General features: G+C 40.3%; 5 protein-coding genes across 7 annotated transcripts; 2 read left to right on the forward strand and 3 right to left on the reverse strand.

The window, feature by feature from the left end:
* The first annotated feature begins 18158 nt into the window (after positions 1 to 18158).
* TM4SF4 (transmembrane 4 L six family member 4) lies at positions 18159 to 21835 on the forward strand. Its single transcript, XM_005141175.1, has 4 exons — positions 18159 to 18332; positions 18593 to 18682; positions 20710 to 20843; positions 21634 to 21835. The coding sequence occupies exons 1-4, from the start codon at positions 18159 to 18161 to the stop codon at positions 21833 to 21835; spliced, it is 600 nt and encodes a 199-aa protein (XP_005141232.1).
* A 5178-nt stretch (positions 21836 to 27013) lies between these two features.
* On the reverse strand, positions 27014 to 100583 carry WWTR1 (WW domain containing transcription regulator 1). The gene is made up of 6 exons (XM_034063885.1): positions 99963 to 100583; positions 57217 to 57353; positions 42170 to 42369; positions 32662 to 32795; positions 32010 to 32122; positions 27014 to 30753 (listed from the first exon to the last, which is right to left on the reverse strand). The coding sequence occupies exons 1-6, from the start codon at positions 100352 to 100354 to the stop codon at positions 30569 to 30571; spliced, it is 1161 nt and encodes a 386-aa protein (XP_033919776.1). The 5' UTR covers positions 100355 to 100583; the 3' UTR covers positions 27014 to 30568.
* A 7238-nt stretch (positions 100584 to 107821) lies between these two features.
* On the reverse strand, positions 107822 to 113599 carry COMMD2 (COMM domain containing 2). 2 transcript variants are annotated; one of them, XM_005141154.4, is made up of 5 exons: positions 113506 to 113599; positions 113296 to 113373; positions 112807 to 112889; positions 111338 to 111511; positions 107822 to 110834 (listed from the first exon to the last, which is right to left on the reverse strand). In XM_005141154.4, exons 1-5 carry the CDS (start codon positions 113570 to 113572, stop codon positions 110637 to 110639), a joined length of 600 nt encoding a protein of 199 aa, XP_005141211.1. In that variant the 5' UTR covers positions 113573 to 113599; the 3' UTR covers positions 107822 to 110636. The 2 variants fall into 2 exon arrangements, with proteins under 2 accessions (XP_005141211.1, XP_030910800.1); XM_031054940.2 differs by lacking the exon at positions 113296 to 113373 and having other exon boundaries at positions 113506 to 113590.
* A 2554-nt stretch (positions 113600 to 116153) lies between these two features.
* Positions 116154 to 152273, forward strand: RNF13 (ring finger protein 13). Its single transcript, XM_005141155.3, has 10 exons — positions 116154 to 116274; positions 122669 to 122796; positions 125889 to 125969; positions 129046 to 129171; positions 133809 to 133896; positions 135772 to 135862; positions 137334 to 137439; positions 138894 to 138987; positions 148995 to 149075; positions 150809 to 152273. Exons 2-10 carry the CDS (start codon positions 122683 to 122685, stop codon positions 151171 to 151173), a joined length of 1146 nt encoding a protein of 381 aa, XP_005141212.1. The 5' UTR covers positions 116154 to 116274; positions 122669 to 122682; the 3' UTR covers positions 151174 to 152273.
* A 3326-nt stretch (positions 152274 to 155599) lies between these two features.
* Positions 155600 to 161172, reverse strand: PFN2 (profilin 2). 2 transcript variants are annotated; one of them, XM_034063866.1, is made up of 3 exons: positions 160955 to 161172; positions 159346 to 159538; positions 155600 to 157382 (listed from the first exon to the last, which is right to left on the reverse strand). In XM_034063866.1, the coding sequence occupies exons 1-3, from the start codon at positions 161084 to 161086 to the stop codon at positions 157285 to 157287; spliced, it is 423 nt and encodes a 140-aa protein (XP_033919757.1). In that variant the 5' UTR covers positions 161087 to 161172; the 3' UTR covers positions 155600 to 157284. The 2 variants fall into 2 exon arrangements, with proteins under 2 accessions (XP_033919757.1, XP_033919756.1); XM_034063865.1 differs by having other exon boundaries at positions 155600 to 157706; positions 160955 to 161151.
* Positions 161173 to 216484: the final 55312 nt, after the last annotated feature.

Raw genomic sequence — 216484 nt, forward strand, 5'->3', positions numbered from 1 at the left:
AAAGCAAATACCTCCTTTAACACTGAGCTAACCCAAATTATCTTGCTAAGTCTATAAAAATCTTGTGAAGTTTTATGTCTACTTCCAAAGCTACTATGTATCTGGATGTTTTGGTTTCGGTATTACTCAGCACATGGATTTTCCTGCTTTGAAAATAGGAAATTTGCTAGCCCAACAGGTAGCCCATGAGTCCTGAGAGTCTGTCCTGTGTTGCTCAACTTGGACACAGCTCATACTAATGTAATTTAAAAGTTTCCTCAGGTAAAGGCTAGAGGCGCGGGTGTGCACACAGCCAGGTATTTCTAAACAGTCTCTGTGAGCCATGCTGTGGACTTCTGTTTCTTTCTAAAAATATTTCTCAATAGGCAATGGGTGTGCCACTCAATGAATGACTAACAACTTTTTCCTGTAAGCCCTGGATTAGAAGGAATGCTTGCTCTTGGGAGTAAGAAGCCTTATGGTATTGCAGGATGGTGCACCTAACAGGTGAGTGTGCAGAGTATGCTGACCTACTGGCTGAGACAAAGCAAGTAGTAACTTTTTCTATGGCAAGAATACAAACCTTCCTTTTTCTCATGCATTCTGCAACCCAAATATGATGTTATATAGCCTCAGTATAAAACAGAACTACACAAGTTTTCAGAAGCATGAGGAATATTACGAAGTATAATTAGGCAAAGCTGAAATATCTAATCAGCAAGAAGTTAAAAAGGTAACTTTGCTTTTTTATGCATAATAGAGGTACACATATACATATGACCATAGCTATGCATTCTGAGTAGAAGCACTCCAACTGAAAAAACCTGGGAGCAAATCCTTTGTATCGTATGCCCCAGAACATCATGCAGAACTAAACATTGTACTGTCTTCTTTTGTTGGGGTGGTTCTGTCTGTGAGTTTGTTTTGGTTTTGTTTGTTTGTTTTCCATATTGTTATTACATTGTAACAATTGGTAAGTACATGACAGAAACACATTATCAAGGATAATGATTGGGACAGTCAAGTAAATACAGATAATTTTTTAATTAAGTCTTTGTCTTAAATCTTCCATATTTTTTACTTTTTACAGACTAACAACAGTTCTGAAGACATCTATCAGTACTCTATGAACAAAACTTCAGTGCACGTCTAGTGACTGCTTTCAGCATAACATGGCTGAACAACCACACAAATCCCTCATCTGAATTTTGTGGCCTCCACAATGCAAAAGTCACTGCAGATACACAACATCATCTGGCAAGATACAGCTTCAAACAGAAAGTCATCACTTGAGCTTATCCTGAAGAGCTGTAGGCTTCCTAAGATGAGCTCCTTGCAGCTTCTCCCTTAACTTTGAGGAAGGTGGCTTTTTACCATCAGCTGAGAACAGCAGTATTTTCAGAAGGAAACAGAACATTCTTGTATTAACAGAGTAACATAGTGACTGCACAGGATCACTGAAGGAACACAGAGCCAGCCTAAGTACCAAGAAGATACCAACATAACTAACTGCAGAGGTAGTGGGGATGGAGAAAGATTTCTTCATAAGGGCTACGAGTGTTTCTTGAAAAACATGCAACTACTTCAGTTGCTGTTCATACTGAAAATTGGTTGCAGTTACCATAATAAGCCCCAAAGATTTCAATTAGAGTACTGGGATATTCAGCACCTTGAAATTTAGGTCACTTACTCTGTTGCCCAAATAGAAATTATAGGTGACTAGGTTTAGAAATGCAAGTTTGGCAGCATTAAATAGTAGCCCGTTAAAAAGAAGGAATGAAAGCATTTTATGAAGTGGAAGGTTTTATAAAAACACCATAAAAATGAGTGACTTCCATTGAAAGACAGATAAATACCTAAGAAAACCATGACATTAAAATACAGGAGTTTTGACAAAGCCAAAGTGCAAATCTGCTGTGCCTGGGAGCACCAGGGTCTACCTGCAAGCATGAACATGGTTCTGAGCTCGTGAGCAAATGAAAGAGGTATGCAACCAGAGATCTTAACGAGAACTCCTCTTACTCTTGAATTCTGGAGAAATGACAATTTTTATCCCACATACATGCTCATACAAAATGGCTTAGCACACTTCAAGGTTGTTGTCAAATTTACAGGATGAGTTCTATACACCAGTTAAAAAGCTTGGTAAGCCAGCAAAAACAACAGAATACAAAGATGAAGCTAGGTATAAAGACCTCATTAAAGGTCCTCTGAAGGGAGAGTGTCAAGACTCTTCTTGGTGGTTCCAGACGATTGGACAAGGAGCAACAGGCATAAACTAAAACACAGGAAGTTCCACCTGAACATGAAGAAGAATTTCTTTCCTGGGATGGTGACTGAGCAGTGAAATAGATTTGCCCAGAGAGGCTGGGGCGTCTCCTTCCCTGGAGATATTCAAGAGCCATCTGAACACAATCCTGAGCAATGTAGGTTATCCTGCCTGAGCAGGCTGTTGGACTAGTTAACACCTGATAGTCCCTTTCAGCCTTGACCATTCTGTTGATTGTATTAGGATGGGACTTCATGTAGGTGGTCAGGCAGCTTTGAGTTATAGATAATTATGTTGCAAAAGTATACAACAGTTCTACTCAAAAAGGCAAGGGTGTGACAGCAGCTGAAGCACTTGCACAAGATCATACAGTAATGACAGTCAGAGGAGCTGAGAAGAAACCCCTGTGAGCTCAGTGAGGCACAGCCTGGCATGGTATTATGAGACATACTGGGACATACTGGTGATGATCTAAAAGAACCTACTTTGCTACAAACAAGCTATCAGGTTTACTGAGGTCTTGAAATATATTAAACATTTAAAAAACATTTTAATCCCTGCCCAACAAAGAGCAAGATAATGGGTTACATTTGAAAACAGTTATTCCCAGCTGCTTTAAATGATACAATGATTTGCTACTAACAAGTTAATAAACATACAGCAGTAAAATCAATTCACATACATTGAATGTGAAAATATTAAAAGAAATCCTTAGTATGACATATTTAAGGCCATTCTCACTTCCTAAAAATCACCCCTAGACTGCCAGTAGGCCAAAAGGAAAATCAGAGATATACCTCAAAAAGCATTATAACAAAAAGATACCTCTACAATAGGCAAACCAAGGCTAGAGACCCCACTGCAGTAGGTTTTTACCTGTTTCCAAAGCACTATCCTACTGCTAACCCATATCTCATACAAATTTTGTTAAACCCGGTGCAGATACCTATTTTAAACATGAGCAACCATGACTGCAAGATGAACTATGACCCACCTGAACCATGGCTTGAGGCTGTTACTTCCCAGGGAAGGGAACATCAGACAGCATTTTGGGGAAACATGCTTCCAGGGTAGCCAGCCACACACTGCCATTCCTTTGGCAACAACAAAAGAAAAAGCCTGCCTTGGCCTTGTTTGCTCTGTGATTGCCTACAGGGCAGGCAAAGGGGCCTGCTCATGGATTTTTACTCCAAGCACATTGCACAGCATACAGGGACATTCAGAACAGCAGAGGAACAGGAAGAACATCTTGAGAACACCACAATTTATATATTTTCAACATCAGCACAAACACTCGGTTTTTCTCCCACCTTCCACAATCATAGTGGGAATAATTTACAACAGATGTGCTCAGGGATTTCTCTTATAAGCAAAAGCACCTCAGCACACCACTACAGCCCCCAACCACACACAAGCCAACAACAAACTCCCTAACTCTTACTAGCTCTTCCTAGCTCAAACTCCACCTAGCTCTTACTCATGCTCATTTTAAAGGAGCTAAATTCCACCAAGGTCAGCAACAACCTCCTGACAAAACATCTTGTTAATCAGGCCAGATTCAGATCTCCTGTGTGGAACAAACTGTGGCCAGCATTGCCTTGTTTTATCTTAAACTCACAGAGACGAAGGGAAAACGATTGGAAAAAGTTATCTTAACAAAAACAGCCATCCATAAAACTTTACTGTTACTAAGTCACAATATGATTGTACTGCATGAAGAGACCAATATCACAACATTTAGCTTCACAGTCTAAACATACAATCTAACAGTTGACTTAAACTGATTTAACAGCAAATTGCCACTGGAGATTCAGTCCTGTTCTCTACTCACAATTATATATTCCTGCTTCTTCCCTAATACTGTGGTCTTGCTTGGACTAACGTGGATGAAAACTAGCCCAGTGGTGGAAATTAAAAACCAGCAAACAAACAACTGGTTTTCAGCCAGCTCAGTCCCTTGATCCTCTGCACAGGCAAACGAGCATTGCTGCCAACAAGCCACTGCCACACCTCCTCCTCTCCATGGTGATGGAAGCCCAGGTGGACACAAGTGGGCTGCCAAGTGCATTCCCAGACACAGTGAGGGATTTGAGCTCTGCTGCCCAGGCCACGGAAATGTCATCGTTGGAGACTAGCACAGAGTGACAACAAAGGGAAGCAGTTACAGCTGCTTTTGACAGGAAAAGCATTTTCTGTCATCTTGGTGAAGTATTAAAAGTACAACAAAGGGAGAAGGGAGAGAAAATGAAGAAGCTCAGCTAACTGCCAAAGAGGATAAGAGTCCATAAATTACTGTGGTGGGTTTTTGTTTTTTTTTCAGATCCCTGCTTCTTCAGCACAGAGGTACCTTCTTAACTATTTCTCTTATCAGTATCCCTTGCTCACAGGAAGATTATGGTGTGGAGAGCAAGTATGGACATTGGTGATGACCAGGGAAAAGACAGGTGATGCAGAGCAGTGACCAGAGGTGGGAAGCACAGCAGAAAGCAGCCCATCTCAGAGACACAGCTAATCTCAGGCACTCATGGCAAAAGGAGATAATAGGAAGAAGACAGCTTAAAGGACAGACATGAAAAAAAGTTGAATATTAAATCTAGGGGCTGCTACAGTCCCTTGACCCCAGGCCAGCTTCAAGAAGGCCAGCATATTTTTCACAATGAGATTCAGATAGCAAACTAGAATGATTTCCAATTTAAATATTTTTCCCCCAATCTAATTTATTTCTAACATTTCTAATCACTCTCAGAACCTTAATGTTTGCAGTGCTAGGATCCATCACAGCTTTTACACAAAGAAGCACTAGGCCTAGGCCATCACAGCTTTTACACAAGGAAGCACTAGGCCTCTGAGGCCACACAGTCAGATACCTGGTATTAAGGCAGAAGATGCATTATCTCTCAAAACGATATGGGAGTGTTCTGAAAGTAACAGGGTACAGCCTGGTACCATACCATTAAATATTAACACAAGCGATAACTAATCTACTCAAGATGAGTCAACTCTGACCACAGTTTTAACCATTTACAACAAAAAAGTTTAACAAATCAAGTCTAAGCACATAAATTATTGCAAGATGTCAGATTACATTTTTGGGAGGGAAGATGTGAAAAAGATCAGAATTTAATTTTGCTGTTTAAGAAAAAAAAAAGAGTTTTGTAACCACCCATGACTTTGCAGTTCTTACAGTTTTATGGAACAATCCTGTCTTTTGCATTCAAACTGGATTACTTTCATGCCTTCAGAAAAAAACAAAACAAAACCCTAAACCCATACATGATCTATTTCTGAAATAAACAGTGTCCTGGTAAACTTCTCTCTGAGCCTTCTAATTGCATGGTAGCCAACTTCAAATTTGAAGCAGAAGAGGGCTTTTTATAGAAGAGATTAACAATTATCTAGCTCTAGTCAAACTGGTAAACACAGAAAAATTTCACAACAAAGAGAAAAAAAACCAAACAAACCAAAAAAAGCAATGCATTATGTTTCCTACAGCTGAGATCCTGTATGTGCTTTTACCATGGAAGAACTAGCGCTATGAATAGGCTCTCACTCTCAATTACCTAATTATTTCTGCTGACATTTGGTTCCCAGCAACCTGTAATATTACATTCTCTGCACAACAAGGTTAAGTGTCTATATTTATCTGCTCATGATATGGAAATTTATTGTAGTTGCCCATTTGTTACTACACAGAAAGGCCTATCTTCCACCCATTTCAGTCTTACATTTACTGAAATTATGTTATCCAGGAAGCAGAAAGAGTTGCCATGGAAATAAAACCAATTTAACAGAGGCTGCTGCAAAACTTACATTAATTAACCTATTTATGATAAAACCATTTCTTCTTTCATTAAATGTAGTTGCTATCATTTCAATGACACAATAAGAACAATACATCTGCTCTCCACTTCTTGTATATTCCATGCTTTAGTGAGAACTGCATCAGCACAGTCTTGCACCACTTTTTATACTTCATGACAGAGTTCAAACTGAAGTGGTGAAAAGGAATTCATGATTTGTGCCCATCTATAAAACTGAATGTAACTTATTCCTGAAAAAAATTAAGATTTGTCTTGCTTGTTTTGAAACAAAAAGAACTCATTTAGAATATAAGTTTAAAATTTGTTTTAACTTCTGAAATCTAGACTGTCAAATTCTTCCATAAAAATATATCTTGAATGTTTTCAATAACTATGTTGACAAAAAGAAATGGCCCATGTAAAATCTCAGGAAATAAAATAAACTTTAAAGCATGGAGTATAATAAAGGGTACATCTGTGAAATAGGTTAAAAATTCCAACTCTGCTCTTGGCAGGATACTTGTACACTATACCTGAAAACACACGGGCTTTCAGTGAGGGAGTAACTAAATTGTTTTTAGGCTGGGAAAACTTTGTCTTCAAGAAAAACAGGTGTAACTAAATTAAGGAATAGCAAGAACATCCTTTTGTTTAGTAATAGTTCAGCAACAAAGCCCTGCCTAAACAGCTATCACATAATGACAATGACAAGAACTATGCTATAAGGAGGGACGGACCATACCCATAGACAAGCTTTTCAGTGTCAAGGATCATTTGAAGTGGATGCAGTATAATTCCACTCCCGGCCTGGCAAACTTGGTAACAACAAATCAATAATTACCAGCCACAAACACTATGTAATACAAACCATTTCAGACCATCTGGATGTTTATTTACAGAGCAACCAATCTGCTGCTGTACCTAACGCAAATTTCATTATTACAAGGTAATTTGGTGGAGGGTGAGAGAGGAGTATGAAAAATGCACCACCTCTCATGTGAATGCTCTGAAAACAGGCACAGGGTTAGCTTCTCGAAGATGCAAAGCAAAGGAAGAACTGAAGGTGCAAAGAGGTTGGAAGAAGGTGTTAGGGGCTGTCCTGTCCTCCCCCTAAAACTCTAGCAAAGAAATTCAAGCTAAAAAAAAAAATAAATCCAAACAAACAGTAGTAATAGTCTGGTAACAGAAATAGCATGTCATGTCCTTGCCTCCATGGGCAACAAACAGCATACAATTCACAAAACAGCCAATATTTTATACATTTTCAACTGATTCATAAAAAGAATACAAACTTTCACAGAACTGGTGAGAAACTAGACTTACTACTGCATGAGCTGTCTCATTTTTTCATTTATTTGTTAATCAATGAACAATTTCAACAGTGGAAAGGCAAACTGAGCAGATTTTGCTCTCCACTACAACATAGTGGATAGGTAATAAATTCACTGCAGGTAAGGCTGCTGACATGTAATCACATGTTGCCCACAAGAACGAGCACTCCAAGAATCTATGGAGCCTCATGCTGGCAACAAGAAACACAGAGACTGCAAGGTCAAGCCACCAGCAATTTGAGACATGCTGGGCAAAATAATGCACTGTCTCAACTGTGGATTAAGAAAGATTTTGGTAAGATAACTAAATTCTGCGTTTACTTTTCCAGCAAGGCTTCCCACAGAAGTGAGTGGGAACCACAGATACATATAGTGTATGTAACTAGATCCTTAACATATAACTAAAACCTATAAGTTTGATTCATTTGGGGGGAAAAAAAGGGCAAAAAAACCCCAAAGCAACACAAAACACCAACCAACCCAACCCAAACCAAAAGTCACAACTGAGAGTTCTAGACATCAGAAAGCTAAAAACCCAACTTGCCGCTTCCTTTAGAACTTCTTGATTCTTGCTATCATCCGAGCTCAGCATGGGAAAAAAAAAACTCTTCAGTCATGAAAATCTCTCTTTTGAACAGAATTCAAGCAGAGGATAGATAAACAAATAACTGAAGAGGAAATGAAGTGTAAACATGGACTCTGACCCCATTCTTAACAAACATTCCCAGTAAAATCAGCATAGGAGATGGACTAGCCAGCTGGAAGCAGTTATGAGTGAGATAAATATGAGGCATTAAGCATCCCAGTCTCACACCAGATGGATTAAAATGAAGGCAGAATATAATAGCATTTCTATTGTCAATCAAAAGCTGTACAGAATCACATCTAAGTACATGAGACATACATCTTGGAAGATGTGATCCATCACAGTTCTTAAATTTGATCAAATTGAAAATTGTAACAGTCTTCCAAATTTGATCTAAAATGTGAGATAGGAACTATTTAGTTCCAAGGAGAAAACAGCCTTCCTGTCTCTCATCTGTCTGCCCCCCTACACAATCACCAATTTATGATCTGTAATGATCTGTCATTTCACACAGGTGATTTGGAAGTAAAACTGAAGTTACCTATACCATCCAGATATTCCAAGTATCAATAGTATAAGATTATTTCCTGCAAACCAGGGTCCATTATTTTTCTCTGTGACACATGAACCATTTCCACATAAGGGATTTTAGAGCAAAGATGATTTTAAGTCAGACACATCCCTTATGGAAAGATGGGTGGGAGAACCAAAAAGCCAGTGGGCCACAACTGTGTCATTTCCGTGGAGCATGTGAACAATGCAGCCGGACAACACAAATTGAGGATACGAAGACAAGCAGCAGGGATGCAACTGGAGAGAGATACTCCGTTCAACCCATGTGCAGCTCACATCTCCTCATTACCACAGGAGCCCTCATGGTGTTGAAGGGAATGTTGTTAGCAGCAACACAAACAAGCAACAGAAATTAAGAGCCACTTCTCCCTTGCGCTCATCTCCTCCATATCTAGAAAGATGAGAAAGAGAGATGGGCTTTCTTTACCAGCGTAAAAGCAAAGCAACTCCACAGAAATCTTCAGCATTATTCCTTCTTCATGTTTGGGGCCACTTGGGCCGCAGTTTGTTCCTACATGAATGAGTTAATGAATTCACGGAAGGTTTTTCCTCTCAATTGCACTGGTATCTAGCAAAGGATAAGAACGCTCAGGCCTTATCTCTGGAACCTACCTTCCCTTAAGATCATGCACCCACCACTTGATGTTTTGCATCCCAGTAAAGACAGAAGCAACCTCCAGCCAGCACTGACAAGTCAAGTGACCCTGAGGGCAGTAGCCCCCAGGCAAAGGCTTTAGTTCTAACATGCCTTCCAGCCCACTGCTCTTAAATACTGTTCATCAGGATACTTTGCTTTTCTGTATTCACAATCAATGTGCAACTTAAAACACCCCCTAGGGCAAACTATATCTGTCACAAGCTCTTATCTGAACAGAAACGTCAGGAAGAGAACGAAGGTCAAACAAGATACTAGGGGAACCATGCATGTTTCCAGCCCATGCTCAGAGGCCGGGGAGAAGTCTGGAAGCTGGGGCTGGGACAGGAAAACACTGTCACAGGGAAGCCCACAATACTGAGTTTTATCTTAGACATTTTCCCCTTTGTTGCTTTCACATACCTCACTGCACAGCTAGCCTCCTGGTTTGACAGAGACGTCTGTGAATACAAAAAGGAATTAATTTCTCCTGTGTCAAAAGGTTGATGATGGCTTTTACTTTGCATATACATAGACCCATTTATGCAGCCCTTCTCTCCTATCATCCCACTGATACACATTCCATATCCATGCATTCCACAGAGAAGGTGTGGCCCATCTGAGTAGCTACCAAAGAGGAATGGGATCTGTCCCCTCTGTATGTCTACCTGGGCTCACTACACTGGTATCAGAACTGAGTGGCTTTCCTGTGCTCTCCAGAGGATAGCTTGTGCTATTGTGATCATTCACTGCAGTGAAGACTGGGGTAACATGAAGGGAGACATTTTTCAACTCATTCTTCTTTGTTCTCTTTTCAAATAAAAGGAACTTGGTCCACAACTTACCAGTCTCTCTCTAGTCCTCAATACAATGGCACAACACAAAATCAAATGCAACATCACATAAAGTGTGTTCAGAGCAATTTTATGCAGGAAATTCCTTCTGTATTTCTTGCTTGAGATGAGCATGTCACCATATATATGAAATATATATAAACACATACACACAAACTTGCTTGCAGCAGAGTCTCGAAGAGACCTGGTTTCATCTATGCTACTGTAAATCCAATCCTACCCACAAATTCGTAGCAAAATCCTCCCTGGCTTAATCAGAGTCAGGATCAATACTTCTCACAGAAGCATATGAGGCTCAAGATACTCAAACTACATTTAGAATATGGAAGCAGCTACACAAATCATAACTGCAAGAACTCATGGCCTTGGGTCATAACTGTCTAATTAGTACAGTCATTGACACAAGAACTGACCAAAACACACCTATCTGCAATTAAAAATTAATAGATACATCAAAATATATGTTAAGTAACATTCACCTATCCAAACAAAATCAAAATCTGATTACCAAGATTAGTTAGAAATCCATGGCAACAAAAAAAAGAAACTTCTTGGGACTAGCCCAGGTACTGAGAAAAGGATGATTAAATAGTGTATGCTGCACCATGATAATTTACTTCTCAGGTTACCACCAAGGCTACATCTGGTTCTGTTTCAAGGTCACTGCTTTTAATTACTGAACTTTATCACTTAGCAGCTACCAGATCCCATATACTCTGCAGGTTTATATACAGCCACAGGGCATGTAGCTGTATTTATATTTATCTTTATCCTTTGTATTTCAAATTGTCTGTGTCCTCTCTGTCTCCACGTAATTTTCAGATCACTGCCTGTGTCTTTAGAAACCAGGCAAAAAACTGGTAAGGTATCATCACTGATATATCCTATTGAAACTACCAAAACTGTCTGAGTGGCCTTCCATTACTGCGAATTTTTCCATAGGAAAATGTCATTTCACCTTTCTCTGCAAAGACTCTGTGTGATTCAGGAGGTGAGGTGAGGAAACACCCTCTAACAGCATTCCAGAAAGGAGTGCCTTCCATTGCTACTCCACAATTGCTAGGAAAACGCTGTTGCACAGGACAGCATGACACAACATTCAAAGACTGTCTCCCCCCCAGTTACCAGCCTTCAGAGTCTCCACAACAGATTATTTATTCCAGGACAAGCAGTTGTGGCTAATGCTTGACAATGGTCTCACTGGTCCTCCTCCCCTCCCAGAGAGATGGCCAGACTTGGAAAATGTGGACTAGAATGGAAGGGAAGCACACCCAGTTCCTCTCAAAGGGGCTTGAGTCACTCAGTTTTTCCCTGGAAAAAGACGAGCCAATCTCAGTTTTGTTTTCCAGCTCAGGCTGAATGCCACTTCCTCTTTAGCCATCCCTGCTGACAAGTAAGTGTAACTTAAACTCTCACCTAAAGGTTAGCAGTAGTTTAATAAGGTCATGCATGAATAATAACATAGTTGAACAGAGGAGTCTGGCTAATTTTCTGTGATACTGACAAAGCTGGTGAGTGCAAGAGCAGGATTGTTGTGAAGCTTAGCTTGCAAGCCTGGCAAGAGTTTGGTAGAAGCATCTGCTTTTGAGTCACTTCAGTAAACCAGGATGGTGGGTTGCTGGATGCAATACCATTTAAGCCTTTTCCCCTTATTGCAAGCCAAGATTCACAACTGCAAAATAGCCACATTCTGACAATCAGACAGAGAAGGGGAAGAAGAAACAAGATTTATATACCAGCTACAGCAAATATTTTCCCTGTGCCTGTTCCTGTCAGTATGCTATAACTGGGAGCCAGATTACACATGATCTCTATCCACTGGGAATGTCATGAAAGTCTATTTAACATACCAGGTAAAGTATGGAGAGTTTTCAAGTTCTGAATCCTTGCAACAGAAGCAATAGCAGGCTGTAGAAAGCCATGAAAACTGCTTACATTGGCCTGACATTCTACTGAACACCACGTGTAGATTGTGCTATCAGTCAAGACTTCTTAATTTGCATCTCTGTCTGCTTTTCTGTTGCATAATAGCTGTCCTTCTTGGACTGAAACATTAAATTTATGACCCTTTCAAAATGCTCTAGGTGGTCATGTGTGAAAGCATGTTGCTTTTACACTCGTAAGACCAGATGGTCCCCTCTCCTTTAGAGGGCCCAGCTAACAGTTAGTAGCAACAGTTCCAAAAGTATCTGTTCCACGAGGAGGAGGTCAGGTACATTCAGCTCCAAGGTTATATATGACAGAGGCCAAAGAAGCATGGGGTTTGTGGCAGGCATCTCCTAGAACCTCCCAAGGCAATTGCTGTGGCTCAGCAGAGTGGGATGTAAAGGGCAATGCTTTCTGAACACAGGCCTTGCAAGATAGCTGAAAGAGGAATCACGATGACACAAGACAACTCAATGCAATGCAACTCCCAGAAACTGTTCAATTAATCATCAGTTACTGGCTCCTTCTAAAACCACCTGTGCTTACAGCACTGAATGCACTGTGCTTGACAGGGATCTTCAACTCCGCTGGGAACCATCACTGCCACCATCCAGACTGTCCTGCTAGATCTGCATCAAGAACCTGTGGACTTCATCCATGTCGCAAACTTGAGAAGTCAGTCAAAATCTGTCTTAACTAAATACCTGAACACAGCTCTTTTTACAAGGCAAACTCGTGTGATGTTCTAAGGAATCATGAGTTTGCTTAGCACTACAGACAGCACTACAGGCATGTTTGTTCCTAGAAGTGATCCTCACCAAAGAACCATCTTCTTCACAATACGTATGATTATTTTGGCAGTGTGCTATCCTAAATGTGGCATATGCCACAATTTCAAAATACAATTCATGGAAGATACATTCAGGTTTTGATTAATCTTCATCATGACTTAATGTTTCAGTGAAGAGGGCTATTAAAAATTAAGAGCATTTCTAACCCATTCTGTCCTGCAAACAGCCTTGCACCATATAGCAGAGTTCCCAGAAATCACAGAATACATATAAAATCAACCTTTTAACACCAAATATGTTAAACAGGCTAATTTATTCCACCTGTGTTTATACAACCTAGTCAATAGACTGGTGTTTCTCATTATTCTGCAATCCAAAACCTCTTCCAGATTTGCGGACATGCATCTTTATCAGTCTACAATGTCTCATTTTTAGATCCACTGGTTTATCTACTGTTTCAATTATGCAAGCACCTTATGACGTGAAAGAAGAATTTGGACTGTGAATATATTATTGCAACAGAATTAACTTATCATCTAGTTAATAATAAAAAAAACCCTGCAACCAAACCCAACTGCCTTTATTTTCTAATATGTATGTATCCAACAGGTTGCCACAATACCTTTGATTCAGGTTCTTGTTAAAGGGAGAATGCCAAATAAGAGGTACTGCCCCTGAACTCAGCTTAGCTGCATATTTTATACACCTGCTAACACCACTCTTAGGCACAACATTTTTCAGAAAGTTCATTTGGAAAACTCCACGTGCTGTAGGTGAATGAATGACATGGGTATGTCATACATGTGTAGCTGAATGACCAATAAAATGTTCACCTCTCCTTGTTGTATGTGATTCATAAAAGGTCTTCATGCCAAAGTGCAATGCTACTGGTCAAAGTCAGTGCGCAGCAGGCAGATCACAAAAGAGGACTGACTACACACTATCACTATCACAAAAAAAATGCTGACTACAAGAGTAAATAAATTCCTACCTCTATGAAAGAAAAATTTCCTAAGAGCAGTTCTGGAGAGTTTGATTTGTTGTTTTTATAAATGCGCCATCCAATCTATATGTAATAAGCTGAATAGGACTGAAACATAGATTTGATGTATTCTGATGTGAAATACATCCCTATGTGAATCTGATCTATTTCTACTTAAATCAGTGGTGTAGTTACAGATAGCTTGGGTGGAAAAGAGATGGATCTGATCCCATTACTGCCATCTGTGTCTGTTTCCTGGCTTCATCCCACCCCATTTTAAAGGGACAAAGAGCCGATTTCAGCATTCTGCAGTTCTAGGACTTACTGCAATGAAAGTCCTGGTGCTTCACTTATTTTTACAAATACTATTCCACCTCCCAGGCTTTTTCAATGTCTTAGATTTCTGCTTTGGTGTTTTGTAATTTAAGAATTAAAATCCCAAACCAAGTAAAAAGGGGTAACCTCCAAATGCTCATGTCTAATTTACATACATCTTTTTTTTCCTATCTCACCCCCCCAGTTTCTGCATCTTCCGAGCAACACACATACTTTCACATCATCATAATGGTTTTCAGAGTTATCAAAGAACAGAATTAGTAACAGTGACCCTGTGTGATGCTGTTGCAGTCTGACTAACCTTGAGGCTCACAAGTCATGCAGAGTATGGTACTTTCTAAGAATGGCTTACGAGCGTCACCAAGATTTTCTTACGACAGTGAGGCCAAAGAAGACGGTATTTACTGACTACCTGTATCTTTTCAGCAGGCTTTCCAGCATATGGAAGCAGAGTCTTCTATGGAGTATGAAACAGGAAGAGAAGCTAAATATAGTTATTAGACCGCTGTAAAGCATGGCTTCCTGGCAATAAAGGCCAAATAATCCAGACACATTAGCTATATTTTCACTCAGTCTTGATAGCCTGGATACTTCAGACCAAGCATGACTATTTCAATCCATCTTAAGTAATTCACAAATTACATCAAAATACTGTTCCTAAGAATTCATACCCATATGAGGTTAGATAAAGGTAAACTGTGAGACTTGACTCCACTTACTATTTTGGTGAGTAAGCCTCATCAACCCAACATCTCCAAGCAGAGACAATTTGGAGACATCAGCAACACTGCTGGACAGCCATGCTGGCATTTCATCCCCTCTCTTTTTTATGATGATCTGGGGCTCATTTTAAAAATCCAGTATAAGCACACAAAAAAAAACCAACCAAAAATTCTATTGCTTTTATATAATTTAACCTCAGTCACCTCAGCCCAGATTTACTTTTTGTTTCTGGCAACACAGAATTTTCTTTCAGCCTTGTTCTTAGACACGTACTCCAGAGAGACTCCTTAATAGTGATTCAGAGAAAACTCCAGGAACAAACTTGCCAACAAAGTTTTCAAGCTGACAAGCAGGTATCTTTATTGCGGCGCCAGGAGAGACGGGGGATAACTCCTCCTAACGTGTGTCTCCCTATTGCTACACAAGCCATCCTTATATAGTCCCTGGGCATACATACATATTCATGAGGCTACGTATGGATTACATCACTTTCCAGAAAGCTCCCCGCATGCGTACAGAATTGTGGTGATGGTCTCTGAGGGTCGTTTACTTCTTCCAACAATCTTCATCACTTCTGGCAGCCTTTGAAGCACACGCAGTAGATGCTTATACCAGTTTAATTAGTTCGTTAGCACCAGAGACATAATAACCCTCCTATCCTCCCACTTATCAGTTAGTTTACATGTAGCCTATCCTGGACACCTGCTATTCCCAGATACTCCTTATCCCTGTGTCCTGTTTTCCTAGACTGTTTTTCTTAAGACTACATCAACTATAACGATTTATCTTGTGCCAGTATGTTCTCTAGCTGTACTCTACTTTTTTTCTATGTATTATGCACCTCAGTAATTTTCCACTGCTACTGTTACAAAGCCATCGAACTTAACATTGCTTAAAACTAATTCTAAAGGCTTATATATTCCATTTTGTGATTTTGTGTTCCCCTTGTTTCAATAGAGAAGCTGGCATATATTGCATAGGCATCTGAATCACAGTGTTATTTTTCCTTAGTAGTTGTTCTGTAATTGAAGCACTATTTTTACTCCCCAAGCCATTAAAAACTGTTTTAGTAACTGGTATTTGGGAGTTCTATAAATTCTTAATAATAAAAACTGTTAGTATTTCTTACTTCACTTGATCTATGTGAATACTTATTTCAATTAAAGTGATAATAGACACATAAGAAAGATGTGATTACCAGCTAACCCATCAAAGAACCTGACAGCCTTTAACATTTGCCCAGTTAATCCCTAGTATCTAGAGAAGAACACTTTAGAAAAAGTAAGATTTCTTTAGAGAAATTTTTAGAGACTTAAGGCCAAGTGAGCACATAATAAATAAGTGAGCTAAGTTTTTACCTGCAAAGATTACATAGTACTGTGATAATTTCCTTAGGCTGAGAGCAGGCTCCCTGAAACAAACATGAAGCTCAAAAATCATGTCTTACACCTGACATGAAATAGGTTTCATTGTTGTATCTTTTTATCAAAAAACCAAGACCACTGTCCTTTCTGCCTGAAGTTAGGCAGAATTTAGCTACTGAAAATAACAGGACTATACCCAGCACCACAACTAAGTTAATAGTAATTAATTTTCTTTACATTTGATGCATATTTTACATTAGAACCCCAAAATACACTATTTGTCAGAGAAAGTACCTGTCTGCGTTCAATCCTATTGGCACCTTCAGGAAAAAAGGTACTGGAGAGCCCTCTCACAAGCTGACAACCCTTCCAATTGTACCTCATGACTACAAGAATTGCATACATAATTAAGTAGGATTTCTAGTGTTATTACTGTTACCTTAAAAAGATACACACCTAGAAATATCAGGTTTGACCCTCTGGTCTAATAAAACTGCTATATATCCTTCTGTTTCTGCAAAGAAGCCTAAAGTTGAGAGTCCCACTCTCTTGTTCTTGAGCATCACTGGGGGCTCAAGGCATCCCTGTCCCTGCTCTCCCTGCTTCCCTGTATTTGCACAATTGCTGGTGTGGCTTGTGATGAACCAGATTAGGGAATTAGTCTAGATGAACAGTGACTTGGATTTCTTTTGGCATCACTTCTGTAAGGATGGTGGCTGTGAAAACCAGCTTATTCAGCACTGCCACCTAACCCAAAGCCATATCTCTAGGCAGTTCAACACAGCTTTGGATAGTTCATTATCATGAACTTCATAAGATATTTTACTTGTACAAAGTAAAATTTTTGATATTTCTGGGCTGCCTGTCTTTGAAGAGTCAGCAGAGATCCACTATATGGATTAAAACAAACACTCAAACACCTTTAAAAGCTTATTTCAAATTTTAATGAGAATTTCCTAAGCTTTATCCTTTGAGTAAAGTGGAAACTCTTGTCCATCTCAAAATACATGGAATTCGTATGTCCATAAAGGGATGGCAGTGGAACTGCATCTATCAGTATTTGCTAGGAATGAAGATTTCTGGGAAATATTATTCTAATACAAGTTCAACAGGCCAATATACCAAGTATAAATATGATACAGAAGGTATATAGTTCCTGTTAAAAATCTGCAGAGTCTAGTTTAAAAGAGTTGCTTGCTTGAATAAAATGTTGGATGCTGAGCCAGTGAGGCTCTGCTTGAGCTCCTGAGCCTGTCTGCCACATGCAGCATAATTTTAAGTGGAAATTTTGCCTGAGTGTAAATGAAGTGCTGGGCTTTGAGGGAATGCATTATCCTTAGGGAACACGAAATGACACAATATAAAGAGCAAGTCCACTGAAACTTCTTTTGATCATTAGCCTTCCAGAGATACTGGCTGCAAACCACTGCCTCCATAAAAATTCATTACCTATTACAAATCTATTAATTGAGTGCTTCAGAATAACAAATTAGTAGCTCGACTTTCCCAAAGAAAATTCACTAGAACTTTCCCATTGCACACAGCTGGTTCTTAACATCAGCTGATTTGTTATGTGTTTTCATGTCACTCTTTACAAAGAAGTACTGTGTGTTGTAAAAACTATGATCCAGAATTAAGCAGGATATCTGCCCATGACCTGAGCTCAGATAATGAAACGACTCAACCATTTTAGTAAAATATTAACAGAGGTTACTGATTGTCATAGTAAAATGAGAGGCTGCACTAAACATAATTTCATTTATGGACATTCAGAAAACTGACATCATGGCTGCAAGAATGTATAAATAACCAGCACACTGCATTTCTGGTGTCAACTGCAGCAACATCTCTGAAGGGAGCATTCTACAGGCTCAGGTCCATTAAAGACACGGCAGAAACTGGATTCAGTAAAGTATACCGAAGAGCTCTTTTATATAGAGCAGTTCTAAGAACATCCAAGAGATTTTTTCCTCTGCCTTCAACTGTTTTTACAATTTATTTAAAAAAGCAATGTGCACGGGAAGTTGTGCCAAGTGCCTGGGAACCACTCTTATTCCCCTGGCTGTGCTATGTACCCTCGCTAACATTTTGTTGTTTTTCCCTGGAGGAACAGTGGCTGAGGACCATCTCCACATTACAGATGAGGTCTGGTACTTCGGAGGGATCTTGGGGTCTGGTGTATTGGTGAGTATATAAATTCAGATATTCCCACCTTTCCCTCCCACCCACACCATGACTTTGCATTGCTGAATTTCTTCAGTACTTCAAGTGCAGGTTCCACAACTGCAAAATCTTTTCTGATAAATAAGTTACAAGTCATCCAACAGTTTTACATTAAGTTGCTTAATTTAGCGATAAGAAAAAAAGCCCACAGAACTGCTATATTACAAAGCAAATGTAACTTGAAGTCATTGTAATTCAAACTGTATTTTTGTTATTGTTAGACGATCTTTCCTGCTTTGGTATTTTTGGGCCTTAAGAATAATGACTGCTGTGGATGCTGTGGTAATGAGGGCTGTGGAAAGAGGTTTGCGGTAAGTGAGAAGAAACACTGCAAAGTAAAAGCTAAATTATTACCAATATATGTATCTTCTGCTCACAGTCATTGAGAGACTGTACAGATGCTGACCAGAGTATAGGACACAAATCAGCCATTTGTCTGAGTGCTGGGAAGTAGAAATAGAGGCTGTAAAAACTGCATTATGCCTTTGATTCTGTGCCACAGGTATGACAACGTGGTGTATTTTGCTGTCACAAGATACTTAAAGTTGCTATCAGAAAACTAATTTCTGAAAGATCTGCAGTTAGTTTTGCAGAGCATGACAGCTCTCTCTTTAGACATTTTTTGTTGTCATTTGTAAAATTATTCTGAGAGTTGCACACTACACTCCCAACTCACTGCAGACCCACACATTGGGCTGCAAGTACCTCATTAGGTTTGTAGGAAATTTCAGATTGGAAGAGACCACAGAGAGGTCACCTAATCCAACCTTGTACTTAAAGCTGGGTATACCAGGCTCCACTTCGAATTCATAGCTTCCTTTTATGTGAGAAGTGAAAAATCTTAAATTGATATCTTCAGATACTAGTAAACATTTAAAGCAGTTTGGTTTAAAAATGAGATTAAATTAAAAATAAATATATTTCTACTAGGAAAGTCTGTCCTTTTGAAATAAACTGTTTGGCTTGAGTAGATCATTACACTTTTTCACAAAGAAGCAGGCTTTCAAATTGGAAAGAAACAAAAAAAAAAAAAGGGAAAGGAAAAAGCAAATAGGAAAAGAATCACAACTATGAGGTCAACAAGGAGCCTTCCCTCACCACAGTGTGTTACCAGTGTTCTGTTAGCAGTGAACATCTTAGTTTAGCTTTGAAGACCACATATAACTCAGGGGCTATAAAAATGACTAATGTTTTGCTGCTGGGGGGCCATTCGCACCCCTGCGATGCAGATGAACCGGGCACAAAGTTATATCGTGGGTGCTCGCTACCGTAGGTAGGCGGAGCCACGCACACAGTGCTGCCCATACAGCAACCCACGTCCTAAGGACACACGTGAGCTGAGAAACTGGGTGGTATTAATGCAGTCACTAGTACTAAGTACACTGTACTGAAAGAGTCCCAGTGGCCTTAGCACAGCATGACTGAGAACTGAATTTGGTCTTGTATGTTAGCAGAAACGCTGCTATTATTTAAGTTAGCCCCATCAGCTATATCAATATAAAAATGCATGTCAACAGTCAAGGCAAGAGTCTCGTGATGAGATCTGAATAAAAGGTGAATAAAAGTAATATTTTTTTCCTCTACCTATATCTCTTTGATCCAATAAAAGGCACTACCTCTGCCTACAAACTATTATGGCTACAAGTGCTTCAGAATTCAAGCAGGGCATTAGTTTTTGCATCATTACATATCAGTATGTTTACTTACATATCTGATATCAGTATATCAGATTATTTTCAGATCAGTATATAAAAATGCCATAATGGAAAGCTGGAAAGATAAAGATCTCCTTTCCAATCCATTCCAACTGCACTAGTAGAACTAATGCTGACAAGTACCTGAGAGGAGATAAAGTACACCAATATGAAACCTGAAGGGGAAACTCAGGAGGAAAAACTGTAATTATTTGGTACAAATGTGATCAAGGCACCAAAGACAACTTGTAAAGCATACTGGAGATTATTTTCTTGAATGTCTTGAGTGGTCCTCAGTCTTGCTTGTATGTCTTGAGAAAGACCTCCCCTTCAGTGAAACTCAAGACCTTGGACAAGATGAGGACTGCTGGACAAACATTGTCTGAAGGGAAGGAGTGCCATCTACTGTGGCAGCATCCACCCCTTTTGTCTTCAGACAAATGGTGCCAATTGTTTTAAAGCTTTTAAGTATCAGTGTAGGCATGTGTTACACATCTGGTATGTAATTATGAATTAATATATTTCAGCTGTTCAGAGTGTAGGAGCATTAAGAGCTGAATTCACAGAATACACATTCACATTAATAGGGTATATTTAATTGCTTGAATGAGAACAAAAAATAACACAATTTTTCTCTTTATCAGATGTTTTCTTCTATAATATTTGCTGCAGTTGGAGTTGTGGGAGCTGGATACTGCTTTATTTTGTCAGCAGTAGCCCTAAACAGAGGCCCTAAATGCCAAACCGGAACAGAGTGGACCTATCCTTTCAAAAACGGGTAAGACAACACCATCAGGAAAAAAAAAGTTACAAGTTTTAATTTTGTGGTACGATTTAATTTTCAAATCTGTAATTATACTATTTATCTACAACCCAGAAGCTCTTGAAAGAGCCAGCAACTCACAGCAATAAGGTTCAAGAGCAGATATGAAGAATAGTGATTACTATTAAAACTAGTGAGTTTCAAAGGAGCCCATAAAGGGAAATGCACAGCTTTCTATGTTACTCCTGGAATGATAAGCAGTATATGAGGATAAATTCCACCTAGATGAACAGCAGTGACACCTTATATTGAAATTGGATGGCATGCAAATAATTAGTATCTATGTATTATTTTATCTTGGTTATGGAGTTTGGAAGTTGTTTGTTCCTCACACTCAGCAGCTCAAACGTATTTGCTGTCACGTATATTTATCACTTTCAGAGAGCTTGTGTAAAGAACATGAGCAACCTCTAGCAATCCAATTGCTGAGGACTGAAACCAGCAAAGGTCCAACTGAAAGCAGGGTATAATGTATTAGCAAGGAGAGCAGGCGTGAGCAGAACAGATCAAAGAGGGGTACAGTAAACTCCTCACTGCCTCAGAATCTTTAATGCAGTCTTCTGCAGTCAATTGCTTCAATTGACCTAGAACCTAAACCAAAATTATGTTCTAGATATGTGGCACCAGTGCAATAATGGAAATTATTTCTTGCACTAATTAAAGCTAACAGAGACCCGGCTGTATCACAACAGCGACAGCTGGTGACAGACTCCCTCTCTGTGAGCTCATGTCATCTTCTTCACAGGGATTACCTTTCTAACCATACACTGTGGAACATTTGTCAGTCACCTGAAAACATTGTCCCTTGGAATCTGACCCTCTTCTCCTTGCTGCTCATCATGAGTGGGATCCAGACAGTGCTCTGTGCTATCCAAGTGGTGAATGGCCTGTTTGGAACAATCTGTGGGGACTGCAAATGTTGTGGATGTTGTGGGGTGAGCATTTGACTGTTTTCTTTTGCTGTTTTTTCTACTGATAATTGTTATATGCACACCTGACTAGCTGACAGCCTGAAAAACTAAACCAGCCTTCATTCAGTGCCATGATGATGTTTTCTTAAGTGTAGCCGAAGCCCTACAGTGTCCCCAGGTGCTGAAAATACTATTTCAGTCCATATTTATGTTGTTTATTCCATAGCCACTGGGAAATCATAAAAACATTTGAAAGTGACAGGAATGGTATCCACTAAATTATCTCCATGCTTTTATTATTCCAGGGATCTTGAACTGTCTAAAGAATATGAATATTGCACACAACCTTCTTTATCTTGGAAGGCTCCTTTTTGCAACCAGTGCTTAAAGCAGCCTTCAGATGTGTCATCTCTCGCTAAGAAGATGAGAATGAAGGGCACTTACCCTTAAGAAGCTCTGACTCCCTTTCCAGACTTCCTGAAAGCCTTTATAATAGAATAGAATAAAATAAGTGAAATTCAACTCTAACATTCACATTTATTTTTGTAAAACAGTTTTTATCTAAAAGAGGATATTCTCAGGCAAAGTATTTTCTTTCCTGAGTCAACTTTCCCAAATATTGCTGGTACAAGCTCAGTTATAATGCAGTTGTGTCTATTTTCTCTTGAGGTTTATCAGATGGAAATAACCACAAGTTTAACTTTTTTTAAGTATGTTTATGTTACATGGGAAAGTTAGGACTTCTCTTTTCCAAACCTGTTATGATTAAAATGCTCCCTGTAACAAGAGACACACGTATCTGTTTATACGCTGAAATACATTCTAGACCTGTAATCCTCTTCTTGAATCTCTCATACAGAAACTACACAGCCTGTGTAATTTAATGACATAGAAATAGTCACCATAAGTAAACTAATCTGTTCCTACTTATGAAAGTCTTTTATCTCCCTGTTCATGGCACTAACTCACTGTGAGCTCTCATCTAACAAAGGTGATGCAGTGACTTAAGAGTCACAGATTAACAGGTCTAGGAGGCATCTTTGGAGCCTACCTTTGCACACAAAGGCAGCACAAACTACATTTAAATATTCTGTAAGACATCTGCGTAACCTGTTCTTAAAAATCTCCAAGTTCAGATGATTGTGTGGCCTGTGCTTTCAGAAAATGTACTCATGTACTCTGCAGCTATATTAGAGATATCTCAAGAACTTAAAAAGTATTCAGAAGCACTAAAAGCTGGTGCACAACATGCAAAAATGTGAAATAGCTAGATTTAGTACATGAACAAAAGCAAAGCAGCCTCAGGGATACACAGTGCATGATAAAAGTAATTATTAAAACAACCTCTTCAGAAACAGCTGTTTCTCCCACCTGTTCTACTGCATTGCTGGGGAATCCAAGAGCACCCTTTATATCACCACCCACTGATGCAACTATCTTACATCTATTCTTTCATCTGTGGTTAGCAGCTGTCCTGCACCTCATCTCACATTTGTTTTGTTTTATTTATATGAAGCCTTTGGGAACATGGAATGTTTCTCAGCACCACTGAACAAAGGGATGGGTGGCTGCATAGTGTACAATTTTGATATATTAATAAACAGAATACATAAATCTGTGTGGGAGACTTGGGATAAGAAATAACAGGAAGCTATGATACCTAAAACCAAAACCAACAGGTGGTTCATGAGTCAATGCTCAAAAGATGCCCAAGTACATTGTGGTCTTCTAACATGGGCTAATATCTAGTAGATACTGAAACAACGCACAAAGATTTCATCTCAATACGGACTGCATTTGCACCTTGGCCTTGAGATGCACTGAACAAGCATAAATGAACTGGAATCAGCAGCTTAGCTGATCTAGCATTTGCAAGAGCCAACAGCATTGTTCCTAAATATTCAGTTGTGATTCCCTAGCATTTAACTTCATGGGAATCACACTTATCTGATTGTCAATTCTGCAGCAATTGGAGATTGCTCTCGCTCTTTTTCCTGAGCAAGGAATCCAGTAAAATCAAGGGGTGGGACTGATCACAGGTTGTTGTGACAGGGAAAGAAGTAACAGGCCAGCGATACTCCTGGTAGAGAAGCTACAGATAAAGAGCATACAGTGTTAAACTCAAACAAAAAGATGTTGGCAAGAGAGAAACTATGAACAGGAAGAAATGAAAGAGTTAAACATGACCTCAGCAGTCCTTACCAACTTGAACACCACACTCTGTTTTAGGGTGTACAAATATCAACACTTACACAAATGTAGAAATCCTAGTAGCTTAAAGGAAAAATATTCATATTGTGTGTAAAATCTCAGACATGCAGGTGTTATCTGGACCTTCGTTACTCACCCACAAAAACCAGCTGCTCAGTGCCAGTTGACTGGGTGCTGAGAGCAGTTCTGGGGCATTGGTTCAGCTGAGAGTTTACATAATTATTTAACACACAAGTTATTTAACAACTCAGATTACAATACGTGGAGTGTGTGCACGTGATTTTGAACCAGTGCTGACTTCTGCCTGACAAAACTGGTGCCCCTGCAGGGCTATTGGATCTGTCTTTATTGATTGTCTCCAATAGACTGCAACAAGGTGATACATTAATACAACGTCACCTGTCAGGAATGAGGCATTAGCTGGCAACTTTTTTTTTTTTTTAAACATTCATTTCCAAACTTAGGAAGGTAACATACACAAAGTTAAAAGCTATTTGCTTAGCCAAGAGCAAAGAATGTTTTCTAACATCATTCTAGTCTTGAATGTTCATCACCTGTTCCCAGTTCAACTTTAGCTCACCCTTCATGGCTTTTACATTACTCATGGTGTAACCAGCCACAAGGCAAACAGCAAACTCTGCAATCCCTCCTGCCCAAGGATGGGGAGACTGATGTGCTCTACCACACTGATACAAGTGGGGTCTTTGTCCCGAGGGTGAACACTGGTATCAGTGATGGACATCAATAAAAATCCAGATAAAAAACCTCTGAAGTTTTTCCTTGCCAAATTACTCTTTCATGGGGATAGAATGCACTGTTTAACTGAAATTACAAAAGCTCTGCCAATACAACGGGACTTTTTATAGGCATCTTCACCTGAGAAGCACCACCAATACAAATTGCTCCCACCTGTGGATCCAAACAACCCAAATAGAAAAATATCATTTGTTGGCACTGAGAAATAAAGTCTACCAACTAACTCTGCTAGTTAAGTTTATGGCAATACTTGGACACTGCTACGTGCAAAAAAGGGGCGTCAGTGGACAGGACACTGCCTTTGCGTGTGCACGTCTCACCTGCCGGGGAATCTCCCGGTTGCTGAGGGTACAGGAGCAGTGGCAGCGCCTGGCCTCAGTCCACATTGCTCCTTCCCCCCGCGGCACCTCTCGTAGGTCACCCATCCCCTACTCAGGCAATAGTGGGGTCAAAAGGCGCCATAGGGCCTACCCTGTAGAAGCAAGGACTGAGTCCCACCCGATCCCTGATCTGCGCAGCAGCTCCAGCCAACAAAACAGTGGAAGCCCTCGAATGCATCTCCTGCCTCCGGCCCAGCCCCAGGAAGGCACTGCAGTCTCCGGCATTGTCTCCTCCAATGGGCCACAGACCTCGCTCCTCCCGTCCTCACCCCCCAGCTGCGTTCCTGAGGACAAGGTGGGAGCTGCAGCCAGGGCAGGCCAGCAGATCCAGAAGTGACCACCTGAGGTGGCAGAGCTAAGTGGCTTCGGGCAGGGGCATCTTCCCCCCACCTTAGTCCCACCGTTGCGCCTTTCCTGCCCTGCTCGTCTTCGCTCCCTTGTCCTAACTGAATCCTGTAAACACCAGGTTACAAGAGAGTTTGCTTTTAGCCTAGCTCAATGTAGGGTCTTAATTTTTCCAAAACATTCTAGCCATCGCATTTTGAAGAATAAAAAGGTACCTGGTGAGTGATACAGGTACTGCTGATGGTACAGGGAAGAGTAAGCTTTGAGAATCAGGTAGCAAAAAGGCTTAAGAACAGGCTTTAGTATGGCACTGAAAATAGCCATGTCAGGATTCTCTCCCGACAAAACTCTCTGCAAACTGGTATGAGAGGTGAGATTCCCAGGGGTGAGGTGCACACCCTCACCCTGGAGAGAACACTAGCACCGGGATCCTTTCCAGCTGTGCAGTTGTCCTTGCAGCCCAAAATGACTTCCCAAACTCATGCACAAAAACCAGAACAGAAGGCCCATCAACAGGACTGCTGCATTAAACGGTTATCTGGGAAAGCCAAAGTACTGACATGCTTCCTCTGAAATGCCTGGGGCTTTCTGCACATTACAATCTCGGGAAATCCCTCCCTGAGGAAGGGTTTTACTACAGCTCTGAGGCAGCACCACACAGGAGCAGCAATCTGTGTGGGGCACCACTGAGCAGCTTGGAAGGAGAGAGAGCTTCATTAGGAACAAACAAAATGGCCTTCATAAACACACATTCAGTGTTTCTGCCAAAAATATACTTGATTAATATTTCTGAGTAAACAAACCATGAATTAGCAAACACATTTCTCAAAACAACTAATACGCTTTGCATTTCTGTTTAGTGGTGGTTCCACAACTTCTTTGTGTAAAAGCAAGATATTGTTAGAAGCATTCTAACAATTAATTAGAATAAACTATGTAAGGGAACAATTCAAGAAGAGTATTAAACTTAATTAATAGTAACAGTTGTACTGGATCATGTACCATGGCAGGGAAGACAAGCCTGGTTGTTTAGGTTTCATGGTTTGTTCCTGGAAAAGAAGACAGTATTTTCTTAATGCAGAATTTAGGATGCTTCTTGAATAAGGGATCAGGCTGAAAGCAGTGCACTAAAGTCCCCCAAACAGAACTTGACAGCAAATGTACTTGGTATTAACTCTTCTGCTTAGAGATAAAGTATTAAACCAAATCATAACAAAACATTTGTGTCAGTGAATTATCAATTGCAAGGTGCCACTAAAAGAAACACATAATGGTGGCACTCAGAAGGAAGATGTTGTAGGCATTATAAGTAAATCTGTAATTACCACTAATGGCCATAACAACTGCCAATAAACTAAAACATACGGGTAAAATAACCCATCTGATTTGCTAAGAGCTCATAATTTAATTAAAAATTTATGCCTTTTGCACAGAATAGTATTCCAAGCAGTGTTACACAGTTCCCTGGGAAGCACATACTAAAACCTCCAAAATAAAAAAGAAACAATTTAATAAACCAATATGCATCCAAAATCTTTAAGTTCATTTATATTTGGTTTTCGTGTACAAGATCAAAGAAATAGTTAAAAAACCAGAATCAAACCCTGGATACAATAGTTTGATCTGACTGCTTTTGATACATATAATCTGTTGCAAGGTACTCAGAATTAAAAACAAATGCTCACACATGTCATATAACAAAATGAAAAAAGTAAATAAAAAAGTTAAAGTACTAGCATGTACATGGATGTAGCATATTAGGAAACAAGTTTATTTGAACACCCATATTTTTCTGTATTTAAAATAGACATTTAAAACCTTCCCTCAAACAGCAAAGGTCAAACCCAATCCCTCCCCAAGTTACATTCTGACAGTATTACCAGAATACAAACTGTAATTAACAACATCCCATTACTCCTGTATCACCAAGACTTACATATGCCACCCTCGGTGATGGTTGACAGTAAATCTATCCAGCTGGCATATTTGCTGTATTTATATTACAAGCAGACAGTGTGCATTTAGTAAAGTGAACGTTCAAAACCTGAAATAAGCAACATATTGGCATCTATAAATCTAGTTGCAGAAGAATTGCATATGCTTTTAGTACTTAAAAGTTCTGCCACAGCCTGTTTAAAGCTAGAAACTTTTAGAAAAAGAGAACTTTATAAAAAATAATTTTGTTGTTGCTGCTCATCTGACACATCCTCTCCATTACAAAAATGTAAAGTTTACAGTGTAAAGAATGGCTTTTAACTTAAACATGATTCAGTTCATGACTGAGTAAAGATCTGACCTAAGATTCTGGCAGTTGTTTTATACTGTAAGTATTGTTTTGCACAGCTGGTTTATTATGGAAGCAATACAGAAAGAGTTTCTGATTGTTTTACCTCTTTAAGGTTTTTGAACCAAGACACTAGCCAATGTGAAACACCAATGAAAAGAGGAATCAAGTTTGCAGCATCACAATTCTGATAAACATCTTATGTGACCTTACAAGAAAACAGCATTGGGTTTCACTGTTAAGAAGCATGGCCTGCAGTTGATGAAATCAGTGTAGCCAAACAGAAGTCAACACAGGTTAGCTAATGCACAAGGCAGAGAACCTGATCTGCTTGGAGTATCTTACACTATGACAAAGCTTAAATTTACAATAGTACAGACTTACTAGCAAATGAAAAAACTGCATTTTCTAAATATAATCTAAGGGTGAGTAGTATCAACTGAGTCACGCTAGAACTCAGATCTGCAGCTACTATGTTCTAGCACCAACAGTTTTCAGCTTGCTAGGCCAATCACGGCAGGCTTAAGAGTTGCCTTACGAGTTGGCATCACAATCAGATGCCAAAAAATCTCCAAGTCAGTCATGTCACTAAAGAACAAAGCCTTAGGACCATCTGGTTTTTGTTTAGGCTGACAACCTGAAGAAACCCTTAAAAGAGAGAGATTCATCATAGTTACAGTAATATTGATCAGCCCTGCTCGGTCCCCTCGTTGTTGAAAAGAAATTTCTGCTATATCAATAGTTAGCACTCACAAAAGTAATTAAAAAAAACCCAAAATCCCAAAACAACAAATAACCCCTCCAAAAAAATAAACACAATGCCCATTCAGTAATTAAATCCTGTGCAGACACAACTCTGCTGTCACATCTCATTTTCTATTAAAAAAAAAAACAAAAACCTGACCCATTAAAAGAGCTATTTTTCCCTACGTAATAAAACTTTATGACTGTAGGTCTTTGCCTTCCACCTTTTTTTTGTTTTTTTCCAAAATATGGGTGCGTTTGCTGTTTATTTTCTACCCCCTGGTATCTTGTACATCCATTAGTTCACCATTGACAAGGCAGTTCATTGTTCCAAGTTCTTCCACTACATTTTTTACTGAATGCTGACGATGCATTTTCTGTGTATCTCTATCTGCAACAACCCTTCCTGTCAAGGATCTACACCTGTTACATGATCATTTGTCTTCCAAACCTCCTCTGTATTCCCATCTGTTCACCTCTGACCTTTTCACCTACTTTCACCCAACCAGATGGAAAAACGTTTTTAGTGATCAATATACTGGTGCATCAGTAAGACCTTGTTAAGTGTTCTCAGACCTGCCAAACACACATTTACACTGAGTGCTACATCTCTTTCTCTTTCTACATAGCCTGGCTTAAGCTTAGAGAAAAGTTTTAATGCCTTTCATAAAAAGACATATTTTTCAATATAAAAAGCTTAAATTCACAGATTATAAATAAAATAATTTCAAAATATTTAAAAATTTTAGGACTTCATTTGCATTTCAGGGGAACTGAAAGCTTAATGTCCTTGATGCCTTCTCAGTCCCAAAAATCTGATAAAGAAGTATTTGTAGGATATACAACAGGTAGAAATACCCAGAACACGCCTTGCGTCCTGTATACTAACTGCAGTAAGTAAAAGACTTAACAACTAAGTAACTTTACCAGACAAGTTCCAATACTGCTTTAGCACTGCCCTGATAAAGTTACAATCTTTTTTCATGTAAACAACTACATGTATTTTGACATTGTCAGTTAAAACATTACTGAAAACAGTATAAGGCTTCCTTTGCTACATATGACATTAACAGGTTGTGCCACATTTTCAGACCTGCTTTTAAAAGAATGTTTTTGCATTTAAGATTTTTGCCACAGATTTTATATACATAAAAATTGTTTATGTGTTAAGTTAAAAAATGTAGTGCTTAATATAATAAACATCAAAATCTAAGACCTTTTTTAAAAATGCTTGTTTATAATACATTACTTTGTTTGTAAAAGGCAGCGTTCAGTACCAGCCTGGTTTATTCTGCAACAGTATTGTAGTATAAAAACGTTGCTAAACAATTGTGGTACTTTCAGATTGGAAGTATTTGTTTTCCAAAAACTATACAGTAATATACTGAAAAAAAAAAGAAACTGCAATAGTACTGTTTGTGCCTTTGCAAATATATAATGAGATTTATTATGGCTGATATGGATCAGATTTAATCTGTACTCCATATGGCACAGTTAGTAACTAAGAATAATAAAAAAAAAGAAATTAAAGCTTAAGTAAATTGATAAAAAAACCCTTCTGATACTATTGTCATAAATGCAGTAATAAAACTGCTCTCATGGTCTGGTGCTGGGCATCTTTTTTGAACCAAGTGAGCTAGTATTTAGCTTTGATGATTCATAAGGATTTTCGATGCTAATCAACACCTAGGAGATCAGTCAGGGACATGCACAAACACTACCCAGTTTCGGTCCTTAAAGTGAAATATTTCTGCCTGGTCTGAAAAAGTAAAGAAGTATACAAATATGTAAAGTAGTGTGCTTGTTTTTAAAGAGGAATAAATATATATGCATATATGTATTTTTTAATATATATATATATGTGTGTGTGTATTTTATATTTAAATTAGTGTCAATGAAATCCAGGCAGAGATTAAACCAACCATAAAGATGATGCAACAAAAGACATTAAGGCAGTAAGTTGTATCTCTTGAGCATTTTCACATATTCTACTTCTATCCCAATAAGAAAAAGAAATGTTGCATTGTAGGCCAAATCAGCATTGAATGATTACAGCCAGGTAAGGAAGGGCTCATTTTTGTTGAGTACTGACTCCACATCATTGAGAATAGGGATCAAGTCTTCTGACTCTAGAGTCCCAAGATCAACATTTGTTCCTGGAAGACAGTCGAGGAAATCAGGGAAACGTGTTTGTTGTGGATTTATGTTCATTGTTGTCTGTGGTATAGTTTCTCCTAGGAAAAGTAAAGAAGAATTTTTTAAATGCCAAAAACTCATCTTGTGGGTAATTTAAACCAGCATAATCCATATAAACATTAGACTCCCCTTTCCTATCCTCAGGTGGGATGGGAAAGCACTTGTGAACATTCCCATCCTCTACAAATGTTACCTCAAGACTATATTTGCTTGCAGAATGCATATTCTTCTGAGAATTAATTTCTTATCTTTGCTATCAGCCTCTGACCTTCCCCTTGGGAAGCACAATAGTTCAAATTTACTAGTCACGCAGGGAGCAACGTCTTATGTAAAGCCTCTATCCTGCTCTCTGCTGAAGAGTGAATGCTGTCCTGAGGGCATAACTAAAGAAGGAAGTGTCTTACAGCAATTTAGATCTGCAATATTATACTACTTTTTTCATATATTAGTAATAACAAACATGAACATCTTTAACAGAGAAGGCTTTCACTCTTAGCATCATCTAGAACTTCTGATGAATTCAAAAGGAAGCTTTGGTAAGGAAGTGCTAAGAACTTCACTATCTGGAAAAAAGCTTGTCAATTTCTTAGAAGCTTCTTTCAGTATTTTAAATACCATGAGGACAATGATGTAAAAATAACTAACTATGAAAACCTGAACTAGTTAAATACACTGTGATGTGGGCTTATGAAAACTTATGAAAGCAATAAACTTATGAAAGTTATAAACTTATGAAGTTTAACCATGCCAAGCGCAAGATCCTACATCTGGGTTGAAGCAATTCCAGGCACAACTACAGGTTGGGCAGAGAAGAGATTCAGAGCAGCCCTGTGGAGAAGGACTTGGGGGTGTTGGTTGATGAGAAAATGAATATGAGCCGGCTTCAGTGTGCACTCACAGCCCAGAAAGCCAACCTTATCCTGGGCTGCATCAAAAGGCCCTTGGTGACATGGTTTAGTGTGAGGTGTCCCTGCCCATGGCAGGGCGCTTGGAACTAGATGATCTTAACTATTCTATGATTTTTTACTTCTCCTACCTTGGACTGTGGTATGAAAACACTAATTAAGGCTCACATTTTCCAACTTTTATTTTAAGGTAAAAGCATACAATCTGACCCTAAGTTAAAGCTGAGAAGCTTCTAGACACTAAGTACCTTTTAGGCATTTTTCTCCCCAGTCTCAGTCTGCTCCCTTGTGTAGGAAAGCAAGAGATTATCATTCAGTTACACAATTATAAAACTTGTTATAACACAATTATTATTATCATTTTACTTAAAGTTAAATCAGTGTTCTACCTGTATCCATCTCATCCACGTTGCCGAGGAAATCTTCTGGTGTCGTTGGTATACTGTAACATCCTAATCCCAAGCCACTGTCAGTACTCTGTTCCCTGGAATGGTATGGCCCACTATAAAATAAAATATGAAAAAGCCTCACTAAAGATGTTCTGGTAGACATAGTCCCTCATCATGGTATTTGAAAAAAGACAGCACAGTAGGTAAGATATTAAATACTGAGTCATTAAGCCTCATTCTCAACTGTTGGCCACTAATGTAGTTGTATTAAATCAGACCGAATATAAAGCAAGTGAAGTGAGGCTACTCGTAAATTTTGAGATACCCACATGTATGTCTAACTCTCTAGACAAAAACAGTTCTGACAGCCTAAAAAAAAAAAGAGTTTATTTATACTTAGGTTATATATTTATTCTACCTAGGGTTGTCTACATACACCTACAGTACAATTAAAACCATCTGTTACCATTTGTTTGATTTTTCTAAGATTCCTTTCTTGAAGTATAAATTTCAGGTCAGCCATTCAGCTGTACCCCATGTTCACAGTAAGTACAAAAGATGATAGCAGTAGGAAACTACTTTAGAAAGACAGCATTCAAAGTGTAGAGAAGACAATAGAACTAATTGCCTAATGAAGAGGACATGAGCTTGCCTGTTCAAGAAAGGATCAGATCCATTATTTGTAATAGGCCTCATGTCTTGTGTCATGCCAGGTGTATTCACGGCTGTCTGAACTGGGACCATGGTTTCTGAGTCCATGGGAAGTTGTCTGCACAGAGCAGCTTCCTGAAGGCAAACAAATACAAGGGAAGGGTTATTCCAGCAGCTCAGAAGTCCTGCAAGAAGTCTTGTAACAAGAGAACATGTAATATATACACATATCTTATTTATGAAAGGAATTCTAAACAACTTAACCGATGTCTATTTGTTTACAGTGGTGTGAAGAAAGTCATAATGTAGACAGCATCTTTCATACCCACCTGTGCTGCCCTAAAACACCACACAATCTACTTTTCAGTTACTACCATGGCTGGAAGACAGTCCAATAGTTCAGCCAGCAGGCACATGTTCTGAGGACTTTGTAACACATTTCACACTAAACCAGACAGTTTGTCTGCCTGCTTAAACTAGCTTCACTCTCTTTGTGTGATGCAGACCACAAAATACTCATGTAAATGCTTTATTGGCAGAGCTGTCACATTGGTAGTGGCAGACAGCCAGGGGGAAGTCAAACCTTGAACAAACACAATGACCTGCAAAATGGCTGCATCTCTATAGCCTTGCTGGACCCAGAGAAAACTCCCACAAAATCAAATTACCTGTGTTATAATTTCAGACATCTTGTCTGTCACCTCATCCTAAAACACTGATAGGTCTGCACGTTCTAACTGATTACTGACAGCCTGGACACACTTCATGGGCCAGCTAACACCAGCTGACAGTTTTCCATGTTGATATGCATACTGTAGCTATGTTAACGCTCAAATTACAATTTCAGTTTACTGTTCAGTAAAGACAAGTTCTCTGAGAGCCAGAGTAGCAATAATAAAGCAGTTTTAAAACCTGCAGACTCAAATTTAATCTCCCACATATTTGTTTCTAACCTTAACTGAAATTGCTCTCAGTTTAGTTTAAACTGGTGCAAAAGAGATGAAAATCAGGCACTGAAACTATGTGAGTTGCTACTAGATTACATGATTTGCTATATACCAAAGCAGAAGATTACCACTTGCAACCATAAAATAAGTAACATGCTGGAAGAAAACTACTGGAAGAAGGCTTTGACCCAGTAATCTTTAGCATGTATCCTCTGCCTAATAATAATATCTGCCCAATGACCTGTCTCATGTGTACTGTCATTAGCATGACAAATGTGCAACTAAGAGCCAAAAGAAACCTGGTTCAGAATTTCCTGAAAGATAAATCTTCTAGCATTGTCTCTGTGAAACAACCATGACATCTAGTGGTACAGAAGTCTATGCAAAGGTTGGTTGGCTCCACGGGGATGTTCCACACAAGTATCCCAAGACCTAAAAATAATAAAGCTTTATCTGTATTTTACCTACTTTATTCAACCTTATCAGTATTTTTTAATGAAATAAACAATGGAAATATTTCATTTAAATCCTAGTAGAAAACTTTCTCCAGTGAATCAGTCATTCATTCTCCCAACTACAAAACACATTAATATGTTTTAGATGCTAGAATATGATAATTTACTATGTTTTCAATTGATTTCTTCATTGAGGAGGACCGGTCTGGTCTCTTCATGAAAAATGTAACAATTATTCTTTGAGAATTGACATATATTGGTGTCAATTAATGCAATGTTTCCTTTATAATCAAATTATCAATATATGCACAGATAAGTAATAATTTATATTAGATGGCATCATTATTTAGGAAGTGTTGAGCACAATCTGAAGATTCTTAATTGCTTATGTATTACATTATATTTGTTAAGTGACAGCTCCACTGGTGATGCTTCTGTTTATAATTAAATCAGCTGGATTTTGTGAAAATGTAACCTCAGAAAATGGTCAGTCTGCATTTTTAACTGTCTGCATGAAGATACTGCAAGTATTTGTTTAAATATAACAACTGCATCAACACAAGCAAGGCTAATACTAGAAAAACAGCAAGAAAGAAAAAAAGCCATAAATAAAGATATACAGAAAGAGAAAGGAAGAGAGAAGAAAAGACAGACAAAATGAGACAGGATATACTCAGCTAGGGTGGGGTTTTTTTAAGTCCAATCTAGCAGCGAAGTTCATGGTTTTGATACTAGGGCAGTGCCTTTTCAAATCTCACTGGACACTGTTCCATACTAAAAAAAGTTAAGATCAGTATGGGGTGGGAAGAGAGGGGGAGAAGGCAAAAAGAAAGCCTTTCCCCTAGTTTGACAACATATGAAATGCATGTTGGTTATCATTTTGGTTGCTGTCATTTCTGAAAATCGAATGCTATTACTGAAAATAACTGAGAAAAATCTGCTGAAGATCCAAGTATTTGCCTCTTTCAGAATACTCTAAATCCGAATTTGATGTCACTGTTACAAGCTTTCTAACCTCAGGTTAGCCTACACTTGCTGCAATCATACCTGTTTTTTACAGAACAGACACAGGCACTGCCTTTCTCCAGACAGACGCAAAGATTTTTCTATATTATATTGTATGGGGGAAAGTCCTAAACCACTGATAACTTCTGTAAATTACTCCCCAGTAATTACTTAATTTCAAAAAAGTTGCTCAGAATAGACTACTAACAAAGGCAAAACAAAGGCAAAGAGACTGCATTACTGTGATGCATCAGACTGTTTGTCCTGTGGCCAGTAAGATAACTGTCAGCCATGTGAGAAGGATTTTTGTTAAAATTGAAGGGTTCTTAATGAACTGCCTCCCAGAAATATGAACGCATTGCAAAATGCCCATTCTTTCCAGGGCACTGACTGGACTTACTCCTGCATGAATTGCTGTGAATTTCACACGCATCTTCAAACCTCAATGCTGGCCAGCTGTTCTCTGTCCTGCAGCTGACCTATGCAATTGGGGAATTCCACTAGCGATCTCCATTTCTCATGGAAAACATGGTGCCAGCTCCTGCTTGGTCCAACAAGGGGAGATTCATACCCAGGTTGACAATCACGACACAGTAACTGGCTCTCCCAACTGCTAACTGCAGCAGGGCCAGAAATCCATTCCAGGAATGCTTAATCTACCGCATGAGTTAGACAGGCCCTGCAAAGCAAGACAGTTTGTGAGTTGAAAAATCTTCAGCACCCTAAAAAAAGACTCACACTGGCATTTACAAAATCTAAGTTCATGTCTCCTCTTTCTTGCAAGAAACACTAAATTTGTTATAAAGTTACTTTATCTGTTCTCACTTGGGGAATGACTTGGCACCTCCTGTGTCTTTATTTCAACATACTGCATGTTGCTTGTGATATTAACTCCACATGTAGTTTATAACACAGAACAACAGAGTCCTGCATACTGGAGTCAGAGGTGGGCTGGGGAAGCAGCACACTGGCTCTACCATACATTGAACAAACCTTCTGCTGCTGCCTGATGCAGGTGATATGTTCAGAAGTCACACCACAATTTTAGTACTGCTGCAGATGTCAGACTTGCTTGCTGCTTTGCTTCTTTGATGTTACTACAGCAGTATCAATAGTAATGGATCAATTACACCATCACAAAAGCTGTGTGATAGCCTGTTATGCCTGGTTCTCTATTCTAAGCATGGCATGACTACAAGATTCTTAAGAAGAACATTCAGGCAACTCGTACCATAGGTGAAGAAGTCTGGCAAAAAATACCAGAGAGTTCTTGCAGCCCTGTCAATGGCAACATTACAGTTGCAATCTACCAGAACAGGCTTAGCTAGTCTAATTAGCTCTTAGCTCCCAGATGCAGGAGTGCCTCCTGCTGGTCAGCGGAGACAATTCTTAGCACAACTCTTAGTATGTTCAAAAAGGACCAAACGCCCATAAGGATCTGCTTGGCAGTACTGCACGCACCATTTTAAAACCCCAAAGGGGATTTTCAAAATAAGTAACGAAACAAAATAAATTAAAAAAACCCGCAGTACCCTGACATCACAAAGGTATGTCAAAAAGCTTCATTGGTGGTTGTTTAGCAAAACTTTTTAAAACCTTCAAAGCACTGCAGCGAGCTGAATTATTCACTGCCTCTGCACACAATTCTGATGTAAACCCCCTTTACATGTATGCCAGACAAATCTAGATGTTCATTGTCACATTTCCTGGAACTCTCCTTGGCACAACTGAACTGAGCTCCATGCTTAGTTTTCAGTCACTTCCAGCTGCGGGAGGCAAGTGAGTGCATTTTTACAGTGAGTTTACATTGCTAGCCACTGGAATTCCTTTTCTCATAGTTCTCATCCTTAAGGTGGAAAATGACACAGCTAGATATTGCCTTTGCCATCAGTCTATCAGACTATGAATCAGTCTGTGCAGTGGAAAGAGTACAGCAGGACATTTTTTTGTTCACATTAGCAGGTCAGTAATGTTCTACTCTGCGCTGAGAAAACAAGTGATAGAGGTTCCTCTCCAGCTCCATACAGCACCCTTTCTACAGTCTCTTTTGAGCCCCTGTATTTTTATGCGCACAAATTTATGGAATAGGATTGGGAGATCAGAAAAGGAAGCTCTGAGAAGTGTTGCTTTTTTGTACCCTTCCAAACAAGGTGCAAGATGGCATTTGTGCACACAGAGAAGTTTTGGGACATCTTTCCCACAAGGCCCTTTCAGAGATTCTTACTGACATGACCTCTAACTACCTGAATTTCCAAGAAGTGCTTGAGCATCAAACAGGTTCTACTTTTTCCTTTGGAAAACTGCTAAAACCAACCAGGAGAGAAAAAATAGAAAAAAAAAAACCCACGAAACCAAAAAACTTCTTTCCAGAATGACAAAACCAAGTAAGGAAACATTTACAAAGCTGTCATACTGGTTTTCTGAAGCGCTGCCCTTCTTGCATATACTCAGCCTGCAGTTCTAGAGGCTTTACCAGCTAAATTAAATGGAGGACAAAGAAGGAAACAAATTCCCTAAGAGGAGATCTTCCAGAACTGCATATTCCTCCAGGCTGGGTGTGCTGCTCCACCCAAGCAGCTGCAGCCAGGAATGGCTGTGGGGAGCCAGCAGCTGCTGCCAGGCTGAAAGGAAGTTTATGAACCACCAAAAGAATTCCTTGCCTCTTGCTCAAGCTCTCTGCACCAACTCACAGTTGATAGCAGCACTGTGCACGCTTACTCAGCATTTTTCCCTTAGACAGGTTACACTAGAAAAGCAAAAGCAGCAGTGAAGGATCAGGGCAAGAGAAGCTGTACTTGAACACTGATGACTCCAGAGGGATTTTAGACATTCTTCTCAGCTGTCGGGGTTCAGAATTGCTCAGGTTACTGTCAGGAACTTCATAAAGTTCTGTTAGAAAGGATGAATTTTGCATCTTACTTTCCTTGGATGGGAAGCATGTTTCCCCAGGAGCTACACCAGTGCTGAAAACTTTAGTAGTGCAAAATGTTCCTGTCATGCTTTATGTAGTGTAGAGCTAAACCACCATAGATGCAGGGTGTAACTAGGCATAGTAAGTTGGAGACTTGATGAAGTGCAGCACAGCTGCAGTGTGGTGTGTGTGTGTCAGCTTCAAAGTAAAACACAGCAGAACAAGGAAACCGGCCCTTGTATTAATGGCACAACTGTTTTGAAGCTCAGTTTGCTCTTGTACTGAAGCAAGAGCAGGGACAAAGAGTAAAAATAGATAAATATGCTATTAGCACGATGACAATTCCAACTAAGCTATACTAGATATCCCCACTCTCTTTCCACACCCATCTCTATTATGTTCTGAGCTCTTGATAGTAAAGGAGAAGGTACTCAAAAGACTTGAGATCACTGCTTATGTCAAAGACCATCACCTTGAGCATAGTTCTACACACACAGGTAACATATCTTGATGTAACTCCCCAAAATTACAGGTAGTGGAAACTAAACACAGTCACAAGATGTTGGTGTCTACAAAAAGTCTGAACCATGAAAGTAAAATTCAGCCCTGATGTAAGCAGGTAAAAAAACCAAAGATACATCAGTGGAATTGTATCTGCCTTTCACCCCTGTACAGCATGAGCATCAAGCACTTGCTTAACCTTGAGCATGGACCGAAGATGATGGGAATAATAACACGCAAAACTATAAAAAATAACACACAAACTATAAAAGCTCGTAATTTCAATGCCTTTTTTTTCCCAAATGCAGCTAGATGGTGCTCTGCAGTTTCCAAATGTATTAATGAGTTTTTGTTAATTACTTTTGCTAAGCATTTTTATTTTAAGTTCTTACACATGTATTTAGAGGAAGGAGGTAAAAGAGTAAAAAAAAAAATGAAGCAAATATATTGTTGTAAAGTTTTTTTACAAATATTCTCACTAATATTTTTGTAATTATACTCATCAGACATCCATTTTTATTTTTACAAAAGCCTACTCTATGGTAGTATGTACATTCATCCTACTTTGGGTCTTTCTGTCTGCACAAGATGAAGTTACTAAGGTTCCAGTGGTGTAACTGGAGAGAAATCTGACTCACATATAGTTTGTACATAGGAAGAAAAGCACAATCATATTCTTTTTGTTACAAGTCTGTATTAGTAATAAAGACCTGCATCAAACTGCATTTTCTGTATACGAAGGAAATATCCACTTTCAGTACAATTTGAACAACCTTTATTTTGGTGAGTAACTGTGATAATGTCTATTACTGCTTTTTGAAATGTGATGATTTGATAAAATGCCATTAAAATTATTTATTCTGAAATAAAAGCACAGAAAAAGAGCACCTCAAATTCTCAATCATTACAAACATGAAAGACCTTTTCTTCCATTAATTTTACTGAGATAGTATGCTTAAAAAGAATACTTAGCAAAACCAACATTCAAAGGCTGCAGAGAGAAAACCAAAATGCTGGACATTAATTTGAGATTTTCACAACTGTTGCCTCTAAAAGATGACAAAACCTCTGTGAGCTCATAAACCTGCTCTGATCATCCAGATCTCTATTTCAGACCTAAGGGTTTTAAACATATATGTGTCCCTTTCTTTGCTACCCACAAAGTCTTCCAGAGGTCACTGAGATGCTCCAGTCTGTTTTCATCAGTAATGTGTTTCTCTCAGTCATTCTCCTCCAGACTTGGAAGTAAAAGTGCATCACTCCTCATTTACTGGTGGCTATTCAACCTATGACACACACTCTGGTTCTCCACTTCAGAGGGTATCTTAGTGTGAGGATTTTCCTTAGACTTCTTTTCACGTTTTACACAAGTCACGAACATTTCAAAAGCAAGTTATGGTTCTTCAATAAATCATAGCAAAGTTCAGCCAATTGACGTCATCAGTCCAGTAACAACTTGTGGTTACTACCCGTTACAAAAAAAGTCATACTGCATTTCTAAATACAGTACAAACAAACACTATGCTAAAAATAACCACAGATCATGGTACAACCCCAAAGGCAAAAGGACTGTTGGCATGAAATAATAACTCCACAAAATTGCTATTTCCACAGAGGATGGAGGTAAGGTTGGGTAACCTGGAAGGAACACAAAGACACTGTATGAGCACACAGGCATGAGGTTAGGAAATCTAAAGTCCAGCTGGAATTGAATCTGGCCAGGAGAGTCAAAGACACCAAGAAGAGCTTCTGTAACTACCTAGGTGACAATAGGAAGGTTAGGGAAAATGTGGACATGCTGCTTTTCCTACAAGGAAAGGCTGAGAGAGTTGTGACTTCAGCCTGGGGGAGAGAAGGCTTAGCAGAATTTCTTCCATGTATATAAATACCCAAAGGGAGGGTGCAAAGAGGAAGGAGACAGGCTCTTCCTGGTGGTGCCCAGTGATAGGACCAGAGGTCAAACAGACACACAGGAGGTTCCCTCTGAACATCAGGAAACACTTTGTCACTGTGATGATGACCGAGCACTTGCACAGGCTGCCCAGGGAGGTGTGGGGTCACCATCCTTGGAGATGATGCCACAGAAGCCATCTAGACATGGTCCTGGGAAAACAGCTCTGGGTGAACCTGCTTGAGCTTGTACCAGATGACCTTCAGAGGACCCTTCCAACCTCAACCAGTCTGTAATTCTGTGAACATTACCATTTTTAAAGGTACCTAGAACTGTAGCATTTACAAGGTGAAACAAGGGGGACACAAAATGGAATATATAAACCTTTAGAAATAGTTTTAAGCAATGTTAAATTTGATGGCTTTGTAACAGTAGCAATGAAAAATTACTAATGTGCAAAAAAAATAGAAAAATATAGAAAAAAATAGAGTACAGTTAGAGAACATACTGAGAATTCTTGTCCAAGATAAATCATTATAGTTGACATAGTTTTAAGAAAAACAGTCTAGAAGAACAGGACACAGGGATACGGAATATCTGGGAATAGCAGGTGTCCAGGATGGGCTACACGTAAACTAACTGATAAGTAGGAGGATAGGAGGGTTATTATGTCTCTGGTGCTAATGAACCAATTAAACTGGTACAAGCATCTACTGCGTGTGCTTCAAAGGCTGCCAGAAGTGATGAAGATTGTTGGAAGAAGTAAACGACCCTCAGAGACCACCACCACAATTCTGTACGTATGCGGGGAACTTTCTGGAAAAAAACGTAATCCATACATAGCCTCATGAATATGTATGTATGCCCCGGGACTATATAAGGATGGCTTGTGTAGCAATAGAGACACACGTTAGGAGGAGTTATCCCCTGTGTCTCCCGGTGCCGCAATAAAGAATACCTGCTTGTCAGCTTGAGAACTTTGTTGGCAAGTTTGTTCCTGCAGTTTTCTCCAAATCAAAGGCCACCAATAATGGTGCTGTTCTTGATAGAAATGTACTTTGTTCACACTGTTCCTGAGATAAATAGGTTATTTTTTTCCTCTAAGGAAGCTGATTAATATGCCATGCAAAACACAACATCACTAGTAGTGTTGTCTGTCACAGAAGAAATGTAATTGTTAAAACTTTTTCATTCTGTAAGGCAGTGTAAGGGAAGTTATATATCTATTTTGCATAATAAAAGTCCTAATATAGATCTGAAACTTTAGAACAATAAACAATACATCCACAAAGAATCATCTCTGGCAAATCTTCAAGTCAGATGTGTTCATGCAAGATGTGAAGGAAATTTTATTTTAATCCTAAGGCAATGGGTGCAAGTTACAGAGGTGGGATCAGACTCAGGAACAACTTCGGATGTTCTGCCTTTATCTTCAGTGAAGCATGAGCATGGTCTCCTATGCAAACCAAGTTAAACTGCAAATTAATCTGTGATAATTGCTCTAGATTTATAAACAGACACAGAACAGAATTTGGTCCTTACACTACTTTTATAGCTGAAAGGAAAGACACCAATCTTTAACTCCTGACAGATGACCATTTTTTGTTCTGTTCAATGTTATTTTAGGGAAAAACAAAAAAAAAAAGAAATGTTCTATTTATATTAGCGTTTTTGTTACCCTTATCTAAAACAATACTCAATCTTGACAAAGTTACAGAGCTATTAAATTGTACCTGGTAAAAATGTGGACACATTGAACTAAAGGCTCTTGAACGAAATAAAAGTATCTTTGGCATTACCTGTCGCAGTAACTCCTCCTGACGCATCCTAATTCGCTCCCTCTCCATCTGGATTCGCTGGAGCCTCAACTTCTGCTGCTGCTGTTGCTGTGTGGTCAGTGCACTAGGCATGTTCAAAAGCCCTGGCTGTGGAGTTTGGGGAGGACGACCCTGCTGTGACATGGCTGTGCTGGGTGTTATTTGGTGCTGGTGATTCATGACTGTGGGAGAAAAAGTAAATCATGGCTGGTTAAGTAGTATTGTACTTTAACAAAGGGCCTATACAGCAAGTATTTATATTCATCCTGGTACATTCAAATATTTACCTAATGATACGTAGTAAATGACATGCAAGTGTTTTTAATTGAAAATTCCCCTACAGACAGGTACCTATATGGTCTCCTGTCTCAAGGAACAAGGGATAAAACAAGAGGAAACACCCTCAAGCAATGCCAGGAGAGGTTTAGACTGTATATTAGGAACAATTCCTTCCCCAAGAGGATGGTCAGGCCTTAGAATAAGCTGCCTAAGGCAGTGGTGGAATCACCGTCCCTGGAAGTGTTCACAAACCATGTAGATGAGGCTCTCAGTGACATAGTTTAGTAGTGGTCTTGGCAGTGCTGAGGGAACAGTTGTACTTGATGATCTTAAAAGGTCTTTTCCAACCTGGCTGATTCTATGATTCTGTGCTAGCCAGCTTTCTGCCAAATCAGGTACTGTCTTGTCTTTGCATCTGTAGTAACACAGGTTCTCTGTCATTAGGCCAGCTAAAAAACTTTGCCCTGCTTTGTTTCACAGAAATATTAACATGTGGTCACATCAGATTTGAATTAGATTTTTCCTTCTGGATGCTCCAGTATCACACAGGCCCAGCATGTAAAGACTGTGGAACCATTTGAGAGTGCAGCTGCATATTATTTTAGCTTTGTGGCAAATCTAGCTCAAAAAATAATTCCAGTTTAAAAGCAGTCCTGCAGTAATACAACCTTTTCACAGGTTCAGCTTATGTGTGATCCACAAATAGGTGTACCCACACAAATGACATCATGCTTCCACATGAAACCAGAGTGTTCCCATTTATCACCTCCTTCCACACCCAGCTGCTGGTTCCTGCCCATATGCTATCCCTTCACTGAGCTGGCAAAAGCATTTTTGTGGCAATACAGCAAACTAAAAATTGTCTGGGGATAAAAAGAAGGTATTTTCTGGCTAGACCAGTTCCCAGCAAAAGTAATTGGGTAGCCGTGAAACTGCTCATGTGCATCCAGTGTAGGAGTCCAGGGGAAAAATAATCTGACTGCAGGAAAGCCAGACCAAAGCCAGCACTGATCAGTGATGTTTCAGTGGTACAATCCTGGAAAGGATAGCATGCTGCAGTGCTGAGAGGGGAAAAGTAGGAATGAGAGGTAGGTGCAGAAATGAAACCACTTTCATAATGGGAAAACAATATATGGAACCACATTTTAAGATTCAGTGAATCTAGTCTTAATCACATTAAATAGGAAATATTTAAGTACATTATATAAATTCTAGCAGCGTAATTCTGGTGTTAAAATTGCCAAAACCATAAGCACTTAGGTGGACTTTTAACTCTTTTCATATGCATAAGTATGTGCTTAGATTTCTGGCATGTTAATAGTTGAATGAATAGAGCCACTATGCTAAGAATCCAGGCTGGCTGAAGGATTATCACAATATAGTAAATTCTCCATCAGAAAATGGCTTTCAACTAAGCAGCAAGTACAAATGATAGAACTGGGCAAAGTTAAGTAAAGATCAATAAACTGCACAGTGTGCCTACGATACACTCAGGGCTAGTGCATGAGTTCTAGTACTGTTTGTCATGGCTATTTGTTCCCTTTGATATATAAAACTCATAGAATCATGGAATGGTTTGGATTGGAAGGGACCTCAAAGACCACCCAGTTCCATCCCCCTGCCACTGGGCAGGAACGCTTTTTACTAAACCAGGTTGCTCAAAGCCCCATCCAACCTGGCCTTGAACACCGTCAGGGATGGGGCAGCCACGGCTTCTCTGGGCAGCCTGTGCCAGTGCCTCACCACCCTCATAATAAAGAACTTCTTCCTAATGGCTAATCTAAATCTACCCTCTTCCAGTTTAAAACTGTTGCCCCTTGTCCTATTCCTGCACGCCCCTGTGAAAGTCCCTCTCTAGCTTTCTTATAGGCCCCCTCTAGGTACTGGAAGCTGCTCCAAGATCTGGAGCCTTCTCTTCTGCAGGCTGAACAACCCCACCTCTCTCAGACTCTCAAAATCGCCATTCCTCTTCATCAGCTGATCTGTACACATATATCAGCAGCTGAAATTATACATGCAGGAAGATAAAGAACAAGACAATATAAAAACACTGAGGAGTACTTCTCCCTGGGCTATGGCCTCCAATAACCTTTTAAGTCATTTCTTCTTACGGGACAGACAGAATATTTTGGTCCAATGAACTCTATATCTTGCAGTTAATTACTTTTCATTCAAGCAATACGATCTATTGTTACATAGCATCAAGAAACTACAGGAAGCTCAGTACAAAGAGTAAATATTCCCACACTTTGACATTAGTATAGAAATTATCTCACTCTAAATCTCCGACAATTCAAATATGCCTTATAAGTATGTCTTCTAAGAAACAACAACAGCAACAAAAAACATTCTATTGCCAAAAATGTTATTTACATCATGTGGATTTGATAAAGCTATAGCTGTAGAAAAGTTTTACAAGTTTCAGTGCAGGAGATGCACAGAAGGCAAAAGAATAACCAAAAGCCATCCTTATCCAATTTTACCACCTGCATTATTTGGCCCAGCTCCTGTTTCAGTGACTGCCTTTCTCTTCAGAGGTTTGCAGGTCTAAATCTCTGAACAAAGGTCCACAGAAAAACAGATTTGTTCAAAATTACCATTAATTGGAATGGCTTTTAAAGAACCATTGATTTGGCTCACAGAGACAAACTTACTTAAGATCATTTGAACATACTGACACCACATTTTTCTCTAGCATACAATGCTTCAAGAAAAAATGGAATTCAGGTAATCTCCATTCAGTTTGAATAGCAGACACCTACCTTCATAGCAGCCCAAACTGGATAGACTTAGGAATATTAAGTGTAAGTAGTCATGTGTCTGTGCTTCCAAACAAGTACAGATAGTTTTATCATGGTATCTGGACAGAGCATGTTTATGATAAAGTCTATCTTAAACCAGAGCATAAAATCCATATGGTGATAAATTTTCTTTTTTTAGTATCATTCAAAACTAGTTTATGAAAACACAGATGCTGAGGCCCAGGTTTTGATCCTAACAACTGCGTAAAAGCATCATTCCACTTGAGTGGAAGTGCAAACACAACATGCCCAACAAGGAAATTCAGGACATTTGTGGTCTACTTTTGTAAAGTCAAGTTTAGTTTTTGGGCATGTGCATGCATACATATAATGGACATTAAGTTAATCTAACCTAACTCAAAACAGTAACTGGAAATAAAAAGAGTATAAAACATGAGACCATTAGGCTTTTTCTTATATATAGGTCTTTTATAGAAAACAAAATGAAACCAAAACCTGGGACTTTCTGCAGCACTTCCCACAACAACTGCTGCATTCAGCTGCTCTAAAAATATATCCTGTGGGTCAAAATGTTACATGTACCGTAATGAAACAGCTGACTCTGGGAAGTAGCTGAAGAGTAATTAAATCATTGCAGATTTGTAAGTACTCTTTTGCATTGGTTCCACTGAAAGGCACTGAAATTATTACGAGCAGTGCATGTGTTAAGTTTTAGGACTTTTCTATACTAGCAGTGCACATGTTCTGGTATTTGGAAGGTGCCACTAACAGTCACCGCTACTTTCCTCAGCACAGTGCTTGGCCATGTTAAGTGATCTGGGTGCTGAGGAACTCCATGCAGTTTGTGCACTAGCAAACACCCATGAGCACAGATAAATCACTCACATGTATCACATTTCCCTGTTTGCTCAGTTCCCTGTCACCCTCCTCATTGTACAGGAAACCAGCTGATTCATTGACTTCACACTGACACAAATTCTTGAGCTTGAGGTTGTGTGTGAACATGCACACATGCTTTCTTGCCTGCGACTGAGGCACTGCGCTAAGCGACAACTTCTCCAGGAGTTTAGGGCTATGTTAGGCAATACTCTGCAAACACGGTATCAACAATATAAAGATCTCCCCTTTGTATACAGAACTGGTCACAGAAGATAAACATGAGAAAATGGTGGAATGATTTTATTATCTCACTGGGAAAAGTGATCCCCAAAAGTAATACAGATGTAGCAAATATACCACAAAGACAGTAACTTACGGGTTAATCTTACACACATGAAGAATCCCTGACTCAAGACAGGAAACATTTGTAGGAAGCATGACTGTGGCTCTCAGGAAAACAATGTAACTGACAGCAAAATGTCTTCCAAATAAAAGGGGAAAAATTAACTGAAACATCCAGGAAAATGAACAAAACAGTAAGAGCCAGTAGCGCTCAGCAAATGTATCAGCTTCAGCTGAAAGAGCTGTGAATTAACAAGAGACAGACTGATTGAAAACGTAGTTGAGGTAAGCACAGGAAGATAGTGGTGAAAATTTCCTGATCAAAAGACCGACCAATTACCAAATGAAAAGACTGATGAACAGAACCACTTTAAAATTTCTGGTGTCAGAGATACCCTTGGGTATCTCATAGTGTCATGTAAGTGTACTGATTGTTGGAACCAGTCATTTTCAGTAAAAAAGTCTGTAATTGCACAAGCAAGGCCAGAACTTCTGATATTAAGCAATTCAAAAACACTGGATAGGCTCCTGATTTACCCAAGGCAAAAGATCTTCCTGTTTATGGTGCTAAGAATAGCATCCAGCACTGATATCCTCCAGGTAAGCCAGCAGTGAAACACAGTGAGTTTTCAAAGCATTAACTCTATGGTTTGTTCAGAGTGCAGATTACTTAGGCTAATCAGTCCTAGCTGCATCAAACAGGCATGGATCAGTTCTGTGCTACACCTAGTGCCAGTTAGAGGCAGCTTTATTACCTGTAGGTGGTGCAAAGCCCACACTAATAAACCCTTCTGGACTCGTGGAAGAGACGCAGGCATAACTAAACCATAAGTAAACTAAATCTTTGCTTATTCTTGAAAATCATTACTTAATATACACACACAAAAATGACACTGTACAAATCTATACAAGTTAAAACACATTAAAATATCATAGGGCAATTCCAGAAGCATTGATTGATAACAAAGTGTGCTTTTACAGGCAATTACCTGCATCTTTCTAGACATTTTCTTTACAGAATTAACACCATTAAAAACTGTGGTCACATTTGTCTCCCATATAATTGTGCCAACATCTACGACCACTTAAAATTATTTTCCCCTTTTTCCTCTAGCCTCCTCCCCTTCCATGTTTTCCAGGCACAACACTCTAGGTAACACCAGGAGGGTTTTATCCTGAAACAATATCTACTTGGACACAAACAAGCATCCATACAGAGCTCCAGTCTCCCCAAAATAAGAGTGGAAGAGTATGATGATACAGTTATTACAGGACCAAGACTTCTCAGTGCTTTTTCATTTTCCACTATATGAGTTCTTCAAACAATGAGAAAACAAAAAAACCCCAAAACAGTAAGCTGCTTTTCTTAAGGATAGAGCTACAATGATATGCATGTGGAAAACAGAAAAATATACTCCGTGGAATACCTTTAAACGTGTTTGAAGGCTCTTATATTGTCTAGAATTCAATTATTAGTGAATCTTTAAATACAGTAGTAGGAATGAAAAGAATCCCAACAATGGAATAATTAGCCCTGTGGTATATCCAGAAGCTTAGTTTGCGAAAAGTCTTCTACCTAACTGCTTTTCCTGGAACTAGTCAACTGAACCAGAGCTGGACTCCTGTACTGAGCAGTTCAGGAACACTATTTTTGAATATTGCTAATAACTCTTTGTAACTAAAGGTTTGAATGAGTCCAGTGAAGTCAAAGGAAAGTCCTGGGTCAACTCCAGTGAGCAACTTAACCATACAGTGACATTCTACAGATCTCTATTCCTTATGATATAATCATATGGCACATTTATTGAGCTATTTATGCAATTTTATTAATGTCTGCTTTTATTTATATTTTAATTCTCAATTTTTATTTGAATGCTATACAGAACATAATGGAGTTTGGGTTAAAAAAAACAAACCTACAGTTCATGCCCCAACTACACTGCCCAATATGAATACTGATTTCAGTACAATGACACTCATCTAACAAATCAGTGACACTTCAACAGATCACAGCCTTTCTGCCTGTGATCTGAGGAGTCTTAGGACCTCTGGACTGTTTTTGAGAGGTCAAAAGGTAACTAAGGAAAATCAGCTGGTCTTCAGTAAGCTTAAATTCAGTAGGAAGGGTTTGGCACTCCAGCGTAACATTTCTAAGGTTCTGCAAAGGAAATTGGATATAATACAGCAGGTGAAAAATATTCACCATTACAGCAGAGAGACTTGGGCTGGACTTGAATTCAGTTCTCTTGAGGAAAAATAAATTTATTTTGCTAAACAAAGTAAGTCTCTTCAATAAACAGCTATTACACAATTTTCCAGCTCAAATGAAGGCAAGTAAAAATGTGGAGCCAAGTTCCAAACATGGACTGTGTGGTCACAATTTCATTGCAGTCCATGGAATTACAACTATTTAGTTCACATCTCAAGTCAGATCTATGTAATCTTCTATTGCCAGTTAGATGGGGGGGTGGGGGAAATTGCTTTTGTTTGCTTTTGTATTAATAATGATATTCTAGTGAATTAGGTTTTCTGACATTGCAGGAGACCTTTCTGTTGATGACTTTCCTAGATATATACTAAGCAAGGATTGCTCTGTGGGCAAGAGACTGCAAGTTACAGAAGTCAGAACAGGCAAGTGTAAATCATTTCTGATGTGTATCGAACTAATTCTACTAACTTTTATTATTTTAGTGTCAGAAGTTTCTGAATGCAACTGTGGATCTTTTACTCTACTCTGTTTATACGCAGTCCAGAGCCGAATTCATATGAACTGGCCAGCATACATGAACTGGCCAGCATCAGGTGTCACGCAACACAGTTTGATGAAAAACAAATGTCTATAGAGTTGTTTTTCTTAAAAAAAAAAAAGAAAGAACAAACCCAGCCATGCTACAATTTTGACTTAGTCACGACATTGTGAAGAAAAAAGTCTAGGTTCCCCTCCTTTTCTTTCTCCGCTTCTGCCAACAAAGAGCTGCTTGTTTCATTTATTTCCCAGAAACAGCATTAGCCTTCCAACAAGGTCAGCAAAAAATGCTGCTTTTCAGTTCTGGTGCATTTTGTTCCAAAAATCTGTAAAGTATTAAACCAAAAAGTTGTACTATCCCAGTGTACAGAGACTCCTTTATTCAGATTTCTGGGCTGAAAATAGCTGTACAGAAATTTCTCAACAGTTTGAACTGTTAAGTTCTGTGATATTCACTTTTAACTAATCTTTCCTTCTTCAATGACTCAAGCTTAAAAAAACCCCAAATGACCAACCCGCAGGTGCAGCATCAAAGCTACAGTTTAGCAGGAAATTATTTAAAAGATTAGAGATTTACTTTGTAAGCACTGTAAATCAGTAACAACAAAAAAGTGAGGGCTGTTTGGTGAGACAGCTTTAAAGCTAAGTGACCAATTACAGATCATGATTATTATTTTAAATATTTATTAAATTATTTTTATTTTTGTTTCAGGCAATCTTCAGCTTTTGCATTTCATTCACTTTGAAACTATGTAAAATGACACTTCATTCTTGCACTGGCATATGTTTGGATTACTAACCTTGAAGGGAAAAACTTAGACAAACAGGAACTTCTTTTGTGTTAAAATTAAAAATTACCAGATTTTGAAACAATACCAACATCTCTTCTGAGCATATCAACCTTTAACATCAACCTTTAACATTTCAGATTTACTAGACAGACAGTTGCTGGTTTAAAGGTGTGTTGTCCTTTGAGATATCTGGATTTAATTTACCAGATACTGGAGTTAATTCCTGTTAGTTACTGGAACTATTAGCTACTGTCTTTAAAACAAAAAAATGTAAAAAATACTCCGTCTGAAATCTGCCTGAGAAATGACTTCTTAGAGGTTTTAATTGCAAATGACAAAAAAAACCCCACCCCACCCACGTTCTTTTCCAGGGCTGTGTCATAACTCTCATTCCCACAGAACATGCAAGTACTCCACAATGTTTTCAGCTCTCCTCTAAGTGTTATTTCACTAACCAGAAGCAAGCACCAAAATTATTAACTCTAACCACAAAAGAATTGTGTCCACTTCTTCCAGGATGTCCAGTAATTAAAAATGACCTGGAACAGGAAGCCTTTCTACTGTGCAGGTGGTGTGAGGGCATGGGCTACACTGTGGGAAAAACATGTTCGTCTCACTGTTACGCATCTGTAGCCAAATTTCCATGCTATGCAAACTAAGCCTTACAAAATCTAGACCATTTCATGTATGTTAATTATCACTAAAATACATACCAACTGTTTTTAAATGCTTTGAGAGTTTCTGTGTTATCTCCAGAGCCTCAGTCTGACACAGTAACCAAAACTGCGTTTCATCCTCAAACAATGGTAGCTGCACCGCTTTTATCATGGCAGGATATGGAAACTTTGGTTCATGTGTTTATTGCTCTTAGACAGCATTATTGCATTGTTTTACTGGTTGGATTTCCTGGCCGATTAAGAGAAATGAAAGCAGATGCAAAGTGTCACAACTCCCAGTTGTATCCAGACCCAATTAAATACTGTTAGCAATGCAGTAGAAAGCTAAACTTTTTGAATTCACAGACAAATTTCTGTAACAGTTGCCAAAGTAGGTCTCTTCAAGTTAAATTCTATTGTGTAATATATATATTTTCGGTTGATATGCTGGAAGGAAGGAATACCATTCAGAGGGACCTCGACATTCTTGTGAGGTGGGCTGATGCCAAACCTCATGAAGTTTAACCAGGCCAAGTGCAAGGTCCTACACCTGGGTCGGAGCAATCCTAGGCACAGCTACAGGGTGGGCAAAAAGGAAATCCACTGTAGTCCTGCGGAGAAGGACATGGGGGTGTTGGTCGATGAGAAAAGGAACATGAACCGGCTGCAGTGTGCGCTTGCAGTCCAGAAAGCCAACCATATTCTGGGCCGCATCAAAAGAAGTGTGACCAGCAGGTCAAAGGAGGTGATCCTGCCCCTCTACTCTGCTCTTGTGAGACCTCACTTGGAGTATTGTGTGCAGTTCTGGTGTCCTCAACATAAAAAGGACATGGAACTGTTGGAACAAGTCCAGAGGAGGGCCATGAGGATGATCAGGGGACTGGAGCACCTCCCGTGTGAAGACAGGTTGAGAAAGTTGGGGCTGCTCAGCCTGGAGAAGAGAAGGCTGCGTGGAGACCTCATAGCAGCCTTCCAGTATTTGAAGGGGGCCTACAGGGATGCTGGGAAGGGACTATTCATTAGGGACTGTAGTGATAGGACAAGGGGTAACAGGTTGAAACCTAAACAGCAGAGGTTTAGACTGGATATAAGGAAGAAATTCTTTCCTGTTAGGGTGGTGAGGCACTGGAATGGGTTGCCCAGGGAGGTAGTGAATGCTCCATCCCTGGCAGTGTTCAAGGCCTAATGGCATGCTTTAGTGTGAGGCGTCCCTGCCCATGGCAGGGGGGTTGGAACTAGATGATCTTAAGGTCCTTTCCAACCCTAACTATTCTATGATTCTATGATTCTTTCACCTGAGAGAACAGTGTATTTATCGTGTTTGTACCACTTGGGTCATGCCTCCTGGTGGACCTTGCTGGAGTAAGTTTCTAGGGTTAAGAATAGCTTTCTCTTCTTAGTAGACAAAACCAAAAATCAAATAATTCTTCATCTGGAGTTTGACACAGTGCATTAATATGGTTGAACTCTCAGGATCAATGCGTACACTAAACAAATTAATGTTGGGCTTTCCACTGCTTTATGCCTGAGCTGCTTTATGGAAATAAATATTACCATCTTCTACCACAGATGTGCCGTGATTTATTTTTCTTATACTCTGCATTTACACATGATCTGATCAGGTGTAAGTGCAACCAGAAGTATATTTAATATCCTTCTCATTCTGACAGAAATTTTCCTCTGTTCTTAAGAGTGTATTCCACATCCTGAAACTCCACCACCCCTTGTTGATGGTACATCATCCATTTTCCTTATGGTGCCACTCTTCTACTTGATGAAAGCGTGAGAATTGCACCAGGACCCTCTAAGCTGGCACAGAGATTTTTCAAGACTGGACTGTATAAAGCCCCAAGCACCTGGTCTGATCTCATAGCTGACTGTGCGTTGAGCTGGCGGTTGGGTTAGAGATCTCTCAGGGCCGCTTCCCACCTGAATTATTCTGTGATGGCTAGAGCCTCAAGTTTTGCCTTTCCCCAACCCTCAACCATGTGTGGAAACTCATCCAGCTTTTTACCTCAGAACAGGCTCCTTTACCTTTGCAAGCTCAAAACATTATTATTTACCTTAAGGCAACTTTCCCTTAATTCAGTATGTCTGAATGAGTTTAGTTTCTTATAATACCTCCTTTGAGGATGCCACTAGCAGATAACTGATAAAAAAGCAGCAGCCTGTAAATAAATTAAAACAATGTCTTCTAGATACTGATAGAGTATGAGAACACTGGAAACCTCAGGAATTTTAACACCAAGCATTTTTATGGTTGTTTTTCCTGAATATATACATATTGATAAGTTCATCTTGACAGAACCTGAGAGAACATATAGTCATGAGGTATTATGTCAGTGTTCAGAATTAAGAATGATCTGGGTACATTTTCTAAAGACAAGATTAGCTGGGCCAATAGACATTACTCAAGAAGATGCTAGTTTACCAGTTACAAAATTATCAGGTTACCAACCATCATCATAAAACAGCCCAGGTTAGAAAGGAATCGAAAGATCATCTTGTCAGACTTATATGCAAAATAATAAGGGAATAACCAAAGGGGGTAGGAGAAGATGACTCAGCTTTAATGCATAAGGGATCTACACAAGCATCTTTCTGCTTGTCTCTTTGCTTCATTCCTTATCACTTCTTCCTGAACAGCCAGCTCATACATAATTGCAGCTTTTAAAAGCCTTTCCACCCATCAATCCTATCTCCATGCAAAGCCTGACAAGTCACACAAGTTCTGTTGTGTACTACAAGTGGAAAACGCGGTGTGATAAAACCAGGTATGTATGTCTGTTATTGCTCGTGCTGGACTGTCCAATGTGAAGAGAGTCAAAGATAACAGTGGTAGCCAAGCACTAGGAAACCTTAGCTATACCCAGCCTGGTTGGACTTAAGTGAGACCAAACACACATTAGAGAGACCAAACACACATTTTAACCACATTTTCTAGATAAATAAATTGAAAGCCCCTATCCACACCCAAATAAACTCAAAGGCATTTTGCAAAGTGACAGAATGCCCAAAACTCTCAAACCACCAAACTCTGGACACTATCTAACACACAACTCAGTCACTCACAGAGGACCTAGAATAACTGTGCCTTGCAGTTTGCAATTGGTATTTGTCCTAAGGCCTAAATTCTACAAACAACTGTACCACAGAGCCTATTATTTTTGTATAAGGAACTTCTGTGTATAAATTAAAGCTAATTTATATGGAAGAGATAAATACTATGAGAGGAGCTTATTATTTTATGTCAAAATAAGTTGCAAACTGTTAAACTTGGAAAACATCTAAATGAAGACCAGATTGGGCTCACCAAATGGATGAAGAGCACAATCGCAAAAGAAATCTTTAAAAACAGTCCGAAGGAAGGAGGATGAAAATAACAATGGTTTTGAGTGTTGCATAATGTGGAATAAAGACTACAAACCAAGCAGTATTTAATTAAAAATTGTTGCAAAAGAAACTTTTATAAGGTTCTGATTTTTTCCCCCAGATCTTGCTACACATAGCCAAAAACTACCCTCCAGCATCTTCTTACACCAGTGACTGCCATTAAAGCAGAATAGCTTCCCAAGCTTGGACTTTGGCACTCTCAGAGAACAATTTAGTCATTTAAGTCAGACAATAGTTTGACCATTAGTTCAGCTGCACTGCAATTGCTCTCCTTCCTTTCATTCACACAGAGCTTGGTCTCCTAATGCAGGGACCTAGGCTAGATGTCTAAAATAAGGGTATACAAACACCCTTCCTCCCACATACAATCTTTGTTTCTACCACAATAACAGAATTGATTTATAACAGATGTTTAATACTTTATCAATCGCTGAAAAAGACTCTTTCAGAATGGGCAGAAAAAAAATACATGTGCAGGTTTAGCATCAAGGTAAACAGGACTTAAGAAATACTTATAAAGATGGAGGAAATACAGTGCTGAAGTTATGAGAAAACTAGTATGTGTATCTCATAAATAGATTCCATAAAACTACATCAGGAAAAAGGTAGAAAAATACAAAGGATTTTTTTAAGTGTCCAGTAATCTCAATCAGCTTTCCCTGTATGCTTCTCTGTGTCTCAAGCACAATCATACTGTGATTTGGTATCATTTAGTCACACTCTGTGCTTTGATAGAATGTTTGTAAGTGCCTTCATACACTTCCCAGCAAATACTGTTGAAAGGAGTTTATAAAGCAAATCAACAAGCTGTACAGAACAGACCGTATTTTCCATCTCTTCAGAAGAAGCATAGCGAGGAAAACACATGTGTTAGTAATTAGAACTGCAGACCAGTATGCAGACCTGGACACTTGAATCCTTTTAAGTGGCACATCTTCAAAAGAAAAACTACTTCTAATTCCTTCAGTACCAAAAAACTCCAAGGCAAAAGACAAATGCACAGATTTCATTTGCTAAGAAGTTACAAAATTGTGTCCAGAAAAGTGGCTTAACTGGGTATCCAATTTCAATTTCTCCCCTGATGTCTCTAAGATGTTGGCACAATCGCTTCTGGCTTGGAGGTCAGACTGCCAGACCAACAAACTGCTCACTTCAGTGTCTGAGACCTAATAAAGCAGGTTCAGCAGTAACACTATTAGCATCACAAAAGAGCAGAAAGACCTTGCCTTTTGACCAAGATAATTTCAAAATAGAGACATTCTGTTTCAGTACTGGAAAATGCACTCACATGTATTTTAAACTGTCACACAAAGTATTCAGAGGCTATTGTATACTGTTCAGATTCTTGTAATTTTCTGTGTATATATATATATGCATATATATATATATATAAAGCAGTTTCTAAATTAAATCTTTTAATTATATTTTTAATAAAATAGGTTACCTTGGTGTGTTCAAACAGGTAGATTGGAATATCAGGGACTGTGATGATGAATTTAATAGTATGGTGCTCAAAAAGCTACTAAGCTGTGCAAACATATTTGTTGTCCCAAAGTGTCACAGTATGCTTTTCAAAAGCCATCAGAATGAGAAAAACTCCACCAAAACATATTGACAAAATACTTTCTTAATTAAATAAATATGAAAACTGTGGAAATATTTACATACTATTTCTAGTGGGCAAACGTTTAGGAAATTCAGTCACAGATCTGAACCATGCCAAGCACCGTATAAATACCTACCAAAAGCTGGAACTTCACCTATAACTGCAAAGGCTACAGAATGAAATATAGTCTGTATTTTATGTAAGAGATTTTGAAGTCTTTGGAAATGCCCCTGTTGGGCACCTGAAGTCCCTTCAAGACTCTTTAATTAGGTGTATGCTTCTATTTCTAACCCTCTGTATCCCGAGAAAGACCCTCCTCTAAAATCTAGTATAAAAGTATTTCAGTAGAGGGTTTGGGTTTTATTCACTTCTGCTGACAAACTGGGGGAAAAAGCTGTCCTGATTTATGGTACCTCCTTTATTTTATCATTGTAGAGAATGTAAGAGACATAAATATAAACTGAGGAGTTGATATGAACAATAAATCCCACTGTACTATTGGCCATTTCAGAATTGCTATGAACAGATTGACCTAAACGCAGCTGCGGTTTGAAATAACATGCACAGAGCAATTGTAAGCTTTACCATGTAGTATAAAACAATGCAGTTACAACCTAACCTTTCTGATTTTACCACAGTTTTCTTGATAGGTGAAGGGACAGCCCTGATGAACCACACTGCAAATGAATAATCATGAAATCATGAGACCAACATATCAAAAATTAACCTGGACAAGAATCAGGTCTGTGTTTTTAAAACTACCTATTTGACAGTTTTGTGATCTTAAGCCTGTAAACTGACCTATCTGTTCTTCATTTTCTGGAGTGGTGGAGCAGTTAAAGCAGCAGATATTAGGGATTATTTGTAATTCTTGATTATACATGAGAATTTTTTCTTCCATTTTTCTCCATGTTTTCTTTAAATTTGTCAGTGTTTTCACCACTTTATTTTTACTAAGGTACATATCTTGCAAAATCAGACAAATGTAAATCAATGCTTAAATTAAAGCTCAAGGTGCTAAACAGGTACAGTGACAAAACCACAGTGTTTATAGAAAGTCTTTGGGTAGTTCAAACTGCAAAAAAGATTTTTTAGTATTTTGCAGGTAGTTTCCAGTGCAGAACCTAATTATGCAATAGAAACCCAATCCCTACCACCATAAACAAGCAAGCAAACCAGATACAACCTCTGACCTGAAGAAAGACAGATCATCTATCAGCACGCTGTACAGTCAGCTTTGAAAATTACACAATGGGTTTGTGGAGGCTTTATACCACCTCTGAATGAAAATGCTCAGGAAGACCTTATTTTATTATTAATACTACATAAAAAAATGTCAGAGGGACTCTAAAATATAATGTGAGACAGGTTAGAATTTCACCTCAAACAGTATGAATTCACTTGTTGAAAATTCCACAGAGGGAAAAATAAGAAAAGAAAGTGGAGAACATACTGGTAGGTCTCATAGCAGAATCAGAGCTAAGCAAAAAATACTCTGGGAAACAAATTAGTAAAAGGCGTTTCTCTTTGCTCTTTTTATTTTAACCACAGAGATGACATGCAGAGATGACTCACCAAGATTTGGCTGAGACATTGCCATAGATCTCTGTGGTACTGGTGTGGAAGTAGCTGCATGATGGTGGCCCACGTGGTTCAACGGTTGGTTCATAGTTTTTCGAGGATCTTGCCATGTTGTAATTTTCTCTATGTGACTGAAAAAGAAAAGATAAAACACAAGCTTAACATGAAATAACCAAGTATGTTATATTCATAGCTACGCATAGTCATGAAAGTCCTATTTGCTTCTCTTATGCCACGGTTTTCCACCCTTCTGATCTCACTTTACGTGAAATTATGTATCATTGTAATTTATTCTTCTGATCTTCTGCCCCCGCTGTTTTAACTTTTTTATGTACTACTGTTGAATAACTACTATTACTTGAACAATGCGTGAATTCTATTATGATACTAAAAATCTGTGATACACACTCATCTTCCAGACTATTTAATTATCCCTTGTAAACCCTCATATACATATATTACTCTGAAAACAATGGAGTAGTACATAAATCTGCATGAGATTTTACATCAACATAAAGTGTGATCTCTGTATAATATTTTTTAACTCAGAATACAGTGGTAAAGGAACTGCGGTTTTGTTGCAACTGGAGGTTTTTGCTGAAATGTGTCAGTTTTGAAAGGAACTGATTAGGACAAGGATTTTAAGGATCAGCATGTAAATTCTATTTGAAGCAAGAAAAGAAAGAGGAACTATCTTAACGCAATCAATGGTCTGGTATCTATCTAGGGACTGCCTGGTTCTGTGTCCAGCATTCACCCAGCTGAATAACCAGGCTACTGATTACTGGCTGGACTTTGATGGGTTTTCCTCTATTAGTTTTTTGTTAGAAAACGTGTAAAGAGGTAAGTCTTTAAGAAGAACATGTAAAGAATAAACATTTAAGCATTCTCTGCTGGAAAACTATTGCAGTACAACTTTCATAAAAGCATGGTCTGACATCATCTACTGAACTCAAACTCATCACTGCTTTCACCTACATTACTAGCACTGCCATTACTGCTGTAAGCACTCCACACCTTCAGGCTCAGCTGATCAGCTGCACCACTTCACATGCAAGTTCCCATCTCTGTTGGGGAACAGTATGATGTTACCACATCCAAACTCTTTATAGTAGGCCTCTTGTATTACCAAAAATAATGTGAACTACAAGGAGTAAAAACCAGACAACAAAAAACCCCAACTTGAACCATTTTTCAGTTCTTTAAAAAAGTGACAGTCTTTGTAGAAATTTTCTTTTCTTAATATTTTACATTTAATGTACACTTCCAAAACTGTAACTGAAGATCACACTTTCACTTCAATGCTTGTCTAAGACTCATCCTTTAAGCTTTCAAGTTGCCTCCTTTCTTCACAGCTTCTAAAATACGTTATAATTCATAGTGAAACCACCCTCCATTGCTTCTCCTTAGCATTAAGGCACCCCTCATTGAAAACCTTTATTATATTTTAGCTTTCAATCTTTTTACCCATACTTTTCAAATCTAAGAATTCTTGTACCCAGTTCAGTTAAATGAACTTTTACAAAATAAAAAATGTTATTCTGAATGAAAGATGCTGCTAGAGCAATAAATTGGGCAATGTTTTATGTTAAGTCCTAAAGGAGATGAAAAACAGTTTCACTGTTTTGTTTTTTTGGCATTTTAGTTCAAATAAAGAAGCTACACTTCATGAAAGCTGTAAGTTTTGGAATATCAACATATAATACAAAAGATTTTTTTTTGTCCAGGTAGTGAGAAACATGTTTGTAAACATGAGTTTTAGTGATTAAATAAATACTGTCTTGATTAAGCTTATGTAAAAACATTTCTCACTTTACAGTGCTGTTTTGGGTTTTTGGTTTGGGTTTTGTTTGTTTGGGGGGTTTTTTTGTTGGTTTTTGGGGGGGTTTATAAAAACATTGTAAAATTTAAGCAGAAAGCTTAAAATGAAATGAGACTTTTTTCCCTGTAATATTACTCTCTTAAAAACTGAAAGCACAAATACCTGTTAGGAAAACTTAAAGCACAAGTTAAAAGTATTTATGAAATCAGTTGTATTAAGCAATCTGTAACTTGTTTGAATATATTCCTCACTCTAACTACAAACCCAAAACCTTCCACTAGAACTGTCAATTATGTATGGTGAGTGATAACCAGAAGTGCTCTTAACAAAAAGCCACACTAGAATACCAGAATGGTCAACTTCAAAATTTTGTTGTGTTACCAAAGTTTTTTTTCAGCAGGAAGCTCCCCATAGCTGTGGACAAAGGGAACTCCACATCACCCACCATTTCTGTGTTAAACTTATCTCAAAATACAGTTTGATGATCCTGTTGTTTTGCTGGTGACAGGACATGTCCTGTGAGGAATGGCTGAAGACTCTAGGTTTGTCTCATTTGGAGAAAAAAAGGCTGAGGGATGACCTCGACATCATTGCTCTCTACAGCTTCCGGAGGAGAGGACATGGAGAGGGAGGTGCTGACCTCTTCTTCCTAGGAGCAAGGGACTGGATATGTGGGAATGGTTCAAAGCTGCATCCATCAAGGGAGATTCAGACTTAATACAATTAGGAAGCATTTCTTTAGCAAGAGGTTCATCAAACACTGGAACAGGCTTCCTAGAGAAATGGTTAATGCCCCTTGTCTGCTTGAGGTTAAGAAGCGTTTATTTGAACAATTCCCTTAATAATATGTTTTAACATTAGGTCAGTCCTGAAGTGGTCAGGCAGTTGGACCTTATGATCATTGTAGGCCTCTTCCAACAAAACTATTCTACTCTATCTCGATGATATTGCTTTACGCAAAATGCAATGTAGAGAAAAGCAGAAATAATCTGCTCTTCTCTGAAAAATAGGACAGCAAGTACTGAAAGTAGACATTGAGCAAAATACAGAATTTGTCATTTAGGCCTTGATCCTGAAACACTGAATTCACCAAAAGTTTTACAGATGCCAATGGAAAGTAGGTCATGCTCTTAATTTTGTACAGACACTGTAAGGCAGATATTTAGAAAAGGGCATGGTATCAGGAATGCTTGGTTGCAGCTGGCATTCCATTACAATAACTATTAAATTCGTTGTCTTACTCTTTTTACACAGAGCCATTGGCTTACTTTATTAAAAATGTAAAAAAAAAATAAATCATATAGGTTTTAGGTAATAGAAGTCATTAGCAATGTTCTTCAGCAATTCAGTTTATATAGTGCTGACAGTAAAGTTATCAGCTCAGCAAAACCTGAAAAAAAATTATATAAGAACAGTATCATGTTTAGTGTTATCTTCAGTATACTTTAAAAGACAAAGAATCATAGAACCATAGAATCATAGAATAGTTAGGGTTGGAAAGGACCTTAAGATCATCTTGTTCCAACCCCCCCTGCCATGGGCAGGGACACCTCACACTAAAGCATGCCACGCAATGCTTCATCCAACCTGGCCTTGAACACTGCCAGGGATGGAGCATTCACTACCTCCCTGGGCAACCCATTCCAGTGCCTCACCACCCTTACAGGAAAGAATTTCTTCCTTATATCCAGTCTAAACCTCTGCTGTTTAAGTTTCAACCTGTTACCCCTTGTCCTATCACTACAGTCCCTAATGAATAGTCCCTCACCAGCAATCCTGTAGGTCCCCTTCAGATACTGGAAGGCTGCTATGAGGTCTCCATGCAGCCTTCTCTTCTCCAGGCTGAACAGCCCCAACTTTCTCAACCTGTCTTCACACGGGAGGTGCTCCAGTCCCCTGATCATCCTCGTGGCCCTCCTCTGGACTTGTTCCAACAGTTCCATGTCCTTTTTATGTTGAGGACACCAGAACTGCACACAATACTCCAAGTGAGGTCTCACAAGAGCAGAGTAGAGGGGCAGGATCACCTCCTTTGACCTGCTGGTCACACTTCTTTTGATGCAGCCCAGAATACGGTTGGCTTTCTGGGCTGTAAGTGCACACTGCAGCCGGTTCATGTTCATTTTCTTATCGATCAACACCCCCATGTCCTTCTCCGCAGGACTACAATGAATTTCCTTTTTGCCCACCCTGTAGCTGTGCCTAGGATTGCTCCAACCCAGGGGTAGGACCTTGCACTTGGCATGGTTAAACTTCATGAGGTTGGCATCAGCCCACCTCACAAGTGTGTCAAGGTCCCTCTGAATGGCATTCCGTCCCTCTAGCGTATCAACCGAACCACACAGCTTGGTGTCATTGGCAGACTTGCTGAGGGCACACTCAATTCCATTGTCCATGTCAGCAACAAAGATATTAAACAAGACCGGTCCCAACACTGATCCCTGAGGAACACCACTCGTTACTGGTCTCTAGGCAGACATTGAACCGTTGACCACAACTCTTTCCATGTGACCATCCAACCAGTTCTTTATCCACTGAGTGGTCCACCTATCAAATTGATGACACTCCAATTTAGAGACAAGGATGTCATGTGGGACAGTGTTGAATGCTTTGCACAAGTCCAGGTGGATGACGTCAACTGCTCTGCCCCTGTCCATCACTTCTGTAGCCCCGTCATAGAAGGCCACCCAATTGGTCAGACAGGATTTTCCCCTAGTAAAGCCATGCTGGCTGTCACCAAGCACCTTGTTGTTTTTCATGTGCCCTAGCATGCCTTCCAGGAGAATCTGCTCCAAGATTTTGCCAGGCACAGAGGTGAGACTGACTGGTCTATAATTCCCCGGGTCATCCATTTTCCCCTTCTTGAAAATGGGGGTTATATTTCCCTTTTTCCAGTCATCAGGAACTTCACCTGTCTGCCATGATTTTTCAAATATGATGGCCAGTGGCTTTGCAAGTTCATTTGCCAGCTCCTTCAGGACCCGTGGATGGATTTCCTCAGGTCCCATGGACTTGTGTACATTCAGGTTCTTAAGATGGTCTCGAACCAGATCCTCTCGTACAGTGGGCCCAAGGTCTGGATTTTCACAGTCCCTGCATCCACCTTCCAAGACTTGGGTGCTGCTGTCAGAGCCTTTGCCAGTGAAGACCGAGGCAAAGAAGCCATTCAGAACCTCAGCCTTCTCCAAGTCCTGTGTAGCCAGTTCTCCCGAAAGTTTCCGGAGGGGGGCCTACATTGTCCTTAGTCTGTTTTTTAGCCGCTACATACCTATAAAATCCCTTCCTATTATATTTAACATCCCTTGCCAAGTTTAGCTCCAATTAGGCCTTAGCTTTCCTAACCTGGTCCCTAACTACCTGAACAACATCCCTGTATTCATCCCAGGACACCTGTCCTTGCTTCCACCTTTTATAAGCCTCTTTTTTCCTTTGAATTTCTCTCAGCAGCTCCTTATCCATCCAAGGAGGTCTCCTGGCCCTCCTGCTGCACTTCCTTATAGTTGAGATGCAACACTCCTGAGCTTGTAGCAGGTGATCCTTGAATATTAACCAAGAGTCTTGGGCCCCCTTGCCTTCTAGGGCTATATCCCATGGAACCTTGCTAAGCAGGCTCCTGGAGAAGCCAAAGTCTGCTCTCTTGAAGTCCAGGGCAGTGAGCTTACTGCACTCTCTTCTCACTGTCTTGAGGACCTCGAATTCAACCATCTCGTGATCACTGCATCCAAGACTTCCCTGGAGAGTCACATTTCCAACGAGCCCTTCCCTGTTGGTGAGCATGAGGTCAAGCAGGGCACCTCTCCTCGTCGGCTCCTTTATTGCTTGCAGAAGGAAGTTGTCTTCCACACAATCGAGAAAACTCCTGGATTGTTTGTGCCGGGCCGTACCGTCGCCCCAACAGATGTCAGGGTGGTTGAAGTCCCCCATGAGAACAAGGGCCTGTGAGCGTGAGGCTTTTCCTATTTGTCTGTAGAGTTCTTCATCCACAGGTTCCTCTTGATCAGGCAGTCTGTAACATATCCCCACAGTAATGTGTCCCATCACTGATTTCCCCTTAACCCTGACCCACAAACTTTCTGTTAACTGATCACCTGTCCCCAGACAGAGTTCCACACTCTCTAGCCTATCCCTAACATAAAGAGCAACTCCCCCTCCCCTCCTACCAGGCCTGTCTTTTCTAAAAAGCCTGTAACATTCCATTCCAACACTCCAGTCAAAGGAGCCATCCCACCATGTTTTAGTGATGCCTGTTATATCATAGCCCCGTAGATGTGCCCACATCTCTAATTCTTCTTGCTTATTCCCCACGCTACGGGCATTTGTATAGAGGCATCTGATCCGAGCTCCAAATGAAGCTGGCTCAGTGGCTGGAGTGGCTAGAATATTACTACATTGCTCAGAGCATTTATTATAGGTGCTGGCAACTGACTGGGTGTGTTGGGATGGAATGATGCTCCCCTCCCCCAACACAACTAGTTTAAAGCATCCTTGACAAGTCTGGCAAGCCTCCCAGCAAAGCCACTCTTCCCTTTCTTTATGAGAGCAGTTCCACCAGACCCCAGTAGGCCTGGCCTACAAATGTGGGCCTCATGTTCAAGACACCCAAACCCTTAACTATGACACCACCCTTTTAACCATTTATTAACCTGTCCAATCCTCCTTGCCTTTGGAAGGTCTTCCCCTGTGTCTTGGAGAATTGTCGAAAAGACTATCTGAGCTCCAGAACCCCTGACCACCTCTCCCAGAGCTCTGTAATCCTTCTTTATACTCCTCAGGCTACTACTATCTATATCCCTAGCACCCATATGTATCACTAGAAGCAGGTAATAGTCCCTGGGACTTACTAGAGCAGACAGCCTCTCAGCAACATCTCTGATCCCTGCCCCAGGTAGGCAACACACTTCCCTTGCGACCGAGTCAGGCTGACAGATGAGCGCTTCTGTCCCTTTCAAGGCAGTGTCCCCTACTACTACAACCCGCTGCTTTTTCCTGGCGGCACCAGTAGAGATCTTCTGTACCAGTGCACCAGCCGACTGTTTCTGATGCAAGTGCATTTCCTCATCAGCCCCCTGCAGGACAGCAAAGCAGTTCTGGGTGGGTACAGCAGATTTAGGAGGAAGCCCCTTGCTTTTAATTGCTCTCTTCCTCCTTTTGTTGGTTTTTTTCTGTTACTAATTCCCAGCTTCCCTGATCAACAGCTTCCTTCTTTCCTCCATGAGTTAGAGGGGAAGCTTGAGGCCCCTGTGCTGTTTGGGCCTGGAGCAAGCAGTCCTGCTTCCTCTCAGCTTCCCTGACATCTTGCAGCTTACTGACAGCATCCCGTAGCTCAGCCACCTGAGTCAAGCAATAGTTACTCTTTTACAAAAATATTATTCATAACACCTCCTGTTGAAGTACATGGTTTCTGATCCCCACATTAGGGTGAAATGAGCAGTAATTCTGTGTCTTGGGTTCAGCAGTAGCAGTCATTTTCCTCCTTCTTAGTAGCTGGTGCAGTGCTATGGTTTTGACTTTCAGCCTAGGAACATTGCTGATAACACCAATGTTTTTAGTTGTTGCTCAGTAATGTCTACTCTGACCAAGGACTTTCTGAGTCTCATGCTCTGCCAGGGAGGAGGGGAAGCTGGAAGAAAGCAGAGACAGGACACCTGACCCAGACTAGCCAGAGGGGTATCCCATACTGCAGTATGTCATGCCCAGTATATAAACTGGGGTAGTTACCCAGAAAGGCTAGATCACTGCTCGGGTCAGGCTGGGTATCAGTCAGCAGGTGGCGAGCAGTTGTATTCTCTTCCCTGGTTATTTCCCTTATTATTATTGGTGGTAGCAGCAGTGGTTTGTGTTATACCTTAGTTACTGGACTGATCTTATCTCAACCCGTGGGAGTTACATTCTTTCGATTCTCCTCCCCATCCCTTTGGGAGCAGGGGGAGGAAGAAGGTGGAGGAGTGAGAGAGTGTTTATGTGGTTCTGAGTTACTGGCTGAGCTGAAACCACAATATTCTGTAAAGGAGCTTTTTTCCACATTGTATCAGAGGACAATTTTTCATCCCTTTCCTTTTTTTTTAAATATGCCGACTTAAAATGTCCTGCCTACAAAGGATATGAGGAAGAGATCTGTCATTTGATTACCCTGAAGTACACATCTTTTCTGATTTATCAACATAGTGAGGCAGTCGGCATTAATCCAAGGCAACCAGCATCAAGCCAGCACAAAACATGAAGAAACACATAATCTAGAATCAATAATAAGGAAGTATTTTCTAAGTTAGTGTCTTTCTAGGATGTATTTTTATTGCCTTGCAGAACTGCTCCTTTTTCACTTGAAATAAGAGTTGCAAATTTAAAAACACTCCACCAAGTTTTAATAAATTCATAAAGCCTCTTCTCACATAAAAGTCGTCATAATAAAAGATTAAAATGTTCTGCAAATTGCTATCGAAAGCAACCAGACATGAAACTGTAGCTGAAAAATAATACTGCTTTTGTTAAAAATCTGATCCTTCCCATTGAGAAAACAATCTGTACCCAAGTTACACATGTGAGAAGCATGGCAATGACAGTCATTTAGCAGTGCTTCCTAATTTACAGAAGAGCTGAAAATTGATCAAAAATACAAGGATCATAGTCCTTAAGGAATCCAGCTGAATTTAAAATAAAACAAAACGGGAATTTTCTGTGTAAACATGGTAACTTCTTAGCAGTCACTGCCAAGACCCAGGAGTGACCTTGCTTACCCTCTTTGGGGCAATCCTGGCAGTGTATGAACACATCTTCTTCATTAAAAAAACATGCAGACAGAGTGTCTGAAACAGAACCCTCAAATATGGCTTTGATATTATGATTCAAGATCAAGTAATGACTGGCTGTTGCTACAATTTATTACTATGACCACTAAATCAGTTTGGTTTTATCCAGCTATTAAATAAAAGGCTGTTAAATATTAGACAATGCTTATTTAACAACCTAAGATAGTAGAATTGAAAACCCAACATTCTCTAAAATCACACTATGATTCTAAAATAAAGTGCTTGTTTTCAGGACAGAAATGCCTCCCCCACTCTGATTTACATTGCTTATATAAATCTTGCCCCTTGATTTCTGTACAGGCATCATAAAGGTTACATTAAACCTTTGCAGAAACAGGTACCGGTTTGCTCCACTTTAAATGTATTGGATTTATACTGGAATAAAAGCTTCTAGTGCAATATCTTTTTATTTTTACAGAAGAATAAAAGAAAATGTATCAGTGACAGGAATTAGCCTTTTTGAGATTCTTACAGCCGTCTGGGTATCAGAACTGACAAAATTCTATTTGGAACACCCTATTTCTATTAAAGGCCAGTGGGTAATACATTAAAAATTACAGGTAGATTTCAAACACTAAAATGTAGAATACTATCCTAAAATTATGGACCTCCCAAAGACAGTTACCAGGGTACACTCACCAAATGACAGACTGCTCCCATCCATAACCCTGTTGCAAATGTTCAAGTAATGCACACTGTGTTTGAGCAGCCAGATCAGATCTGGTCACAATGAGCAGAAGTGAGAGTAGTGTTTAGCTCTGAGGTTTTGTTCAAAAAGTATGATACAGTTCAATCTTGGTGAAGCTGTGATTTCATGACTGGCTGAGGACAACCCAAGTCCATGCTGCTGCTGAGAGGGGAAGTCCCATGTCCCCAGCCATGTGTTCTCAGCCCTTTTCTTGGCTTGACAGTAGTGATCCTGCAGTCGTGCAGCCTGCAGTCAGGCTAAGCAAACCCTTACAGATAACACTACTAACTTCTTATTCTTTTCTGTTTTGCCAATTTGTTTTTTGCTGGCCTCTTGCCCAACCAGCTATATGGTTGCATGATGAAGGGAGAGGAAATTGATAGGCTTAGTGGCGGAAGAGCAACATTGTTAATTATGAAACCACACCTTTTCACCATTTGTTTCCACCCTGGAAAAAAAAATAATGTCACTTACACATGCAAAATTTCAATCTAGTCAAGACCATTTATTCAGCTCTGCAATGTGTATCTGTACACAAGAAAGAAAAAACACTACAGAGAGAACCCCTAAAAATCCTTATCTGGGATTCTATCAATCCATCTGTTCCTTGTTTTATTATTTCCAGAATTATTAATCCCAGAAGGATTCTTTTCTTGGCATAGATCACATGGCCTACAATGAGACAAAAAACAAAAGCAAGTTACTTGTGCTAGAAATCTTGTCTTCATTGTTAAACTGTACCTCACAGGTGACCTGCTTGGAAGACAGTAAAATCTGTACTTTTCCAAACATCTGAGCTCTGCTCAGGTACTGGACAGAGAATAAAGCATTAAACCCCTGGTCTAAGTGTTTCCATGGTGCTGACTTGTATGCTAGTTTTACCCACTTTATCAATGAAATTAATATTGTTATAAATAATTTTACACATTAACTGTGGTGTTCCACTGTCTATACAGAAAGATAACCTGTTACACTACATCTGTCTAAATTAATAAACACCAAAAATATCTTTCATTCAGTCCTAAGCATTATATTCTGTTTCTGTAAGTTCCAAGAGGGTTTCACTATTTTTCTACAATGCTAATCTATGCTTTTCATTTTTGCAGTTTTCTGCAAATGCCAATAACATTTTTATTTCAAAAGTTTTTCGTAAAATAACTCCAAAGTTATGCAAATAATATTTTTCCACTTCCCTTGTCATTTTTACTTTTTTTTTCCCATGAAAGGCAGGGGGAGAAGAAAATAGGAGATGGAATAGTAACACAATCTTGATTTTAACCTGTAACAAGTATTATACTTTCTCAACCAAAGATGAAGCTGAAACTCAGTGTAAGAACAATTCTGAAAAAGACTGATTTATGAATAGTCCAAATATACAATTATTTACTCTTTTATTACCTATTTAATAACAGGTAATACTTTTTATTGCAAACATCTTTTATTGTTTCCCATTTTCTGTTCATTGTCTACACACATTATCTAAAAAGACAACCTGAGAGTTTAGAACAGAATTGGTGAAACAGTTCTTTGCTATAAATTTTGTAGGTAACTGTCTCCATTACACATGTACGAATTCAAAGAGGAAAAGCTCCAAACTTTAAAGAAATCTTGCCTAATCTATACTATGGAAGCTTCACTATGAAGTAGCAAGAACTGCTATGTAGAAACAAACTTTTAAGACTTGTTCCTGTAGGGTTCTTATTTGACAAATATTCCAACACACGACAAAGTAGCCCCAAAATATATATTTTTTCAGAAACAATCTTTGCATTTCTTCTTCCTATAAATCCTAGTATCAGAGTAGGCCATTTCTCAACAAGGTCTTAGTTCATAAATAAGCAGTCTAGGAAAGAAGGGAAATTAATTTTAACTTCTACTTCTGCATCACAGATGAGACTGATGGAGGGTCTTCATAGCCAACAAGAAATTTCAGTGTTTCCACTGAAATCAGGGAAGTTAAATATTTACCACTCACATGAGATACCCCAAGTATCTGTCAATTATGACACAGAACATGCTATTATAAATGGCACCCCAAGCTGCCCAAATCACAGCATTCACACCCATAAAAAGTCCTATGATGCACAAACTCAGTAAGTGGTAAATTGTTTTCCAGTGGTGGCCCCTCATCAGAGAAAAATTAAAGCAAAGTTTGGATGTAAACAACTCAGTATTTTACTAGGACTTTTGATTCTGTTCCACCTGTTGTACTGTAGGCTTTCGTTAAATGCTTCCTGTTGGGGTATCTGCTTCCCACTTTGAAATGTCAATGCTCTTCAGAACTTGTGCTACTGCCGCGTACTGCGTTTTTTAATCTGCCACAGCCTTGCCAAGGCAGCTCAGTTACTTTAAATTAACAAGCAGCAGCATGAAGTATACTAATTTTCTTTCTGCTTGTACTAACTCCAACAACAAATGTAGCTCAGTAGGTTCTATTTTCAGACTCATTTTTGTTTGGGGTTTTTTTTTCTCTAGTATTAGGAAATTCAGATCTGTTCATCTAAAAAGGTTTAAGGGGAATGAACTGATTTGAAATACATTATTCCATAAGTGTGCTATCACCTGAAATAACACAACCTAGGAATTTGGCTAATGCTGTAGTACTTGTATAGGATCCTTTATCAGGGCTTTGTCATATGAATTTTGTGACTGAGCCACATCAAAGTAAAGCTGCTTCAGGGCAAGAGGGAAGCTGATGACTCAGGAGCATGAACAGCTCTCATGTTCTGACTCATTAACTGCTCTGAACACTGCCACCACTCACACTGCCTTGGAGCACCTCCAGGCATCTGCTTCCGGCTACACCACCATTGCTAAACATTGGGAAATCTGTTTACATCTCTGCAAACAGAGCCAAATCATTGCCCAACTTTTTCTCTGTCCCTCTGTTCCTTGTAAACAAAAAAGGGAAAAAAAGGAAGCTTGTCTCAAGCAAGAGTCCATTCAGTGCTTTGACACTGCGTGATGTGACAGATATACTTTTATACAGATGGAAAGTTTTTTAAATTTAAGAAAAATACCTTGGGGCCACAACATCCCAGTCTATTGTGTGAGCTTGTTCATGGTACTGCAGTGCAATTTCTGGTAAAACTACAGTCACAGCCAAGCCACACAGTATTTCAGTAGCCATTATCATGCAGGATCTAGCAGCAAATGAGAAATTGTGTATAAGCTTTTAGTGCCTTAGAAACTTACTTTAAAATATGCTGGTATAAAACAAATTATTGACACAAACCAGAGATGCTCCCAGTAACTGCAGTAGCAGCCCTCCTGTCCCTGCCCATGGCAGGGGGGGTGGACCTAGGATCTTAAGGTCCTTTCTAACCTTAACTATATTCTATGATTCTGCCCTGCCAGGGCCTCAGTCACACTCTCAAGTAGGGCTCCCACTCCCTAGGCAAGGTGGGCTTTCTCCCCTGAGGAAGAGTTTGTCGTTTTGTCCCTCTCTTTGATCCTGATGAAAGCAACCATTAGTATCACAAGTCAGGTGGCCCAGGACTCCTGAGGGCCCACAACCCAAACGAGCAGCCCACCTTCAACATGACCACCAGCATAACCCCAGCACAGACTGAAGACAGCAGGGGGAAAGAAGAAAGAAAAATCATGTGTTTTTTTTCATTGATACATTCATCTGTGTAGAGGCCTAACCCACAAGGCTGCTAAGCATTCAGCCCTTCAAAACATAAAAGGTTCAGCAGCATTTAAAGTTTTGCAGTACATTTTGTGAGGTCACAGTGTCACAGTCAGTCCTGCACCTCGCTCATTCCCATTTTCTGCTACCTCCTCAGCTCAGCTAGTACAACTAGCTTAAGCTATGGACAGCAACTCAAATTAGCAGAGGGACCCAGATTAAAAATAGAACTAGTAAAAATAATTATTAATATACTGGATCAGTTTAGCACAACTTAAGAGTTGCTACAAAAGTTGGAGTGATTGGTCAAGGCAGGAACTCTTTACACATTTCCTCGTGGACTTTCACGCTGGGCTAGATAAAACATCAACTGTCCAGAAATAAGGCCTTGTCTGCATGCAGAGACCTGCATGCAACTTCCCCCTCAACAGCTATTCTGACACAAGAGCTCACCACTCCTGGGCATTTATCCCTGCACTCCCAATGCAGTTTGCTGTCTCCCTCCTTCAGTTACGCTACAGTTTTGTGAGGCTGCACCCTAATCCAGATTCACAAAATTAAGTGGGTTATAAAGAACGCTCAATAAGGAAATAACTGTAGGCTCAAGCAGTTGCACTTTCTTACATTTAAACATGCAAAGTCCTCTCACCTATTTTTCAGCAACTGTCTTTTATAATCTAATATGGTGACTTATGGCAGAGATGAAAGTAATCTGTATTATCACTATTAATGTTGTTGTTTCTTTTATAAGCCAGGGCCTGTTCAGCGTACTGCGCCCCTCAGACCTTCTGGTACTCACTCCTTGGCCAAAGGAGATTGAAAGAACTAACCTTGCAACACAACAGGCATTTGCTAAATAGAAGTGTGTTTGTATGTGCCACTGAATGCACATAAACTCATTTCAGAGGTGTGTGGATTCATATGTACATTCACATTAAAAATAAATAGTATCAAGAGCAAATCAAGACTTTATTTTGCATACACCAACTGAGAAATAATGTTTTAGCTTACTCATTAATTATGGCGGTACCTACTAGCACTATCTTCATTTGCACCAAACCATAACTGTCAATTGCTTACTGCACACATCAGCCCCAGTACATTCATGCATTGAAAAAAAACCTTGTCAACTGCCTGAGGGCAGACAGTAAATCCCACTGAAACAGTTCCTCATTTCCTCTCCTACAGGAGAGTACAGACTAGCTTGTTCTCAATTTCCCAGCACCGTTTATATAACAGTATCTTTTACCACATCAGTCCCATCTGCAAACAGTTCACAGGTTTTCTGTTATTCCAAGTTCAGTTCAAAAAGAATACTCATTTTAGAACAGTCAATGCACTTGACAGTTGGCACCCAGCCAATTTCACAGTACTTTATCATTTAATTTCCCTCCCCATATCCTTTGCTTATCTAGCTGGGGGTTGATCTCTCTCTCTAATTTGCCATAAGCAGACAAGGTTTTTGGGTTTGTGGTTTTGGGGTTTCTTTTGCAACTCTCTCCATTGAAAGGACCATCCTAGATGGCTTTGCCTTGTAAGCTCCCTCAAAATTCCCAAATATGTTTAAATATTTTCTCCCTTGCTCTACTTATAAACCTATTTCACACTAGTCCATTTTACTAGGGTTTGACTTCACAACTGCACAAAATCAGCTTTAGATGGTTTTTTAGCACAGATTGTTTTAAAGATCCTCTCTATTAAAAGGGAAGCAGACAAACAGATGTGGGAGTTTGGTGAGCTGTGCTGTAGACTAGAGAGAAAGGGAATAATCTACTAAGAAAGAGAAATAAACAAACATATAAAACCTGTGTCTTCTTGATAAATTATTTGAAAAAAGTTAAAAAAAAGTAGTGTATATCTTGTACTCTCAGCAGTCAACATGAAAATCCTTTTTTCTTTAGACTATAAACCCTAGCTAGGTTTTCATAGAATCAGAATAGTTAGGATTGGAAAGGACCTCAAGATCATCTAGTTCCAACCCCCCTGCCATGGGCAGGGACACCCCACACTAAACCATATCACCCAAGGCTTCATCCAACCTGGTCTTGAACACTGCCAGGGATGGAGCATGCACTACCTCCCTGGGCAACCCATTCCAGTGCCTCACCACCCTAACAGTAAAGGATTTCTTCCTTATATCCAGTCTAAACCTCTGCTGTTTAAGTTTCAACCCGTTACCCCTGGTCCTATCACTACACAACCTTTGCTCTACTTGAGTGAATTGGGAAACAGTAGATTATGGTTGTTCACAGATAATGACTCTGGAAGAATCTGATTTGATTATCACGTAACTATTAGAGACATCAACATAAACATGTTTCGAGCTCCAAAAGAGTTTTGACATAAAAGCTATTTACAAGAAATTTTCTTATTACTCCCTGATCTTTACTAAATGTTGAATATTTCAAATAAAGCTTCTTCCAGGCTTCATATGCATCATACATTTTATGGGCTTTTTTCCTAAATATGGCATTGTTAAAGACATGGTAAAAGCTATTTTTCCACCTGCAGTTCACATCAAGTGAAATCTATTTTAAGTCTCGCATTTTTTCATATCACAGTTATTTCTTGCCAGGTGGCATTGAGAACTAAATTATAAGGATACCAAATTAACTCACTGTTTTTTCATTATAATGTAGACAGAATGAACATTTTGAAAAGCCAACTGACCAATTCTACTAGTTAAACTACATTGTTCTTTGAAGTTTTCAAATGCTAGGTGAACTCAGCTGGAGTGTGAAGTCATGATTTGTTTTAAAACATATTTCTTGAGGCTGCTTCACTAGCTTCACAGAATCTTGTTCATCTGTAAAAATTTAGTATCATCACCTTCTTAAAGATCTTAGCTCTCAAGTGACCTTTATGCCTTGCAGTCACTGGCAAGCAAAACTTAACATATGAATTGAATGAAATGATTTTTAGCTCTAGAAACAATTACCCTATGTGCATGTGTCCAAGTCCCACAGAAATTAATTGTGTTAAATAAACCAGCATCAGGATCATGAAGGCCCTTTATTATATTGTATCTCTGACATTGTGCAAATGAATAAGCATGAAAGGAAAGACCACAGGACCAGTATTCTTTGTCATTAAACAGAGAATCCGAACCCCATCACTAGAATCTAAATAAACAGAATCTACTTAGTACAGTCTTATTAAAAAAAGTCACAAGAATCCAGTTCACCACCCCAAAATCACATGAAGTGACCTGCAGAATTTTACCCTTTCAAGGTAAATGGAAGAAATCATATACAAGTATGTAGTCCTGTGTAACAATTAGGATGCAAAAAAAAAAATTACTGTGCATATAAAAACATCCCATTTTTATTACAGAAACCTTTGCTCCAATTTTCCTCACACATTTCAAATTTCCAGACCTAGTGTCTGCTCCTAGGAAACATCAGGAGGAAAACAGTGAGACCTACTGTGTACAGAAAATTAAAAACACTGTCTTAGGCAAAAAAATAACTCACAAATGAGTATTTTTAAATGCTTACCAACTGCAGTTACATTTATCGGTGTGTTCAGAAACCTCCATACACACTGTTCTTTATGGAAACACCAACAACTACCTGAGGATCACAGCAGCAGCAGTACCACTGTAATACCACCATGGATACCTTGCCTTAAGGTGGTTAGTTTGATCAAGGGAGTGGCCAGGAATCTCTGAAGGGAATTAAAAAGATCAAGGAAATTCTCTAATTAAGCAGTATTTTACAGCAGCTTATGGCAGCTGTTGGAACCAGTGGGAGGACTGGCCAGAATTCCTCCTCACCAGACCACACGCAGCCTGTCACCCTCAGCACAGTCCCTGCCCCATGTCTTACTGAGGTTACTTTACACCAACACCTGCTGGTTCTGCAGACTTCAGTTATTGCTGTCATCTTCCCAACTCTGAAAGGGGGAAGACTTAATTGTTCATTAAAAAAAAGTAACTGAGAAACGTTTTAGATTGTGTCCAGTAAGAAAACTGTATATCTGCTACATGCTCCCTTAGATATTAAGAGAATTTGGAAATGCTTCTTTGTAAGAATCCTGGATTAAACCCTGTTCTTAATTATTAACAAAATACTAATGTCTTAATTCTCAACTTCAAATAGCTTTAGTTTCAAAAGTTGAACCTTTAATATTGTATATACTGTAATTTATATATAAATACATATAATACAGTATAATTTATATATATGCAAAAATATAAGTAATAAAATATAAATATTTTATATTTTCTTGAAAATATTCTGTCTTCTCCATGGTCATTATATGTACAAAAGAAGGGCAGGACGTGGTTTGGTAACTGTGTGAGACATGTAGCATGCAGTTGGATTCCTTTTTCTTTGCCATGATTCTTTTCCCTTTCTCTCACTACAGACTGGAAAATTTCAAGAACCAAGCTCTGCCTCTCATCGTAACACGGAAAGGCTTTACAGAAACTACAGCACCATGTCTTAAAAGAACCAACCTGTGCATCTGGCAACTATAACTCAAGCAAGTAGTCTGTAACAGTTCCCACAAAGTGGGAACTACCTCCCAAACACATGAGACACAGTCACTTCTCTTTAAACAGTAAAGCCTGAAGTTCATGACATAAATTCAGTAGGATGGCCCAATTTTTACGGCTTGTCACTTGTTTACAGCTCTGTTAAATGCAAATTTAAGAGGAAATGGGACTGAGTTAAATTAAGATTTCAATCACATACTGTTAAACAATGAGCTTCATCCTGGCATGAGCCCATACAGAACATATTTGGAGAAAAATCTTTATTGGCATAGACAGTTTACATGCCAGACTATGCAGACAAAACATCAATTTAATTATGTTTGCAGTTGTCTTAGTCTTTTAGCTTATATTGCACACACAAAAGAAGGAATGCAGAAAGTTTAATACAATGAACCACAATAACATTGTTAGCTTCTTTCGGTCCTCTCATGGTTGTGCATTGTGATACCATTGAGAGTTATATAATTATATGCTAGTTTTGCAGAGTGTGCCTGCTTTACTTACTAAGCACGTGGCTCAGTTACTGACATGCTATTAAGTATTTTCTTTAGCTAGCACGCAGCTTCATCCTGTATTTCCTACTAAATTCTCAACTCCAGTCTAGTGACAGATGTAATAAACTGCCTTTAAAAGATAATGAGTAAATCGCCACAGTGCAACTTCAGATTACCTTTCAGTTTTGCAAGGCTGTTCCATTTTATAGACCATTATAACATATTTCAAAGTATCCAGTAATTTCAGGAAGCATTTTAAACATCTAGGCCTTGACCTTACAAAGTAGGTATTGCTTTTGTGCTCGAAACACATCAGCTATCATTGTGAGCGCCTGGCATACTTAGAAATGATGGTGGAGCAGGGGGAGAGTGGGATTAGCATAGATCAGGGGGCTCTTTCAAACACATATACCCTTTCAAGCAGTTAAATAGAGATAAAAAACAATTTTTATACAGCAAGCACTGAGATGGACAGAAGATGAAGACTTTCTGTAGGCTACCTTGTAAAGAAACAGTAATTCCCAAAAATATTTTAGCAAACAATGGATAAAAATGGCATTCCCCACAGACATTTATAACATCCTTCTCTTGTAGATTTATCACCTGTAACAACCACATTAAAATGAATATTATCTGCAGAACAAGTATTTCTCCATTACCCTCTCATTTTCCAGCATCATATAACGAAAAGTTGCTAGGTCTGGTCCTCTTCCAGGTAACTCAAGGAATTCTATCACCTTCTCATACACACAAAAGGAATGTACATTTATTTTTAGATGGGTTCCATCTCCTCTAAGAAAATATGTGAGAAATAACAAGTGATTTCTGATGGAAGAGGGAAGAATAGTAAAGATTAATGGAAATCTACCCTGATATTTTCATTTTATAGCAAAACCAGACATCAACAAACATGTGCTTCACTAGATTTTTAGTGTGAATTTGTACAACTTCCTTTTCTTAAATGGAAGACATTTACCTATTCTTAGGACACTCTCCAAACACATACTGGCACTCAGGACTAAGGCAGTGCAGCTAGTCCATATTTACAGCTGCTGCAAAGCACTCGGGGTGGCCCCTACTGAGATCCTGGAACCAACTGGTGGTAAGCAGCCAGAACAGCTGTTAAGTATTATTTTCTAGCTTTGGCATTTTAATTATCTGCTGACATTATTCATTGTTAATTGGGAAAGCAAAAAAGTCTCCCATTCTCAAAGGCAAAATATAAAAATATTTTGTAATATTTTATCAAAAATATATGAATTAAGAGAAAATACCCATTAGGCAAAAGAGCTAAAGCTGCATGCAGTTGATTTCATTTATATTGTTCATGTCAGCAGTTGAAAAGAGTAAGATTTTATCATTCATTATATCACTAAAAGCACACAAACAAACCCCAGTATCTCAATCACTTCTCCTTTGAAAGTACAGAAATTAATAACTAACATTTAACAGTTCAACTATTCACTACTGTAGTAGGCTCAAGTGACAGCAGATAGTATTTCAACCTGCAGGTTTAGCTGATAAAATTCATGGCACTTGCTTTTTCAGACACCAATAATGTTTCATGAAAATTTCATGAAGCTTTAACAAGGAGACACAATGTAATTATTAAACTGATTGAACCATGGACTTTGTTCTCCTACTGCATCGTAATTTCTAATCTTGAAGCTGGAACATTACATAAGTATCTGAATATTTATTATCCTATGCTAAGTACTAATTAAAATAACTTCAGTGAAAAGAGTTGCTCTTTTCCTGAATTAGTTTCAACATTATTTGCTACTGTGAAGAGAACTTTTAAGAATGTCCCGCTAAGCTCCCCTGTAACTGACTGATTCCATTGTTCATACATGCTGAAGACTTAAAAAACATTAAACTAGTTATACAAATGGAAACAAAACACCCTTTGAGTTCCATTGACAACTTAACCTTTAGAATTGGATGAAATCCCAATTCTAGAGATAAAGGAAAAAAGGTACTAAATGAAACTATTATATAGAACATTCTTCTGGGATTTTTTAATGTATACAATATATAATAGCATTAATGCATTTGTTTATTTGATGAGTGCCTGTAGCACTCATATTTAAAGAGACATGTTAATGATTCTATTAAAACCATGTTTATCTTATTTTTGGGGAAAAATGTAATCATGTGAAGACATAATACTCCTTTGTGAAACAGAGATGCATGACATTTTCAGATTCATGAAGTTATATTGTTACATACATTACCGAATGAAAAATAATTCACTGTCCCCACTTGAGCTGGAGAGCTATAATCAGGTTTTGTTATGGATGCCTTTATTCACCAATATAAAAGCCGTATCAAAAGTGATCATATTTATGAACAATCAAGGATTACACACATAAAATACAACATGGTGCTGTCTTGCAACAATAAAGGGAGGAGCAGCCCAATCTAATAAAAGTCTTTTACTACCAAGCTGGCATTTCTAGACAAGCTATTATTATTTTAATGTATTCTGCATTCCAGTAAAAACAAACAAACAAGAAATCCCCCTTCAACTATGCAGAATCCCCTTACAGGGAAAAAAAAATCAAAATCCTGCCCAGGCAAGAAGGATTTTGAACAATACATGGCATAAAATCCCTGTGAAGTTATAGGAAAATTCTCCTTTAAAGTTGTACCCCACTGCATTGGCCAGAGGCAGAGGCATGTATGACACAGACAACTTTGGTCTCAGAATTCTCTTCTGCAGTCTAGATTTGAACTTCATATTTTTCTTTCAGAGTCTGTCAGAATGTCACCAGGAATGTTGTTTCCTGAGCACTGTACATTTTGTATGTGCATAAAAAAAAGAAGGGATTTTCTTTCTAGTACTGGTGCCCTTTTGATCAGACAATCAATGGGGTTGAACTCATCACCATAATGCCAATAAAACTCTGCTTGTGCTATTAAACTAACCATCATGTACTGTTCTCTTTGTAATTTGAAGAATAACTGTCAAGAGCTTCAAGTCATTGCAGTATATCCAATCACACTTTTGTGAAAGGTTTTTGTTGCAGAAATAAATTATTTTCCACTCCAAAAGTAGGCATATTTGCACTCCTGTTTACCTGCTGACTTTGGTATCGTACAGGGACTAGTATTTCTTAAAAAGACAACAAAATAGTGTTACCACAGGCTCTAGAATTCCTTCCCACAAATGCACAGCAGTTGTTCTAACTTTTTCCTATGACAAGCTCTCTTTTTCCAGTTCTGCTTGGTCAGAGTTTCCAGACAATAACATGAATTGGCTTGCAGAATATATTTCCCAAACAGACAATTCTCCTTCACTGGAAACTGAGCACTCTGGCTCAAAACACACACATTTGTGCAAAGCAGTGATCATTCTCACAACCTCAGCTTTCAGGTCATTTATTAAGCTCCAAGAAAGTCAAATAGCTTCTGCTCTCTGAACTTTACAGGCTACAATCTACAATCTTTATATTATAATACAAATGCCAATGGCTACAGCACAATCAACATGCAGAGCCAAATTAGATCCTAAAATATATTTTTTTTCTCAATGCCCCAAATTCCTAATTGCTGAGACCGAGTTTCACATCTTGTCAATAAGACTTTAACTAGTTTGCCAAAATTTCTCTGGCAAAAGCATTTTCTCCTATGATTTAGTTACAACATAAGCAACGAAAAATAATGTTTAGACAACAAGCTTCATTCATTATATCACAGATATAAGTACTTGGGTGAATAAAATTACTGTGGCTATATATTTACCCACCACAGCAGTGGCTATGAGGTAGCTAGAATTATTTTAAATTTCAAGTCCTTCAAATCTCTCAGTATTTTAGAAAACAATGTTGTGTTGAAAAATTGTCAGGAGCAACTTTGTGACTGTTATTTGTGCTGAAGTTTTATCAATGTGCCAGTGATGCAATGCACACTTATTTTTCATTTTTATTTAATGACAGAAGGAGACATTGAAAAAAGGGCTGCTCACAGCTGTGTTACAAGATTGCTGCTTGTGGAAGCAAATCTACTGATTTCACTGGAAGTGATGCTTGTACAAGAAGCACGGAACTGCTCAGAGAAATAAGACAGATTAAAAAGAATATATGCTTCATGCTGCTTATGCAACCACCAAACTGTTGTTTCAAGTCCCTGCTCTTCTTTCAGCGTCACATGGTGTAGAATAATCAGACTCATAAGAAGCACTCTTTCAAAACCTATGTGTCTGAAGTCAAGTAAACATTTTTAAAACTTTTATACTGTCTAATACATACATAAGGAAGTAGACGGGTGGTTACCTGTAAGAGTTGTACTGCACAAGTGTTTTCACAAGGTTGAAGAACACTGCCCTCCCACACCGGGGTCTGTACTAACTAGTCAGTGGTAACTACACACACATGACATTCTTGTAGACAATCATTGTCAGAGAGTGGAGGCTCCCTGCATATTTAAAAACCATCCAACTAACCAGCTTCAGCCCCCTTCACCCCAATCCTACAAAGCCAAAACTTTAAGATCTTGTTCACACAGTCGAAAGTCATCCTCTGGACAATATGGGCAGAGAAAGAGGATATCAGGATGCCTTTGACATTTCCTCTGTAAAGTAAATTCAATCAGAGAAAATCTGCTTCATTTAAACTAGGACTGAGACACCCATAAATTTGAATGGATCAGGACTTCATCTTACTTCCTCCATTTTTGTAACTACTGAGAATACAGTAAGGGCAAAAGATGTTTCAAGATAAATATAGTTTTAACAGACAGAAGGTATAACAGAATGTTGCCCTCTTCATTAAGTCCTCACAAGGTGAGAAAAAGGAAAGCAGTCGACCAAAATCAACTAATGTATGCTAAGGAAAATGGAGGATAGCTCTTCCCTGTAAGATTAAGAATTCCATTAGCACTCCTGATATTCAAAAAACACCATCACTTTAAGGACCGTATTAAATATCCCATGGATTCTGTGCAAATAATGACAAAACTCTCATCATCAACATCTCTCTTATTCCATATTACCTGTTTTAGGGGCTCCTCAGAACATGGGAAAATATCAAAGGGTTCAATCTCTTCCATACAAGAAAATCCCACCACTTTTTCCAGTGAATTGACTCATGGGAAACAAATCAACATCAATCGAATTTCTCATAGCATCTGTAGGTTTACATGTTTTTATTACTACCTTGGTTTTAATTTTGAAGGTCAACTTAGAATATAAAATATGTTAATGAAAGCATGGTTCTTTTCACAGTTAGCACTGGTTATCCACTGCCTTCTGCTCACAGAACTTTAACTCACTGGTTATGTGTTTCAGGGTCCTCAATACATCAACTCCACTAGAAAAAGCAAATTCAGGAGTTTCTTACAAAACTTTGACTCCTGAAATACTGGTTCTAGCTCTTCAGTTTTAGCACACAAAGGTCATGAAGTGTCCTATTTTGATTTTTTTTCCTTTGTTATTCATTGTGCAGGTTGATTAGTTAACAGATGATTTTTTCTTGGACCCTATTTCTACCCTCCATATGATGAGCTGCTTAGTTCCCATAGAAGAAAAGGCAGTACAAATAAGCATACTAATCACTACAGTTCAGAAAGCTGGCCTTTTACAATCTCAAACCACTGTGTATCCAGGAAATCCTGCCAGACAGTCGCTGTTTGCAAATGGTTGGGAAATGTGATCGTCTGCCATGAAAAACAGATGAAAAGCAGGATCTGGTTAAAGGACCTAGTCTTTGCCCAAACAAAACCTTTTCAAAAAAAAGAAACAATGTCTGGTAGCTGACAGTTGACCTCAGCTCAGGAAGGGTGACAGATCTATACTGGGGCTATCTGTACTTAATTTGAGGATTTTAAAATTAGGCCAGAATTTCAAGTAAGATTTAGCCAAACAGATGGAACTGCTGTCAATTCTGATAATGTAGTAATACCCCGATCAAACACAGTCTATTTGAAAGAAAATCTGTTCTTTTAAAATTTAAGTACAAATGTGGACAAACAAGACTTCCCTTAAGCTGAGAATAATGTGTAAAAATATCAGACACTTAACGGTGCAAATATCACTGATTTACAATGAGGTGCTCTGTTCACTTAGAAGTACAAATGCACACTTTTTTGAACGATTACTAGTACAGGTATGAGAAGTTGTGTACATTTCAAAAGAATATACTGTGCTGTGCTATTATGGCAGCATGTATTATCTAGCACAGTTTAGATGTAGTCCCTAAGCCTACTAATGCAAAAGAGAGTAAATGACCATGTAATATTCAACCTACACATTAAACCTGGCTAACAAATATCATTTTGGGGTGGGAGGAAAAGAAAAAGGCTTGCTACCCTCAAAAAATATGTGACTTTTGTTTAATATTAGAATGTTATGCCATAGTACCAAAAAATGCTGATACTGATTTAAAAAAATGTTTTACAGTCAGTGTCATAGTATACTGTAAAATTTCCTAATAAACCATTTAAAATCTGTTAGCTAAAATCTGATATTTAAAATCCAGTAGGAATGGAGTATTTTACACTGCCTTCTCACCTGAAAAAAACTTCCCTGTATTTCAACTGGACTTCTTAAATAAATGCAGAATTATTTCATAGAATCATAAAATACCCTGAGTTGGAAGGGACCCACAAAGATCAAGTCCAACTCCTGATTCCACAGAGAGCAACCTAAAAGCTAATAAAGTGTCTGAGAGTCGAACAAATGCTTCTTGAACAACAGTAGGCTTGGAACCATGAACACTTCCCTAGGTAGCTTGTTCCAAACATAGTTTACCACCCTCTCAGTGAAGGATTTTTTCCTAGCATCCAATTTGAACTCCCTCTACACAGCTTTAACCCAACCCCTTGCATCTTATCACCAAACACCTGGGAGAAGAGACCATCGCCTTCAACTCTGCTTGTTCCATGAGGAAGCTGTGGACAAGCCACAAGGTCACACCTTAGTTTCCTGCAAGTTGCACAACTAGTCCCTCAGCTGTTCCTCACAAGTCCTGCTCTCTACTCCTCTCACCATCTTCACTGCCCTCCTTTACAATTTCACATTGTAAATATTTTTATTAAGACTACATTTTATTAAGTTCAAAGCCTTAAAACCCTTCATGATCTTAAAAGAAGAAAAAAAAACCAAAAAAAGCAGAGAATTTGTAATAGCCACATGCAATGACATAGTAAATGAAAATGAATCCTTGACCAAAAATAAAGTACTAGATGGCCAAAGAAACTGTGAGAATGCAAATTAAGATATGACACACAAGGAACTCTGTAATCCTAATGAAGATTTGTGATGTTTTCCTGGCACACTGAGTTCAGAGATGAAGAAAGAAGTCCTATTTAAAAATTTATCTGGTATAATTTAACCATATGTTGGCACTTTCATTATTTACAATATTTACATTATTTACAATAATGAAAGTAATCAGATTATTACCGGAGAAGTAAAAGCAGTCATTCTGCATTTCTGTTTTCAGTTCAGCTTCTACCAGTCAAAGCAACACCAGTCTTTTCCTTTGAGTACAACTGAACTGTGACCTAAGATGAACATCAGAATTTTGCCCCTAAAGCCACAACCCAACAGAGATGAATTCAGAGGGTACTGACATTACTGTCTGTGACACAGATAGTTTTGGGTAGTTGTGTTTGTTCTTGCATATAGTGAAGCAAGGGGAGGGAATCAAATGGAGCTTCTTTCCCTTGTCTCATCAACCAGCCTCTGCATCAGGGGTCATGCCAGACCAAGAGGCCACTTCAGTGTCTGGCTGTTTATCAGCTCCTTGTCTCCATTAGTAAAACAAGCAGCAGGAATAAAGACCTAGCATAAGAGCTCTCTGCTCCTACCTGAGAAAGAACTGAGTAAGAGTTGAGCAAGAGGCTGAGTAACCTGAGGGGCAGCCTGTAGACCACTGCCAATTGAACCACTGAAAAGGAGGGGAGGGGAAAATACCTTCTACACTTCAGTTTTAAAACCTGCTCTTGTTCTACTCATCTATAGAGTTCAACCGACTGTGCATGCTTATTTTGACTTCCCAGTATCACAGGATCTTCCACTACCAAGGGTATTATTGTGGTGTTATTTCAATTGAAGTCAGTATCTGTTAGTACTTAACACTAATCCCCATTAGTCTGCATCTTATTACACTATCTTATGTACTAGTGACATAAAGCATGCAAATAAAACCAGACAAGCACAGGAAAGAAAACAGAATTATGGTGTTTTTTGGTTTTGTTTTTTCCTCATGGCCTCTGATTGCTTTCTGCTGCCACAAACTCCTGATTCAGGGCAAGTGTGAAGCCATCAATCTTTTCTGGAACTTCCAGACCCTAAAACATGACAGTCAATAAATGAAGTGAGATAAATAACAACTTAGCATTTCTGTATGATTACTGTTGCCCCCAGCCTTTTCCGTATGATACTCTCTGGAAAAACTGCAACAATACTCTAGAATAAAAACCCCATGATATTAAACTTGAAGTATATTCTTACTGACATCATCAAAACCAGACAGGGTGAACATACGGAGAAAAAACCCAAAACAGGCTTCTTCAAATTCAACGTGAACATTACATGTAACAACTTCTACTGGGAACCCCTAGACTTAGGGGTCTGCAGGTAACCCAGTTACAGAGCTTGGCTTTGACTGAGCTGAAAAATAAACCACTATTTTGTGCCTGTAATTTACAAAACATTTTTTTTCACCCACAATTAAATGTTACCTTAAATTAGGAATTTTTAGGTATACAGTTGCCTGTAAATTAGGAATTTTTAGGTATACAGTTGCCTAAGGTGACTATGGCCACTAATCACACATCCAGATTAAAAATTTCTTTTTTATTTTACTAGAGACACACATTTGGAACCTCTAAGCTGCAAGTAAACTACAGATCCACTAGTTGTTTCATAGGCAGTCTCTCCTAATTAGGAGAAGGACTACAGAGATCAGAGAAATTACAAGGCTATCCACAGGACTGGTACAGCTCACCAAAGAGCACCACAATCTCCAATGAAAAGGCAGTGTTTCTGTCTTCAGAACAAGTTCATAGTGTGCAGGCAGTAAGTAAGGTATGAGAACACAAGAAAGGAGATGAAGTAAAGCACCTATATGTTTACTAACTGTGAACTTCTCAGACTGTGTAGTGAGAAAGTCAACAAGCCAAGGAAATAACATGCAAAAGCATAACTAAAGACAGCTTTAGCTGTCAAAATAAAGGTGTCAAAATAAGGGTGTCAAAATAAAGGTTGCGCAGGGAAACAAAAATTAGACCTAATAAGGCAGCAGGAAGTTTCACAGAAAAAATTAGGTTAATGTGTCTGGTTACCATAAACCTTAATGACAAAGTGGGGATGGGGGGGAAACGGGTTGAAAAGTAATAATTGTTCAGGCACTAAATTGCTTGCAAGCTATACGCAAGTTTCAAGTCCCCCTGACCATTTTTTCATGTAGAAGGCATGACTGGCTTCTATTTCTAAAGTCAGTTATCAATCCATTTCATCAAAAAAAGCTTAAAAGACCAGCGAGCATCTTCCCAGTGTTATCAGCTGAAGATCAGCAAGAGTTTTTCACTACACCTTGTAGCAAGGAAAATTAAACTTCAGTGAGTTCTCTAGGGCATGACTGCAAAACTCATTTACTACTGTATTTCACAGCAGGCAGCTAGCTTACTAACTCTACAGAGCAGGAAGCACTGCCTAAGGGGATGAGAACTTCTGTATGCCTTGCTGAGGCACATCAGCTTCAAGGACTAGTTCTGGGAGAGGCATCCAACTACAAAACCCCAGCAAAAAAAAGGCATCTTCAGCAGAAAGAAAACACTTTGAACTTCAGTCCACCCATGCAGTTACAATTCTGTGGTCAGAGAAATAATGGTGGTTATTCCCAGAACAACTGATTTTTACAGATCTTCTAAAGAACACAGTTGTGATAATACAGTGTTCTCTCTGTATCTTGTTCAATACAGATCCCTTTCTTATTGGCAACTGTGATGTATATAAGTCAGTACTCTCTTTCATGCATACTAATATGCCTGTTCACCAGAACCAAACCCACTTCCACAGTCCCACCTGGCACTATCAGAAAGGAGCAGGGGAAAAAAGGGAGGAGCTGGGCCAAACTCCTGCAGCAAAAAACCCTTTCCCCACAGTAAGAGCTGGAGAGTATTCTCTAGCAGTTATGGAAATAAATTCATTATCCCCTATATTATGTAACACTGGCACTTTACTTTAATTACTGCATCATTCATTAGGGACTGTAGTGATAGGACAAGGGGTAACGGGTTAAAATTTAAACAGCAGAGGTTTAGATTTGATCTAAGGAAGAAATTCTTTACTGTTAGGGTGGTGAGGTACTGAAATGGGTTGCCCAGGGAGGTTGTGAATGCTCCATCCCTGGCAGTGTTCAAGACCAGATTGGATGAAGCCTGGATGAAGCCAGGGGGGTTGGAACTAGATGATCTTAAGATCCTTTCCAACCCTAACTATTCTATGATTCTATCGTGCAGTGGTGGACTATAGTGGAACACTGATCAGCTAGCTCTCAGTCCTGTTTCAACCACTAGAAACCAATACGATAAAACATATTAGTTTTTTTTTAATTGTACTAACAGTCCACTAAATATATATATTAAAAGACAATCTCATAAATTTCTTATGCTTATTTAAAATGTTTGCTATTAATCTTCATTACAACTTTAATTCCAAGCATATGAATTAAAGACAAAGCTCTGTATCAAATAGTGAAAAATGGTACTTCTATTGCCTAATATGTACATGCAGATTGCATTAAAACACACGGGCATTTTTTTTTCATAAAAGCCCTTTTCTGAAATTAAATTCATGCATATCATCTGCCTTTCAGAGCAACTCCCCAGACTATTAGATAAACCTACACATGGTTTGCATTGTGTATTTCTTTAATATTCATAAAAGCAAAACTTTTCCCTATAAAAGCCAAATATCTTGGAACTAAACAAAATTGGTAAGTCTTTTATCTTTATTTTGAAATACCTGTATTTAAATGCTTTACATTGATGTGGTCTTAACAGCATTCTAAGTTGAAAAAAAAAATAAATGTTTGCAAAACAATGAGAATCTAGTATAAGGGAAGAGGCTGTAGGATTTATTTAGATCCAGCAGGTCAAGATTCTTACATATCGCACCTGGAACTACACTACCAAAGGAATACTCATTCAAATAACTCAAAAGAATGAGTTATTTGTAAGCTGCAATCTCTCAGCAGTTAATTTTTCCTTTTCTCCTAAAAAAAAAAATAAAAAAAAAAGAAAAAAAAAGCGCCATGGTTTGTGTAAAATTTCATCTACTGATTAAAATTAAAGACTGGCATACCTTTGTCTCAGAAGCCTTAATGTAAAACACCAAAAGCAGCCTTTGCAACTTTGTTTTTGGTTGGTTTTTTTTTTGTAAAAAGGGTGGGCACTGCCTTAATAGAAAACCTTTCCCTTTTTCCAGCATTTGAAAAGGCAACCTGCAACACTGACATGCACAACAAAGTCAGAACAAATGTCATGTCTGTATCAGGTCAGAAAGAACTTCCAACTGAGATTTCCCAATCTGGTCATTTCTCTTGCTTTCAAAGCACTTAGTCATAGTCAAAATCTATACCAGCCATAGTGCAGCAGTTATTACTGAACACTGTGACAGATAACATAGCCCACAAAGGTCACAGATGGGATGTTGCCAAAATACCTGCTGCTGTACTGAAGCTTATTTGAGGTTTTCATATGTGTAGATGGATTTTGTTTTGTTGTGTTTCTTTTTTTAATTTGGGGTTTTTTTTGTTTTTTTTTACAAGCTCATCTTAAATTATTCTTAACATGAAGTTCAGAAAACAGTAAAACTGTACTACCCCCTCAGTACTTAACAAAGAGTTACTTCATTTGCTTCATACCTATATAAACTAAGTTGTAAGTAATAGTATGAATTTCTTTTCAGCCTGCCTTGTTTATAGCTTCCTGGTTTTTTCTAGAAAAAAATTAATTGGACATTTGTTTCTCTAAGATAAAAAAGACTACTGAAAATATTGTTCTAGTAGAGGCCATCTTACAGAAAAAGGAAATGTTCATGAGACAATATCCTTAGCAAAAGTCATGCTTTTAGTAAAGCAAACCTGACAGTAGCCCAAAACTACTCAAACAAATGCAAACAGATGTCTGTATCTATAGGAAAAGTAGCACATAATGGAACATGGGAGTGCTGCTGTGTCTTAACTGCATCCTCACTTGTTTTATATGCAAGCTTATGCTTCTCTTACTTTTTAATGTACTACATGCCATTTTAAGCAAGATCTGTAAAAACTGCTAAATAGTGCACCTCAAAGCATCACAATTTAATCAATTTTTTTAGAAGTATTTGTCTATAAATATACTGCACCAAACATTGGAATCAACTGCAACGCCCAAGTCTTGGCAATTATTTGACAAGAAAATCAACAGTTTCTATATGATAATCAAGTGGGTCTCTTATATCTGAGGCAGTTTCTAAAAAGCAGACTGTGGGACTTGAACCAGATTATCTCTTTGATTTAGCACAACCTCAGATCATGCAAAAGTTGCCTTCTGGAACATATAGCACCTGAAACCACTTCTGTTGCCACAGACTTCATACATTTCCAGACTGCAATGCAAAACAGTGAACTGCCACAGCAGCATGAAACTTCATCCAAATGGAACATCATGGCAAGTCTGTTTCCATCAAATAATTCACAGGAGATGGTAGATCTAGCTGTTGACATAATTAAACAGAATTTAAGGAATCAAATTTAGATCATCCTTCTGTCCTCAGAACAGTCTACTACAGGGAGGAAAGGAGAACATCCACCAGGCACTGAAGGCAGTGCTAGGACAAGAAGAAAATAATATGAATCAGTCACTGCAGACAATGCTTAAAATTATGTTTCTCCATAGATTTGAGTATCTATGGTAGGGTGAGTATTGACATGGTTAATACCAAGAGATGACCCTATAAAAGTCGAATTTTGCGGCAAGAATTATTACAGCATGCAGAACAGAATTATTTTTTCCTCACCACAAGATAGAATCCAGGAAAAAAAACCCCTACATTCAAGTCATTGTTAAAAAGGAGTTATCTAACAATATGCTGTGGCTGGGTGAGACAAACAGAGGCATCAGCGAACAAAATCAGTTTATTCATCATGTCAGCAGGGTTATTTTAATTAACATCAAAAGTCAAACACATCTGTTGAGAGTCCTAACTAAAGGGTCTTCAAGCTGGGACAGCTACTCAACACATCAGTACACAGATCCCCCACTTCAGCTATTTGCAAGAAAAAAATTATCATTACTTTTGGTACTGAGAGTAAAAATCCCAAATGAATAAACCTTGAAAAGTAAACTTTTGCCTCATCTTGGTTAAATGTTAAGCATCTAAAACAAACTTTTGACCACAGAAGTTATAGAGAGTTTGACATCTCTCAGATCATTAATGACAATCAAAACTTAGCCATCTAGTGAAGCAACACAAAACGCATTGTGGGTGGCATTTCCCATACTAGAGCATATGAGCCCTTTGTTAAGGAACCAACTAGAACAACCAACTAGGGAACCAAGGCTAGAAGAGGGCATACAAATTCTCTAGGGGCATTCCTGACTTTTGTGTCATCTTCCTTTTACTTGGACAGGGGACCAAAATGCAATCCCAATCACTGGCTACCAACTAAGAGGTGAACTGTTTTGTTTAGAGCACAAGAGAACTCCGAGAACAAGATCCCACAACTGAGTCACTAGGGTTATCCACACTTATTCAGGACCTGCTTGTCTGGAAGCATGGGTCATGGGGTCCATCTTCAGTAAAGACGCAAGAGAAGGACAAACATATAGATTCTAAATTTAAAGTTCTGGGACTCCCCTTTCTGGGAATACGAGACATGGAATTCTTTCAATGGAAAAACACATTCCCACTGACTGTTACTGTCCAAGCTCAAACTGCAGGGTACCAAAAGAGTCCTGACACTCACCCCACTGTCACCAGCAGCTTAGGCATCTGAACAGCCTGCACACCCTGCACTGCAGGACCCCTATGTACCAGCTGCAGGCAGTCAGACTGTCTGATCTGCTAGTCCTTTTTCATGGTGGGATGCCAGAGAGAGAAACAGGTTGCAGAATGTTAACACTGCAGTCAGAAGCATCTCTCCAACATGACTGTTCACTGAACAGAGCACAATTGGATGTTGTGGTCTCCAGCTACTGCTTCGCACTGCAGTCACCCCAGTCACAGATAAACTCTGACAGGTAACCAAGCACGTGTTTCAAATCTAAAGTTTCACACCATTGTGAAGCAAGGAGGTCTGGGTCCTCTGCTTCTGGATTTCATTTTGAAAATGCTTTATTAAGTAATTCCTATTCACAAGATTAATCTATCAGAACTATGGACCGGTGAGATCAAACTTTTAATTAGCAATAAAGAAAAGCAGTGTAACAATCACCTACTTTGCAAAGTATTTTTTTCTAAGACAGATGATTCATTGCAGCAGTAAATTATCTAACTACATGTTTTTGCAACACTTCTTAGATTGTAGAGGTGATAAAGAAAACTTTTAAAACCTAACAAAACAGCTAAGCTTCTGCCTTTCCATCAACTTGGTTTTCCTGCTGCCTTATAAAATAAGCAGTCACAGAAAAACAAGTCCAACAGCACATTTACAACAACAAAGCCCTCTGAAAGTGCCTTAAAAAATTAGTAAATTAAAAACAAGACCCCAAACATTGAATTCAAAGCTAAACTTCGTCTAATTATGTGTGGTGGAGTGTGACACTGAAAAAAAAATGACCTGTCAGGCTCCCCAGAGAACCTTATATTCTCTTTCCAAATGTATATTTAAAGCACGACAACAAGAACAATTAACAGTGTTCCCAAAGGCAGATAAAAGTATAGAATTATGGCTGGGTGACCTTCAGCTACGGCTGCACTACAGCTGATCACATCCATAATCTTTGTACCAACAATTGCCTTCAGAAGCCTTTACAAGGCTGTCAGCATTACTTTGAAACTGAGCTTTTTATATTTTTAACCTATGTTTGTAGGGCACTTAGAACAAATCATACTGAAAAAATTAATTTAAAGAAATGTAATTAAAACATAATACATAATCAAGTCATACAAAATCAGGAGCTCCAGAAAGTTTCATGAGATTTGTTTGTTTGCTTGTTTTTTTATTGGAATTGTACCCCTCTTTTTTGTCTTTTTACTGATTTTGTCTGATGATTGATTCAACATTTTTCTGCTTTCAAGTTTGGCAGAACTTGAAAAGGACGCTTTCTTAATCCTGGGAATGTAATAAATCTCAAAGCAGGATTTCTCCTAGCTTTAACAAAATATCTTTTAGAACATACATGCCTTTACTACCTTCTCAGGGCTGAATCTCAGCAACACCATAATGTCTCTTCATTATCAACCATTTAATGTTCCACTTTAAGTAAATTGTAAACAGTCTCACTAAAAATCTCTTTTACTCTGTTCAATTTTACGTGGCCCATGCTCTTGCAGTGGCATAATTTTATTGATTCTCCACTGCCATAAAGTTTTTCAGCAGCAGATAAAAATCAAAAGGCCAAATGTAAAACACAAATAAAAAGAAAAACTCGTTGCCACCTCTAATAAAAATGAGTTTTGCCTAAGATTATAATTTATTATTCAGGTAATGTCAGGGCTGAGAGACAGTGATGGTAAATGATCATAAAAGATCATCCCACGACTGGAAAAGTCTTCATTACAGGAATAGTTGACAGAAAATTATATCATTTCTATCCTCTGCAGTATGAGGGGATGTAAGAATCGCTGCCATCACTACACCTCTCCTGTCAACAAGACTGTAATGTCAGTTCCAGGAGTTGTAGACGGCACACGAACACATTTTCTCCACAATTTTCACATTAACATCACATCCTCATTTTTGACATGCGCCTATGCAATTAAGCTACATAAAATCATAGAATCATAGAATAGTTAGGGTTGGAAAGGACCTTAAGATCATCTTGTTCCAACCCCCCTGCCATGGGCAGGGACACCTCACACTAAAGCATGCCACGCAACGCTTCATCCAACCTGGACTTGAACACCGCCAGGGATGGAGCGTTCACAGCCTCCCTGGGCAACCCATTCCAGTACCTCACCACCCTCACAGTAAAGAATTCCTTCCTTATATCCAGTCTAAACTGTTTAGGTTTTAACCCATTACCCCTTGTCCTATCACTACAGTCCCTAATGAATAGTCCCTCACCAGCAACCCTGTAGGCCCCCTTCAGATACTGGAAGGCTGCTATGAGGTCTCCACGCAGCCTTCTCTTCTCCAGGCTGAACAGCCCCAACTTTCACAGCTTGTCTTCATATGGGAGGTGCTCCAGTCCCCTGATCACCCTCGTGGCCCTCCTCTGGACTTGTTCCAACAGTTCCATGTCCTCTTTATGTTCAGGACACCAGAACTGTACACAATACTCCAAGTGAGGTCTCACAAGAGCAGAGTAGAGGGGCAGGATCACCTCCTTTGACCTGCTGGTCACGCTTCTTTTGATGCACCCCAGGATATGGTTGGCTTTCTGGGCTGTGAGTGCACACTGCTGGCTCATGTTCATTTTCTCATTGACTAACACCCCCAAGTCCTTCTCTGCAGGGCTGCTCTGAATCTCTTCTCTGCCCAACCTGTAGTTGTGCCTGGGATTGCTCCGACCCAGGTGTAGGACCTTGCACTTGGCATGGTTAAATTTCATGAGGTTGGCATCAGCCCACCTCACAAGAATGTCAAGTTCCCTCTGGATGGCATTCCTTCCCTCCAGCGTATCAACCGAACCACACAGTTTGGTGTCATCGGCAAACTTGCTGGGGGCACACTCAATCCCACTGTCCATGTCACCAACAAAGATGTTGAACAAGATCTGTCCCAACACCGACCATGAGGGACACCACTCATTACTGGTCTCCAGCCGGACATTTCAGCCACTGACCACAACTCTTTGCATGTGGCCATCCAGCCAGTTCTTTATCCACCAAGTGGTCCATCTATCAAACTGATGTCTCTCCAATTTAGTGACAAGGATACATTTGCAAAAAATATATTTTCCTCAAGGCAAAAATCACTGACATTTCTGTTTAAATATAAACAGTAGAATGAGTATTATGACAAACATGACTAGGAAAATGTAGTGTCAAAACCAAATGTGACATAAAAAAAAACTTTTGTGAAGAACTCCTACACTAAATTATGCTCTTATAAACTCAGAAATGCTGACTTCTTACTATATTCCCCACCAAGCTGTACAGTGATAACTCCACAGAGCAGACTGTACTCATGTACTGGTGCAAAGCCCAATTTGTTCCGGTCCCTGGATATCTAATGCAGGTGAGTGATGGCACTGACAAGAGGATTCTTGCCAATGTAACTTCCTGAGTGGCTCTAAAAGCAACCATAGAGAATGCATGTTAAGATTAGAAAAGCTCCTTACATCCATACTGTTCAACTAAGCAGACAATCCAAACCCTCTCTCAAGTGATACTTTTATTTCTGAAGCTTTTGAAAATACCATATTTTGAGAAGATTCTGAAAATAACATTCACATTTCCACTTTCATGTATACAAGGCTGCTTAGGCAAACAAATGAAACAAACCAGTTTGGTTTTGTTCATTTTCTTTCTTCCTGTGTTTAATAAAAAGACTCCAAATCCACATATCCAAAATGATTAATCAGTTAAGAAACCTTTGAAAATAGCTCTCAAAAGCTAACAAACTCCAGTTTTGCAAGGTGCCTTCTTACATCTGTGCAATCTGCTCCTATGAAAAATTCTGTGCTACCTCCAAAGGTGTTTTGGGTGTTGCTGTAGTCAATGCCTGCACTAGGATGCTCTAGTGGTTAAAGTCTGAGCCACTCTATGGAAACACAAGCTTTGTGGCCACTGAGTATGGCAACACTGCGAAAGGATGTAAGCTCACATTTCCATGGAGTAAAAGTTTAGTGCTTGTTCCTGTACACAGCTTCAATACACTTAAGTTTGCCATGGAAAAGAACAGAGAATGATCAGTCCTTACTGCATATGTCCTGCACTATCAACATCACTATGGACACTTCCAAGTTTCATGCTAGTGCCTCAATCTTTAACATGCTATTTCACAAGAGCTACTAGAAAGCAGAAAAACATATCTGTCTAGTTTCACATACCACAGATATAGGCACAGAAAGATTACGTGATTTCCCAAGAGTCACCCTCTGCATCATAACAGGAACTACACTACTGTTTCCTTCAGCCTAGGTCAGCTTCCCAATCTCCCATGCTTCCTTCTCTGATGCTCCTGTATTTAGGTGCTGCATAATGAAGGTGAAGCTGAAGAAAATACATCAATCAAAAAGTTCTGATAACTTCTTTAAAAAAAACAAAAACACACAGAATGTAAGATTCACAGTTCAAAACCAGTTTTTTATTTTGGAAACACAATACAATTTAATGCAGCCTTTAAGAATTTCTTGATAGAAGGCTGTTACTTCATTTTGTGATGCTTACACCATTACTCACTAATCAATCATTGAAAAACAGGAATGTATAACATTTAAAAAGACTAACAGAAGACAAACTAGGAAGATTGATCAGAGGTAGAAAAAAAGGATTACTTATGGTACAGGAAAAACCTCAAATGTACCATGGAAATGTCCTTTTATTCACAAACCTGAAAGACTGTCAGAATATTGAACACAAAAAGGATTAGGGACTGACTGATACCAAATGAACAAAAAGGAGAATTCTGATCAAGAAAACAGCAAGGGCCAGCAGATGTTACATAGGGTATGGGCAGACAAATGAGTTACTGCAGAAAAAGATGTGTCTGTACTCGCAGTTCTACCACTGCTTTGCTTACACAGTAACTACCTATCTGCATGCCATTAGCTATGAGAAAGTGCAAGACAGTGAACTCCTTTATCACATCTCCCCTTATATTGTAGTGATTCATGGAGTGCTCTAAGAAATTATTTCGGTTCAAACATTATACATTCTGTTCAGTTCTCTAAGCAAGCCTTTATCTGTCTGTCTTTAGTCACATCTGCCTTAAAAAGACATAGGTAGGGAATACTGCAGAACCGTGCAATGTTCCCAAGTTTTACATTCCTGAAGAATTCATACAACAGTCACAGACGTCAGCATTCACACTAGATCTGGACTTAGACTTAATCAATGTAGAAAAAAAAATAATTAAATAATCCAACGTCAAACAAACCCTCCACCTCCAGCCCACATCACACCCACCCATCCCTCTAAAATGAAGGGAGTGAATGCCACAAGTCTGTATGTTGAAATTCAGCCCACATGACATTTCCTTTGGATTTAATTGCTTCCATACAATTTGTATCTGCTAGTCACGCTAGGCCCCAGAGCACTAAATACGCTATTACAAAGAGGCTCTTGTCCTGTAATAACCTCCTTAATCAAAGAGACAGAATTATGGGTAAAACAATCTTCAACTTCACCCAAAGCATCCAGAGAACAAATCAAACCCAAACCACCAGCTCTTCCAACATGATGTGAAGGAGTGAACAGTAAGAAGTTGGAAAGGACTTTGCAGATTCAGACCTCTTCAAAGTTGTGTTTCACTGGCTTGGGTAGCAGACAGCTCTATGCCCTGTCATTTACCATTTACAGGATAAAGATGGGCTGTAAAACATTTAAATGCTTACCATCTCTTAAATGCTGACTATAGCATCTCACAAAAACTGCAAAAATAAACCTACTCTTAATTTTTCTTTCTTTGAGAAACTGAAACCATTAGCAAAGGCTATACTCTTTCATATAGTTCCAGTAAAATCATTTGGTTTTCATGGAAGTTTTCTTAATTAATACCTGTATCTACTGTATACTTAGCTTTCTAAAAATATACTAATCAATATTATTTTCTAATGATTAATGCATAAAGCAATTTTATTTTCAGCTCGTATCATGAGATGAATTCATGTCAGTTGTCATCCATTAATGCACAAATACTCCTGGACCTTGGGTTTAACACTAGCACCACAGTATTAATTCAAGATAAATTTCATTAAACCAATGCAATTCTGCATGCACATTATTAATTTATTAGCTTAGACACGTACATCAGTCCAATATAGCAAACTTTACATCTAAAAAAATAGTGCGTTTAGCAGAGTTGTCACCAATTTCCTTATTTCATTTAGAAGTGCATACACCTAAATTCAGTGCAGCTTTTGTGTGGAGACCATCCTTTACAGTAAGTTTCTCAGATTTTATTAAGCACCTCATTTAAAGCACTGCATTATCCCCCTAATTTTATTAAGCATCGCAGGTGACATAATTTTAGATTCTGAGAAAATAGTTTATTGATCATGAAACAACACTATGGTGGACAAGAAAATTACTAACTTTTAGTTTTCATCAGAAAGTGTTACTGTTTCTACTACCAAATACAGAGGGGAAAAAAGTAGCTCATAGATTGCCTGGTAGTTTTTTTAAGCTTTTAAGAAGGACTCTAACATCAATATAGAAATTAGCTTACTTTTTCTTTTCAAAGAAAGTGGCTTAACAAATTTGTATCAAATGAAGTTATTTGCCTATCCAGGTCAAAAATTATTCCAGTGAATCAGTCCAATTTTAATCTATTCCAAATATTTGTAACTGTTAATGGAAAGAAAAACTTTAATTTCCACAAAGTTAAACACATTAATAACTTCTTTCACCTCACTGTAAATTATAAGCTTAAACTGGACAGATCCTACTGCTACGACTTGAAGCAGACTTCATTAAATCACCCATTTACGGCCATTATCAATGAACACAACCCATCACTCTAGCTGCAGACCTGTAGACCTATCCTTTTTATGCTGAGGACACCAGAACTGCACACAATACTCCAAGTGGGTTCGCACAAGACCAGAGTAGAGGGGCAGGATCACCTCCTTTGACCTGCTGGTCACACTTCTTTTGATGTGGCCCAGAATATGGTTGGCTTTCTGGACTGCAAGCACACACTGCAGCCGGTTCATGTTCATTTTCTCATCGACCAACACCCCCAAGTCCTTCTCAGCAGGGCTGCTCTGAATTTCTTTTTTTGCAGTCCACTAATAAATTAAAAATTTCTGACATTCTGATTTTAAAAAATCAGTGTATTTAGTTACAAAGCTCTCTCCATAAATTACTAGGCCACTTGGTGTTTCACCATTTAATTTGAAAGCATGACATTTTAGAATGTCAGCATGTGAGCCCAACCTTACAGCACACGCATTACATCCATGAGCAACTATGATAATAACTATTGAACAATACTGTAAAGGTGTCATACATGGTTAGCTTTTTCTACATTTTTATCAGAACTTAACAGAGTAATTGTCTTATGCATTGTCCATCTCCTCCTCAATTTCTAGTTGGGTAACTAACATTCCTGAGGCAGAAAAGTATCTTGATTATGAATCCTGTGCAGCACCATGCACAACATCAATATAAAATAATAATAATAATCTCTACAGAATTAACAAAAAAAAGCTTTCAGGGAATGGCTGTATTTGGAAATCATTAGAGCACCTGAACTATCTTCGTATTGTTTGTTTTGTCATTGTCATTAAAAAAGTATTTTCGTGATATTTACATTACTTTTTATGTTGTCCTGCTGAACACAGTCAGTAATATAAGACTAATCATGTGTTAAATCAAGCTTCTCCATCAACAGAAACCAGTAGAAAAAAAAATGGAACATGTTGGATAAATCAAATATTGAGAGTAATTATCTTTCTTTCCCCTTGAGCAGGATCTACTGGCAAATATGTCCTGGTATGACAAATGTTCACTGTAACATTTTTAAAAACTGTAGTGTGATAAAGGTAACAGCACCAACAGTTTCACAAATCTCCCCAGTGCAAATGCTGCTGTACTCTCTATATTCTGTTTACCTTCTGGAATGAAATCAGTCTGACCAAGAAGCACTGTACACACGCTGAGAGAACATTAAAACCTTAGTCTTCATTTGAAATATGAGTCTGTACCACCTGAAAACAAAATCAGTGGAAAGTAATACTTGAAAAATTCTTTCTACAGAATATGTGTACACAGCTTAGCATGTGGATCCACAGGCAAGTGATATTCCCACTTATCGACACAAGAGTTATGCAAGGCAGTTTGACTGTCTTTCCAGAAACCATTTTTATCAGAAATACACCACACTTAAATTTTTTTCCACACATGCACACACAGAAAAATGCTTTAGATAACACTGCTGTAAGTGTGTGTGTGTGTTCATTAGTCTGTTTTCCACCCCCCACTTCTGCGGTTTGGTATTTAATTACAGGGTGGAGTGGTCCCCAGGCTACTTATGTTTCTCCCAGTCACAGCCAGAAAATTTCTGCAGGAACTGACATGCAGGAGCGCGACCGCTTCAAGTTATAGCTGGTTCCCTGTCAGTAAGGTTAGCTCACTCTTTACTGAAACTCCCAGCACTGCTTTTGTTTAATAATTCTTCACAGTATGTTTAAATAGAATAAATTGCATTCTGAACTTCAACAGGACCTAATTTAGCTATTCACTCTTAATCTGCTTTTCAGTTTTCTTTTGCTAATGACTATAAACAAATCTTTATGGATAATTAACTTGGAAAGAAATGGCAAATCTTCTTTTCCCTTGAATATAGGAAAATGTAACCTTGTATGCCTGGTTTGACCAGCTGGGATTTTCAAGCACATCATCTGACTTGAAAACTATGTGCAATAATACATAGGGTTAAATGCTGCTTTCCATAAACACTCTTAAATTTCTGCAGAAAATTCTAGTTTCACCTGAAAAATATTAGACCACTCATAAAATATTATAGTTCATATATGATCATTTTATGGTTAAGTATTACTCCTAAAGGTACTGGAGTATAAAGAAATACATTATTCAAATTAATTTTTATAGAAATGAGAAAAGTTCTGTTGGATAAATAAAACTGGGCAAACAAAATAAAGACAAACTTAAATAACAAATTACATACACAAACTTTTATATTAAAACAGGATTATGATAATCAGACTATTCCTGTTGACAGGATTTGGAAAAAAATTAAAGACACTTTGGGGTTTTACCCATCATTTTTCTTTAAAAAGAACTTGCATTTTCAGCCTAAGCAACAAGAATCCATCAACTTGGAAAACTGTCTCTTTATCAGACATGTGTGACAGGAAAGTGAAACCACATAAGCTCATTTTGACTACTAGTCAATAAAAAAAGAGCAGACAGACTATGTTACGTAGTTTTTAGCCAGAGGTATCTGAAAACACCTGCTGACCAAGCCCTAGCAAGAATTTATATGAAATGTTTATTTATAAATGATCTCTTACAGTGCTCCTGTCAGTCAGCCACTTATCTGTCCTGTTCTACTGAGAAAAATACATGTAAAGTGCAGAGCAACATGATCCTCTCATTCAGATGATAAACCTGATGATAAACCTTTTTTAATAAAAAACTTCTAAGTTTGGAGGCTGGCACATGTTCACTCAATATTATAGATCATATACAGTAACATACAGAATGGCAGAAAGAAAGGAAACAGTTTTTTGTTTTGCTAATAGCTCAGAGTGTGACAAGAGATAAAAAAGTCTAAACTCTGTGCAGAGTAACTCAAAGACTGGGGTCTTGAGTAATCATTTGGAAATTCCAAAGCAACAAGGCAAAGAAATCATTATAGAATCATGCAATTTATGCATATATTAATTTCTCTAAACAGTAAATATCCTTTTTCTTTCCCCTCATGCCTTGTCTATATGCTATTTATTATGGCTGAACACAGAGTTGAATATGAACTCAAGATAATATTCTTCTGACTAAGGGCTGTAGTAAATGAGTGAATGATCTCCTGTAGCCCTGGCAGTTTAACTCCCTCAGTATCCTTGGGTACATGCTTCATCAGCAAACATTTTATTTCACTAGCATTTTGTCACTGTGTATTTACCTGGTTAATACAGTACCATTTAATTCACAATGAATGTGGAACAGAGATACAGAATCTACCAAAACAAGGCACTGTCACCTGACCACATTTTACAATTACTACATATTTTCAGGCCTATTAAACTGCTTCAAATCAAATTCCAAATGTCATAAATAACATAGTAGCCAAAATTTCTGGCCAGAAGGGATAGGCAATTATGTTACACTTCTCAAAATCTGTCACTAAAATAAGGAAGCCTCCTCCCTTGTCCCTAAAGATATGGATGCTATAAATATACATACACACCACTTGTGCTGCAGCCGTGCATTCCGTTTGTGAAAAGCCACCCACGACCCGAGCACAACGGGCTCGCGGTTAGAACAGAGCTGGAGACCCGGGAGCCCGCGTTACGCGGTCCCTCCTACCGAGCCTGCTTCACCTCCAACGGGTCACCAATACATGGTGCCCTGGTCCCACCTCCTGGAAAACTCCCGAGAACAACTGCTATTAAACTTACTTTAAAAAACTTTAATAACAATTTTTATTAATGAATCTGGGACGCCCGGCCAAGCAGGGAAGCGATGTGGAGTCGACAATTCACATGTTCACTATCCTCCCGCCAGTGCTTCGCTTCACCCCGCTCTCTCCTCTTCCCACTTCTGGCACTGGGAAGAAGTTTCCTTCCCCCCCAGATTCCGCACCTGTCTCACACTTGGAAACCCACGGCGCCCTCACCTCACGGCAAGCCTCTCGCCCGGCCAGCATAGCAGCCCCTTCTACCCCCGGAACCAGCCCCGGTTGGCCGGTGTGAAACTTAGCCGACCCCTCTCCCTCCTTTGCTCCCTCCCTCCCCCTTTCCCTCAGCGTGGATCAAGCCACGGCAACCGGCCTCCGGCCCGGGACCCCTACTCACTTGAGGAAGTACCGCTGTCCCGTGTGCGTGAGCGCCATCTCCCAGCCGGGCGGCAGCGGCAGCTCGTCCGTCACGTCGTAGGAGCGCTGGCGAAGGTGCGCGTGCTGCTGCGCGGCGCCCGAACCCAGGAGCGAAGCGGGAGAGGAATGGGAGCGGACATGCTGCGCGGTGGTGGGCCGCAGCGGGGGCGCGCCCGAGTCCGTGCTCGACTGCCTCGAGTGCGATCCCGAGTCGGGCTCCTTGAAGAAGGACTCAGGCAGTATTTTCTTCCTCCAGGAGCTGGGTGTTGGGTTCATCACCGCGTTGAAAAGCGCCTCCAGCTCCGTGTCCAGATCTTGCGTGACGTGGATCACCTGCTGCCCTGGCGGCGGAGCCGCAGGAGCCGGGTTCATTTTTCACCCGTCGGGCGCAGGCGGATCTGGAGCAGGCAGTAGCCGGCGCCGGCCCCGCTGCAGGCCACTGCCGAGGACGTGCCCTTCGGAGCTAGGCGGGCGGCTCTTTAGGAGTGGCGCCGCTCTGCCGGGGCGGGCGATGAGTGCCTCTGCGCCCCCGCCAGCAGCGTTGGTGTCCCGGGCGGGCGGGTCAGCCCGCGGGCCGGGCCGGGCCGCGCCGGGCAGCGGTGGGACGAAGGCAGCGCCGGCCCCTCCCGCCCGCCTCTCAGCACTCGGCCCGGCCCCCGCCCCGCCCGCAGTTATGCAACTGCCGTGAAACTTTGGGCGCTCGAAGCCGTTGAGGAATGGGGGTGGTCTCGCCGAGCAACAGAGGGGCCCTTGGGACGCCGGGGCGACTGGCCAGGCCGGGACCGCAAGGCTTTCCCTCAGAACCAGCCGGGGCCTGTGTTCGCACCCCCTTTTGCTTGTCTGGCCGTGCCGCCGCACCCCAGTCCCGCACGAAGTTAGCAGGACCAGGAAGGCGGTGCCAGGGCCGCCGGGCGGGGCGTTCTGAGAGCGCGGCGGCCGCCGAGCCCCTCGACGCCGCCGGAGCCCTGCTCTGTGCCTGCTGAGCCGGGTGGTCCGTTGCCGGGAGCAGCTGCATGGCCCGGGTATTGCCGGGGGCCGCCGCAGGCGGAGCAGCTGCCCCTTCCTGTCAAATAGTGCAGTTACATGGGGCGTCGCTTCAATGGTCAAGGAAACTCGAAGCATTTTTTCTCCTGATGCAACTGAATTTGTGTAAACCTAATTAGCTTTGCTCTAAAACCCTTATTCATGAAGTTCATGGGTGATACTAATTTTTGGAGGCAAACTGATGCTTAAATAAGTTCACATACGATCTTCATAGCACACTTCAGTGATGCTATAGCAATGGGGAAAAAAGGAAGGAAGCATTTGTAGTGACATGACCCACAACTATTTTGTTGTAGTTTTGGTAAGACTTAGTGCTTTGCTGACAGGTACGAATTTGGTGCTGAGTTGTATCATAAATCTTTCCAACTCACTATCCATAGGTGGTTTCAGATACAGCTGTGACATTTCATGAATCTATCCTGACCTCATGTAAACAGTTGCTTGTCCTCTATTTAGTCTATACTACAAGCCAGAGCCACTATCAAAATGCATTCCCTAGGCTTCTATAAAGTAAATGTAATACATTTTTATTTGATCTTGTATCATTTGCTTGGTGCATTTGGAACACCTTTTGAATAGTGATGTGACCAGAATTTGCTGCAGTACATTCAGTAGCTGCATCATAAAGAATGATGTTTTCTTTCCAACTTCAGTGTTGATTTTTACAATAGAAATGTAGAAGGCTTTTATGATTACACACATACAGATATGACACATTGGTTATGCAAATATACAACTTTATTTTAGTGAAGCATTTCTTAATTTTATTTTTGCACTTTGGACAGACTCCGGGTTATGATGACTGATAAGAATACATCCTCCTCCGCAATAAGAATTCACAGTAGAAAAGTCTTAGGCAAGTAATTATTTTTTTTTTTAAACTTACTTATTTCTAAGAAGTGTCATGAACTGTTCTGAACATCATTTCTGGCATCAGAGCTCGGACCTGGCTCTTGAACAATCCCTGTCCCTTTATCAGTGCAACATTTAACGTTGGTAATGCAGAGCTTGTACACGAACCCTGGATTAGAATCAGCCAGGTCTATTGAGCAGATCTTGCTTGTGCATTTCCTGATTTCCTTGCTTCAGCAAGTATTCCCTGTCATTTACTTTTCCTTACATTTCCTGCTTGTGTTTCCATTAGCTACACAGATCTCCTTCTTGCTGATGTCTTTTTTTTTTTTTTTTTTTTTTTTTTTTTTCCCACATCTGCTATATTTCTGGTCAGGAAACCCAGTACTCCTGAGACTTGTTTACACTTCCTTTCCCTAAGAATTTTCCATGCTATCTTTTGTACCATTCTTCTACTGCTTCCTTATGGGGTCACTTGCTGGCGTTTTTACTAGCCCAGACAGCTGTGCTAATTACAGCACCTGCTCCAGGGTTATGCAGCTATTACGTATCTTTCCCCCCACACACACAATTTCCTTGTTTAAAATCTTTGGATATTAGATGATTGCATGTGTATGTGTGTGTGTGGTTATTGCACAGATAGTGATCTGAACATGAGTGATTTTTCACACAGCCTTTACAAGTGCTTTCTTGCTTCCTCCAGGCCTCTGTTTCCTTGAGTAAAGGCACACCCAGCTACTGACTACATTCCTTTCCAGATGACATGGCTGTTCAAGGGAAAACTCTGATAATGTTGTGCCCTCTCATCTGTGTTAGACCACTTCCATAGGAGAGTGTTGTATCTCATGAGTAAGTATGTTCACATCTGTTCTAAACTTTAACTTTTATTATAGCTAGAACTGTCTTCTTCAGCAAGCCATACTTTTTACTGAATAAGAGAATTAGCTGCTATTGTACCAATGTTGCAGGCTAAAGCATCTTTTTTTCTACTAATCTGAAAGTGATCAAAACTGTAAGACTAATTTCTCATAGTATTGTTGCTATTCTGTGTTTAGAAAATAGTAACTTCCTTCTTTGGACATAAAAATAGGATATGACCACCAGCTTTTATAGAAAATAACTCAACATGTTCAGGTCCATGGAAGACAATGCCACTTTCATCACAGTGGGATTGGATTAAGTGATAAAAGAAGCAAACCACAAGCGTGACATGCAAAGTCTCCTTATCATTGCTTCTTTCATCTAATTACACGATTGTACATTAAAAAAAAAAAACAAACAAACAAAACACCACCAAAAAATCACAACCCAATAACATTATTTTATCTCCAGTCCATGTGTAGCTCAAATGTTTTTTAATAGCACAGACTTTTTTTTTTGTTTAACTGAAGGATTTATAAAGTACACTACTTTGAGTATACCATACTGATAATACATTTTTTAGCAGCAACTTTAGTCTGTATTTCAGTGGCACACCAAGCAAACAGATAAGAAATAAGTTCACTTTCAAATTTACCCTTAGATAATGAGCATCTAATGGTTTGAAGCAACAATACCATGTTGTAATTTTTAATCTAGATACATCACTGCTTTGCATTAAAGCCCTACATTTTTTTTAATCTTTTTTTTTTTTTTTCTGAGAAAGCCCTCACAGGTGAAAATCCATGCACGATGTCTGCTACAAATTAAACCATTCAGCGTTCCCTGGAAAAATCTCATAGTCTGGGGGTAACTTAGTAACAATTACATAGTGCAGACCAGGAAGAGCTGCACAGTTCCTGCCTTCTGTTTGGGTATGTACTACACAAAGAGGCTTTAAAGTGGTCACTAACTACATTCAGTTGTTTTCATATACTTCAGTGAAGAAGAGCTGTATATAAAAAGAAAGCTTCTATTCCCCCCAAATAAATCATAGAATCATAGAATAGTTAGGATTGGAAATTATGGAAAAAAAATAATACAATGGAACAGTAGACTTATTACATGAAATTTCACTACAGAAGGCATATATATGCATCGCACACATGCATTCACACTTTGAAAAAACAGTTTGTCATGCAAATGAATTATTTTATTTGCACTTGGGGGTATTGTTTGAAAGGCTTTTTTTATATTATGCTCTTGCTAATAGTTCTATATTAATATAATTTTCAAGAAACTTCTGTAAAGGTATACTTAAGAAAAATGTACTGTGTTTTTTAACAAATGTGTCAGTGCTTAAGTTTCTGGTTTTTATCTGCATGCATTTCATAGCTGTTTGTTTCTCAGGTAGGCTTAAACTTTGGTTGGCATCTCAGAACACACACAAAGCATATCCTATGCGTGTAGACAACTGTGCTGTGGTTTGTTTAATACAAAGAGCTGGTGTATATTACAGTTTTGCAAAAATAGCTATGTAAGCAGACATCCCTTGCCAACATCTTCAGGCCAGCAAAACCTCTAATGTGAACACGGTGGAAAAAAAAACCAAAACCAAACCAAAACCAAACCAACAATTGAACTTGTGTCAGCTTAGTTCATGTTGTTTCATAAGTTGATGTAATTCTGCTGGCAAGGAAGCTATGTGAATATCTATAGATGACTGCTCATTCATTTCAGAAACAGCTGTGCTAATCAAAAAATTGCATTAATGTTTGTGTCTCAGGGGTTATTCCTCTTACAGTAATGCCAGTGGAATGGGACATACAAACACTGCTCATCACATCAGTACAAAGGCAGATTTCACATAAGCAATTTGGAGCAGTGATTTGGGAAAAGCTGTAGTGTCTGGTTTGCAAACAGCTGAAGCCCTGTCAGTAGTCACTATGCTACAGCTGCTGCTTTAAGCTTCCTCACTGAGGTTAGGAAGGCTCCTCCCAAAAAAACAGTTGAACAAAATACATAAAATACATAAGCATGCCATAATCAGTTTGCTTTGGGTAGCTTAAATTGCTGGTGAAAATGAGGTTTGCTAATACAGCTTACTTTGCACATAAATGGCTTACTTAGGAAACAAATTCACATTTGTGGAAATGGTAGTAGCGTTAAAAGGACAGAAACACAGCTAGTCATTATGACTTTCAGTTACTTCGGACAGATTTGGAAAATGATTTTTGGCCAAATTATCTGGGATAAGTAAGTCCAAAAATAGTCATGTAAAATAAACTGAGACCTAATCTGTTGCTTCAGACTAGAAGTCCATAATTGCAATAAGAAGGAATTGCTTAATACAATATGATCTTATTGGCATGAATTGTTCTGGAATAGTTACGTCAGTCTGGCTCCCTGTGTGAACTCTGCTGACAATACCAGAATAACAACCCAGCTAACACGACTGAAATACACAGGAGAAGCAGCTGAAGAAGAAAAACATTCCGGAATAGCTCTGCAAATATTAGCTGAAGGGTAGCATAAAATAGTGCTGAGAATCATACTAGCATGAAAAATACTTTTTCTAGCCTAATTTAACTTGCAGGAATATACAACAAGATACACCATTCTTTCTTGGTAATAAAAACTGCATGTACACAGAGGGTTTTCTGGTGTAGATTTTGCCAGGAAACAAAGCTAATAGTTTAATTACAATTATTCAGATTTCTATTTTTGAAGTCTTCCAGTTTGCATTTCCTATGTCCAACACAGGAAGTGTATGATTTGCTCAAGCTTAGCAGAACAATTTCAAATGAGACGGATTATTCTGACATCTGCTATTGCTGTTAGTGTAAAATATTTCAGCTGTTACCTAGTAAGTGTGTAGATACATATAAATAACAGTCTTATACTTCATAATGCATCATGAAGTGTTGATGGTTGCACTTGCTGCTCAGCCCTCTGCATTTACCTTTCCCCACTTTGTAGAAGGTAAGTCCTACATAACTTGTTCTATGTATTTTTGAATTGCTGGATCCTCTGTTGCTCCTAGTGACTAGAAACAACATTCATGATCAGTATTCCCTGTTTTCATCATGTGTTTTCTTTTTGCCTGGAAAGTCATACTTGGTACTGATTTTTAACCTTTGTGGGAGACCAAACAGCGATGAGAGGGAAATTGTTGTTCTGGGAAACATGAAAGTTGACTAGTATAAAACCAGACATTTAAGATGTGGTCCTGCCATTGAGTACACACGTGACAGCAAGAATAGTTAGCAAAGCAGAAAAATAAGTACTTCTCTTCCAGGTCCCTTTTTGCTTAGCTGCATAGGGAAAGGCCTGCAAGTGGGGGTGTATGTAGACCAGCAAGCAAATTTAGTTTTCAGGTGGACAGAAACAGGCAGCAGGGGACACCTGAACATCTCATGCTTGGACTGGGCTCAAACAGTGATCCACTGAAAGAGACCAACTTCATCAACACCACAGGCTAAGACAGCTCCTCTGTTACAGGAATGGTTAGGGTGAGTACACACTTCCACTTCAGACTGTTTGCTGCCTGCCAGCAAACCTGAACTGCAATCTCCAACAAGAACTGAGAAATATTTGTGAAACTTGTAAATTCTTAGATCTTAAAAGATACATTTGGATGTAGAAGAACACAATGGTGATTTTAAAAGCCATTCATGTCAAATTATTAGCCAATTCCTAAAATTCAGAGTGAAAGTGTTTACAAGTTTTGTCTCCGTAACAGCATAAGTACTAACGGAGAGATTTCTCCAAAATTAGGATTGCTTAGGACTTCTGCTAAAGACAAACCTAACAGGACAGAAATTCTTCTGTTATCTTACGGTAGATTTACAAACACAAAACACATGAACAGCTGGGTAGAGAAGCTTCCCAGCTTCTACAGTTCTGGTATTTTAAGCATCTGTTCTAAGGAGTACTACTTTGAATGTTCACACACACACAAGCACACCATGGTAAGATAGATTCCATAAAGTGAAATTCAGTTTTATATTATTTACTTTTCTTTTTGGAAGAAAAAAAAAAACAACCCAAGCCTAACAAACCCAACACCATCCTCCCCACCCCCCCAAAAAAAACCCCAACAAACCCCCCAAAACCAAACCAAAGTAAACCTACTTTCACAGAGCGATATGGAAAAGGAAAGAGTAAGATCAGTAGAAGTTTCTTACATATTTAATGATGGTAAACAATGTACTTATTGTGTTTTGCAGCATATTTGGTCACTATAGTTTGCATCTTAGCCTGAATATTACCTACATTTTGGGCCAATCAGAATGCAACTATTTAGAGTGGTGTCCCAAACTTTGTTATTTTCACAGATGGAGTGAAAGATGGCCTTTCCTTATGTAGTTAGAATAAGTTCTAATAAAGAATCTAGAAGAAACAAGTTGTAAAGCTGATGATTATGGTAATTCCTAAAATGTATTCTAAAATTTATTACACACACAAAGCTGCACTTTTATGTACATAAAAGCACTCTGCTCACTATATGCCACAGAACTACTGTTAGCCTTTAAAACCTGTCACATTTCAAACAAATAAAAATCCAGACCCTAAATGAAATAATAGTATTTGCTATGGATACAAATAATCTCATGGACAAGTGAAATTTCAATATACAACTGCAGTAATAAAACTGCCACAACTTAAAAATAAAATCAGCAAGAGTATTTAAAAAAATAGATTGTGCTGTAATATACCTGATCCTGAGCACAAAGCCAAGCACAGTGTGAGAGAAGACTTCCTTCCCTTTGTTTAGAGCAGTAAGGACCAGCAGAGCTTTACTCATGGAGTTTTGCCAGGTTATTCCTAACCTTGGGACTTCCTTTCCTACACACTATCTATTGTTAATCTTACAAAGTCACAGCATAGGAAACAGGCATTCTTACAAAAACTAGGACTGAAACAAAGTCACCATTTGTACCTTTGACTCGATACATGGACACATTTCCTAAACAGCACTAAATTTAAACCAGTAATATATTTAACATTAAATTCAAAACACAGTGTTAAGACAAAATCTTAGTTCAGTGGGTTTTCTGTTAAATGAGAATTGTAGGCCTAATGCAAAGTTCAGGTATTGATTTTATTTATGTATGTGTAGATCTAAATTAACTCTATCGCTGTTTAGATGAAAACAGCTTTCCACACATAATTCAAAGAACATCTAATTAATCAGCCAGGTGAAAAAATACTTGGTCCAGTACATTAAAAACTCCTGAGAAAGCGTGGCAGGGACAAGAAAAAGTGCAAGAAAATAAACCTTACAGAAGATCCTAAATACACTTCAGAGATGAAGAACTGATTCAAACCTGGGTCAGAGACTTAAACGATAGATTTTACAAAATAGGCAGTGATTATATGAGTTCATTCAGAGGATTAAAAACCAGAGCAGGAGGAAGAAAAGTGTTGCCTCTTGAATTTACTTAGTGCTTAAAGAATACAAGCATTTTTCAACACCAAACAAATTATGTTATCCTGAGCTTTAAGAACTGGGGGTTATATTATGTTCTTAGCTAAGTGGCTTAGCAAATTCATTAGCAGATCAAGAAAGAATGCTTTAGTTATTGAAAACTGTAAGTTCTATTGTTTTCAGTTTAAAATTAATCATGAATTCAAAAAATATAAAGTGAAATACATCCCAATCTAAGTATTGAGACAAATAATTCTTACTGCAAGACAAAACACCGAAATGATTACACAGCCGAACATCTCCTTTGTAGACTATAAAAAACAAACTTTCTGCCCCCTGCTGTTTAGACCAGGAAAAATAAACTGGGATACAAATCTGTTGAGACATGTATAGCTAAGGCTGAGCCTAACTTTGCTTTTGAGAAAATAATCCAGTTGGTACTTGAACTAGTTAGATGTTTAGTTGTTCTGTGCACTTAGACTCTGCACTGGCATGATGTTCGCCTGAATTTAGTGCTCCATGAAGAAGGTGCCAGAGAGCCACTCACAAGTTGCTGACTCTGTAAACTGAGACCATACTGACACCCACAGGAAGGGCAGCTCTGCAAAACGACATTAAATCTCAAACGAAACAAAACAGACGTTCTACATCAGGGTCAAAATATTATACTCCATATTCAAAAGATGTTATAGGTGAAGCAGTAATGTAATACACTCGGAACTTAACTGACGTTTGTAAGCTGCTTCAAGGTTACAATGTTGCACTGCCTACAGATTGACTTTGATTAGTCACTTTGGAAAAAAAGTCACTGAACTTTCTAAGACACAAAAAGCTTCTAGGACTGCTATCCAAAACTTCTATTTTGCTGAAGTCCTAAACTACAGCTACAGTGAGAAGCTGGAATAAAGAGAAAAACCTGGCCTACATATAAGCTGTTCTGTATTTCACCTGAAAATGTAGACCAATTACATGGAAATGAAAAAAAAAAAAAAGAAGTACCAATCGGAAATCCCAAGTAGGAACGCTTAATTACTTTTAAGTACCACATACTACATGTGAAGAAAATTTTGTGACTGTGAAAAAAGTCACCACATATGAATGGTAAATGAAACCCGTTACTGACTTGCATACAGGAGAGGAAATGAAGTTTGTTCGCACAATCATCACACTACACAAAGTAATTACAAAAAAGCAACTCCCTGTTCCAGGAAACTGGCCTCTTTAAGTGAATGTTACTGATTAAAGCACTTTTGCCAGGCAGAATTTTGGGAACAATAGCTCTCAGAGGTCCAAACATTCAAACCAACAAGAAAACAATGCATTTGGGACTATAAAGACCCAGTCAATGCAGACATTTGTGGTGTTGCCATGACAGACAGTAAACGCACAGCTATAGCCAAGATCTGTGTGTTACAGTTCCCTCTTGCCCATCTGTCCTCTTCAATAGCTTTATGATGCACCCTCACTAGTGACAGTATAACATTAGGAAAAATATTTAACCTTAGTCCCAGAAGCTACAAATATTTGCATTAAATTACAACTGAAAAATTATTTTTGATATAACCTTTAAGACTTCTTTCTTGAAAATGGAAAAGCATCATTTACATTGCAATACTTGGCTAGCCTTTCCTTTGTGAGCATACTACCCAAGCAAAGGGAATAAAATGATTGCATCTCAACACAAGATCCGATTCAGCAAAAGTTAGTACTATTAACCTGCCTCCCAGCCTGCAGTTTTGCTTCTGCCATTTCTCAGATCACCTTTTACCTCTAACCAGTATATGCTACCTCACATCTAGGGCATGGGGTTGTCTGTGGCAACTGCTCCCTGCAGAAAGCTGAGGCTGCCTAAGCAGGGGTTACAGCTGACTGTGTTAGAGTGGACTACCCTGGTCATACTTACTTAGAAGGGCAGAAAAGCAATGTAATGTCCAGCCTCCAAATTGACTGAATCTTCTGCAGGAAGATGGCAGCAGTCCCACATTGACTCCTGCATGTACATGGGTCTAGATGGAGGAACCTTTTTAGATGGAAGTGGTTAAGGACCATTTCCACCAGTATAGTTTTGTGAGTTTTTTATTTTATTAACTTCACAAGCAAAACCAAGGGAAAAAGATACTTGACAAATGTAAAAATAAATGTGCATCATATAATATTGGGACAGCTCTGCTTAATGTAGGAGAGCTCTTCAAGTGGAATACTAATTTAGAGCTAAGAAATTCTCAGTATAGCACACTGCATTTCTACATTTGCAAGTAAAGCAAAACCAATTACCTGTCTCCTATCAGGCAGGTGTGCCAGGTTAGCACCCAGAGGACATTTAGCCTATAATTATTACTGGTTCAAGATCCTGGCACAGGACAGCATTTCATCTGATCCAGATGTTTATTTTTCTTCAAAATCTATTTGTGAACACTGTTTTCAGTGATTTCACAAACTGTTCAGTAAGATGGTGACCACTGAACACTCCTATTTCATGTTGCGCACTATTCTCCTGCAATGATTTGTTTTCATTTCCCCCAGTGCCTGCTCCAGCTCCTGGATTAGGTGCAGTAGGGTGGAAGGGTCCGTCTGCAACACGTGGGCAGTCTCATCGCCGTTCTCATTAAGGTGTAGCTTTACAGTCACAGCAGGCTTGATCTGTTGTCTCAAACTCCTGCTTGCAAGCTACATGGCGGGGTTCAGATGAAACGGGAACAGGGAGACAAACAAACAAGGGTTATCAGCATTCACATTTACAAGACACAACTGGTTTTCAGGACCTGCTCGGAGGACTACTTAAAAATCCTTTTCACCCATATGAAACATACACACAATCCATTACTCAGTTTTCTCATTAGGCAATACTAATCCACTTGAATCAATGTGATAATATTTCTGAAAATCAGGTGATAATTTGAGATTGAATATATTTAGTATATGCAAATATATTTTAACACACTAGTGCAGCTATGAGACCAGTTTTTGTAAAGCAACAAATATACTGCATTATTACATATCCTAATCACCTCATAACTAGCTATCTCTGGTGCAATCACAAAATTATGTTGGTTTTAAACACATGAGAACCTGCTGCCTCTATTTCTTTAAACAATATAACTTGTTTAGTACTTCTTTATGATGTTGAAAACACATGAAGTAAAATGCTGAACACTGAGAACAGCAGTTACCTGCACGTCCAGTCTCCACTCAAGGTTGTGGTAGCTGGGAAGCCTTGGTGCCAGCTCACCCAGAACATTCCTGATCTCTTTCCTGTTATCGAGGTACAGCTGGAGCAGCAACTTGTTCAGTTCATCTGAGAATCCCAGAACATGAATGGAATCTTGGAAGTCTGTCTCAGAAATCTAGAAGTAACAATTTAGGCCTTAATACAGAACTGTGCAATAATCATTATTTGTTGAGAAAAAAACAAAACTAAGTAAATATTACATACGCTATGGTAAAGTTGTTCTCCTGCATGAACATATGAGGACAGATCTACACTCAGGACAAAACAAACAATCCACGTTAAGGAATTTACATTTGTTGATGTATTACTGCTGGTTATTATGAGTTTCAGGAACAGTTTTAGACCAGTTTTTTATAGAAAAAAATTCAACACCCTCACATTTAAGCCTTCATACCAGAGAACAAAATGCAATACAACAAAGCATCTGAGCTTTGTCACGAGAAGTACATATTTTGGTCATCAATTTATCAACAGTATGTAAACATAACATCAATACTCAAATACTCTGAAATGACCTGAATGTTGGCAGATGTAAGCAAGCACCAGGAACAGCTTCAAGGCCCATGTGACAGTAACTCAGCACGGCCCCAAGAAGCTGACTCTCTCAGCTTCAGCCTTTGTGCTGAACCAGAGACAGGTGGTTCACCCTTACAGCAGCAGTTACATATTCAACAGCAAGCATCATGCCTTTACAGCACATTCATTCATAAACACATTCTGTGATCAGCTATATGCTGCCACAGTACCCTGTATTTATCTGTTATTCAAGTCACCCTATCTCCCTCTAGGGAAGATTCTGCACTATTTCATTCCCTCCTCCACCTCACTTCACAATGCCTGCTTGAGTTTTATTTGGAATGCCTTGTCTCTTTATCCTTTCTCCATGTTGTCATTGTTCAAATGTCCTACTTTACCGAAAGTAAGAAGTTCTCCTAATGGAAACCGTAATTATATTATTAATACCTGTTTACACCCACCCAAATTTCTGATGACAGGAGCTGGAAAAGCTCTCAAACCCACCACACCAGATAAATTTTACAATGCTTATCAGGCAGCTAGAACAGCACACATCCTGTGCAGCAGCTGAACAATAAAAACACCTTTGCTCAAGTTTTGTTATTTAGAACACGCTTAGTCCTGAAGTATACTTCACTATACCAACTAAATTATTGCATGTTCTCCCTATATATTATTAAAGCAGTGTCAAGTCTTAGCTTCAGACATGGAATAGAAATGCCAGTCCTCCACACAGACACAGTGCTTCAGTAAGAGACACCTTTTTTTGAAATTAACACATGCCATCAGAATTGGGAACTAAATTTTCTCTATTCATGGGTATTTTCAGAGCTGTACGTGTTTAGATGACACCTCTTGGTGTATCCTTGAATTTGAGAACAAAGGGATCCTCACCATAACTTTGGAACTTTCAGTGAGAAGGTATGTCAGTCCTTCCACTCCATGCTGAATGGTGTCAACGTCGACGTTAAGTTTTCCTTTAAGGAAAGCATAAGGTACCTTTTACTTCCCCATTAAGCTGCCAGAGCACCAACGAAAAAAACCTGCAAATTCATCCCAAGCCAATTTACAAAACATGCGTAAAAAACCGGAGAAGGTTGCACACCCGTCAAATACGAATGTTAAGGGGGACAAACAGGCAGTTCGACCCCCCACGCAAAACAACCCAGAACCCCCAGGAGAAGCCCAAACCGCTTCTCACGGCTCAGTAAAGAACCTGCTCGCCACCGCCGAAGCCGGGCTCGCGCACGCAGCAAGGCAGGATTTGCCGGGCCAGCCCGACACTCGGTGACATGACCCTATACTGGGTTGAGCCAAGTCCTCTCTCCCCTACCCCTCGGGCTCCGTGCAGCCCGGGTACCCCAGCCACTACCCGTGCCTTACTGGCGGCCGCCTCGTAGGCCCGCGGCGCCGCGCCCCGCCGCAGCAGCTCCACCGCCAGGCGCCCCAGCTCGCCGACAGCTGTAACGAGAGAAAACAACTCCGCTACACCCCCGCCGCGGCCCACGCCCGTGCCGGGTCTTCCCCGCCGCCGACAGCGCAGCACCCCGAACCCCACCCCCCCCCCCCATGGTGCCCATCTCGGTGCTGAACCTGCGGCGCCCGCCCGCGGCAAACACTCCAGATCCGCCCTCTGCGCCTCCGACAACACCACCAGCATCGCCGCAGCCTGCGCAAGAAAGGGTGCGGCTCGGCACCGGTACGCGCCTGCGCGGGCCTGTGCGGGGCGTGGAGGTCCCTCCTGAAGGGAGGCGGGAAGTAATGAGGTGGATGCGGCGACCATGAGCATTTGGGGATATCGTGACACCATTCTCGGTCCTGCCGAGTTGCGCTGAAGTGACGTAAAGGATCCCAATCCGTTGTGCCCTTTGGTTCCCAGAAATCATAAACTAAAGGTGATTAGACAGTAAGTTTGAAAATGAGAAAAACAAACACAAATCTTATGCTTGAAAAGCAAGTGTAAAAATGGTGGGAAAAAGTAAAATAACAGTGCAGATAACATGCATGAAAAAAGGAGGGGTAAAAACCCCACAAACCTGAATATCTATACATAGAATCATAGAATACTTAGGGTTCGAAAGGACCTTAAGATCACCTAGTTCCAACCCCCCTGCCATGGGCAGGGACACCTCACACTAAAGCATGCCACGCAACTCTTCATCCAACCTGGCCTTGAACACCGCCAGGGATGGAGCATTCACAGCCTCCCTGGGCAACCCATTCCAGTGCCTCACCACCCTAACAGGAAAGAATTTCTTCCTTATATCCAATCAAAACTTCCCGTTTCAGTTTTAACCCATTACCCCTTATCCTGTCACTACAGTCCCTAATGAAGAGTCCCTCCCCAGCATCCCTGTAGGCCCCCTTCAGATACTGGAAGGCTGCTATGATGTCTCCATGCAGCCTTCTCCAGGCTAAACAGCCTCAACTTTCTCAGCTTGTCTTCATATGGGAGGTGCTCCAGTCCCCTGATCATCCTCATGGCCCTCCTCTAGACTTGTTCCAACAGTTCCATGTCCATTTTATGTTGAGGACACCAGAACTGTACACAATACTCCAAGTGAGGTCTCATAAGAGTGGAGTAGAGGGGCAGGATCACCTCCTTTGACCTGCTGGTCATGGTTCTTTTGACGTAGCCGAGGATACAGTTGGCTTTCTGGGCTGCAAGCGCACACTGAAGCCGGCTCATGTTCATTTTTTCATCAATCAACACCCCCAAGTCATTCTCCACAGGGCTGCTCTGAATCTCTTCTCTGCCCAACCTGTAGCTGTGCCTGGGATTGCTCCAACCCTTGCACTTGTCACGGTTAAAATTCATGAGGTTGGCATCAGCCCATCTCACAAGCATGTCAAGGTCCCTCTGAATGGCATTCCTTCCCTCCAGCGTATCAACCAAACCACACAGCTTGGTGTCATCGGCAAATTTGCTGAGGGAGCACTCAATCCCAATGTCCATGTCACTGACAAAGATGTTGAACAAGACCGGTCCCAACACCGATCCCTGAGGAACACCACTCGTTACTGGTCTCCAGCTGGGCATTGAGCCATTGACCACAACTCTTTGCATGCGTCCAGCCAGCCAGTTCTTTATCCACGGAGTGGTCCGTCTATCAAACTGATGTCTCTCCAACTTAGAGACAAGGATGTCATGTGGGACAGTGTTGAACACTTTGCACAAATCCAGGTAGATGATGTCAACTGCTCTACCCCTGTCCATCATTTTTGTAGCCCCGTCATAGAAGGCCACCAAATTGGTCAGAAAGGATTTCCCCTTAGTGAAGCTATGCTGGCTGTCACCAAGCACCTTATTGTTTTTCATGAGAGTTGGACATATGAGTGAACTTCTCTAGGAATCCTGATAATTGCCTGAATGGCAGCTCATTTCCTTTGTGCCAGGAACATCAATAGGACTGCAGAGAAATAGACAGTACACTGGCAAAGAAAAAAATATACACAAAGCCAAAGACTGGAAACATACAATGAGCCAACAGGTGATACACGCTATATGACCCCCACCTTCCTACCTTCCTTTCCCCTCCCTCTCCTTCTATCCTACTACTTTTTGTGGTTAATGTAACATTTCTCCAGGGTACTTTTCTGGTTGATTTTTTTTTTAATACAGAGTGGGGAAAACCATCTTGTCTACTGCACAATGCTGGAGTTCGATGTGGCAGCTAGTTGAGGCCTTTCCCTCGATGGGTACACCCCACCATTCCCCAGGACCGATGGACTCCACAATGACGTAGACGCATGGCGGCTACGTTACTCTCCGGCACCTGATCCCCACGTACTTCGGCGGCACAGTTCCGCCGTCCCTCACTCCAGCTGAGAACTCGAGGGTGACAGCAAACTTCGGCCGAGCCCTGATTCTGTCACACTCGAAGGGTTGAGTAGGCCGCTCTGGCAGCCAACACCGGATACCCGTGATAACAGCTACGGTGCTCGCTTTCCTCAGGTTCCACTGCTGCTGACAACTCAAGCGACAGAGTAAGTCCAACAACCAACCACCTAGCCCGCGCACGGTGAACCCCAACCACTGGCAGCCATAACGGCCGCAACCATCTCCCTGCCTCACGGCAGGTGCGGCCCCCTGGAGACGTATACAGGAAGCCCCGCCCCTCGCGGGCGGGATCAGTCTCTAAGCCCAGCTCCGCCACTCACCTGCTAAGTCTGCCCCGCTTCCGGTGCTAGTACTTGAGTGGCAGCCCAGAAGCGCAATGGCTTGTCCCTTGGCCAACGTCTCTTTTTCCTTGGCGGTGGGCAGGACTTCCGCTGTGGCCGTGAAGCGGACGGAGGGCGCCATGGAGTCGGCCTAGGCGCGGCTCTCGGCTCCCCGCGCCGGGCCCTGTGCCGGGCCCGCAGGTGAGGGCCGCTATGTCGGGGGCGCAGTCGAAAGGTTCTCTCGGCACCTTTCTCTGCTGCTGGGCATCCTGGCTTCGTGGCGGTTAAGGAGTTACCTGCTCTGTCACGCTATTGCGCAGCGCTTATTTGCTTCCACCCTCAGAGTAGCGAGGCGGGGCCGTCTGCTAGTGAGACTTTGGCGGAGCCACGGCCGGGCCAGCTGCGGTGAGCCTGGCTGCCCCTTTCCGCAGGCCCTCACCACAGGCTGCGCGGAGGTCCGCCTCATCAGGAGGGAGGGGGCGAAGGAGGGAAGGAAAGAGCTGAAAAGCTCTTCGAGTGTTGCTACAAACTGGGTAAAGCTTTGGGTAGTCTTGCTCTGACATGTTACGGCCCCGCCTGGTGTGTGGTTTCCCTGGGGCTGGCTGTGTGCTGTGAGACTGGTTGTGCTTGGAAGAGAATGATTATCGTGGAGCCTGGCTGTCTGACAACCCAGTTGCTTGCAGAAAGATGGCAGCTGGTTGAGAGGAATAGCTCGTTCGTCTTACACATCTGAACACGGAGCTTGCTGTATGTGCGTTAGTTTTCAGTTCTGTGGATAGGTGGATGTTCAGTTCTGTTGATGGAGATTTAGAATGTTGTCACTGAATTTGTGTCAGGACAGGATTTTTATGTGGTCTTATGATTTTTGGGATTGTTGTAAGCATTGTAATCCTATTCAGCCCTGGAGTAGAAATATACAGATATGCGAGGTTTTTTCACTAATGGAAAGGAAAGAGCTGTTCTCTTCAAAGTTGTATAAGCATAATTACTCAGATAAGGAATTGCTTTGTGTTGTCTTCTGCTGTGAAAGACTTTTTGAGCTGATAGAGAGATAAGCATCAAATTTTTAGAAGCTTTTATGTATTTTGTGGAGCTTGGCTTCTGGATAGTTGCCAAAAACTCTGAAGATTCTGTGTCCCAAATCATGTAATGTCTTTATGACATCTGTCTTAAACGTGCTCCTAAATCTTCTTCACATTGGCAAGCGTGAAACTAGTATTTTTGGCAGGCTGTAGGGATTGTATCCAGAAGAATGAATTTCACTGAAATTGCTTATTTTGGTTTGGGAGTCAGTGCATTGTGTGTTTCACAGCCCCTATTATTAATGCAGACAATACCCTTAATGAATTAAGTGGTAGGCAAGACATTCTTTGTGTCCAGTACAGCAGATAGCTGTATCTATTATGTGTTATCCTTGTGTTAAGCTTATCCAGCCATCCTTATCTTCTGGTGAGAAGGGAGGTTTTGCTCTCCTCTTCCTTTGAAAGTGTAATCAGAAACATGTTATCTGTTGTACAGACAACAGTACTACTGCTGCCTTTTCTTCATGGACAATACTTTGGTATATTTCAAGTTAGTGTGTTTACTTTATGGTTGTCTTGCTGCTTGTAGGTGAGCTGTAATACAGCACACCCCACGTTCTCCTCTCTTCAGTTCTGACCTGGTGATCCTGTTCAGTCTCCTGAGGGAGCAGTGTAGCTCCTCAGTCTTGTGAGTGTGGGAGGAAAAATTATTCTCAAAATACTTGGAGTTACTTAAGGAGAACTTACACTGGAAAATCAGATGTAAAATGCTGAAGACTAATGCAGAGTCAAGTTTAACTTCTTTTGTGTGGTTTACTGTATAGTCTTTAATTATATAAACCTATATTTCTGTGTGCTCTAAGCTGTCTTCTTCAGTTAAGAGTGTAATCTATAAAAGAGCCACAGAATTTCAGGAATTCTAAGGTTTGTGTTTTTTGTGGGTTTTTTTGTTTGTTGGGGGTTTTTTGTGTTTTTTTTTTTTTTTATTTGAGGCAATAGTTCTTAGGCCCAGAAAAATCTGTGTGTAACTCTTTGACAGAGAAGACTGCACTGTGCATACATGTTGTTAGCAAGGACAGCTCTAGTTCTGGTGTTTTTCTGACTTGTTCAATACTGTTTTAATATTTCTCTGTCTTGTAAGGTACGTGCTGAATTTACGGTCTTGGTTAAAATACTGTGGTAGCTTCAAGTGTATTGTTTCTTCTGTCTGGTAGAAGTTGTTATTCTTTTGATTTTTTTTTTTTTTTTTTTTTGTTCTTTATCCTTTCAGATTCACTGACATCCTCCTTTTTAGGCCAGGCTAATAAGGGGAACTGGTAAATCTTAATCTAGAAATAAAAAATCATGAATGTCACAACTAATTACAGGTTCCTGTGACTGTAGCTTCTGTTCCGCTAACTAGTTGAAAGTTGCACAAAGTATCATGTCTGAATGACCAAGTCAGAATCATGAGAACTGTTTTTGAAAATACCAGCTGTTTCTTCCCATTAGTAATGGTGAACTTTAATTATCTTCATGTTAGTGTAAGTTTAAATCAAATTTAACTGACCAGTATTTGCTGTAATTAATGCTGAGGACCTCTGATCATGGGACAGTGCTTTTTTGCTTAAAAACACCATATAGAATATGACAGTAAAACCGAAGTTCTTAGGTACTTCTTGATTGTGAAAGAAAATGTAGTAGTCCTGAAAGAAAATGTAGCAGTCTTGGCTGTGATTCCTCAGTTAAGTCAGCAAAGATACAATTTTCACTATGAAGTATCTACGGTCAAATCCACATAGAACCATTTAAACAAGAAGACTCATTTTTGGGGTTTTTAACATATCATACAAGCAAGTTGAATGACCTAATTGAGTTCAATTAGAAGTACTTCCAATTTCTCCAACAAAAAAAGTTAGAGGATATCTGGATGGTCTGATAACAATATTAATTATGTACCATCTAATTTTAAAACTTGAACTTGAATTTTTTTAACTATTATAGCAATATTGGATCCAATGTATTTGCTGCTGTTTTGTGTTACCACTATTTTAATTTTGTCATTTGAAGTAATTCCTCACTGCAGGATTATAAGAATCGCTGCAGAGGCTTTGGCGTTCATTTGTGGACCCAGCAATTCCTGTAAATTCAGCAACGCAAGTGGCTAGATTTCATGCTGAAGGTAGAACTTAGTTGTTGCTTGTTTCATACTCTGAAGTAGGTAGTGTACTGAATCATATGTTTTTTGTTGAATATGTTGGAGGCTTGAATGTTGGATTTTTTTTTAGCTCAATCACATTTGGGTGTGAGTTTTTATAAGGGACATAAGGTATTTCATACCTCTGTTTTCTTAAGAGATTGCCTGTGCGTGGTAATGCTATATAGCTAAGCCAAAGAGGAATGTGAAGTTCCTCTGTAGACAGCTAATCATTGTCTGTCTTAAGACTGGATTATGACTAGCAACAGTGCAAAAAGAAATTGTCATATGTAGCTTGTCAGTGGAGAACAGAGGTCATGATCTTGGACAGTGAGTTGTGTTTTCACAGTGAAAGGCATTTGGAAGTGAGAGCTGCGGAGGAGGTTCTTCCTGGCTGCTCTCATAAACAGTGACTACTATTGTTCTCATGGGGATATTCCTGATGCCAGATGTTTTCTGGGAATTAATGGTGATCAGGCTGCACACTCATATGTTATTGTATCCCCGGTTAGTTAGAGGCTGTATTAGGGTACTTACCCATTACTATTTGTTCCATTACTATTTGTTCCAAGGAGTTTTTGTTGTTAAAACAGTCCTCTTCAAAGAAAAACAGAAAGGTATTTGTTTAAGCACTAAAATGTATTGCCTCACTTGGTGAGTAGTATTGTTTGGAATCAACTCATTCTCTGTCACTCCTTGTTAAGACCCTGTCCAGCAGACTTGCCTGTTGTCCAGGCGGGTTGTAATGAAGAATCTCGCTTATCTTTCCTCTCTAAGCTTATGTGCTTGTAGCTGTCCCATTGAACCTGTGTACTAGGGTCAGATCATAAGAGCATGCCACACAGAAATGAGTCATAGTTGTCCCTCATGTTCTGTAGATGGAAGTGCTGCTGTTAAATGATCTAGGTTATTCTGTAGCTAAAACACATCCTTTTAAAATGCACGTTCGGAAAACATCTCCAGTGTTATCAGTGCTTATATATAGGCTCATAGATTAAATCTGTTTTTGTGACTTAGAGTATTGATGCAGAACATGTTGTATTAGGACTTTGAAATTGTACATTGATACTGAGTTCTGTTTTAATCAAATGAAGTTGATAAAATGTGATGTCTGGGGAAAAGAAAGTAAAAGGGTTGAGTCAATAGAGAGGTACAGAAAACAAACACTGCTTTAATTCTTTTAGGGGCTGGGCAGAGACACATGGCAGTAATCCATCCTGTCTTTTGGGAACATCATATGGGACAGAAGGCTCAACATGTAGTGCCTGAGAGATGGGGAGAAGATAGATGGGTATCTGGCCAGTATTCTCACACAGCTCCATGTCTTTCCAGTTCAGGTTGCATTTCTAAACAGCACAAGTTAAGCTTAAATCTCAAACCCCCACATTACTGCAAGCTGTGGGAAGTATATTACAGGAATTTAACCCTCTTTAAAAGCATTAGGAAACTAGTAAGTCATGGGGGAAGTATTAAAAAGTACAGTTTATGTGGAAATCCAAGGATTCTGAAACTGGGAAGTGCTACTTTTATGGCTGGTTGTACAACTTCAGTTTATCCATTTTGCCCTTTTGTGTAGAAATAGCTATACAGTTTAATAAATTATGTTCTCATATTTTTCCACTACAGAACCTTACTAAAAGGCATCAGTTGTTACGTAGAAAGCTGAGATTTCTTCCTCTTCCTTGCCCAACCCAAGTTTTTGAATGCTTGATTTTGTGATTTATCTAGTAGAATCTTAACCTTCATGTGGATGTGTATTGCCTGTTGTTTCGATTACCAGCTGATAGACCCACATGAGGTTAAATGTTCATGGGCGTTTAATAGTATTCAGCATTTTAAATGAGAGCTTTGCAGAGACACCGCTTCTTACTACCTTGAGTATGATGTTTAGTAAATGTTGCAGATTAGTACCATGTTATTCTTATTTTGTTGGAATGCGAGAGCATAAATATGAGGGCCCTGTAATTGTGGAGGAAGTTGCTCCTTCACAGGCATATAGTAAATTCTGTGATCCTAAGGAGCAGACTTTGTCAGTCGTGGAAATGACATTTCAACCTGAATCATGTTTGTTGTCTAGACTAAGGACTCTTTTTGGTGCGAGAAAAATAGTTATTTGGAAGAGACAAGTGGAAAGTAATCTGTAACCTGTTTCAAAGAATACTGAGTTTCTAAACTGTGGATTAATATATTGTGTTAGCTTTTGTCTTTGCTGAAAATAATTGAAATGTTCAAAATCTGAACACTGTATCTTAACACTTGTGTTGTGTTTGATGTGCCAAATTTTGTGATTTAAGATACCCATGATTGTAAAATTGGCCAATTTTTGATAACGAGGGATTACAGAACAAAATCTATTCATTCAAATGTTTGTTTTCTGGCATGGTTGTTTGGGATTTTTGCTGGTGGTTCTTGGGTGTTTTGGGGGAATTTGGATTTTTTTTTTGTTGGTTGGTTGGTTTGTTTTTTTTGAGGGAAACATGAAAGTCTTAGTGACTTCATTAAGGGTATAGGTATCATTCATTGCTCATACAAGGAAGGCAGTCAGGGCCTTAATGGATTTTTTTAAATCATTAAAAATTCCTTTTAACTAGCTTCCTTCTAACCCCTCTACACACTTTTTTTCCTTGATTAATGATAAATCAGCCGTTTTTGAGAAGAGTTTCTGTCAAAAACCATGTCTGTTTCCAGATACAAGCTGTTGCTTTTTGCTCCTGTCTTTAATGAAAATTTATTAACAAAGCAGAATTAACTTCCGTTTAATACCATGAACTTGTGAAATGCATACAGCATAGTTTACAGAGTACTTGTACTCTTTTTTAAAAGGTCTTAAAAATGCACATAGTTCACAGGAGAGTAAATCTCCTGTCCAGACCGTAAGTCACATATGTACATGCGTGCATGCCACCAAAGTTTATAGAACTAGTTTGTATTACTTGCCTGTTGGTATCCCACTGTTTTTGCAAGTGTGTATTTAGAAATAAATAAATGCTCTTAGTACAACTATTTCAGGTACATGAAATTTTGCTAATTTGGATTTATGCTAGAAGAAGGAAAGATTAAAATTAACAATGTCTAAACATTATTAATAGCATATAAATGTTAATTCCTGTATATAGTTTGCATTGATACGTGTTTCCTAAAGCTCTTTGAAGTGATAATACTACAATTTTTGTTTTATGCATGCATTCCCATGGAGGTTACAAGGGCTTAGCAAAGAGGGCTTCTATCTCTAAAATAGTTGAATAAATTAAAGATTACTCGTAATCAAAAGTAAACATAGAACAAAGTTTTGCATACTACTTTAGAAAATTTTAACTGACCAGTAGAGCCCAGTAAAAATCACAGAGGAAAATATTTGTGATATGTCTTGACTCTGGCTTGTTTTTTTTTTTTGCAGGTGCTAAATAAAATATGCTGTTGTCAATAGGAATGCTGATGTTGTCTGCCACTCAGATATACACTATTCTGACTGTTCAGTTATTTGCGTTTCTGAATCTTTTACCTGTGGAGGCAGATATTTTAGCCGTAAGTATAAGAATTTTTTTCTACATAGATGAAATCTCTGTAAAACTGAATCTTCTTTTAAATTATTCTGTTAATGAATCAGTAAAATAAACGATATAGTAGGTTGCTCAGAATGGAATTGCCTCAATGTTTTAGTTAAAAAAATACATTTTCAAATGAGCTTGCGGATGATGTGTGCTCAGATACTGTGACAGTGAGAGAACTTCATTCCCTTACACATTTTAAAAGTTCAAATCTGACGAGATACCCTATGACATGTTATAATCCTGTTAAAAAATTTAATTATTCATTGCTTTAGACAGCAATATAAGTTTTGATGAACACCATTTTGTAGGTAATAGTATATAAATGAAGTAATATAATCTTTTGTGAGTAGTATAATTTATGTGTGCAAGAGGCTTTGTCAGTTAAGTGTTTGTGTGTGTTGCACCTAGATAGACATATATATATATATATTTTTAATATCTGATAATACCTGCTATCATTAAGAATAGTATTGTTGGTGTGTGTAGAATTTTAGATTATCAGGCTAATAAAGAATATAATGAACATAGGATTAGTGGTAAAAGTTGTTGCGAGGATATGTATTACCAATTTTATATATAATTAAACATAAATACTACAGTCTCCATAGTCTCTGCTACTTACAGTAATATCCAGGAGAGTTGTTAATATCAATTTAAGAGAGCTGCGTGAAAAAAACCTTGAAACTAAATGTTAAAATAAAAGTACTTAAAACATAGTGTTAATGTGGGGTTGATGAGTACTGCATTATGCAACTTGGATCTTTGGGATGTTACTGTTCTATTATTTTTTGTAGATACAAATTTTAAGGAACAGTGCAGATAGATAATTACTTTATTGTGGGACTTGCATCACCATTCTATTGTGAAATTTTAAAAATTACCTTCTACTGTAAAACTGAATTTCCCTCCTCCCCTTTCCTCTCTAACCAAGCACATGCTTCCTCTTTTCGTAAGAAACCTCTTTTTTCATTCTTGCTACTTCCTCTCTTAGAAAAGATACTTAAAACAAAACAATCCACCAACCTAAAAAAGGGGCATATTTTAAGTTTAGTTTAATTTCTTTTATTTAAACTTGTGTGCAGTATTTTAAAATAATTCCCACTAAACATGAAGTGTGTTATTAATGAAAAGTCTGGGTATTTCGGAAGTTATGGATCTATTCTCATGGGAGAATAGCATCAAGTGCTTTGGGTTGGAAAGGACCATAAGATCATCTAGTTCCAACCCCTGCCATGGGCAGGGATACAGTGGAATTGGGTTGTTTGCTTGTGCTGCTGTTGATTCCTTCTTTCTCCTGCAATAGGAAGGCTCCCAGTGCTGCTGGCTATTGTCAACTGAAGGAACATGTAGAAGGCTCTCCATCTCCCCCTGTTCTGAGAAATAGCACCTTGTAACAGAAAGATGGATAGAAAGGCTTTTCAAGGGTTTAAAAAGGGGGTTTTAAATGATTTCTGAGAATATCTTTGCAGCAGGAAATGAAAAGATGAACTAGGCACTTCTTTAAAGTTTGCTATAAAAAGAAGTCAGTGGAAAGCTTATGAGATACTCAGAGAGAATGTGTGCACACTGTGTCACATGGAGTTGAAGCCCTACAAATATTTTATAATCTTGTGAGATTTCATGGTTTAATGATTGTGGAGCAAGAGTCCGCTCAAATTTTGGGTTCTCCAACAAAAGAAATTATTTTCTGACTGATTTATGTGTATTATGCTTCAGTGTTCTTGTGTAGTTACAGCCTCAAATGAGGGATTATGTTTGTATAAAATAGTTACATGTATATGAAGCATTATTGTTTATTTTTAATATAATGGCTAAAAATAAACAGGCTTGTGTCTGACTCCCAGATTAAGTTAGGGCTTGCTAAGTGATTCAAAAGAGTAGCACAAGCTCAGGAAGGATGTTTTAAGAAGACAGATGAGTGAGTAGTGAGGATGGAGGAAGACAGGTTTTACTGGCACAGTGCTGTGCTATGTGATGGTAGAAGATCAGGAGAAGAGGTTTTTATGGAGCACGTTGATAAAACAGAACAAAAATACTTCCTTCAAATGTAGTACAATTCCTGTCTCTCCCCCCTCAATTTTATTAAAGTCTGTGGGAAGGCAGCTCCTTTGAAATTTTGCTCCTTTGAAAGAGTTAAGATAAATCATGGTAGTGTTTTTCTGTGAACTATAGTTTGAGTTTCTAAGTCTGGCTGTTAGGAAATGCCTTGTCCCTCTGAAAGAAACACAATCCTTACTTAACTGTTCTGTCTGACAACTGTGTAATATAATGAATAGGCAAATATGTCTGAGTCACTAAGCTATGTAATAAAACCAACCGATGTGCATTCAACTCAGTTATTGTATAATTCACAACTTCTGCAAGAAACTAACTTAATCCCTCGTACTGAAAAAATACAGCATACTTTTTTTTTTATTTGGTGTCAATTCTGCATTGGTTAGGCATATCATAGAGCTACAGAAGATGAACAAAGAGGAAGCCAAGTTTCCACAGATCTAAGGGTTCTGCTTTGAAATGAAAGTTCATAGTTAATATAAAACAAAACCATATAGTTTTCGGCTGCTAACCTGAATAGACAGCAGGTAATTTAGAAAGGGAGCTATTCTTTGCCTACAAGAAACCACCTGTTAGAAGTTGTTCTTCCCTGTATGTGAGCGAATTCAAAGGAAAAAAAGAAATAATACCCAAGCCAACAAGAACACCACCATCCAAAAAAAACCCACACCCCAGAACCTCAGCTTTTTTGATTTTTGAGCTTTCTGGGTTGTTTGTATTTTATAATCTGCAGGTATGATGGTGTTTGAATTGTAGACAGTAGAAAGAAAATTTAACATATGGATAATCTAACAGAAGATTTGTTACTTCTTTATTGACAACTAGTTAAGAAAAGCATGATGTTGCCATGACAAGTGGAAGAAGCAATTTTGTGATTTCATTGACATGGTCACAAGAGGTTCTATAAATACTTTAATGTAAAAAACCAAAAACTTGTTTTTCTCTTTATACCTGTTATCTATTTCTCTCTTGTTACAAACCTGAATTTTCTTTAAAATTTGTTTCTTTTAGTATAATCTTGAAAATGGAACCCAGACCTTTGATGACCTGCCTGCTAGATTTGGCTACAGACTGCCAGCAGAAGGATTGAAGGTAAAAAAAAAAAAAAAATATATATATATATATAAATCCCCACTCTATCTGTTGAACTGTATCTGCTGAATATTTCTTCTATAAGCCAAAAAAGGTAGAAGTTAAATGAATAGCACTGAGGAAAAATAAATACAGAACAGATTAATCTACTTCTCAAGCAAAACAGATGTGGAAAAGGTCTGAAATGAAACCTCAAGGTGACACCATTTTCATGCCCACTGGTTTTATTTTGGGAAAAAGTTAGAGCTGTGTAGTTGTTTACTGACTATATGAGAAACAGTGCAATTAAGTCATTTGCCCAAGTAGTGAGCCAGTTTAATAACATCAAAAATAGCTACAAGGAGCTTTGATTCTAATCTTTTTAACTGTTAGACGTCTGTGTTGTAACTAAGGTGAAGATTGTCACCTCTGTAGAACTAATAATTAGTCTTAGTCTTGAATATGATACTAAAACTTGATTTCTTTGGATTTTAATTATTTTGTAAAAAATATGAAAAATCCATTCCAGTCATAGTTAGCTTCTATGTATGTATTTCTTGAACTGCAACATAATGCTGTGTGATTTGTATTAAACTTCTCCACAGAATACAGTTGGTTCCAGGCATACCACTCCAGTTACAGAGTAAATGCTTTGCGTGAAACTACATAACACAAGTAACGTTTGCTGTACAAAGTGGGGGAACCTCAGGGACCTAAATTTGAGTGTCAGCAAATCAGGGCAGAATTTTCAGTGGATCTTGCTTTTAATTCTTACAGGGTGTGTAGTGTTGTGCCTGTCACCACAAACTTGATAAAGAACAGGTTGCTGGGTGCAGCTTCCCCGCTGAAAAGGAAATTACCGTTAAAAAATCCTATTTCTCAAAACTGCTCCTCTCTTGCAAGTTAAACTTTATGAATAATACATATTTATGGATAAAATACAATATTATATATAAAAAGTACATTTAAACTGGCAGTTTATAAATTGTATATTAAATACATTTTATATATTTAAATGATCAGTTTATAGCTATGTTTGTGTATAATTATATAATTTCTACACAGATGGTGACCTCTCTATATAGCTAAATCTGTCAATGGAAACAGCTTCAAGCTGTCAACTATAGCAGTTTCTTGAACTCAGAGGAGTGCAACTTCTAATGATCTTTATTCACATAAATTACTTGTATTCGTATTTTCCCACAATTCGCTGCTCTTTGTCTGTATGATGACCTCTTCTGGCTTTAAAAATGGTTTAAATCTGTGTGAATATTATAGGGATATCCTTATGTCAAATGCAGCTCCATTGCATTAACCTTCAAATTCCTCTGTCATGTGACTGTACTGCAGACACAGAGCAGGTTTTCTGAAGAGTTGTGTTTCAGATGAAGGGTAGGCAAACCTACTCTAGGTATACAGTCTGTATTTTTCTGTATCTTGATAATCAAAATCTGTTGTGAAGAGATTGACAGAAGGAAATCTAATTACTAACAATGCAATTTTTACCTAATATTAATAAAATTAATAAAGCTGCTCCTTTCAGGTGATCTAGAAATTTGATCAAGGAAGAGAACATATTCTAGTAAAGGAAAAATTAATGTCTGCTTTCTTTACAGCTAGAACAAATAGTTGTGAAGCATACATGCCCTCTTTTTGGCATTTACTTAATGGAAATTTCCGTATCAGTGTGGTTTACAGAGCATTTATAGTAGTAGGGAAGACAGTTCAGAGGAGTAGTCGACCCTGAAGTCACACCGTTGTCGAGAGGGACTAGTGTCAGTGTGTTCAGTATTTGGGTGACCATGTTTTCCAGTTGATGTTAAAGCATGAGGTTAGGAAATTTTCTCCTCCCACCATTTTCGGTCGTGGACTACTAACTCAGTCACATAGAGACAATCCAAAGACTGCGTCAGGATTGGTATTTCCATAACTTCCTACATCTGTGGATCTTTCAGCTATATTGGATTTGAGGACCTATAGTCTTTGCTTAGAATAGTAAATAGCTATTCTGTATGGTAGTTCAGTGTTGATTTCACACACATAACCTTCTTCCATTTTCCCCTTTAATTGCAAAGTATGAAATTGGTGTTACTGCTTCTCAGGCTGTTATATTAGTATCTATATGTTATAGGTTACAATTCCACAATATTAATGTAGCAGGTGCAGTCCTCTATCTGCTGAATTATACTGTAAAGTCTGAGTTACGAACTTCAGGTGATGTAACTGGGAAAACTATTTTCTGTCTAATTCTTTATAGATATGAAGATTCTGATGAATCACAATAAATAGGAATGTAGCAGAAATCTTGCTATGATGTAGGACTGAATTGATAATAAGAATTTGTTTAGTTATTTTATGAAAAGGTACATAGAATCATAAAATATTTGGGGTTGGAAAGGACCCTGAGATCATCTAGTTCCAACTCCCCTGCCATGGGCAGGGACACCTCACACTAAACCATCTCACCCAAGGCTCTGTCCAGCCTGGCCTTGAACACTGCCAGGGATGGAGCATTCACAACTTCCCTGGGCAACCCATTCTAGTGCCTCACCACCCTAACAGTAAAGAATTTCTTCCTTTTATCCAGTCTAAACTTCCTCTGTTTCAGTTTTAACCTGTTACCCCTTGTCCTATCATGACAGTCCGTCATGAATAGTCCCTCCCCAACATCCCTATAGCCCCCCTTCTGATACTGGAAGGCTGCTATGAGGTCTCCATGCAGCTTCTCTTCTCTAGGCTGGACAGCCTCAACTTTCTCAGCCTGTCTTCATATGGGAGGTGCTCCAGTCCCCTGATCATCCTCATGGCCCTCCTCTGGACTTGTTCCAACAGTTCCATGTCCTTTTTATGTTGAGGACACCAGAACTGCACACAATACTCCAAGTGAGGTCTCACGAGAGCAGAGTAGAGGGGCAGGATCACCTCCTTTGACCTGCTGGTCACGCTCCTTTTGATGCAGCCCAGGATACGGTTGGCTTTCTGGGCTGTGAGTGCACACTGCTGGCTTATGTTTATTTTCTCTTCGACCAACTTGTCTGCCAACTCCTTTGTTAAGGCAAAGAGAAATGAAGCACCAGTTTCTGTTCCTGTTTTCTAGGGATTCCTAATAAATTCAAAACCAGAGAATGCATGTGAGCCTATAGCCCCACCTCCACTGAGAGACAATTCATCCAGTGCTTTTATTGTGTTAATTCGAAGGCTTGAGTGCAACTTTGATATTAAGGTAAGATTCTTTTAATATTTTTCCCCCCTCTCTGTTTCAGGGACTTAAAGAATTTTTCTGGTGCTTAAGAAAAATACCTATAGGTAACATCAGGATAGATGCTGGTTTGAAGGGAAGGAAAAATTTTGTTTACAGGCATATAAAGTAGTATTGTAACATGATTTAGTTTAAGATTACCTGTTTGGAGACCAGGTTATGTGGGAAATAAGGATGACAGATGCTGCAGTTTTAGAACAAGAAGTACTTGGTAGCAGTATCAGCTTTTCTTGCGAGTTAAACTCTTTGTTGCGAGAGATCACAGCAGAGCTTCTTGTGGCTCACATCATCTTGTGGCTCACACTGAGACCACGTAAACAGTGGTAGTGTCATAGTTGGTTGATGGGGAGGGGAGACAGTGCACTGTTGGGTAGAAACGGGCACTAATGGCAGGATGGAAATGTTTTTTAATGAGTACAACATGTAGGTGTTATGTCACAAAGTATTTATAAAAAATTTTGAACTACAGCTGAAGTAGAGCATTCTCTGTGTTATTTTTTTTTAAATACAAAATTAGAATTATTTGTGCTTGGCTAGAATATATGATTTTCTTGAAAATGGCCATGATACAGGGGCAGCTGAGGATGTTGTAAGGAAAGCAGTGCTCTTCAATTTGCATTGATTTCCTTGCACTGAAAGCTGATCCAGCCCTGTCTGTTGCTGTGTGATGTGGTGTTTAAACATGTGAATTCTGTCCAGACTGTAGATTCCACTGCTCATGTAATCTACCTTCACATCAAACTGGGAAACGTCATATATTTAGTATTGTGAATCCTGTCACTGTGTGTAAATGGCTTAGTGAGAAAAGAAGGGCAAATGACGAATTGTCATTTCCATATCCTCCTTGCCTATCTGATTGCTGGCTCTGAACTGGTGGAACAGTATTAGATTTGTAGAATCAGAGAATGACTAGGGTTATTAGGGACTTTAAAGATAATACAGTTCCAGTCCCCCTGCTGTTCTACTGCTGAAGACATGGATAAAGGAAGACGTCAGAATTTTTCGAGTGGAACAGACTTTGAATCAGAAATACTTGCTGAAAATTACTTGTTTTGCTGAAGAAGCTGACATTGTGACTGAGCCTTCAGCTTTTTTACTGTGGTGCTATACCACAAAAATCACATCTGTGTTGCTGGCCAGAATTCTGAGATAGAGAAGCTGTGGAAAGGTACTCATCTACAGACAAGAGTCAAGCAGGGGAAGACGTGCAGAATTGCTTTTCCACATAGCTATCAACTTAGTAAATGTAGATTCTTGTACTTTAATTTTACACACCTTGATTTGCCAAATACTGTTAATGAGCATTCCTTGCAGAAAATGGAAGTTTTCTACATTACTGTTGAGGGATTTCCATGGTCAGTCCTTCAAGGATTAAGTCACACTAGCTTGGTGTGTAGAATTTTTTGTTATGTTTTGTATTCCATGTCATATACATGGAAAAGAGGATTCCCACACTTTATTAACCAAAGAGTAAGGTGAAAGGTGGATGAGAAGTTCCAAGGCAAGCATGGATATCTATGTACTCACTGGCAGGTGAATTCGCTCTTGTGTTGTTAATGCTATTGCAATATTGCGTTATATAATTTTATGAGTAGTACAGCATTTTGCCCTAAAGTCTGTGCCATGAAGTGGCATGTGCATGGAGATATGAGTTATATTACATGTCATCTACTTGACTGACAGGATGTTTATTAGAAAGTCCTGTCTCTTCTTTTGCTTGACATTGAAAACTACAAATACAGGTGCATAGTTATTTCTTGATTTTTATTGTGTAAAAATATATACTATGCCAAAAACACATCTCCCCTTGCAGACTCCCAAGGTGTCTGCATTTTCCAGCAATATTGTTTTGCTGTTTGGAATATAGCTGTTAGGATAGAGGGAGAGAATCTGAATTGCTGGCACTCTGAGGCATGTAACTGTTGAGTAAAGAGTTGACTAATTTACTTACAGTGAGAGGTTACTATGCAGTAAGAAGTCACTTCCTGAAGGTATTTCACCCTGTGTAGGTGTATATTAAAAATAGGTTAGTGCTTCATTTTTGGTACACAAGTAATGCTTTTGTCTTTGGGGTCCTGAGTGGCAAGAGTGAGCTTCACAGTGTGATTGAACAGGCTGTTGCTACTGCTTTTTGCATCTGGATGGGGTCTTAAGCCTGTGGTGGCTTGTGTGAAAGGTGCCTGGCTGTGATTATGTCAGTGTCATCCTTTATTTGAGTAACCCTGTGTCACTGATGGCTCAAAAGCACATTTATGTGTGACTTTACAGAAACACCACAATTTTATAATCCAGTAATTAAGCAAAGGGTCTGTGTTATAAGTAACTAGCAGAAGTGTGCAGGGAAGTGTAACACTTCCTTAAGTAATATAACTTATTTATAATCTGTCCTGAAGGAGGTATTTCAGTGTATAATGGTTGGTTAATAAATACCTATTCATGACATGATGTCAAAGAAATAAACCAAGCAAACAAGAAAATGAATACTACATAGAAACTATCACTAATTACCATAGCACATTTATGTGGCTATGAAGATTAAGAACTGTGATAACCAGGGAGCTTTAAAGCTCAGATCGCTCAGACTTTTGTGTTTCTTCAGTTTCAGTGCTTGGTGACGTGTAAGTTATCCATGATGACTCCATTACTGCCATTCTCTATCAGCAGCGCATATATATAGATATTCAAAGTTTTTAATTCTTTTGTCTTACTCTTGACTGTTTCATTTAAAATTCTGATTTTTTTTTAGTTTTTTTTTCCTGTTTTTGCTGTTGTGCAGCAGGCAAGAAGGCTTCATATATCAAGCTTCACCTAGAGAACCTCTTTTATTTTCAGTATAATCAGTGGAAGCTTTCCAGCTTTACAACTCATGTTCCTCATTGTTTGTCTCTTGAGAAGAGAAATTGGGAGTGTATGTGTGTATACATATACAGGTATTTTCCCCTCTCCTGAGGGTAGAGGTCTTGAAAAGGAGCACCCAGGTTTCCCCTCAGTTTTTCAGATCTGGTGATGATAGTCTGCTGTAGAAGAGAGGTGGGGGTGACTTGTAAGACCAGGCTTTGTGTGTATATTTGTAAGGAGATGGTATTTGTTGACTGATGTCATGGTTTAAACCCAAAGCCACACAGCTCATGCACTCACTCCCCCCCTTGCTTTGCCAACTCTCAGATTGCTGGGAAGGAAAATCCAAAGAATGTAGCTCCCACGGGTTGAGATAAGAATAACTAAGTCATAATACAAATCACTATTGCTGCTACTACTACTAATAATAATGATAAAGTAAATAACAAGTGAAGAGAATACAACATCTCACCAGCCGCCAACCCATAACTCACCCCAGCCTGCCCGACTGAGCACCAACTGAAACCTCCTTCCACCGCCCCAGAGCCTAGCCCTTCCGGGTAACTCTCAGTTACATCCTGGGCATGACATGCTGTGGTATGGTATACCTCTTTGGCTAGCCTGGGTCAGGTGTCCTGTCTCTCTTTCCTCCCGGCCTCCCCTCCTCCCTGGCAGAGCATGAGGCTCAGAAAGTCCTTGGGCAAACCAAACATTTGAGCAATAACTCAAAACATACATACTATCAGCAACGGTTCCCAGCCTGAAAGTCAAAACACAGCACTGCAGCAGCTACCAAGAGGGAGAAAAAATGACTGCTACTGCTGAACCCAGGACACTGATAAATAAAGGTGTTGTGATGCCATAATATCCAAATACTGCAACTGTTTTCCAGTTTCAAAGGCATTTAAAGCTGTGATCATCTGTTCAGTTATTCTTAATGATTGTTTGCCTGTCACATAAATATTTGCTTTACAGTGTTCTTAAGTAAATGCATGCATCTCAGTGCCCCATGGTAGCTTAGTTCAGAGCAAGTCTACCCAGCTATTGCCAAGCTTATTAATGTAGTTTTAAACAGGAGTTGAATAGAGGATGAAACCTGAATGATTTCTTAAGGTTCTCTAGTGCTTTTTGCATCTTGCTATGAGTTTTGATGCTGCTATGGATGCATTAAAGCAATATCTAAGATGAATAGTTGTAACTTGGTTATGCTTATGTTAGTAATAGTCACTGCAGCAAATGCCATTTACATGGACTTTAGGCTTTTTCTATATTGACAAAAAAGCCAGTATATATCATAAATGTAGCCAGTACACAATGCTTTTATGGTTTTGTATCTGTATTTGTAATTTTACACTTTTCCATGAGAAAGCTTCTGATACTTGGGCTGTCAAAACTAGTTATTTCACATTTTTAAAGGCACAGAAAAGATACTACCCATGTGATTTCATGAGCTATCAAATGGTTATTTCTAGTTCACCACAGTTAGTGCCTTTATTTTCAGTTATGATTAAATATTATTTTTATCTATCCATAGAAAGTTTTAAATTCTGGGTTTAATATATATTAAAATGTCTGCAGATAATATTAAATTATTTTTCTGGAAAAGTAGTATAATTACAGGAGTATAAAAGAATTACATTTTTATTTTGAAACGTGCTAGTATTTATAATTTGCAGAAAGTGTACCTTGTCTTAGAGAGGACAGACAGGTTGCTGTATTTTGAAGCAGTGATTTTTCTAATAAGTACTTTGTATGGCTTACAGGTTTTAAATGCACAAAGAGCTGGATACAAGGCAGCTATAGTTCACAATGTTGATTCTGATGACCTCATAAGCATGGGATCCAACGACAGTAAGTACAGGTATCACTTCTTCTCTCCTGTTTGAAAATCATTTCACCCACAAGTGTACAGTAGTAAAATCAGTATAAAATATTATGATGAACTCACACTAACAAAAAAAAAACCCAACAAAAAAACCCCAAACCAAACAACTAAAACAACCCAAAAAAAACTACAAATGAACTCTCCCAAACCACCCCAACAAACAACACAAAAATATTCAACCCAAAAACAAAATGACAAACACCACCAAAAAAAAACCCAAAACAAACAAACAAAAAAAACCAGAAAAATCCACCCCAACCAGAAATCCTCCTTTTAATATTTTAAATTGGAGATGCTTGTATAAGAAAGTATGTATCTACTTGTGTATTATTTGTGGCACTAAGTTTGTATGTTCTCTGAGTGTTTTTTTTTGTTTTCCTTTAGATTTTGGTTCAGCTGTTCTGGGTTAAATGGTTACATTTGAGATAGACTTGTATTTGATGTGGAAAATAGTTGATATAGTCTTAAGTAGAGATATAATAAATTACTGTATTGGAAGGAAATCAAACTTTAAAATACAGCTTTTTAGTATTTTATAGTAGTTTAGTAGTTTTGTGGTTGCACTGCAGTGCACATTTTCTGTTCCCTTAGACAAATGGATTCTAATTTCATATGAATGCATATTACATATTTTCAGTTGGAATAGAATTTTTAGAGACCAATGTACCATTTTCTGATTATGGTGCTAGTTGTTCCAATTCCCATCTTATATGGAGTGAATGTGTTAGAACAGCTTGTAATCTAGTTAAAACTTCTGTTTTATGGTGTATATTTTTTGTCTGTAGTGCTGTCATGATTTTCATTGTGGCATTTCTTTATTTTGTTTAGTTTTTTAGCATGCTCAATATGGAACAATAACATAAATGTTTCCAAGTGGAAACACCATTGAGTAAACTAGGAAGTGAACTTTCAGCAAACTAAATGGCAGCTAGGTAGCCCAGACAGCTACATGAAAGTGGTTTTGAGGAATTCCTAACCCATGTGACTGTTATTTTCAGGTTTCACTGAGAACTCAAAATGTAGAACACATTCGCAACAAATGCAAACTTGGGTGGTGTGAGGTGACACTAAGCCATATATGCTTTTGCCTTGGGAAACCTGAATGCTTTGCTATTAACTAAACTCAAGATACTTTGACCCTTAAAATGTGAAGTGTAAGTCAGAGGTGCAAATTAATATAAAGTGAAGCTGAGGAGGTTTTCTACAATATGGGATTTATCATTCAGTGTTTTTCATTTGTGCTGCATCTTTTGATCTTCTTATTACCTTCACTATTAAGCAGTGAAGGGGGAGGAGAAAGTTGCACTCAGTTTCTTGAGACTGAAATAAAAAATCTGGGATTTATTCATTCGTTCTTCCTTCTTTTTGACCTTTCCTATCCAAAGCTGTTTCCAGTATGTTCCCTTATAATTAGGATGAAAAGGAGAGAATAAAGATTAAGATTTACAGTAACAGATCACAAAATCCTAAATTTGCAGAAATTTTGGAAATTAGTGGAGATGGGTGACTGACAAAGTCCCTGAGTAAGAGTGATGATCTGGTTAAGCTTACTCTGATAGTTCTTCTTTTGTAAAAATATTTTGGCTGTATTTCTCTTTAAATGTTCCACTAAGAACTTTGATTTCTGTACCTGCAATAAAATACCAAGATATTTTGTAGGAAAAATACTATAACTTTTTAAGTGATGTAAAGATATGGTATGTACATACATCAGTCTATATGTCATTATGTTAAAATGTCTTTATGTTGTAATAGTCTCATAATGTTAAAAAGTCTTATGACTTAAGAATGCCCATGGTGTCTGCATAATAATAGTTTTTTCCTACCTTTTTTAAATACAGTTGAGGTTTTAAAGAAGATTGACATTCCTTCTGTCTTTATTGGTGAGACGTCAGCTAATTCTCTTAAAGAAGAATTTACTTATGAAAAGGGGTAAGTTATCTCATATGCAGCTGTGTTATTCTCTGCATTAAGTCATTGCCTCTATTTTAATATTTATGGGTTTAAAATAGGATGCTTTGATAACAGGGGCTATAGGTATTCCAGGTAAAAATGTGTGCTGAAAGCAATGGGCAGAAAAGATTTAAAAAATCAATGTAAATTTACTTCCTGCAGGAAGGTTACCGTCTATTTAGGAAATGCTACTCCTCTATTTTCATACAGCATTAAACACGAGTTTAGCTAATGATCTAGGAATCACAGAAATGCTTGTGAGAGTATGTGTATTTCAGATATAAGGGTGTATTATCTTTGCAATGTATTTCAGTTCCAATTGAAGTCAAATGCTGGTCTTTGCCGGGGGGGGAGGGAATCATCCTTTATTAATAGCTCTAGAACAAATCATGGATAACTTCCTGTGCTAGGTAAATCTGCAGGAATCAGTTAAGATGGTTCCAACAGCATGCATGATTAGGTTTGCACTGCTTCTGTTCTGCTTTTAAGTTTAAAACTTGAAAATCATTGTGAGAACAAGATGGTTGAAATATATATCTTGAATAGGATGGAAAAGGAGGTGTGTTTTGTTATTTGTCTTAACAGTCTTGCTTCTGTAGGTTTGCCTGTCCTTTCACTGAGTAAATCAGAACTAGATTGTGTCATCATTCTTAAGTACATGCCTTGTGGATGAAACTACTTGATAAGTAAAGTGTGGTTCCACAAGACTGGTGGTTATAGAACTACTAACACTTTTATACATTGTGTTTTCTCAGGTGTTTCTGACTGTTCCAACAGAATAATAATGGCATTTTACTCCCTCAGGTATCAATACATACTGCTATTCAGATATGCAGTTGCCAGCATCCGTATCAAGTTGCCTAGGAAGACATTTGGTTACTGTACTGTATTTTATTGACTCCTCAGAGGACAGAGGGTGCACCTTACTATGCTTCATGATTTGAAACTAAACCTTCCATATCACCCAGAAAACTTTAGTAAATAAGAGTGATTTCACAGTATGTTCTGACAGGGTTTATATAGTCATGTTTAATGTGTGGTGTCCCTGCCCATGGCAGGGGGGTTGGAACTAGATGATCTTAAAATCCTTTCTAGCCTTAAGTATTCTACAATTATATGTTATGTTTCACTCATTCGCTATCAAAGCAGCTATGAGATTGTTTTCCTGGTTGCTTTAAATGTAGTTATGATCGAAGTCAGTAAGTAGTTTTGACTCCCAAAAATGTTCAAAGAAACATTGTTTTATCCTTTTATTTGTTATCTTTACATTACATGGCTATCAGCTGAATTTTCTATGTTGCTGTGCATAGGTAGGTATTCCTTTAGTGTGCCTAGTGATAATGCTTTATTTCAGTAGGTTGTTGGTTTTTCTTTTTTTCATTGTACTTATTCTTTAATTCATTATTAAATTATAACTTATTTAGAAAGTGTTATCTTTTTCTCCCCACAGTGGCCATGTTGTGTTAATTCCAGAGTTCAGTCTTCCTTTGGAGTACTACTTAATCCCTTTCTTAATAATAGTAGGGATTTGTCTTATTCTCATTGTCATATTTATGGTAAGTTTCTTCTTCTAATAACATTTTTTCTTTCAAATGGTCATAAAAAACTGTTGTTTACTAAATTTAAATGAAGGGATACAGTAAAGAAAGTAAAGGTCGAAGGAGGTGATCCTGTCCCTCTACTTTGCCTTTGTGAGACCCTACTTGCACTTCTGTGTACAGTTCTGGTGTCCCCAACATAAAAAAGACATGGAGCTGTTGAAGCAAGCCCAGAGGAGGGCCATAAGGGGGTTTGAGCACCTCCCATATGAAGACAGGCTGTGGAAGTTGGTGCTGTTCAGCCTGCAGAAGAGAAGGTTGCAATGGAGACCTCATAGTGCTGTTCAGCCTGCAGAAGAGAAGGCTGCATGGAAACCTCATAGCAGCCTTCCAGTATCTGAAGGGAGCCTACAAGGATGCTGGGAAGGGACTCCTCACTGGGGACTGCAGCAATACAAGAGGTTCAAACTTGAACAGTGGAAGTTCAGGTTAGATATAAGGAAGAAGTTCTTTCCTGTTAGGGTGATGAGACACACTGGAACAGGTTGCCAAAAGAAGTGGTAAATGCTCTATCCTGGGCAGTATTCAAGGCCAGATTGGACAGAGCCTTGAGCAAACTGGTCTAGTGGGAGATAATCTTAAGGTCCTTTCCTACCTTAACCATCCTGTGATAACAGTGAAAGCTCTGTGTACTGTATGTACTTGTACTCTTTTATTTTGTCAGTAAAATAAATGGGTGCAGAATTTTGGCAAAGGGGTATCTTTAAGGGATCCCTTAGGATGTTATACTTGGCATATAACTGCTTAAAAAGAGTTATCCTTAATGCTATCCTTTGTTTTTTATCCAATAATGACCTGTCCTTGTGCTCTCATATGCTGACACTATGTCCAACATTAACAGACTTGTACTGCATAATAAATTTTAGTCCCGTGTTCCACATTGCAATTTGTTACTGCAGGTGTAGTAATGGATCAGGAAACTTGGAACATGTTACAGTATACAGCATATGACTTGCAGCATATACATTACCTATAGAGGTTCTCAGCTGGACATGTGTCTCCTATACATAGCTATGCTATTTATAAACTTTATTATTTCAGAATACTTGGCATCCCACTTCTTGGAATCTCTCCTAGTCTCTGACCAATTTATTGTTTTACTTTTCGATTAAAATCAAGTAATGCATCAATTTGGCCATTATATAGTATAGACATTTATTTATTTTTCCTGGTTCCTTTAAAAAAAAACAAAACCAAACCTGTGTATATTTTCAGCTTCAAGTGTCATGATCATTGAAAACTTCCTTTAGGCTTGTCTGGCTTCATCCTTGAGTTCAGGCAAGGGAAGTGGTGATTCAGTTAGAGCCACGATTCCCTTTTGACTAACTTACTGTGTAGACTCATAAATCAAAATAGTTTTATGATTCTTTTACTGTTTTAACTTTTTTGCTTTGTCTTATGTCTGCTTCCAGATAACAAAATTTGTGCAAGATAGACACAGAGCGAGAAGGAATCGGCTTAGGAAGGATCAGCTTAAGAAAATTCCTGTACATAAATTTAAGAAAGGCAAGTGAATCATTCTTTGTCTAACTAGTTAGACCCCATTGTTTTTAACACCAAAAAACACTCTAAATTGAGGGGGAATTTGTAGTTTTGGAGATAATTTTGAGTATACTTGAAAAATAGCATTTGGAGTGAAAGCACATGAAATACTTGGCCCTGTTCTGACTGAAGTAGGAGAGTTTTAACATTTCTGGAACTGAAGCACAACTGATACCACATGCAGACTCCAGCTGAGAATTAACATGTTGGTTAATATACCACAGAATTGGTACAGAATTTCCACAAAAATTCCTTGCTGTGCATTATTTTGATGCATTTAATGCAATGATGCATTGTTTTGAACTCCCTCCAAAGGACTGTGTCCAGCTTTGTGATTGTCTGGAAACTGATATACTAGTGGTACATAAGTTGCCTGACATGGTAGAGACTATAAACCAAAACTGTCTTGTGGGTATAATTTATCTGATTTTTCCAGAGGAGTGGTCTTTTCATTCAGTTACTATACTTCTGTGAGGGCAAGAGAGATTTAAATTTAATGCCAAAATACTTGCTGTTGTGATTCTTTGTAGTGATTAATTTTTATGCAATATCTAATGACAAGGTGAGAAACAAAGCTGTTACTTAATTCAGTGAAATAGAAAAGCTGCTGTAATTTCTTCTCTGTTGTAGTCTATTCCTTAAAAGTAGAAAAAAAATCTGCTACTTCATTTTGGGTTTTTTTTTACATGTTCTGTCATTTTACCATTATTGTTCATTCATAGAAGCTATTGCAAGGCACGAGACGAAAAGGTGGGAAAAGTACTTACTTGAAATAATTACCACATAACACGTGTCAATAAAGAGTGTATTTTTGGAGGCACAAAGACCGTGTTAGAGGATATGCCTGGATTCAAGGATAGAACAGCTTACTGTTCTTTGCCCCTGATAAAGCCAACTTGCCCCTGATAAAGCCAACAATGAATAAGCCAACTTATTCATCACATCGCTCTCACTGCAAAGCAGATGTTCAATTTGAGCATAGTATGTTTGTGCAATGTTAGTCAGCCTCAAAGGAAAAAAAAAAGTGAAGTGTTTTTTCTTTGGCAGGGTTGACTGAACCTTGCTGCAATGCTATGGATTTAAAATTAACCCTGAAAAATTATCATAAGCCAGTAAAGCTAACCTTAATTGTGTTTCCTCTTCTTGATTCATTGTGACATCAAATTAGAATAAAAATAAGTAAATTATGTTCTGCCTTATATTGAAATTTGCAAGAAAAAAAGTTACTTCAAGAAGGTCAGTTGATGTCTTACTGTAGATGCATACAATCAACTGAACATCTCAGGAATTACGTGACTAAGTAGCCAGTATATGAACGTATCTTATTGCTCATTTCCTTATTCTCCTCCCTCTTTGCTTTTGCTGAATCTTACACCATACAAATTGTTTGGAGCTCTGTCAGTCATTGGAAAGCAACCTGGCTGTAAATCTGAATCACAGCATTCAGTAGCTTATGAAAAACAGAACAAAAAGCTTATTTGTTCAACTAGGATTTCAGTTTCTTTAAGCAAATGATCACTTTGGTTCTACTGCTGTGAAATTAGTCTCTTACATTACTTTAAATCCTTTTACTAAAAGGACAGAATTTGACCTAGTACTTGCAGTATATTGTCTTTAGCGATTACAATGAAAATACGTCACTTCATGTTTCTTTGTGAAACACAGGCTTTCTCAGGATGTTATTGCGCAGTCCATTTACTTCAGGTATCTTGATGTTATATCCAGACAATCTTAACCTTTTGTTTTGGAAGGATAGGTGAAACTAACTCCTGTGGACTATAATCCTGTTTTCAGTAATGCTGGATTTTTCTTTTTGTCTTCAGTGTATCTTTATAATCCATTAATATTGAAATGTTAGTCAACTACTGAAGTTAAGACACCATAGATACTATCTCTTGTTTCTTGCCTTATTTTTTGTATCATGAGCTACATAATAAATGGTTTCACTGTGTAAGGTTTTTAAGGGAAAATTGGTTTTAGTGGTTGTCTAGAATTTTATAGGTTGATAGGCAAATGATGATGTAATGATGATGCTTGTTCTATATGAGGGATTGCATCCTGACATAACTGGAGTTGTTAACACAGAAAATACATGAATAATCCATGAATAGGATTTAAGTCAAATACCACCATAACGTGGAAATTTTTTTACTGATTTCAATAGGCTTTAGATCAGGCACTTAGTATTCCTGTAATGAGTAGCAGATGCAGAAACAAAAAGATGTGGCATTGACTATCTTTGCAAAGTCTGAATCAACAAGCCTTGCCTTTGGATAATTCCACAGAATGCAATGTACTCTGTATTTTCCAAGTCGATGGATTTTTTTTTTCTTTTTTTTTTTTTGTTGTGTTGTGGTTCCTTACAAATGGGATTACAGTTGGATTGTACAAAAGTCGGTGGGGGTTTATATCTTTTGTATGAATGTCTTTATAACAAAAGTGAACACAGCAAGAAAAGACATCCATTTAATGTGCCTGTAATTTGATCTTTGATGAATCTGAATATTCAGAAGAATTATAGCTTATATGTGAATTGGTAGTTATCGTAGAATTTGTTTTTCAGAAATGCATGATATTTCCACATTGGCTTAACTAAAATGGAATCTAGCAAAGACTGAAAAAATTTTTAGATTTTAATATCATTGAAATTACAGTCTAACCTCTCACTCCCATAGAAAAGAAAATTGTAAACTTACTGAGATGGAATGCTGCAAAAGGAAGAAATGTATGGGCATATCATTGAGAAATTAAAAATGAACAGAGCAATTTTTTTCTACATCGAGTGTCGAAAACTTAAGATTGCACGTGAGTGGTTAGATACGTGATAAAGAATCCAGAATTTAGGAGTTGCTACAGCCACAAGACTTCTAAAAATGGAGCTGTTAGTTGAAAAAAGTTTTACTTTAGGAGTCAGCTTTGAAATGCTTCATACACACATGAATAAAGCCCCAATATATGGGGCAAATAATAAGCTGTAAGAGTACATTTAATTTTAAGTAAATACATATTTTATGTACTTATTTTTATATGCAGATTGATAATATATGATTGAGAATAGTGGGGAATAGAGGTATCTCAAGGCTTTCTAAAAATCTGCTCCAGAGTAAGTGCAGTTCTGTTGTTTACTGTGTATTCCTAAATTATTTTTTTCCCCTGCAAATGGGAGTATAACTGATCATTACTGACCCTTCTGCTTAAATGCACAGTACACTTATGGTCTAATAGAGAAAACAAGTCATAAGGTCTGCTGGTCTTGGCAGTTTTGTTCTTGCGTTTTTCATTGTTCACAAGTGCACATATATGTGGGTGGGTAATTCTTTGTTTCTGAAAATACTTTATTTGTATGTGCTGAGTAGGTAGAAGATGATACTAAAGACTTTTCATACACAGTTTATTTAAGATGCTGTTGTGTTTTAAGCCCAGCCGGTAACTCAGAACCATGCAGCTGTTTGCTCACTCTCCCACCTTCCTGCTGCTGCCCTGCTCCCGAAGGGATAGGGAGGAGAATCAAAAGAATGTAACTCCCATGGGTTGGGATAAGAACAGTCCAGTATCTAAGGTGTAACACAAAACCACTACTGCTACCACCAATAATAATAATGATAAAGGAAATAACAAGGTGTGATAATACAACTGCTCACACCTGCTGACTGATACCCAGCCCAACCCAAGCAGTGATCTGACCTTTCAGGTAACTTGTAGCAGTTTCCATACTTTTTCCCTGATTTTTGGTGATTGAGTCAGTTTCTAGACTACAGTATTTCAGAAATAGTTGTCTGCAAAGTGTCTCTTTTAGAAATTTAATCTGTTCTTCGAGGGGTGTGTCGTCATGAAGGATCAGCATTGCTAGAAAAGTTTATCTGTATTTACGTGGCCCAGAAATGGATGTGATGCTTTACCATTGTGTCATTTTTTTCTGAATGTGCTGATGTTCATTTGCGTGGGAGTGTCTCGGAGAGATAAGCCTACTCAAGAGCAGTGTGCTGTCATTATTCTGGTATTTCTTATACATGTTGAATGACTAGTGGGGGGATAAAAAGACAAGTATTATTTGAATGTGGGTTTTTTTTAATTTTCATTTTCTCTGAGCTGTGATACCCTTGACAGTACTGACTGATGGTTAACATTCATTTCTGCATTGAACATGATGATAATGCGATGATTATAAATGATCCATAAACCGGGTTTGACTAACAGGAACAACAGAGAGAAAGAATGTCATAGCAAAAGAGGAAGCAATTTTCTTTCAAGAGCTATAGCTGGAATACTTCACTGTGTTACATTAGACAAAAACTCATATGTCAGTGATCTAGGTCTGGCAGTAATGGGCTCTATTTAATCACTCTGGCTTTTCCTACCTGCCCATGAAGTGGTTTTTGCATGGTTTTTTTTTTTTTTCTCTCCTGCTTTCCATTTATCTTCTCCTGTTGTATAGGAACTATCAGGAAAACTGGTTCTCATGTCCACTGTGCTTATTTTGAAATGCCAGATTTCCACAGTGTTGTTTTCCAGTGGTGGTCATCTGCTCTGCCTTTATGTTGAATAATATATATTTAGCAAAAGTAACATGAACCTCATTTTACAGGCTTCTATGCCACCACAGAAGCCCTTGGATTTTATCTTTGAGGAAACAGATGAGAATTTGGTTTTAATAATAGATTTCTGATATTTGGAAAATATCAGAACTATGAACTGGGAGGTCCTGAGTTGCAACATATACTCTGATGCATGCTAAGATAAAATAATTAAAATCTCTGTCCACTTTCTTATTCTTAAAAAATAAGAGTTGGCATGTTTACTACTTTGCAATGCTCTAGTGGAAGCTGAATACTTAATGTTACAATCCTCTATCAATACAATTTTTGGTTTTGGCATTAATTCCTTTTATTACTTTCTAGTTTAAAAATGTTCTTAATTAAAGCAATGTAATTACTGCATATGTACTAATCACCATAATTTACCTTTGCCAATAGTGAAGCACATTGTAGATGTGTGCTTTCACTTATCTTTGCAGTCTTGCTTCCATACTTTTTTGCCTGTCAAACCACTAGCTTTAGCAAACCTGTAATTTAAGTAATTTGCTGTGTCTTTGTTAATTGTACCCATGCCACTGGATGGTTTATTTAGTGTGATCTATAATAATGGAGAAGCCAGGCATTAGACTTTACTTCATGAGAGATCAGTCTGTTATTACATAGGTGTGAATAGTTGTTGGCATCTATTTTAACACCCACAAATAAAGAAATCCTTTTAATAATGTGAAGAAGTTACCTTTTTAGGACATCTTCTGTGCCTTGGTTGTGTATCTGCTGTATAATTAAGTACTGTTTGAAATGTTTTGTTGGTTTTTTTACCTTCGGAAAGACAAAAGTTACCAGTTTTTGTTCTGTTTTAAAGTGGAAGTATTAGGCACATGCAAAATACAGATTCAGTATCAGTTCTGTCATGGCAGTCATAAAACAGAAGCATTCAAGTTTATCCAGTATTTTGGTAAAATTAGAGGGCTCATTTTGCATCCCTTTGCTTATTAGGGGAGTTGAGGTTGTGCAAGGAATACAAGAGCAAGCCTTTTGAATGAGGCAAGAAAATAATTCTATGCAAGTAGGCTTCCCTTACTACCTTCCAAATACAGACCTAGTACCACAATGGAGAGCCCTTCACATGCTTTATGGTTTTTCCTGCTTTCATCTTTACTACAAACAAAATTGACATCTATTACTTTTGAATTATCAAAGTCTGTGGGGGAAAAAAAATAATAAATTTGGCACAACAGCAACATGTGACGGTCACAATGCTGCATAAGATCCTGTTCCATGTCTTCCACCCTATAGAAGACAAATTCCAGATGAACACCATGTGTTATCTTTTTTAAAAAAAATTGACAGCACCTTTAGAAAATGCTTTATACTGAAAATTTTTAAATTTACAGAAGCACCTGCTACCAATGCAGCTAAACACAAATTCAGATACATTAAAACAGCCTGGTTGTTAATGAGCTGGCTCAGTTCTTAGAATCATAGAGTAGTTAGGGTTGGAAAGGACCTTAAGATCATCTAGTTCCAACCCCCCTGCCGTGGGCAGGGACACCTCACTCTAAACCATGTCACCCTAGGCTCTGCCCAACCCGGCCTTGAACACCACCAGGTATGGAGCATTCACAACTTCCTTGGGCAACCCAAGGAAGCTCACTTTGTTAAAATCATCTGCAAAAGAAAGCTTGCAGAAATCCTGAATCAAAGCAGAGGAGTGCTTCCCTTGGTCTGGTAATGTGGAGTATAAGGCATGTCCTTATTTAAAAGCTGAGGGTACAGTTATTTCTGTGTGGATATATGAATATCATTAGGCTACTACTGTCATTCTTTGGTATGTTTTTAAATTTTTATTATGAGAAGTATTTAAACATGATCAAGACTGATCATGTGAGTTAAAGATTGTTTACAGACCAAACTAGAAAAACTGTTATGCTGCATTTGACTGACAGTATCCTGCATTTTGGAATTAGTATTTTTGTGTTGGGTTTTATTTTTTTTTTACATTTGCAAAGAAAGTTTATTTTTCTCAGTTAAGTGTATTGTTACACAGTTAATGAAAGATCCTGGTCAAGTTGCTTTTTAGAACTTTAAGTTTTGAATTTAACTTTTGTGCTTTATTAATGATCATATTATGAACACATGAACAGAAAAATAGTACAACTTTGTATCATCTGTTGCTGAACAATTTAATTTTGCTGATCCTCTTTCCCTGAAAACTAATTTTCATGTAATACTTGAAATTTGAGCTGACGATGGCTATTTATCTTCTGTGCCTCTAGTGTTACTTCTGTTAGCTTTCTGCAGCTTTCTTGGAAAGCTTGGCTCCTTTGATGCTGATTTAGAGCTCTTAGTTTTCCTACTGTGATATACTTGGTCTCCTTACTTGTACAGAACCATTCTGAGTTGCATTATGGCAACTAAGTTTTTATTTGAAAACTGACTCTTAAGTACCTAATCAGTTAATTTTGCCATCTGTAGAAAAGCGCTGGATTTAGCAGGATGGTATCAAAATGAGTTTTGAGTTGACTTTCTAGAATTTCTCTCCTGCCATGAAGTTTTAATCACAGACTTTTGTGTTGAAAGGACATCTCTTCCGAATAATGCAAAACCTGCCGGTTTCCATCAACTGCAGTCCTTCCCGATAATGTAGAGTATGCTCATGACCCAAGCGTGGGCCTGCTCTAGCTACGCACTACTGAAGTCTGCCCCATTATTTCCACCTTTTCTCCAGAGTAACACTTTGACAACTTGGCTGTTGTGTATTGCACCAATTTCTTTGAACAAGCCTGGAGTGTGAACTGCAGTGTCAGTCTCGTGTATGTAATCTGGAAAGTGCTTTGGGAAGTAATAATAGGATTTGGTATTAAAAATACCTGTAAATTTGTGTTAAACCCTGGTGTGTCACAGGTTATTCTGGGTGATACGTGTATGCTGAAAGGTGAACCAAGTATGTGAAGACATTCTTTTGGCTAGCACATGTCAGTCTTACGCATTTAAATCTGACATTCCAATGTCAGGCCTTGGAGTGATGTGCAGCAATGAAGTTCTAGTGCAGCAATGAAGTTCTAGTGCAGCAATGAAGTTCTAGTGCAGCAATGAAGTTCTAGTGCAGCAATGAAGTTCTAGTGCAGCAGATAGTCAGGAAAAGACTTGACAGAAGTTTACTGGGAGAGGATTAAGGTGATGCTGTGGGGCATGGGAGTACAGAGTAGAGTTGTGAGGATAACTGATGAGGTAACACTTGTGGGATGTATGTGGCTTAGGTCAGGTGGAATTTTTAAGGAATTAGAAGGAAATGGGGAAGGATGCCCTGAGGGGCACTGGAAATGAGATCCAGCATCTCAGCCCTTGTTTCTTTTACCTTGACGTGACAGGATTTTGGCAACCTCATGTCTCTCATGGGGTTTGCTGCCTTGCTGTATGCCTTCTCCCTTAGCTATTTTAGTATATGAGGTAGTGAACCTTTTCTGAACACGCTCTTTCTTGTGGGACCTACACCTCTTTACTTCCCTAGCTCCTCTGCTGTATGGCAAGACCAAGGGTCTTAGCCCCTGAAGATGAACTGTAAACTGCTGCGCAGTGGAATGCTAAGAAGCAGCTGTGAAGATGGTACAGATTGGGAACAGGCAAACTTGGTCTAGGGTTCCTGTTACGAAGACTTAGCCAAAATACCAAAATATGCAGGGCATGACGTAGTTCTTTGGGATATCTGGGGTGTCCTCCTATGGACAGTCTTTTTCTGTCCAGTCTTTTATCACTGTTTTTTTTTTTTTTGTTTTCCTATCACAAGGCATATAACCAGGATGCAGGCACACTAGCACCACATGTTGAGCAGATGACTGCCCTTGTGATAGGATGTACAAATACACATTGGATCACGTGACCATGTAGCTATCTAGTCCCTTAACCTGTTAGTCAAGTGGTAGGAAAGCTTGCAGTTCAGCCTGCTGGCATATGGGCTTCCATCCCTGTGACAGGGAAGACTTAATAGGGGGAGAGGTGGGCTGAACCAGGCAATTTTTTTTCTGATACGCTGTAGTTTAGGCATCTAAACACTTCATGGCTGGGAGGGTGCAGCCCTACCAAGCAGCTGCTTGTGAAGAGACAGTGCAGTACTGAGCAGTGCTAAGACAGTAAGGTTCATTTGTTTAAATAAAGTGCTAATGGCATCATAGGAATACCATCTGGAAATAGCGAGTTGCAGCAGTAGATGTGTTGTAAGTTGAAAGAGGTGTACAAAAGAAGAGTTCACCAACTTTTGCATATACAGTGGCTTTGAGCGCATGGCCAGAACTTTTCTAGCCTTGACAGAGCTGAACAGATACTCAACCCAGCTCATGTCAAAGCAGGGGTTCAGTAACAAACAGCAACAGTGACCCTTTCACTGCTTAAGTCCCTCTCAGGGTTTGATCGGATAAGGATTTACAATACATACCTGAAATATGGCTCCTTATAAAATTAAATGTAGCTACCTCTTTATTTTAAAATATGTACTTGGCACTACTCACCTTTAATAATATAGCCTAGTAACTGGCAGTCTTAAGAGAGGAATTGAGGGATCTAGGCTTATTTCTCTCCATTGTCTTCTTTCTTTTCATTTCCAACCTAACAATTCCTGGTCTGATGACAGCTCTTCCCACCTCAGCTTCTCTGAGTGATATCGCTCCTCTGTGTTTTTGGTAGAGAAAGCTGAATCCCTTTTCAGCCTTCAAATGTTTCTATAAAAAAGATCTGGCTATTTTATTTTACTCTTCTTGCATGATAGTTTCTCTGTTATGTGATCATAACAGTCTTTCTTTGTTTCTGGTTGACTTAATCTTTTGAGGGTACAGGTGGCCACATTACAGACTCCTGAACAGTACTTAATGCTTCTGGAAAGATTACTCTTTGGTGCTTTCTACTGTTGCATTTTTCTTCTTCCCCAGTTGTATCACACTAGCAACATTGTAGTGATCAACCAATGCACTCTGTTTCTTCTCAGGTTTTTGTATTATTTTTGTTTGGTTTTTTTTTATAACTGATGAACTCAGGTTATGAGAAGGGCATAAGATTCTGGTATAACTGCAGACTTTAGAGAGCCAGCATCTTAAGGAATTTTGATTGGTAAAAATGACTGTGTAAAAGCCCTTTATAAAAATGAAACAGGAATCCTTATTTTTTTTATCTTTTTGTAAGAATGAACAAGTATTATAGATGTAGTGCTTCACATAGTTTGAAACGTTTATTAACCTTAATGGAAAGTGAATGAGCTGTAGCCTTAATAAGTAAGGGTAGAAATATAGCAGTCAACTATGTAGCTTCAAAGAACCTGCCCCTTGCATGGGCAGGGAAGAATAGTAGTTTCTTCAGCCTCGGAAGCTCAGTAAGAGAACCTGTATGTATGTGTTTGCAAAGGTCTGTTGCAAATCTGTTAAACTGATTCTCAATTATGTGCTGCAGGAGATGAATACGATGTATGTGCCATTTGTCTGGATGAATATGAGGATGGAGACAAGCTCAGAATCCTTCCATGTTCTCATGGTAAGCAGCTGTATGTTAGGTTTGGCATTTGTATTAGAACAGCTCTCTAAAACACCATATCTAAACCCCACAGTGAACTTGTTTATTGATTTATAAAATTTATTTTTGCTAATACACAGGAGTGTATGTATAAATTGGGAAAAGAACAAACTTTTTTTTGTCTTTTTAAATAGAGAAAAAGCTCACATTCCCACTTCTGTGTTTTCATTTGGATGTGCACATGAAAGAACATCTGGGTTTAACACTGTACTCTAAATACCTGTATTTAATGGGAAACACATTCCAGAGTTACTTTTTTTACATTTAAAAAAGTTTTTACATTTTAAAAAAGTAGGCTTTTGCTTTCTCAAAGGCAGTTAACCATAAAAACATAATTCAGCTATTAGTGACATAGACATTGGATAAAGGGATATAGTCTGTCCTGTAGCCTGAAGCTATATACACTACTGCCTTGGCTGCACTTGGAAGTCAGTGTTGTCAGTGCAGAAATTAGCAGAACATTTATACTGTGATAAGTAAAATAGTGTACTGTGTGAACAGTCTTTCTGAAATAGAGCCCCACTGCAAAAGGTGTATCTAGTAGTCATGTACATGTCTATCCACAAGACAAGACTGCTTTTAAGTGCATACATGAAGCATTTAAGAGCTTCTGTCTAGAAGTCTCAGAGGCCTGGGCCCAAGAGCAGGGCCTCTAATTTTTTTTTTATAAAACCTGTGTCCACTCTTATCACAATAGATTCATCCTTCCTACCCTGAGACCCCTCTCTGCCTCTGAGTCCATTAACTGTATTACAGCCATTTTGGCTGGATGCAGTTTTACCCAGAATTTTTCTCATTAAACTCCTGCTCTGATCAAGCACTGCAACAGCAAACACCACATCACTAAGAGATGTAAAAAAAAAAAAAAAAAGGCAACTGATGTCACAGCCTTACATCCACAGTCAACACAGCAGGTGACAGACTGAGAGCTGTGTAGGTCCCAGTGATAGAAATTTCAAAACAGGCTGACAAAGAGTTCTCGGAAGAGAAAGGACAGATCCATAGCATCTGTCCCAGATAGGGACTGCAAAGTTAATGAAATCCCATCACCAATATCAAAGATTGCTGACAAAAAAAACCCCCACTACAGTCAGCTTTCATGGAGAGCATGCTACTCGTGGGTTTTAAAGTGTACTAAACGCAATATGCTCTTTGCCAGATACAAGTCTCTGTTAATAAGCAGAGCTTAGTTTTTAATAGCATAAGACACTTTCAATTATTTTTTTTTTAAAACCAGTCTAGTCACAGTGCCAACTGTAGAACTGATTTATTAGTGGCAAAAATCACACAATAACTTTATTTAATAACAAGGTACTTCACTACATATAGGTGGAAGTTAAAGGCACTGTGAGGAGAATGACGGCATGTTTGCTGCAAGATAGCTACAGATGGGCATAGATCCTCAAGAAGCTTTTAAAGCTTATTTTATCAAACATGACCCATTGCAGAATTGCTCTTGGATTGGTTCAGTAGAGGAAATAAGTATTCATTGCATCTATCTGCATGGCCAGGATCATCATCTGTTAGGTGTTTTGTACAGAAGGATAGGCAGTCTCCATGCCAACAAACTTGCAACTAAAATTCTCTGAGTTAAATTCTAAAATTCTCGTGTTCCTAAGCATAAATACAATTCAGCAGGTTTCATTGTCCTTTTCACTTTGTTAATGATGGACTTGTGTTTTGTTTTCTAACAGCATATCACTGCAAGTGTGTGGATCCGTGGCTGACAAAAACAAAAAAAACGTGTCCTGTATGTAAGCAGAAAGTGGTCCCTTCTCAGGGGGACTCTGACTCTGAAACAGACAGTAGTCAAGAAGAGAATGAAGTGTCTGAAAACACTCCCTTGCTTAGACCATTAGCCTCAGTTAGTACTCAGTCATTTGGGGCTCTGTCAGAATCTCATTCCCATCAGAACATGACTGAGTCCTCAGAATATGAGGAAGATGACAATGACAATATTGATAGCAGTGATGCAGAAAATGGAACAAACGAAGAAAGTGTAGTGGTCCAACTGCAGCCCAATGATGAAAGGGAGTACAGAGTGGCAAATACTGTCTAAGACTACTAATGATGAATAGTGTACGATCAAAAACATTCTGAAGGCTATACTTCACAAACCTTTACATAGGGAGTATCTTTTAATCTCTAATCCATTTGGTTTCTTCAATAGGAGCAGCAGTTCATGTAGTAGTACTATGGTTAAATCATTAGAGATTTATTTCTGACACAGGTATTCAGTCATGCATTCTGTCTTTTCAAAATGAACAGTTTAACTGGACTTCACAATGCTAATAATTAATGTTAATAGTTTATATCAATAGAAATATCACAGACTCTAAATGTATCTTGTTGAAAGGGGGTTTATCTGGAAGTAATTTTTTTTCCATTTTGCAGCTACAACCGGGTCATACTGATAGCAATATTTATTACATGTATGTGTTACCCCTTAAGCCCAACAGAACAATGTATTTGCATGTTTGTGTAGAGTTTTCCTAAAAACTGTCACCACTTCTGAAAGAAAAGTGTAGAACAGATTGATATTCTATATGGTGGCAGTATCAAAACAAAGCAGAAGAAATTCCACTTTTATCTCAAAGCAGATTCCAAACTGTGGAATCTGCCAAAGTAGCTGAGTTTAAACAGTTCCATTGAGCAATTCCCAGCATAAGGAAACTTAGAATATATGTTTAGTTTTGAGAAATTCACAAGATAAGATCTGCCATAAATAATTAGCTATCCCTACCTGCTACTGTGATGTAGTCTGGTTTCCAGTGTTGGGGTGGGCGGGGAGAAGAAAAGGGGCTGGCCAGAACAGAGGTTTTGTTCCACATAAAAAAATAATTTAGGTAAGTATTCTGTTGATCCTCAACTCATATACCTCTTACTAAAGAGCATTTTATGCTGCATTAGTCTGCTAAACTATGTATATATGAAAGAAAAATTCTTTTTGAATACCTGATTTGAAAACAAGTGCTTATAACTGTTTAACAGAACTCAGTACTTACCAGTGTATCATGAAAAAAGTAAATGTTATATAATACCTCTGTAACTATGTAGAAAGTAAAAACCACACGTATACTCAAAATGCAGAGATTTTTTTACATGGCCTTGAATAAGGAAAGCTTGAAAGAATGTTAATAAACATGTTTTTCACTTTAAGTATCAGAAAGAATGTATTAACTTTTTCATTACTTACATTCATGGTGTAGTCTTCTATATTTATTACAAAGGTTAAAGTATTTTTAAAGATCCAGAACATGCAACTATTAAGATTCCTTGGTAAGCAAGCAGCCTACACTTCACTGTGTATCACAGCACAAAGTGCTGGACTGATCAGTACTGTGTGCGGGAGGACCAAGTTAAACAGAAAACCTTCACTGTTGTTCACTTTTAGTCAGAATCATAGAATCATAGCATAGTTAGGATTGGAAAGGACCTTAAGACCATCTAGTTCCAACCCCCCTGCCATGGGCAGGGACACCTCACACTAAACCATATCACCCAAGGCTTCATCCAGCCTGGTCTCGAACACTGCCAGGGATGGAGCATTCACTACCTCCCTGGGGAACCCACTCCAGTACCTCACCACCCTAACAGTAAAGAATTTCTTCCTTGTATCCAGTCTAAACCCCTGCTGTTTTAAGTTTCAACCTGTTACCCCTTGTCCTATCACTACAGTCCCTAATGAATAGTCCCTTCCCAGCATCCCTGTAGGACCCTTCAGATACTGGAAGGCTGCTATGAGGTCTCCACGCAGCCTTCTCTTCTCCAGGCTAAACAGCCCCAACTTTCTCAGCCTGTCTTCATATGGGAGGTGCTCCAGTCCCCTGATCATCCTCGTGGCCCTCCTCTGGACCTGTTCTAACAGTTCCATGTCCTTTTTATGTTGAGGACACCAGAACTGCACACAATACTCCAAGTGAGGTTTCACAAGAGCAGAGTAGAGGGGCAGGATCACCTCCTTTGACCTGCTGGTCACGCTCCTCTTGATGCAGCCCAGGATACGGTTGGCTTTCTGGGCTGTGAGTGCACACTGCTGGCTCATGTTCATTTTCTCATTGACTAACACCCCCAAGTCCTTCTCCGCAGGACTACCATGAATTTCCTTTTTGCCCAACCTGTAGCTGTGCCTGGGATTGCTCCGACCCAGGTGTAGGACCTTGCACTTGGCATGGTTAAACTTCATGAGGTTGGCATCAGCCCACCTCACAAGTGCATCAGGGTCCCTCTGAATGGCATCCCTTCCTTCCAGCGTACCAACCAAACCACACAGCTTGGTGTCATCAGCAAACTTGCTGAGGGTGCATTCAATTCCATTGTCCATGTCAGCGACAAAGATATTAAACAAGACTGGTCCCAACACCGATCCCTGAGGGACACCACTCGTTACTGATCTCCAACCGGACGTTGAACCATTGACTACAACTCTTTGAGTGCGACCATTGAGTCTGGGTCTGTACATGTAATTTGTGTGTGGGAGAGGGAAGGAAGAACAGGGTGCTGTTAGTATTTCCTGCCCACCTGCTGACACCTGTAGAGCCTGTGTTCTGGAAGTCAGAAAACACTGAACCCTGGACTGCGGCCAGTACAGGTGAGGGGTGTCCATTCGTTATTTCTGACCTAACACACCAAGCTGCAACGCCCTCCTTGCTTCAGCCTGGCAAAGGAAATCAATTCTCTGGGACTGGGTAAGAGCAGAGAAAGTTTATTTTGCAGAATGAGGCATGGAAAAGGTGTAATGAAAAAACGACTCATTCTCAAATCACTGCCACCAGCAATCCATAGGGTTGATGACAAATGGTGTATTATTGTATTTTCACTATGTAAAATTCCACTTTCACTGTATGTATGCCAAGTTAAGTCCCAGTGTGAAAACATTTCTGAAAACTTACTAAGCTGGAAGATGTTTCTTAAAATGGGTTCCCACTGTTCAGATGTCAGTGCATTCACAACTGTATTTCAGGTACCCTAAAACTAAGTGGTGCAATCCTGCTAAAGGAGGATCCATTGCAAAAGGAGGATGATAGGTGTGCAGGACTGCACAGGGCTTGGGTTCAGCAGAAAAAAACAGTTACATGGAACTTTGGAATGTCTGAACCAAAGCGTTTTGCTTTATTTCTGCTCGTAACTTTTTCAAGGAAAATACTAATGCAAATTTATGACCTAGATCACGATTCAGTGTTCAGACCTTTAACACAGGAAAATAACCCTCAGTATTTAAATCATCTGTTGATACGGAAATGTGAAATTTATCAAAATTACTCAAGGAATATACTTTGCACAGATCCTAGCAAACCGGGTACACAGACACCGTTCTGCTGTGGAAATTCAACAAAACACACTTTTGAAAAAGGAATTTGAGCAGTACCAAATTATTACCAAGAAAAAGTAGACAGGTGACATACAAACACTTGTTCAGGAGAGGGAGATTGATAAGAAGGGAACAGTGTTAAGACAAATAAGAAATCTGGTGTGCTCTGCTGGTGGCTGTGCCTGTCTCAGAGGTGCCATTACAGTTAATTCTAGCTATGAGCCTACTACCTAAAAAGCTTTGGGGAGTGATCCTCCTTCCAAAAAAGTTCTGCAGTCAGGATGTGAGTTGGGTTAAATTGGGTTTAGTTTAGATACGGAGCAAAACAATTCACACACATTTAAGGGAGAAATGAAAGGTTTGCAACCTCTGTACTAGTTACGATTAAATGTGAACTTACCTAGCGCTATGGGCTTTTTCTAGTCTAACTTTAGCAGATGGAAGGCAAGTTTGGACACCAAACAACTTGAGTACTTGTAGAAGGCAAGGCCTTTTGTATACAAAGGTTTTAGGTTAGGTTGAGATCTAGTGAAAAGCAATGGAGCAGATACAACATTCACACTGAAGATTTAAGATGTAGGGGAGAGCAAAAGCATTTTAATGGTCATCTCCGGGACCCAGGGAAGCAGAGTCTTAGCTGACCTCCTGTGGTTCGGGCTTTTCTTTCTTTCCCAGCCCCTATGCTCCCATTGTCGGCTATTGCATCTCACCAATGCTGTGTTAGTTCACAAGGCCCACCCTGGGTAGCAGAAGTGCCAAAAGCCAGGCAGAATTGTTTTGGGGTAAGAGAGACCTTAGCTCTGTCCTTTCTGAGGGGAGCATGTTCTTACCCTGTGAAGGGCTGACCTTGGTTAGACTGCAACATATCCTGATGAGTAGATAACATGGCAAAGATCTCTAACTTGTTCCAGGGGTTGTACATTAGGTACCCATGTGGCAGGGGAGCTCTCTAACCCTAATCAGATAAACATAGAGTTCTGTGACAAGATACCATCTCATTTAAAATTATTTACCTCAAAGAGGGCCTGGCCTTTGCCTAAAGAGGTATTACCATACTACTGCTGTCTTACAAAACTCAGAACTGCACCTACATCTAGTATTAGTGGTCAGCCATGTAGTGAAGAAGGGCCTCAGTGGATTGCTCTTAGGAGGGGAAAAATTACCAACAGTCAGATTTTGTTTGGTTGGAATAAATTTATTTCATCTGTCTGTAAACAAGGTGTTTTTAATAGTTATGGCATTTTTTGAAATGCATATTAAATCAGATGAGTTAGACTGTATCCCAGATGTAACAAAGTGCAGGGAAAGAAATGGACAAATCGGCAACAAGAATTTGTTTAAATCTGTACATTATCCACAAGGCCCAACAATAGAAGCAAAGACTAGAATGTCCCTACAGTAGTGCCATTCGAAAGAAACCCTTGTAGTTGGTTAAAATCCATCTCACAATAGCAACAGTTCATTTTTTTTTTTTAACAATAGTATGGCACAGAATACATATTAAAAAAATTCATCACAAGACAGCCAAGTCAGTTATTCCAACCAATACCATCTCCCATTTATTCTTTTGTATACAGAGTTCTGCAGTTCTCTTTAAATGGACATACAAGTTAGTACCATGTCTGAACTGAGAGTTTGGTTACAGACATTTCGGATGACTAGTGCACAAGGCAGTTCACTCCATCATTTCTGCAGCAAGGGTGTGACAGACCAAATGAAGATTTAAAATTTGAAATGGCATCATTTTGACAGTTTAGCTTTCGAACTACCAACCTTCATCCAAACAGTGGCTTCAGAGCAGCAAAACTCTTTACCAGTGAGTGATCTGGCAGAAAGACTGGAGTCAGTCAGAGCGCCCAGTATAGCTGAAGGTGGCAGTTTTCCACAATGACATTGTAGTTCCATATTAAAAAAACAAAAGAAAAAAAACCAAAACAACCAAAAAACCCACAAAAAAAAACCAAACCCCACCCCATGACCCCCAAGCTGCAAACTAAAATTGGTCCTATGAAAAACTGAAACCAGACACACTCCAGATGGTTATGTTGGGCTAATGTCCATAATGGCAGCCTTTTACAATTCAACTACAGAACAGGAGCTGGCAAAAAAAAAAAAAAAAGTGCCTGAGCTATTGCAACGATGGAATGTCTGTGGGGATCTGTTCAGGATGTGGCTTTAAGGTCATGGGAGGAAGTGCGTCTGTACCCTTTCTTCCACAGTTTTGTGATTGCACTTGTTAAGCAGTACAAGCTTCAGACATCATGACAAAAAAAAGACTTAAGCCTACAGTGAAGTGCAACAACAAAACTAAGAGAATGTTAATAGCTTCTGAGTCACAACTTGGTTAAACAAACCAGGCACTATAAAAACGGGTGTGAGCAAACAAATGTGGAATAAAAAAAATAAAGAGGGACAGAAGTAAAGATATGCATGCACTTTTTTCCTCCCAACCATGCTCTATGAAAGGAAGACTAGTGAGCTGTGTAATTGCTCAAAGTGCTGAAGAGGCATTGATCAAATTAGATTGTACAATCGGCACCTTGTTTAGTGTATTTAAGTTGTTTTAGTCGTCAATATCACACTAACTGCTAAGACAAAGCAAAGCCTACACTTGGCATATTCCCCTCCCAAAAGTTTTTTCAAGGTATCATGCATATCATCTTTGTGGTGCAGTTATGGTGCCAGATATGGGACTTGGTTACATACAGTGGTTAACATATAAATGAACAAAGGGTAACTGGAATTACGACATTAGGAAATGGGTAAATAAAAACCACAAACTACCATCTACAGTCTGGTAGCACTGAACACAACTGGGTGGTGATGAAGAGAGTTGCTAGGTGGATGGGGAGAGGCTGCTTAGACGTCAGACCTCCTCAGGTATAAAGCCAGTTCATACGCTTTCTTGTTCAGTGTCCCTCCATGGACACCTTCCTTTCCCATGACTATAACCAATGCTGGAGTACACAAGGAAACAAAACAGAAATGAACAGAATTAAAGGGAAAAAAAAAAGAAGAAAAAAAAACACCTTTCCCCACCAACAAAGGGATACAAAGGAGACACAGGTTCATACCCCATCACCCTGCATTGCTAATAAAGTTTCCAGAATGTAAGGTTTAAAGCTCACCGCCAGGAAAGTTTAATAGCAATCTTCCCCTAATACTTAACAGTCTGCCTAGCAACTAGAACCCAGAGTCTCTCAAGTATTTTGCCATTGAGTATGCCTTCTTATTCAATCCGCCTCCATGGACCCCTTCTTTGCCCATTACAAAGACCAAGACTGAAAGAGAAAAGAAAAAAGTTTTAAAAGAGTGTTGTTAGACAAGTAAATAACGCAAGTTTTAGGCAGTGCAATAAACACACTCAAATTCAAGATTTAGTATTTGGCTACAAAGCTAGTTTAACATGAGTTTTGTAAAAATACATAGACAGGGCTGGGGGAAGGCATGAATTATCCTCAGGAATATTATGTGACTATGTAATTCTTAAGAGTTCACTGCTAAGAAAAATGCAACCGAGTATCTCAAAAAAGCATCACAAGTGCCTCTCCGTCATCAGCACCATCCGCCATCAGCCAGCAAGGAAACCCTGGATGCATCTTTAAATAAAAAATTTTAAAAAATTCCCCAGAAGTGGGAATATTTTTACATTCTTTTCTGTAGTGGTCACTACTGGTGTGAAAAACAGTAACTGCCTCAATACTAACAAAAAAGCCATGGGGTCAGGGAGCTAAGACTTTTCACACAACCATGCAACTAGAAAACATGCTTTCTGTGTAAGACTAAACACAGGGAAGATCTCAGTGTTGACTCTCTCTCTATTCCCACAGTTTCGGCAAAGAGTCCCAGTTGTCTAGTGGACAAGAACATTCAAAGGCTTCTCAGCCAGTAAACACCACTTGCGAGTTGCCAGCAGATGTCACCAGCAGGTACACAGACACAATAAGCCCTCTGCTTCCACAAGCACAGCAGTTGTTTCCCAAGCTAGGAATACTGTAACTGGAAATACTGCAGTCAGCCTACCTACAGGTGACTGTACATCTCCATAGCAATTCCCTCACAGAAAGCTTAAGACAAACAGTTCTTTGGCATTTCACAACCAGCCGCAGAAACATAACTCTGCTTATCTCACTTCAGTGCTGTAACTTCCAGTATTTTTGCCAACAGCTTTAGCCTACAGAGAAATTTTGCTCTAGTTTTGTTTTTATACTTACAAGCAAAAGTCCGCTGCTCAGCAATTTGCTTCACAGCAAGGCAAAAAATGCTAGGCCAAGTATTTTGAACACAAAGGCCTGCTACTTGTAGCCAGTATTTCGAGGCATGTTTTTACATCCAAATCTAGTGCCTTCCCCATGATAGGTTTCACTAGAAGTGCAGAGCACAAGGAGCTGGTGTACTAGCATAAAGCAAGTTTCTCAATGCCAAATTGAATGGGCTTTTAGCTTACAGACTTCAGAGAGCTCAACAGGAATGCAAGAAGAGTTAGTGTAGAACTTGTTAAGAGGCAAGCAGGAGAAATTCACACAAGAACTCACATCTTTGCAGAATAAACCTTCTGGTCAGAAGTTTACAACGTAAGAGTCAGTTTCACTACTGATCATTACTAGATCCCTACCATAAGCTTTAGATACCAAGCTACCTTATACTTGGTAGCTTACTTCAAGCTGTAGCTTGCTCTTTCCTGCTTGCCAGGGATCTGGTTAACTGCTTCCTAGCCTAATGCCCACATGGGAACAGGGACAAGTGTGATAACCAGCCAAAGACCTAGCCAGCCAGCCAGGCCACTGCCATTCACCCCCCTTGCATCACTTCCAAAATTAACCATTAAATACAGGAGCCTGGTTTTCTTAATAGCTGAAGTTTATACTTAGGGTCACATTCTTAATTTAGCGAGCTGAGAGTGAAGAAAATCATGCTTACCTCGGCCAGCTCTCCCTACAGCAACATTGTACGTTGGCTCACCACCTTGACTCTTTGTCCTGATGTCCATTGTGCAGTCACCATCAACATACAGGCTATCTCTGATCACAGAGCACTTCTTTGCACCAAGGGTCAGACCGTTGGTGAAAAAACCCTCTCGGTCTTTTCCTACAATCATATCTATTTCTACTGGCTGTCAAAGAAAAAAGTCCAGAGTTAGCAGGGCAGTATTTTATTGTTTTATTTCGATTAAGAAAACATCCTGTCTTGTGTTGAGACGATGAGACAGTACATTTCCCCCTGCTCTCACCAGGACGTCTTCCAGAACACAGCGCTTTGTTAGTCACAGTTTGCACTGCACTGATCTATTACCACTTTAAGCAGTGGATCCGCTGCCCTGGAATACCTCAGCCCAAATCTGCAGCGACTCTAGGATCCGAGCTCTCATTAAGGGAGGTGCTTCAGAGCTGAACTAGCTAAGCACAAGACCCGTGTCTTGGCGATGGAGCTCACCAACCCCGTAGAACCCAAACGCCTACTGGCACTTATCCCTGAAAGATCGGTTCAAATGCCACCCGCCTGCACCGGCGAGGCAGGAGCTCGGCCCTAGCCACGCTGCAGAGGCGCCTCCGCATACTCGGGGCAGCTGGTACACGCGGTGCTCCTACGCGGTACCGCCCGGCTCCGTGCCCGCCATCCATCCCTACGTGAGGGTGGAAAGCACCCGCCCCGGGCGGACAGCGCGGCCGCGGAGGGCGAGCGGTGGCGCGGCCCGGTGAGGCGGGGGTGAGTAGGGGAGGGCCGGGCCCTGCTGCAGAGCGGCGGCCTCAAAGTGCAGCGTCACGACGGGCCCTGCCGCCCCAATCACGGCCCAGCACTGCGCGGCCGCCGCCACAGAAGCGTGCCCTGACCGGCCCCGCTCTGCTCCAGCTCCCGAACCGGGACCGGGCCACTCCACGCCTGGGGCGGGGCGCGGCTCTGCCGGTGGGTCGTCCCGGGCAGGCCGCGCTGCAACGTGCTGGCCGTTCCGCATGGCCCTTATGTAACGGCGGCACGGGTCCCGCCCGGCCGGGCGAGCGGACGGCGGGAGCGGTACCGATGGGAGCGGACCGGGGCGGCGGCGGCGGGAGCAGAAGCGAAAGGACGGGCAGGGGTGGGGGGGATGGGGAGGGAGGAATCAATGGCAGTGCGCCATCTTGGCGATGAAAAACATGGAGCCAGCGGCGAGGTGGGCATTCACAAACGCCTCCTACGCCGCGCACGTAAGCCTCGCCGCAGCGCCGGGCCCGGGCGGCCCTACGCAAGCCCCACCGCGCACACCCCGCGCAGCCTCTCCCGCCGCCTCCCGCGGCCCCGCCGCATCGAGCCGCGGCCCCCGCCAAGGGCCCCCGTGCCCGCGGCGCCGCCGCCGCCAGCCACAGACAAAAACCCAGCGCGGGCTCGCTCCCCCGGCGCCGGGCCCGCAGCCGCCTTCCCCCGCCGCCCGGCAAGGTGCCCCCGTCCCTCGTGCGCCGCCGCCTCGCCCCGCCGCTAACGGCCGCGCTTGGTCCCACGGGGCCGGGCTCACCCTTCCCCGCGCCCTGCCCTGCCTCCCCGCCGCCGCCCTTACCGTGATGCTCTGGAAGATGCCGCCGGCCGTGGCTGCCCAGACGTACTTGGCGTCGCAGTAGCCCACAATGGCGGCCTCCTGGCAGCAGCCATCGCACATCAGGTTGTCCACGTAGCTCTGCCAGCCGGCCATCTTCGCGCGGGCGGCGGTGGGGGCGAGCGGGGCGGGCGGCGAGGCGCGGGCCAGGCGGCGGGCGGCGGGGCTGGGCGAGGCGGACCCGTCCCTCTTCTCTCCCTCCTCACAGCGGAGCGGACCAGAGCGCTGCAGCGGGCGGCGCGGCGCGGCCCAGCCCTCCGCGCTGCCGGCGCCGAGGGGCGGAGGGGAGGAGGGGCGCGGCCCAGCACCGCCTCCCGCACCGCCCGGCTCTGCGCGGCTGAGGCGGGAACGGCGAGGCTGTGGAATGGCGGGGCTGGAGCAGCGGAGGGGCTGCGGCGCCGTGGCGCCGTCCGCCGGGTGGAGGAGCGCGGGGCTGGCGGGAGGGAGCCAGCAGGCGGTGGGTCCGGTCCCGGTTGCGCCCGGCAGGTAGGTGCGGCGGGCCTGTGGTGGGCCGGCCCGGCGGGAGGGATGCGCTCCCAGCGCTCTTCTGCACCCCTGGGTGGGGGGACGGGGTCCAGCGCGCTCTCGACGCAGCACCTCTAGGTAACCGGCCCGGTGCCCTGAGCCCCGGTGTGGCAGTCGGCGCTGCCACCGGGCACTGGTGTTTCTGCACTGTCGGCGCTTGGGCCGAGCACCCATGCTGTGCCGGCGGTGCTGCGTGCCGCCTTCCTCGTTTGCTCTGAGGCTGGGGGAGTGAGAACGGTGCTCTAATGTCCAAGGAATGGCGATGTTCTCATCTCTGGAAGCATAGTCGTTGCTTAGGTAAAGCTGTGTTACTCCTCGGTTGGTAGTTGACTGTACTCTGCTGCCCTCCTTGCCCCTGCGAGCTGAATCAAAGTCCTGTCAATGTAGCGAGAGGATTTCTGTGTCAAATTGCTGGTCTTGTATGGAGCCGGTGGGCTCCTCATTTCACAGGCTATCATCTGTTGCATTCTATTTCTGTGTGGTTTTGTAAGCGGCTATTTCAGGTTTTATTCTTCCAGGTACCACCAGGTTGAGATAATTTCGTTTCCACATTCGTTTGTAAGATGTCCAGGTCTGATCCCAGCTTTTTGCTACTTTGGTATTTGGCTCTGGGCAGCATCACTGCTTGGAAGACTGGCCTGTTGCAAGGTGCAGAAATGTTCACCTGCAACATTAAGGGTTTGTTTTAGGGCGATGGCTCTCTCCTTAACATTGAGGTTGGGGGGTGGTGGAGTGGGTCACCTTCCTTTTGAGCAGGTTAGTTTTGCATTACATAGTATCTGTTGTGATTCTCTGGGAAATGGGGACAGGTTGGAATGTGAAGTGGTGGTCCATGGAATTAACTTTGAAGCTTTAATTCAAGTTAGATCTTATACCTGAATATGCCAAGGCATGGCATGCAGTAATTGAATCTGTCTTTTCTGAGGTTATACCCACCGGGAAGAATATTTGCCATATATTTCTAATGAATATCCCTACAGCATGCTTCAGAGTGTAGTTTTAAAACCTATTTTGGTTGTCATGGGACTGAATGTTGTTTAGATAGTAATAGAGATTGCTTACATTACTAGATACTTTAAAAAGCCTTTATTTGCATCTTTTAGTTTAATTCTGTAAGTATCTTCTCTATTTTAATTTTCAAAGTGCCTTGCCCACTCTGAATTTGGACACCACCAGAACTTTGCTTTATTCTTTTCCAGCCATCCATGTATACCAAAAACGTCCTCGTGTCGTTCTTGGGTGACATGGTGTAGTGTGAGGCATTCCTGCCCATGGCATGGGCCTTGGAACTAGGTGATTTTAAGGTCCTTTCCAACCCTAACCATTCTATGATTCTGTTGCGTCTCCCAGTGAGTTACAGGCTTTAAATTTGCTTTCAGCTCTTTAACCAGCTAAAGCTTTTTGTGAAGCTTGGGTTGACTTCATCATCCTCCAGTTTTTGCCATAGAAAGGAGAAGTTCTGTCTGAAGCTGCCATGGAAGGCCACTTTTTTTTTTTTTAATGGTGCTTGCCTGTAGGAAGTCCCAGTTTAACACTAGTACTTGCACAGAATGGAATGCATCCATCTTAAATGAACAGGAAGCTGATGAGTCCATTATTTTTAGAGTTTGACCAAAATGTGGGGTTTGCATTTTTTGTTGATTTTGCAAGCTCCAGTAAGGATTCCAAATTGCTTCACTTTAATATGTGGATTTACTGAATACAGGGGCAGACATCTGATCACGCTGAACCCAGAGGCAGGCTTGGTGAATTTTGGAGCTGCCCATGTGCCAGTGTCATTGTACTTGATTAACAAGAGGTAAGCTTCACATGGACAGCGGGCTGCTTGGTACACACGTGGAGGAATCTCACGCAAGAACCTGTGGGTTTCCAGGGCTTTTTATAAAGGTTATGTCACCTCTTGCCTTGAGGTATCTAACCTTCCCACATGCACCCTTCCACCCATTTGTCCATCCCTTTTGCCTGAGGACCATGCGTTCATTTCGAGGCCCTACAATGTAATGCCCAGTTTAATGGGAGGTAGAGGCCCGGTGGTCATTGCCAGCTAGAAGATGTTTGGGAGGAAGCATCGCTGCTCTAGGAGCTGCAGAACTGCTGCAAGAGGCACTGCTTGGCTGTCCCTGGGACTCCAGAGTCTTACCAGTTTAGTGTGTGGTGGGTTCAGTGCTCCTTTGAAGAACTAAATGTTTCATATGGATGTCAAAGAATGCAGAGTGAGTCCTGTAATGCTACCACTACTTTGCGGGGAATATCACTTATTTAATTAAGCTGCATAAACCAGGTGATCAAGTAGTGTGAATGCTATTTTGATGAGTAGATTGCGTTAGCGACACAGGGAATACAGGTGTCTGCTTTTAATGATTTAAATTAGAAATAACTGCATGGAAGTCTGGGACCTCCTGAACAGAAATGATGAGAGTAGAGGATTTGCCACTCGGTTGGTGTCCGGGCTTTTAGTCATGCTACTTGTGGAGTAACTCTAGTAATATATTTAGAGAGTGAACTCTAAATTGGATTACCATTATTTAATGTTATGAAATTGCCAGGTAGCATACCAGTATAATTTACAGATTCAGCAGCCACCAGTGCTATTTCTAAAACTCATAGTCCTTTATTTTCACTATTAGATGCCTCATTTGGATGTGTTCTAGGCTATATAATTATTATAATGCTATTTGTGTAGACACTACTGCAAGAGCATCTTTTGGGACTGTTCAATTTAAGAAGATGAGGATGTGCTCTGTATGATAAAGACTGTAAGAGAGACATTCCAGTTTTATTATTTGTTACAAGTCTTAACTGAAATCTGAGACATTTGTTAAATGAAGGATTTATGTATATACAAAAATATAGTTGTTAAAATTTATAGATAGAGCATCTCATTTAACATTGATACCTGGACTGACATAGGAAATGGTGCTGTCTGAACATAAACCATACATGTATTGTAAATAGTTGCTAACACATGATTTCTTGTATTTTAATCTCTTTCGACATTCTGCCCAGTAGTTCTTTGTGGATTTTTTTTTTTGCACAATACAGCCAGAGTTTGTTTTTTTGATGCAGCTTGTAAGAGTTATTAGTCATTTTGCTTTGGTTCAGAACATTGTTTGAAATTTGTGTTGGATCACATCTAAGAGAAATAATCGTTTGAAAGAATGGCTGTGCTTAGCCAGAGTGTACTATATGTAGCTTTGTGAGAAACTTGACTGCTTTTATATTAGCAACATGAAAATTGAAATCGACAAAAAACTTGAAGGAGAGTGTGTACTTTGTTAGTAAAATAACTCACAATTTTCTGTCAGGCTTTGTAAGTACTAGAGCATTTGGAGATAAATTTAAGCAGCATTTATGTGTAGATAGAAAGGGCAAGTGACCATCAACAGAACACATCTTGACTTTTGAAAATTAACCTTTACAGAGACAGAGCTCACCTGAAGCATCATTTGTTACCACAGTTCATGCCAGTTTGTGATGCTGCTCTGGTAACTTCCTCTTCAGGCCATACTAGATTTCCTGTGGCAGTCTTTCTATTTACCACAACTGCTTTTGGAAGTGCAGAGGGTAAAACCCGTTTAGAAGTGTTACAAATTAGCACATTCACTTCTGCTGATTAAAAGGCAAGAAGCAGTCTGTCTCTTAGCCTCAGGGGGATGACTTGAAACTTGGCTGTGCAGAGTTCTTCCACAGCTACTTAAGTGACTTGACTGAAAAACAAGGAAGCCACCAAAGGCTGCCTGTTAGTTAGAAATAAATTGTAAAAATGACATATTAATGAGCAGAAAGCTTGAAACTAGGATTTGACAATAGTGATACAAAATGCAAGAATCACTAGATTAAAACCGCAATGCAAATTTTTATTACATAGCTACATCTGTGCATGAAAACAGTCCTGTCAGTGCTAGCATAGATGTGGTTGTGCTACAGAGCCCTGTGCAACAACACTTGAAGCCATTCAGAACGTTCTGAAAAAAAAAGTGGTTTTCTGGTGTATCTTACTGTGTTTGGAAAGGTGGTTTATCTCCATGTGTGGATGAGGGTTTTGTCTCCACAGAGGAGGTTTGCCTGGTATGGTTTTAGCAGTATAGGTAGCTAAGCAAAATCTTTGTCTTTCCAAAGATTAATTAGATAAGCAGTTAAGAAGAGTTTCCCTTATCCTTTATTTAACCATCAAACACTACAAATACATATTCTAGTACGGGGCATCCCTGCCAATGGCAGGCAGTTGGAACTAGATCTTAAGGTCCTTTCCAGCCCTAACTATTCTATGAGTCTGTGACTCTATAAAACCAAAAATCTAACTTAAAATCAGATGCAAGGTTAGTGGTGTTGAAATGTCAGATATGAGATTGCTTCCATTTTGGTGGCTTCCAGAAATGCTTTAAATATGAGAATTAACAGTTCTTTGTGGATCTGATTTATAGACTGGTCACAGCATTAAAAAAAAAAGTCTGAAATCATGGAACTTTACTTTTTGGGGATTTTTAAGGTAAGTTCTTGATCTTGCATGTGGCCAATAAAAAATAAATGTTAATCCTAGAAATCAAAGTTTATTGTATGTAAATTCTTACTTAGACAGATAGTCTTCAGTTCATATTGGTGTCTTTGGTGAGAGTCCCTGCATGAGTGCGATGTGCAGAATTAGGTCTTTATGACCAGCTTTCTTTGTATTCATATTTATCAGGCAGGCTCTTCAGGGTACTTGAATCCTGCAATATTTTGATTTGCTTTAAATAAAGCAAACAGAACCCGAATAGGTAGTCCTTTGTTAATTTTTCAATTATGAAACAAGGGTACTGTGAAATTCAGTAAGTTTGTAGATAGCTGGATACAGTGGAGGGAAGGTGGTAGCATCTTCAATCCAAGCTCTTTTGTTTATTTCATTTTACCCAAGCTCAGTGGTGAGTCATTACATGCCTTTGTTAACTGATTATTTCAGTGGGTGAAAGGCTGTGTAAAAGTTAATCTAAAAACTGAACACTAAGGCTAAGAAATGCTTTAAGGTTGTTGGAGGAGCCCAAAGTTAGAGAGTTAGAAAGTTAGGGAGAGGAAGCAGAAAGGTAGGTGGAAAATAGAGCAGACCAAACATGGGTTTTCAACACAGTCATTTTTAACAGATGTTTATGCTGTGTGGTTAAGCAAGAGCAGCTAACAGCCTTCTAACTTCATGAAGTCTGTACCTCTGGTCTCTCTGCAAACTACACTGACTGCGCTGAGAAATGGTATTAGGTGGAAATGAACATTAAACTTTTCCCAGGCTTCATATGTTATTTTGATTTGTTTTTTCTCTGCCAAAGTTGACTGGTATACTATTTTACGTCTTAATATCTGATCTGCATTTCTGCATTGTGCTAGCATACCTTAAGAAGAAAGTCCAAAACCTTTCCTTAAGTTACATTGCATTGCAGGTACATTGCAGTTGCAGCAGATACCTCTCCTGCTGAACACCACCACTGGGTCAGCAGCAGCATTTCCTGCCAGTCCGTGTATGTGCATGGTCATGTTCTGCTTATTGAGCTGACAAACCTTTATGTTTTTCTTACTTGTACTTTCTTTAGGTGACTGTTTCTGCGCTGCTCTCTGCTGCTTATTCAGTCTACCACGTGGTTTAGCCGGGAAACTCTGAAGCTTTGTTCAGTATGTTATTTCCTTCATTAAGCTTTCTTTCAGTGACAGTATCTGTAAATATGTCTATCTGGGTGTTACTTCCTTCTCTGATCACAAATAATTTTGCTGTTGATGCTTGTTATTTGTTAAAAGTCCAAAGGATTTTTGTATCACAGATACATAAATTTATCTGTCATATATAATTTCTACCCAAAGCATTCACTGTCTGCAAAAACATTTAATAATAATTCTGAAGTAGAAAAAACATATTTTCTGAGGAAGTTTATACAGTTCTAACCTTACAATGCCTGTAAAATTGCAAATATAAATTATTTTTTGAATGAAGCAGAAATTACTGCATTATTTTCTTTTTCTTGCAATTCTTTTAAAAAGTTGGTACCACATTTCTTTGTCACCATGAAGTACTTGATTCTAGCTATGAGTAGCAGTCAACCTGCCTGCTGTCAGCTCACCAAAGAAGAGCCAGTATATGTGTATTTAATGTTTAAATATTTTTGTGTAAATTTTGATAGTTGAAATACTAAGTTTCAGCACCTAGATAATTATTTCTGACACAGCTGTAGTGTTTTCCTTTGAATTACATCTAGTCAAATATCACATTTTTGAGAAAAAAAAGTATGTGAAATTTATTCTGCTCAAATCTGTCTACATAGTCATAAGAGAAAATCAAAGAAAAGTTTTAAAATACATGAATTGTGTGCTTACAAATGTTGTACTCAGTCTGGAAGTCTAATACTGCTGAACTGGAGAGCAGCCACTCTGGTGTGGATAAAAAGAAATCTGAAAATGAAAAGAACGGGGAAAAGTAAAATCGAATAAAGGGGAAAACAGCCTTAAAGTGGTGTGGTTTAATTCAGAATATTTTCTCTTCTTTTTAAATACCTCACTGAAGGAAACAAGTAATAACATATCTTGACCAAACAACCATTTGTTATGAAAAGTAAACATGCTGAAAGCTTGACGGAGGAGAGGACTGCAGAGCTGAGGCAGGTCTCTGCAGTGTCATGGTAAGCTGGCGTCCTCAGAGACCTGGTAGAAGGCTTTAGGAGTTGTGGTTTTGACTGTATACTGGTCTTGTTGATGAACTGTGCCTCCAGCATCCCTGGTTTAACATTGTCTACATAGTAAGTGCCAAAGGAGGCAGGCATCTGAACTTTAGATTATATGCTGTTTCAAGCAGGTGCTGGACTTTTGTTATCAATATTTGCAGCAACTGGGAGTGGACTTGTGGTGGTGTTACTGTGAGGAAGAAGAATCCAGTCATCTGCTGTGTGACTCTGCTCTCCTGTCTGTCTTCCTGGCATCTCCATCCAGCAATGCAGCTTGCACCACATCATCAGATCATGCTTAGAATGTCTGCAGTTGCTCATACCTGGTTTTTGGTCATACATGTTTCTAGCTATGTATTTCCTAGTGCATGTTCAGGTTATGTGAAAAATTCATCTAATACAGCTTTTCTGTACTCTGGATGAAGATAAACACCAAACTGGAAAAGAGTTTTTAATGGTTAGCAACATGGGTGTATTACATTTGTCTAGATGAGAGAAAGAATTCCTCCTATTTCAGTGTTCATTGAGACTCACATATAAAATGCAGAATGAGGACAGCTTTTCTTAAATGAAAATACATTACTTCAATGTATGTGTATATATATATATAAAAGTTTTAAGTTACTGCTTTGAATAATCAGAATAACTCTCCTTTGCCATACAAGCCTTGTCCTCATTATTAGGCTAAAATAATGTTCATAAGGCAGTTGTGACACATAGCATGGTTTTGGTTACAGAGCAGAAACAGGTGCAGTTTTGCTGTTATTATTGCATAAAAAAATTCAGAAAAACAGAGGAAGGGAACATCAGCACCAGCTAGACTTTTTTGTTTGTTGTAATAGACACCCAGTTTCTTCTGTTATCATTGGTACATGTCTAGGGAGAAGATAATCGTAAACTGCTGGCAGGTAGTCAAGCCATGTATTAAACATGCATCAGCCTCTTAAAACCAGGATCTAGAGACAAGTTAATATCAAGTTAGTGGATGAATTGGAATGCACACTCTTTGACTGGAAGGAGATTTGGCTCTTGTACTGAAATAGGACAGCTTGGAGGCAGCATCTAGGTAAAGGTGTACTTGTTTCTCAAAACCTACTGTTGGCATGGACCTGGGGACGGTCATCCGAATAATGGCTGCAGCAGAGGAAATGGTACTTTTTAATGCTAGATTATACACCTTTTCTTCACCTTTCTGTCAGAGACAGCTGTTTCTTCTTCTTGTTTACATACTTTTCTGTAGTTCCAACAAATATTTTTTTAAGAGTAGTTTGTGGCGAAACCTAAGATTGCACATCACTCCCTGTGCTTGAGGCATTTTAAGTGCACTGACATTGGTGGTAACTTCTGTTATTCACTAGTGTGAAGGAAAATCATCCCTGTCAAATGACTGTTAAGGACTAAACAAAACAAAAAAACCTTTATAAGAAAAAAAATGTTTGCTTTTAAATAACTAAATCTTTTTTTGCTGTCTTTGTTGTTTTAGAAACTGTATGCTGTAGCAGGAAAAGAAATGCTGTGTGTGACAGCTTTGAGATGGTAGGCTTGCTGCTTCTTGATAGTTTTGTGACTGTGTTTGCTGGTTTTGGACTGCAAGCCTTTCAGTAGTTTCCAAGACCCTGGCACTAGATGGAGCTTTAATCTACTTGCACTTAGAAGTGTATTAATTTTAACCACAAATTAAAAACAGGAAAGAATAAATTAAGATATGTATGCCTGTTGCTACATTTGCAGTGCCCTTTTCCCCTTTTGTTAGCAGAGTGGTGTAAATTATAATTTAAATTTAATTTAAATTAAAATTAAAGTATTGCAGCGGGATCTCCTTGATCTAGTAGGTTCTTTATAATCACTCTTACTAGCACCCTTTAATGTACTCTCAGGCTCATGGGAGAAGTTGCTGTAAGTTAGATTTGTGGAAAATGTACTTCATGTTTAAGCTAATGACTAGTCTGTGCTGAATAAAGGTAATGCCATTTTCTGAACAAAGTTCCTGTTTATATTTCAGGATGGGGTGGGGGTGACCAAGCCTTCTGTTTGCTCTGCTCAATTCAGTAATGCATTTGCATTTTTACTTTATGCTACCAAAGCCAGCAATTGAGAATCATCTGTTATCAGTCACTTCGTTTTTCTCTATGTGTTACTCTTGAAAATATTGAACAAATAGAAACAAATAAAAACCAGCTTTGAAACTGCAGTGTTTAATACTTTTCATTTAGCAAGGACCACATCTCCCAGGCTGCATGGCACATATCAGAAATTTAAGACTATCTCTGCCTTCCACAGAAATAACTGGAAGTAGATTTGGTTTTTTTTTCTGGGGTGCCAGTGTTCTTATCAGCAAGAGACTGCTTCACTCCAAACCATTATCTAGACACTGAAGTAAGAAATATGTAATCAGTTCCTACTCACAGCCCCTCTGCCATTTTATTAAATGGTTAATATAGTAAACCAGGAGATACATGCTTGAGGAAAAAAATCAGAAGGCATACCATGCTCAGAACACTGGAAGTGATAAGAAGATGACTGCATATAGCATCTCATTCCCATTGCCTTCTCAGGGTCTAATCCTTCAGTGTCTTTCACCTTTTATCGGCAGGACTGAGGGACTCCACACATACCACAGAATGAACCTTTGTAGAAAATGTACATGAATGCAGTATTGCCAGTATGAAGAAAAGCTCATATTTCTGGAAGACTTCTGAACTGTTAGGGAACTATATTATTTATGGAAGACTACATGCAGTGCTGTAGATGACAGGGTTTGCATATGGCAGTGTGATTACAGTACGGGCTGTACAGAGCAGGGGAACAGCACAAGCAGCTTTCAGAAAAAGACCCTGCTGCACAAAGTAATTTTAGAAGGGTGTTTTGTAGTTGACCTGGCAAAATTTTAGTTTCTGCTTGTGACCAGATTAAGTGTATTCAAAGTCATAATCTCCATATGTGAATCTCAAGTGAAGTCTCGTGATTAGGTATCTTTTAAGAATTTGTTCTTACAAAGTTGTCACCAGTCGCATTCAGACTGTAAAATGTCATTAGTACTGGTTTCAAGGGAAGTGGTTTGCACCCTTTGAAGACAGAAGGAAGTAGTAGGAATGAATACACTGCTACCCAATTCCTCATGCATCTGGAGAGCAGTGAGAAGTTGTAATTCCTGGTGGCATCACTGATACAGGGCATAAAAAGGTCTTCATACTTTCATTTCATTTTGCAAAAGTATCTTGTAAAGTTACTAAGGATCAAAGTTGCTGGAGCATTCTTTGCTGTATTTGGCAGCTGCTCTGCTGTTGTGCGTGTGGACATTGTTTTGTTAAATGGGTAGATGTGGCTGGTAAGATGTCCTTTGGCACAATATAGGAAGTATATCTACAGAAATAAGTGTGGTAAAATCTGCACAGTGCATAAACTAACTTCTGTTTCTTTTTTAGATGCTCTTTATCTCATTGTCATATATACTGATTAATGTAGCTTCCTTTGCAAGTGGAAAAGAAGATGCATACATTTTCAAAGATGGCTAAAAGATTTACCCACAAAGCTTCCTCTGGCCCAAAGATCTGGAAAAGGTTCTCGTTTGAAAATGAGGAGGTTAGATATTAGATGAGATGTAGATGTTCAAATAAATAACTGTAATCCCTGAAGTATGGATAATATCTTGGCAAGTAAACTAAGCAGGTTCAGGGAATGCAGAACAAAGGAATCTGTGGTGACTAACAACTGATTAGTTTATACAGAGTATGACAGCAAGGCCATGTTTATATAGATGTATGTTGTCCACTGCATTGCTGTTCTTCATTTAATTACTCCCAAGGATGTGATTTATGCCCTTGCTTTAAGAAATTCTTGACAAGCATGTACTTGTCTCCACAGCTGAATTTTTAGTGTTCCCTTTAAATGTGGATATACAAAACTCCAGACACAATTCCAGTGTTGTTCATGCCAATGCCACAAGAAGAGTTAAATCACCTCCTTGTTCCTTCTTACTACATTGCACTTGCTCAAGCACAACCAGTTGCTGCAGAGTGGTAGGTCAAACTGAGACTTAATGCAGACAGGTCCCTTCCAACCCTAACCATTCTGTGATAAATTCCAGTTTCACAGGAAGAAAAAAAAATCTGTGACACATAAACTACTCAAAATGTTCCTTACCAGTTGCAGGGATCAGATTAATGAAACCAAGGCAGGAAGCAGCACCTCTGTTGGTGTAAACCCAAGATAATACTATAACTTTGAATGGAATTAGTTTGGAGCAGTATGTGTTAGCATACTATGGAAGGGAAGCTCTGCCTTCCTGATAATTATTGATTTTTATTAAAATCTCTGCTTGCCCATTTTTTGTAATGTTTACCTGCTGTATTAGATGCTTTTGGAGCTGGATGCATCAGACACTTGAGGACAACGCTCTTTACAAATACTGCTTCTGAAAAAGTATAAAGTTCTTTCCTTTTGTTGTGTTGGCAGTCAGGCAAGATGACAGCACTGTGAGTGAAAAGTAGAAAGGGCAAACAGAGATATGTTCTGCAACCACCTAGGGCCTGAATCTGGTTCTGTACTGTTCCTTGTGATGATACCACTCCTGATCTCTGAATGATTCCCAGTTCAAAAGAACTAGGTCCACAGTAGCTGTGGCAACCAAACCACAGAAAGCAACTTATGACCTAAAGCTGAGGTTGCTCCTCTTTGAGTACTAATGGGGTGCTTTTTTTCCTCATAGCAAACTACATTAAATGGCCAAGAAAAGAAAGCATAGCAACTGTTCCTTGATTATGACTGTGCTTTGATAATTGCATTTTACTCTGACCTAATCTCAGTAATAGGAAAAAGAAACCAAACAGAAGTTGGGAACTGAAATTATGACACTGATAGTTTTGCCATTAAAGCACTGATTTTTTTCTTTATTGCTTCACTACAAAGTCTGACCTTGAATTCCAATCTTCTTCCAGGCGTATCTTTTCAGAGGCATTGCTTTGACCAGTAGGAGTATATGAATAGGACGGGCAGGATGCATGGGAGTCCTCCACAAGGCATTCAGTTGTTTGCAGCATCCAGTTAGACATGGCCTGCAAAGAATGCACAGAAATTGTCATTGTGTTCTCACCTTCTTTTTGATAGGTAAAGAAAGCTTTGTTTGTTTCTTTGGATAATTCTGTTATTTATATCAGGAGTGCCTGTGATGCTCAGTGTGTGACATTTGAGGAAATCTTTTTGAAATCTCCACACACACAAACTTTACAGGTTTATTCTGTCATGTACCATTGCACTGGGTCTCAGTCACCCTTGCAGCTTTCCATTGAAGCACAGCTTCAATTTCTGTAATTAAAACAAATCAAAACCATTTACTAATTTAAAAAAATACATTCAGTCACTTTGGTTCATCTTTAGTTCTCTTCAGTGAGCAAAAACCTTTTGTCTCTCAGAGCTGAATATTAATAGATGAGCAGGAAATAATTTTTTTCACTTTGCTCCTCTCTAGAAGAGATAAAACTGCTTCTTGCATACAAGGCATAAAATAGACACTAGGCTGCTCTGCAGTGTTAAGGCTGATATGCTTCTCAGTATATTCAGAAGATCTGGGTCTCTTGAGACTGTAAGTTCAGAAATGCTGACATTTGTGAGTTTAGGCAGCTGATAAGCAGGAATGTTAGAGCTCTGGGTCCCTGAAGTGGCTGAACCCTTCTGAAGACTGTTGTGAGAAAGAGGATGTTAGAGCAGGAATTTAGTTCTGAGCAGGGCCTAGGCCAACCTCCAATTGCTCTTCTCTCTGTGGTAGACATTTTGTCTCTGTGTCTTCCCAGGTCAGGTACCACTTGTGTTTGAGTTCGTGTCCAGAATAGCTTGTGTCCAGCAGTCTGCCAGGGGCATAGAAAGCCCTGTGTTGTGGATAACTCCCAGTCTGACCTTTTGTACTGAGCCTGTTACCAACAGCTGGGAATGGTCCCATCATCAAAGCTTTCTCTCTGTAGCAGAAGTATGTGTCTGCCTTTAACTGTTTACTGGCGGTGTGTTTGACTAGCATTGAATTGCTGGATTGTAGTAGTCATCTCCTCGGGCTTCATCCCCATTGCTGGGGGAGGTCTCCTTTGTGTTTTCTTGAGCTGGGTTGTTTGGGGGATGGAAATTGGTGAGCTCTGCCTGTGCTGGCCTCCCAAGGTGTTCCTGGTGCCTCTTGCTGCTGCATGCCATGGATGCTTTTGCCTGCTCCCACGTAAATATAATATGACATGCAGGGCAGAGGAACAGGAGAGCAGCAGGTTTTTGGCCCTTAAAGGGCTAAATACTGGTTTGTTCAGGCAGGGTATTTTTTGTTTTTTGGTTTTTTTTTTTCTTTTTCTGGTGGTACCAAAACAAACTCATTTAAATAATTATAACATTTCCCCTATATTTCCTTTCATGCAATTTTTCACAGACCCCACAGCAGGATCAACTGCCAGCTATTGCAGTATATGCCAAATACAGTGGAGCATCTGAGTCTTATGTAATAATGCTGTGCTGAGTACCTTTTGTGTTTCTACCTAGAAGAGCTCCATGCTGCTGTGATTACCTTATCTTAATGATAGAACATTGGATTTTGATTGTTGTTGCAAGTGGAAAAATAGTGATTGATAGAGTAGAATTAATTTGCTTCACTACCACGTTGTTACTTCTGATGGAACAGCAGGCTACATTGGGCAAGAGTATGTCAGGATGCAAAGATACTGTAGTCCCAGTGCCTAGCACTATACAGGCCCTTGTTACAGAGAAGATCCTTTGTTCTTCAATGCATTAATGAGGAATTCCTTTTCACTTTCAGCTCTGATAAAAGCAACTGTAGCACTTGCTCCAGCAGCTGATCTAACTAAGGAAGAAGTTGTTTTGTGTGTTTCTTGAAGGCTAATGCAGTGCTACTGCTAAATCTTCACAGCTCTGTCATGTTAATGCCAGAAAAGAGAGAGTATTTGATTTTCTTAAAAAAATAAACAATGCTACCACAAACCTTGCTTTTTGTGGTCAGCCCCTCATAAATGCTCTGGACTCCATTCAGTTCCTTCTACTGAATAATTTCAGAATAAGGCCCTTGTAAAGTTGGCTCTAAAATGGATTTAGTCCAAACCTTTTGTTTGTTAGTAAAGAACAAGTTATAGACAGTAGATCTGTCTTGTTTAATATGTATAAGTTCCTTTTATAAGCTCCATCCAAAGAACATTCAGTTAATTACTCAAGGCATCTTGTTATTTGAAGCCACTGCTTGTAGGGGAAGTGAAACTGCTTTTGAGAAAGCGCAAGCAGTTCTTTCTGACTGCTTTGTTCTCGGTCCTACAGCCCTGCTGAGCACTGCATGTTGCTCCCTCACCAATGGGACACCCTTGCTGTGTCTGATTCTCTCAGTGCTCCAGCACAGAGGAGGAATAACTGATATCAGGCAAATGGCACCTAGGAACAAAATGGGCAGCATGAGAGGAGAGTTTGGGTGGCTGCTGAGGCAAGGGTAGCTGAGCTGACTTCTCTACTTTCCTGTCTGGCCAGTCCTCTCCATGCTGGAGGAGAGCTGGGCAGGGATGCAGAGGTGGTGCTAGCTGTCGCAGGACACTATACTTGTTTTTTCCAAGGCAAGTCACCAGTGTTTTTAGATAAGTGCAGGAAGCTGGTGGTGATTCAGATTGGGGTTTAGGCGTAGCTGCCAGCTGATGGGCAGCCTTTCTACTTCCAGCAGAGCCTGGCTCTTCCTGAAAGGGCTGGCACACAGCTTTCCTGACCCCTTTTCCCAGCCCAGGAGAACAGCAGTTGCATCGTTCACCTTTAGGGAATGACCCTCAGTGTCAGGGATCCCTGTGCCCTTCCTTGGGGGGCTCAAGAAGGGGTGTGCTGAGGAAGCCTGAGCCTGGTCAGGAGGTAGAGAGGGATGTCACGGGCAGGTTGTGGGGGCTTCTGCCCTTCCATCAGTGCTGTTGCTGCTACAGACCAGGAGGTTTCATAATGCAAAAGCACTGTAAGAGCTCCTCAGCCTCCATTATCCACTGGCATTGGACATGAGGAGTATGGCAGAGTGTTTCTTCTTGCCCAAAGCCCATGATGCCAGCTTCATGCTGCTGCTGGGTCCCCTGCTGCCCCAGGCTGGCCCTGCCTGCTTGCTGGCATCCAGGCCCTGCTGTGACCCATGGAGGTGACTGGCTCATGTGCTCTGGGCATGCAAGGTGGGAACTGCTTTTCCTCATGTGCTGCATTAGTGCAAAAAGCAGAGACTTAATGTTAATCCCCTGGAGAGCTGGCGTAGGAGCTGCTGTTAGGACTGTGGCACAGCAATTAGACACGGGTGATTAGCGAGGGGGTACTGTGGCTCTGCTCTGGCGCCGAGGGAGCACGTGTTCTCTTGTGCAGCGAGTGGAGCTGGGCCTGGGCCTGAGTCTTGGCTTTGGGTGGAGGCACAAGCCGGAGGGCTGGCTCCCAGGGTTGCTGGTTTCCATTCCTGGCCCAGGCAGAGTATGGGTTAGTAGCCAAGGCAGGAGTCCAGAGTTCCCCTCCAGAGACACTGTGCAGCACTGCAGGAGTGAGATGAGACCCTGCATGTTGCCATGTCCTGCTGCCGGTAGCCAAGGTCCTTTCCCTCCTCTCAGAGGCTCAGTCATGCTCCTGAACAGTGAATGCACAGGACTGAGCCACAGCAGCTGTGGCAACAGTGAGGTGTCACAGTGATTGTGCTGTCAGAGTACAGCAGCTTTCACATCAGAGAGAAGAAAACATCCAATTGCAGAAACGGCTGCCCCTCTGTAAATAGAAAACCAAGTGACCTAATTCAGCACAGCGGCAGCTCCTTGGAGGCATCCCTGAGCAGACTCCATGGCGGCCGTGCTCAAGCTGACTCATCACTTCCAGCAAGGCAGAGATTGGAGCTTTCAGGCCCTAAGGATTTCACTCTCTTTATTAATTTTAAATTGATTAAAATGAATTTTTAAAGTACCAGGAGAGACTTGCCGAAAGAAATGGTTGCAAAAAAAGAAGGAAATAGTCTGTGGGAGTTAACTGTGTGCTTAACAATCTCTGGCTCATAGAGCTGTGAGCACCCATTGCAGCTTGGGAGGAGTCTTATGTCAGCTATTATGTCCTGGTAGATTAGCAAAGATGGGATTAATCCACCATTATTATAAGAAAGTGGCAATTATAAAGTGTCTTTGCTTATACCCAGCACAAACCCACTGGTGTCCTCATCTATGCCACAGTGGTGTTACAGGCTTCTGCTCTCAGCTACAAGGCTTTGTCCAGATGTCAGGGTCTCTTACAGAAGTGCATCCCTATAGGAGCATCCTGTTCTCTCCCAGCATTACCCAGTGCCTGACAAGTCTCCTCATATGGTCCAGAGACTCCCTGGGGTAGCTTGTGGAGTGTCTCGTACCAGAACAGGCTGTTGGGTCCTCTGCTCAGCCTCCAAGTACAGGTGCTGCAGCAAGTGTGGGCTGTAACAGATGGGTGGAGGATCCCTTTTCCAATCAGTTAGAGCTAAGCTTTTCCCCTGGGCCATTCTCACTTGCTGTTCATGCCCCCACTCTGCTGGGTGGAAGATTCCTTATGCTGTGAAGCAAGATTGCTGTCTCTTATGATTTCTGTCTGCTCCAATGTAACAGCACAAGTCAAGGTTACACAGATACTTACAGCTTTTCCATTCCACCTCTCAGCTTTCACACAGATGGGGAGGTGGGTGAAGTCTGCCATCGAGCCAGCACCCCAGGGATGCCTGTGGACCCACCCAAGGCAGCACCAGTGAGGATCCTTCCATGCCATGGTGGACTCCAGAGGTGTAGGAACCCCCTTGGATGTTACAGAAACATGATCAGAGCCCTCTCCACATGTGGAATTCTCCCTGAAGGTTTGTCCTGGGACACTATCCCTCAGCCTCCCACCTGCTGCTTTGGAGGCGGAAGGTGGGCAATGACACCCAACTCCATGGTGCCGCGCCAAGAAAGTGGTGCAGGGTCTGGTCCTGATTGTCAGTAGGGATTGTTCTCTGTCAGTGAAGGTCAGGGCTAGCTCAGACAGCATAAACAGCAGATTAATTGATAAAGCATTTTGTCCTGTAAATAAATACCAGCAAATTCAAAAGAAAAAGAAAAAAGCTGATGGAGAGCTCTGTGGTACTTCAGAGAAGACAGAGGAGAAGGCTGAGAGTGGAGGAGCAGAATATGGAATTCACATGGAGATAATGAAGCAGCAGGTTTTGTCAGCCCATTTTATGCCTATCTAAAAAAAGATACTTCCTATTTCAGTGAAACTGAAGAATAAAAAACAAAAAACAAAACCTCTGCAAAAACAATTTGACATTTGCTATTGATTAAAGTAATGGGGCACACAGAGTTCAAAGAAGTTGCATAAAAACATTTTTGGTCTGCTTTAAAAAATTCCTATGAAAGATATAATGATATCACTCATATGCTCTCTACCTATCTGTCTCTTCTCATCTCTAGGTCTCAAAAGCTGAACTGCTTCTAATTCAAATGCCAAAGCAGAATCTATTTCTCATGTGCCCTGCACTTAGCTGTCAGACTTGCATGCAATGCTGTAAAACAGATCCTGCTGAGGAAAAGCCTGGCTGATGGGGAGACCTATAGTTACTATGCACCTCCTTGAACATCAGGAGGAGTCAACTGGGATGACTGGAGGAGACCATCTCTTTCCCTTGCCCTCTAAGATCAGGTACAATGGGGTCTTTCTTAGTTCTTGATGTCCCACAGTCAGCAGCAGCGCTTTGTCCTGGGTCAGTCACCTCTCCTGTAGTATGCTCCCTTTGGCTTCACCTTGGAGACCTGTGAAAGATGATAAAGAACTGGGTTATTTTGCATGGCATGCAGATTGGTGTTTTATCTGAGAGTGGCTTATGTGTATGTTTTAACATGTTTTACTTTTTTCTGATCAAGATGCTTTCCAAATTAATAAATTATACTAATTAATTCCTTCCTGTGCTTAAATATTTAGTCATATTTAGTGGTTTACCCAAATAAGGAAATTATTATGTAGGATAAGAACAGTGGATTACAGAATGTTCTTACTTCATCCATTTTGCCAATTGCAGTTTTAGTTTTAATTATTTATAACACACCAGAATGTATTAGTTAATTTACAGTAGCATATTTCTGTACAGTCATGAAATTAGGGACATGAGACTTACTGCAGCACTTGCTGTTTACTCTTTTATGATTGATATACACATGAATTATGTGCAGATTAGAATGACTTTCAAATCTATTATATAGATTTGGAGGGTTAAGGTGTTTTAATCTTGCTAGTTCTTTATGTAGTTAAAAATAGAGTCATCTAAGATCTGATCCTAAAGAAGTACATGAAATCAGTATGACTATTTGTGGAAGGAAGGTTCTGGCAATGTGAAATTCTTTCAGTCTCTCTAGGGTCAGGCCTTAGTCAACAGTCATTAAAGAGCAAGTTTTAGTGGTTTTAGAGCAATATTCTTGTATACAGTTATCTTATTCCTGTTTCCTTCTAGTTAAAAGATACCTAACAGGACTGTCTTCTCTGTCCCATATGAGTTGCTGCAAAGCCTGTTTTAAGCTCCGCTGCTTGTTAATGATGAGCATGGGTGTGAAGGTCAGAGAAGTGCTGGCCCTGTGGGCCTGAAACATGGGTTTGACAAAACAAAATGCTGTGAGATTCACAAGGCAAACAGACTTGAAAATAGAGAAAATATTTTTCACATTTTTAAGCTTTATCACTCAGCTGTGCTATTTGTAGTAGTAGTAGACATAACATTTGCAGAAAGAAATGTGACAGATCTATTTAGCTGGCAATACGAGGTTTCTCTGTACTGATACTGCATCTTGCCAACAGCTCCCATCCTGTAGTGAAAGTTGTGTGTAGTTACCTAATGAGACAATGGGCTGTCTTCATTATGAATTTCCATTTTTTCAAGCCAGAGATAAGACATGCCGAGCTATGCCAGGAATTAAAACAACCCAACACGTTCATTCTTGTTGGGTGAAAATGTTGCCCTGTATTCTCAAGAGCAAAACAATTATATTCTCTGTATTGTCACAGGCTTTGCTATTTAGTGGTAATAGCTGACAAGCATCAAAAAAACCCACAACAAAACAAATAAAAAACACAACTGATTACATTCTTGCCAGCAAGTGCCCTACCTTACTCCCTGCTTTGCTTCTTTTAGCTCCGGGCTAAGGGTACTGCTTCTGAAACAAGTGTGATTCACCCCCTCCAGCTATACCAGCAGCTGGCCTCTGAGGGTTTAGCTCTCCTATTCACCCTCTTAAAGTGGTTTGCTCTGAAACATGCATAACCGTGCTCTCTTGCAAGTCTGTACGTGAAGACACAAGGACTTGTGAAGGCAAGGACTGGCTGGACAAACAGAATCTGAGCGGCTTTGCCCCTCAGAATTCAGCATATAGGTTCCATCAAGTAATTGAGATTCATTTTCTTTCTCCTTGAGACTTTTCTGGAGGAGCTGCCATCACCTTTCTGGATGGCCAAAGCACTAGAGGTGCAGACCTGTGGGTACCTGCTGGATAAGCACTTCTGTGCTCCTGCCAGCTGTGATGAGCGGAAGTGCTGTGTGCAGGAGGGTCGGAAGCTTCTTGCGCAGCTCCTGTGTCCCGCCAGCCCTTGTGTTGAGTCACGCAGCTCCAGCCGGGCTCCACATGACTGAAGGCAGAGTCACACCCCACACTACTGCACGGGAGGTGAATGTGTGCACTGGCAAGCACACAGCCTCCTTTAGTTTTCTGGAAGACAAGGGCTGGGGTATAAAACTTTCCCACAGAATCACCCTTGGCATTTACACAAGCATCCCTCTGCTTGTTCCTGGCTTGTAGCCTCCTCCTTCAAGAAGTCAGTACAACAGATGAGTTTTCCAGAAAGCATGTAACTGAGTAAACCCTGCAGGGTAGACAGTGGCTCTGTGAATAAGCCCCACAGGGGAAGAGCGCTCAGTGGAGATAGGTAAGGGTGACAGGACCCTCAGAGTAATGCAAAGAAGCTGAGTTTATCTCAGCATGAAAGGGATGGGAGGGTGGCCTTTTTTTTAATAAGCAGATATCAACAGCTGAGTAAATCAACTGGGGTTGTAAATGTCTCCCTGAGTTAGCCAGGCTGGCAGGGGAGGGGGGAGGAGGGCTTATGTGGCTCAGCTCAACCTAGGGTAAAACATCTGAACAGCTAACAGGGGAATTCTGAAGAGCAACAGGCTTGAGCTGGCATCAACCCACATATCCCTGTTTGGGGATACCCAGTGTTGTGACAGTGAGTGTACTATGGAGACTGGCAATGGGAATCAGGGAATCACACTGGTATTGGGACTGAACTGTGTATTGCAATAGCTAACTCGCATTTATGTTGTGTTTTGTATTGTTCCGCTAAGTCAGAAATCCTGTGTGCAGACAGTGGCAGGAGTGCCCAATAGCTGTCAGGGCTGGTGGCTTTAGGCCATCTCACACTGTGTTGTGCCAGCACTTGTTCCAGTTCTGCACATCCCATTACTGTCTGGTCTCTATTTTCCCTCATAGACAACAGGGAGAGCACCCCTTTCAAACACTGTGGCTGGTGCAAATTACTTTTATAGTGGTACCTTTATTTCATACACATCCATCCAGATAAACAAGGTTCTGTGTTGTTCAGTTAGTAACATATTCTTTGTCATTTAGTCTTGCTGTTTTTTTTTAATTGTTAGCATCAAAATGCTGGTGACCTGTGGTTTCTTGTCCTTGCTTATGCATCACAATCATTCAGTGCTGTGTAGCAAAAACGATCCATGCACAAAAAGCTGGACACCCCAGCTCTGCCTGTCATCCTGATCTCCTGCGTATAGTGCCAGTGCTGCTCTTCAGCTGGTCAGTGGCTCTCTGAGCTTGTACTAGAGATGTAGGGAGGCAGCCAGCATGACCGTATGGATGGAATAGTAATTTATGACAGTATTGTCCTCTGTGTCCTCCTATTAAGGAGGAAACTGCAACAGTTACTTGTGCAAACCATTCAAAACATGAACTTGGGCAGATCTTTGTTAACCCATGTTGGGAGACAGAGTCCTTTGGTGGCAGTTGATTTCTCACATTTCTTGTGTGTATGAAGAATTGTTATGTAGCAAGAATGTGTGTATGTATATTGCAGAAAGGCAGAAAATAATTGAAAGAATCTCTATTCTTTTTCTGCTTCCAATTTGCTCTTTAGGATTTATAAGAAAGAAATCTAGGCAATGAAGAAACTACAGAAATTTCACCAGGAGCAACACCCACATGCAGGTACCAAATGTGTGCATGCACCTGAATTCAATTGAGGCAAAAGAACTGAATATAAATGCACTGTAGAACAAAACAGGGCCAGCTGGAGGGTTTTCTGTCAGGGAAAGGAAGAGCCTGGGAAGGTAGCAGGCAGAAACACTAGGCGATGACACATTCCTCCTTGCTGTAAGTAGTGTATCTGGAAGAATGGGTATGTCTTGATTTGGTCATTTGGCTTAGTGAACTCTTTCAACTAATGCTTTTTCATCTAACATTTCAAATGTTGGAGAGATTTATATATTTTTTATGTATACTTAAAAATGTGTGTGTATATATATATATGGGTGAGGTTAAATATGTATTCATTATCAAAGGCTCCGGAAACACTATGCTGCTGTCTCTGAACATAAAGAGAAGCAACAGAAGATATAGAAAAGCTTGTCAGGGTTGCTGTGAGCAAACTCACTAACAGCTGTGTAAGTTGTGTCTGTATTGGACTTGAGAAAATCTTTTGTTGGTGTGTGGTAGATGCCATGTGGTTTAGGTTGTTGCTGGAGTGTTGCAGAGTGGGGAGACTGGTGCTTGCTTGCCTGCCTGCAGCATTTCCCTGCTGCAGCAGGGGGGCGCAGGTGCCAGGGCTGGGACTGCTTTGCAGTGGTCAGGGGAAGAGGTAGGCTTGGGGAAAGTACCATGGGGATCCTGGTAAATGGGGTTGCAGAGGCTTTCAGCAGGAGTCCTTGCAGCTGGGATGCCACTGCCGATAGGCATGTATGTGGTATGGTGCAGCTACTGTCCCATTTCATCTAGTCTTGGCCTCATCCTCCTGCATCAGCAGCTTGAGGCTGGGGGTGCCTGACCGTGGTGTTGTAAGGAATGAAACCCACAGCACCATCTTTGCCCTTTAGAGCCCCTGTGCTCTGTTGCTTCTGGCTTTCCTACAGGAGCGGTGGCAGGTGGCTCTCGCAGGTCCATGAAACACCTTGTGGGTTTGACTGTTTCATAGGCTTCTAAAGCTGTTAGGTTTCCAGTATTTCCTTTACCAGTCATTAACAAAAAAGCTTCTTTAAGTCAAGTAAAAATGCATTTAGTTCAGTACTTATCTTGCAGTCTCAATCTCATTGTACCTCTAATTTTAATGTAGGCTGAGTCATTTTCATCCAACTGCTTTAAAATCAGACTATGGAGCATGGTCGTGTTCTGGTATGTTTGGGAAGTAGAACAATTTTTCTCTCAGTCAGATCTGTCCTGCCAAGTTTCCATCACTCTGTGCTCTTAGATATAAAAATAACATATAGCTGGGAATGGTTTGCAGAGTTAGTTTTATGACTGTAAGCAAAATTGAAATGTGAAGAATGCCAGCTTACATTATGCAGATTGATTTATAAAAATAAAGTATTAGTCCCAGGGAAATATTTAACCCTGTTTTGAGATAATTCCTTTGGGAAGAATTTGCATTGTGTATGCAGTACAGTAGTTAGCAGTATTTGCTTTCTCTGTTTTGCTTATCTGTGGCCTACTGGTTCCTCTTCTGCCTGCCTATAGAACCTTTCTCTGAGGCTGCAGTTGCTAATGCTTTTATGCTTAAAGTACTATGGTTTTTTTCCCCTGTTCTTGTTCTTAAAAACATTTGATTTGGTTTTTGCAAATCCAAAGACTTCCCTTTGAGACAGATTCTTGGCATGGAAAACACAGGTGGAACAGCTGTAGTCTGACAATGCTATAAACTCCTGGAAAGAGCTGTGATGTGAAGCCTTGACAGCAGGTAGAGCTATTGCAAATGCTGTATTTGCAAGCAAATGTCCCTGTGCATACAGGAAGAGGGTACAGGAAATACAAGAGGAGCACCACAGTATGTGTGTGATTGGAATGCATCTAAAATATTGCACTCCTGGATCCACAGTTTAGGAAGAACATGGCAAAACTAGAAAAATACTGAAAATGGGACAAATCCAAGCTTGAGCAAGATTGCTCTGTTTATATACAAAATGTGGTTGTGAATCTGGGCTGATCTATTTTTTGCATTTGCAGGATGGTTTCTTCGCAAGAATTTGAAATGTAAAACAGTGACTTTTTGGGGGGGAGGGAGGGAGGATGTTAATTATTTCTTTTTTATTTGAGTACATTTGAACCTGCATCCTGGCAACAGTGTGGGTCACAAGAGAAGCAAGTATGTACATGTTACATGGACCTATGTAGAGTTTTTTTACCTCTCAGTCTGTAGAAAGTCCCTGTGCCACTCTTCCAGCTCAGAGTGGGTGCTCTGCTGTCCTGCCATGTTCCACTACTGGTGCTGCACTGGCAGAGGGAGGTGGGTGGAAGCAGCAAGACAAGCCCTGGGGCTCAGCTGTGTCATTGTAATGTTCTTCCCAGGCTGCTACAAGCATCTCCTGCTAATGTTAAGTGTGGATTTTGGCCCATAATATGAAATGAAACCTCGTGAGAATTTGCCTTATTTCTACTATCAAACAGGCATTGAAGATCTCTGCTCACTCTTAAGTTATAAATCTGTTCACACAACCAAGAAGCCTCTGGTTTGCTTGGCTGGTTTTGGCAAGACTCGGGGGTAGTCCTTGCTTACAGAGACACACTAGTCATTGTTTGCCATATTAATGGAAACAACATATCTTTTAAATGGAAAAAGAGAACTTGTTTTTAGTTTGCTTTATCTGTTCATTTTCTACCACTGAGTAGTTTCAAACCAAATTCACTTTTCTGCTAGATAAAAGTAAAGCACCTTACAATAGCAAAAAACCCAAATACAATACATTAGTCAATAGGGGTTTTCTGTTTTGTACATAAGTTGCTATTTGTTACCTGCTTAAAAGTAGGTTTGGTTGAAAATAATGCTTACAATATTATGTATAATTCTGTGTTCCTCACATTTATGATGGCATATATGGAACAACAACAACAAAAAAATAACAGTAGCAGACTTTTTATTTACTTACAGGAAGTTACCATAGGATTAAAGATTAAATGTTAAGAGAAGTCATATTATGCCTCTTTGAGGCTTCTTACTCTGAAGACCTTAGTATAAATTGAAAACAAGCTTCACATGTTCATGAAGCAGTGTAAAGTATGTTACCTTACACCTGTCAGACATGAGCTTCGGTTCCTCTTTCTTCTAGGTGCAGCAGGTTTTATTGTGCTGTCTGTTGCCACAGTGCTTCCCAAAAACCTGTTGCTTCCAAGATTCACTCATCACCCTGTGGAAGTCATGGTCGCACCAGGAGGACCTGTGGGGTCCTTGCATGCCCCTATATATGCTTGTTGCCCATTTGGAGCTCAGTCCAAGGAAGCAAATAAGACTCCTGCTGACTTTATTTCAGCTGCCTGCCCTGATGCTCAACCTGCCAGTGAAATGATGGTGGTGATCTCTGGTGGTTATTTGTGTTTCTGGAGACTGTGGGATCTCCCCTAAAGACCAGCCTTGTTGGATCACATGCTGGACAAATGCAAAGCAGACGTAAGACAATGTTTGTGCACCATGTGATGCATTTGCTTGCTGAATGAGAGCTAGGCCGGGATGGTCAGTCTCCTCTTGCAACAGCTACATCATCTGGCTGTGCTTTTCAGTTGTTAACAGGCAGGTGTCAGCCACTAAAACAGGCTGTGCCTCATTGCCAGTTCCCTAAAAGCTGCCACCTGCAAAAGCTAGTTTTCTATTTGTAGCCATGGGTTTATCTGCTGGTGTTTAAAAAAAAAACAAACTTTGCACAAATGCATCTCCAGCCAGCTAGGCAGAAACAAGTTTGCATGTCAATTAAATCTCCTTCCCTAGTGACTGCTGTCCTATTGCATCCCATATTGTGCATGGCACATTCCAGCTTTCTTACAAAGCAAGAGGTGATGGAATATATAGCAACACTGACTAATGTCACTTGTCAGGTGCCTTCTAAAGGACAAGGTGAGGCTGAAAGTATGTAATGTACTTAAGAGAGTATGTTAGTCTGAATTTCTCCATAACTTCAGTACAACAGAAACAGTGTTATCAGAAACACCACTTCCAATATTGAAGATAAATTTATTAAGGCAAATGTAGAGTAAAATAAAGGAACACTTAAAAAATACAGAAAGGTGTATCCTGTGAAGAGTGTGTGGCAGGGCGGGGCTTCAAGTAGGTGGCCTTTTTGCACCACTTATCTAGATTTGGCTTCTAGATAATTAAACTGACTTATGTTTTGCTAAGCTTCTGAAAACAAATTCACCATTTGCAAAGCAGACTTTAGTTGGAATGAAACTGGTATTTGGCTGGGCAACAATTTTCTGTTCTCAGGCTGCATTTGGGGTGTTTGTAGGGTATTTGATATCTGCTTAAATGTGGAGCATGCACATTTATACCAGCAAGATAAGTTCATCCACATCTTGAGAAAATTTTTTTTTCTTGCCTGTCTCTTCCACAGAGCTTTCTTTAAGATTGCAAAACTTTCCTACAGAATAAAGTTTTTTTCCCATGGGATGGCAAAAAAACCCCAACCTGCTGTAATGCTTTCTGCTGCTGCGGACTAGTACATATTGTACATACTGAAAGACTCAAACCAGCTAGTTTGCTGGAAGGAACAAGGTCATGGTGGCTTTTCCCTCCCCAGTTACCCAGTTAATGGATGTTTTTCTTTTCTGTTATTTTAAGGAGCATTTTCATTTTGGCTTGTGGCCTGCTTATGGTGAGACAGAGTGACTGTGCCCTTTGGCTCCCACAGATCTCCATCTGTCTCTGTACACCTTCTTTTTTGAGAATCACTCTCAGTAGATCCTTCTCCTGCCCACTGCCAGCTTCTTGCAGTGGTGGCTCCACCTGAACAAGGACATGCTGAAGACATTTAAGCTGAATGTTCTCTGCTTTATCATCTAAATGGTAAAGGCTATCATGTGAAGCCACTGCCTGCTCCTGGCTGAGCTTTCCTGTATGTCAGCATGGACTTACCACTCTGTGGAGTAGCAAGGCTCTGGATGTATGGGTGGTCAGCACTTCTCTTACTCTATGAAGTATGCCAAGACACAATTTTTTGGAGTTGGAACATTTGTACTTGGTGTCTCAAATGAAACAATAATAAAGTGACTGTACCTACAGTAACTAATTCTCGTTACACTGTGGAAATCGTGAAAGTAAGTCTTTGTGCTATTAATCACAAGGAGGGCAAGAGCCTTCAGTAATATCATCAACAGTAGCCATGGGTCAGATATGTCAGTGAACTGGCTGTTGGTACGTGTTCCTAGATATTTATCCTGTGTTTGTAACTGCAGGCTGTAATCCTGGCAGTGTTTTACTTACAAGACTGGTGAAATAGTTCTATGCTCTTGCTATGATAACTACTGTGGTTGCAGCAGAGACTAGTTTAACTGTTGGTGCTGTCTAGGGTTGGGCTTAAATCACATATGGCTGTGGTCTGAACTTGACAGAGGAGACAGAGCTTCCTGTTCACTTTGGTATATCCAGTAGCATGCACTAATGCTTCACCTTGACTCTTTTCCTTAACTGTATATGTATTATGCCGTAACTTGCTTAGTTGAGATTGTAATGTCTATGTTCAGCTGATCAGGGAAAAGGGAGAAAGGTAGTGAGCAATGTCTGTGCTTGTCCTCCAGTCCCTTCCCCTGGTCCAGGTCTGGTGACTATTGGCTGAGGTTTGCTCAAATGCCAAATGGATATTACTGTGGCCAGTCCTCCCCCTGGCTGCACAATCACGTGGCACATGGAAATGTTTGTCACTTCTGTTCAGTCGTCTGCATGGTTTTCTGGACCCAGACAGAAGATACTAACCTAAGTGCTGAAGAGTGAGAATCTAATAGGTACAACTCAGATGACCACAGCTTAACTCAGGTTATAATAAACCACACATAATTGAACAGTATATAACAAAGCCATGCTTCTACAGACTTCAGTTTTAACTAGATGAACTCAAAGAAAGAATTTTTGAGAACTTCAAACAGTTTCTAAGGAATTTATAGTCTGGATTAAGTTGTGTCTTCATTGACCATAGAGTATAAACCGAGAAAATGTCAGTTTCCAGTTTTCAGAAGGTGATAACTTTCACTTTTTTTAATCAGGTTTTCTACATCTGAAATAATGAAGTCTACCAATGTAACTGGAGTATCGGTTACAAAATCATGCATTCTTCTTCTGAGTCTTTACAAAGCCATTTTGGAGCCTTTCACATGCTATGGAAAGAAAAAAAAGTTGAAGTACAGAAGTTTGGGGTTATGGGGGAGGGAGGGAGGTATGTTAAATCACAGAAATATGATTGTTAGTCACGTTCCCTCTAAAGCTTTCTCTTTCTAGACTAAACAAATCACATTCTTCCCATTTCTCACAGAATCGAAGGACAGCTGAGGTTGGAAGGGGCCTCTGCATCATCTAGTCCAACTCATCTCTTCAAAGCAGGGACAGTGCAGCAGGTCGTGCAGAGTGCTGTCAGGCATGTTGTGTCTCCTCAGCATGGAAACTGCACAACCTCTCTAGTAACCCACCCCAGTGTTTGACCAGCCTTACAGGAAAAAGGTTTTCTCTTATGCTTGAATGGGTCTTCCTGTATTTCAGTTTGTGCCTCTCACCTGTTGCTCTGTTACTGCACATCACTGAGAAGAGTCTGTCCTGTTTCCTCCCTCCATCAGTACTTATACACTGATAAAATCCCCCCAAGCCTTCTCAAGCCTGAGTGCTCCCAGCTTTCAGCTTCTCCCTTTATGTCATGTGCTTCTATCCCTTTACTGAACTCTCAGGTATGTCCAAGTCTCTCTGGTATTAAGTGATATTTAATATTGCCAGATCTTGAGATCACACCAGTACCAGCTGCTGTTATGTTCCCCAGAAAGACTAATGCACAAATACAGTTCCTTCTGTGTTTTGCATGATGTTTTCTTCTAGTGAAATGCTCTGTAAGTCACTTCAACCTCTGTATTAACTCTTATGTAAGCCTTTTCCTGGCTGGTGTCTGTGAAATGAGATGTCCTGAACTGCAACTGATGAATAAAATAATAGGATTTCTTCCCTCCCTGGTACCAACAGTTTGGTCACTTCAGTCTCCCTTCATGAATATAGGCTTTAAGATTTCAGAGGTATAAGATTAAAAGATTTAGGAAATCCTAGGAAAAAATTAATGTTTATGGCTGCAGTGGAAAGGTTGGAATCCATTTGAACCATCTGTAGATAAAGAACTCCAGTCTGGCAAACAGCTGGGGCTACTGTGGGTTTGGAGGAACCAGTGTGTGCTTGTCAAGGGCACTTATTTAAATAGGAGAAGTGGCAAAACTAAAACAGGGTTTGTGTGTGGTGACCAGAATTGGGTAGTGTAGATCAGAAGGGTTTGAGTTTTTGTCTCATTTTCCCATGCTCATTGATCTTGACCAAGTGTCAGCAAGTGTAGCTCTTTTCCAGGAAGTTGTTTTTGTTATGAGAGATTGGTGAAGTTCCAGATGTATTGCCATGTGATGACTGCCCCCACAGCAGTGGGGCAGGCAGCTGGAGAAGAGGCAGAAAGACATGACCTAGCTTTGCTATGCAGAGGCTGTGCATTGTGAGGCATGGTTTTGGGGGACAGCAGAAAGGTGTAGCAGAGCTGAGAGGATGGGATTTACTTACAGTGAGGTTTGTCTGTTTCGGTTTTTTCCCCCGATCTCTTTCTGCCACCTCTGCAACACAGCCAGCATCCTCGGAGTATCTCCACATGGAGAACTCCATGTGCAGAATGCTAGAACACATAGTTCACATGTTGTCCTAAGTTAAGTCTTCATGTAAACAGTGTCTGACAGCGGAGTAAGCTGCCTTGCACCCAGTGCAGGCTGGAGATGTCTGCTGTAGGTTCACACTGCAGCTGGCTGTGTGCTGACTTCTTCAGGCAGGCTGGCTCCAAGAACCACACTGGATCCTTGACATGTCCCTGACTTCTACCTGGAGCAGGGATGCCATCAGTCCTGTGGCACAGGCTGTTTTCTTTATGTTAAACTGTGTATTCTGTGCAGCTCTGGGTCTTTATAAATAGGGTTGAGTTCTTTTGGCAATGAAGAAATACTGTGGTGATGGGATAGTTGTAACTTGTGATTGCCAAGGCACACAAAGCCCGCTGGAGAAGAAGCAGAGGACTTTAGGCTGGGTGCAGGTAGAGTAATTGCCTTGAGTTTATCTCAGTTGAGTTAATAATGTAACTGATTTGTCAAAGAGGGTATCTAACAAAAGGGTGTCTGGTGGCTGAACAAGAAGGGTTCTGTGACTGTTACAGAGCAGAAGGGGGGAAAGGGTCAATGTCTCATGCTCCTGTGTTCCCATGGGATTAGTGTGGTAAACACAGAGCAAACACAAGTGATGATTAGCACTCAAAAGCAGCTGATCTGTTCACTTAGAAAGTGCCATTTTGTGTCCTTGCCTTCAGGAGGGGTTTGTTTTCCAGTCTGTAAAGTGAGAATGACAGTCCCTGTCCAGAAGCCTCAATGTACCATGTGTTAGCAGTCACAGCTGCTGTGGTTGTCTGAAGTGATTTGTCACAATTCCTTTCTTGGGAGTTGCAGTATTTCTGTTCAGCGAAGGTGCAGCTAACCTAGAAGTAAAGGAGTGAAAACAGTAAGTGTGAGATTGCGTGGTGCACAGAAAGAGGGAGGCAGCTCATCCCAATAAAGCATGAGGTGGCATGTTGAGGTGGAGCTGTGAATCCAGTCTGCAGGATGCAATCTAGGATCTGTCTGAGCTTCTAAAAGTGTATGTGGTAATCAGTGGTCATGTTTGCTGCTGCAGTGGCAGCCGGTGTTTTGGGGAAGAGCTCTAGCACAGACATGCATATCTGACAGTGGGTTCATGAATGTAGTTAAACAGTCACACAGAGCACAGCAGGTTAAGACTCTTATTTCTCCTCTATGGAGGCTCTCATTTACTGCAGTGGAGGTTGAGGCTTCCATTTCAGACAGAAGTAGTCCTGCAAAGCCTGGTGTGTTTTGAGGAATTTGGTGGCCTTCTATGATGGGGCTACAGAACTCAGGGACAGGGGTGGACCAGTTGATGTCATCTACCTGGACTTGTGCAAAGCATTTGACACTGTCCCACACAACATCCTTGTCTCTAAGTTGGAGAGACATCAGTTTGATAGACGGACCACTCCGTGGATAAAGAACTGGCTGGCTGGACGCATGCAAAGAGTTGTGGTCAATGGCTCAATGCCCAGCTGGAGACCAGTAACGAGTGGTGTCCCTCAGGGATTGGTTTTGGGACCGGTCTTGTTCAACATCTTTGTCGCTGACATGGACAGTGGGATTGAGTGTGCCCTCAGCAAGTTTGCCGATGACACCAAGCTGTGTGGTTTGGTTGATACGCTGGAGGGAAGGAATGCCATTCAGAGGGACCTTGACACACTTGTGAGGTGGACTGATGCAGGCTAAACAACCCATGTCCTCAGCTGCTTCTCATGAGGCTTATGCTAAAGACCCTTCACCAGCTTCACTGCCCTTCTTTGGCATTCTCAGCACCTCAATGTCTTGCTTGTAGTGAGAGGCCTAGAACTGAACACAGTATTTGAGGTGTGGCCTCCCCAGTGCAGAGTACAGGTGGATGATCACTTCCCTAGTGCTGCTGGCCACAATATTGCTGGTACAAGCCAGGATGCTTTTAGCCTTCTTGTCCGTGTGGGCACACTACTGGCTCTTGCTCAGCCAATGTTGACCAACACCCTCAGGTCCTTTTCTCCCAGGTAGCTTTCCAGCCACTCCTCTCAAGCCTGTGGCATTGCGTGAGGTTCTTGTGACCCACATGCTTTTTCCTGGGCTTGGCACTGCCTCCCTGCCTTGCCTACCCCAGCTGTGGCAGATTTTTCTTACAGTGGTTTTTGGGCATTTGCTGCTTGTATTTGCTGCCTTGGAAGTCTCAGTAAACATGAAGGTTACTGATGCTCATGGTGTGTGTAGCATTTTTTTTAATTTTCTTTTTCCTCAGACTGGAAAAAAGTCCTTTAACAGTTCTGAGCAACACCTACCTTTACAGAGGTACACGTGTGCTCCATGCAATTTTCCACATTCTTTCATGCTCCAGTTCTGTGTTTTATTTACCAGTTTGCCTTATAATCATCTCATCTCCTCCACCTTTCTGAGTCCTGGGCTGTGGCCTGTGGGTGGACAGTGGCCAACACAGCACGTGGTGTGAGTAGCATAGGAGAGTGGATGTTTCTCACCTGAGTCAGCCCTGGGGAAGTGGCCACAGCAAACACACTACAGACCAAATCTGGAAACTGTTTATTTGAATACTGAAACATGGATGTCTGGGGTAAGCTGTGCACTTTGGAGCCTTCTGTTATGGAGGAAAACAATCCTATTTGGTGCAGCAGCAGAACTAATGGCCCCCTGAGATCCTGCAGAGCTGAATGTTGGCTTTGAGCAACAGCCAAAGCTATCCTGTACAACTGGACAGAACCTGGGAATAAATGGAACTGTAGGTGCCTGTTGCTTGTGTGTGGTTGGGATAGAACAGGCTTGGCCTTGTGATAGTCCTCTGCTCCTGCAGCTGTGCTAAAAACACTTCTGCCATAGGCTTCTTTAGCTGAAGACTTGTGTGAGCTAAGGCCCTTTCAGATTTCAACATATATCTGGTGTTTCCTTCCAGAAGCTCTTGCATGTCTATAGCATAGATTATTGCAGGCCAACACAGGGTGTGCTGGATTGAATGACATGCCACCTGGCATGGCTAAGGCAGTTTCAGTGAAACTTCTGTTGATGAGATACTTCAGCTGACATCATACTGCGCCATGGGTTGGCTGATACGCCTCTTGGCAAGGCTGTGTTGGCACCAGCATGCTTCCAGAGCCACTGCCTGGGACATGTGTAACTTCAGCCGTGAGTAGGAACTTCACCACCAGTATGTTGTATCCTTTTCTGTTACCAGGCAGAGCTTCTTTAAAAACTCGCTAGGATGCATCACCACATCCAGAGACATGGGCTGTCTTTAGCTATAGGGGTATTCTTCTGTAACCATCTCCACAACAGTAGTGCTTGGCATCCTACTTCCTTTGTACAGGAATACTGTGAAGATGAATCTAGTCAGTCTAGTCAGGTGTATTTGAGGCATCTACCTTACAGGCATTCAATTATAGTAACACCTGCCTCATCAAACACCCAGAGGGGCAAAATAATTGTATGGGAATGCTGTTCCTTTTTTTTTTTAACACTTTATTTCTCTTTTACTCCTTGGGTTAGAGCCTTTGTTTCAACCACAGTCCAAACTACCTTTGAAATCAGAAATGTGGCTGCACCTGGATGCACCACGTTATTTCCTTTCTTCTTCAGACAGTGTAATTCTTTTCCTTCCTTTCTTCATGAAGCAAGCAGTCTCTGGGGTGTTTCGCAGTACTACTGATGTTTAACATGAAGAGGCTGAGAAACTGATGTATGCAATGACTAAGTCACTTTCACAAGGTCATGCGGCGATTCACTGGCAACGCTAAGAATAGCACCCCAAGTCTCTTGGCTCTCTCTAGCCCACCCAAAACACTACAGCCTGCCTTTTCCTGGTGAGCATGATCTGATTCATAATGCAGCAGTTCTGCTGTAAGGCTGGCTACCTCCCTGCGATCTCTCTGCTACTGCAGAGAAAAGCAGTCAGGCTCAGGCAGCAGCAGAGATTGCAAGTCTCTAGCAAAAACACTAAACCCCAGAAACGGTATTTAGCAGCTTACCTACAGATAAGCTTATAAAATGTACTGACTGGTTAAAAATAGGTTTTGAAGTTCAAAATGTTTGCCAAGAAGTTTTTATGCTTTGGGTTTTGCTGCAGTACAAAAATACCTTTTCAATGATTCTGATTCATATTGGCTTTTTCTGGTCTTTCTGGAAAAGTACCAAACTATTGATGGGTGGTTTTTGCTTTTATTTGTGCTCAAGTGCTAAACCTATTCCTGCTATTTGCTGGTAGTATGTTAGGCTATGTTTAGGCAAATGCAAATGTAAGTGGTTGTTCAGTGCCTTTGGCACTCTGAACAGAATGTACCGAGCTCCCGGGGCTTGTTACAAAGCCTCAGCCTCCAGCACTAACAAAGCCTGTGCAGTGAGCAGCTGAAATATGAGAACTACCTGGGCTTAATAGAGGGGATTCAGAGTATCTTGGGAGTGCATGGATTATGAACTTGCACCCAATTTTTGCCCTGTGGGTTGAGTAAATGACATCCAGGGACCCCTGCCTATGTGCTGGCAGCTAAGGGTGCTCTCCAGAGATGAGCTGTGCTGTGCATGCATGCTCTGCCTGTCATGCTGGGGCCAGGCTGGTTTAACACTGTGGTCTGTGGATCTTTTTGCAGTGTGTAGTTTACCGATGAAGTTTGTCTGTCTCTATCAACACTTAACTGAATGTGTTCCTGAATCATAGTAGGGGCTTTCCTTCTAAAAACACCACAGTCCTTGGAAGTGGAGTGAAACAGTGCAGTGCTTCTGTCTGCTGCGTGTCCATTGGCAGCAGCTTGGGATTTTTTACAGTTGTTTGCCTTATTACTCACCCTATTTTAAGCTCTGATGGCATGAGGATGGCATTTGATCACAGTACCAGGCACAACTGTTTGGCTTTTATAACCCATGTTTTAAACCAGGGGCTTTTTCTATATATGCTTGTGTCTTCAAATAATTTTAGACTTGTGGCTTTAGACTTGCATGTACTTTTGCTGGCCTTTGCTGCTCTATCTTACAAGAGACTTACACTTAAGCGGGTGTTGTTTACCTAGGTGAAACCCACCTCAAAGGAAGGAGTGTGGTGATGACTCGGTGGGAGTGACGTACACTGAACAAAGACTTTCTCTCCTCCATCCTTCCTCTGGTTCTCGTAATAGGAAATGTCTTTGTAACTGTCTTTTGATTGGATTTTGTTTATCATCTCCACATGCGTGCCCCTGTGTTCTGATCTTGGTTTTTGTCTTGGGTTTATTGAGCAGGTACTATGTAAAGACTTTACAGGATAAATCTCTCCCATTGTGGAAATGATCAGCTGCTAATGCTTGTTCTGTGTTCATCTACCTCTAGTACACTGAATGAGCAGCCTCTGTCTACCACATAAAATACATTTAAAACTGATGCTCTGTGTTTTACCCACAGGACTGAAACTTCTGAGAGCAGCATGTCCTGTAAGCTTGGTCGTTCAGCCTTTTAGTAGATCGGGTGCATTTGTGCTTAGCTATGAAGTTTAGGCCCATGTAGTTTTCTTTAATACTGTGCAGAGCAAGGCAGGCGGCTTGTTTCTTCTTGCAAGTGAATGTAGCCAGGAGATGAATGTTTGCCATGTGGGAGGAAAAGCAGGACTGGCAGTAACATGAAGTCAGAAGAAAAGGAAAAGATAGCACTTGGCTGAGAGAGGGACAGAGTACAGAAAGGAGGAGAGGCAAGTAGTGAGATGTCCATTGTGGTTGTCTCTCATCTCCTTATGTAAGAAACCTAGGAAAGTAAATCACCAAAGCTGCTGCTTTACACTATCTTTGGGTAAGAAGGAAAACTATGGGATTCTTGCCTGCTTTATTCCATACAACTGTTTTTTCAAGGCCCATGCAAATAACCAGTATCCATAAAACTACCATGCATTTATTGTGTATGAAATTAGATCTCTGCCCATATATTCTACTGCTTTTGTGTATTGATGGCCACATTTTTATTAAATCTCTACCTTTTGGGTTTTGTATTTACAAGCTACACATGCATATACCACCTTTGAGGCAATTGTGCACCACGTTTTTACACCCAAATATCTGCTACTTGTGACACCCTGGGACTGAGGTTGGACATTTTTCTCTAACCTTTAAAATCAGGACTGCTGGTTTATTTTGCAAGCTGGTGCTTGATGTGTGAAAGCAAATCACACTCTGCATGAAGTAAAATTACAGTTCCTGAAGCTTCCATGCTGTATATCATATAGATGGAAAGAAATCTGTAATAGCTGGTATGTTACAGTAAACTACAGTTTGTGCTTGTGCTGTTGGGGCCTGAGGGGCAGTTTGTTACTGCAGATGCCGTTTCCCCTGAAGTGAAAAACCTTCAATTGCAGTGAAGGGGCAAACTACAGCAATTCAGCCAAACACGGGTGTATAACACCCCAAAAGCCATGTAAGCAGTCACGAAAGACAGTGTTGTTTGAACCAGCTTTTAATAAGAAATACAAAGAATTTGATCATTAAAACGTCTAGCTAATTCATTGGCTGAATTTAGAGTAAAGACAAATGAACCAAAAGCTAATGCAAAAAAGTAAGTTCAAGCTGTTTGTTTGAAGGGAGATGGCCTTTACTGCCACCTCCTTCTTAGTATTTCCAGTAGCATCCAGGACTGAGTGTGCATAATGCACCCAGAAAAAAAATGGAGTATTTTGGTCCTTAACAAAGACTTCTTAAGCTGGAGCATGAACTTCTCAGGTGTGGGAAGGGACAAGCAGGCCACTTACTGTGCTCGCACCACTGGGGTCCTGCTGGCTCTCACCAGTTGTAACAGACAGCATGGCTTGAGGGAAAGATCTCCAGAGGAGATCTGTGTGTGTGGGTTGGGGTGCTTGGCAACACATTCTCTGTCTCAGAGCCATCTGTTCTCTCCCGGCCTTCCCCTGGAAGGCCTGGGAAAGCAAGAAGCCAGGGTCTGTTGGGTTGCTGCAGACCTGAAGCTGGGTACAAGGCTTACAAGAGCTCAGCTGACTCTGATCACTGCAGTTTTGCCCAGTGGAGGGTCCTGAACTGCTCTGCCCATTTATTGGTACCCTCATGGGCTTTGGGAAGCTGTTCCCTTGCCTTTTTCATGAGGTACATCAGCACACAGCCTAGTAGCCTGGGGGCCATGTGCTGTCCCCTGGTGAGAGGGTGCCTGAATGGACTGATACAAATGTGTTCTGGCCATCTGTGCTCCAGTGCCTGGATGGTGCTGGTACATTTGCAGCCTCTTCACACTCTCCTCCAGTGGTTTGTGGTGTGTGCAGGCAATCTCCAAACACACCAAGCCTGCAGCAAGCTGGGAGGCTGCCTCTGTGCCGTGCTGGGATCCGCTGCAGAGCCGCCACCGGCTGCACCTGGGGGAGGTGGCTGCTTCAGCAGGCCCCCTGTTCATGTTCATGCCTCATAACTGAGCCCACGAAAGGGATGCCTGGGAGCACACCCCCAGCATGCTTGCATGCTGCTGAGGGGTCAGGCTCCATCAGGTATGATGGTGGTGAGGCACCTCACCAAGGGTCGCTGTCTCAGTGGTCATGCAGAACTGGCACCAGGGAAAAGGGCTGCAGGTATGCCTGGCCACAGCCCTGCTCCTGCCCACTAGGCTTGTATTGGGTATCTGAAATGTCATAGGAATCTTCTGATGGAGGTACCTCTCAAAACGTTGTTACACTTCAGTGCCTTTTGCTTGTAATTTCCAAAGCAACCCATGTCCTGTAAAAACAGTTTTTCACAAAGCTCTGAATATGTTTTCCGGTACTTCCTGGGGGAATTCCTGATCCAAGCTCTGATTTGGTGTGAATGCATGAGAAGCTGAAAGAGAAACTGGTTGCTTTCTGAACCTCAATTCCAGTTTTCTGCTTGTGCTAAGGGCCATAAAGCAGAAAAGTAATTGAAAAATGGTAGCTTAAGACAGTGTTGTACATGTACTTGTAAGAGCTGGATACCCTTCCTCCTCCTTGACTCCTCTCTGCTGTTAATGGATTTGGATAGAAAGCAGAAGATTCTTGTTTCACTGAAGCCAGCTTGCTGGCAGCTCCTCTTGGTGCTGTCACTGGCAGCCTGTGCTGGCCGTGAGGTTCCGGCCCCTGGAAAGGCTGCCTGCCCTGCAGTCACTGCAACAGCTGACTGCTGGGTGACCAGTTTGCTTTATTTAGAAAGTTGGTACATCCGTAGGCTGTAACACGATAAATAGCGAGCAGCTGAATGCTTTGGAGCATACAAAGAACAATGTGGAGAGGTTTGGACTTACTGCATTTTAAACTTTTGCCATAGAAGGCAAAAGGAATACTGTGGTTTTGCTTATTTGTGTGGTCCTCATGCATGGTATTGTGAGTTGCAAAGAATGATTGAAGTAGACAATGTTTGTGCTGGTAGCAGGGTTTGACATGTTTCCTGTTATGGAAAAGATGAACAAGCCAATTCCACATCACCTTTCTTTTCTGAGACTTGTGAGTACCATCAGTGTTGCTGCTATTTTAATTTGTGAGCTATTGCCCAGTGTGGTATCAACATCATTGCTATGAATGGTCAAATGTCACCTTCCCAGGAGTGCCAAGAAGGGAGTAAGAAGGCTCTCCTGGTATTCCTCTATGTCTCTTGCTTTCCACTTTTCACTGTATCACACACTGTTGAAACCAAAGCAGGGGCAGGAGAGAACAGGTACTGAAGGTGGCAGCAGAAGAGGGGGGCATAAAGGGGCTAGGGGGATGGGAGATCCTGGAGCAGTAGTAGAGAAGGCCAGACCACCATCCTTGGTGCCAAAAAAATTCTGTGGCTGTGGTGGGTACCTTGTGCTAAGGAAAGAGCAGGCTTTAAGAAGCATTCCCGGTCATTCCTGGCTGGTGACAAGTCTGGCCACAGCAGCCTGTACCTTGAGCAAGGAGGAAAAATCCATCCCTTCCTCCTCATTGGAGGAGGAACCTGCCCAGCCCTGAAGAAATCATTGCAGGTGTATCCCCTGTGGTCAGCACTGTGGAAGTCAAACCTCCAGCTCTGATGAGAAAATTGAGTTAAATTCTGCTTTTGGAGGACAGCAGCTATATTTGCTGGAGGCAGCTAGAAGCGATGGAACTGTCCAACTGTCTCTTGCCTTCTAATCTCAATAGAACTGGAACATTAAATAGAAAAACTTGCAGGTTCTCTTGAGGTTGTTTTTTCTTGCTATAATCATAGGCAAAGATGACTGGATTTTTCTGGAGCATTTACCTATAGTAAAAAGCCCTGTGTACATTTGCCATTGTAATGGGTAATCAGTAGTGGGCTTGACTGAAAAGCAGCTTGTGCATGTGCAGCAGGTGTTTTATGCGTAAACTCAGAGAACATGATTCTGGTAGCTTTTCAAGCTGTTCTAACAGGTGTTCTGAAAGGGATAGTTGGACAGAAATCCCTTTAGTGAATCTGAGACTCTTTCGTCTTTTTTCTGTCAAAAAGGGAAGATGACCTAATTGTCCCTCCTGTAGTCATCATCCAAACTGATGGTGCATCATCTTGAGCCAGCAAATATCTCTTGCAGTGAGTACATGTCAGTGGGTACAGAAACAGACAGCTGAGAAACTTCTTGAAGTTTCCTTTTGCCTCCTTGAGAGCAGAAGCTTCTTCCTGTGCCCTCAGCCCCCAGGAGCTGCTCTTCCATGGACTGATGGATCCACTTGGTTTGTCCCTTACTATACAGCTTGATACTTCTGAAAGTCTCCTAAGTATATGGGCCAGATACTTCAGGAAGTGAAGCAGTGAATCAGTGCTGAAACTGGCAGAACCTGCCTGTACTTTATGTTAGGGCTTGTCCCTGTATGTGTGTGTACACTCATGTGTATCTCCTCTTCAGCACTTTATCTCCCTCTTCTCTTTAGTGCTTTATCTCACTTCTGCTCTTTAGTGCCCATTATCTCTTGTCAGCTATCTGCATTACAGAGTGTAGGACACTGTTTAGGAGGAGTGCTGTGCATCAACCTTGTCTGTCATCTCCAAGAGAGCTATGCGTTTGTGAGTGGTGCATGTTTTACATGAGTGTCCTTTTCCTCCTAGGGTACTATAATATATACATTATATTGCTACAGTAGCCAGCAGCATACTTTTGGTCTTCCCATCTCTACCTGAGTAGAGATGTAGGCAGCTGAAGGTACATAGCCTAGCTAATGTCTGTCTGCAGTTCTACCATCTTGATTTGCTTTCTGTATCATTCATTGTCATCCTGTATCAAGTGAGTACCTTATGGAAGCACTATAGATTAGGTTCACAATCACCTGTCTGTAAATCATTTTCATGCTCTGGTTGTGAGTAATATCTGCATGCTTTTGTCATGTTCCATGTAATGACTCCAGTTTTCTTAGCATTTCTTAGCAGCCTGGCTCCACTGTGCACAAAGAAATTATGCAGGGATCAGGCTGGAGTGAGCAAGGAAGGCTGTCCCCAGGCAGTTTTATGCTTTTCATAGATACCTGAAGTAACTAGAGAAAGTATCTCGTGTCCAGAATATGCACATGCAAGTGTGTGATAAATGAACCAGTTTTCCATTTTTTGCTGAATTAAGCAAAGGTGTACTCAGCCAGGCAATGAGCCCTGTGTTCCTGTGGCTACAGGAAGCTTGTCTGCTAAAATGGTGGTGGGTTGAGCCCAACCTGATTTTTGTCCCTAGTGTCACATTATTGCTTGTGGACTGCTGCCCTCAGCCTGTGGTTACAAAAATGAATAGCTGGTAGGAAGGCAGCAAGTATGTGCTACTGAAACATACATTGCCTAATGGCTGTCTTCCCAGTGCACAGATGTATGGCTTGTTCTAGGACACTGGGACCTCCCTCTCTGCTGCAGTAGACACTTCTATTATTAGCTTAGTGGCAGTTTTCCATATGCCAACACTTGTGACTGCAGGACTGTTTAATTTTCACTTCTCTGAAGTATTTAATTTGTCAGCTCTTGGCTTCTATTCGTTAAAGACCAATGTCAAAGTCTTTACCTAGATTTTTGCTCTCTTAGGGCTGAAGCACGGATCCTTTCTCAACAGATCATTATATCTGTGCGGAATTAGACACAGGATAAAGTCTTAAATCCAGAAAGTCAGTCACTACTGGGCTATTAGGCAGAAAACCCGTGTCTTCAGAGATGAGTGTCTAATCTCTCTTGTTCTGTTAACTTCTATTCAGAGAGATGAAAAATTGGTTCTGCTGAAAATACTGCCTGCTTGTGTTTCAGTACCTGCCTGTGAAGATGTGGTGCACAGTTGCCAGTGCCTGTCTGCAGGTGCTGGCACTTCTCTGGTGGCTGAGGTATCTGAGGCTGTGAGATAATCACCCAGCAATTCACTGCTGGGGGCCTCTCTTCAATTATTGAACTCAAGAATAGATGTATATTGAATTACCTTGCTGGCAAATATCATCTCCAGCATCTCATGTAACTCTACAATATTCTTGGCTTGCCTACTTGCGTAACACGAAATCTTCAAAGAATCTAAAAAAAGGTCGGAATATGTTTTTATATATTGCTTATATTGCAGTGCATGCTTCCAAAGAATAACAAGTTGTACATTGGCTTTGAAGATATCCTTCCCTGGCAGTCAGTAGCATGTGATTACTCTTTAAAGTCAAGCCTGCATTTGGATTTGTAGCAGAATGAAGCAGGATGTTCATGGTACATTAAAAAGGCAACCAAAACCACAACCAACAAAAAACCAAACACCCCCACACCCTGGGGGGGAAAAAAAACCAACAAAACAACCAACCAAACAAAACAAGAGAGAGCAACCTAACTTTGTTCTCACTTCTCTGCAGTATTTAGTTTGTCAGCTCTTATTGCAGAAAATCTGGCTGATATGTCTTGAGGAAATTGCAGCTGTAGCTCTGGTCCTGTGGTGCACAACATTGCAAAGGCCTTCTGCATCTGTGCAGGGTTTTAGTGGAGTCACTTGCAGCAGCACATAAAGGTGGGGTGGAAAGAGAGAAAATCAACATCTGCATTTGTAATTTTTCACAGCTTGTAGAGATGCAAGTAAATGCCAGTGTTGCCCCTCATCCCTCCTCCCCTGTCCTGCTGTTATATACAGATTGTACGTGTTAGGTCTGCAGGCAATTGTTGAGAAATTGGCCACAGATCCCTTGACCTTTAGTGCCTGTAAAATTCCCTGGATAATGTAGTCTTCAGTACTCACAGGCGTGATATGATTTTTATATATGTTCTCTCAATATGGCAAGCAAAATCTCTCATTCCTTATTTTGCAAGGGGAATAAAACATGCCATGTCATTTTCCAAACTGTACTGAATTCCGTGTAATCCTGGTAAAAATTCACACAGGAAGCACATTACACAATGCTTAACTGGTAGGAAAGGCAATACTGTGGTTAATCAAACATTTTTGTCATTTACAAGTTTTGGAGAATTTCGTGCTGCTGAGTGATGTCGAGCAGACAGCTGTGGAGCCCGAGAGCCTTCCTTTGTAGCCACCACAGGTCGGTCAAATGTAGCAGCCCCAGCAGGTGCTGACAGAGTAATTACAGTGCTCGAATTTGTAATACTGCAGGCATTAATGGACTCCAGAAGCTGGTGAAAGGAGAGCTCCATCTACTGTTGTACGGAGGGAAGGCAAAAATAGCTGGCATGGCCTTCCCCCCACACCACTGGAAAGCTCCTGGGTACCATGTGCTACTATTTTTTTTATTTTATTTTGTTTTAATTTATTTTTTTTCCTCACTTCTTCCTGTGGCTTTTAGAGTCCTCCGTTTCAAATCCAGTTCCATGCCTTGGATACTGTGCAGGTACATAACTGGGGACAATCTGACAACCCCTACTTAGCCATTGCTGAAGAGGCAAGGCAGACAAAGCATTTGAGAGCAGCAGCATGGAAACGAAGTGACTTTTACATGCACATATAGAATTAGGAGTAGAACCAGAAACTGACCCCAATTTATAGTTAACAGGAGAGGGTTCATTCTTTATAATGTATTGAATGCAGAGATTTCTTGGAGAGCTGCAGGCAACACTTGCTTTGGAGCTGCAGAAGCAGGGAAAAGGTGTATATAGCACCTTTTATATCTACAGTTTTTTCCTTGATCTGCTACTGCACTTTTATTAACTTAGTGTATCTCATATTGCTAAAAAAAGTATTTATTCTGTAAGTATAGGTGAGCATTTACGAGAATTGAACCCTGCAAAAAATGCACAAAAAAAAGGAGCATCCTCTCCTACCAAATTTGGAGGTGCAACAAGAAATGTGAGCCCTGAACTGAGGTCTGGATGCAAGTTCTGCAAATGACTTCTGTCCTCCAATACTTTCAGCTAAAATCCTGCTCTCTGTACGTTGGATAACACTTTTGATAGGGGAGCAGATTGCCCAGAGAAGCTGTGGCTGCCCCATCCCTGGCAGTGTTCAAAGCCAGGTTGGATAGGGCTTTAAGCACCCTGTCTATCAGAAGGTGTCCCTGACCGTAGCAGGAAGGTTGGAACTAGGTGAGCTTTAAGGTCCCTTCCAACCCAAACCATTCTATGCTCAAGTACCAATTGTGCTGACCTGAGCTGTATGTTATATATATATATATATATATAGCAATTACTGACCAGTTTAAATAGCTCCTAAAGCAGAGTGTGTACAGTTTAGTTCTAGAAAAAACAAAGATCTCAGGATTTAGAATACTTTTTAAAAGTGCTAATTTTTCTCTGCAAATGATATGCTGGTAGTAACAATGCATTGTTATTCTGTGCTTGCAGGGAACATAAAGTGTCTGGATTCTTAGATTTCCACAAAAAGCTTAGCTAATAGTTGTTCTGCACTGATGTCAGGGAGAGTTTGTGCTTATGTTACTTGACTGAGAGCTCATCTCAAGTTGTGTGAACAGATGTTTCAGATTTGTGTTCAGCCTTGCAGAAGAAAGAGAACAGTCTAGTCCTCAGCATTTTCCATCTTCCATAGTAGTACCACAGCTTTGCATCTCCTGGATATGCTCTCAGATACCACATCTTCTGCTGATACTTGCAGTCCCTTTTCTGCCTTGAGGAGAAAAAACAGTGATTTTATTTGGGGGCTTGGGGTATGCCCTTTGTTTGTGGGGTTTTTTGTTGTTGTTGTTTGTTTTTACTGGATTTTTCTTTACCATGAAACTGAAATGTAAACTCTAAAAGAAAAGGAGAGATTTAGTTTTTTCCAGCCTAGTACTTCTCATGTGGGATGATAGTGAGTGAAACATGTGAGTATAGGGTACTCAGCGTCCCAAGAGTTACAGAGTCCCCGACTTAAAGGTTTTATTAATGCTGGCCTTTGCTATACATAAAGAAGTTTTTGCATCTAAGTATGTGTCTTGACTGCTTTGGAATGAGACTTTGCATGGATGCAGGATGTATCACAAGTCATGGTTGAATGTTTGGATCAGAGAGGCACAGATGCTGGCTGTACCAGGTTCTTTTGCTTCTGGGCTGGAAGTACAGCTGTGACTGCTTTCTTCTTAGTGCTACAGTTGGGTGGGAGCAGAGGTCCCACAGCCTACTCTGATAACCAGCCTGACTGCTGGCTTGGTCATAGCCAATGTGACACAGGTGCCTTTGTCAGAGAGATGGACCCTGCTGGTCCTTGGAGCTTCAGCAGGAAAATACAAGTTTGCAAGTTTTCCTAGCTCTGACAAATGTGCTAATAGCATTGGATTTTCTTTTGTGAAATGATCCATAGCTCTCTGAGCATTTTACAGTCGTTACACTAATTAACTCTGTACTTGCTTACCAGTAATCTGTAACTTCAGAGCTTCATGCGTGTTTCCTCAAATGCCTTTTACTTGTCAATGTTTTACTGTATAGAGTTGCAACTATTTCTGTAAAGCTGCAACAAACTAAAACCCTCTAACCCACTCTCCGAAGATACTGTCTTTCCACATCCTGGTGCATGTTACACAGCTCAGAAGCTCTTAATGTAGCAACTTGTATGCATACAGCAAGAGGAACAACAAAAGAAACATAGAATACTTCTCATGACACAGCTGTCAACAATTAGACTGTGTGAGGCTTTGCTAGCAGAGGTTATGAAGAAGCCCATGGAAATCTGAAACAGCTTTCAAAAGAGAGCACTGAAAATATGTGTCAGAAACCAAGGAATAGATTGCAGATGGCAAATATATGTCTCTGCAGACTGTCAGGGAACAATTTGGTTTGACAAATGGAGCTATGCAGAAGATGAACTGTCAGGCTGCAGAGCAGCAGTGTACAAAAATGATGAAGCAAGATTAAGCATGCCTGATACTGAATTTATGGGAGAATTCATCTATATATTCAATGGCCAGATCCCACAGACTGTTGAGAGATGGAGGACCTTTCATTCCTTCAAACAATGCTGTTTAATTTTTATACCATGCCTGACATCTGTAAACCCTCAAGACCCATTTTAAGAAAGAAGAAGATATGGTGGTGTTCACCCATGAACTGGGGCACAGCACTAAAATGGTCTTTGAGAGGCTGCAGAACAATGAATTGGTGGTACTGCAAAGACATGTTGAAGCCTCCCACCCCTCAGCATTGTTCCTGCAGGGCTGGAGGGGATCAAGTCTGTCGTAAGCAGTGAATGAAGAGATGAAAATGTTAGAGGAGTGCTCACAGCAGCTCTGACCCCAGCAGCCTGGTGTGGGGTGGCAGTGCCTGTTCCCAGGGACTGCAGAAGCAGGCTGGCCAACTGCATGTTCCCCAGGACTGCTGCTACCAGTGTGGCAGAGCTGTCTCCATCCTCAGAAAAACTTTACCTTGGGTGGGAGCTCTCTCAGCAGCAAAAGAACACAGAGGCATTAACTGATCATAGGCTTTCACTTACAGTGCAGTGGGAACAGGCCATATGCACTACACAGCCCCTGGAGATTCACTTCTACTGCAAAAGTCTTTGTAGCTTAGTCTCTGAGCTTCCTGGGGGTTTTGGCACTGTGCAATGTGGAGAGTGGCTCACTATTTCCTTGGTCACCTGTTCCTTTCACAAAGCATATTCTGGATTCTCCCAAATTAATGATTTACTCTACTTTCTAACACTACAGGCTAAATTTTGCCCATGGTAGTGTAGCCTGTTAACAACAGAGGGTTTGAATGGTGCTGCAAGTTTCCTGTGTCCCAAGACAAGACTCTGGATTTGGTCATGTTGCTGTGCTTGGGGAGAGCATGAGGGCTGTGGGAGGTGCAGGGCTGCAGGGCTGCAGCAAGTAGGTCTGAATTTGCATCTAAAATAGCTGAACTGTGATGTTTTCTCTTGACAGAACTGGTAAGAGGCCACAGATGCTTACTTTCTGTGATTCAGAAACTTGCAAATCTTCTTTGATTCACACCTTATAAGTAAAATTAGCTTGTGCCTTGCTGTTGCCAAACCTTTTCAAAGCAGAGATATTTGTACAAAGGAATTCAGCAACAGAAACGGAATTCACTTGTGGATCAGATTACTGTTATTTCTGGCTGGAAGCAGCACCAAAAATACTTGAAGGGATTTCCATTTTGCCTTTTGAAAGATGTTGTGCATACTGTTGATAGAAAAGTAGCTATTTGGGAGGATAATTCATGTACATTAAGACACAGGAAGGGAGATGAGCCCCACAAGGCTGTCACAGCCATGAATGAGTGTTTAGCTTTGCACTGTAACGTTCAGTAGCTTTTAAAATAGGGATCTTTTAGCTGTTGTTGAGAATGTTGTGACGTGAGCTGCAATTGCTGCTGCTTGGGAGATGTTTCCAGCCAGAAGTCTAAGCGTTCATTGAAAGAGCAGTTTTTATGCTGATTCTGTATTGGCATCCTAGGGAGTTGTTTCAAACATTTTCCTGCATGTGACAACTCTGCAAATGATGTTTAATGAAGGAAAATATTTTGATGTTAAAGTACTGATCATTTGTGATACTGACAAATGTGATGTTACCTTAAAACCTATCAGTTGGGAGCATCAGTCCAAAAAAGTCTGATGTTTAAAATACATGCTTATCAGTGGTGTATGTTTTACAGCCAGCTTTAAATAAAGCCTCAGTCCACTGGATAGTTCTCTCCTCAGGGGCAGACCTCAGTGTCATCTGAAGAGCTGGGCTCAGTGGCTGATGGACCTGCACAGCCCGCAGAGGGAGAGTGGGGCACCGGGAAAGTGCTGGCAGTGACAGTGAAACATCGTGTTCCTCTCTGAATACCAGAACAGAGCAGATGTTTCCAACAGTATTAGCTACCTGGGGCAGCCAAGAACAGATGTAAACTGTGGACTTTTAATACAGGTACCTGATTGCTTGTAATACAGTTGATTTTTAGAGTAAAGTCAGTCTTCTGATCATAGCGCTAAATGCTGATAAAAATGGGGAATGCACGGATGTCTGCAGTATAATATAGGACATTTTTATTCCTGGCAAACTGAGAATTTTAAAGCAAAAGACTATAAAGCAGTTTTACTTAAGCATGTTATGTTGGAAATATGGCAGGTTATATTACTTTACCCCAAAATAATAAACTTCATATCACTGTTAAGTGAAGTCTTACTAAGCAACAACATGGTTTTGTACCCATTTTGGCTAGGTTTCTTCATTCTGCTGGGTGGACTTTGCACAAAGAAGTGTATCTCCAAGGAGTGAATTTTTTGGCTCTTTTGTAATGTGTGTGAAAGGGGACAGCAACATATGGGCTTGGCATACCTCAGGGGATGACTGTGGGAACCCAGGAACATTTCATGCCTGCAGCAAGTGTAGGAAGAAGGGAGGAGGAGAGACCAACCAGCTGCAGTGAGCTGTGTGACTGCACATAATTACATAGCTGCTCACAGGAGCAGAGCAACACCAGAGCAGCTCAGCTGTGCCTAGGTCTTTATAGCAGTTGAGGTGAAGAACACATACCATGCTCCTTCCTTCCACATGGGTCGCAGCAGAATTGGGAGATCCTTGCAAGAAGCCACAGGCAACATCTGGACCAGAAGGTGCAAATGAAATTGCTGTTCAGACCAAAAGCAAGCCAGATGGTGATGAAAGAACGGAAGAGGAACTGGCTTGGAAGCTCAACACTGTCAGTGATCAGAGGCTTCAGTTGTCAGCGGAGGCAGCAGCACATTGTGGCTGTTCCAAATGTACCACCGTGAGGGGATGTATTTATGGATCAGAAACTCCAAATGTTGTATAGAACTGAAAATAAAGCTGTAGCGAGCTTGACAAATTGCAGGTGAGCACACCACAGGCAGAAGGGAATGCACAGAGTCCTAGCATTGAAAGAGTCTGTGTGCTACCATGTACTTCACAGCAGGTCTTAAGCACATTTTCTCTGAGATTGGGCCAGAGCAATTGTTTCAGTGCAATGACTTTGCAGCTGTAATGGCAGTATGTTCAGTCTCTTGTTCTGGGTCTTAAAGAGCAGCCCCCTCATATTGTAAGTAAATGTATGATTAAATAGGGTGCATTTTTCTCTGCCTAAAATGTGTGACACATCCTACTGAGGTCAATGGAAAGTTCCATATTCTTTTCAATAAATCTTGTTGTGCACCTTAAAAGAACGTCTTTGATTTATTTACAAAGAGTGCTCACAGAGACTGGGCCTATTTTTCACTCTGACACCCTGATCTGGTGTTTAGATGGAGATGTTTTCACTTCCTTAGCTGTTAATATTAGCAACTCCCTTGTATTCTAGGAACAGCACAAGCCTGACATCACTTCAGACTTACCTGCACGTAGGACCAAGTGACATTGCACAATTGCATCTCATAATCGGGTCCATGCTGCCCTCTTGCCCTGCAGCTGTGGGCACCGCATGAGCAAGTGGTAGCAACAAAATGGGAAATTTGCCTATATCTAGGCACAACCTGCTTGAAGGAAATAGTTTTGACAATAATGTTACTGTAAATCTATTTTCATTGTCTTTCAGACTATATAGTAACTTTTTGTTATCACATGAAGAATTAATAGTATGAAGTTATCCAATAACAACAGAAATTGTATTTTTTTTGTCTTGAATTTCCACTCAGCTCCAATGAACCAGAACTGCATCCCAGAAATATTAATACAAAAAAAGGAAGTAATTTCTAGAGCTAGCGTATAAACCAAGTTGCTGCTTGAGGAAGAATGTAGCACTGAGCTAGCTGTCCTGCTGAGTTGGAGGGCTTGGAGTTGGAATCCCATTTTAGCCTTGGCAGCCGGACAGCTGATGAGGCTCTTCCAGTGCACACCTAATGTAGTACTCACAAACATGCATCCAGCCACCTAGTCCTTCTCTCTGAGTCTTGAATTCTTATTTCTGAATGGCTCAAGTAAATGAACAAATAGCTCTTTCTAAACAATGAGGCAAACTCTGCACTAGTAACATCTCTCTCCTCCACTGCAGAGGAGATTCAGCGTCTGACAGTCTCACTTCTGTCTTTTGTCCTTATCCTGCATGTGTTTTTATTTGTCCATTTCTAATCTACTGTGTCTCGTAAGTATTCGTGCACAGGTAATGATTAATGATGGCTCCTAGGCCCTGGCATTTTTGTAAAACAATGCTGATTTGTGAACACATAATCACTTTTCAAGTTTGTTCCTGACACATTAATTGTTGGGAATGGTAAAAGCCCTGGCAGAAGTGTCAATTGAGTTCCCTGTGTGCAAGGCATGCCAAGCTTCCCAGGGCTTTTCCTTGAGGAACAGGGAGAAGTATGAATGGGAGCTGATTTTATGGTTATTTCAGTCAAGAAAAATCAGGGATATGAATTGCTGAACTGTCATCAGTTTCAGTGACTGCAGTGCTCAAGCCTCTAATTTTAGTTTCATGCTAATGCTATTGTCAGCTTTTTCTGTGAAGCAGGTGATGCAGTTCTAGATGTGGCTCCTCAGCTGTTATGACTGGATTGTCTAGTTCCTATAACCTGACACCCAGCAGGAGTATCAGGATAGCATTTGGAAATGCTTTAAAAGGCTTGGGGTTTTTACACTGGGTTTGTTGTAGGTATTTACTTAGGGGTGGTGGGTTGTGGGGGGTGTTTTGGGGTTTTTTTAGTGTGGTTTGGTTGGTTGATTGGTTTTGCTTTGCCTTTTTTTTTCTTTTCCTCCCACTGCCCATCTCACTGCTGCCCCACCATGACCCACACAGGACCAGCCCTGCTCAGGCAGGATACCGCCTCGACTGGCCCCCCGTTTGGTAAAAGATAAAGGTTTACTTAACACAGTTACATTAGAGTTTGCTAACTCACAAATCTAAAACAGGGTGTCTGCAAATGTTGCAGAGATATGCTGCTCTGGCCCCATACCTGTGAGCAGCAAAAAGCACAGAAGTGTTCCTTGGGCAGCAGCTGCCCTTGGGTCTCCGCTGTGTGTCACTTGGACATGCTGGCAACAAGGTGTCAGAACAAAGGGCAGCAGCAGGTTCAGCCCTCTCCTGCTGCTGGTGTGGTCCCAACACAACCTGGTGCTCTTCTGAGCATAATGTGCTTTGCTCCGTGCAGGCCCGCTCTGGATTGCAGCATGGGCACAGCAGCACATGAGCCTGGCCTGACAAAGAACAGTCAGCACTATCGAGGGTGGAAATTTCAGCTGTAACTGTGTCACAGTGTTATATCTGCTCGCAGGTACTTGTATGGCTCTAGTCTCCCCTATGTTATCCCTTATGGATCTTTAGTATTAAAGTGATGCCTGGTGGGGTAGCTGGGGCCATCTAGAAAATACCTGGACATAGTCAGGTGTTAAAGTACAGTACAGAGGTTTATTCCTTTCTGGAAGATGCTGAATATCTAGATGGGAGTGCATGGGAGATAAGTGCCTAGCATCCCTGCCAGGGATGCTTAGCACCTCTGTCTGTTGGAGCTGTGGGATGGAAAAAACTTCCACACAATGTAGCAGTTTATTTAAACATATATTTAATGAGCTGGACCCACAGTATTGGTTTCCTAACTTCAAAGACTGGTTGCTGACCTAGAGCAGTTGAGCTATATTTGCAAAGAATTGTTGTTTTCCAATGAATTTTCAGGTAGGAATGCAGCATTATGTTTAGTGTTAACACTGATTTTGGCTTCCCTGTTATACTCTCGGCCATTCTAGAAGATCCACCCATAGGCCAGAAGATAACAGGAATACCAGAACAGGCTTTCTGCAAAATTGCTGCTAGAAACTGACAGCAGACTTTGTATGACAGCTAGTGGTATGTAGCAGAGCCCTGTCAAGGAATGGATAATCTCCCATCCTTAAATACACTATTTATGTTGGCAGTATACAGACTTCCAGGGTTTTTTACCAGCTATCTCAGACATAACACTTCAAAAGTGCCACTGAGGAAACATCTGTGCAAATCGCCATTTCAGAACTCCTTAACTAAATAATGTGAGTGGGTAAATATGTTGCAGCCCATTGGGGCTTACAATAGAAGAACGTTCAAAAGTAAAAGGAAAATATTTGGGAAGTATTAATTTTTATTTTTATTTTTTTATTAAACTATCACACAGACCTGGAAATTGTGTCAGCTGAGGGAATATACCAATTTGTTATTGCAGCTTAATTTTCCCTGGTTAATTTACTTTTCATATTCATCATAATTCCAAGGTACTAAACTGAAACTCTTCCTCACAGTTCCCTAAGCTTGAACTGACAGTTGTCAGCGAATGGTCAGCACTTTCACAAGAAGCATCACCATGTTTCATTTAAGTATTACAAGGATGCTGTATGTCAGGGTTTCTGTGAGAGGAGCTGACAGCATGGAGCTGTGCTGCTGCACGGCCTCTGCTTATAGTGCTGCTGCTAGGGGCAGGGAGCAGCCAAAAGCAGCCCATGAGTTCAGCCCCTAAGCAGCTGCAGAGCATAGCCTGAGGAGCCTGGCCAAGGGCAGGAATTTCTGTCTGCTGAGCAGTGGTATGCTGTGCCTCACAACCTTGGCTTGCTAAATATACTGCTTGTTGGAAGTGACCTGGTCTGATCACACTTCATTGCTGGCCCTGGCTGCTAATTTCCGTTCTTAGGTTTAGGTCAGCCTATTGTAACAGAAGTTCTCGTGCAGCACAAGGCATCCTCCACTCACACCACAGTGAAGAATGTCCCACCAGTAAAGTTACCCCACCAGCTGAACTGCCTTAAGAGCTTTCTGTCAGGGCTTGCAAAGTTTCACAAAAGTCTGCACTAAACCAATCATATTCATACGTTCCTCAGATTTGGCCTCAAGTTCTTCTGGTTCTGGCCTGCTACTCAAATATACTGGAGAGCAGCATCTGTGCAAACACCACCCCCAGTGTCCAGTTTCCTCCTCCTCTTCACAGTTTGCAGAAAGCAGCTAATAGTGTTAGCAAAGTCAGATGTTTTGTGAATTTGGGGAAGGAAGGGCTTGGTGTTATACCCCCTCAGTTCTGTAGCTATATTGGACACTTTAAATTTTCTGTGGTTTGTGTTCTGAAGAAATTACCTTGTGTTCTAGGGAAATTATCTTTATATGAAGTTAGAGATGAATGAAATCGCGTGCCTGTCTGATGAGGAATTTACATAGATTCTATTTGGTTTCATCTCAAAACCAAGGAATTTTTTTATATTTTTTTTGTGAGAATAAAGCTTCAAACAAGAGTCAGGAATGTCTTTTTTTATTTAAATGAAACATTTTGACATTCCCAGACTCAATAGCATTCAGTTTGTGGAACTGGCTTCAAAGTCAATTTCCACTTGAAGTCTTTTCCCTGTTAAGCTGCATTTTTTAGCTAATACCTCATGAACTTAAATCTCTCCAAGTGTCAGGGTCCCCAGAGAGAGGTCAGCAGCTCCCAGGGTGTGTTGCGCAGATTGGCATCAAGACATCTGCATTGCATTAGGGGAAACATGATCTTCCTGGAGACTCTGCAGCTCTAACACAGCCTACAAGGAGATGTAGTGTAACATTTGCTTTAACTGACATGTAACAGAACATTTTAGAATAAACTAACACAAAAAAAACCAACTAAACAAAACCCCACCAAACAATGAAAAAGGTTGCTTCCATTTTTTCTCAGCAAAATGTTGAGCATTTTCAGAGAAGAAAATACTGGTTTTCCACATTGTTTTATAAAAATCTTTCTGAATGCTGGATCACTCAGAACAGGTTAGGCTGCTGGTAACTGTACTAGAAAGTTACAGTGGAGACTTTCGTGGTTTTTACCATCTGAATCCAGGGATCCAGTTTCTGGCTCTCTTATGCTGACTGGTGCAATCACCACAGGCCTGGTTAGAGTTAATTGAATTAAATGGGAAGCTTGCCAGGGACTTCAGTGATCTTGGTTCAGTCATTAGCACAAAAACAGTGTAAGGATTGGCTGATGTTTGCTATCCCAGGTGTTAGTGGTGACACCAGCCAACAAGTTAAGGTCTTGTTGGAAGCAGTGTGTTCTGGAAGAGTAGCCTTTCTTATTGATTGCATATGTACCAGTTTTTTTTTAACGCAAGTGTTCGTCATTGGAATAATTTTATTTCATTGCTCACTTTGAAAAGTTTAATGTGTTTCGTATTTTCCCTTTTCAGTTGTCACCTGCACTTGTATTTTTCAGGGGTTTTGCAAACCTATGAGGTGGATTTACTCATCTTTCTGATGGACAGCATTTCTGGGAGATTCCCTTTCCAACCCTTCGTGGCTGGCTTTGCCAGGAGTCCTGAAGGGTGATCAGTGGTGCGGGTGATTGGTGCTCCAGCTGCCAGGCTGAGCCACTGCTCCAAAGCATTTGCTGCTGTCACGTGAGCCCTTTGCAGGGTGAGGAGGAAGGAGTTGGCCTGTTTGATTCGGAGGGATATTGCTTTGATAAATAAAGAACAGCTTTGACTACTGCAGGAAAGTGTGGGGTTTTACTGTTTAGTATCCTAGATGAGAAATTCTGGTCATAAAAGTCTGTATAATTACTGAGGAAGCAATGGGAAAAGTAATATTCTCGTGTGTCCCAAGAGACCTTCTAGCAAGTCAAGGAAGAATTAACATGCCTTAAATACTTCTTAAACAAAGGGGGGGAACACGAAACTTGTTCCTTTTCCTGCTCCACCAGCATTTCAGACTTTTCGTCTGGTTTACAAATAAGCAAAACAGGAGACAAGGTCAATTTGTGAGTACCCTTGTGTGGAAGGCTATTCACCTGGCATGGACTGACCTGTCCTGAAGGGCTGCACATGCCCACACAGGGTCCCAGAGAGTGGAGCCAGCCATGGTCCCCACATGCCACCCACAGTAGTGCCTGCATCCCACCTATGGCAGTGCATCCTCTCTGTGGCCCACCTGGAAGTAAAGGACAACTGCATTCTCAGGCTTGGAAGTGTTAATTAATGAGTGGAACTGATGCCAATACTACTGCATGAACCGCTGAACTCAAAATGTTTTCCCTGTCCAGGGTTTATGAGGGCTGTGATTGCAGCTGGGCTATAAACAGGGGGTTGGGAAGTGCTTCTGAAGCAGATCAGCCATCCCCCCAGCTGGAGCAGTTTCTAGTCCTGCTGGATGTCACCACATAAATTCTCTCTGGGCAAGTCTGAGCCCTGTGTCTTTTTGGTGGTGAAGTCCTGCCAGGAGCCAGAGAAGCTGTGGCTCCCGTTTGTTAAAGCTTGGTCCATGCTGGGCTTGGCCCACAGAGGTGAGAATAGTTAGAGGTTGCTCCACATCAAACCCCTGACCTAGGTTTCTTAATGCATTTATTCCTAAATAAACCACTTCTTAAAACATGGTACTCTGCAATAGGATTTGCAGTTATGCTAACTCCATGATTTTCAATAATAACCTCAATGCATTCTGAATGTCGTGAAAGGCCATTTGGTTTAAGGAGTAATTTTTGAACTCTTTTTGAGGGACCTTAAATATGTCTGAACTTTCAAACTAAATTCTTGTAATTCAATATTTATTGTTGCACTTAGCATGATATATAGAACAAAGCCTGAATTCAGGGATGCTCTTGACTTTAGAAGTAAACACTGGCATAATTTTTAATATATACTGTATTTTAGTGGTGAATACTTAAAATTCTTCTTGTGTTTTGTGTCCTCAGCTATTTCTCTCTCTACTGTGGTTAGCCCTAGATTCTGCATTGGAATGAGCAACATGCAGAGATCGAAGACTTATGACCAGCTTAGCTTAGGCTGGTCTAATGCATGTTTTGTAGAGAAGTATAGATATTTTCTGACAAAGACATAGAATATTATTTTTTTTTATCTTTTGCCCTTTAACATGAAGTTCCATCTGCATGTTATGAAAAAACAAAAAAGGGGTTAAAGACCACAGCAGCCAATGAACTAAGGATAGCAAATGCAGTAGACAAAGAAACCTGTTGTGTGTTCTGCTCTATATTATGCTGCTCTGCAAAGGCCATCCTGGTGCAGCCATCAGCACAGTGTGCAGTGAGTGTCCTGCCTCAGGCTGTGTGAGGTCAGTAGCTGTGGGTGCCGCAGTGATCCCCTCACACACTGGGCTCAGTTACACAAGCCTGCTGTGATCCCCAGAGGCAAAGCTGCCCAGGGCATAGGCCTGTAGAGGCCATCTGCTCTGGTCCCTTCCACGCCACATTGGCAGTTTCTGTGCAGCAAAGCATCTGAGGGGTTGAAGGTGCATCCCAGCCCTGCTGGGAGGTCAGTTGTGCAGCAGATGGGTTTTGCTCTTGCATGAGCCTTTTTGTTACTGACCGCAGACACTGTAGACCGAGCCAGCCTCTTGGGTCACAGCCTCCATTACAGGCCTTCCATATGTAGGAAGAACAGTGCCACTTGCATTCATGACAGCAAGACTCTTAATAGGTCGTGACTCTTGCCTAGGTAGAGCCTGACAGTCTAAGATCGTCAATTTCGGTCTGTTCTGTCATTGCAAAATAGTTCATTCTTATGGATAAATCAGAATTAATATTCTGTGGCAGTGGAAATATGGTTCAGTAGAGGGTCAGTGTGGCGCTGACTGACAGTCTTAACACTTATGGGCCTTGACCTGGGTCTGGCCTGCAAAGGCTAGTACAGTGTCCAAGGCACAGCTGTTAATTTCTCACATGCTCTGGAGTCTTATCAAGACATAATAATATACAGGGCTTAAGCAAATGCAGAAATCCACAAAATGTCTTTTGTACTGTTTGACAGAATCATATAAATGTTTCTTTCATGTAAAATATCCTTGGTGTTTTGCTGATTCCAAAGAGAAATGCATTCAAGGTGGTAACTGCAGTAACTAGTAAATAGAATTATAGCTGCTTTCTGAAAGTAAAAACCCACTGTAATGATATAAGGGCAGAGGTGGTACAAAAAAGTAGTCATCATTAGAGTCAAAATGGGACAGATGTGAAACATTATGCTAGTATTTCCTCAAGGGTAGCACTTAAGGAGTTCTTTGCTTACAGAAATGTATCACAGAAGGTTTGTATCAAAGTAACGTTAGCAAAAGTTATTTGTGCAAGAAGAGATAACCATCTCTCTTTTGGAATTTCACAGATAGGCTTATCAGATGTGAGAAATATGGCACAGACGTAATGAAAGCCTTCAAAAGATGCTCTTTGTCCCCAGGCCTTTCTCTGGAGAACATAATGTCCTGAAGGGACACTGAAACAACAGTTGTCTGTGTTAAGTGAAAAAGCAGATATGTTCAAATTAC

This window comes from Melopsittacus undulatus, chromosome 6 (genome assembly GCF_012275295.1).
Source record: "Melopsittacus undulatus isolate bMelUnd1 chromosome 6, bMelUnd1.mat.Z, whole genome shotgun sequence".
Lineage (NCBI taxonomy): Eukaryota > Metazoa > Chordata > Aves > Psittaciformes > Psittaculidae > Melopsittacus > Melopsittacus undulatus.

Excerpts from the sequence above, each read along its gene's own strand:
- TM4SF4 (XM_005141175.1), top strand. The coding sequence starts at position 18,159 with ATGTGCACGGGAAGTTGTGCCAAGTGCCTGGGAACCACTCTTATTCCC. Across the intron at positions 18,683-20,709 it reads GCTGTGGAAAGAGGTTTGCG|ATGTTTTCTTCTATAATATT; the intron begins GTAAGTGAGAAG and ends TCTCTTTATCAG. Across the intron at positions 20,844-21,633 it reads ACCTATCCTTTCAAAAACGG|GGATTACCTTTCTAACCATA; the intron begins GTAAGACAACAC and ends TCTTCTTCACAG.
- WWTR1 (XM_034063885.1), bottom strand. The coding sequence starts at position 100,354 with ATGAACCCGGCTCCTGCGGCTCCGCCGCCAGGGCAGCAGGTGATCCAC. Across the intron at positions 32,796-42,169 it reads AGGAGGAGTTACTGCGACAG|GAAGCTGCTCTGTGCAGACA; the intron begins GTAATGCCAAAG and ends GTTTGCCTTCAG. Across the intron at positions 30,754-32,009 it reads CGTGGATGAGATGGATACAG|GAGAAACTATACCACAGACA; the intron begins GTAGAACACTGA and ends TACTTTTCCTAG.
- COMMD2 (XM_005141154.4), bottom strand. The coding sequence starts at position 113,572 with ATGCTGGTGGTGTTGTCGGAGGCGCAGAGGGCGGATCTGGAGTGTTTG. Across the intron at positions 113,374-113,505 it reads GCCGCGGGCGGGCGCCGCAG|CTGTCGGCGAGCTGGGGCGC; the intron begins GTTCAGCACCGA and ends CTCTCGTTACAG. Across the intron at positions 111,512-112,806 it reads CTGAAAGTTCCAAAGTTATG|ATTTCTGAGACAGACTTCCA; the intron begins GTGAGGATCCCT and ends TGTTACTTCTAG.
- RNF13 (XM_005141155.3), top strand. The coding sequence starts at position 122,683 with ATGCTGTTGTCAATAGGAATGCTGATGTTGTCTGCCACTCAGATATAC. Across the intron at positions 122,797-125,888 it reads TGGAGGCAGATATTTTAGCC|TATAATCTTGAAAATGGAAC; the intron begins GTAAGTATAAGA and ends TGTTTCTTTTAG. Across the intron at positions 135,863-137,333 it reads GAATTTACTTATGAAAAGGG|TGGCCATGTTGTGTTAATTC; the intron begins GTAAGTTATCTC and ends TTCTCCCCACAG.
- PFN2 (XM_034063866.1), bottom strand. The coding sequence starts at position 161,086 with ATGGCCGGCTGGCAGAGCTACGTGGACAACCTGATGTGCGATGGCTGC. Across the intron at positions 159,539-160,954 it reads GCATCTTCCAGAGCATCACG|CCAGTAGAAATAGATATGAT; the intron begins GTAAGGGCGGCG and ends TTTCTTTGACAG. Across the intron at positions 157,383-159,345 it reads TGTAGGGAGAGCTGGCCGAG|CATTGGTTATAGTCATGGGA; the intron begins GTAAGCATGATT and ends TGTGTACTCCAG.